The sequence below is a fragment of the Siniperca chuatsi genome, linkage group LG13, assembly GCF_020085105.1.
Source record: "Siniperca chuatsi isolate FFG_IHB_CAS linkage group LG13, ASM2008510v1, whole genome shotgun sequence".
In the NCBI taxonomy this organism is placed as follows: Eukaryota; Metazoa; Chordata; class Actinopteri; order Centrarchiformes; family Sinipercidae; genus Siniperca; species Siniperca chuatsi.
The window spans coordinates 22,933,752-23,191,925 of NC_058054.1; the positions used below are offsets into that span (position 1 = coordinate 22,933,752).

At 40.3% G+C, this 258,174-nt stretch overlaps 9 protein-coding genes and 1 long non-coding RNA gene across 21 annotated transcripts; 7 read left to right on the forward strand and 3 right to left on the reverse strand.

Moving 5' to 3' along the window:
• The first annotated feature begins 18,787 nt into the window (after positions 1 to 18,787).
• On the forward strand, positions 18,788 to 95,751 carry carmil3 (capping protein regulator and myosin 1 linker 3). 5 transcript variants are annotated; one of them, XM_044218799.1, is made up of 40 exons: positions 18,788 to 19,075; positions 21,737 to 21,831; positions 33,606 to 33,656; positions 35,221 to 35,280; positions 35,385 to 35,506; positions 37,961 to 38,055; positions 38,487 to 38,557; positions 38,752 to 38,825; positions 45,890 to 45,965; positions 46,556 to 46,644; positions 48,794 to 48,888; positions 50,426 to 50,512; positions 53,162 to 53,271; positions 54,643 to 54,720; positions 58,564 to 58,640; positions 63,547 to 63,651; positions 66,916 to 66,985; positions 67,097 to 67,178; positions 70,576 to 70,672; positions 70,762 to 70,816; positions 71,885 to 72,057; positions 73,051 to 73,119; positions 73,516 to 73,609; positions 77,185 to 77,283; positions 77,424 to 77,543; positions 80,784 to 80,897; positions 81,649 to 81,824; positions 81,934 to 82,027; positions 83,950 to 84,075; positions 84,691 to 84,757; positions 85,479 to 85,666; positions 86,428 to 86,507; positions 87,333 to 87,452; positions 88,340 to 88,502; positions 89,328 to 89,697; positions 91,784 to 91,890; positions 92,002 to 92,194; positions 92,500 to 92,571; positions 92,903 to 93,022; positions 94,989 to 95,751. In XM_044218799.1, the coding sequence occupies exons 1-40, from the start codon at positions 19,018 to 19,020 to the stop codon at positions 95,027 to 95,029; spliced, it is 4,233 nt and encodes a 1,410-aa protein (XP_044074734.1). In that variant the 5' UTR covers positions 18,788 to 19,017; the 3' UTR covers positions 95,030 to 95,751. The 5 variants fall into 5 exon arrangements, with proteins under 5 accessions (XP_044074734.1, XP_044074737.1, XP_044074738.1 ...); XM_044218802.1 differs by having other exon boundaries at positions 18,789 to 19,075; positions 88,337 to 88,502; positions 92,903 to 93,020; XM_044218801.1 differs by having other exon boundaries at positions 18,790 to 19,075; positions 81,934 to 82,021.
• Positions 95,752 to 103,028: 7,277 nt separating this feature from the next.
• Positions 103,029 to 114,548, forward strand: si:ch211-119o8.4 (galanin receptor type 1). 4 transcript variants are annotated; one of them, XM_044220470.1, is made up of 3 exons: positions 103,029 to 103,094; positions 108,659 to 109,104; positions 110,640 to 114,548. In XM_044220470.1, exons 2-3 carry the CDS (start codon positions 108,995 to 108,997, stop codon positions 111,361 to 111,363), a joined length of 834 nt encoding a protein of 277 aa, XP_044076405.1. In that variant the 5' UTR covers positions 103,029 to 103,094; positions 108,659 to 108,994; the 3' UTR covers positions 111,364 to 114,548. The 4 variants fall into 4 exon arrangements, with proteins under 4 accessions (XP_044076405.1, XP_044076402.1, XP_044076404.1 ...); XM_044220467.1 differs by lacking the exon at positions 103,029 to 103,094 and adding an exon at positions 103,105 to 103,175; XM_044220469.1 differs by lacking the exon at positions 103,029 to 103,094 and adding an exon at positions 103,263 to 103,329.
• A 6,424-nt stretch (positions 114,549 to 120,972) lies between these two features.
• rem2 (RAS (RAD and GEM)-like GTP binding 2) lies at positions 120,973 to 150,827 on the forward strand. Its single transcript, XM_044219937.1, has 5 exons — positions 120,973 to 121,428; positions 123,807 to 124,143; positions 126,587 to 126,660; positions 137,336 to 137,513; positions 149,191 to 150,827. The coding sequence occupies exons 1-5, from the start codon at positions 121,417 to 121,419 to the stop codon at positions 149,517 to 149,519; spliced, it is 930 nt and encodes a 309-aa protein (XP_044075872.1). The 5' UTR covers positions 120,973 to 121,416; the 3' UTR covers positions 149,520 to 150,827.
• A 7,015-nt stretch (positions 150,828 to 157,842) lies between these two features.
• On the reverse strand, positions 157,843 to 168,582 carry LOC122887153 (nucleolar protein 9). Of its 2 annotated transcripts, none has more exons than XM_044220101.1 (12): positions 168,481 to 168,582; positions 167,261 to 167,565; positions 165,504 to 165,737; positions 165,169 to 165,375; positions 163,597 to 163,704; positions 161,492 to 161,633; positions 161,215 to 161,407; positions 160,982 to 161,125; positions 160,670 to 160,789; positions 160,262 to 160,474; positions 158,187 to 158,292; positions 157,843 to 158,080 (listed from the first exon to the last, which is right to left on the reverse strand). In XM_044220101.1, the coding sequence occupies exons 2-12, from the start codon at positions 167,484 to 167,486 to the stop codon at positions 157,926 to 157,928; spliced, it is 1,848 nt and encodes a 615-aa protein (XP_044076036.1). In that variant the 5' UTR covers positions 167,487 to 167,565; positions 168,481 to 168,582; the 3' UTR covers positions 157,843 to 157,925. The 2 variants fall into 2 exon arrangements, with proteins under 2 accessions (XP_044076036.1, XP_044076037.1); XM_044220102.1 differs by having other exon boundaries at positions 168,395 to 168,504.
• A 9,491-nt stretch (positions 168,583 to 178,073) lies between these two features.
• On the forward strand, positions 178,074 to 197,046 carry tgm1l1 (transglutaminase 1 like 1). Of its 2 annotated transcripts, none has more exons than XM_044219924.1 (14): positions 178,074 to 178,227; positions 182,968 to 183,275; positions 183,633 to 183,824; positions 186,971 to 187,222; positions 190,065 to 190,183; positions 191,187 to 191,294; positions 191,734 to 191,911; positions 192,530 to 192,668; positions 193,057 to 193,249; positions 193,696 to 193,849; positions 194,167 to 194,451; positions 195,350 to 195,510; positions 195,614 to 195,750; positions 195,852 to 197,046. In XM_044219924.1, exons 2-14 carry the CDS (start codon positions 182,969 to 182,971, stop codon positions 195,994 to 195,996), a joined length of 2,370 nt encoding a protein of 789 aa, XP_044075859.1. In that variant the 5' UTR covers positions 178,074 to 178,227; position 182,968; the 3' UTR covers positions 195,997 to 197,046. The 2 variants fall into 2 exon arrangements, with proteins under 2 accessions (XP_044075859.1, XP_044075860.1); XM_044219925.1 differs by having other exon boundaries at positions 182,968 to 183,260.
• A 2,601-nt stretch (positions 197,047 to 199,647) lies between these two features.
• Positions 199,648 to 206,938, reverse strand: abhd4 (abhydrolase domain containing 4, N-acyl phospholipase B). Of its 2 annotated transcripts, XM_044219440.1 has the most exons (9): positions 206,370 to 206,938; positions 205,791 to 205,845; positions 205,153 to 205,238; positions 204,809 to 204,913; positions 204,394 to 204,682; positions 200,965 to 201,152; positions 200,769 to 200,880; positions 200,478 to 200,664; positions 199,648 to 200,293 (listed from the first exon to the last, which is right to left on the reverse strand). In XM_044219440.1, the coding sequence occupies exons 3-9, from the start codon at positions 205,190 to 205,192 to the stop codon at positions 200,204 to 200,206; spliced, it is 1,011 nt and encodes a 336-aa protein (XP_044075375.1). In that variant the 5' UTR covers positions 205,193 to 205,238; positions 205,791 to 205,845; positions 206,370 to 206,938; the 3' UTR covers positions 199,648 to 200,203. The 2 variants fall into 2 exon arrangements, with proteins under 2 accessions (XP_044075375.1, XP_044075374.1); XM_044219439.1 differs by lacking the exon at positions 205,791 to 205,845.
• A 140-nt stretch (positions 206,939 to 207,078) lies between these two features.
• dad1 (defender against cell death 1) lies at positions 207,079 to 210,009 on the forward strand. Its single transcript, XM_044219442.1, has 3 exons — positions 207,079 to 207,411; positions 208,721 to 208,891; positions 209,779 to 210,009. The coding sequence occupies exons 1-2, from the start codon at positions 207,201 to 207,203 to the stop codon at positions 208,849 to 208,851; spliced, it is 342 nt and encodes a 113-aa protein (XP_044075377.1). The 5' UTR covers positions 207,079 to 207,200; the 3' UTR covers positions 208,852 to 208,891; positions 209,779 to 210,009.
• A 3,094-nt stretch (positions 210,010 to 213,103) lies between these two features.
• On the forward strand, positions 213,104 to 218,884 carry pigr (polymeric immunoglobulin receptor). 2 transcript variants are annotated; one of them, XM_044220095.1, is made up of 8 exons: positions 213,104 to 213,260; positions 213,920 to 214,264; positions 214,377 to 214,458; positions 214,657 to 214,883; positions 215,826 to 215,922; positions 216,720 to 216,808; positions 216,975 to 217,009; positions 217,128 to 218,884. In XM_044220095.1, exons 1-8 carry the CDS (start codon positions 213,215 to 213,217, stop codon positions 217,215 to 217,217), a joined length of 1,011 nt encoding a protein of 336 aa, XP_044076030.1. In that variant the 5' UTR covers positions 213,104 to 213,214; the 3' UTR covers positions 217,218 to 218,884. The 2 variants fall into 2 exon arrangements, with proteins under 2 accessions (XP_044076030.1, XP_044076031.1); XM_044220096.1 differs by having other exon boundaries at positions 213,112 to 213,260; positions 215,829 to 215,922.
• A 1,735-nt stretch (positions 218,885 to 220,619) lies between these two features.
• On the forward strand, positions 220,620 to 222,338 carry LOC122886737. Its single transcript, XR_006380417.1, has 3 exons — positions 220,620 to 220,783; positions 221,161 to 221,230; positions 221,684 to 222,338. It is a non-coding gene; the product is annotated as an uncharacterized LOC122886737 (long non-coding RNA).
• A 9,844-nt stretch (positions 222,339 to 232,182) lies between these two features.
• lrrc24 (leucine rich repeat containing 24) lies at positions 232,183 to 246,056 on the reverse strand. The gene is made up of 6 exons (XM_044220136.1): positions 245,722 to 246,056; positions 245,569 to 245,626; positions 236,951 to 237,145; positions 235,748 to 236,026; positions 235,257 to 235,425; positions 232,183 to 234,286 (listed from the first exon to the last, which is right to left on the reverse strand). The coding sequence occupies exons 3-6, from the start codon at positions 237,110 to 237,112 to the stop codon at positions 233,040 to 233,042; spliced, it is 1,857 nt and encodes a 618-aa protein (XP_044076071.1). The 5' UTR covers positions 237,113 to 237,145; positions 245,569 to 245,626; positions 245,722 to 246,056; the 3' UTR covers positions 232,183 to 233,039.
• Between the last annotated feature and the right edge of the window lie 12,118 nt (positions 246,057 to 258,174).

The window sequence follows — 258,174 nt, forward strand, 5'->3', positions numbered from 1 at the left end:
TCAACCAGCTGGACAGAGGGATTGAAGAGGTTAAACAGCCCTGCACAAAACTATACATCAATAAAATTCAAAATATGAATGACTGAAAATACACAATGACTCAATGACAATAGATTTAGACATTATAAAAAAGGTTTATTGTCAAAATCTGCCTTTAATCCATACAAAGATACAGTTTTAAGGGCATATATACAGTTAGAGCAACTGAAAATCGTGTTTTAGCTAACCTCCAGTTGTTAAACATCTCACCTTCCTGCAGTGATGTAGAAGTGTACTCCGGGGTGTGTCAGTACCTGGTGACATCACTGTTAGGAGTGGTTACAGGTGCAACAGAGCACACGTCATAGGAGGTCTAACAGGGTGTTAGACCTCTCTGGGGTCTAATGTACTGTATGTCAGTGTACAGCATGTAGGATAACATGCTGTGGGATAACATATATATACTGTATGTTCATGCATAGGAAATATTATATACCATATTTGGTGTCGTAAAAAGGCTTTAGGGTAATTTCCGTATGTAGTCACCTTCATCAAATGTGCCAGCCCAGTTTGTGGCAAAGGAAGGTTTATCATTGCAATATGTTTCCTACATAATAGGTTTAAATAAGAAAAGGGAAACAAATAAAGGAAAAGAACTGGCTGATTTTGAAATTATTATTATGATTTTTGTTTTTACACATACAGCATTGGGGTCTATGGGATCCCAAACAGAACACCCAACCTCCCCCATCTGAGAGCGCCTTTAAAACGCCACTTTCCAGCCTGGTATTACCTTAAGTTAGTCTTAAATGAAGCTTACTTGTGTGATTGCATGCAGGAGTGCAGGCTCTTCCAGACCTGCAAGGCATCATTTCTGAAATTCCTCGCTATTGCAATAACGGACCAACTCTGATCTGCTGTGTTCCAGTAAATGAGGGGCATCTTGTTAGGGCACCCACAGTTCCACTGAAACTAAAACCACAGCATGTGCAGCCACGCTTACATAAACAGGCCCCAGCCAGCTACATACCTACATGTACTGGACTGTACATTGGTTTGTGTCTGCTGCCACCTGCTGGAATAATAACCTCTGGAAATGTTGAATTTCTCTCCCTGCTTATATTCATTAAGGGGCTGTCTGGAGCCTATCCCAGCATGCACAGAGGGAAAACCCTTCACAGATCATCTGTTCATTACAGAGCTAACTCACTTGTGCAGACTATCTACTCTACTTCACATTCACACTTTTGGTCAATTAAAATTCTCCAGTCTACCTGACCTGCATGACTTTGGAATGTCGGGGGGGAAAAAATCTAATCCCACGGAGATGTCACAGAGAAGAAGCTGGGCTGTGCAATCAAATCTTCTCATTGCGAGATGAACACACCAGGGGTTGCTCCAGAACAGCTTGCCTAACTGTGGTAAAGAATTTCAATTCGGTTTGAATAGCATGTTAAAATGATTTATGGCATTAATCAAATCAAATGTGAGGGAAGGGATTATATCTGCATGCTCCTTTAGAGAATGGTCATGTTAGTTGGATCTTTTCTTCGTTATGCTGATATACAGTATATCTGTGATTACGTAAGCTGAATTTGCAGTACGACGAAAGAAAAACATCTTCCCCATTACAGTGTCTGTATAAAATGACTTTTTTAAACTTACAGTACAGCACAGTATCATCCAAGTTCGTAAAACGTTTGAATAGTTACTTCAAAAACCCTGAAACTGGGATAGATGGCATGAAAGTGGAGAAGTTCTAATCCTGCTTTGGCAACGTAAAACTCACTTACGTTAATAAGGGTGCGGCGCTCTATTTTGTGTATGAGGCCTGTATGAAAGCTCTAAGATTATGCAAGTTTGATTGGCTTTCTGTAGAGTCTCTGATGAGCACTCTGTATGGCCAAAAAGACAACCATGAATTCGGTAATACCATGTTTATTAAAAAACCCAAAGTATATATGACTATAGCATCATTTGGATGTCTTTACTTTGTAACTGTGAGTTTTCTATACTTTGAGATCATTGCTCCTATAAAGTGATCTCTTAGAGAGACAGCTGATGATAGCAAGTCCGCCCTGTGTCTGGGAAAAAAACCCTGATAAGAGTTTATGATTATAGAGTGGCATCACTGACTGTCTAAAATATGTAACAAAATGTAGCCACTATCTGCATTTATCTACTTTCTATTAACCCCTGTGTTTTGTTGACATTTGCTTTCCTCATTGTTTTGGATCCCATAGACCCCAATGCTGTATGTGTAAAAAAAAAAAAAAATCATAATAATAATTTCAAAATCAGCCAGTTCTTTTCCTTTATTTTTTTCCCTTTTCTTCTGACCTTATTTAAACCTATTATGTAGGAAACATATTGCAGTGATAAACCTTCCTTTGCCACAAACTGGGCTGGCACATTTGATGAAGGTGACTAAATACGGAAATTACCCTAAAGCCTTTTTACTACACCAAATATGGTATATAATATTTCCTATGCATGAACATACAGTATATATATGTTATCCCACAGCATGTTATCCTACATGCTGCACACTGACATACAGTACATTAGACCCCAGAGAGGTCTAACACCCTGTTAGACCTCCTATGAACAAGTTATAAAACTCCAATAACAGAAATCAAGATAGACTTATCTGGGATTTGGGAGGGGTAGTGCTGTGTAAAAAGTACTGTCATATATTGGTGTCAATTACAGAAGTACAATAGAGCATATATGAAAATCCATCATATTTAACCATGCTTAAATATATGTTTAACAGTTGGGATCTCTGAGACTCCAAACAGAAATAATGCATAGTTTTCTGTAGTTGACTTCTGAAACATGTCATCAGTTCATAACATTAGTGAAAGCCCTTAAGTACCAAGCTGATAAATGGAACATTACAGTTAAACTGTACTTGTCATTTTTGACCAGGTATATTAACATGATTTGAGAGTTTGGCTAATAGATCAAAAATCTGAATTTTGTGCTTTTCTTGTCTGATTTTTTACTTCTGGTTAATGAAAATTATTGATTTAATTCAACTTTGAACACCTCAAACTTTATCATTGCCATCTACTTTTAGTACTTTTAGTTTTAGTACTTGTATTAGAAAACCTGTCAAACAATTTGACTAAATGTGTCTTAAGAGACAAACTGGTGTTTCACGAGGCCTTGGGCTGCTGTAACACTAAACTGTTATGAGTTGTGTGCCGAGCCAAATCAGATTCAAACATAGTCACTCAGAAAAGCGACACAATGACAACAGCAACACTACAGATCATAGGGTGTGGGTATATGTGATCTGCTTTAAGATATGGGTTGCATACAATTTTTTTGTTAAATGTACTTTTGCCCTCATCCACTGACTTTTTTACTCACCATGGGTTGCTTTTTTTTTTTTTTCTTAGGCTTCTATCCTCAGAATGCCTCCCAGTCAGTGATCATTCTCTTTCATCCCATGTCCATAAATGTGCTCTACTCCAAACCTCTAGCTGCCTCCTACTTTTTGCCCCCTGGCTTTAGCCATCATCTCAAACAATCACATTCAAGATTTGGTTTCAAATAACATAAAGTGGGGCATGCTGAGAGACAACCATGTGAGGTGTCCTCAGGCATTTTGCAGCATGATAGAGGAAAACTTCTTGCACTACTGCTATGTTTCAGTTTATATCTTTGCTGCTGGAAGATACCATGAAAAACTGAAATTGAAAGACTGAATTTTTTGCTGACACCTACAGCAGAGTAGATTACTGACAGTGTATTTGCCCAAAAATATAATTTTGACTCCTTCACTTAGAAAAGGTGTATCTGTAAGAGGGCCAATAAGGCAACACATTTCTCCTCTGTATGCAAAATAGAGTTTGGGTTGGCGTCTTTTATCTTTTTCTATTAGCTGTTTGTATTCTACTCACTTTTCTCCAACTCTAAGCCACAGTAAATGCATTTTCCATATTAGGCTCAATTCCCCATTGAGCAGCAGCTACAAGAGGTCAAGAGACTCTCCAATGAGAGACGTCAGCACAAAAAGAACTGAAGAAGACAATACCCCATTCGGTCTCAAGATAACAATTTAATATATTTTACAGACTTATAGACTCAGTAGGTTTTATAACCCAGCTGTCTCAAATCCTTTTTCTCTGATCGCAGTCATCAGTCCCCTGCTGATGCAGTGAAGGGAAATATAGACCACAGCTGTTTTTTTGATAGCTGCTGTGAATGATGGGCAAACAGAGCTGTCAATAAAATTAAGAGCAGAAAAGGAGGAAATCCTGAATGGGTTCTGAGAGAGTTTAAATAAAGAAATGGCACAGATGAATACAAGTGGAGCAATTGGTCCATAATTAGGGCGACAATAAATCTTTTGAAAGTGGATACTTAAAACTGTTTCCTCTAAAAGTGGTGAAAAGGGAACACTTAGGGAGGCTTGGGTGAATTCCAGATGGTCTCCAGAAAATGTAGCAGTCATTTAGTTTTTATTCCTTAATTATGACATATTTATTAATCAGGTTTTAGTCTTCCAATCATTATCTGAATAGTCATTGACTGCACATTATACTACCATTCAAACAAAGTAATATGTGTTGGCAAAACTAAAAGCTAACCTGGACATACCACAACATTTACACAAAGCACCTAAATCCAGGTCCGGCCTGCATACTTCTACTACTTTCTTCCCTGTAGGACATTTGTGGGCCACAGAAGATGATCTCTAGTAATTTCAGTGACCTTCTGACCTTTCATCTAGTAACACCATCAGCCGTTAAAATCTCCTTTTGGCCAACACTTTGGTCCATGATAAAGTTTTGGAGGAAAAAAAACGGCAAATTTTCTATTAAATATGCTCCAAATTTCATGGTTCCCAGATGATGAATCCTAATGTTTCTGGAGCCTTCTGACCATGTTTCTAGCAACACCATCAGGTCAAGATCTCTCCTTCACCAATTTATTGCTCCATGATAGGGTATCTCTGAAACTTATGGCTAACTAATGGCTGATTTTCCTTGAAATTTTTATAGTCCCCAGAGGATGAGTCCTAGTGTTTCTGGAGACCTCTGATATTTTTCTTGTACCACCATCAGGTCAAAGACTGCAGTTGTAAAACATATTGCCTTCTGTCTTGCCAACAAAATAGTCATGGCCCCCAGAAGACGATTCCTAGTGATTTTGGTGACATCTTGACCTTTCAGTTAGGTCAAAATCTTGCCTTGACAAACTCTTTGGTCCATGATAAAGCTTTGGAAACATTTTCTGTGAAATTTTCATGCGTCCCAATCTTTCTGGAGCCCTATGACCATTCTTCTAGCACCACCATCGGGTCAAGATCTCTCCTTCACCAATACATTGGTCAATGATAGGGAAACCTCAAAAATGAATGGCTCATTTTCCTTGACATTTGTGGAGAAATGTCATGGTCCCCAGAGGATGAGTCCTAATTTCAACAGGTGATATTTTCCTCTTGTATACAAAAAAATCAAATGAGCAGTTTGACATTAAAATGTACTGTCTTCTACATTCTAGGATACTGGCATGAACTGCCTGACTTAGCATTCATCCATCCACTCTTACTATTAATTAATACACTACCTTGCCTAACGATGACTATATGTAAGTAGGGGATTACACACACACAAACTAACACAAGTACACACACACTCACACAAAACAGTATGAGATAATTAGTTTATTTTTGCATTTTGATATTAGTTCCAAGGATACAGCTAATTATCCTGGATCATTTCATAAAACATTCTCTTTTTTGAAAACATGCTGAAAGAAGGTGCAGAATTAATAATCACTGTAGGAGGTCCTTAAAAACAGATCATCTTTGATCGTTATTGAAAAGTTGGCAGATTTTGTCTTTTGTTACGTCTTTTGTTGTCATTGTTAAGACACAACAATTTATTTTTTTCACATCTTCCCACCTGCTCGCCTCAATTTCTGCTAAAAAGGAAAAGGACAATTGTCACTTGTAAAAAGCCTAAGAGAACAATTCCTCCTCTGTTTGTTTTGTTGCCTGCTGGTTATTGAAAAGTAATGTCATTTGGAGTCTGTGATCGATTAGTGACTTCGCGTTCAACCTGTGCTTCTACTGCGAAATGTCAAAAGGTACAACTGTTTTGAAATGAGCTCTGTCACAGTATGTGGTGTTGCTGTTTATACTAGAAATCCTGAAACAGTGGTAGTGATATATCATCTACCAAACTACCAGTCACATTTTTACTTTGATGCTTAAATAAGTGGCAAATGCTGTGCAGCATATAAATCTTTAATAAATCATTAATTCTGTCTTAAGTCTAAAACACCCCTGAGATAAATGTTGAGAACATTCCATTTTCACTGCATATGAACTTGTTCCAAGCCCTTTTTTCAACTTGAGTGAAGTTTTTTGGAATAAGACAGATGATATTTTGTTCAAGATTGTGCGATGAGTTCCACTTGAACTTTTCTCACTTGTGTTGCAGATTTTTAAACTCATGAAAAGATTTTTTTTGACTGAATTTGAGATAACATGACACATAACACACTGAGAAATAGGAAGGCTTGTGGCATGACAGCTCTGTTATACTCTCTAGCCTTTCCTCTTTCAGCTTGACCAGTCTGCCTACCATCCTGAAGAAACCCACTGTCCTCAGCTCTTTCTGAGAAACAGACTAGCCTGAAGGGCAGATTGTGGCAGGGGTCTGCAGCACAAATATCCTCAGAAAAAAAAGCAACAGAATCTTTGATCATTTTCCCTACAAAAAAATTCCTGCAGCTTATTCCCACCCGGAGATTTCTATCATAACCACTGGAGTCCATTAGATCAGATCATGGTGTATGAGATCAAATAAAGGTCATAACGATTTTGAACTTTTGAAATGATGTCCTGAAATAATCCCACAGCCTTTGGTTGTTTATCAGCTTTTGTGAGCCTGTAAAAAACCCAACATGACAATATGATAGTATGAAAACAGCATAGAAACCTTTAGTCATCAGTATAACTACACTGACAGCACAACGACAAAACCACATTTTTAAAGTGCTGGTGTTGGTTGAGAGCTGCATTTGAACTATATTTTGTTCATGCTAGATAGGATGTCTGAATATGGTCCAGATCAGTAGGCCTACAGACAAATAACCAGGAGAGGTGGGGTGTAATGTGACCAAAAAAACCCCCAACAACAAATACACATAATATACCTCACCCACCTGGAGGTGGGGGGTTGCTGCAGCACCCTCAGCACCTCTCCCTCCTGCAGCTGTGTCCGAGGGCGACACGTCTGTGTGGAATCAGGACCAGCTGTGCCTTACGTGCACGGCACATCAATCGACAGTGGTCGGTGAAAACTTTCCTCAGTACTAGAATAGAATTTTGGGAGGTTGAGGGATGCGTAATGTGCGGGCACTACACCCCAATGCCCCCCTTGGCGACGGGCCCGGTTCAGTCTCAGTGCTCTCATCAGCCTCTTTTCTAGCAGCAGCAGGCAGCTGTTTCAGCAGAAAAGCTCAGATAAATCCACTGTACACTACCTGCCCAACACCAAATGGAAGACCGTTAGCGAGTGAACATAGTGGAGCATTTAGCAGCTATAGAGCCAGGAAATTCCCTCAGGAGTTGGTGGAGACCAAAACAGAGCTAAAAGGAGAGTGAATATTGGACCTATATTTATCAAGTGGCCAGAGACGTGAATTTAATAAGACAATAATGTTGGATGGGTAAGTAGGCAAGTGTTTGCTAACACATTAGCCATAACTACTGTACTAGGTAGTCATATGTCAGGGCTGTTTGTCTGTCTGCTTGTGGACAAAAATCAATGCAGCCTTAATTCTCTAATTTTAAGACATGCCATTCCACAGGAGCCACAGTGAGAGATCTTTACATTAAAGACAGGGCATAACAGAAATGTTAAAGTAGAAGACAAATGAAGTGTGAGATTGAATATGATAACAAAGCAAATTAGCTACCTGAATAAAAAAGTTGAATTTAAAAACTTATATCAGTTATTTTATACATTTATGTAGGTGGTTTTTTATATCAGTGAGTTATATTTTAAAGGCAGAAATGAAATAAAAAAAGAATATTAATTGGCACACCTAATTATAATAGTATAATTGTACAGAATTGTATATTTGTGTAACTAATAACTTTGTACTGAGATCTTAATTGCATAATTCAAATGTAAATTGAATGAAACACTTTAGAATCAATTTAAATAAAGGTAAGCATTAACTTACTGATTATAATTAACCACTGAAATAGTGCATGATTCATTAGGTGGTGTGCTTAGTGTTGTACATGGATTCTGGTGATTTTTAACACCATGATAAAAAGAAAAGGCTACAGAACACATAGCAGAGAAACAGTAAGGCTGAAATAAGTAATGTAATTAAGTACACTTAAGTCATTTTGAGGTACTTCACTTGAGTATTGCCATTTTTAAAGGCACATAATTTGCAGTGCTTTAAAATTTAAATGATTTGAATGATGATGAATGATTTAAATAAACGCTTGCAAATGTAAACATTTCGGTGAGAACCTCAGTCTACATCTTGAGTTTTCTGGTGTCAAGATGCTGCTTCATTGAGTGGAATAGAACAAATTGTTTTGGTTTTGGCATTTACACACCAAATTAAGTTTTCATTGCTGTGCTAGTTCATTTTTAAATTCAGAATCGAGAATCAAGCTGCATTAACTATGCTTCATGCCATTTTAACAACATTTTGCCTGATGCAACAAACGTTTTTGCCTGATGCAACATAGGACGTGTTTGTTACCAGCAATGAGTTCAAATACACAAAACTATACACTCTTCTCAATCCCTACCAGATTATATTGTTTTGAGTATTACTCATTTTTGTTTCCCACCCAGTGCATGCTGAGATGGGCTCCAGCCTCCCTGTCGCAGAGAACGAACAGATGGGCAAAGAAAATTAATGAGTGAATAAAAGAGGATCTGCAGGTATGCTTGACTAGGCTGCTCACTGATTCTTCTGATCTGAAGGAATACTGTTTAAACAAATGCAAGATGTAGTTTAAAATACTACTTTGTTTTGCCAAGGTGTCACATGAAATGTTGATTACTTCTATTGACATTTTTCACCAAATAACTAACGTTTTGTTTTGTTTTTTACTGCCAGACATGTTTGTTGCAGCTTTCAAGGAACATTGATGTTGTAGTGTTACCCGCAAGAAGTGTAATACATTTCAATTTAAAGTGTCTGTTTGCAGTTAAGGACAAGGACAAAGGCGCATCCATCCATGACGTACATTTGTACAGTATTCATCCTTGTTACACAACCCGCATCTGCAAGAGTCTGTCATGAACCCACGCTCAGGTGCACACAAAGCACAGGTTACCTTCTTTGACTGATGTCATGCAGATGAAAAAATAAAAAAACTTAATTTGACAGATGAGGACTACATGCAAACTGAGAGAGACTTTTTAATACTGCAGGCGCTTTAACAACCCACTGTAAGATGGATGTGGTAATCCTTCTACTGAGTAGCACTGCAACAACCACTGATCACACAACATTTGCCCACTCTTCCACTTGAGCTGTTTCAAAACCATGCTGTTAATTTCAACAGAGTGTACTTAACTGTGTCATTCTTAAACTCTTACCCTCAACTAAGGCAAGCTTATAAAAACCTGATGCTTGAATACAAGCCATTATAACCACTCTGTCTCTTGCGTTATTCACTTTTTACCACACATTTTCCAAGGACCTCAATTTCCTCTTTTATGCCAAGGACGAGCAAGTAAGAATTATTTTTGCTTTACAGCTTGCTGCTGAATGCCACAGAATTCTTCAGGGTCTTGACTCGGTTGAAATGACTCTCTATCAGAGTCTGTATCACTAACAGGCCGCTCGCCATTATTGTAAAGAAGCAAGAACACAGTCAACAGATTGCAGACCTCCACTAAGGCTTAATAGCCCTTGCAGTTAACAACTACTTTCACAGTCAACACTGTACTGCCATATTAGTTATATAAGAGTGGCCAAAGTGTGGCCTGATGGTGGTGATTTGTGGTGGGAGTGTGAATGTACACAACAGATTTCATGCCAATTCGGCCATTAGCTTTCAAAATATGTTGATCACAGACAAAGAAAACAAACACAGATGGACAGAAATGATCAGATAACCTTCTTGGTAGAGTAAAATAGATTTTTTTTTTAAATCATAGAGAAGAATACATTTTTTGTTTACCCAAAGCATCTAAGCACAAAAAAGGCATGTATTGCTGCTTTGTTTTGTTCGTTGTCTGTGTTTCAGCTCCGATGACTTTGCAGACAAACTTTGTTTCTTGTCGAATACAAGAATTATTCAGTCAATGATGAGATTGGGTATAAAAGCAAGACTGAGCATGTGCAGTTTATAGATCCACAGGACAAGTAAATCTGCAGCTTTCACTCATGCTGTGGATACAAGCACTTGTTTCAGTCTGGCTGCTGTGTGGTCAGCTGAAGAAGCCTGCTCTCTGTCACTCACTGGATGCAGCTGAGATAAAGCAAGGAGGACTGCAGATTTCCTGAGCACTCTTATTGACTCTCTTCCACGGAAGGCAGCAAACATTTGCCCAAACAATCGATGGATTTGTCACTAGGCTCCTTTTTTCAAAAAATGGCCTTAAAAGTTGCCCTATCTAGTGACACAGGTGGTAATTTGGCAACGCTGCGGTGGTTTCAAGTGTGCCCCAGGGGGTCGCCTGTTGCATTTGTGGCTTTCAGCAATGTTGTTGCTGAGGTACATATCTGTATAAGGTTGTGTGACCTGGTTCTTCTATGAGGCAACTTAATGGAGCCTTGTGGTAGTTTAGACCAGTGGTTCCCAATACTTTAAATCATCGTGCCCCTTCATACTGATTTTTATTTCATGGCGCCCCACACGCTGCTCATGATGTGCAGTATCTGTTGTGAGAATTTATTTCAACAAACTAACAAAACACTTTCTAAGACTTTTCTGTTGCTTTCAATTGAATCAGCAGATTTACCATGTCGTGAAGATGACCTACAGTTGAGAGCTATCTCCATGACAAGGGGGCAAACTCCGTCTGCTGATGAAGACCTTACATGTGGCTGAAAGCTCTGAAAAAAGCCAGTGTGTGGGCCTTGACCTAAGATTTTTTTTTTGTGTCAAACTACTTTTTCCAAGATCGAGAATGAAATTTCGCGTATTGCTTTAATGTCAGAGGTTTTATACTGTCCAACCACATATGACCACAACTTACTTATATCTCTAACAACTACCATAAATGACATTGGCACTCATTCCTTCTGCATACCCCAATGCTCAGCACTGATCCTTGCTGCTAGAGCACCTCTCTACACTCCCTCCACCTCTCCAGCCTTCTCCTGCATTAGCATTTAGATTTGTCTGATTTCTGGATCTGGTTTCTCTCTACGGGTTCGTGTTCCTTAAATGCTTTGTATCTAAGGCTGTGCCGGAGGGTCTGCGCGCTCAGAGACAGTCAGTGTCAAACCTTCGTAAATGTGTGTCTGGAGCATTTCTGGGGCAGAGGCACACCACCAAACTCAAAATGATTTTTGCTATAAATGGATAAAACCTTGATGTGAGTGTCTTGACTGAAAATTACTCAAGTGAAGGTCTCATTCCCCCTCCCATTCTGGCATGATGTCAAATCCTGCCAGTTATGAGACATCTAAGACCTCAAAGATGTCTGGAAAAGGACAGTGAACCCCTTTAGGCATCATGTCCAATCAATACTCTTTAAAGGCTTTTTGGTGTGTGACATTAACAGATCAGTGGAGCCATGAAATAGAAAGCCAGAGAGTTCAGCTCATGCTGTTATCCACTCTCCGGTCTTACAAGTGATCTTCCATGTTACTTCCAGTCACTCACTGACTCACTTTTTTTTTTTTTCTTGAGGCGCCAGTGCAGTAAAGAGAGGAATCAGACAAAATAAAGTCTTGTAACAGCAGGAACCCTGACAAAGCATAGTGTGTAGCCTCTGGTGGAGTGCAGCACATGCAGGCAGTCAGGCTGTCTCCATGTAGCCAGCTGTTTCACACTCCCTCTTAATCTGTATGCAGGCTCATTTAGCAACTGGCTGCTGTGGATTCGGTTTTCTGTGGCAGAGCCATTGCTGTGAAGGTCAACTAAAATTTATGCCCCGGGGAAGCCCCAAAAATAGATGGGAGTCAAACCCTAGAGTATATTTGTGAAAATGCGAGTGTGATAGTGGTGGAAAGGAACAAAGTACATTTATTCAAGTACTGTGCATTGGGTACAATTTTGAACTACTTGTACTTTACTTACAGAGTATACTGGCGCCTTTAGCAGTTCCACCAAAGAGACATTCCGCTTCTAAACTCCTTGGATGGTTTCATTTAAATAACTGTTTGAGGCCGAAGGAGGTAAAATGGTCCACAGAAAAAGAAATGTGTAGCAGAACTTTAGTTTTTCTTCTTCCCTGCCCCTTTAATCATCTTAAACCCCTCAGATTTATCTTTTGACTCTTTGGAGGGGGCCTGACCACTGTTGCCAGACCGGGAGATTTTCCACCACATTGGGCTACTTTTTACTTGATCAGTTGAGTAAAAATGGTTTTGTGCGGTTTGTGATCATTTTACTTTAACTTTTTGTACCGTTTTGGCCAGTTTCTCCAATGAAAAATCAGGCTATATTCCACTCCTCTTCTTCAGTTAGTATATACAATATTTATCATTGAGATTGACAAGGCACTGAGTTTAATAGGCTCGACACACAGTGACTGATATGACCAAATGACATTTCAGTTAATTTAGGCTGAACCTGACCTTTTTTCCTTTCAAATAGTCTTGTAAAAGCTTTTAAAAAGCTAATTATATTCATCTACTTATCTAATCATACTTATCTATAGTAGAACTGAAGACCAGAGGCACGTCTTAGGACTTGTTTTCAGCCAGAATATATATTTGTACATATGTATAAATAAAAACTGGGCTGCTTGGTTTATTTGTTTATTTATTTATTTACATGGGACAGTGCTAAACTCCACTAGGACGCGTATGCCCTCGGCTGACATTACTGTCTTTCAGAGGCTGGTGTTATATTAAACTAGATTAACCTAAAGCATCCATTGGTATCAACGATGTCATGCTAGCTTGTCAGGAAGGTGGCTAAATAAAGCTCCGCATTTTTACAAAGGGGTCCCTTGACCTCTCACCCCAATATATCTGAATGAAAATGGGTTCTATAGGTACCCATGCTAATCTCATGCAGTTTTGGGTAAAAACCATACAGTTTTTTTGTGTGCAGTATAAATGTGTTATTTTCGCCCATTCTAAAAATGGTGTATTTGAATATTTCTGCATACTGGGGTCCCTAAAAAGTATTGCATAAATTGGGTATGGTTGGAAAGCTGAGACTCTTATGGATTCAGTGAGCTCAAATTGTATTCATGTGTGATGATGTTAGTTCCCAGAGTAGCCATTTCATTATAGTGAGACCATTTTCATTTTATACAGCGAGGTCACTATATAAAATGACCTATTGTGACGTCTAGGATAATCACAGCATCTCACTGATATGATCATGAAACTTTACAACCACAAATTCAGGCATTCAGAGGATGTATGGCTTTCCTAGAGGGATTCTGAGCAATTTCTAGAACAGAAGTACTCGCAATCCAATCGCAGAAAAAATTCTTACAGAAATCTCCAAATGTCAAACGATTTTGATACCAAATCACAGCTTGAATTTTTATATGGTGTTCCTCAAGGTCTTGGTGTCTTAATGTTGTATTTTGATGGGAATAAACACAATGTTTATTACAGATTTATGACTAGAAAAACTTGACACACAGTGTCGATCTGCATCTCAAATTAATCTTCAGGTTCCCAGCTTTCAGATGATGTATACCACTTCTATGTGGTATATACTGTTGGCATGCTATCTCCCCTAACCCCAAAAAAAAAAAAAAAAAGAGAAAAATGGGTCTATGGTAGGGAGGGGTGGAGTGGAAGAGGTTTTAATCAACTTTGACGTTAACAACATCAATGTAAATGTGCTGAGGGTTAGCGCGACAGCTAATGTGCACCCCGCAATCCCAACACAACTAAACAGGACAAATAATAAAAAGCATTTCCTACATAATAACGTTACAAGGGAAATTAAAGAGATACGAAACTGTAAGAAATGTGACACAACACTTCTGTCTGTCCTAGCAATCTTAAAATAACAATACAATCAGACAAGTGCAGACAATGCTACAAACAAGTTAATCTATAAAAACATCAGATCATTAACGAGTGCATATTTTAAAAATGCTGAATATTGTGCAGGTCCTTATTTACATAGGTAGAGTATTCCAGATGCATGCTACTCTCACAGATGATAATAAATTATTTATGATAATTGGCTGGGTTCGAGGCAAAGGATTGGACTACTTGGTGTCAAATTATGGCAACACTGCACCAGATCCCTAGGTTGGGAACCAGCAGACTAAACTTCATAAACGTACGTTAAGTAGTTAAAACTAGCTCCACCTCAACCAGCTACAACAGCAAAATACAACACACTGATGCATCAGTAGCAGTCTAAAAATGTCATACTGTATATGAGAACCTATCAGCCACCGGAACCATAAGTAGGTTAAGTTAGTTAGTTAAGTTGAGTAGGATTTTGATGGCAGGAGTTTTACTTTTAATGGAGTATTTTTACATTGTTATATTGGTGCATTTACTTAAATAAAGGATCTGAGTACTTCTTCCACCACTGTGGTATGGTGAGTTAAACAGTAACGGACAGAATATGTCAATCTTCTGCCCATATGCAATATAAACGTTTGTCCATGGATGGGATAGATGTTTACTGTGTTCAACCAGAGGAGGGCAGTGTATCACAGCTCTGCTGCGCAGCCTGAAAGCTGTGTGTGTTACTCTAGCACATTCTATACACTGAGGAGAACCCAGCCTGCGGTGAAGATTGGGAACAGATCGAAAGCCTGCTTTGAAGCATCATCTTGAGTTATTACTGACATCAGGAAGAACAGTGAGACAGCGGGTGCTAACACTTTTATAGCTGCTGTTATAGACTGGATGTGGTTGCCAGTGTAATACCCCTCTTCTTCTCTGCCTCTCTGAGTGTTTGCTTGATATGTGGATTGTCTCACTTCCTCTATGCACAGATGTTGTGTTGTCTTGTGTAGTTATTGCCTGCCAAATGGCTACCAGAAGTAGGAGCACAAACAGATTTTCAGCAAATGACTGTTTCCTTTTTTTCGCACGTGTGCGTTGTCTGCTTTAAACACATTGCTGCCTGAGATGCAGTGCCTTTGTAAGAACCTGTTATTCCAGCATTGTTTTATGTAAGCAGATTCAGGCGCATACAGTACCTAGACAGACAAGTAATTGAGGGCATATTGAGCGTCTCAGCTCTTGTCTATGAGATGCTGCACTGATGAATAAATAATGGAACGTCCTTTCAAGTGCATCTTTGAACAGCGCTGAACTTTTTAACCCGATGAAACCTGGAGACAGCTACAGTCCCTCAGAATATGAACCTCTTATTCTAGCTGTCTTGGGCCTCCGCCTCCCCCCCCCCCCCCACCCCCACCCCCACCCCTCTCTCTGGCATAATGCCCCCACTGGGTCTTCTTTCATCAGAGTGAAGTATCAGTGAGACGCAGACACAAAGGTCTCTCACACACATGCGCAAACATGTCTGAAGCATGCATGCATGCATATAATGTAGCAGGCACTGCACTTTTAGATGGCTTTGAGGGCCAATTTTGGAAAAGACACCAGAGACAGCTGCACCCTCCACAACCCATTCATTTGTGTCCTCATGAGCACATTTGTCATATTAGTGAAGTGATGTGTGGGACTAAAAGGGTTAAAGATTCTGGTCTAAATTTGGCTGCATCTATGAAAAACAGCTGAACTGCGTTGCATAAGCGATGACATTGACAAGTAACAGCCATTCAGATGAGTGGGTGAATCATATATCATTGTTACTCATAGCTTGAGCTTCAACCTGGCCTCCCAATTCTCCATCCCAAATCCTATCACAGCCATGAGTGGTGATCTCGCAGCTCCGAGGAGAAAGGCACTGAATGAAACTGTTTGATATATGGTTCTGTTCCCTCAATGTCCTCACATCATTACAGAAATATTGCCTTGAAAACACATTTATCAAAAACATCAAATCAACTTTCTGCTCTGACATAAAAGTATTACTTTTCTGTGAGGAGCTCCGGTTTAAACATTCTTCATATAAATAATTACTTATTATGTGTGGGGGGAAAAAACAGACACAGGAGAATATAAGAATCCAGGTGAATGCTTTGAATGCTTTCTGAAAACCATTCTAACTATCTAATCCTGACTATTTTGGCTAATGTTGAAGATTACGTTTTTGGAGTTTTCTCATTCAGACAATAGTTTCTATTCTGTTCTTCTGGCAGAAGGATTTGGGGCCATCATGACCAGATTGTCGTCAGTAGTTCAGAAGGAAATAAAAAAGTCAGGTAGGCTGTCCTCCATTTGGTGATCAGGTAAAAGAGCTTTATATATGCTGCCTGGAACCTTCTGCAATTGGATCTAAAATTGCAAAATGTGGTAATTTTCAGAAAATGTTCTCTACTGGCTGCTGGTGTTTTGGGGTATTTCAGAATCTTGATGCGTTAACCTGAATGAGTTTCATAAAATTTTTGATTGGTCTTATTATTTTATGTTATTATTATGGTTTTAGACAGCGCTTGGGTTGTTATAAAGTGTAATTTAGAATCTTTTCTATAATTGTCAATTCAATGACAATCTTATCATTATTTTGTGATTGCATTTGTTAATTTCCTTTGTTGCATATATTGTGTTATCTGTCTTATGCCTTTTTGTCTGAACTTCGTTGTTAATGCTGCCTATTTTGGCCAGGAAACTCTTGAAAAAGCGATTTTTAATCTCAATTAGGATTTCCAGGTCAAATAAAGGTTAAACAAGATTAAAAAAAAATATGGAGGCCAAAAGTGTTCAGTGTTACCTAGATAAATAAAGCATTAGAAAATAAATAATCATAGAAAACATAAAGTAAAATATAATATGAAACCAATAAAACATGAAATAATGTAATCAAATGTGAAAAATAGCCGTTGCTGCTAACACTGGCTCCTCATTTCAATGCTGAGTAATAAATCCACGCTCACAAGCCAATCCAGCTAGTTAGCTGGCTAGTTAGGTAGCATGTGTAGCTTTGTGAAGCTAAATAAAAGGAGAGGGTGGTTATTGTACTGTAACTGTGCACTGTGTTTATTTACAGCAGCGGCTCCTAGTCGTGATGTTACATTCGTGAACGATCCGATTCTTTTCAACGGCTCTTTGGTACGAATGAAGGGAACTGAGTCGTACTCTTTTTATCAAATTTTACTGCCTGCCCTAAATCCACGCCGCGTAGTGGTTCATACATAACACATTTCATACTGAGGCTAAATTCAAAGTATTAAAATTCACTGACAAAGCAGAGGGAGTCGGCGTGACCTTGTGTAATGTTTACGATGCAGATCATTGACATTGGGTATGGCAACGAGTACTTTAGTGCTGCTAAACTTAGTCCACACATGCAAAATGAAATTATACTGATGTCTGAAGTCTGAATCTGATCCAAATCTTACCCTATCATTATCCTAGTGATTATTTCGCAGATAAACCTAGTAAACCCCGCCCCTGAAAAAAGAAAAAAGAATAGTGAGCTGTTCTTTTGAACGGCTCTCGGAAAGGAACAGCGCCATAAGATTCGGCTCCCTTCAAAGAGCTGTATTTCCCATCACCAGCTCCTAGTTCAGAATTACTTCAGCATTGCCGTTGCTCTAGCAAGAGCTAGCTAGCTGGCTACAGTTTGGTGACGGTTGGTGAGCCTGCCAAGAGATTGGCTGAAAGGTGAGGGGGGCGGGCACACTCCACTGCCATAAAAAGTGGCTCTGGGAAAAATGCTATTATGAAATTTAAAAACAACATTTGAAAATTTTTGAAAAAGACACTTTGAAATAAAAAAAATATATCCAATGAAATAAAAATGAATTACATTTCACACTAATGAATTGAGTTTTAGTAATTCCTTAAATTATTTCATGACTAATTGGTTCATGCATATATTTAAAAAATATATAATTATTTATTGAATCGTGTCTTATTTACTTGTTTAATAATGAACATCTTGGGGCTTCATAAAAAAAAACAGCAATTACAAACAAGAGAATGTAAGAAGCCTAAAGTGTGGCCAGATTTACTCACCACTCAGCGTCGTCAGTGATAGACTTAGATCTTGTAAGTCAGGGATTACAAGACATCTTCAGGTGTAGCCTAATAGTTCACGCAGCTGCACCCCTCTTGTGATTGATTATTTATTGATTGATTATAGTAATTCTGAGACTTCTGAGGTGTTCTATGGATTTACCAACTGGATCTTTGTGAGTTCCACTGCTGTCAGTGGTAAACAATATGTGTTGTTCATTGTTTATCCCCTTTAGCTGTTACCTGGGGGTCAAGAACGCTGACCCTAACCCTAACCCTGTAAGTGGGCTACCACATACCCTAGTTTGGATCCATGCTGAGCCAAGTGAATGACAAGTAAATCTGGACCCCTCATCCCTTTTGCACTCAATTCAGTATTGATCTTACCTGAAGGGACCTCTCTCTGTTTGGGGCCCTCTGAATGTAATTCCCTGTCATGAGAACACTACTTCCAAGCAAATGTGGTAGATTTAACAATAATCTGTTGAATCTTAAACTTGATGATGAAAATACAATGGCACAGCCTCTAACCCTTCCACCTCCCACCCCCAATGCAACTCTCTCTCTCTCTCTCTCTGTCTCTCTCTCTCTCATGTGCTTGAGTGCTGAAGTCGGAGGCGCTCCTCGGGTTTTTTTTTTTTTGCCAGTGCGCACCACGGCATCGCTTCACACGCTTCATCACGCTGTACGGGCTGTTGCTGCGCCCGGAGCACCTGCAGGCTCCAGGAGGGAGGAAAAAACAGGAGCGAAGAAGAAGAAGAAGAAGTGCGCTGAGGGGACATTAGAGAGCGGAGGAAGGACAAGGGGCCGGACCGGCGGGAGGAGCGCACCATGGCCTCAAAGGAGACCACAGCGGCGGGTTTTGTCAACGTCAGCAGAGAAATCACAGGTGAGCTCGAACATGAGTTTTTCGGGGAAGCATGTTTTTACCTCTCATTGAGAAGGGACGCGCGGGGTTAGTTTGTCTTTACTCGGCTGCTCTTTAAATCTCCGCTTTGCAGTTCCAGTGCGTTTGATTTGAAAAGAGTTATCACCTCGGGCAAGCACAGGAAATGCGTCCCAAGGCAAAAGAGTTAATGGCTGTTGAAGCTTGCGGAGATTGTTAATCCCATCGATCTGGGAGCGGGAGCGTTCACTTTCGGATTGATTTTTGGCATAAAGATCAGCCGTGAAATGTCTCGCGCACAGGGGTCCTGTAGTGCTGTCAGAGGAATTTCTAAGTGTTAGGGTGCATGCGTGCGCGTCGTGGCTTTGATGTGCATTCATTAGGAGTTTTCATATTTCTTTTTCTCTCTGCGTGTGTGAGCGTGGGTGTTATTGTGCGACCGGGAGCGCTTTGCGTGCAGCCGGCAGCATGGGTTCAGCTGCACACAGGCTGAGCCTCTCCCTGCTGGGGAGATTGGACAGTACAGCACACACACACACACACACACACACACACACCAACATTGTTTGGATAAGAAGGTGTTAAAGAAGGTGTGTGTCTCTCGCTGCTAATTATCCTGACGCGGGCGAGTTAAATCCCGCTGTTTACCAGCTCAACCTGGTCGAGCTCCATCTGTCTGGCCTGGTGATAAAAGTCGGGCGGCATTAGGCCATTAACACACCTGCCAATGGAGGACAAGATGATGGGGGGGAGGTGAGTGAGCAGATCCATCAAACTGTCAAAAAGGCAGTAGGGATATGGGAGGGAATAAAAGGGGGGACTGACCCATCCTGGTACTTTTTCTTCCCCCCCTCCTGCCCCTCTTCACCCCTTTGGGAGCAGATGCAGGTCACACCAGCAGGCCTTGGAGGAGGGGGGGGGGCACAGACTGTGTTAAAAGGTTTAAGCGATTGGGTCTTACCCAGCTTAATGTCAATAACTCCGTTTCTCTTCGGCTGACCCCCCATCGATCTGCCGGTGTGATTTCCCCCCCTCCATGTCCCTGCATCGTCCTCCCCACATCTGCTGCTGCTCACTCAAGTGTGAGAGCCAACTTTATGGTTGTTGCTGAATGTGGAACGTGAGAATATTGAGTGTGCCATAGTGAGAGAGTTGGGAGATTGTGACACAGCATGACGTGCTGTATCTCCATCTGGGCTCATATTTAGCACGGGTGGCCCCGCTTGATATGTGAATATCGCACAGCTTGCAGGCATATGTGTGTGTGTTTGCAGTCTGAGGATATAGGTTGACATTGTGTTTGGGAATAGCAGGTTGTATTATGTTGGTTGTTGTGGAGGAGATGGAAATGGAGGAGGCCTCTGGTGCGGTTCAGTGAGTTTCAGCAGGGTCGCGTGGTGTGGTGGAGTAGAGGCCCCTACAGATTGCAGCTCTGGATCTTGTGGTCGGTTCCATTGAGATGAGCCGGGCTGCTTCTTTCTTTCTCTAAGGCTAAAAATAGCCCAGTTATGAGTCCTCTACAGCTAGAGGTTTTGTGCGTGTGTGTGTGCGCGCGCCTGTCCTCATGTTTGTGTCTTTGTAGCTGTCTACTTGTCTCTGTGACTGTGTGGCTGTCTTTAAAAAGGAATAATCCACAAGTCAAACCCTAAGATGAAACTCAAAGACAAGACACGATGACAGCATCATCAGCATCCATGTGATGCTTTCGCTGGGATATGGGCACATTTTCTCATACACAGCTATATTAAAATACTGTAGAACTCATTTGGATGGAAGATTTCAAACAGAAGCTCTCACCATGTTGGCTTAAATGTTGCGCTTGACAGTTCATTCTTGCCCTTGAGCAAATTTTATCTGCTGACGAAGAGCATGTGTCAAAGTCAACCATTCTTGGAGTTTGGATGATGGTGGTGGATAGCGCTGTCTGACCAAAATTTCCCATAGGTGTTCAGTTGGGTTGGGGTTGGGTCCTTATGTAGGCTACAGATCCAATACGCTGGATCGGTATCAGCGCCGATACTGACCTTATTAAGTGGATCAGGTATCAGCCTCATCCACATTAAAATCTGCTTTTGGGTCACTGCTGTTTATAAAATTCAGTGATTCCACTTTTACACAGTCGCACTTGGCTGTCGACAGAAGTTTGAGCACCACAGCACCCCCTAATATTGTGTTATTCATGAATACTTGCTAACAGTTGTTCTGCCCCATTCAGTTGTTGTAGTACGCTAATGTCACTTCATGAATAGTTACCTCTAGCTTCCTCTTACAGTTAAGAAGTGATGTGTAGTTATGTCCTCATGTGAATTTACACATAGAGGAATGACCCAATCGGATCCATGCAGTAAGGTATAAAGGGGGGGAAAAAAGAGCCCTGGTATTAGAGCAGTACTCTGTATCACTTAATATCCTGAGTTGAAGTATCAGAATTGGTATCGGGAGAGAAAATATGTCCATGCTTAATGTTTCTCCACTCATTTATTCAGGTTTTTGCTTCCATTTGTCACCCAGCTGTATATTTGAATTTATTCATTTCCCCCTTTAAAAGCTTTTTACAGTGTTTCTGAGTGCATCTCAGGGCAACGCTTTTCATTCTGTCATGTGTTTACATTATGTAATTAGCTCTCCTGTTTTACCCTTTTTTTCCTCTGCTCGTCTCTCCAGAGAGCATCAGGAAGGTGCTGGACAAGCAGGCCATTAAGTTTGTGCGAGCCATCAAGCAGGACACCAGGAGCGGCAAAACAGAGGACAGGATTCTGGTGAGAGACGCCAGCACCCTCACACCCAACCATCCCCCCTGCTGTCTGCTGTCACACCAGAAAGAGATATTCTTTGTTAAAGTGAAAGCGTCTTTACGCGTGAGGTGTTTGAACATGGAACGGAGCGGCACTGACTCCTTACAGACAAAATGGAAATCAATGGCAGTTAATTGTGACAAATTGAAAGAGCCATAAGAAGTCACAGATTACGCATTCCTGAGACACACAACAGACGCGTTGAAAATCAGGCTTAAGACAGATGCTGCCTAAGCAGAGCAAAGTGGACACCATGCCATGGCCTACTGAGTCCATCCTCAGAGTTTATTAGATGTGGCAGGATGGCCTTAATGCCACAGGCAAGAGTTGTGTGTGTGACTGTGTGTGTGTGTGTGTGTAAGCCTGACATGGTGTACATACAGGGGCATCATTTATTGTTTTTGTTTTCTGAAGAAGAAGCCTGTGTGAGTGTATGCCAGAGGGTGTGTGGGCAGCCTGCGATGTGTTCAAGGAGCTTGTGCGAGCCATGGCAACCTTTTTTGTTATTGAGAAATTGTCAACTAGTCAGGCACATTAGTGACTGATCAGTTAATCACAAATGGTTGCTATGCGCGAGAATGAGCTCATTTCCTCCCCTCAGGACAACAAAAAAGACAAGCTGATAAGCCAATCAAAACTATTAATCTGTACTTCTCTCAGTTTTCTGTCTCTAATTTCTCTTCTCCATCTCCCCCCTGCTCCCGCCTCCGTCTATCTCCATCGTTACCACCCCTATCTTTGTTTCCTCTCCCCCTCCATCCTTATCTGTCTATCTTGATTATTCTCCCCCCCGTCATCACCCCCCTCCTCCCACTACCACCACCATGCCAGTCGCCTCTCACTTTCTCTCCGTCTCTCCCCTTTATGCCCTTCCCTCTTTACTCAAACCTGTAAAAGGTTATTGAGCTCCTCTTTCCATCAGAAGCAATTCAATTAGGTTTCTGCCTTATGAGAGTTTTTTACTATCCAAATGGGCCTTGGCTGCTGCCACTGCTCCGAATTCTTTCAAGGGAAGGGAGGCGAGCGGGAGGAGATGGATATAAGCATTCATTCTAGCTCGTTGTCAAGGTCTCCCCCTCTGAAAGGCAATCTTTTCACTCTAATGGATAAATTTGTTTGGATGTATAAAGGGTGAACAGCTGAGGGAGTTTGTAAATAGACTGTTTGTTTCAGTCTCTCTAGGTATTGTGCACAAAATATTCACTCATGCTTGAAAATGTCATACATGGTAGTTAGAGAAAGTGGAATATTTTTAGTAGGGCTGTGGATTTTTTTCTAACCACAGTGAAAAAGCAACGTATTCCTGTGGTTTGGCGGTTTACCGCCAATGCCCCCAGACTTTGTAAAATAAATCCATAATGATGTTATAGGAGTAGCATAGCTCCTTTTAAGGAACAGGACAGTGCATAATGTGTGTGTAGCGGGTGTGTGGTTGAGCAAGCGAGTGAGAGAGAGTGGCAGAAAGTGACAGTAAATGCGAGCGGAGCAGAGGAAAAGTTTAGCAGTGAAGCTGTCGATCTGGCAGTAAATGGTTACAGAATTAACCTTTCCTGAGTAGCTTCCAGACCGTAGTCGGGAAGCACAGGGGAGATGTTTGTTTTCCTCCAGGGCCGAAGTAGATTCTTACTTCGGGGCTGACCCCCTTCACTTTCCCAGCAGTTGGGAAACAACAGACGAGACTTTACTCGGTCTTGAGAAGCTGCAGCGTTTATTAACACGCTGCCAGATTGACATCTTCACTGCTAACCTTTTCCTCTGCTCCGCTCGCATTCACAGTCACTCTCTCTCTCTCTCTCTCACTCGCTCAACCACACACTCGCTACACACACTGCCCTATTCTTTAAAGGAGCTACTCATAACAATGATAAATCCAACACTGAATGTCTTCTGTGATTATTTATCCATTTTTTTCCGTGTTGAAAACCGTTATTGTTGTTGTTAGCAGTCCACTGTCAATCCCATGATGCCTTTGGTTAAGTCTGTCGACCAATCGGAGGCTGTGTTCCTGACAGGGCATGTTTGTGACTGCTCTGATCTCAAACGCATTGTGCAATGGAGTAACATGAGATTGACCCTATACTCTTGTCAATAGATCGGAAAAAAATAAAATTTTGCTGTGATGTTGGTAATGAGCTCAACCCCGAGGAAGGTATCGCATGCCTGCGGTATTGCGGTCATGTGGCTTTCGTCACAGCCCTATATTTTAGGATTGCTTTCTAATACAGAGATGAAACTTAGTCTTGAAAATCATTTTTTTAAGCCTGAAGGCTTGGGCGAGGCCTACTTTTACCTTTATCCTCCCTTTCATGTGGATCCCCCAATTCTTAGCTGAATTAGATTTAGCAGCTCAAATCTGGACAGGATCATAGCTTTCATCTCGATTTCTCTGGTTTGTTTAGTTTGTGGAAGGAGTTTTTATTATGTTATCCATCAAGTTTATATTGACTGTATAAAAGTCTTTGTTCTACATCTTGCTCTTTCTTTTCCCTCTGGAGACTGCTGGTATCCAGCTGTCTGTGTGTGTTGACTGTACCAGCCATCATGCTGCTAGACATGCGCGCACACACACACACACACACACACACACACACACACACACACACACGCAGGGTTGACTCCCCTCACCCATCTCAGACAGGCACAGAGAGGGCTCAGCATGACATCCAAACTGCACCCAGGGCAATGCGTTGGGAAGCATCAACATTCATGTTTCCATCACGTGGGCGTGCATGCACACACACACACACACACACACACTCATGCGAACAGTTTGACATGTGCAGGAGGCATCAGCACAGACACAAATGGTTCAGTGCATCAAAACTTGCCCGCATATGCCTTCTTACGGCCATTATTAGATCACCCTATTTGAAGATTAGAGGCAACTCAGAAAACAAAGCATCTTCAAAGGCAGAGAGGGGGAGAGAGACAGGGAGGGAGGGAGGAGTGGGTGGGAGCGATGGAAGAGGAAGGGAGGGCATCCCACAAGAGGAAAGGGAACGGAGGAAGGAGAGAGGAGGAAGGAAATCTCTGATGTATTGTGATGCCCCAGTTGCCGATTTGGCTCTTCCGCCACTTATTTATCCTGATCAGTCGCTCCGTGTTATCCTCTCTTGACACTGCGGTTCCCTCACTCCTACCTAATAATGGACCTATTACTGGCTGACAATGCTACTATTTGACAGTCCTGAGCACACTCGGGTGCTTCAGACGCTTATTTGCACTTAGATTCTGCGGTTACGCGGAGGTCCTGCTCATGAGGACTGAGGTCTGAGGCCGAGTTAGTGGTGCAGCATTGAAAGATTTGGTTGTAGTTGCATGCGCAGAGAGGGCTCTGTTTGTTTATAGCCGGGCTGTTATTTAGAAAATTGGTGGAGGTAATATATAATAATGATTTATGGTCAGCAATCACTTTTTGAAGTTGCTTTATTCTGCACAAATTAAATTTTTTTTTTTTTCAAAATCATTTATGCATGATTCTTGTTAGTTCCTTTGGGCATTAACAAGAAAAATCATTATTTGTCATTATGAGCCTGTACCAAATGGTAGAAATGTCCATTTACAGTAAAAGTACGCTCTTAGCAATCTGCACGATTTTTTTATGCCTTCGCGCCGGCAACAGCCGTGGGCGGAGGCATTATGTTTTCAGGTCGTCCGTCTGTCCGTCCATCCCATTCTCGTGAACGCAATATCTCAGGAATGCCTTGAGGGAATTTCTTCAAATTTGGCACAAACGTCCACTTTGACTCAAGGATGAAGTGATTAGAATTTGGTGGTGAAAGGTCAACTTCACTGTGACATCATAATGTCCTAGAAAAACACGTTTTTTTGGCCATTACTCAACACCATAACTCAGGAACAGAAGGGGAGATTGTGATCATATTTCACAGAATGGGTGACACTTTTGACTCAAAGGTCGTTGTGACCTCAAAATAGGTTTTTAGCCGTAGTTTAAGAATGAATTTGCTGATTCCAGATTTCACACACGTTGACTGAGACAACACAATGAGTATACAATAACTAGCACAGTACGGGCTTTCCTCCATCTTGTCCACTCTGCCTTTCACTTCCTGCCTCATTCTGAATTTTGAGCGTCATCGGAATCATGTAACTGCAAACAAACAACGTATTGGAGCGCGCCTAGCTAATGAGTGAGGTTCACCTACAGCTCATAGAGAGGCTTCGCATCTAAAAATGCCAGGAGAAAACAAAAGCACCACATTTTGTGCAGCTGTACTCCAAAAGAATCCATCTTTACACAGTAATCAAGTACATGTGTACCTGTTTAGACAATACATCTATGATAATATAATATATTCACTGATTTTATACAAGAAGTGCATAAGAAATACTTCCTATATCTAGAATACACCCTTAAGACAGGAGTGAGTGATTATTGTGATTAAATGTGGCTTTGTTGAAATATTATCAATATCACCCTGTATTTATTATTATTTATTACATTGAAAAAGTCCAAAAAATTCATATTGAACACTTTATAATCATAAGACTTTGTAAAAAAAAAAAAAGTTAGCTAACTATTTTTACCACTAGTCATCAGACGTTTGGCTGTATTAATGTACATCATCCTATTCAGTAAACCTTCTGTAACAAAAACAACTACCTATGAAAACTTTACCACAAACGGGGCACTTGCTGAGGGATTTTTCTGTTGCTAATTTTCTAGAAGGAAGCCACCTGGAAAGGTCTGGTTCTGAAAAGTGCGGTGCACCCTGGGAATTTTTTCGGGCCTAAGAACATACTTCAAACGAGTGCTAGAGATGAACAACTCATTTTTCAACAAGCCATCACAGCTCAAAATGTGCTCTACCAAATGGTTGAGAGGACTATTAAAGGGTTAATATAATACTTTCTGTACTTTTTTTGTATACTTTTTATTTTCTTAATTTTTCAATTCTCTTTCACCATTTTATAATTCCACGCCCACTACTTCTCTCTCTACATGTACATTGCATGGAAGAGGGATACCTCCTGTTTTGCCTTTTTGCTCACGTTTTTGCAGAGGGTCTCAAGAATTGACAGATTGTAAAACTTGTTTGGGTGCTAAATACTGTAAATAAAATCAATTTGACTTTAAAGTTGCAGCTGTTGGCAGTTAATACCATTGCCAAATGTGGATGCATGGCTAACTGAGCGTTTTGGGACTAAATAAATGTAAGTAAATAAAAGTAGTGTAAAGCTCATTGGTTCCAAGATCTGCCCCTATTGTTATTAAGCTTCTATGTTTCTTTTACTCCTTGGGGTTTTTTTTTTTTTTTTTAACCTCATCTGCATGAATTAGCGTTTTCAATCTTATCGCTGTGCGTCTTCTTAATTATTGACTTTTATCGCTCTTTGGAATTGTTAAATTGCTTCTGTTCCTCAGTGCTCTGTCCAGTGTATACCACATCACTGACTTGTGCTTAACTGATTTATCCAGGCCCTGAGGTAATTCACTGGTAGTAAATCCAAGCCTACATCGTTAAAATACTCATATTAGACCACTGACATTAAAGTGGCCTTTTTTATACATCAAGTTCAGGTACTCATTATGGGGAGTACCACTCAGCCTGTAAAATCACCTGTGTAGTGCTTACTGTGGCTGTGGAAGGAGCTCTCACTTTCCTGAAATACTACTATAAGTGCTAAAATATCGTAGGTATAGTAAGCCTTAGATTTGGTCAAACCTAACCAACATCAAATACATCAAATACCTCCGCACTACTGCCAACAAACACCACAGGCAGAGCTGAAGCTGACCCTTAAGGAAGGACGTAATCTGCTTTATCTTGAGGCAGGGAATTTCCCCTTTTGTCAGTCATGTAAAATCCATGCTCTTAGTGAACGTTACAGCTAGCTAATGTTAGCATAGCAAGTCATGACCATAGTAGCTAATGCTAGACAGGCAGGAACTTTATTCGCTGGCCCTGCTGTGGTTGCTCTGCCTCTGTTTGACAAAGGTAATGACGGCAACAGAAATTTTAGGCGGTATTGTTACCATCAATCGACGGTGTTTCAACACGGAATATAGTAAAACCCGTATACCTGCACATCTCTACTCACAATATCTATCTTAATCAATTTGTGATCATTGCATTTGACAAGTGTCGTAATTGACTTTCTCAGTGAACCCGCTTTCCGGGATCTTGCTTCATGTCATTCAATTACTGATTTGCTACATTTCCCAGAATACCTTTTGAAAACTCCCAGAGAATGGGGCTGAAAATCTGAAATATAGCACATTGCCAAGCAACAAAACTGCTCCAAAATAGCCCAAAAGATTTCCAAAGCCTCTTAATTTTGGCTTTTATGACTTCTTTAACACTATGAAACTAGACAGAAGATTCAGGGTGGGAGAATGTTTTTATATTCTCAAGGTCCCGGTCCAGATTCAAACCCAGGGTTTTTGTACTCTACATGGTTTGTGTTTTAGACAACTGAGCCAGCAGTACTGTGAATAGATGATCACTGAAGCTAAAGTTGCGCCAAAGTTTAACCCACTTTTGAACTACTTGTTTTTTAAGCGACAAAAATCGTGCGTGGTGGTAAACAAACTCAAAAGCATGACATGCTCACTGAATTATGTAATCAACTTTTACATTTTAACGGTGAAACTGGGCCTTGCTTTCAGTGACCCTTTGTTGCAGAGAGACTCCAACTGTGTGTTGGACTGTGAAATAAAACCGAGAACAAAGCAGTAAAGCAGAGACAGTCCGTGCTGGCAGCCGAATCTTCTATTCTTTCAGTCAACACTTCTTCTATTTTTTGTGTAATGGCGAACATTACCACTGCATCATCCGTGATTTTCTTTTCACGGCTTTTCGCTGTGAGGTAGTCAATGTGGAGTCATTTTCTCTGCAAGTGTCTGGGATTTACCATCTGACGGTGCGTGGCAAGCGGTCTGTGCTGTAATTAGGACTGTGCTTTCTTTTGATTATCATAACACATGTCGGTAGCCTATGGCGGAGAGGCTATGAAGTGTGACTGCTGACCTTCTCTCTTTCCCCATGAGAAGGAGAGTAAGTGTGAATGAGAGTGTGTGTGTGTGTGTGTGTGTGTGTGTGTGTGTGAGTTGTCAGGGCTGAGAGGCACCACAAAGTATCTCTGCCTCTATTTTATCTCCATCCTATTCATTTTCCTTCTTTCCTTTTCTCCCTCCCTCTCATTGTCCTGATACTGCTGTATCCAGCCCTCTTCTCTCTCTCCCTCTTTCCTCATCCATTTGGCCTCTCCCACACTCACTGCTTGTCTCTATCTCACATTTGCTCACGTTTTTTTTTTTTATTTTCCCCTCAGCCCATTCACCCAATCCTGGCCACTCTTCAGCCCCTGTTTCTGCTCTTATGCACTCTATCCCATCTCTTACTCTCATCTATAGTACAACCCTGCAACCCCTTCCCATTATCAGTCTCTCTTTCCCTATCTTTTTCTGTCTTTTTAAGAGGTCCTTTGGGTTTCAGAACGTTCTCTTTGCCATCTCTTTGATTTAGACGCATTGGACTCAGTTTTTATGAGAGAATCTGGAACAAGATGTGTTTTTGAGCTTTGCATTTCTTTCCTCTCATTTGGCTCCATCCCTCTCTCTTTCAAGCACTCTAAAGTCCACTTATGAAGCAGGACCTGGGGCATCTGTGCTTTCAAACCCCCTGTCATTTATACACACACACACACACACACACACACACACACACACACACACACACACACACACACACACACACACACACATGCACGTAAGCTGACAGATTGACTGATGGCAGGGTTGTGTTCTTGTGATGCTGAGTTCACTTGAGTGATGGTAGCTGTGTGTGTGTGTGTGTGTGTGTGTGTGTGTGTGTGAGAGAGAGAGAGAGAGAGAGGCAGGGAGAGGGAGAGACAGGGGAGTGTAGTCCAAAGCCAGCTTAGCAAGCTATTGTGCATCATTATACGTGCATGAGAGTAAAAATGGAGTGTGTGTGGTGTACTAGCATGCCGGACTTATGCAAATGTCTGTATCGGAATGTTTCAGATTTTGCGCTCTGTGTGTGTGTGTGTGTGTGTGTTTTAAAATGCCCTTGTGGCCAAGCCAGAAATACCGCAGGCGGCCAAATCTGGCACTGATCCTCGGCTTGTTCCCTCAGAGGCAGCGCTGCAACACACACACACACACACACACAGACACACAGACACACACACACACACACGACCCAGAGACACACTTTGATTTGCACCATCTCGTTTGAAGTGCAAGACCCAGAGCCTGGCAGCTTATGATTAATATAAGCCCCCGCCCTCTGCCCTCTCGGCTGCGTGTGCATGCAAACACACACATCCAGAAACTGATACTGATTTATTGTTTGCATGCACGTATTGTACACGTACTCCCTCTGCATGACACACACTCCCACCCTGCCCTCGCGGTCTGCTTCAGGGGCCGGCTGGCTGGCTGGCTGGCTCTTTGAACTAGTGCGTCTGACACTGTGCTGTCACAGCAAGGGCACCTCTGTACCCCCCCATCCCATCATCTTCGACTACCACTCCTTTTTTCTCGCCATCACTTTTTGAGATTGTCACCTGCTGTGTCCCTGACCTGGTCAAAAAAGTCGACCATCTCATCTCAGAGGATTTCCTGCGCGGAAAATGAATCTTGGCTTTTAGGATTTTCGATTGATTTGTGGAGGAGAAGGTTGCCAGAATGCCACATGAGGGGAAAAAAATCTTGGTTGTGGCTTAAGCTCTGGCTATCTGTGCCAGTTAATATTAATGGCTGGATAATTCATCTCCATGGCTTGATGCTTGAAAGAAATAATTTTTTGTTACTTTAGAAAAACCTTAGTTGTTTCAAATGGGCCCAGCAGGACTTTTTCTAGGGGGCTACAGATCCATCTAAGGGGGACAGTAAACAATACTGTCAAAATGTACACCCAGTGAGTGCTATAAAACGATATTAAAATGAGAATTGATATTGGACACTATTTTAGAAATATAACAAATTTTCTTTCTGATTACTATTTAAGAAATTCAAAAATTTTATGGATGAAAAATAGGGCGAGAAAGCACTCTTCTTTCATCAGGACTTAACTGACAAATGTATAATTAGTATTTCACTTGTAGTCAACTGCAAAGTTAATCTGTATCTAGAACTCTAGACCAATTTACTGTAGTTTACATCTAGTGATAATCACTACATTATTGTGATAGCTGAAATTTAATTCATTATTTGTAATCATTGAAATTTTATTTAGTGAGATTACTGCTATGTAGTTTTTTACTTGTGGCAATAATGATAAACATCTGGCAAGTTGAAGAAATCCGATATCTCCTAAATTGATCCTGTTGTCAGTCTCCCCTTTGGATGCTGAGCTAACGTTACGTTAGCTAATGTTATACTTTCACAGACTGACAGGACAAGCTGCTGCTCAGCTCTGAATCCCAATTAAGCTGATTAAAATATTGATGTGATGTACTTAAAGTAGAACTGTGGATTCTGACTATTGTTTATTACTATTTGCTAGCGTTAGCTGTCGGTCAGTACTCGACTGCTATCTAGTTACAACATACCGGGCTGAAAAAAGCCGTGCGTAGCTAACACTGGATCATTTATTGACAGACTGAGCACTCTGTTGGTCTTTGAGAACAGCTAACAGACTCAATCCTTGCTAACTTTTTAAATATGAAAACAATAAGTGGTATCTGACTCTGTACATACACGTTTACATACAGTTTAGTTTGGCTAATTTTTTTTTCGAAATAGATTTTATAACTGTATCAACACAGTGTCTACATAGCCCACATAGCGAAAATAGCAGCAAGTTCTGCCCTCCGTCTGTGTCTACACAGGACGCATTCAGTCACACTACTGAGTGTAGGTCACCAGCGTTTTGACAGCGCTCGGAGCCCAACACACGATTAAAATAGAAGCCTATCTGTTCCGTCAGACGCCCGTGACGACTCAAAAATGGGACTGTGTAGCCAGCCTGTATAAATGGGAAGCCTACTAACAGCTTAGCATCCTGCCTTTTGATATTATGTGGGACAACTGGACGCAGGGAGGTTGTAGTGAAGGGACATTTTAAGTTTGAAGGGCTTTTTCCTTCACTGCCTCACATACCCCATCCCAAGTAGGCAAAAAAATAACTGTCTTGAGTATTGATTGTCTCTAATGATACTTCAGTGGGCTGTAAATGATATATCAAGAGAGGAGAAACCGTACGCAAGAGGCCTTTTTCAGCATCAGAGGATCAAATCGGCACCCGTCAGAGGGCCTGCATTATTGATGCCTTTGTTTACATGATAAGACCTTCTGTCAGCTTGCAAGGCCTTTTGAAGGGAGAATATGCTTCTGTCTTTTATTTTCTCACTATTTCTCTCACCTCTCTTTTCCTCTTTCTGTGTGCCTCAAGGTCCCATCACGCTTCCCCCGTTCCTTTCTGGATTTATATAACAGAGTTTTCAAACTTGTCAAGGAGCTGTGAATGGACTCACAATCTTCTGCGAAGGCCCCTCCACTAGCTCAGCGCGAAGATTTCTATTTCTTGGTGGGGGTATCATTCTGTCTCCTCCTTTTTTAGTCTCTTGTTTTCATTCCTCTGTCTCCTCTCTGTGGGAGTCTGTTATGGATGTCTATATAGTTAAGACCCAGGGCTGATCTTTAAGGCCAGCTTTGCCGGGTGTTGGTGTAGTATCCGAAGACTTTATTATCTGGAGGGAAATCTGGTGTCTCTGTCCTTCTATCGCCTCTTCTATCTTTCCATCTTCCTCTTTCTCTCTCTCTCTCTTTGTATGTTTCATTTTCTTTCTTCCTCTCACCGCCACTCAGCGGGGTGCCATTAGCCATTCAGCACAGAGAGGCCTTGAGGAATTGAAAGCGACAGAGCAGAAAAAGAATAGAAAAACTGAAACAGGAAAGGAGACAGGGGAGTTGAAAGAAGGGAGGAGGAGGGAGGGGGTGAGAGCAGGAGGGGATGGAGTGAGGTGTTAAGGCGGGAGCAAACCAGACAGGGCACTGTGGCACACAGGGAGATGGAGGGATTAGGGATTAAGGAAGAAGATGGGAGGGAAAATGAACAGATTTCCATGGAGATGAAGAGAGAAATCAGAGGAATGACAGCATGCGAGGGAGGGAATTATGGACAAGACAAGAACGGAATTTGAGAGCCAGCTGAAAAAGAGCAAAAACGAAAGTGTGGCCAAGAATTAGAGCGAGAGCAAGGGAGGGATGGAGATGCATGGTGCATGCATGGGGTATGCTAATTATAGATTTTTGAATTATGAATGAGATTAATTACATAGGCAGATGTGAATATATTCACATTTTCCATCTCTTACTTTACCCCAGACACTTTTAAACGATAATGTCTTTCTTTTGGCAAAAGTACACCTCTTTTTGCTTACTCTTCCCATCTTCTTTGTCCTCTTTCTCCCCGTTCTCCCCCCTTATCTTACCATTAGTATCCACCCTGACGCAATGAAGCATCTGTTGAATAAGTGTTACTTAGTTCCATCAATACAACTTAGCGTGATAAATCGAACTGTCATGTGACTCAATCTCTCTATAATATTTCTTTCACGCTCACACGCGCTATCATCATTAGCTTGCTAATGTCTAGAGTGCTTAGCATGACTTACGGGCCATTCGGATGAGCTGCAGAGATGATTTGCTCTCTTTATGGGGTGTTTGTGCTGTGCTATTTTTTGCTAAGATGAGCGTTTTGCATTTCCTGCTCTGTGACAGAAAAATGAATGTGTTCTCCCCTCAGGTCCTGGCAACATGGAGACTGTATCTCTTTGCTGTCAAAGTGCCCACCAAGGTAAATGTTCCCCCGCTCTCAGTGGAATTTTATGGCTTTCACTTGCCAGCCTTGATCTCATGGTAATTTCGCAAGAGATGTGACAAAAATGTAGCAGATTTTCCGAGTAGGAGAGAAGAGATAACGATGATGACAGTCATTGGTGATGATGTTTTAGAATAATAGGAGTGATGATAATGATTACAATGAAGATGATAAGGTGGCAGGTGGCAAGCCAGTGGTTTAAAGCAATAGTTTGACATTTTGGGAAGTATGCTTACTTGCTTTCTTGCAGAAAGTTGGATGAGAAGATTGATACAACTCTCATACTTTAATATGAAGCTGCAGTCAGTTAGCTTAGCTTAGCACAAAGACTGGAAGCAGTGAGAAACAGCTAGCCAGGCTCTGTCCAAAAGCTTGCACAAAATCCGCCTACCAGCACCTCTCACTAATTAACATGCTGTATCTTGTTTAATCTGTACACAAACCAAAGTGTAAAAACAACAATAAGCTAATTTAACGAACTTCTGGATGTAGCTTCATATTGAAATAAGAATCATACTTACTGTACAGACAGACATGAGAGTGGTATCAATCTTTTCAATAAACGTATTTCCCAAAATGTCCTAATAGATAATTCAAGTGTATTATAACTTCTTCTTATTTATGTAGGTTTTGCCATCATTTTTATCAGTCATGATAACATTATACACACCAGAATAATTGCTGAGATCTGGGACAGTGGCAACATCACTACAACAAAGTCCAATGGGGCAAGAAACACGAGCGGTAAAACAAACATTTTCTTTGTGTAGAGTGGCACATGTGGATTCCACTTGATCTATCATGGCATGGCATGGCTGGCGAAAGTTTGGAAATCATTATCTTCCAGATCCAGCAGTAGTTTCTCCGTGTCGGGGCACGTGTTGCATTAATGTGGCAAGCATTAGGCTGTTCATCCTCATTTTGACTATTTCGATCATTATGTTTGTCCTCTATACGTGTTTTCGGTCACAAGTAACCTGTTGCACAAAGTTGCGGTAGATGTAGCCGAATTGTATCAAAGCAGAGCTCTCCTGAGTTGCTGCCTACGCCGTCATGAGCCAGACTGGAAGTCAACATGCCAAAATGATACTCAGCAGACCCAAAATGCTGTTCATAATCCCTCATTGCACAGTTGCGTGCACAACTACAGTAAAGGACTGTAGATCAAAGTTAAACCACAAGTTGGTCTGTACTCTGTGATTGATGTTTACAACGAACAGGGTAATAATTTTGCTGTTAGTCTTTGTTTTTTCTTAAGTTCAGCTAACCTCTGGGTTTGCTTAAAACATGAGTGACTGTCTGACTGCTTGTGTTTCTTGCCCCATCTGACTTCTTTGAAGCTTTGTTGCTGTGTTCCTAGATCACAGCAGTTACTTTGGTGAGTACAGTATTATCGTGATCAAAAGAATTGATAGCCAAAACCAAGAAAATAAGCCCCAAGTTGTAAGACGATGTAATTATTATTTTATAGACGATATAAAATAGGAATTTTGACAACGGGTCAGTGTGGACTACAGTGATGTTTATCTGCTGTTTTCAGGTGGAGGTCACCTTCAACTTCTTGGAAATCCGAGCAATGAACACCTATCCAGAGCACCAGGTGACACATTGAAGTTCACTAGTTTTCCTGCAGTTTGGACCTTCATGCTACTTCAGCAGTATAAAGTAGTTCTATTGAAAGACTGTCATGTCCTCCATATGCAGGTTGTCATCGATACAGACAAGACCACCTACTCGCTGAGACTACAGACCCAGGACCAGCTGGATCACATGGTCAGCCACATCAACTACGCCCTCTCCCGAGTCTTCAACAACTCCATTTATGCGTGAGCATCTCTGAGCATCCTCGCCTTGAGCAAAGAAACAAGTCTTTCTGTTTTTGTGTTGTATGTGCTGAGGAGCGAAGACAAGTTGGCCGACGTTAACAGCACTCGACAGTGCGTTGGCAAGTTGGCAGCTTCACTTTCGGGCTGCTTTCCTCCTCAGCAGCCAAATGCATTCTTGTATTGCTGTAGTTTGCATACAACCCATTCCTGTCATGCTAGACTTTAACACCCAGCAATCACTGGGATTAAATCAGCCAGCTGACACTGAGTAGGCGGTTACCTGAAGGTATTGTGTTGGCTCTTTTTTTCTTTTTAAAGAAGCCTATTTAGTATAAGCAGTGAGTAGCAGAACACACAGTCACTGACGGAGCAATAGAGTCGAGCCTCCAGTCAAAAAGTCATTCTTACACAGTTGTTACACAGTGCAGCATGTCCTCTGCACTTTCTAAAGAGATAAGAGCAGAGGACACACACTAAAGCCTCGATAGAGTTTAGTTCAAGTGGTAAAATTTTTGTCCCATGTGAATGTATGGGTGAGCAGGCAAGCAAGGCAGAGTGTATTCTCCTCTCTCTTGGGTCTCATCTGCAATTTCTAAGAGCAGTGGGATTGACTGTGCTCTGACTATTGACCTGCACAAGGCTATCTCCGCACTTTATCATCTTTCAGAATGGCTCTTTTCCATTAGGGCCACGGCAGATGATTGCTTCCAGTGAGAACATTTAAAGAGAATGAAGAGAGAGGGGAGAACACAGGGAAGGAAGTTGCTCTGGGTTTGATTGTGCAGCCTCGTAACCGATTGGTGCTGCTGTATTGAAGTACATAATCCAGATAGTATCAAGATAACGGGCACATACACACACGCTCCAGTGGATGGGTGGATGATGATTGTCGAGATAAGGTGGGGGATTAAGGTCACGGATGTGGTTAGGTGTTGTGTGTGATTTGTTGACAAATGGGATTAAGGATGGTGTGTGTTGAATGCAACAGTGTAGTGGTGTAAGCCTATCAAAAAGCCAAAGCAGGTACAGCACGGTATTATGTACGAACACAGTATTTACTTTGTGATCCCAGTGCTTACTCTTTTTTTGCTTACTGGATGCTTTTTCTCAAAGAAATATATATAAAAAAACAACAACCAGTAAGCCGAGGAATATGCTTCTTTTTTTATAATTTCAGCAGGGAGCGACGCTTCAAACAGCATCCAAGGGATCCAATTTTACAGTTTACATGTTATTTATTCACTACCAAAGCAATGTCATAAGCGGTTTTGACATTGCAGACATTGCATAATTTCCATCTAAATTCTGACTGGAGCAGCTATAATCAATGAATGATAAAAACAAGTGAGCTGCAAATTTGCATCTTGCTATTGCAAGTAAGACAGTATTATGCAGCTGTGTTTCGTTTAGTAGGCATAGGCTAAATTTGGTTCTGAACCTTTGTAAGTCGCATACCCTTTTGGTAGGCTTATTTACGAAATTTGTCTGAGAATGTATTTTTATTTATAACAAAGTCTTGCAGGAGGAGTGCTTGCAGGGAGTGGGAGGATTATACGCCTCGTACCAGTGTACTGTTTCTTGGGCACTGAAGTGCTCCGCTTATGCAGCTGGGAGTTCAGTGCCTTGCTTAGGGGCACTTCAGCAGTAGCAGCTAAGGGAGGGGGACGCATAATATTTACCATCCACTTTTTCCCCAACCTGTAATTGGTACTAGAGGCTTTCTAATCACAACACTGCTTCTCAAAAATCAAGGATAGTGACGCTCCTGAAAATGTAGATAATGAAGATTTTTAGCCATGCTAGCAGCACGTGGTTTGTAGTTATTATTAGATGCGATAGCCCTGAAATGGTGATGAGTCATATGAACCAGTCCAAGTAAACCCAGCTTACGGTACTGTTCATCATATTTCTGATGTTTTTTGGTTGGGCTCCTGTAGTTTCAGGCTGCAATGCTCTTGGTATCAAAATCGCTTCGCTTTGCCACTTCACGTACTGTAATTGCCTCCATGAGCTGTGTGTCACAGCCACTGCTGCAACAGCTGACCGTGTTTATGAGCGGGCCAAATCTGCACCACCCTTCAACTCTCCTGCGCCCCCGTGGCAGAAACTTCGGTACTCAGATTCACGTTCCCCTTAGAATGAAATGTAATCGTGTGATCCCTTCGCTTTTTATCTAGTACCATCATCTGGTCCAAATTTGAATTTGTCTAATACTTTGTTTTCTGACCAGATACCTGCAAAACAACCTACCTGCCATTCTCATCAGCCTCAGCTGTACTTCGTGTTTAGAGCCAGTTAGCAAATGTTAGCATGCTAACATGCTAAACTAAGATGGTGAACATGGTAAACATTATACCTGCTTCACATCAGCATGTTATCATTGTCAGTGTGAGCGTGTTAGCATGCCGAAATAAGCATTTAGCTGAAGTACTTCTCTCCGGCTTTGCTTTTCAGGCCTCCTATTTGTCGAGCAGAGGGAGACCTGACTGATGGAAGTCACAAGTTTTCACCAAACTCTGAATCGTCATTAGACCCCCAGAAAACCTGCGGTGAGTCTGCTATGTTTCTGTCTTTATCGCACCAAACACACGTGCATACAGACATACACAGTCGCATACTTCAGTGTCCCTCCACTCGCTGACTCACTCGCTCATACCAAATCACGTTGGAGACTCATCCTTAAGTGGGTCAGAAGACCTAAGTTACTGGATGCACTCCCTTTCTGCTAGTAATCCTATTAATCTACAAGAAGAGTTCTTTCATGGTGCAATACTTTCATCTCACCTCAATATTTACAGCTAATCTCTCACTCTCTCTGCTGACTATCTGTGTCTCGTTCTTTCTGACTTCCTCTTTCATCTCTGGCCTGCACTCTTCCTCCTTTTCATTCCTTCATACGTCTTTATTCTATCCTTGCCATTTCGGATCTGGAATGGTCTGGTTTGGATTGATTTGTTGTCTTCTCCTCTCCATCTTTCAGGAGGTTTTTCAGAGACCTATGCAGCTCTTTGTGACTACAACGGAATTGGCTGCAAAGAAGAAGTGCAGTGGGTGAGGACGCTGTACACGCTGTATCAAAGCACTTCTGTTTGTTGTGTTTTTTTAAGATACTCTTGTCTTTTGTACAATTGGGAGGGAAAAAAACTAGGATCCTTTTATGTTACTGTCCCATATCTCTCTCACTCTGTTAATGTTTGTTTCTTTTTCTCTCATCTTTCCTCTCTTGCTCTCCTTCTCTGTTCCAGGATGTTGACACCATCTACCACTCTCAGGACAACAGGGAGTTTAATTTACTGGATTTCAGCCATCTTGACAGCAGGTGAGATAGTGTACTGACATCTTAACCAAACCCTGGCTGACTACAGTACGCCAGCATGCGTTTCCTGATTGGAAAGACACAATTAACTTATGTCAAACTTACACTGCAGCAGTATACAGTACAGTCACAGTGTGTGTATTGGCTCTGTACTCCAGCACGTTGGATTTGAAATGAAGCAATGAAAATAAATTTCAGCATTAATTTGAGGGTGTTTACAGCCGCATCAGGGGGACAGGGAACAGGAAGTAACTGGACAAGTTAACACAAACTCATTATATTTGATTTTTCTCAGTTTCTGTTGTAGTCAGTGTCTGTCTGTAACCCACAGACATCAGCAGACATTTGGCATACTCCTTCGTGATGCTTTGCCAGAACTGTACTGCAGCCATCTTTGATGGTTTTTTTTCCTGTTTTAGGGGCTTTTTTCCTTCACTCGGGTCTTCAGAAAGTCAAACACCTACTGCGCTGGGTTTTTTGATGCCTGACATTGCCAATCAAGAACATTGCACTGAATGAACAAGTTTAATGATGGGTATGAATATGCAAATATTTTTCAAAAGTTTAAATGCTGGACACACGATATCTCCTTCTTCACTGAAAAGTCAATTCTCAGTGTATGCACGCTCGACGGTGCAAGTGTCCACATCACACTTGTGCTAGTTGCATACTGACTGGCTTCCAAACAAGTAGCACATAGAAACTTTCCCCCTTCAGCGGATTAATGTGAAAGCAGACTTCTAGTGTCAAACTCTGCAAACAACAGTCATTATGTACAGCGAAGGTCAAACGTCCAAGCGAAGTAACAATAAGCAAAACACATTTTTGAGTGGAGGGGGAATTGAATATAATAGTTGAACATTTCTTACAGCCATTATTATTTATTAAGTCCACCTTTCCCACACAGGTTCTTTTGTAGAAACGGAAGTTGGTTGAATAAGGGTCCTCTGTGCATTTATTAATAAAATGTCCCCAGCAGTGGAAAATAGACTGTACCCTCTTGCTGCAAGGCTACTTCCAGGGAAAGCCATTCTTATCCACTACGCTGTACAGGCGCAGGTCTTTGGAAATAAAACAGGCTATGGACAGAGTTATTTTCTTCGCCTAATCAGAGTTGGCCGAAAGGTTTGTAAAATTGTGCGTTTGCTATTGCTGGAGTTCAGTGCTACAGTTTGCCAACGGCGGTCTCTGGGTGATGGCGTACGTGACCCGTCATGTTTGCAGCATTCCTAAAACATGGCGCATGTCAAACTAATTCTTCCCTGGGAATTATCGATTTCAGAATGTTCCCAAAGTCTTCACTACGCAGGTCTTCACGACTGTGTAAACGCAATACACAATCCAGGAGCTACACTCTGCTCTTGTGGCGCAGTTCTGACTTTTCGAGTCAGTCAGCATAGCACAAATGATGTAAACTGATTTAGAATTGTAGAAGATAAGAAAGGGGATTCTGATGTGAATAGATTTTTTATTTTTATTTTTATCCCCCACCCCTACACACAATGCATTGACAGGAAAGGTGCATGCACATACTGGACATGTAGCGGAAGACACCAACTGGTGTAACTTGATCATGAATCAGTATCAGCGTGTCGCACTAAATTATTGAGCGTCATCTTTGGTCTTCTTTATTAAAACAATGTGATGTGCTTCATCCTCCCGATCCACAGTTAGTTTGGGTGCATTGTAAACAGACACACATACAGTACATGAGTTGCTCTTGTGTGTTTGCTGCGTGTCATGGGACCTGTAACTGAAAATCCATTTGCCGTTCCCTCCAATAACCACAGGTGTCGCCAAGCAACCAGGACGGAAATCTTTGGGATTGTAACTGCAACTGAAATAACAGCACTTCACCGTCACAGTTGTTGTTGTTGTTGTTGATTCATTTCAAATCCACTGGGCTAGAGTACAGACCCAAAACAATAAAAACATATCATTGTCGTAATACTTTCTGACTACACTATAGTTTTGAAAGACTTTTCCTCCTCATGATGTTTTGCAAAAAATGTTTCCCAGCACGTACGCTGCATCTCATCAACTGTCAGTCCTCTTCCTATCTGACGTTAGAGTGGCTGTTTGTCTAACAAGACCCTCCCTGGGTAAAATGTTGAGTGTATTGGTCTGTCGTTCTCTCTCTGGCTCACTTGCTGTCCTGTTTCTCTGTTCAGTTGTGTTATAAGTTTGGGAAGATCATAGAGAAGGGGAATGATAAGCTTGTCAGAGGCAGAATCTAGGGCTCGGAAACAGCTGCGAGATGCCATATGTCTTCTCCTCTACCTCCCCGCTGGTTTCTTTTTTTTTTTTTAAGTCCCCTGTTGCCTTTCCCAGACATATTGAGGAAGAGTGTACGTGTCGCTCAAGTGCAGCCGATCATAAAAAGATTTGACAGCTGACATGCAAATGGAGAATAAAACCTAGCTTACTTGTCTTTTGTTTGAGGAATGTTTTGTCCTTAGAAAACCCTGAGGCCTATGGAATTCTTTCAACTTTCCTGTGTAGAAACAATGCCGACTGGAGAGGATACATTCACACTTAAATGCGTATCTCATCATAGGAGCGAAGCCTTGCTATACTGGTAAATCAAAAAGCCATTCATAGAAGCATGATTGCAGCAGCAACTCATGAATATATTAATGTCTTTCATATTGAGAGCCAGAATCACTGCATTGCTGTTGTTTTTCCTCCAATATTTTATATAGTGTGTGATAAAGAGAAAGCCTTTGCAGGGGAAGCTGCCTGCCTATACTGTTTTTTTGGAACATCTTCCTTTAACATGTTGTTCCCTTGAGCTCTCAATCCAACGCTAAAGACTCTCCCCCTGCTCTTCCAGAGAGGTGGTATTAAAATTGATAGAGGAAGCAAAGATTTGACAAAAGTACACTAGGAATTCCAAAAAAACAATGCAGGGAAACAATCAAAGGGTGCAAATGACTGAAGAAAGGATCTAAGAATCCGTCTTTCCATGATCATGTGCCAGAGGCTATTTGTGGTGCATTACTCTTCCTCCTCTCCTTGTCCTTCCACATTTCCATCCCCTCGATCTCTCCTGATTGAGCCCATCTACCGTTACCACGAGTGACAGGGCAATGCTTTTTCTGCTGACTGCTATCCGTCTAAACATTGTCTCCGCTTATTCCTCCTGACTGAAAGTGGACACCTTTTTCTCTGGCCCTGTTTCATCCTCTTTTCATCCACTTCCTGTATTTTCTCCCCTGTAATTGTCCTCAGCTCTCTCGATCCATCTCTCTCTCTCTGACTCCCCCCCCCCCACACACACACTTAAACATGCACAGACCATGAATGTATTATTAGAACTGGATACAGGACCCAAAGATGGCACCTATTCAGTCCAATGAGAATTGCTCACCTGGTGCATATGCCAAAAAAAGTTTCCGGGTATACAGCTTACTGAATATGCGCAGTAGTGTTTGCTCCCGCTGGCCCCGCCCCCGAGTTCCTGCTGAGCCCATAAGCTTTACATTGTGATGATGTCACAGATTTTCAAATGGTTTTTCTTGGCTCAAGGAAAGTTTTACAAATACCAAACCTCCATGGATTTAAAAATTCATAATAGAAAGAATCATAATTGACCTTGTTTATAGTTTGAGCTGTCCTGTCAACACTTTTACAGACGTCTCTCTTAGAACAATGGCCTATGGGGGAAATGCTTTTTGGGCCGCAGGGGAATTTTTCACTGCAATACCCGCGAGTGGCCACTGGGCGAAATTGGAAGCGAGGCTGAGCAGTGGCGCACTATCCAAGTCTTATTATACATCCATGGCACGGACACACACACTCTTCCTGTCTCTGTTGGTTCTGTCTGGCCACTGCAGGTTGACACCATGTTGCAGAGGGGTCTGTGTCTGTATGTAATTCAAGAGACTTTGTGCTTGCATACATTTCAGGTTGTTTGTTTTTGTGTGTGTGTGAGAGGGAAATTGTTACGCCTTACACCTCTTGGCTTGACAGTCACTCCTCTGTGCAAGCACGCACACATACACATACTCACTAATAAACACTAGTCTGGACGCAGTGTCCAACTTTTCTCCAACTTTGGTTAGTTATTTCTGTTACTAAAGCAGGACAGCAGCTCCACAGCTCACTGCTACCATCTGCCTCACCTGTCACTGTTACAGATTAGATTTTAGATTAGATTCAACTTTATTGTCATTACACATGTACAAGTACAAGGTAACGAAATGCAGTTTAGGTCTAACCAGACGTGCAATAAGCAAGTGCAGGATATAAAGTGTGTGCATAAATGCAGGATAGAGCAGTATAATGAAAACATTTTATAAGTGGTACTATGGACATTGTATACAGATGGCATTACTATAAACAGAAGTATGCTGATGGATATGTACAATAATGAATTGGACTGGGCAGAACAGCAGAGCAATGAATATAAAGTAGTGCAATTTATGGAAATAGGACCTGAGTCATGGTCTGTACGTGGGTTAGATGGTAGCATTGATTTATTACAATACAGCACATTCGTACGCTTCAAAATCCAACCATCTTCTAACTGGCAATGATGTTTGGTTGGTCCAACAATCAGCCAGATCGCTGTGGAATTTGTTATGATAGCCACATGAAATTTACTGAGCCTACTGATGCTCCCCAGAGGATGAACCCCCGTTTATTGTGGACACTACCTGACCTTCCCTCAACTTTACCCACAAGCTATTTAATAATCTAATAGGCTTATTGCCATGAAATGTTCTGAGCCCACTCATGCTCCCAGGGAGACTTTGATTTGAATGACCCCATGACCTTTTCTCCAGTAACACCTCAGGACAAACTCGAACTAGACCCATTCCTGGTAAGGTCTGTGAATATCAAAATCCCAGTTGTAATTTGTAATACATGTTGGAGCCTTAAGGGTTTGATAGAAGGTCTTATTCAGATCATATTCAAGTTTAAGGCCTGATATACTCTAAAATGGACATGGATGTGAGCAACGCATGCTCGCACTGTTCTTTTTATACGCCACTGGGTGTCTGCTTAGGTGGACATGTTCACACAGGTACAGTCAGAGCATACAGTCTGCATGGTTGTAAATTTTGGGCTGCATGCAGATGTCTGCATGGGCAGGTGACAAAATTTGCACCATGCTGAACCTGAGTACACTGATTACTTTCTTGCCAAGAGTTAGATGAGAAGATCGATACCACTCTCATGTCTGTACGGTTAATATGAAGCTACAGCCAACAGCCAGTTATCTTAGCTTAGCATAAAGACTGGAAACAGCTAGCCTGACTCTGTCCAAAAGTAACAAAATCCGCCCTACCAGCACCTCTAAAGCTCAATAATTACTTCCTGGAGTCTTGTCGTGGCTGTGATGTTGCCAGGCAACCAGTGCAGACTCTGCTGGCTCCAGGAAGGAAGTCACTGTGCCTGGCCAAGAAATAGCTAAACACAAATTCATTTTTACACTTCAGTTGTTGTACAGATTAAGAAAACAAGATAGTACATTTTGATCAGTGAGCTTTAGAGGTGCTGTAAGGCGGATTCTTATTTTTATTTTTTTACCTTTGGGACAGAACCAGGCTAGCTGTTCCACCTGTTTCCAGTCTTTATCCTAAGCTAACCAGCTGCTTGCTGTAGCTTTTTTTTTTTTTGTTGTTGTTTACCATACAGATATGAGAGTTGTATCAATCTTCTCATCTAACTCTCAGCAAGAAAGCGAATAAGCATGTTTCCCAAAATGTCTAATTACTTTACACCAGCTGGCAACCCTTAGTCCATTCAGGGCATTCATATAAATGGCAGTCAATTTAAAAGGTAGGATGTTTGTGTGCATTGTACTATATAATACTCTCGGTTGAATTTACATACATGAATTTGTATATTTGAAAGAACCATCTAAATGAAATAATTCTCTAACTAATCTTCTACCTTTACCTTTACCCTTCACTGAATTTAATTTTAACCATAACCCATACCCAGCTCTAACCCTAGACTAATTCCAATGTTAATCTTAACATTATATCCAAGTCCTAAACTTAAACTGATCTGTGCGGAGAAGTTAACAGCTACAGATCGACCTGCTGTGCCAACACGTCCTCGTGTACAAGTAGAAGACGACGCACAAACACCAACACGCTGCATGACTGAGTGAGACATCATAGAGGTCAATTACATGTCCTGCTGTCAAAACATGAATCAACAGTCAGGGTTGATGATGAATCTTGACATGTGCATCATCTGCTCTCTCACACACACACACACACACACACACACTCACACACACACACACTTGAACTCAGCTGCGTTAGTCAGAATGGACTGGTCTGATGGCAGGCATGGTAATGAAAAAGGAACACAGCCTGTAGCCATTTTACTCCTCTGAGATATACTGTAATGTCCTGGCTACTGCAGTTACTGGCAAGAGCACCCTCCCTGGCTAGATTACACTCTTTTTATTCCTCTCTTTCTTTCACTTTGTATTTTCCCTATGTCTCGCTATCCTCCTTTCTTCTTCTCTCCGGGCTTATTCTCTTTCTGTGTGCCTCCCCTCTCCCTGTGTTGCTGCTTGTTTGTCAGATGATGTATAGCAGGTGTAGCAGCAGTGTGGCTTTAGTTGGACCTTGGAGGATTCTGAAACTCTCTCTCTTGCCTCTCTCTCTTTCTCCCTCAGAAACACACAGGATGGGCTGTGGGCTCTGTGTCTGTTTGTGTAGCAGTGGATGTAGCAGTGTTTGAGGTCTGTAGCTGGGATCAAACTGTGGCTTTATTGAATAATCCACTGACCCAGCCATCGATCTGTACATCTCTTTCTCTTTTTTTCTTTCTTTCTTATTCTCTGCTTCTCCTCCTCAGCGGGGCTGCAGTATCAGTCATCTTTTAGAAAGCAGCCCTGCCCATAGTGTTCTCCCTGTCACAATGATAAACTGCTTTTTACCAAACGCGGAGCAAAGAAAAAGTTTGGCCCAGGATAATTTGAATTTATGGATCAATGACATCAGATGGTTTTGAGCAGATGGAGTTTACTAATTTAAAGATTTTAATTGTATCTCTAATATGTGTGTGTGTGTGTGTGTGTGTGTGTGTCTCCACACCAGGGACTTGGCGGTGATCGTGGCATCCATTGCGTACAACACCTGGTTCACCAAGCTGTACTGCAAAGACATGCGCATAGTAACTATGTTTTTACTTCCTCCCTTATAAACCTTCTTACCAGATGTAGACAACCAATCAGTTTTTTCTTTTTTTAGTTTCCTCTGCATTAGAATAAGTGGTATCCATCTGAGGTGAACTACATGAAAACTGTCTGTTTAAAAAGTTAAACAAAGAAATTTTATATCAAATCTTGATCAATTCTAAATTGGCGAATGGAAGTACATGACATCACCCTTTTCCAACTGAGCCCCGCCCACTTCAGACCAGTGAGAAATGACAGAAATCTCTTCTGTGAAATACCCACATTTTTGTATCCTTTGCAGAAAATCTTGTGTTTATGTAAGCGTACGGTGTAGGTTGTGTCCCATATTTTGGGCCCCAACTTGAATTCATATGATATGAAGCTATTGTATGTACTTGAGGGCAATTTCATAAATTACTGCTTTCACGAGACTGCTTTAATAGTGTAAAATCTGCAATCCATTAATCAGAATTGACCGATGCTGAAACACAGATTACTGCTTGCTTTTCACTTTCCCTGCCTAGATTCTTCTTTTCGTTTGAGACGGAAACCTCTGGTCACAAGCTTCTATTTTGTTTGTCCCCAGGGGTCGGAGGTGGTGGACCAGGTCCTGCACACAGTCAGCAAGTCCAACAGTCTGGAGGAGCTCACTCTGGAGAATGCAGGACTCAAATCGTAGGTTTCCTCTTTCCTGACATCATTATCAGCCCTGCCTGTTACCTCTTTGTGTTTAATCCAATTTCCTCTTCTTTTCTTCTCCTCACTCCTCCACCTCTCAAAACACTCCTCCACCTCTCCTTTATTGTCCTTTCCACTCGCTCCTCTCTTCTCACTTCCATCTCTGTCATCTCACCTCTTCACCTTAGCTCATCTCACCTCTCCCCTCCGCCTCACCTTCCCACTCCCCTCCCTTCCTCTGCTGTCTTGACCTTTCCAATTCTGTCTGTCCTCCTTTCTCTCTTCCTCTCACCTCCCTTAACCTCCATTCTTTCATCCAATAAAGCTCCAATAAAGCTCCCTGCTGTCTGCCTGTGCCAGGTGTATTGTTTCTCCACTGAAACATTAGTGAAATTTTAGGCTTCACCTGGCAAGACTTTTCACCTTCTATGCATGGCTGGTATCATTTAGCAGAGCAGTTTCCTTATTTGGTATTAATTGAGATGAATTGGCTGCCTCAGAGCAAGATGATTTACTGCAGCATAATGATAAGTTTTTATATTTTACCTTTGTTAAATTGCTTCCAATTATAGAGGGCAATTTTTATTAGCGGCTCACCACAGGCACTGCACCAAAAGCTGACAGTGAAGTGAAGAAAATACCCAAGTACCTTTTTATACTAAGTGAGTAAGATACTCAAACGGTACAGTATGCCTGTTAAGGTGTGTGACTTAAATATGTAATTTAAAGTGAATTTGCAGGCACAAATATGAAAGTACAGCACAGTAAGAAAAAAAAATGTGAGTCTTGATTCATAAGCATTTTATTCCAAATACTTGTTTACAAGTACAGAGGAAAGTAAGTCGTACTAATCCTGACTGTGCGCGCTCATGCTTGGAAGAGACATTTCTTAAAGTGAAGAGGGATTCCCACCAAATAAATCTTTGGTATATTATGTTTATGTGACTTAGCTGACTTACTTAAAGCAGCCTTAATTGATTTATTTTTTTTTGTCCACTTTGGGGAAGCGGAACAATTTGTAAACATAACAATGACGTATTATAATCTCATAAAGTTGTTCTGGCTGACATGTTGGCAAACAGTTGCCTTTTACACATCCTACAGACACAAAGCAACATAAGCATTGTGTTTCTGTCCACCTAATAATGTTAAGTCCAATATTCACTCTGCTTTTAGCTCTGTTTTAGGTCTCCACTAACTCCTGAGGGGGATATGTGGCTGTATAGCTGCTAAATGCTCCACAATGTTCACCACCTAACTTTGTATGTCTGCTATTTGGTGCTAGATAGGTAATGTACAGTGGGTTAATCAGAGCTTTTTCACTAAAAACAGCTGTCCGCTGCTGCTGGAACCAAAATAAAACATTTGCAGGTAACAAAACCAAAACAATGTACTGAAAGACGCTAAAAAAGCCCAGGAGAGCTGAGCCCCAATTTCATGCATACAAGGCCTCCAGAGCTCACACATCATTTGGAAGAGGTCCGCCTTCAAATAAAATTTTATATAACCTCTTTTGTAAGGCTGGGTATCTTTTGAAATTTTGATACCAGTACCAAAATGACACTTTTTTTATATGAACACCTCAAATGAATTAGTGTAGCCTACAGGAACTTTGCATTAAAAAAGTTAGCAAAATTAGCAGCTAGCAAAATTATTATTTAAATCAGGAAATATCTTGTCAAAGAATAAGTAAAACAATTTAGAATCTCACCAAGTATTTATTGCAATCTTTCAACACTTTTATTACATTTTCGATATTCGATGCTAAAGACTTATTTCGGTACCCAAAAAGTTTGATTCCCAGCTCTACTTTGTCTTTCCATCCCTGGTCATACAGAAGGTGACATTGCGCATTTTCAAAAGCCAACTCAACGTTTACTGTATGTGTACATCTTAATTCAACTTCCTTTACATTCTACCTTTACAGCACAAACTTACTTCAATTTCATTAAAATTTCTGCAAATGGACAATACTGCTGCTTGAGTAGGATTTTTGGCTCTCATTACCAAGAGGTGTAATGGTGAAACTTTATCAGGTGCATTCATTTGAATTAGGGAAATCTCTCTAGCAGATTCTTTGAGACCAGTATTGAATTAGCAATTTTTACAGAAAATTTTATTTTCCTTTTTAATGTTTTGTCTCCAGGGATTTTCCGCAGAAGATGGCGTCAGCACTGTCAGAGAACCCAGCCTCTGTGATTCACTCTCTAAACCTGGCTCATAACACGCTAGACAACCAAGGTAGCGGCCTGGACTCTGTGAACTCTTTCTCCCTCCTACTGCTGTCTTTCTCAGGGCACCTCTGATTGTTCTTTTACTTTTACTTCGCAGCGGCTTTTGTTTGCTTTCAAAGAATTCAAAATCAATCTCTATCCTCACAGAACCCTTATTTTCTGTTTCTGTTTGTTTCTCTCTTTTTCTCTCTCATCTATCTTTCATACTATATGTCTATGAGTGGTCCTTCTCTTTAGAGAAATGCTCTTTTTTTTTTTTTCAGTCTCGCCCACAACTGAACCGCTTGTGTTTCTCAATACACACACACATATAGAGAAACATACATTTTAATTGTCTGCCTCGCTGTTGTACAACAGAGCAGAAAGGTGATAGTGGTTGAAATATTACGAGTGTGAAAGAGGCACAGGGAGAGAGTGTGTGTACATGTTTGTATGCCAGGGTCAGGCTTTGCATGCATGCCAGTATCACTCATTAGCTAATTTCTGTCCTCCTGTCTGACACATGTCACTTCCACTCCCTTCAATAGATTCTAGTGCTCACACTTATCGCCCTCTGTTTGTGTTGTGTTGTGTGTGTTTGTGTGTTTTGACAGTGTGCAGACTCACTTTATTGTAATTACAGCCACAAAAGTGCTGCAACCTTAACCACCATCATCACAACAATAACCATAATCATAGTAAAGAATGTCCTTCAGTGCTGTGCCTGTTTGCAGTGATTACAGTGTGATTTTTATGCCTTTCAAAGTAAAAGTGCTGTACATACACATTAATAAAACCGAGAAAGCCAGGGAGATGTGGGAACTAGGTTTGACACTACAATCCATCCCATTTTTAATAAAGCAGAGCCTTTCATATTATTATCATCATGGCTGCAATATGTTTAATCAAGTTACTGAGCTGAAACTAGTTGTTATGTAAGCTGGCTTGGCGTATGGTATTCATATGGGTTTGTCTCTGCACTGGGTGTGTGGGAGAAAGTGAGATTGTAAAGTATGTTGGTGTGATGTTTTTTTTTTAGCTGTAATATACTTGTGGATATAGCAATGAATGTGTGTGTGTGTTTTGAAGGGGTGTGTTGAGAGATGTTGCATTTTTAGCTTGATGTTATGTGGCACAACTCTGTGTTGGCTCATATCTCTTCAAGAGTGGATGGGTGTAAGGCTGTAAGTAACGATTATTATCAAGCATGTCAGTTATCTCGATATATTGATTCATTGTTTGGTCTGAAAAATGCCCATCACAATTTCCCAGAGCCCAACGTGGTGTCTTGAAATTGCTTGTTTTGTCAGACCAACATTCCAAAATCCAAAGATTTTCAGTTCACTATCACAGACGGCTGAGAAAACCAGCAAATATTCTCATTTGACAGGCTGGGTGCAGTGAATTTTTGGCATATTTCCTTTAAAAAATGACTTGAACAATTAATCATTTGTCAAAATGGTTGTCGATTTGTTTATTGTAGATGAACTAATCAATTAATCATTTAACGTGTGTTTTTGCGATTAAATGAGACCTTTATCGTCTCTCCTCTCTCCTTATACCAGGAGTCTCCAACCTGATTCAACAAGTGTGTCGCCTCAACAAGGGACTGCGCCTCCTCAATCTCTCCAAGACCTCTCTTTCCTCCAAGGGTAGGAGTGCTCATATGACAGACAGCAGCCTCTAGTGGCTGATGCTGCACACAAACACATATTTCTACTATTCTTAAATGTAAATGAAAGTCCAAATAAATGGAGCTGGTACAAAAATGGTGTGTCTTGCTCAAAGACACTTCAGTAGAGTGGAAGCTTTCTGTTAAAACTGTGTTTGAACTCTTCTTCTATTCAGGAAACAGTCACTTGAACCATAATGCTGCCCTGCTGCCCCAAATGCAGTTTTATTTTGGCTGGCATTTACTCACATAGATAAACAGATGGACCCATGCATGTGTACAGTGTGATCCATCTACCAAATGATAATCAGGTCAGAATCATCAAGTAGTTGATCTGTTTTTTTCCCCCCCCTAAAATCCTATGTAGGAATTAGTGCATTGTCCCAATTCTATTGCTCTTTTCCCCAGACAAAACAACCATCCACTAGTATCACAGCAGATTCAAAAGGATCATACTGATACAGATGTAAATCCATACATTAATAGCCTGATCTTGATAGCATTTTTGGTCATTATAGCATTTTGTTGTTGCATTTTTGATCTTATCGCATTTATGGGCAATGACGTTTATCTGATTTAGCTTATATGATGATTTTATTTCTTATTGAATTGCAGAAGAGTAGTATGCTGCCCTACAATGGCAAAACACAGTAACTACATATTGTGTCAAAAGTGTGTTAAGAACAATCTGGGTTTTTAATGTCTGTTTTACCATATAAAAATATGTTTTGGGGGTGAGTGTTAAGATGGCTGGTGAGATAGCCATGGCTAGCCCTTGCTAAAGCTGAAAATAAATTTTGCTTGATTCATTTTTCCCTAGCTGTTATGTGTCATTGAAAAATATCCTTTCTGATGAACTGGTAATTCACTTTGTTATTAACATATCTAAACGAGGGAGTAGCTAAATCCACACATTGTGGATGGAAAAAAACAGCTAAACCCCTCGCTTAAGCTAGCTAGCATGGCAGAGTAGCAGTAACCATTTGACTCAATGGAATTCACGTGATTTGGTGTGGTTAAGCTACCTTTTAAATCACATATTTAAAAGTATTAAATTGTACATTTATTTTATATCGATTACAGACAAAATTTAGTTTATTTTTTTTAAACAAACTATAGTTTATATGGAAAAGAAAGCTAAAAGAACACATTTGTTTGCCAGTTTGTAGATACTGCATTTTCCCCTTGCATTCTGGGAAGATTATACAAAAGCACTATCTGCTTTTTTTAAAGGTTTTTGGCAGTAATTTGGGAGCTAAAATAACCAATCCAAAAGGGCATAAAATGGAGGCATTACAACCTTTCTCTCTGTTACAATTTGCTGGACACTTCTCTGCCTCTAGATTACTCCTCTCTGCCTTTTGTATGGCAGTATGGCTGAGAAGGTGTTGAATGTAATTATAAGGCTGAAAGTGTGTGCCGCAGACAACGACCTCGATACCCTGTTAGTGCACATTATGAATGGGAAAACTACACTAGGTGTAAAGGCAGTGGGTTGACACAGTGATTCAGGGGAAATGCAGTGATGGTGCTGACCTTGAATGGTGGGTGTTGGTATGACTTTGCAGGGGCTGAGCATTTTTTATTGAATATTTATAGATCTGTCTCCCTCTCCCCCTCCTTCCGTCTGTCTCTGAAACACCTACACACATGCCGACACAAGCACGCGCACACACATTTAGGCCTCACACACACGTGCTTAAGCCATCTCTGATGTGATCAGACACAGGCAGATATACTGTATCACACATGGTCTCCCACCACCTTTGCTCCTACACAGACTTGACATTGTCACACAGACCGTCTCCACTTCCAGCAGAATCAACCAGCTGATAGATTGGGGTGGGGGGGTGGGGTGGGGGTGGGGGTGGGGTGGGTGGGGGGGATTAGACACCCTGTCCCCTCTTCCCCTCATTTCCTTCCTAATCGCTACAAATTAGGGATGAAGAGCTTAGCGCCTTGCCAGCTTCAGAGTGGCACATGCAGTAGCTGTCTTCTTCCACACACACTCCCCAGTGCTAAAGAACAGGAGAAATACACTTTGCGTAACTGCTGGCTAAAAACGATGATATATCGAAGAGTGAATAGCACAAAGAGTAATGATGGTTGTAGACTTGTTTTATTTGTTGCTGCTGCTAGATATTTCTCCTGTGTTGTTATTGTGTGTCTATATTTAATCCTCAACTTGCCATGGCGTGCTGTGCTTTGCGTCAGTGTTGCAGGGTGAGGATTTTAATGAGGGGTTCCATCGGGCCTGTGGGTGTAATTGTGCAGTGATCTGATTTGAGAAAGTGATTTTCTTTTTGTTTTGGCTTTCTGGGTACACATTGTTACTGGGTTGGGTTGGAGACTGGCTGGCTGCCTCCAAAAGCTCATTTTATACTAGCCTGCCATAAGAGCTTGTCCTGCTCAATTATTTTTTGCCACCGAGCTTGCTCACCCTCTTCCATTATGTAGTTTTGTATTCATTAGTTGCTAATAAGTCATGTCCAGAGTATTAGATTGGCCCACTGGAAAAAAAGGATGATTATAATATGATTAAATGACTCAAGGATGCAACTTGTTTATCAAACTCTGTATTCCTTTTCCTCTATTGATTCACCTCTATCCTGTCTCTTCCCCCCATTAGGTGTGGTTTCTCTGTCCCAGGCGTTGTGTTCAAGTGACGACTACTCCAATTCTCTGCTGCATCTGGACCTCAGCAAAAACCCTGGGGTTTTGTCTGGAGAGGATGCCACAGTGAGGGACACACATACAAACACACATATAAAGTGCCTATAAAAAGTATTTGACTGGAGAATTTGCACCAACTGTTTTGCACCAATCTCGATGAACCAACTCGTAATATTTGCATAGATACGGCAGTAGATGGAAACACAGCAACAAACAGCAACCTGGTGTTGATGTTGTAAAACTGGTGTTTTACAGCATTTAATCAAGGGCAATTTAATGTGGCAACAGAAAAAGAGTATGTTTATGATGATATGAAAAATCTCAGTTTTAGTCTCATCAGGCCAGTTGACTTCAGAGTCTCCCACGTGCCTTCTGGCAAACTGCAGCCGTGATGTCATGTGAGTTTTTTTCACAGTGGCTTTCTCTTCACCACTCTCCCATAAAGCTGCGACAGGTGAAGCACATGGCCAGCTGTTGCCATCTGCACAGTCTCTCCAGTCTGAGCCTCTTAAGTGTGGAACTCCTTCAGAGTTGTCAGAGGTCTCTTGGTGGCCTCCTTCACTGTTCTCCTTCTTACACACTCACTCAGTTTTTGAGGACAGCCTCTCGGCAGATTTTCAGCTGCGCCATACACTTTCCATTTCTTAATGATTTGGTTCAGCTGCACTCCAAGGGGTGTTCAGTCAATTTTCTTGTGTTCATCCCCTGACCTGTGCCTTTCAATCGCCTTTTTGTGGCATTGCTTGGAGTGTTTCTCTGTCTTCATGGTTTTTCCACGATACTGACTCACCAAAAGTTGGACTTTCCAGATACAGGTGCTGTTATACTACAATCAACTGAAACGTCTTTTTTTTATATATATATATATATATATATATATATATATATCTCGCATCTCGCCCATCTCCATTATTACCAAGTGATGGCAACATCAGGAGAAAGGAACATGAGAAACTAGAGAAGTACCAAGGGCTCAGAGAAGAGCTGGAGAAGGCCTGGAAGCTGAAGGCGACAGTGGTGCCCGTGGTCATCGGAGCACTTGCGGCAGTGACCCCCAAACTGGAGGAGTGGCTACAGCAGATCCCTTGAAGAACACCAGACATCTCGGTCCAGAAGAGTGCAGTACTGGGAACAGCAAAGATACTGCGCAGAACCCTCAAGCTCCCAGGCCTCTGGTAGAGGACCCGAGCTCGAAGGATGAGACCACCCGAGGAGGGTGAAGGACGAAGTATTTTTATTTGTAATTCATTTACAAATTTACAAATTTAATTTCACTGGGGCATTGAATGGTATTTTTCTGTTCAACAGTATCAGAAAAGCCACATTAAATCTACTTTGATTCATTGTTGTAATACAATAAAACACTGTACTGTATATTTGTGTTTATATATTTTTCACATTCATTCTCTAAAAGACACTCTCGTTCTTCCCATGCAGAACCTGTACCTGTTCCTGGCCCAGCCCAACTGCCTGGTCCATTTGGACCTGTCTGGGACAGACTGCACCGTGGACTCGGTTTGTACTGACCATCTCTGTTACAGTCACTATCCACCCATCGTTGTCTGATCTCATCTCTTGCATGGGAATCAGGCCAAGAAACAGAGAGGGCTAGAGTCCTGAATACGAAATGACCACCGCACAAAAACAACGTAACCTCAGTTGACTCAGTCTTTCTTAGAGCTCCTCTGTGCATAATGCTTTCAGTGATGGTAAAAGCTCTTAGAAGGCACTACAGTAGAAATGTATAGCCTCTTATGAATTATACAAATGATACATTGTATGAATAGCATACAGGAGCCAGTTGTTTCATGCGTTCACATCTTTGTCACTTGAGATGACTTTGTCTGTGTTGTTACTGTGTCTAAATTTAGCACGTCTGCCAGTGTGACAAAACGGTGTCTTGCCGCATTAGCAGATACGCTAACAGCTGAAAGGATGACAGAGCTTTCTCTCTGAAGGAGTTCAGTGACCACGCTCGAATGTGTCTGCCCCTGCTGGTTACTACTGAGATGGCAGTTCTTCCTGGTTCACTGTGAATACACAAGACAAGTGTAAAAACGTTGAAAGTTAAAAACTGAACTCAGCATGTTTTTAGTGTCTGTCTCCCTCTGGAAGATGTAGATGTTTGTGAAAAGTGCTGGCTGAACTGGAGGTCACATTTATTGTTTATGCCCAGTCGCCGCTGCTTTGTCAGTGCTGCGTTGCTGCTGACAGGATAATGTACAGTAGGGACATACAAGGTCGGATAGAACAAACATAAATAGCCATTTTCATAGTTTTTTTTTCAGCTGCTGGGAGGTCAGAGGTCTACTCTGAACTCTACTCTTGCTCAGTGACACCTCAGCAAGGGTGGGTGCTTGCTGACATGGAAGGTGGTGTCTGAACTCCACACTCCCTATCTTGCATTGTTTCCTGTGACTGCTTCACACTAAAAGCCACCCTGCGTTTTGCCAGTTGCTGTGAACTAGCAGCAGTAAGAAATGTCTGAAATGTTTTAATTTAATACGACTCTGATACAGCTGTAGCAGAGTAAATAGCAAAACATGAAATTGCAGTCTGTGATGCTGGATTACACACATGCATCGTTTCCTGTGAGTACCTCTTACGTGTGAAGGCAATTTGTTATCCAGGGCGGGAATGGCGGACTCCCCCACTAACAATGAAAACTACCATATACTGTAAAAAGGTAATCATAGAATGTAAATACATTTAATGGCTATTTTTGGAAAAATGCTGGCCATAAACAATATGAATAACGTGGATTTTAAGAATTAGAACTTTATAAAGTATTGGGCAGTTTAAAGTAGTTAAAAACAGCTCCATCTTGACCAACTACAACAAAAATGCAGCTCTATCATACTAATAATACTATAATTTATGTATAACATTATGAGGGGCCATTCTGTATAGTGAGTATTTTACTTTTGTTATTTTGCTAATTAACACTTTTACTACTTTAATTTTACTTACATAATATTTTAAATGCAGACCTTTTACTTGTAATAGAGTTTTGTTTTTGTTTTTTTACATTGTTGTATTACTACTTTTACTTAAGTAAAGGATCTGAATACTTCAGCACCTGGTTTTTCCTTTCCACAAGTCCTTGTATTTTACTTTACTGTGCCTGTGTTTGCTTTCTTTCCTTGCTGCATAAGAATCCCCCTCGGGGATCAATAAAGTATTTCTGATTCTGATTCACTCAAGCACTTTTAAACCTCTAGGAGCAGGCAGCATGTCAAGCAGGTATCTGTCTCAGGAAGGAATAGTCCACCCCGTGAAACTAATCCTTCTCCCTCCCCGTAAATGTGGGCCATGAATTTTGTATTGAATTATGTGCATGAATGGAAGTCATTGCATCTACTCTGCTTTATTTGCAAATTCTCAAACTTTGACTCCCCCTATTTCTCTTTAAATCTCCCCTTGAGAGTAAAAGAGTGTGCTCTGTGATAGCTGCTCCATGTCCTGTTTTACTAATTGTCGTTTATCCTTTAGAGAGAAACTGTCTTAGGGAGAATTTGTCTTTTTTAGTGTTGGCCTGTTGGATTGAATTATTAATAAGTTCCTGTTTTAATCTGCGTTGATGTACTGACAACGGTCGATTAGTCAGTTTGCATGATGGATCACACTGCCAGGGAAAAATGGATTTGTCTGATATTTTAACCTCTCACAAGCGATGAGATGCTGCTTAAAGTCTTACAAGAAATTGGGTTTTGATGCCGATCATATTATTCTAGAGCTCTCTCCCGTCTAACAAACACACACACACACACACACACACACACACACACACACACACACACACACAGGATTTTATATATATATATATATATATATATATATATATATATATATATATATATATATATAAACACACCATACTTAATTTTCTACACAAGTTTTGAGTGTCTTTTTTTCCATATTTAATGTGAAACTTGACATTTGATGGATATTCAGTATAACAAATTGAAGAATGTAAGTAATTATTTTTTTCCCCTGGTGTGGTTTCAGCTTGACTTTGATTCAGAGTAATACAATTACACTCCTTATTGCCCATTTGGTCCGGCTATCGGGAATTAGTAGACTTTCTCTGACAGATGAGCACTTTCCGTACACACTTTGAAAGATTGGTAGAAACATAGTGTCTGCTATATTTCATTCTGCTGCTGGAGCTTGGGAGCATTAACTCTGAAATGGGCAGGAACATAAAGACACTGTTCTTTTCCAACTATTAGGGCCTAAAAAACCTAGATTTGTGTTTTTTCTTTTGAAAATATGTCTTTTATTTTTCATTTTCATCATTGCCCGTTAAGGGTATAGATTTTAATTTTTTAATTTTTTTGAAAAATCAGAAATATGTACATCAAGTATAAAAAAAGCTTGTTAGTACTGAAGCATCAACGCATACGCAGCATTTTGGTGTTGCAACTGGTCAAGGTGGAGCTAATTTGAACTACTTTATATACAGTTAGGTACTTTAGTCCCGTGGTTTCCAACCTAGGGGTCGGGCCCATCCAAAGGGTCACATAATGAAAATAATTTTTTGGTGGAAGTGCTAACAATTCATTTTCATCTGAATCATGACAAGGTGTCCAACTAAACGCTGCGTTTCCGTAAGGACTCACAAGCCAAAAATGTTGAGAACCACTGATTTGATCTTTAACAATGCATAGTATTTTTTAAGCTTATCACGTGTTGTTTTATGTTGAATATGAATCTGAAAACTAACCAGCAAGTGCCATGCTAAAGTGCACACAGTAATAATGTAGCATCCTACTTAGTATTCGCATCATATTATGAACAAATTGTCAAAATTTGTTTGTTTTCACCTGCAGAAAGTGCCATTTCAGAGAATACACGACATTCACCTCCAGATGATTCCATGTCCCTTGGCAGTCACATACTGCAGAGGCTCAGTACACTTTTGTGTGGTTGTATAAACTTAATGACAAACGTATTATCTTGTACAAACCCTAACCATATGGTACAAAAAGGATCGAATAAATCCAAAAAGAAATAGCAGACTGTGTCCTGATCCAACCAGTAGTAACATCTCTCTTTGTTCTGGTCCATTTTTTCACACACCAATCTGCAGAGTCAGGCTTCTATGAAATTCTATGTTTTAACGTCATCTTATAATGCTAGCATGATACATTTAGGGGAATTTTTTATGGAAGAGGCCAAGAAAGTAATACAGTAGCATCGTTTTTTTAGTGTGTTCGGATTGCATTTGTGTCAGGTTTAATCTGTGCTGTGACCATTTGAGCAGTGTTTAAAAGCCAAAATAACTGTTATACAACGCAGTCACACAAGCTGTAGTGAACATAACAGAACCCGTTTGTCTCTCTGTTTCTCTGCCAGCTGTTTGGGGCCTTGCTGCGAGGCTGCTGCGCCGACCTCTCCTACCTGAACCTGTCCAAGAACTCCTTCTCTCACAGGTGGGCGTTCACCTCGAGTGTAAATCACTGTTAAAGCTTTTTTTTTTTTTTTAAAGGAAAAAACACATTTGTTTTCTTATTCTGACTCAGCCAAACAGCTCTGGAGGAATTCCAGTCAGGAGGCGTGGAGCAGAGCGAGCATCGTCATTTATTTTCTGCTGTAGATTAGTGTTTAGCCCTGGACCTCACTCACGGAATTATCGTGCGCGCTCGGCTCGCCCCCCGTCATTTGTTCTGGCTCACTGAATATGTACATGTGTGTGTGTGTGTGTGTGTGTGTGTGTGTGTGTGTGTGTGCGCAGATTGTGTTTACGTCTTTCTTTAATGTGCACATGTCTCTGTTTGCTAACAAGTTTTCCATCTGTCAAGCACTTGTTTGCATGCCCACAAGTCTTTTTTGCGTGTTACGATGTGTATGTGTGAGTGGGGGCGTCTGTGTGTGTCTGTGTTTACCTAGCTAGCAGGCAGAAGAGGCTCCTGCTCTCATCATGTCGTGTCCCCCAGGAGCCCAGGAGCTTCCCTGCTCAGCATATTACATTACAGAATTACAGAGAACGAAGTTGGTGAAAAATGAGACTAATTTTAGACGGGAATTGTCGTTCCATTCCCCAGGCTCCCACGCCTGCATTTTTTCCTTTTTTTATCTACTGTATCTCTCAATCCGTCTTTTACTTTTTGCATCTGTCTGGCTGCACATCACATTTTCTTTTTCATCTTTCCCTTTCCATGATTGTTTTCTCCTCTCATATCCCTCTCTTCTTGCTTACTGTCTCCTTCAATTTATCACTCTCTTTGCTTCCTTTCCTTTCCTCTCCTCTTTCCTTCCTCCTCGTTCTCCGCTTATATTCCCTTCTTCCTCTCGTCTTATCACTCATCCTCCCTCTCCACATCATCCCCTTTACCACCGCTCCTTCTCCTCACATCCTCCCACTCCTCCCCTCCCTCCTCCTCCTCCTCCCCCGTCTTCCTCCCTTTGTTCACAGTTCATCTCACCTCCTGCTGGTCATGGGGTCTTCTGGTATTAAATACACGCTGGCTCAGTGCTGCCGGTCAGAGGGCTGCGGTGTTGTGGTGACAACATGGAGCCACAAAGCTGAACCGAGCTGATAAGGACCGCCAGGCTGCCGCTCATGAATATGGAACGGACTGCCTCCGACCTCCTTCACCCATCACACTCACACACCAGAGTTACACACACACACACACACACACACACACACACACAGATGTGGCACTTTGGAGAACAATCAGCAGTCCATGTAGATACAGTTTCACATATATACACGTGCAGTAACAAGCAGATACAGCTCTCTGGAGAGTGTTTTGTGAGAGAGACAGTGACACAGTATCTGCTTATGCGACAGAAGCCATTCTGTATCCGCGGAGTCCTGACAGGCTGTATGCTAATCATTACAAATGGGTCAAAGAAGAGCCGGTGTTCCACACACTGGGAGGTTATCACAATTGCAATGACAGGGGCTTGTAATGCAGCTGCCAGGTTTTCCCTCACTACTATCTTAATGTCTTCATCTTGGTCTTTTTTCTTTTCCATAGTCACTCACTCCCTTATGAACTTTTCCATTTTTTGCCCCTCATAACTTAATTTTCTCTTCCTTTTCCCCCTTATTTATCTCACATTTTCTTTTAGTCTTTTTATTCCTTTTATTCTCGCTACATGCAGTTTTATCTTTTAAACAAGTTTACATGGTTTATCTGTGTGGGGTGAATGTCAGATTATTATGAAAGACGTGACTCGGCCAACCATACATTTGCCTAATCTCTGGTAAAAATGTATATACTGTAGTTCAAGGAATTTAATGATTTGTTTTTTTGACCTAGTGTGTGTGTGTGTGTGTGTGTGTGTGTGTGTGTGTGTGTGTGTGTGTGCGTATGCAAGGCTTGAAATTAACACCTGCCGAGAGTCTTGAATTCAATTCTGATGGTCTTATTTTAACAGTGCAATCATAATCAGTATAAACCACTGGGTCATGTGCACATGGACAATGAGGGCTTATACTCACAGTGCAATATGCACAAAGGAATTTGGTGAAGTGGAATAGAAATTAGAGGGGTGTAGTGATTATTCATTATATTCTCAGCCAGTCACAATACTGCTCTCATACCTATTAAACAGCTGTGCTAAACACATGGGCACATGATAAAGTTGGCTCAGTATTCAGAGTGGAGAGTGCAGAGCAGCTTTTCAGTTATGATGTCCTAGAGCTTCAGACATAATACCAGTATGCTGCTAAAGGCAGGTGATATGTCATTTTAGGCTGAATTTGCATTAGTGGAGATATTGAAAGTCAGGTCATGTTGTTATATTTCTAATATGTAATGGTGTGGGGGTTTTATCTGGAAAGGAAATGATATGCAGCCTAAATCTGAAGTTAACTATTTCTGTAGCAAATAAATAAAATAAAAAGATAATAATAAGGAAAATTGGTACAACTACAAAATGCTACGTTTTCTGAGAAAGATTTGTGTGCTCACATCTGAAAATTTACAGTTGAAACATTTGAAATTTAAATATCTTAATATGTTGTTTGAAATGTCTTTTGTATGGGAGTACGTTGAAGGAGTTGATGTGTCCGTTAAAGTTTTCTCCTTTGAATGCTTACTTTTCAGTGTTTCCACTGACACTTCAAGTGTCAGTTAAGGTTGAAACTCTGAAAGTAGTTCAAGTGTCAGTGGAAGTTGAAATGTAATCATTAAAAGTAGTTGGTGTGTTGGTTGATAAAGGATTGAAAAGATTCAGGTTTCAGTGAAATTTGAAGTGTTTGTGAAACTGCTGAAGTCAGTTGAAGTGTAAGTCCTGAAAGCATTAGTCGATTAAAATAAAATTGAAAGGAGTTGAAGCATCAGTTGAAAAGAAAGAACTTTAAATGATCTGAAGCATATATTTGAAATATATATGCAAGGCAAATGCCTTGTAAATATTATTTACAACCAAAGTATGAAATGCTTCAACATTTGACTTCATAATACTTTTTAATGTATAAAATTTAGCAATAATTTTGTGAATCAGCAATCGTGCAGTAGTCAACACACAGAAATACAGTTCATAGTAGTATTTGAAGTGTCTGCAGGATTTAAAGTAGTAAAGGTTACTCAGTTATCAGTGGTATAACATACAATGAGGTCATTTATTAAGCCTCGCTAACGGCGTTGCTTTAGGTATAGTAATGTCAGTCTGTCGGTCACACGGACAGTTGGTCCACCACTTAGGTCCAGACTGATATACCTCAACAACTATTGGATGGATTGTCGAGGAATTTTGTACAGACATCCATGGTGCCCAGAGGATAAAGTCTAATAACTTAAGTCAGCCTTCCTCTAGTAGTGCCACCATGAGATCAGCATTTTCACTTTTCAATTTAACTTCGTCTGTTACTTTTTATGCCAAATTATGTGCAAAACTAACAACAACCCCATGAACTGCTGCTGTGCTTTGTGTTTAGTGCTAATCAGCAAATGTTAGGATGTTAACATTCTAAATTAAGATAGTAAACATGGTAAACATTATACCTGCTAAAGGTCAGTATTTTGCATTGTCTTTGTGAGAATGTTAACGTGCTGAAAACGGCATTTACTTTTAGTTGTGCTTCAGTATGGCCTCACAGAGCCGCTACCGTGGCTGTAGACTCTTGGTTTTCTGTTACTCAATTACTCTATGATGTGTGGTTTTATTTTGAAAGAAAATTACTGACACAAGCATATCTGGTGTTAACTGATTCTGTGGCAAAAGAAAATTAGAAGAAGAAAACATGTTGCTTGCGTGTGCAGACATTTTGACATGTCATAGCAGAAAACATAGCTGTAGTTAATAACATTGACTGCATTCCATTATGGAACTGAGCCCTCATTAACGCAATGAGTTACACCTGTGCTTTTCCTGCTATGATGAGTCAAAATGTCTGCCATGAAGAAGGTTTACATGAAATTCCATAACATAATTATCTGAAAATATAAGATGAACATATCATGGTTCTCTCTCTTTTTTGTTGCATTGTAGTTTATGAATAACTAAAATGATGAATGTCATATTAACTATGCTATTCAAAGTGCCTCCTTACTGAAACAATACCCATTTATCAGGATGTGGGTGAAATATAGAGCAGTAAGAAAAGGCTTCTGTGCTGCACAAGTAAACAACATATCAGCTGAGGGTAGCAGGTAATCTTTTCACAAAAAAAACAAACCTCATCTTTCTGGAAGATGAATTCATTCTCTCTCACGCTCGCTCTCTCGCTCTCTCTCTCTTTCTTGTCCCCAGCCTCTCATCACTTCTCCTGCTGTCTCCAGACCTCCTCCTCATTCTCCCCTGTGGTGAATTATTTGTGCAGTGGGGTCTGAAATGGCAGATTGGCTGCTTTGACAAGTTCTAAACACAGATCCTGTGAATGCAGAGGGATAGTCCCCTTATGTATTATGGCTCAGAGGGATGTTGTACATATCCTCTGTCCTTCCTCTGATGACAGGCTAATGTACTGTATATGCCAAGCAGATGGTTGGATAATTGGTCAGTGTTACCTTTTTAACTGGTGGCAGTAATTAATGTCAACTTCACCTTTTCACTGTGTCTGGTTGATATAATACTGACCTAAATGTCACGGCCGGCATCTGTCTGCTTTAGCCTTCTTTCTCTCCCTTTCTCTCTCGCTCCTGTTGTTCCATTTGGCATTTTGTCACTTTCTATCAGCATATCAAGTTCTCCTGTCAGCCTCTGTCTTGTCTCGATCAGTCTCTTATCTGTTCTCGTCGTTCTCTCACCTCGTTTAATTTTCTATCTGTTTGACTACCTGATTGGGATCCATCTGTAATGCTCACCCTATGTCCTGCTCTTCCCTCCCGTTCCTACACACTTTAAAATCTTTATTTTCTTTCCTTCACTGTTCTTTTCCAGGAAAGCAAGAGATTCTCTGCCAACTTTCCGCCAGTTCTTCAGCTCAGCATTCAGCCTGACCCATGTCAGCCTGGCCTCTATGAAAGTCCCTCCTGATTCACTGAGGTGAGTCACTGTCACTGGCAAGGGTTTAAAGGGACGTTTGAAAGACTGAACATCCTTAAGCATGTGTAAGATGATCACTTGTATAGTCTGAACTGCTAACAGATGAAAAAGGAGCAGCCGTACATCTTACAGTAACCTCATTCAGTTTAACCCCTTTCAAATGTGTCATTATTTATATGTATCTAGACTGATTTGATTATAATTCAGTACGGCAAAAAGAATAAAATTCATATGTAAATGCACCCAAACTGTATTAAAGATATGATCCCCAAACTACCTTGGGAGGTGATAATAGATGCATATGGCCATGCTACTTACAAAATCCATCTCTTTAATCCAGATATAAATAAATAGGTGCAAAATAAACAAATCAATCCAAGAAGCACATCAAAACAAATGTTCAATAAAGCACTGTCAAGGTACTCAAAATGTTTTTTTGAAGGCCAGTTTTGACAGAGGAAGGGGACTGTGAAAAGTAAGGTCTGCGTTTTCACAAGTGGAAAACAATAATCTATTTCGGTGGCAGGTGCAATTGTAACAAAGGTACCAAAGCCCCATCTAAATCCAAGCAGCATGTTGAGTCCACATATAAAGGGGGTCAATGAACATAGTCAAGTTTAGAGCATCTAGCAGGATTCAGTTTACACTCGCCAATGCATTTTAAATGTGTATGGAATAAGTTTTGTGATGTGGTCCTATTTAAATCAGTTGTCAGTGCAGTGCAAACACTAAGGCCTTTAGTTTAGGGATGCACAATAAAATATGCCAAATTGGAATCTGTGTCCTTATTACGGTAAGATATCATGACGGAACTGGTCCACAATAAATACAGTTTCTTTGTCATTGGAATTGTAAAACAACAATCCCTAGCCTTATGTTACATTAAAATTATGCCACACAGTGAGATGTACAGATTTAAAATTTGGGAAAACAGCACTGGTATAGGATTGGTACTCTGTATCAGCAAATACCCTAAATTAAAGTCGGAATCGGTATTGGCGGATAAAAAGTTGAATCGTTACATCCATATTGACAATGGTAAATAGTATAATCAGTGCATGATACCCCAGTACACTCTCATATGGTTACCAAATCTTCTGTTAGTGTTTGTATGTACCGCTGAGTTAGTTGTGGCTTTCCTGATGTGGTTCTGTCGTGAATATTCCACTGACGGTGATCAACTTTGACTAGTGCATCACCACCTGTCACAGCCAACTGGCAAGCAATCACTTCCCCTTTATTTGGAGAACCTCTGGAAATGATGCACATACTGAGTTGGCAAAAGAAGCTGCAATAAAAGCCAAGAGGATGTACTAATATACATATATCAAACAATCCCTGTAATCCCTGATATTATGTGAGAAAGCTGCCATAAACTCACAAACAAAAAACAAAGTATGTTACTAAATGTATATGATATGTTAAATGAATAAAAACAGTTGGTTAAAGTCAGTAAGTATAGATATAGATCTTACTATCAATGTCTTAATTGGAATATTATACAGGGCTTGAAATGACTAAACAAGTGAATGTATTGCTCCAAAATATCATTTATTGAATTGTTACAATACGTCTCCCAGCATTTCTATAATGAATTTCACGCAGAGTAGGAATAAATGAAATCCATAAAATAATCCACTTAAGAAATGAAATACTATAAACGAGCCAATATGGAGGTGTAGGAGACATGTTTCCTTATTTTTAATACTGGAGCCAGTGTTCCTTCTCAGATTACAGTCCAGCAGCTGTATGCTCAAATACATGTGGAGGGGAGGCTGACGGTGAATTGAAACTTTACAGGTCTGAAATAATGTTATGTTTAGCTATGAAGAGAAGGTTGACGATATAAGTAGCTTATGTGACTGCTCGTGTAGCCCATTATCTCTAACTCTCCACCGGTTTAAGTGTGTTACCAGCAGTTTTTACTGATGCTGCCTCTCTGTGTCAACAACCATTTGTGCTGCTGCCAATGTTTAGTCAAACTTGAAGCCTAAGAGTGGTGAAGGATGAATTCCCACTGGGGCCACTCGTGCTAAAACGGCGTCCTCTCATGATGCTGTAAGGTTCTTTAGTTTAAAGCACTTTCTAAATTAAGCACAAGGCCTTTCAATTTTATATCCAACCTTTAGCAAACCGCTAAAAATTTAAGAATTCACACGTACACCAACCTTAATGCAGTGAAAAGTGGCCATGAGTGGACAGGGATGTTATTTTTCTATTTTTATTGTGTCAGGCTTGAATACTGAAATAGCTTATACCATATGGAGTGCAGTTTGCATCCAAACCATCAGTGAGTTTTAATCATCAAGGCTAGCATTAGATTTCAAACAATTTTCCTCGACAGTGGAGCCATTTTCTAGTATGTTAGTAGACTGGCCTTCAATCAGAGGACAGATTGAAGCCTCCTTTGTGCAGGACTCTGTATCCTTACCAGCGTCAGGAGATCTGTAGCTAAACCAGCTCAGAGAGCGGCCAAGCAAAAAGCAAGTTTCCCTACGGGGATAAATGGATTATTGCTATATTACAGTTTCTCTGTTAGGTGTGTAGCCTGCTGTTAGCTTCTCGTAGCCAAAAAACACAATCAATAGCAGAGTAAACAAAGCAAACTGCCAACAATTGTGATGATTGTGTGCTGCATGTTGGATCGCAGCCAAAATGGACAGAGCGGACTCCCCACTTAGCACTTCTCCTCATTACCTCCTCATGGTGCATAACTCTTAAATGTGTATTCATTGCACAAGGACAACCTCCAGCAGAGCCTTGATGTGCAAATGCAGTTTTCTTTCTGCATCCAGCTGGGCTTGTGTATATGTGTGTGTGTGTGTGGGGTTATGTGTGTGCATGAGCAACAATCGGTCATTTCTCCTGAATATATATTTAAGATTTTTAAGGTGGGTTACTGGTGGGGAGTTAGTCAGCTATGAATCTTCTTTTTAAGCTACTTTTCCCTAAATCCTTTAAGATGGCCCTAAAACTTGAAGGTGTGCAGAGGAGAACGTGGGGCAGGACGGGGTGGCAGGGAGGGTTCGGGTGATCTGTTCAGGTTGTTAGAGGGAGGAAACGAAGCAATTGGATTTATGTGGGACTGATCTTTCTTTCTCTGATTAAAATTCTTACTGTAATTTTTGCCTATCTTTCCATTCACTCCTCTCTTCCCTTGTCTGCTTTTCCACTAACCTCTCCCTTCCCCCCTCTCTCTCTTTGCCTTTGCGTTCCTCTGTTCTATCTCTTTTCCAATCCTACCCTGCCTGTGTTTTCCTTCAGGGCTCTGTTCCTAGGTCTGTCCAATAACCCTCATATCACTGATTTACACCTGGACATCAGCAGCTGTGAGGTACGCTCTGTCGGTCTGTGCTGCTCTAGGTATATTCACTCATCTTCCTCATAGATTAATACTCGTGGCTATCCCATCATGTCCCACTCCTCTCTTGTCTTCTTCCCACAGTTGAGGTCAGCAGGTGCCGGGGTGATTCAGGAGCTGTTTCCTCGAGTGTCATGCGTGGGGACTTTAGACATCTCTGATAATGGTAAGAGACACGCTTGCGCACACACACCCACAAGGAACAGATTTAGATGGTCTTTTGTTGTAAATGTTACGACCCCGACTCAAGGGAAAGCAACATGAAGGAAGAAAACAAAGTTGGATAAACCAAATTAAAAGAAAACAAAGAATAAACAAAGTGGTGTGGAGTGACTCTGCCCCCGCAGAGTCTGCTGGCTGAGCGAGAGAGTGTGGGAGGCGGAGGAAGGGCCTTTTGTAGGTGGATCCGGTGCCACCGATTGGATGGGAGGAGTTAGTTGATTAGGAGCTTCCTGAAAGAAAGAACAGAAGCACCTGGCTTCTGTTCTTTCTTTCAGACACACAAAAGTTGGCACACAAAAAAACTACATAGGTCACAACATATATTTTCACATTAGGAGACATTTCACATTTAACTGATGTAGAATATTTGACGCCCTTTTGATCCCGGCCATCATGGTCTGGAAACCGGCATGAAATGCATACTTTTAAAACAGATCTAGTCAATCAATGCCAATCTCTAAATTATCTGCACCTTTTTATATGCTAAAAGCATTCGAACTAAAGGGGCACTCCGTCGATTTTACTCATGAAGTTCAGTTGACTCATCCTGCAGAGTGCTACTCGTCCTGTGAAAACAGTTGTGTAATGTCTTCGGCGGTGTTAGAGGGAGCTTTTCAAAATTTGAAAATATGACCCTGATAATTTCAAGTGGTGTCATCAGGTTTACCTCAGCTTGGACTTGAGCTTAAAACCTGAGTTACAAATTGGAGGTGTGGGATTTGAAAGAGGTGGGCATTTAGGAGGCAAGTGGGGGTCCAATGAAAGATGCTATTGAGTTGCATTTTCAGAATTGTATTATCCAGAATTTTGGAGCTTGACCCATGCTAGAGACCAAAAGTCAGGATATCTCGGCCTCTGCTCCACATATTTTGTTGTTGGAGTAACCCTTTAAAGGACGGCACTACATGCAAGTCCCACTTGGTGTTAAGATGTGTTTAAAAGTCCTTTTTAAATGTTACGTTAAATGTTTAAATGCTCTTAACTTTCTTAATTAATTAGTGAAATGTTTTTACCAACACAACAACAACGAATTCAGTCAGAGACACTTTTGTATGTCAATTAATTGATGATTTATAGCGCATGCTTATAGAGTTCGATTTGTCAGAAAAGGCTCTACTCTGTGAGGGAGCCTGGAAGAATTTGAGCACCAATGAGGATTCTGCTGGGAGAGCTAATCCCCCTTAATGAACATACATGAGCATTAAAGCTTAGTTAAATCAACAATACCAAAAGCTATTCGCATAAGGAGGAGGTTGGTTTGGTGGAGGGAGCTACGGCAGCAACAGTGTTAAAATTAGCAGCAGAGAAATAGTGAGAAGTGTCGGAGCTTTACAACGGCATGGATATGATTGGCTGTTAGTAGTCAGCTGGTAGCCAAGCAGCCAATGAAAGAGCCAGTGATTGTGAAAGATGAATGAAGCAGCTGGTGCCAATCACATAATGCAAGTGCGACTTCAGTGCTCTGCCTGAACTAACGCAGTGCTCCATAAAACAACAATGATGCATTCATTCATAAGGAAACAAGTGATTTTTCTGTTCAAGGTACATTTATTTGTCATTCTACAGCACAGGGCTGCGCAATGAAATGAAAGATAAACATCACAAACAGGCCGTGCACATCCCATGCCAGTTTGTGATGTTTGCAGTCAGGATGCTTTCTATTGCTCCTCTGTAAAAGTTAACAAGAACTTGGCACGGGAATTTTGCCCTCTTAAGTTTACTTAAGAAATACAGTCAGTTTCTGAGCTTTCTTTACCAGCGTGGAGATGTGTGGTGACCATGATAGGTTCTCTGTGATGCTGATTGCCAGGAACCTAAAACTGTTCACTTGCTCCACCTCAGCTCCACCGATGTAGACAGGAGTGTGTGTCTTTGCCTCCTTTTTCCTAAAATCAACGATCAGCTCCTTGGTTGTTGATTGTTGATTTTCTTCCCGATATGAATTCTCATTGTTGTTTGTAATCCGGCCGATGATGGAAGTGTCGTCCGCAAACCTCACAACAAAGTTCTCTCCATGTCGGGGACTGCAGTCGTGGGCTGAGCACACAGCCTTGAAGACAGTGGAGAGTCTGGAGATGGCATCCTCTGTGGATTTTTCTTTTTCTTTTATATCCAAGGCTGGATTACCAACTGGGCAAAGTGCACCAGACCCTCAGGAGCCCCAATAGTCTCAGGTTCACTGCATGCCAATTGGTTTTGGTAATTTGATTAATTGCAAATTTGTTAGGGAATTGGCACCTTTTAAAGTACAATACCAACTAAGACAGGCCCTTCATTATTAGCTGATCTCAGCCCTGTCTCATAGAGGGGCCATGTGGCACAATCTAGTTTAAAGAGCTTTATTATTTTTGTTTATACTGTGCTGACATGGCCCATAGTCCTAAATTACATTGTGTTTAATCAAATACCACAAACTATTTAACACACAGAAAATGTGTTAATATTAGTCCAGTGTAGGTGTCGTGGTTGATCTTTGGGCTTATTGGCATAAAATGCAGCTTCTCCATAGTATTGTGTATGCCCTGTACTTTATGGGAATTTGGAGGCGTTTATCATCAAAATCCTGCTGTCAAAGTCTCATGAAATTTGGAATTATATTGTGAACATACTCTCATTTTAGAGTGTTTTTGCCATTTTTATTTCCAACCGCTTCCCACTGACAAAAATATAGCAAATGGGATGACCACTGCCTTAATTCCTAGACAGCATCAAGCTATTTATTAGTTTAATAGAAGCAGTAGTATTAGAAGAAACATTAAAATGTGTCACCTCGAACACAAGTCTCTGGTGCAGCCACTTGTCGTGTCATATTTTTCCTGTCATTGACACAAGAATGAGGCATTTAAGTCTCTGTTTTGCGGAAATATCTTGCCATGGTAACCACTTCCTCTAAGCAGCATCCTCCATCCTTGAGCTTTTGAAAATGTGAGTGGGTGGGAGAAGGGGGGTTAATTGGGAGTATTTTGGAATTTCAGTGGGCAGTGAGATTTTGTTCCAAAACAGACCATGAGACAAAAACTGAGCTTTGAAAGCCAGAACTGTTAGCACCTGGCAGAGTAAATGATGAGTCACTGGTATGACAGCCCAGAAATGATCTGTAGTAAAAATATGACTCTTTCAGTTTAATATATCAGTTCATAACATCTTGTCTTTTTGTGTTTTAAAGATGAACTCTCTTGAAGTCTCATGCATGTTCCCTTTGCAAGTTGATTGGTACTTACAAGGATGTAATTAAACATCTACTTGGAAGTAGGTTTTCACAAAGGCACCGCAGAGTGTAGTATTGCTGGCGTTGCACTTGTACTCCAGTGATGTGTGTGTGTGTGTTGTGTTGTGTGCAGGTTTGGATGCTGACTTGCTGGCTGTCATCCCAGCCTTCTCCAGGCACCCCTCCCTCAAACACCTGATGCTGGGGAAGAACTTCAACATCAAGGGCAGGTACGGACCACGTGGGGAACCAGCAGTACAGATGGTGGTGAAGATGATACTGATGATGAATGTTTCCCCTTTTCTCTCTGCCTCCACAGGGTGCTGGATGAAATTCTGCAGAAACTGGTTCATCTGGTGCAGGAGGAAGAGTGTGTGAGTTGGATTATGTAACATATTGTGTGCACACACACACACACACACACACACACACACAAATCCTCTGTGGTGTTCTGCACAGATGCACGCCTACACGTGCCTCACAGATTTATAGCCACACACACATATCCTGTGCACGAACAAACACACACTTGTCACCATTTAAATTCGTGTGTCCTCATTCATGTGCATTGAAGCTCAATCTCCCACCTGCCACACACACAAGGTGCAGACATGCACACGAGTCATGTTGGGCTCGGCGAATGATTCATTTGGGCTCAGTTTAGCAGCGAGGCTCCCGGGGCTCTCTCTGCTCTCCACTCCAAATCCAGCAAGTAGCTTACTCAATTATTTACCACTGTTGATGATGATAGCTCACAACTATGCTCTTGCACTGAGTACGGTCTGATACATGTGTGCAAGCACGCTAACAGAGGTACAGATGAGTGTAAATGTGTAAAAGTTCAAAAAAAGGACACACAAGTTTATCAGAGAATAGCCTGGCAGTCAACTCACCCCGCAAGTGACAACAACACAAACATCAGATGCATCTGTGTGTGTCCCCTGCACAGCTAGGTCCAGTGCCCCATGCTAACACTGCAGTATGTGAGTCACAGAAGGCTGCGAGCATCAAAAGTGAGAAAATGTGAACAAACCAGGAGATGGTTAGCTTAGATTAGCAAAATGACTGGAAGCAGAGGGAAACGGCTAGCCTGGCCTAACCACCAACTCTGAAGCTCACTGGCACGGAATATCTTGTTTGTTTAAGCTGTACAAAAACCAAAGTGTAAAAACGACAAGTTGTAGTTTCTCCGTGTTTTCTCCGCGTTTCATTATCACATATTTTGAAAATAAAAGTTAAAAATAATGAGCCCCACCTATAATCTATTTGAAATACAGGCATGATTTGTTGTCTGTTTTCATCACTTAATGACAAGTCCACGTCTCCTAAAAACCTCAATTCCTTTAGCATACACACTACTACTCGCATCTATTTCACCATTGAAAGTTCTTATTTTCAAATCATCTTTTTTTCTCCATGCTCTCACTTCCTGCCTCCTCCAGGCCCTACAGTCCCTCTCGCTGTCTGACTCGAGGCTTCGCCAGCGGGGCACGGTGCTGGTCAACGCTCTGGGCTCCAACACCTGCCTACGGAAGGTAGACCTGAGCGGCAACCTCCTGGAAGACTCCGGGGCCAAGATGCTCAGCAAAGCCCTGCAGATCAACACAACACTCAGGTGTGTGTGTGTGTGTGTTTTTAAATCAGTACTATGATGGAGGCAAAGGAGGGTTTTCCTTGCAGATCAGAGCACTCTATTACAGAGGAGGATAGGAGGAGTAAGACAGGGGAAAAAAAGAGGTGTTAGAGGACAGATGAAAGAATAGTGTCAGAGTAAATTAATATGTTCGGTATAGTTTGAGGGGAGGTTTACTGAGGTTGCTGAGAGGTAGAACAGTGAGTTAAATCCAGCGCTTCAAAGTGAACCATGTAGGAGATAAGAAGGTAAGACTGAGGAGTTGGCGGGATAGCGAGGAGAATCAGTGGAGGGAGGGAAAAGAGGGGAAATGGTCTTCAGGCATACAATGTATTGCAAGTAAGAGAAAAGGCAGAGACTGAGTGAAGATGTTTCGGAGGTGTGTTGGAAGAGGAGGAAGGAGTAGATGGAGATGCAGAAAGCGAGGCAAAGGAGGACAGAAGCGAGATGGGGTAGGATGTAAGTATTAGGATGGGGAAATGGTTGGATATGGACTAGAGAGGGAGAAGACGGGAGAGGGAGACCACCTAAGGAGTGAGATTTGGGTTTCGCTGATTGAATTTCTAGGGCAGAGCGAGTCGGGGGGAAGGAGCGATGGAGGAGGATGGATGAAAGGAAAGAGGGGCTGAAAATGACTGATATATTAAAAACAGGGGTTAGACAGTGTGGAGTGTAGGTGGAGAATCTGCACTGTGAAATTACAGAAGTTCATTAGTTGCATGGCAGTTGTTCATGCATTCTTAATGTTGTGATGTGCATTCATTTTGTGCATGTAGCAAAAAGAAAGTCCTGACAAATATCTTGTTACTCCTTCGGTGATATGTTTGTGCAGCTGCAAGGTCAGATAAGTACTGTAACTGTGATACTATGCCCCGTGTGTGTGTGTGGGTGTTAAGAGCTTTAGAAAGTGACTGATCTTCTTCTTCCTCTCTGTGCTTGTCTTCCCCTATTTCCTGCTGGTTTGATCCCTCTCAGGAGTGTGACGTGGGATCGCAACAACACCACAGCGACAGGCTTCCAAGATGTGGCGAGAGCGCTGGAGCAGTAAGACGAACACAACACACACAACGTTTGAAGAGGGGATACACACATAAAACGGATCAGTCACACACACACACCCATATGAAAGGCAGATAACCATCTCTGTACAATGTTTACTATTACACAGCGTTTCATCAGTCCTCTGACGTGCATGGCAGTCAAACTGTAGTTTTCTTTTTCAGTGTGCGCGAGTCTGAAGTTTGTGTTGGTGTGTGTCGATATGTGTGTACAAGGGTATGTGGGTGCATTTGCGTATTAGGGAATTAAAGACAACTATGCCCTGGGTGTTTCCTGTTTGTTCTTGTTAACATCATAATTCTTCCAGTTTATTATTGCGAGGGTAATATTAGCTTGCTTTCTTCCCTCTTTCTCTTCCTTCTCTGTCTCTCCACTTAATAGTAACTTTACCCTTCAGTACATGCCCCTCCCCCTCAGTGATGTCACTCAGGCGTACCGCAGCGCCCCAGAGAAGACGGACCAAGCCCTGACCAAGGTGAGAGAAGCTTTGTTCCTTCAGCTTGTCATGTCTAAATTTGCTGCATCATGTTATATATTTATTCGCAGGTGGTGAATAACGGCATTACCTGACAATTATGGTCAGAATGATTTCAGAGGGTTTGATGAATGACTTTCATTTGCTTGTGCATTTGAAGTGATGATTAAATGTGAAAATATTCATAGATTATTATATTACTGTTGTGGAAACCCTGCTCATGATATCTGCCATACAGAAGGTTTGCATAAAAAAGTCTTCCTAATGCCTTCTGAATATTTCAGTTGCAATATCTAATCAGTACAATACAGAAGAGATTACAAATGCCTAAATATATAAACTGAAACACTAATACCTGTTATAGTGGTTCAGTTTGTCATCATATCACAGGCAAGTATTTCAGTCTCTTTCTGTTTAAAGGATAAGGAAGAGCTACTTTAAATTAAAAGTGATAGATTGAAATAAAACATATTCTTTGGGGGGGGGGACCCAGTTATTAATAGTACAAATGTCACAACCTATAAGTGTAGGTATACCATAGACAATGACCACTAATTTATGTAACGCGCTTAGAGCTGAAACGATTAGTAGATTGACAAAAAATGCATTAACGACCATCTCAATGACTTACAATTGTAATGTGTAAATTGAATCTTTTGGTTTTGGACTGTTGGTCAGACAAAAAAAAGGTGTAAACCGTGGGCTTTAGGATATTGTTATGGGCATTTTTCACAATTTTCTGACATTTTATAGCCCAAACGATTAATCAAGAAAATATTCAGCAGATTAATCAAAGGACCCTTTTTATCGCTTTTATTCAAAGTGCTTTACAATTTTGCCTCTCATTCACCCATTCACACACACACACACACACACACTCACACAGATAACAGCGAGCTATCATGCAAGGTGCAGGTCTTTGGTCGACCAGCTCTATATGTTTTTAAAATGAAAAGCTCTTTTAAACAGTGTTTTAAAATGAAGATGTGTCACTGTGTGCCATACGGCATGTTGTCAAGATTTTTCACACTGTTGTCCAGGTCACATCAACCTCAAAAGACAACCTTTAAAGACGACCTGAGATTTAATTGCATTTTTTCTTGCTATACCACATAGATGCGCTCTGAATATTGATATCATCCTGTATCAGTTTTATTTTTTGAACACGGTGGCACCCCATGTACGTGTCAAAACATATAATTTCAAGCAACATAAAGCAGTAATGTTAAGCAGTAATGCATAAAGCAGTAATGTTCTCTCATTGGCATGACAGTGACATTTACTGACATGAACGCACCACTGCTGTGCATGCCTCATCAACTCAGAAGTACTTTTTTCAACTCAACTGACAACCAGAAGCTTTCTCTCCTAAAATGTTTTCAGAAACACATTTCAGTGAACTATTTTCATAATATAAAGGAAAGTTTCCAAACTAGCCGCCATGTTGGTCCGCCATGAAATCTGGGAGCAGAGTGAAAGCGTTCGCCCAATCAGGTGCAACCCGGAAGTGTTTCATGTTGTGTTTAGGGGAGGAGAGCACCTGTCAATCATCTTTCATGACATCTAGCAGCACGCCTATCAAGTGTCCAATGCTGGGAAGCAGTGCAACCTCTCACGTCCAAAAACGGCCCTGTGGACACGTTGATATATGATTGGGAGTCTGCACAGGGTGTTTTTTATTTTGAAATTTCTATGCCATTTCTGTTTCTGACTTCCTGCCTGGTTCCATCTGCTCTATGCAGCTTGACGCGGCTTCCATCAAAAATAGACTCCCCACGGCCGTGTATTCACTGCGGAGCAAAGTGGAGAGCCACTTCTATCACGCGCTGCGGCGCATCTGGTGGAATCATAAGTTTTGTCTAGAATGGCTGCAATCAGATCCGGCGTCCGGTGGGATCCAGCTGTTACCAAATGAGATGTGGCCATAGTCACCAATTACATGCACCAGTACTTTCCTTAAATGGGTTTGCAAACTAAACAAATTGTTGACTAATGCCTTCAAACATCCACCAAAACCCCACTGAACCAAAGTAACCAGTCTAAACAACAGAACAAAAAACCTTGCGTGATACTCTCCAAAATCTTACCCACAATGCTAAATACCAAAGGCACTTTAATCTACACTTAATAATATTTTATATACACATCAATATAGGTTTAGAAAGAACCACTCTACTTATATGGCTGTCTCTTATCTTGTTAATGAAATTTATAAAGCTCGAGATAGAAAGGAAAGCACTGTTGGAATCGTCTTAGACTTATCTAAAGCTTTCGATACTGTAAGTCATCCCATTATTCATAAACTCCATCTTGGAGTAAAAAAATCTGAGTTGCTCTGGTTTTCAAGTTACCTATTAAGACAGAAAACACTTTGTCTCTTAGAATGATATTATTTCTTTTTTTTGTTATATCACTTGTGGTGTACCTCAAGGATCAGTCCTTGGGCCATAATTATTTAAAATTTATATTAATGATTTATGTAATGTTTATAACAAACTGTCTAATGTATTATTTTCTGATGACACAACTGTTTTTTATCCACATAAAGACCCGGATGAAATAGCTCTCTCTCTCTCTCTCTCTCTCTCTCTCTCTCTGCCATCTCATATTCTAAACTTAGCACCTGCACAATTTCAGAAAGCGGTTTGTTTTTATCTCTGCAATGTTATCCTGTGTGTGAAATCTTACCTTTTGTCTTTTTTCTTCTATATTTTTCTTTTTCTCTCGTTGTTTCCCATCCTTTTAAGATTTTTTCTCCTTTTCTAATGGTTTGAAGTATACACTGGAGAGTGTCCTGATCAAGCCCCTCTGAGGGTGTTTTCCATCACATTTTCTGTTGTTTATGTATATATTAATTTGTATTTTTTGCATATGTGTAAACACATTTACAAAAATAAATCATTTCAGATACTGAATGGTGTGGTCATTTTTCATCAGTACCACTGCTAACTAGATGCTGTTTGTCACTTGGCTTGTAAGCTGCAGTTTAGAGAGCAAGTCTGTTTACATTACATGTCAAACTCCATCTCCCTGGAGGCTCAGCTGTCTGTCAGTCACGCACAACATCTCGCTCCCGAGAGGCTCAGAGGCTAAAGGAGCATTTCTGATACATCTCCAGAAACGTAAATAAACAGTATCAACAGTATATTTGTACATCAGTTTAACAGGATATTTTGACAGATATCAGAAATGGATCTGCTGTGGAACTAGCCTAATGGATAATTTCTTGGTTCTTATCTAAAGGTGTATATGTAGTATACAGTATGAAGCTTTTATTCAGGCTAGGGTCCTTGTTTGTCTGCACATTGTCTGTGAAGCTTCTAAGACCTTGAAGAACCTTGGTTCCATCTTTTTTTACATGAGATGATTAAGCAATGAACACTTCCACTTGCTGAGTCAAGAAAATAAATCAAAGGCATCCCGTTTATTTCTGGGGATCAAAACTCTCTCTCCAGTCTCCTTATTACCATGCAAATGGACTTGTCTCCTGTCTCCTGCACACTGTGCTTTGTAAACACCTGTCAACTCAGTCCTCTCTCTCCTTGTTTGTTTTGTGTGTGTGTGTGTGTGTACAGATCCAACGTGCCCTGCTTAGGAACAACCAGACTCAGCGTTTCTCTCAGAAACAGGCTCTCAGGCTGCACCAAGGCCTCGTCACCAGCACTGCTGAACAGGTGTGTGTGTGTGTGTGTATTTGTGCACATGATGAACAAGTCGAGATTCTTGTTTTGATGTGTATTTTACTGACATTTCTGCGCATAATACCGTGCATTCATGTATGTTTGTTTAAATGTGTTTTTGTGTGTGTGTGTAGGTGATGGAGCGTCTGTGTGTGCGGGTGCAGCAGCAGGTGTGTGTCCTGAAAGGCTGTGAGGAAGAGGAGGAGGTCCAGACGGCAAGACAAATCCTCAAAGAAGCCAGGGACTCGAGAGCTGTGAGTAGACTATAACATTATTGTGTGAGAGACATTTTAACTGTAATGTAATTTTTTTAACATATTTTAAGCAGTGGTGGAAAATAACTAAACTACTACTTTTACTCAGGTACTGTACTTAAAGGGGCTATAATACATATTTTTATATGAACAATGGATTACATGACTACTTCTGAAAGGGGTCGCTTATGGCAAACCCACCGAGAATTATCACCTGACTCCGCTCTCAGCTCTGCTGAGCTTTATAGCATTTTTTTAGCTCATTGTTTAGTTTTTTTTCCAGCACGCAAACCTTGAACAGGAACACCCATGTTCCCGTGTTGTTTTCAGCCGAAGCAGAAAGCTGTTTTCAGCAAAAAAAGCTCTGATAAACCCACTGGATGCCCAGCATCAAATGGCAACCAGACAAAGTTAGCAACTAGCTGGTGAACATAGTGGAGCATTTAGCAGCTAAAGAGCCAGATATTTCCCTCAGGAGTTGGTAGAGACCAAGAACAGAGCTAAAAGGACAGTGGATATTGGATTCACATTTGCCAGGTGGCCAGAAACACAACTCCAAATAAATGCTAATGTTGCTCCGCGTCTGCTGGGTGTTTAAATAAGCAAATGTTTGCTAGTTCGCCATATCAACTTAAAAGGTGATTATGTGAGGGTTGTTGGTGCCCCCAAGTAGCCAAAACAAAATCTGTTAATGCAGGTTTCAGTACAGTTTTGAGGTACTTACTGTACTTGAGTGTTTCAATTTGAAGATACTTTATACTTCTACTTCGCTACATTTCAGTGGGAAGTATTTTAGATCTCACCCCATTACATTTATTTGATAGCTATAGTGACCAGTTATTTTTCCGATTTAAGATTTCACACTTTAGAATGAGGCACCCTTTAAAGGGTTAATGAGTTTTAACTAATGACTTTATTAATGGTTAATTAATCATCAGGGCTGAACTGGCCATCTGGCAGACTGGGCACTTTCCCAGTGGGCCATTGTGCCTTCTGGGCCGACACAACTGTCCTTTTTTTTTTTTTTTTTTTTTTTTTTTAATCTTACCGGCCCATAAAACAGGAAGATCGGCCCATTGTTTATTTTTCTTGACACTGGACTGGTTTAATCACATATTTAAACCCCTCCCCCGGCCTTTGGGCTTAGTGCCTTCATTAATAGTGCATTTGCCAAGATTATTCAAAAACAAGAGCGAGAGACATGTGTCTTTAATGACGCACCAGCATGGCTGACTGGCCCGGGCGAGTGGGCTGCCGGGTGCCGGCCCACTGTGGTTGGGTATTACATCTGTCAGCCTCTCTCTCCCAGCCAATTACTTTTGGTCCAGTTGATTCTAACTTTGCCTGGGCCTCTTCTTATCTGAGATCTTAGCTTATCTCTTCAGCTGTTCTTATCAAATAAAGGCAAAAATCCCCCAAAAAATAATCCCCCAAAAATAAATCATCTCAGCCAAGTGAGTCAGACGGCACTGGCAGCAGAGAGCAGCGATACCAGTTCAACTGTTAGTCAAGGTTCTGCAGCTGAAGCGGTAAGACAGAGGACAATAGGGGTAAGATAAGCAAGGTTTGGCTAGCTATTTAGCTACTCTGGTGCTTTTTGTTGAAACATGTCCAACTTTTCATAAAGGCGCTTGTCATTGTCACTTTTCATGAACCGATCACTCACAGCCTGGATGGGGCGGGGCATTAAAAAAAGGTTGACGTGCTACAGTGAACTTTCAAACGTTAATCATTGACTAACACTTTATAAATCAGTCATAAGAAATTATTTAGAACAACTTTTAGGTTGCCAGGTTGTGAAAAATCTGTCTGGTGAGTCATTAATAGTCAAGTCATGAAAGAATTCATTAATAAATGTTTAAAGTTGCCGTTCTACTGCATCTGTATGTAGGAATACATGTGACATACTGTGCAAAGCATGTGAAGGTACAGAAAACATCAAAGATCAACTGAAAAACACCAGTGATTGTTATGATGACGTCCAGAAGCCAGGGCGATGTGAGCGTTTCAGCGTTTAAAATCAACAACCGCGGAAACTACAAACCCGCGTGATGTAGGTTGTTATGGCAACACGTACACAGGGGCACACTATAAAGGTACAGTAACAAAGGAATCTCACAGCCATAAACTGTATATTAGACCAGGATGAGCCCTCAACAACCAGAACTGAAAACACTACAGAGCAGCTTCACCAAGTTCAACCCAGCAAGAAACTAAATGAAAAGTTCGTTTATGCTGAATAGTATCAATACACCCGAGTATCAATACACAGATCCACTCAACAACCCGAACTATTAATTAACTATTAATTAGAACAAAACTCATTAGAAAATTGCTGAGCTTCACAAAACTTCAACAGGCGCTGCTGTACAGCCTCCTGAACTAAACGGTTTATAGCTCAGTTTGTTTTGTATCCAGTTCTGGTTGAAATTTGTGCTGCACACAAATCTTCTTTGTCTCTGTCACTCCGATTAAGCTCCTGGAAAGGTTTATGGGGGACAAATCCACCAAATGTACATGGTTCAGCTGTAACAGTCCTACACTGTCCTTAGAAGTCACCTCCTGTCGACTCTTATTAGACTAATGACTGTCAGTAACACACATCACAGGAGACGCCCAGGTGGTGCAGTGTTCCTTATTTGGACCTGTTTTTCTCTGTGATGAAACAGAGCCAAACAGGCTTAAAACCCTGCGTCTGAACCAGCAAATAAAAATAATAACATTACCTATTACCTATTAAGTTACAAATTCAAGATTTTGAGTTTCCTGCAGCTTTTTAAGTCATTAAAAGGGTCACAGATTTCTCACTTTTTAATAAGCCAACAGCAAAAGTTAGTAGAGCTAGCTGGCAACCCAAAATGTGTTAATTGCATTAAGATAAATACATTTATGAATAAAAATAGATTATTATGAAATAGTCCCAATTTGGTACACAAAAACATATTATCCTATAAAATATGATGATTTTGTTATCGATTAAACGGACCAACAGTATATAAGTTAGCTCCACCTTCTCCTGCTACTACACATCGCAATACTACTTACACATTGATAATAATAATCCAACAATAAAACACATATAAGGATATAACTTTTCAGAAAGGGGACATTTTGCTAGATGAGCACTCTTCCTTTTGATACTGAATCCTTCCTCCCCTGATCTTAACGTCTTCTTTTCCCCGTCCTACTGTGTGTGTGTGTGTGTGTGTGTGTGTGTGTGTGTGTGTGTGTGTGTGCAAGCTGTATCCCTCTCTGTGTGAGTTGGCCCATGTGTTGTCAGTGGACGGCCCCGTCAAACAGCGACTGGACACTCTGGCTGGAGAACTGGCCAAGGCTGCCGACAAAGAACTGCAGGTAGGTTGGAGGCCATAATTACAGGAACAGCCATCCCCTGATGCATCCGTATTTTAAACAGTAGTGGAGCTCTGGACTAGTTGCATTTAAATTGCCTTTTAATAAGGGTCGACTTTGTGCGCGGTGCAGGTATGCTGACTTCAAAAGAAATGTAGCATTTAAATTCACTGGGAAGGAACAGTTTAACAAAATTTTTTAGTTCCGTTCTGTTCCCATTGGGATTCAGTAGCACAGTGCAGTCGAATGATAAAAAAAAAAAAGCAGCACACCCGGAGGAGGAATCTGGGATACTTTGTATTGAATTTCAGCTTACTTGAGCATGATTTACATTTCTGTTTGTGCTTTCCAATTTTGCTGTCATGCGCAAGGCCACATTTCTAATTTTCAAAGCTCAAGATCAATTCAATTGCAATACTATCAGCTGGGGAATTTTCACCTGTGTGTGTTCATAAACAAATGTCCGACTTTGGTGTGAAATGGTGAAGTTAAAGATCTGGAAGAAGATGTGAAGAGATCACATGAATTGTTACTAGATGATGCATGGATGAATTGACTGCTACAGTGCACATAAATAAAAGATGACAACAAGTCAGAGTAAAGGAGCTGGATGAAAATCTTAAGCGAGCAGATGAAAACACTGTGCATGAATAATTCAATGCTTTGGAAACATAAATGTGTATATATTGAAAAGGTATTAAACATGTATGTAATGTATTTGTAGTGATGCACGTCTTGGGTCAATTGTGTCCAGGTGGTAGTGGACTCTATGGTGTCTCTGTGCCGCGAGTTGTGTCCAATGTCCTGCTCAGCCGCCGACAGACTCAGCCCGCCTCTCTCGTCCATCTCCGAACAAGTTTCGATCCCTCGCTCCGCCATCCGCAACGCCCTCATGGAGAGAGCGGCTGAGGATATTAACCGAGCCTTAGAGTAAGAAAGAGAGCTGGTGAAACAGTTCAGGTCACGCCGAGAACTTGAGCTAACATACTGATTTAACGGTTATTCCCTCCTCTGTTGTCCTTTGCTCTCCTCTTTGCAGGGAGGTGAAGTTGTCTGTGGTCTCCTATCTGACAAACTCCATAGTGGATCAGATTCTACAAGAGCTCTACACCACTCATAAAACCCTGGTACTGGTAATATCACTTTACTGCATGACTTCTCTGTAGAAAGGTAGAAAGAAATTGATCCACGTTTAAAGCTGAAATCTATAACTTCACAGCAAAGATGATGGAGGATCTAGAGTGGGGTTTACCTAACTTTCACCTTGATTTTGGTAAAGTAAAAAATTGTGAAATGCTATCACTAATGTGACCACAAATATGTTACTTGTGGACATGATGAACTTTAATGGTACTGGCATTGGTCTGAACCCAAACAAACATGATTCACATTTCTCAACAAAGATTGGAGTTGTACAAACCAGAGGAAATGCCCCTTTATTTAGTGTTTTATCACACTTTACTGCAACGATAGAGCATAACCATATGTTACCCACAAAACATTACAGATTTCAGCTTTAAATTCAGATTTTTGTGTTAGTGTTAGTTGAACATTTCGGGAAATGCAGTTATTCGCTTTCTTGCCGAGTTAGATGAGACGATTGATACCACTCTCATGTAGCTTAGCATACAGACTGGAAGCAGAGGGAAACCGCTAACCTGGCTCGGTCCAAAGGTTAAAAAAAAAATCTGCTTACCAGCACCTGCAAAGCTCACTAATTAACAAAAAGTTAAAAGTTATGTGCTGGATGTAGGTTAGAAGTGATTTGACAGGATACAGGCACGCCCTCTGCCTCGGAGTGGTTGCTCGGATTGTTTCCACACTTTGAAAAGAGCTATCTGGGTTTCCGAGTCTAATATATTTTCTTATATATATATATATATATATATATATATATATATATATAAATAAATGATAATCCTTGAGTAACCTACTGCAGCTTTAACAAAACTATTCACTACCATGTACATTCACTGGTTTGTGTGTTTGTGTACGATATGATGATTTTTGTGAATCAATATTTTTCTATAGTAAGATGAGTCATGGAAGCATCTGAACATTAAAAAAAATGAATTTTTAATAGTAAATCTGTCCTCCAGTTTTACTCTTACTGTGGAATACATCAGTGTACTGAAAAGTCTGTTTCTTACAGATCACACACGTTATTAATTAAATGTTGGCAAATACAACTCTGCCTCCAGCCACATCAGTGTCGAGCAGAGTGCTAAAGAGTCAGCCCAGAAATGCCTCCAGATTAAACTCAAAAGTCAAAGTCAACACTCAACAAAATTATAACATTTACTTTAAGAGTCAATTTAGTGAGTTAAGAAAGAGTAGCAGTAATTTGATTCGAGTGCAGAAGCTCATTATTACTCTATGATCTCTTTCTGTAGCATGGAGGACCCATTCAAATCTGATATGTGTTGAAAGTTTGCAATAGAAATCTCCCATGCTGTCAAAAAGAATGTGTATTCTTAATTTTCAATATTTAGATTGAAGTAGGCACTGTATTTGAGCTGCTGTGTGTCATTACCATATCAGGATGACGGGTTAGAAGTATAGATCGTCTTTTTTAGGAGAAAATTGCACTCAGAAGCAACATGACAACTAGATTTGAGTCAGTTAAGGCCATGATTAGACCCTGCAGGTTCTCTTCTCCATAAAATTGAATTGTTTAGAATGAAGCCAGTGGAAAAGGAGGCAAAAATAAACTTCTGGCAATAACACTGCCTGCCCTGCTCTGTTTTGTATTCCATTCACTGCATTTACCGTTACATCTCATTTTCCTTTCTCTGTTTTGCCGCAGTGCTGGTTTGCCCTCTATCATGCCTCACTCCGCTTTGATAATCAAGATATTGTATTTTATTCATATTCTTCACAGGTTTTGCAAACTACTGCAAAGTACCCTTTGCTTTGTTTGTGAGCTTCTTGGGTACAAAGGCGGACACACTTCTCCTCTGAGACTGTGTTGAAGGATATTGTTCCAGGTGTCATCACTGTGTGTGAATGCGTGTACGTGTTCATGCATGTGTTTGATGTGTGTGTGTTGCATCAGCTGCGGCAGGTGTCTCAGGCGAAGCGTTGGGATGATGTTGGGACGGGCAGACGCACTATCAGACAGTCCAGAATAATCGAGTCTCTGGAATTTCCCGATGAGGACTTGGGCGTCAACCTGGGAATAGTAAGTGTCTGAGGACATGCTGATAATATGTGTATGCATGGTAAGTGAAAAGTGAGCTTCTTTTTCTAATGATAATAATAATCAGCTGATATTGTAAGTCATTTCTCAATCAAAAGTGAAAATTCACCAGTTTCTGCTTCTGAAATGTGAGAATTTGCTGATTTACTATTGGATTTTGGGCTTTTGAAGGACAAAATAAGCAATTCAATTCAGTTCAATTTTATTTATATAGCGTCAATTCATAACAGAAGTTATCTCATTGCACTTTTCCTATAGAGCAGGTCTAGACCGTACGCTTTATAATATTATTTACAGAGACCCTACGAATCCCAGAACAGTCCTGTCTTCCTGTTTTGTGCTGTAAAGCAACCAAACTGATTTCCTGTGACGAAAATTCATAGCATTTTATCATTGTTGGTTGTTAAGGACATTTATTCTAATGCTTCACAATGCTCTGGAGGTGATGATCATTTATTATTGTTGCAATACAATGCACAACAGGTTTTTATTCTTTTTGCTTGCTTTGTGTGCTGTCATATCTGTGTTAACGTATTTGAGTACAGGGTTTGAAGTCAAGTCACTGCTCATTATGCATTTATCTCCTTTTGACAAAAGGACACAATGGCTATTAAGAAGCGGAGCTCCAGAACCAGAAGGATTCGTCCTGTCTCCACCAGACTGAGTGAGTTTTTGTGCCTCGACTCGCAGCACATTGCCCTCAAGTGCTCATGTAGCATGATGTATTTACAGTAATAGCAGGGTCACGGTCAGTTGACTTTCTATTGGTAATAAAATGAGAAAGGGCTGTATTTCTGCTGCCACGCAGTGGTGCGCAACTTAGCATGATGAAATGAGTGATCATGTGTTTTCAATATTTAAGCGAGCTTTAACGTTACTCAGCCCATGCTAATACTAATAGTAACTGTCTTATTAGCCAGTGTATTTAATTTAGCATGTAATGTCTTAAAATCAAATGATTTTAGGTAATAACATTTTCTCTGATACCACCCTCAGGCCAAACGTTACATTTTTTCCCCCCACTAGTGTTAATGGTCTAAGAATAGCTGAGTTGCCTCTCCATTTTCTGCCTCAGGGCAGCTAGCGTGGCTGTGGGCTGGGCTTTTGGTCTTTTTTTTTTTTTACTCAAAATGATTTTAAAAATAAAGGCAATAAAGCGTTTTCATATCTGTGTTCTCATGTGAGTTTAGAAAAACGTCATGTACTGTAAGAACTCGTTCATGAGCAATTATCTGATTGCAACTTCGGCCTGTTTAATTGAAAGAGTCAAAGAGGACGGACCTTAAAAACAGGTTAATATGTAGTGTTGTGTGGGTCAAAATGTCAAGTGATATGAAAAGAATTTTTATGTTATGTTGTCACAATCCTTTCCCGTCTCGTTGTAGGTCTAGGTGATGAGCCCAGTCCCTCGCCTACCCCCTCTGCTCCGCCTCACTCTGCCCCTCTTACCCACTCGGCATCGTGGGAGTGTCTGTCCACCCTCCCCACCAACGGCTCACCTTTGCGTCACGTGACTCACGTCAGACCTCGCCCACCGCGGAGGCACAGAGCAGGGCACCCTCCCCCAGAGTCTGTGAGTTGATGGCAAATGGCGTGGCAGTGACCTTTCGACCCTTATTATGAGCTTCAGTGGGCAGGAATCACCTTTCCCTCGAGCTTCTTGTGTTGGAAAACTCTGAACGGCAGTTTCTCTAGATTTGTATACCGACCTGATTCTAACACAGCTAGCACTTTTAAAATGGTATCTGGACTTTGTTATGGCACCTAGAAGGCATTTTTATTGTGCTAGTGAAACCATTGTATATGTTTAACTGCCCCATTTTTGAGCTCATACTACAGCATGAAGTTCAGCCCGTGTGTTTCCACAAAAGAGAGGTGAGAGGGTAAACCCAACATGAATAGTTTTTAGGGTTATTTTTTTCATCCCTTGACTGCTTTGTGTGAACTTTTGTTCTTGTTTTCCATGCCAGTGGCACTTTCCAAAAATAAGTTCCTTTTAAAGTAGGAAGCAGTCGCATGTGTCTCTGTGACTCAAATGTTAATCATGCACAACCATCTCCCAGGGGCCACGGGGCAGCCTCTAACTTAGCGGCTTGTTTGTTTTAAGACTTTGTAAAAGCTTTTTATAAATCCGTACAGACTCAGTTAGGGGAGCATGATGAGGAGTTGTTTTACAAACAGACTTCTGTTGGCAGTGGATCCGGTTTTGCCAGCCAGTAAATTTGAAATGATAATACCTTTTGTCAGCTTTTCAGCTTTTTGTCGACATGGCGGATTGATCATTGTTATCCTGTTATTCTATCTGTTTCCTGTTGTGTGTGTGTGTGTGTGTAGCATTGCTCGGAGAACGGAGGAGTCAATATGCTGGAGGATGGACTGCCTGATTTCTACAGCAAGAGAGTTCTACCCGACAGGTAGCTCACAGAATCAAAAGGTTTTTTTTTTGTGCAGTCATTAGAAAATGTAGTAGATATTTTATTACTACAGTGCGCTAGCTAATTTCCAAACTTCATTTGGAAAAACTCATCATTAATGAGTAGTAAGGTGGTGTAATGATGATTTTGACACATTAAAGCTCAGTTTTTAAGCTAGCCATTTGTAAGCAACTTACTTAAGATAGTCATACACGGCTTGCACAGCAATATGACTACCCAAACCACACGGAAAATAGTAGTTCCCAAACAGTTATACGGCTACATGACAGCGTGTGCCTAATGCTCACCAGCAGTGCATGAAAAAGATTCACTGAGGCAGCATAAACTATGCCTTCTGTCACATAAATTAAACCATCTGTACAGCCCCAGACAGAATGACCACGTTTTAGTCTATTATTGTCACATGGTTCATTACCATAAATAACACACATAATATCGCTGTTAACACTGGCATCCGCTAGCCAGTGATGACTTATACTGTCAATAATGGTTGATGGCTAATTGCATTAATAGTACAATCTCCAACCAAAATGACCTCTCACTCTGATCCTACTGTATGTATCTCTGTCTATATCCATCCGTTCTTTCACTCAGTTGTCTTGATTTCACTTTATTATCAGAATATTTTCTGAAATTTGTCTTGCGTCCCAAGACGTACACATACATAACAAAAAAACCCAACATTTAACCGAAACAACAAAACAAACACTACGAACACATATTAAATCAGACATTACGAATAAGTGGCTGCAGTGCTTTACTAATAACCTCTCTCATTTCTTCTCCTGTTTCTCTCCCCTTCAGCCAGCTGTCATCCCTCCATCAGGCCCAGTCACTGAGGAGAAAGAAAAGACGCAGCGTGTTGTCCATTTTCTCCGGCTTCCGCAAGAACCGCAACTCCACCATCTCTAATCAGGACTCAGAGTAAGTATGCAGCCCAGGGACTGAGTGAAAGTAACATTTAAGTGCACAGAGCCAGAGAATGAGATGGCGGTTAAATTAATCCAGCGCCGGGCATTAACGTCACTTCATTGCTTCATAAATATTTTAATGGAAGAAAATATTTCGCTGTCTCCAACTGTTTTCCTTTGCTTTGAATTCATGGCATTGCATACATTTAATCTGCTGTTACATAACGGCACCATAGTTAAAAAGTAGACAGCAGTATTGCAAAGAGGAAGAAGTACAAGGAGGCAAACTAATTTTCAAAAATGAATTACACACATTAATAGCTGAGGGGAGAGAACAGCACTCTGTAGGCACTCTTTGTAAACTTCACCATTAAAAGGAGTTACACAAAAAGGAGGCGAAAAAGGCACTCAGTGAGAGCTCCAGTATGTGTTTCAGCTGACAGGAGTGCTTACAAATTCAACTTAAAGGCTGAAAACTGGTGATGCAATCGCCTCTCTGGTTAACAACCTTGCTGCGGCGCAGGAGTTACACTCTTTACACGGAGGCCAAGTTTTACAGCAGCCTACAACAGTCTGAAAGAGAAGCATAAAAGAACAGATGACTCATCTTAAAGCCAGCTATAGATAAAAATAAAAAAAAGGCTTTTTAAAAACAGCTAACCATGTTTTGTAGTGTTTTACCTGCAGATTGTTGCTAAGCAATCAAAGAGATGTTTGTTGCAGCATTGACTTGGCTGCCCTCTGCATCCATTTCTTTTGGGGTTTTTTTTACAGCAGCACAGTGTGTGTGGGAAGTGTAACAGCATCTGGGTCAATGATGTGTTCATTAACTACAACATTTTGTAAATATGACTCACTCATGAAAAATTCTTGTGTTTTTCTGTCTGTTTGTTCTAGCAGCGCATCAGAGAACGTCTACTCGATGATACAGCACCCTAAGGACGCTGGGAGGCCAGAGAGCACTGTTCCTGGAGCAAACGGGACCATGCCTTCACCTCGGCCCATGCAGGGTGTACCTGTGCATCTGAGGGCTGCCAGCCCCCCCTGCCTCATCCAAAGACAGGTACAGTGTGTTAGGGACAGTCACAGTGAGCATGCTGTGACCACTGTTCAACTAGAAATCCAAAATTCCAAGGGTGCTGCGCTCTAGCTAACTGTGACTTTTGACCTTTGAAAGCATAGTGACACTCCTTAACGTGCAAATAGCCAAAACATTTTGGCACATTTTTGCATTATTCTTCTGTGGAATAGTGCACCAATCTGATACAACAAACAGTTGTAAATGCAAATGTGTGACTATTTCAATACCATATTTTCAATTTGCTCCCAATCTAACTATATTATATGGATCCAAATTACGAGCGTTCCCAATTCCTTTAGTTTCAAATGGCACGACACAGTGCACAGTTGCATGCTGTGCCCACCACCTGCTATTCCCAGAAGTGTGGAGGACTGTATGGCTTATTTTAAATCTCTGCCCAAAAGCGCGCACGCACGCACACACGCACGCACGCACACACACACACACACACACACACACACACACACACACAAACAAATAAACAAACACATGCGCGCAGAGAGCGTTGGAGTCATCCAAATCCCTTTGGTTCTCAAAGTAGAGTCCAGGGATCCTTACTGATCCTTGAGGGGATTTAAGGACATCCCTAGCAAAATGAGGGATAATTTAATTTTGGTATAACTGAATTCCCTAGAATTACAAATTTTAATCGTTACCACCAGACTAGACGGTTACATGATTCAGTACATCATCAACAACAGGGAATCCTTGGCAGTGAAGTCGAATATTTGACAATTTGACAATTAATATTTGAAGGTTTGAGGACTCATTTATCTATATTTTTTTTTGTTTTTTGTCCTCATCCAGTCCACAGACCTGGTCAGCATGGTGTACAGCTGCATCGGGGCAGAAATCGAGGACTCAGATGGGAGCAGCACCTGTGACATCAAAGAGACAGACGATACTGACAGATCGACCGCCGTCTCAGATGCCCCAGCAGATACTCGGACTAACGGCCACGTGGTCTCCTCCAAGCAACAGGCGGACAGACAGATGGAGACAGGCAGGCAGGAGAGGATCGTGGCCCTGACAGACTCACGGACTGAGATGGAGGAGGACAGGCAGAGCGGAGGTGGCGGCAACGTGGCTCCCGGTGGGCCGAGGCCAGAGCCACCTCCACAGAGCACCAAGCCCAGTCTGTCTGCCATGAGGCAGAGACACCTGCAGGAGAGTTTAGGTACTGCCACTTAGACAGCAAGTGAAGTTCTATTAGTGTTTTGTGATTGCTTTGGCTCAATGTGCAAGACTCCTCATATAAACAGCCAAACTGACTTTCTAAATTCTTACCTTTTCAACACAAAAATGCTGAACTTACACAAAGTGCAAAACACCAAATCACACGCTCAGTCACCTCATAATAGCATAAGTTTCATTGCTTATTATGAAGCATACAAATCACTGAATAAAAGGCAAGCATGTCTACGTATTTTAACAGCTTCGCCCTGGTTAGTAGCATTGCAAACATAATTGTTAAATACTGTGCTTCACCATTACTGCCATACATTTGGTTGAAAAAGAAATGCCATTTCTTTCCATTTGATCACAAGTGTTGCGATGTATTTAGTACCAGTTACAGTAGTGTAAATTGTGGTTTAATTTATATGCTTCCCAGCATTACAATATCATTTCAGCTCACTGTATTTTACAGTAGATGATTAAAGTAATTAAAGCAATTTAGATTTCTTAGGTTTGATTAAAAAAAACCCAGAAACTGTAAATTGATGCAGTAATGTACAATCATTATTTTGTCTTGCATTAATGTAGGATTAATGTATTGTAAAGTCAGACTACTATTACAATTATCCATATGTACTGTAATACAGCATATTTAATACATAAAATGAAAGTTTTCAAAGGTCAATCTTACTTTACATCACTTCAAATAGTGACTTCTGCAGAAATTGTGCATTTATTTTCTCATCAACATTTTAATAATCTTGAGGCTATTGCAGATTCTGTATTGATGAGAATTAGATACTGTTGACAGACTTATTAAACACCATTTTATTTTAAAATCAAACAATCATTTCCATTTAGAGCATCACAACATTATGCTAAACATAACATTGTGATGCTCTCATTAAGTGATGTACTGTAGACAATGTTTAATTTTTAAATTTTGCAGATTGGAACTCTGTTTAGAAAACTGAGCCAAAGAAACTGCAAAATACTGTGAAGGTTCTGTGTGTGTGTGTGTGTGTGTGTGTGTGTGTGTCATTCAGGATCATTGTTAGATGAATTATGATACCATGGTGTAATTACTGTAGACAAATGATGAAGAAAGGTCATGTTAAAATGCACCTTTTTTTGATAATGTTGGGGTCCCCAGTTGCTAATAATTACGAGCGATAATGTTACATTAATGATGCATTATCAGATCTAGGCTACATGTAGTACAAAGAAATGTATAGATGTCAGCTAATAATACTGGTTTGCAGTGATACATTTTTGTTTCACTGTTTACAGTTAAAAACCTCTGGGGCTCAGAAGAAGCCATATAAAAAGTTAGAAAACTAACATACTGTAAAAAAAAAAAAAAAAGGGTCAACATCATTAAAAGAACATTTGTTCAAGACAAGTGCGTTTACAGAGAGATATAGTGTAAGTGGACAGAGATTTGATTGGCTTAGTCCCAAAGGCACGCTGTTCCAAACTATAGAGTGAGGGTCATTGTTAGTTTCAAGTCTAGACTTTGTAATGAGCCAAACGTTGTCTGTTACGAAGGTAGTTATAGACTGCACTCTGGCTCAGAGGGAATTAAAAGATCAGTTCAATAGCTAGAGGCCAGAACTGGTCATGCCATAAAATCAATGTAAAAATCTGCAGATTGACATTAAAAATTAAGAAATGGTACAGAAAATTACACTTTTATCCTCTGACTGAAAACCTTGCTGCAGTATGTGGACAGCAAAAAATGCTAGCTGCTGTTTTTTTCCTTGTTAACTGGATGTCAGTGACAACACATCAGCATATAAACATAAGCACATATTCATATAAAAAAAAGTGGTCAGCATAATATGCATATACTTTTTTGTCTTGAAATCGCAGCAAGCACTTCAGTCCATAATTGTAGGTGGTTTATTGTTTGCTGTTTGCTTTATACTTCTGTTTTTTGTTTGTGCAGCATACTGTATGTTTAGCATTGATTTCAGTCCCAGTCTAGCCGCTGCTGCTTGCCAGCATTTGCGCTTTAGGGTTTTTACTTTTCAAAGCTTTAATGGATCATTGTAAGGACTGTTTTGACTGTGCTTTTGTCTTACCAGAAGAGGCAGGAAGGCTGGAAGTACAAGCAGACCAGAGTGAAAGAAAGCGTGAAGAGAAGCAGAGAGTGCGAGGGCCAGAGGGACAGCGTCCTCTTATACCCAATAAGGTACAGCATGTAAAAAAGGACGAAAAAGGAAAAACAAGACCCATTTTGTAGTAACGCTCACGCAGCAGACTCTGATTCGTAACGCAACCAAATGCTGTCTTCCTCCCTCAGCCCAGCCTCGACCTCTCAAGAGACAAGACCTCTCCGGAAAAGGCCAAAACCTCACCAGGTGAAGAACCAACCAATGACCAGAGGAGCTTGCCTCCTGCTCCGCCAATCATTCTAGAGGAGGGGGCCACTGAGAGGAAAAGCCCACCAGCATCTGCCAAGCCTGGGATAGAAGCAGCAGATCCTGTCAGTCAAGGTATGTAACAGTGTTATTTTACCGCAAAGGAGGGAGACAGTAGTCAGAAAATTGATATGGTAGATCACTCATAATACAGTAAATAATAACAGTGTGGTTGGTACTTAAGTTTTCTTCTGTGATGTCCTGTTGAAAAGTTTCAGATTCTACACATGGCACTGTTTTTCTTAAGTTCTGCTAGTTAGAATAAACTGCCACATCGAGGAGACAGAATGCTGTATGTTGTAGGTGACGTCAGGAAGGCCATATGGACAGAATAAGATGCGGATGATGATGATTATGATTATGATTTTTCCACCAACCAGATGAGGAAGAAGGTCGTAATGGATTTCCAGCAACATCACGTCACACCAGGAAGTCCAACTCATTTGACATAGGTACTGTACGTCTGACACTGTGGTTACAGCACCCCTGCTGTTGTGCACACAATATGATATACACCGTATGCATGCTGTTTAGTTATACACATGGCTGTCTGAGCCAAATGCACATCTTGCTGTTTTTGTTCATAATTCATAAGAATGGTGCAATGCCTTTGTTATGTTTTATCAAATGAAAACAGCACGAGTCTCTTATTTGATGTGCTCCCAAGCCTGTAGAGCTTCCTGGCTGTGTACCGCATTACTGCTTTATCCTGCAACCCCTTTTCAGTTCCCACCCCACTCTGTGTGTGTGTGTGTGTGTGTCTCTCATGGCATTTCCTCTCAGGCATGGAACGGGACAGCCCCTACGATCTGGAGAGGTCTTCAGATCGCAGATTCCCTGTGAAAAAGCCCTATTTCCCCCAGTACAGAAACAGATCTCTGGACTACCCTGCTGGGACCAGGTGTATGTATCTGTTTCACTTCCTGCAGATATGTGTGGTATGAACCATGTGGCAGGAAAAGTTTGCGACCCTTGAGGTTTTGCACAGTTTACGGCAATACAAAATCATTTAAAAATGATTTTTGTCTGATTTTAATTTTTCTAAAAAATCAGAAAAAATCAGTCAATCTCTATGAAGTTGATTAAAAGCAAAAAAAAAAAGTTGTTCAAAAGTGTTTACAGCTTCATTTTGTAACTTTTGTAAAAACTCATCTGTGTAGACTTTTTCATAGCACTGTACATGGATGAGTCATACCTTACATACTGAATGCATGCTTGTTCCGGTATTTTATAAATGGCTGATCAAAGAAAGAGATTATAAAACATAATTTAAAGATGTAATTTGGCTGTTTTACAGAATTGTCTCATTGCAGCTGCCAGCCGGATCTGACTCTGCCTGGATAAGTGTGCTATTAGACGAGAACTTCACCATTTTTGAAATAAGGACCTTTTATCATTCTCGCTTTAATTGAAGCTGATTCCTTTTTGATACTATGTTCCATTGAGATAATTGGCAGCCATCTTTAGCTGATTCATCATCAGTTTCTACATGGAGCCGTTTGGCATTGAAGAAAGGCCTGAGGCATTGGAATTCAAGGGACACTAATGACATTGCAAAACCACTGCCAGTTACCTCTGTAATACATAACTGTACATATCAAAATCCTGCTGCAGGGGACTCAATTACCATCACTGTGAGAATGATAAAAGGGTCCACATGTCACAAATAATGGCATAAAAGCCAGTTATATAGAAAATGTGAAACCTAAGTGGTCTGGGTGCTCTGTCTGGCTAAATTTTAAGCTGATGCATCAAGCAGAGACTTCATAATCTGGACTATAGGCACATTTGTGTTTCCTGTAACTTAAAGCTGCCTCAGTTGAATTTTTTGTTGCCACTTGGGGGCAGCAGAACAAGCTAAAAACACATCCGACATACGTACAAAATGTAGATGGCAAACATGTTAGCAAACAGTTTACACATCCAGCAGACACAGAACAACATTAGCATTCATTTGGAGCTGTGTTTTCTGCCACCTGATGAATGTAAATCCAATTTTCATTCTCCTTTTTAGCATTTAGCAGCTAAATGCTCCACAATGCTTACTAGCTAGTTGCTAACTTTGTCTTTCTACTGTTTGGCATTAAGCAGGTTAAGGTACAGTTGGTTTACTTATTAGTTTTTTTGCTGAAAACAGCTGTCTGCTACTGTTGAAAAGAAGGTTGCAGAGAGCGTTGTGTGCCAGAAATCCAATACAATGATCCAAAATAGACTAAAAGGCTGTGCAGAGCTGAGGGCAACTGCATAGTTTAGTGATTATTCTCTGTGGGTTTGGCACTACAGGCGACCTCTTTCACATTACACAGTCATTTGATCCATTGTTAATATAAAATATTAATTAGTGCAGCTTTAAACCTGCAATTGATTTTTTTTTTTTTTTTTGGCCACTGGTTGTCAACAAAAACAACCTTTTAAAGTTGATATGGTGAACTTGTCAGCAGACAGTTGCCTATTTATACATCAAGCAGATACGCAGAAACATTAGCATTCATTTGGAGTCGTGTTTGTGTTCAACTGATAAATGTAAGTCCAATATTCACTCTCCCTTTGTTTTACTCTCCACCAACTCCTGAGGGGAATATCTGGCTCCTTAGCAGCTAAATGCTCCACTATGTTCACCAGCTAGTCGCTAACTATGTCTGTCTGCAACGATGGAAACAATGTTGATGAAAGTAGTTTGTGGGCTGTAAAACCAAAACAATGAGCTATAACACGCTACAATGCTCTGTAGAACGGAGGGGTACTACAGGATTGGGTGATAATTTTCTGTAGGTTTGTCACTACTAGTGACACCTTTCACATTACACATACTGACTTGATCCATTGAAAGGGTTAAAGTCATGTATTGACATTGTATTTGCTTCTTTAGGTTGTGAAAGTCCCCAGCTTGGTAACAGAGACGCGTTATGACGTTACCAGTGGACCAGAAGAAGTTTGCTGGGAAGGGAGGACTGGAGAGAGACAAGCTTTTAAAACTGTGTGGACTCAACTGACAAAGCTCCAACAGCAGCTTTTTTTCCTTTTTAATCCATGTAAACATTTGTTGCTGAAAATGCATGTACTGTATGCTTTCTGTTTTTAACTGGTTGCACTTGCTATGGTTTTTCTCAGGCATAAGGGAAGCTCTGACCTGCAGTACATAAAGTACCTTTCATACAAGCACGCACAGTTCAATGCCTCTCCAGTATGCTCATCATGAACTGTTGTTTTATGCATTTGTGCAAAGTCATTTAATATTTAAAATACTCTGTCTTCTCATCCCCTTCCTGTCTTTTACTGACAATCTGTGACTACTAAAAGTGAGTTTGTACTGTATTTATTCTAATGGAGATGTAAATAATGAATATAAAACTGCACTAACCATTGTGGTAATTCTACCAGTTAACAATCATGTTTTTATTTGTGATAATATATCATTTGATAACTGTGTAAGTATGCTTATGGTGTATACTGACGTTGATGATTGAGAAATGTGTTATCATGCACTTAGCACTCCCATCTCTTCAAGAGTATTTAAGTCAGTCAGTGGATCACTTACAGTTTTAATCTGATTTTGCAGGCCTGAAAATGAGTATATTTTCTAAAAATGCTTCTATGAATCAGAATAAATAAAATTGACTTTACACAAGGAATGGGATTATTGAAAGTCATGTTTATGATGCATTTTTCTGCATATACATTTAAATGTTAAAATATGAGAGTAACATGCATTTCCCAAAAGGGAACACATAAAGGTCAGTTTATTAGTCACAGGGTTTACTTAGATAAAACAGTTGTATAATGTCTTCTGTGGCTCCAGAGGAGCTTTGTCCAGTCTAAGAAAATTACCCCAGATGATATCATCACTTGGTTTGGGCTTGATAACTATATTTTTAAAAAACGAAATAGCCAGACATTTTGGGGATTGCACTCATTTGCTTTCTTGCAGAGAGTTCGATGACAAAATTGATACCACTGTCATGTTTTCCACTAAGTATAGAGCTGGAACAATGAGGTGGTTAGCTTCTAGCTCAGCTTACACTGACCCAACCAGGAAACAGTTCCAGCAAGTAAACCACAACTTCTTATTTTTCCATTTAGGTGTTTTATGGATTAAACAAAAGAGATATAACATTGTTAGTGAGGCTTGCTGGCAGGCAGATTTGTCTTTTTTTCTTACCTTAGGACAGAGACAGGTTAGCTGTTTCCCCCTGCTTCCAGTCTTTATCCTGACATAAACTAAAAAGGATTCTTTGACATTTTGGGAAATACGCTTATTCACTTTATTGTCAAGAGTTAGATGACAAGATTGATACCACTCTGTGTAGTAAATATGAAGCCACTGCCAGCAGATGTTAGCTTAGCTTAGCACAAAGGAGGAGAAATAGTTAGACATTTTGGGAAATACACTTATTCGCTTCATTGCCGATGGTTTAATGAGAAGATTGATACTACTGTCATGTCAGTCTGTTAAATATGAAGCTACATCCAGCAGCCGGTTAGCTTAGCCTAGCCTATCTGTAGCTTAAAGACTGGGAACAGGAGGAGGGAAACAGCCTGCCTGGTTGTGGTTTTACAGGGGGATTATGTGCTGGACTCTTTCTTGGCTGGGCGCAGTGACTTTCTGGAGTCTTGTCGTCACTGTGATAACATAATCACACATAATCAGCAGAGACTGCAGGCTAGTCAAGCTAGCTGTGCCCCGCCCCCTCCCCGTTTCCAGTTTTTAAGCTACAGGTAGGCTAAGCTAACCGGCTGCTCTTCTCATCTAAACTGGTACTTTAATAAAAAGTCTGCTTTACAAACTGGAGGTGCAGTGTTTTAAAAAATTGGGCATTTACCATGCAGAGAAGGGTCTAATGAAAAGATGCTTTTAGTTGCATTATAGGAAATGCAGAATCCAGCATCTTTGGAACTTGACATATACCAGGAGCTACAAGGATATCTCAACCCTTTGTTGCTTTGATTTTGCCCATACTTTTAAAAATCTGTCTCTTGTGGATCCCCCAGCTTTATGGAAGTGCAATACTAAATTGGCGGAGCACTCCTTTAAATCGGTCCCAGATCCACCTTTTGATGGACTGTTGCTGTTTCTGAGCAGCAGATGGCAGCAGAGACTGAGCGCTCCTCTAGCCCGAAACCTCCTGCTCACTGTTCCAATGACATGTCACTGCCAAGTCATAATGCGCTGTCAGTACTATAATCATGGTTCCTAGCAGCAGTCACTGCCGCTGTGTTAGTGAGGGCAGAATATGCATATTACAGCTGTTGTGATGCTGATTTTTACAGATGAGTTCATTCGAACGTCTAGAGGAGGCTCACTAATGAGCGAGATCAGCACGTAATTGACAATATAAACATGCTCATTAATTACTCCTACCTCTGGCATGCAAACAGCAGATTAGGCCCATATTATACACTACGTTCTCACTCTGTGTTGCATGCTCTCTCTGTCACGCACATATCTCAGGCACACAGGTGAGATCAGGCTCGGACGGTTCGTCAGGCCTTTTCCAAACAATGACGAGCCTGTTTGTCTTGTGAAAATGAGAAGCTTTTAATTCCCTCCATCCAGTCACCTGATCTCCCACACTGCCAGGACACATCACATGCAGGGGTGTTGCATTCACATACGCTGCGTCACTGGATAAGCTCGGTTCTCTCTCTGTCTTTCCATGCACACACCCCATATGCTCAGCTGAATGTTTCATTACACTATAAACCTACACGGTTCACACACATGCATAAACACAATGTTCCACTAACAAAACTATGTGTGTGTGCATATTATTATCTGAGGGTATTCCAGCTCATTCATCTTGATGCGTGTCAGATGCTGTGAGGTGTGCACTCAGTTATCTGCATTTTGCCTCCACTTTCCAAGCTCGCTCATTCATCTATGCCTGCAGTATTTGTAGAGAAGTGTGTGTTCCCCTGAATGTGTCTGTGTGTGTTTGTGTGTGTTTGTGTGTGTGTGTGTGTATCGTTGTGTTGGTGTGAGTAGCATGTGTTCAGCACCAGCAGATGGGTCAGCAGCAAGCCACTTGACTACCTGTGTCAACAATGGAAGGCTGGTAATGAGTTTATATGAGCCAGTGTGCTCCACTGTGCACCTACTTAGCAGCACAAAACCAGGTGACAAAGCCTGCCACATGAAAGGTTCCACTGTGTGTATGATGTTAGGAAATGATTTTAGGTCTTGGTGGGCTTCTGTGTTAGGTAATATAATAACACCAGGAAAAAGAAGGGATTTTAGCTTAGTATCACCACAATAATTCCAAACACCTATGTCCTAGTTCTCCTTCTGTCGCTTTCAGCAGGTATTTCTGCCTCCGGAGCTGCAGAGTTTGGATCTGTGGTTGTGGGCCGCATGCTGCCGCTGTGTTCCTGCTGGACAACTGCTACTACAGTTGTTGTTATCGGCTCTGTTACTAATACTGACATTGTTTTTCCTATAGCTGTCATTCCTATTATTATTAATTTATTAATATGAACACTACAATTACTATTCTACTATTTAAAAAAAAAAGAAATTCTAGGTGGTATTTCCATTGTGCCTCCCTCTCCCTCACCCCCCCTCCCCCAAAACATCTCTCTCTTTCAAAACCTAACACGGCAGCGGCGGATGGCCGCCCATCATTGAGTCTGGTTCTGTCCAAGGTTTCTGCCTCTTAAGGAAGTATTTCCTTGCCACTGTCGCCAAGCGCTTGCTCATGGTGGGATTTGTTGGGTCTCTGTAAATAATATTATAAAGCGTACGGTCTAGACCTGCTCTATAGGAAAAGTGCAATGAGATAATGAGTTATGAATTGGCGCTATATACAGTATATAGTCTTCATCAGCAGATTAAGTTGGCTCAGTTGTAAAGTCTCAGTTATTAAGTCTGTTTAAAAGTAATGTACACAATTTTAAAATGTGAGAGTTATTTCTGTAAATTTACTATACTGTCTGTTACTGTACTCTACTGTTGCTGCTTAAAAATTTGAAATAGCATTAAATTCAGTTAAGGGCTCATAATGACTTGTTTAGAACTCAAAATGCAGTACAAGGTTTAAGACTTGGATCTGACTCGGGACTCACCTGTCTTGACCTGGGTCTGACTCAGGACTTCATAGCCAAGAAACTTTTTGACCTGCAAAACAATGACTTTGTCCCACCTATGTTTTTTTTTTAAATCAGTTTAATGTTTAATCTATAAAACATCAGAAAATAGTGAAAATGCCCATCATAAATTCCCATACCTATACCAACATCTTCAAATTACTTGTTTTGTCCAACCAACAAAGGTATTCAATTTACAATAATATAAAACAAAGAAAAGCAGCCGATACTCACATTTGCAAAATTCCATCACATTTTCAGCATTTTCTTTTTTAAAGATTTTTTTTGTGTGTGGCATTTCTGCTTTATTATGATAGTGATAGCTGGAGAGAGACAGGAAAGGCAGGGGAGAGAGAGAGAGGGGGGATGACATGCAGGAATCGAACCCAGCCTTGATACATAGCACAGGCTCTACCAGGTAAGCTACCGGGGCGCTCCCATATTCAGCATTTTCCATCATGAATGACTTAAAATGATTAATCAATTAACAAAATTGTTGTCGATCAACTGATAAATTAATCAAGTAGTTAAGCTGTAAATTCATGATTGAGTCTTGTCTTAGCTACTGGTGCTTAAGGCAGTCACCTACTGTACCTTTGCTTAATGCTAAGACAATCTAATGTGGACAAAATGTGAAAGTCAGAGGTGGATCAGAGCTTAAAATCCCAGTTAGCAGCATTTGTCAGCCACAGAACTATAGAGGTCTGTCAACTTTGATATGTTGGCTGATCGGTAGTGTATAGTGTAAAATTGCAGATTACATAGCAAAAGTAATTTTGACCAATTCAGTCAAAAAAGAGGGGAAGTCTCAGAAATCATAACATATGACAAAGACGATCAAGCTGCATAAACAAAGACCAACAACACAGTATAACTGAGTCTAGGTTTGAACCCCACTGTGCTGTAAATCATCCAAGAGGCAATTTCCAGAGCTTCAAGTGAACCAACCAGTAAATCCATAAACTTTACTGCCTCCATTTTCCTGCCATAGCTCAGGTCAACACCTTTATTCCTCCTTTAAAAGAATGCATATGACGCAACAGAGCACCACACACTTGGATTCCTCTGACTCCATCCTGAACTCCACACGACTCAGACATCTCCCACCGACGCAGCTGTCACCGTGTTTTTCCTCTCAGGTTCATAAAAGGTTTCTATTCAGTTCGCATCCATCTTTACGATCTGAGGAGGCGTGTTTGACACTTTCCACGCAGGCCTCGGTGGAAGCAGTCATTCATCCTCCCTCCTTCTTTCCTCATCTCTGCATCTGCCCTGTTCTCAGTGCTCTCTCACCCTATTCGTCCCCCTGCTCGCTCTCTCCTATATATCTGTTTGTTTTCCCTGGGAACAAGTGAGTCTCATAATACCTACTGCCAGCAATTAGTGGAGATTAAAGCTGTGTGTGTGTGTGTGTGTGTGTGTGTGTCTAGGCGTGCTTGTGCATGAGTAGGTGTTTCAATGTGTATGCTCTTCTGTTTAGGTGTGTGTGTCAGTTTGTGGGAGTGAAAAAGAAAGTGATAGTGAGGTCAGCCTTGGAGGAGCTGATGCAGTGTTAGATTTAGTCGGAGTGAAATATTTTGTAGACAACAAATACCTAGAGGGTACTGGGGTAACCGAGCCACACAGGGGAGGTGAATTTTCAGACTTAAAGCACTAAAGTTGTATACTGAAGATAAATGACATGGCCAAAAGTATGTGGACATCAACCATATGTGATTTTAGCCACATTAACAATGTGACTCTAGAGATGGTAAAGTCGGCCTCTCAGTTTAGTCAATCCAAACTGAAATATCTCAGTTTGCCCTGAAATTTTGTACAGACATTTATGGTCCCAAGAGGATGAATCCCAATGACGTTGGTGATCTAATGACTTTTCCTCCAGCACCACCAGCAGGTCAAAGTTTTCACTTATCCAGTGAAATCTCTTGCCATCTACCAAATGGATAGGTATTAAATTTTCTACAGACATTCATGTTCCCCAGAGAATGAATTCTAATGACTTGATGATGACTTCCTGTAGCGCCTTCATCAGAATCAGAATCAGAATCAGCTTTGTTGGACAGGTATGTGTACCCATACAAGGAATTTGACTCCGGTTTCCGTTGCTCTCAATGTACATACACAGAAATAGACATACATACAGCTAAAAACAAGGTCAACAAGCTCGGCTAGGTAAACATAAACATTAAACTACTATGTACAGATATAAATATATATATATATATATATATATATATATATATATATATATATATATATTAAAAGTATGTATATAAAGCAACAACAACAATAACATTTGTAGACAGTGAGACAATAGTGCAATGGTGCAGAGTGCAAAGGGTGCTGAAATAAATATGATTAATGTAACAGGTTGCTTTATATACATGTGGTAGGTGGATATGACAGTATATACGGTATGTACAGCGTGCGTAGATTTGTGTTTGAGTGATGATATTTTTAGTCCTGAAAGGAGGGCAGGTCGGCACGATGAATCTTTCTACAGTCCTGACTGTCCGTTGTAGTCTTTTCCTGTCCTGTTTGGTGGCTGATCCAAACCAGACAGTGATGGGTGTGCAGAGAACAGACTGAATAATTGCGGTGTAAAATTAGATCAGCTGTTGGACGCCCACTTTAGATCCTGGATGATTGTGGATCCCAGAAAACTGAAGGTTTCCACAGCAGACACAATATTGTTCAGTATGGTGATGGGGGACAGTGTTGTGGGGCTCCTCCGGAAGTCCACTGTCATCTCCACAGTTTTGAGCATGTTAAGCTCCAGATGACATGAGGTTGACTGTTGGATGGACTACCATGAAATTTGGTACAAACATTCATCTTCCCCTCAGGATGAACTGTAATACCTTCCTAACGTGTTTAGCGACCCCCTGACTTTTCCTCTAGTGCCACCATAAGATTTGTGGTTTTGAGTGAAATGTCTCAACAACTGTTGGGTGGATTTCCATGACATTTGATACACACATTCATGTTCCCCTCAGGAGGAATTGTAAAATCGTTGGTGATCCCCTGACTTTCATTTTGCCCAATACATTGGTTTATGACCAATTAACTGGAAACTAATGCCATTCCCATCAGCCTCAGCTGTATTTTGTTTGGTGCGAATTAACAAATGTTAGCATGCTAATATGTTAAACTAAGATGGTGAACATGGTTAATGTTACCTGTTAAATATTACATTGTCATGTAAACATGTTAGCATACTGATGTTAGCATTTAGCTCAAAGAACCACTGTGCCTAGGTACAGCCTCACAGAACCGCTAGCGTGGCTGTGGACTCTTAGTCTTGTTGGAACCTGCCTGCAGTGATTTGCAATATTGATAACAATATTGATATTTCAATATTGTTATCAGGGCTCTGTGCAGGCCAGTCAGGTTCTTCCACACCAAACCCTGAAAACTTCTTCTTTATGGATCTTTCTCTCTGTCTCTCACTCTTTCTCTGTCACATTGGAACAAGAAAAGGCCTCCCCCAAACTGTTGACACAAAGCTGTAAGCACATAATTATCTAAAATATCATTGTATGCTGTAACATACAATGATAGTTCCCTTAATTGGAACTAAGGGGCCTAGCCCCAACCATGTCAAAAGTACACAAAGTGTCCACATACCATGTGTGTATAGGTGATGATGCATTTGTTTATCATCTCGTTGATATAGTCAGTGAGTCACTGGGTTGGCATGCTAACCCTATCCTCATTATCCCGACACTTTGGTAGAGAGAAAAAAGTGCAGTCTCCCTCTCTTTCACATCATATACTGTATGTGTGTGTTTGTGTGTGTGTGTGTGTGTGTGTGTGTGTGTGAGTGTGTGTGTGTATGTGGCCAAAGGGCAGCATGGGAAGTCAAGAGGAGGAGGGGATACAGGGATGAACACAGGTGTGTGCCCTCTCTTTCTACTCTTTATACAGCACATCAGCTGAGCGGAGGGCTTTTCCCTTGAGCAGGTCACTCTTCACAGTAAGTGAGGCACATATATTTAACCTTGTTGTATCTCCCCGAGGCGCTGCACGCACTTCAGACCTCTGCATTTGCTTTTAAGTTCTACCTTCAGTCCACACCTGGGTCAGAGAGTTACTGCAAAATTCTTGGCTTTGGGTTTAACCCACTCAAGGTATGACTGCATTGTGTTACTCTGTTCTGATGAAATTAGTGTTTTTTTTTTTAATATTTTCAGTGGATTCTCTTGAACGATTGTGTAACACATCTTTAAGTTATACTTGTGCACTTGCTCATATTAATGGGTAAGGATAAGGATGTCCTGGCACATATGAATGTGATTAAGTGATTATGATGTGACTGGTCATCTTGTTATATAATCTCTCTGACGTGGGTATTTGCCTGAGGAGGACTTAGTGCAGGGTTGAGTAGTTATTTTGCCAATAAAGCCTAAGAGAGGTCTGATTCCAGTTTCTATTGTATTTTATCTATATTCATTGACAGTTATTGCATTTTTCAGTGTAGTTGAGCTACCTTTTTTAGCTTTACAAAAGGACAGTCAAAAAAAAGAAATGGTAGTTGTTGTATGCTGTTGGACTAATTTCTGGTTTAAACTACTGGATATCAAATTATGCTTCTAGTGGATTTTTTCTGCTTTGATTTTAAATTCCTTATGAATAAAACATTTGTTGTTGAAAGGGTAATATGACATTGATTGTCCCATAAAGAACTTAAATCCAATCTTAATCCAAGCAGTGATGTACAGATGGATGGCAAGTTAAAGGAACAAGAAGTCTACAGCCATGCTAGTGGCTCTATGAGGCTGAACTTACTGTGGGCACAGTGGTGCTTTGAGCTAGATGCTAACATTAGCACACTAACATGCTCACAATGATAATACTAGCATGCTGGTGTTTAGTACGTACAAGCACTGATGGCAGCGCTAGATGAAAAGTCAGAGGGTCAAAGTTATTAGAGTTCATCCTGAGGGGAACATGAATGTCTGAACCAAATTTCATGGCAATTCATCCAACAGTTGTTAAGACATTTCACCCAAAACCACCAATGTCAGCATCACAGAGGCGCAAGAGGAAAAGTCAGGGGATCACCAAAGTCATTATGATTCACCCTCTGGTGAACATGACCATCTGTACCAATCCATCCAATAAGTTGTTGAGGTACGAGATGTGAGCCTGGATCAAAGTGGTGGACTGACCAACGGACCAACTGACATTGCTATCCCTAGAATGCCATTAGCCATTAGCGTGGCTAAAAAATAACATTGTCTTGGTAAGGTGTTGAGCCAAAACAGCTTCCTTGTCATAGATTCACCAAGTCTCTGGAACTCCACTGGACAAATGAATACTTCCAAATATCCCCTTTGGTGTTTTGATGATTGATGGTGGTGGAGAGCTCTGTCTAGCACATCGCTTCAAAATCTCCCATAGGTATTCAACTAAGAATACCTATGGGAGAATACCTACTAGACCTGGTGACTGTAAAGGCCAGAGTATATGTTTCATAATATTCGTATACCCATCAAACCATTAAATGACCCCTCGTGCCTCGTGTGGAAGCATCTTCTTTCCTTATGTTTCTCGAAACATTTATTCAGGTTTTTCCTTTAATATGTCACCCATCTGTATTTCGGAATTATATTTTGTGGTAAATCACTCTGTTTTTTTCCTTCTGCGTTCTGCTTTCCTCTGAAAACCATAACCTGGATTGATTGATTTTCATGCTACAGATGTATGTAACTCCATATGGTGGCAGAGGAGTGAAAGTGGTTGGACTAAAAATAGCCAGGAGCCAGTCACAACTTCTAAATCAGTAAATCAGTTCAGCTGGAGGTCAATGTGTCTAAAATGAAACACAATTAGTTTGGCCTTGTGTTGCTCATTTCATGTCTCTGTACTTCCCATCACTTCTGTGTTCTTGGCTGTCTCTCCTCATCTGTCATGTTACATCTTTCCCTTTTAGCCCTTTTCCACTACTTCTGCTCTTCACTCCTCATTCAGTTGCTGCTGTACTAATAAAATCAGAGTGACAAGAAAAATATAAATACTATGAAGCTCTGTCATCAGCTTCTATGTTATTATAATGTGTGAAGTCAAATTTAGTAAGTAGGCTGGCCTGGAAGCAGGCTGCTAATTTGTTGCTTTCCCTCAAATAAATTATTTCCCCTCTAATCACATTCATATAAGGCCTGTATTCAACATAGACAGTTAATAGTTAGTGATGACTTTTTGTTCAAAACACCAACTAAGCTGCTGACCTTCTTTCTTTGCGTGTAAAGCGCACGTTATCACCCTCCCCCAAAGATGAAATTTGGACAGGGATGTTAAACTTGAGTGAGATACTGCATGGAAGGGACAGATGGATGAAGGAACAAACAAACGTTTGTTCATTTGTTCGTCCATCTGTCCCTCACACACAATATCATGAACACAGTTGATCAGGTTTTGACAAAAGTGGGAGTAATGATGCATCCCATCACTACACTCTGGCATTTTCAAATTACATTGATGATGTCATAATTAACAGTTAAAGAGCATATCTATGGAGCTAAGAGAGAATGCCAGATAGTTTTCATGAAGATTACTTTTGTCAGCAGTAGAAAGTAGCTGTACTAAGTAGCTGTAGTAAGATTTTCCATCCACAACATGTGATCAGTTTATAAAATATGATGCGTAATTATAGATGAAACTACCCAACAGTAATGAAATATGAAATAGTTCAAATTTGTTCCACCTGGACCAACTACAACATTAAAGTGTCCCTTTAACATAAATACATCAATAATATAATACACTGACAGGGGCCACTCTGCATAATACATTTAATATTTTAAGTACATGTTGTTTTCAATTCTATACTTTTACTTGAGTAAAATTTTGAATGCAGGACTTTTAATTATGAGGGAGTAGTTTTATAGTATGGTATTGATACTTTTTTCTCAGTAATGGATTTGAATACTACTTCCACTGACTATTGTACTACATTGAGTGATGCTTTTATAAGTTTGAGCACCTCTTTCCCAAAAGCACGACCAGGAAAAATAGAAACCGTGTGTAACATACTACTGCATTGAAAGATGTGATACACCATTAAACACACACTTTGAGGCTTAAAGTTATAATCCTTATAATCTTTTTGATACTATTTATTTTCAGCATTTTTTTTCTGCAACAGCCATTCAATGTATTTGCATTCTGTAATTATCTGTCTGTATAGTAGTTTTTAATGGTAGTGGCGTAGTCTGCCATTCCCGCGCTGGATTTAGATTACCTACCTAAACCCGAGGGATTCACAGGAAAATTATGCATACATGTAATCGAGCGCAATTTTTTTATCTCAACCTCAGTGTTCACTCTCCTCACACTGTGTCAGAGCTGTATTAAATAACATCCTACTGCTACTTCTTCACATTTAAAGTGTTCAACTGGCAAAAAAACGGTGTGAATAATATGTTTAATCATAACGACTTTACCTACTGAAACTACAGTGCTTCCCAGCACTTCTCGCAGTGTCTCTGGCTATAAAGCAGGTTGGCATACATGATCGGTGGGCACAGGTCCAGGCACAATTATACCAAAACTGGAAACTGGAATGAATTCTTAGTTCCTGTAAAATGTCCTGCTAATACTATGTAATTTAGCACTAATTATAGAAACCATGCTAGTTCAATTGGTACAAGCAATTAGTTTATTCCAATGAAATGCTAAGACACCATAACTGTACGTTAGTCAGTGCACAGCAGGTCAGCTGCATGCAACAACGGGCAATTTGTCTACAGGTGAGCATGCAATTCAACATAAATGAAGAATAAACGTTCCAATTTTAAATTAACGATGAATTTATATTTGGTTTACGTGGAACACAACCATTACAACTAGCTACAACTACTGTAGCAAACGGTCACAAAACTTTGTCTCTATTTTTCCTAACATCAGTACCAAATTAGATATTTCTTTATGGGAAATTATATGGATTTTTTTTTTTTTTGGAAATAACAGACACATGAAAGAGAGGCCTTAACAAAATAGTTACAGTATGTCACCCCCAAAACCATTTTTATTCCTCTTTCTGTATGAGTTAAACAAATACAATGTGTTATTTAGTGAACTTTAGAGGTGTTAGTAGGTGTTGCTTTTCACTTTGGACAGAACAGCCCTAGCTGTTACTGTCCTGCTTCCTGTCTTTATGCTAAGCTGCATATTGCATACTAATGGACACACAATCAATTAGCATCGATTTCCTCATCTGACGCTTGGAAAAACAGCAAATAAGCGTATTTTCCAAAGTGTTAAACTATTATTTTAATGATTTGTAGTTCAGTATGACACCCTTTAATCTAGCTACTGTCTTAGCTCATGTAGTAATTAATGAGGTTTAACAAAACATGTCAAAGTAAAAATTGGATAATGTATGTGAATCTAGACATTTTAAATGCCTACATATCTCAGTAGACAACTCCCGGGGTGTTTTAAAGACCCTTTAGTTTAATCTGGCTTCAAAGGTTTGTTTTGTTCAGGCTGTTCCGGTGGGATGCGGGAGAGAGTAGCTGAATCGATTCATGAAGCCATCTGTAACACTGCTGAAATTTAGCAGTATCTTCCTGTTTGTGCATTTGGGGTTGAAGGATCAAGGCAAATATTGGACATTCTGCTCAGACATTGATGTAAAATCAATTAACCCAAATGTCAGTGCGTACATAGCCAAGTCATCTCTTTAATAGCAAATAAATGACTTGTTTACTTATGGGCTCCACTCTGGTCAACTGCCTGCCTCTTTACCAAAGACTGCACTTTTTCCTCTGCACAACTAGTCTGTTGTTTATCCCCCTGGGAACAAACAAGCTCCCTTCCTCTGTCTGTGTGATGTGTCTGCCTGTGCCACGTGCCCACCGAGGTGAGTTGTCTTGTTTGTGTCGTGATGCAGTCGACTTGCTGATGTCATCGAGTTTGTTTGTTGCTTAAGTCTCCTGAGAGGGAGAAGAGGGGGGACTAGACCGTCTCGTCTGAATCATCAGGCTTGTCAGTCACAGGAAGGGCCTGGTGAGCTCTGAATTGCAGGTGATTCGGGACCCACGGGGGCGGCAACTATTATAAACATGAATAATACATGAGAGATGGTTGATTATTAAATTGAGTTTTCAAAACTATTAGAACTCTGCACGTGTCTCTAAATTCCTGATTTTGTCTACCTTGCTCACACAGTTGTTGGTAATTCTCTTCGCCTCTTTTCTCCACTCCTTCGCTTTCTCATCATCCCTCCACTGCTTCTGTCTCATCTCATTTGTAATTTCTCACATTGTTTCTTGCATTCTCTCCTCTCGACCCTTATTTCACCTTCAGTGTATTCATTCCCTTCATCCGGCCTTTCCCTCTTCATCCACAATCCTATTTTGTAGATTTACTCCAATTTGTTATTTGAAGTCCTTAAGCACCATCTTCTCTTTCTTTTCCCCATCTACTCAACTATCCTCCATCTCTTCAACCCAGTGATACCTTGTACTTTCATACCTGCTGGAGCCTCACCTTTACCATGCCTGCCATAGTCAACCTCCTTTTCAACGTCGTCTCCACCAACACCACCATCTCCTTCACTGTGGTGCTGCCCATGGTCAGCCTGGTCTCTCTTCTGGTGGGGGTTGGCGGTCACCTCCTGTTGTGGCTGGTGCTGGTGAGGAACCCCCGAAGTCGCTCCAAGCCAAGCTCCATCCTGCTCCTCAACCTCAGGCAGACCTGGGTGCCCTGCTCACCCTGCCCTGCGTCCTTCTGAGTGCTAGTTTCCAGAACTGGCAGCTCAGTGGTGGGACCTGCGTCCTCCTGGGGTTCATGACTTCAGTGACAGTGGGAGTGGAAATCTTCAATCTGGCGGCTTTGTCAGTGCTGAGGTATCGTATTGTTGCACCACGGAAAAGACCGCCGGCTAGCCTGACACAAGTGTGAGTATTACTTTGCAAGCAGGGAATGTCTTAAAGGGATATCTCACCACTGGAAAGATGGTATTTTCATAAAACTGGGCTGTCTATGCAGTAGAAAGATGCAAATATTTTTGAAATTGGTGCTACATGACCAGAGAAAACAGAGAAAAGGGGCTGTGGTATACCCTTTTGCTCAAAAAGTAGAAAACCTACAACAACCAGAATGCACTAGGCCTGTTGAATTCCAAGGCCACTCCCACTCCCAAACTTCCCCATCTCCTACAAACAGCCGGTCAGTGCTACTAACGTTGGGCTAAACTCTGATAGCACCACCGGCTAACAAACTGGGGGAGTGTACGTGCTAAGCCTTGTGTATTGTATGTTTTCACACTGTGACATTGCCGTGCAAGTAACAAAACACTGTCACTATTGCATTGGTTTGTGTCCATTTGTTTGAGAGAGAGTGGGAGACAGCAGCGGTGGTCAAGCGAGCTAGAGAGTGAATGAAGAGAGGGAGCGGTGGTAGCTAGAAAGCCGGTGAATCAGAGAAATAAAACGTTATTTTCTGATTGTTTCACAGAGGTTACGTTCTAAAGCGCAAATAAACACGCGCACACCGCTGCACAACCCTGTGCTAATTGCCGCAACGCCTCATTTGGTGATACAGCCTGTTCATTTGCATATACTACCCACTGTGTAATGATACAAAGCTGGTTGAAAATCGACAAAGTTTCTCTTTAAGGCTGGTGATAATATTTTTTCTGAACATCCTGGTGCCATACTCACTGGTGCACCAAGTGTGTATTAATCCACGGCTGAAAATAGTCTCCAACAATCACACTACTTACTCCAGTTTAAGTAACCTGTGCTTAAAACTACAGTTTCCAGCTGTTTTAGGAAATTATTCAGTCTTTTGAAAAAATTCAACAATATTTTTTAACTATCACGTCAACTTTATAAGCAGGTTTTAAAGTCACTACATATAGAATTTTTCTGTGATCAAAGCATCTTTCAAACTATTTATGATTGCTGAATTCTTGTTTGAAGAAAAATGTTGCGTGCATTGCTGTCTGCCACAGTGTCTTTCCTTATACTACCACTGAGGAGCGACAAAGTTGGATGTTTTCAAATTCTACACATAAAGGCTTTAAAGATTCTACAGCTAGAAATGTGATTGTGACAAGAAACAAGACAACTATCTCAAACAGTCGCTTCAGTGATCCTCTCATCTAGTCAGTTGTGCAAGTGAATAATGCCAGAGTCAATCGCTTAACTACAACCCAGAGGCAGTAAAGAGGAGGGTTAAATAAAACATGCCGACAAAAAGCAACTCACACAGCAGAAAATTCCAAAGAACCTTTAGCATTCTTATATATTACAGGTCAATGCAGACATTATAGGTCAACGTTACAAATGTTGGCTAATACCATCAAATCAAACTGTCACTATCCTTCCCATCAGACCCAGGTCTATGTATTCTTGTATATAAGTGACCTTTTTTGGCACAGACGCGATCCTCCTGCTCAACAACTAAACCTATGCTTCCTCTTCCACAGGTTATGCACTGTTGTAGTCATTTGGCTGGTCTCAGTAACCATGGCATTGCCCAAGGTTACCTACATCGACTTTGATGGGGGTTGCACGTGGTCAGTGGGCCGAGACAAGTGGCTGTTCTTCCTGGTTCCTGCTTTCCTAGTTTATTACGTGGCCCCTCTCCTCTGTATTGCCATCAACTGTGGCCTCATCATCTCTCACCTCCATGGCTGCAAGGGCACTCTGGCCGCCGACAGGCACAACAAGAAAGCTACCGCTCTGCTGATTGGTTCAACACTGGTTTTTGCAATTAGCTGGTTGCCATATTATGCACTTGAGTTTGTCAATGTTATGTCCCCTTATGTTAGCTCAGCAGCTTCTCCAATTAGCAGATTCAGGTGTAAGCTATCTTCAACTTTGTCTCCGTCATATTTGTCATTCACCTCGCCTGGGCCAAGTGAGGAAACAGAGACAAGGGTGTCCTTGCTGTGGGAGGTGGCGTCCCTGACTGCCATTTTGTTGGTGTGTCTGGCTCCTTGCTGGAACCCGCCACTCTACTTTCTGTTGTCCCGTCCGGCTGTGCGTCAGCTCCGAGCTCTACTGCCTTCCTTCTTTCATAAGCACTTGGGAAAAAACCCGGTGCAGCGCTGCTGTATTGCTCCTGCCCCTCCCCCACGCCTGCCACACCCTCAGCCTCCTGCACACTCTTTTACTCACCAAACTCTGACACACGGACTGACTCAGTAAAGTTAGCACACACATAACTGTGCTCACTCACATATCCCCATGACATACTATTCATATTTGCCATCACAAGAAACACTGCACATAAAAATATATCAGAGTCACAACATGTTTTGTATACACATGCTATTGTGTTTGTTTTGATGCTTATATTGTTTTGTGCGTCATAGCCACATCCTCTTTGCTTTTGCAGCATTACAGTAAATGTATTAAATAGGCTCCAGGTAACATTGTGTGAGCTTCTCAGATAGATGACAGTGTATCATAAACAGAATGCATTATGTGCCATAAAAACAGAAGGTTTATATTCCTCATCACAATGCCAGAGTCACTAAGCAACTTACTGTCCTGGCAGTATGAAGCTTGCAGAGGAGCAGAGCCTCCAACTCAAAACGATTTAAGAGAAATTTTTACAGCAAAACAAAGGACTTTCTCTTCATATCAAAGCGCAAAACACCGTTCACAAATCCAGGTCACTGAACTTAAAGAGACGTCTTTAGAGCTCCCACATGGGACCTGAACAAATCTTAACAGCCTTTTTCAGGGACTGAAGGACGTCTGCTGAGCCACATTGACTGACATGAACAATCCAAGTAAAAATAAACCAAAGACCCTATGGAGCTTTTAAACAACCATCCCCGAACGGCAATAAAAAGAGCATCTGATAAGTATGACATATAGCATGTGCACTGTATGAAAAGTGCTTTGCCTGTTTCGAGAAGCCTCCATAGGACGTCATTACATTACATCTAGTAGATTATGACAAGCAATACCTTGTAACCCCATTACTAAGCCTTCTGACAGAGCAAAAACACTGAGGACGCAGTGTGCCATGCCTTCCTCGCTGTAAAGCTCACTATAAAGCTCTTTGTTGCAACATTATCTAAATTCAATGTCATCTTCATAACCTTGTGAAAAGAGGCCTCTTTGACTTATGAGAGGCTTAAGAGAAGCTGACTTGTTTTGTTCTGAGCTTGAATGCGGAGAAGTGCTTATTAAATAGGGATTTGACATAAAGGATCACATCAGAAGATGACTGCATGGGAAAATTACTTCTTAACAAGTGGAGCCCATCTGCATCCGAAGTGGTTTAAGATCACAATGTAAAGGGTATGTCATGTACTTGCAGTGGCCAGGGGCTTTGTTTGGCAAATTGCCTGAGGACGAGCAACTGGACTTTTTTGTTGTCAGGCCATTCATATTAAGAGATGTACACCAGTGATTTAAATTCATTGGGAAGTTGGAATCACTTGAAATATTACCCTGAAATATTATATAATGGGTTTGTTTTGCTGCTAAAATGGAACACATGAACATTTAAAGCACTAGTTCAACCTTCATGAGAAGATTGATACTACTCTCATATCTGTACGCTAAATATGAAGCTACAGCCAACATCCGGCAAGCTTAGCTTAGCATAAAGACTGGAACCAGGGGGAAACAGCTAGCCTGGGAAAAAAAAGCATATAAACAACAGGTTGTGGTTTTAGGGAGCAATAACTTCCTGGAGCCTCTGTTTGTATGCCTGTTGTTACCTTCGGACAGAGGAAGACTAGCTGGCCATTTCCTGTCTTTAGGCTTAGCTGAGCTAGGTAGTAGCTTCCTATTAAGCGGACAGATAAGTTTGTCCAAGCTATCACTATAGGGAACCACCTAGGTGCACCTACACCTATCAATTTTCACATGCTCATAGTTGTCATACTTCATTTACAACAGTTCCATTTCATTGGATGGCAAAAAGTAATTAATTTCCAGTTGTGACATTATCATGATCACAATGAATACATAAAGTAAATCCTTCCTTGGTTACCTCTTGACCTCCTAACATCTCCCAGACTGCACCGCTGCACATTCTAATGACAGTCTGGAGTGTTTCCATTAGTAGGGAGCAGGTGGTTTTTTGTCGATGCCATCTTGGTGGCTAATGAGAGAACTTATCTCTGTCATGTCTGCTCTGTGATCAGTGGTGGCTGGCCAATAGTGGGCGCTAGGGCACCACCCTCCCTGAGCCCTTGAGCCACAAAAAAACCCATTACTACTACTACTACTAATAATAAATTAAACAAATCAATATTCGTGTGTTTGAAATATGGAGTGCACCCAGTAATGTGTGTAAAATATGATAGAAAATCATCTGTGCAACATATATGCTTTTCCTAGACATCCCCGCCACCTGTCTGCATGTGTCAGCAGCTCTGGATCGATGGAGAAATCGCCCTCAGGAGGCGGGTCTGAGTAGCAGTTTAGGCAAAGATATGAACGTATGACGTAAAATTTAATTACATTTAAAATTTCCTCTAATCTAACCTGAAAAGGGTGATTATTTTATCGCCCAGATCAACCTGACCTCAAAATCAGACAGCAGGTTAGCGATACATGGAAGTGAACATCGCTACGCAGCTGGACAGCGGCCACAGGATCGCAGTGAGGAAACACAATGAGGAGCTGGATTAAAACAGGCACATTTTATCCAAAACTGTGTGAAGTTTTGTGGGGTTTTTGAGCTGGCCTTGTGAGGGCATGACGAGACAGACTTCTCAAACAACCCTGGCATTTTTAGGAGATTGGTGGATTTTGTTGTCTCCCTAGACAACCCTAGTAACTAGCTGACTTAGGAGCACCTAAGACAGTTAGTTAACTTAACGTTACTGTTTTTATAGGCACGTCAAAGACGGTACAAAACGAGCTGTTGGACTGCATGCTGTCAGTGCTAAAGGATTTCATTCTGGAGGTAGTAAAGAGCACTGATTTTATCGCCATTCAAGCAGAGGAGACGACATTTCCACCCACTGCCATCTGGTGCTTGTGCTAAGCTAAGCTTTATGTGATGGGTGTGCATAGTTGACATTTTAAAACAAATCTCAAATTATTCCATGTGTGAGATGTCAATTCATATTTACAAGGTTGTTTGTTATTATTTTGGGTATTTCCTTCTGTTAACTGTTTTGTATTGGTAATCAGGGACTCCACAATTTATTTTTGAGTATAATTCAGTTTAATTCACTTGTGAGAGAGTTTTGATGTAGAAGTTTGCTGGAGTTTACTATCTCTACACCTCAGAACACTTGACTCACATGCATACATGTCTGAATAGCAACTTAACACCACTAATTGCATTCCATGTTTGCTTGTCCTGATCTTTACCTCTCTATTGGTTTCCCCAACAAAACAAGTTCCATAGGTGCATCTCAAGAAATAAACATTATCTATTACATGTTTTATATTATACTGAATTTGCCTGTGTGGGTGACCAAAATAAGATGTCTTAATGTGTTTGTCAAGGCGTTGCTTACTGCTTTATTTTATGTTGGAATTAAATCATTTTTAAATATTTAACTGCAAAGTAGGAATTTCTTTTTGATACATTCACTTTTTTGCATTAAATCATACTGGGATGTTTGCTGAAATTGGATGTGGCACAGTCCTACCTACAAAATTTTCCACCAGCCACCACTGGCTGTGATCCTCTCACACAGTGCAAAGCACTAGCGAGCTCTGATGTCCTGATGAGACTTAATTATGTCTGCAGATTAGTGAAAGCTTAAAATATAAGTCAGGCTCAGCAGGCCCATTGAGAGGATCCTTTCCATTTCCTTTCAATGTGTTTACTCAGGCCCTGATGTGTCTGGAGGCCTGTTGAAGATTTTAAAAATACTGTGAGATCAGCCAGCTAAGAGCAGCGGTGAGCAGAATGGGCTGCAAAGTGAAGCTGAGAGGAGATTAATATCCAAGGGATTCAGGAGATGCTTATTATAACAGAAGGGACTTCTCATTGTCTAGATTGGCATTTTGGAGAGGTATTAATACTTTGAGTGTGACAGAAAGAATGCACACTTACCACTTAATAGCCTTAAAAGGATGTCACGTTCACTGTCATTGAACACTATTTAAATCCCACAAAGAGGATCTGTTGAATACAAAGAGCTATAGACAAGCAGTGATTCATAAATAAGCCTTTAGCCAGGCCAGTATGTTCACACAGCATAATTGACTCTGTTGCTCTCAGCAATAGGCCTACTACTGTATGTGTAAAATTGGAAATAGGCAGGAAGAACACAATGGTTTTTCATATGCAAAATTTTCAGAATGCATGTTTATTATTAAATTGCATGAATGCATCTTTCATCTGACACCAATTTTTGTATTTTCACTGTCCTTCAAAGGAAAACAATAACTGCCAATGTATTTCTGTTCTGTCTCTTTTTAAATAGTTTTTGATTATGATTTGAATGTGGCTTTGGTTAAAATTAAAACACTTGATTTATGATAATTTCATGTTTCCTTCTTTGAGACCAAGTAAACCACTGAACTGCTTTACTTTATTTATTTTTATGTGTTATCTTGAAAAAAGCTCATCTGATAGTGGGTTTGTCGCCAGTGTTGCCAACTCTTTTCCAATGAAAGTAGCTAGCACTAGCTCCATTTATTATTTTTTTGCTAGTACTAACTCCAAACATTGCCAGATAACGTCATACGCTCGTTTACATATTGGTGACACCGTCGCACATTCATTTGCATAAAGCTTAGTGGCGTGCGCATGGCGTCCTCCTGCCTGCCCCACACCTACTGACTGCCTGCGCACGGCGCGCGGGGGGGGGGCCCGTGCCATTGGCAGAAGAGCTGGGGACTGCAATTACTCTGAGCAGCATGCATGGGAATGTATATATTTGAATATGTATATATTTGATGGCCTGAATAAGTCGCTAAATTTGTCGCTAGTCACTTTTTAGAAATAAAGTCACTAAGAGGGTCTGAAAAGTCGCTAAATCTAGTGAGAAAGTTGCCAAGTTGACAACACTGTTTTTTGCAAAGTCCTTTATGTTAAAGGAATCATTATGTTACCTTTATGCCTAGTAGTTGTAGATTTAAGGAGTTTTAAATTGTAAGTTTGAAATAGCTAGCCAACCGAGAATTTGCCTAAAGCTTAAACTTGAGTGCTGGTGATGCTGAAGCTTAAATTTCACAAAACAATTTTTTGATATTATATTTTCCTTTTAAAAGTCACATCTTGAACCTTTAACATGCTAACTGGCTAATTACTGCTACAGGCTATTTGGTCTCCATAATGATCTTTTGGCCACTTGGGGGCAGCACAACAAGCGTATGACTCTTAATCACCATATAAAGTTGCTATGACGAATGTGTTAGCAAACACTTGCGTATTTACACGTACAGAAGATACAGAGCAACATTAGTATTTATTTGGAGTTTTGTTTCTGTTCACCTGATGAATGTAAGTCCAATATTCAGCTCTTTTAGCTCTGTTTTGGTCTCCACCAACTCAGGAAAATATCTTGCTGTTTAGCTGCTAAATTGTCCTCTATGTTCGTCGCCTAGTTGCTAACTTTGTCTGCCTGCCATTTGTTATTGGGCAGCTAGCTTACAGTGAGTTTAACAGAGCTTTTTTGTCATTTGATCCATTGTTGATATAGAAATATTGATTAGCGTAGCTTTAAATCTCATACGTATTTTTGAGAGTTTTTAATTGTATGTAGCTATTTCTGAAACAGCTAACAACGAATTAGTTTTAACCTGAAGAAACTTGAGTTTTAAAACAAATTCATGATATTCAACAGTGAAAATGTAGGTAATGTTTCTTTAAAATGTACTGTCTGGAATGTTTAACGTGCTTACTGGCTAATTACTGCTAAAGGCTGTTTGGTCTCCTTGTGTTAATGTCAATGTTGTGTTAATGTTAATGTCTATGCCAATGTTTCAAAGCATGCTGCAAGTTAACTTCCTCACTCATGTGACCATATAGGGCAACTTTTGTCTCAGAATAGTGAGTTCCTAAATAAAACTATGAGAGAAGATAGGGTTATCAACAGTAGTTCTGAATTAGTCAATTGATTCATTGTATTGATTCAAGGTAGTGACTATAAAACACATTGCCCTACAAAGACATTAAATATTCACACTGCAGCTCATTGAAAGTCATAAATAACAGAAGTCCGAGCTAGAGAAATAGCTTTCTTAACATTACAGGCAAGTAGCATTTCACTGCCCCTGGCCTGTAAGTTGGAAACTTGCAGGTCAATCTTTTTCTAACTGTAAGCGAGAAGAATTAGAGCACTCACATTCATGCTGGATTCATTTCTTATTGAAGATGGTGGATATGAGCGTTATACTTGCAAACATCAGTCAGGTCAGCTTCCAGGTGGTACTGGGATTGGACACCATTGTCTATGACATACTGTATCTTTAACACAGCAAGTCAATGAGTAATAATAGGTTTTGCAACATGCAAGAGGCAAAAGCCCTCTTAAAGGTCCAGTATGTAACAGTTAGGAGGAGCTATTGGCAGAAATGTAATATAATGTTCATAAGTATGTTTTCATTAGTGTATAATTACCTGAAAATAAGAATTGTTGTTTTCATTACCTTTTAGAATAAGCCAATTTTATCTACAGAGGGAGCAGGTCCCCTTCCACAGAGCTCGCCATGTCCTACATACTGGGCCTTTAATGGGGAGTTTGGAGGAATGGCACACAATGAAAAAGGGAGATAAGACAAAAAGGATAAGAGTTTGCAGAAGGCAACAGAAAGCATTACAACGCTGTGATATTTAATGGTAGGGCAGGCATAACCTTAGCTTGGAGACTAACAGCATTAAAAGCGTACCACCATCGACAACAAGGACATCACTAATAGCAACATTAGCAAATTGATAGGGAAGCTTTTGTTCTTATGCTTCTGAGAACCTTCGGCATATATGCCAATCAGTCTAGAATATAGAGTATAACTCTTAAAGCATAGAGCGAAAGATTTCAGAAATTGGAGTGAGATGTGACCAAAGAAGGTTTAAACTCTGGGGCAGAATCTGACAGACAGACTTGATGTGTTATGGGAAGCTAGCTTTATTTCTCATGTATTTGACAGATATGATCTGGGACTGAGATGCAAAGGGGTTTTGTAAATAAATTGAACGAATGAATTTTCCAGTGAGAGTGCCAGTAATGCACACAGTCACAGAGGGGTGTTATGTTGGCAGCACTGGTGATGGACTTGATAGCATAGTGGTATAAAACATCAGGTCACTCAGAAACATCCTTCCCTGCAAATTGCCTTCACAATTTTTTGGGGGCATTTTTGCAAGCTTACACTGTAGATGGAGTCAGAAATAATGGGGAGAGATAGACGGATATAGCATGGAACAAAGGTCCCAGACCAGAATCAAACTGCGGACACTGTGGTCATATAGTTTGCATTCTAACCAAGCCACTCAGCTTTAACTCTCTTGCAGTGACTTTTACACTGTCTGTCATCAACAGGGAAAAATCTGGTAGAGAATGAAATTATGAATAAAAAATGAGCAAATTATATCATACACTAACTTCGTGACAATTTGAATAGAAGGGTGCACTGACTCGCTCAATATTTCATTTTTGTTTAACATTTTGAAGTAAAGCCGAGAATATTCATAACCAACACAAACACAAATGTACAGAAAACCTCAATGATTTGCGCAGTTCCGAGTTGAGTGATCAGCTTGTTCAGATGACTAATTATAAACCTAAAGTACTGGAGTAGACTCAGGGCCGGATCATGGTCCTGTGAGGCTCCTGGGCACATGTCTTTTGGAGGCCCCCTACTGTATTCATCCTTCAAAAATGTTATACATGACTCTCATTTGTGAAGATTATCCTAAGAAACAACCATTGTTGATGTCATAATTTTTTTGACTTTTGTCAAGGGAACCCATGGTGATCCTAACTTCTGGGATGGACTACAAAAACACATCATTGTGAGGACACTCTATGTAGAGTCCCAATTCATTTTCTCTATAGAGAAAAAGTTTAGATCCATGAATCCATAGTTGGGCAAAGAGACTCTATATGCTTTACTTTATGCAAGACTTGTGTATTCTATACATCACCTTCAAAAAGAAGCCATTATACATTACTTTTATTCTCTTTAATATTGCCTTTAGTTTAATCTTGCCATCTATATTTTTGTTATGCTCTATCAAGTGAATATAAAAAAAGTCCACAATTCTAATCAGATTACTTAAAGATTAGACAATTTTACATACAGTATAAACAACAATTTAAATGATAACCACTAAACAGTGTGCTAGTGTGTAACAACACCGTGTGCATTTAGCACACTTTTGGGCTAACGTTAGCTATTAAGCTCTCATTGAGGTTTTTATTCCCACGGCCACAGCATCCCATGTTTTGAACTAATAGTAATTTTGAACATGATGGCAAGCTGTTTTAACATTTATTCAACCCACTGTAGCTAGCTACCCCTTTATCTTATACCCCTTTCACCCAGAAGACCCGCGAACAAATGTCACCTAACTAGTTAGACAGCTGAGTTTTAGCTAATTTCTGTTAACAAGCTGAATCATATGGACAGCTAGCTAGGGAAAATGGGCAGCTAGCTAAAATAAAGGGATAGCTAGTTACGGTAAGTCAAATAACGAACGGCTTGCCATAATGACGCCCTTCGAACTGTCCTGTGATGCAGAATGAACTTGTTGGTGAATATTGTATCATGTCACAGCACATTGTAGCGTGCCAGCCATTGGCTCTGTTGTACAGAAGCACTGTACTCTCCGAGAGGCTCTCGTTATAAGCATACACTGTATGTACCAAGGGGCCCCAGTGTTACGCTTGATATATGAATTCAGGGGCCTGGTGGCCCTAGTGGTCAACTCACACTGTAAGCGCTGTGGGGCCCCTACTGGTCAGCTCATGCTTTAAGCGCGGAGGGGCCCAGGGACACTTACACTGTAGGTGCCAAGGGGCCCAGGGGCCTATAGGGCCCTAGTGGTCAGCTCACTTTTTAAATGCCAAGGGGCCTGGGGACCCTCAAACTGTAAGCGCTGAGGGGCCCAGGTGCCTGAGTGGTCACCTGATGTTTTAAACACCAAGGGGTGTGGGGGCCCTCACATTGCAAGCACCGAGAGATCTGGGGGGCAGTAGTGGTCAGCTTACGTTTTAAACAACAAGGACTACAAACCATGTTCTCATTTGAAATTAAACAATTTGAAATTCTGAAATTAAAGGGGCACTCCAGCAATTAAGCATTGCACTTTTGTTAAGTTGAGGGACTTGCAAGAGACGGATTAAAAAATGAATGGTCAAAATCAAAACAGCAGGGGCCAAGATATCCTAGGTCAAGCTCCTTAAAAATGGATCCTACAATTCCCACAATGCAACTCAATAGTGTCTTTGTAAATGCTTTTGTCTTTCACACTCCATGCACCAAATTTGTAACACAGCTTTGTGTTAAAGATCTGTAAAATCTGTATGTAAAAGCTCATCACCTATGAAAACATCAGTTATTCTATGTCATTACAAATGTTTTATTTGCTCTTGGATTTAGTTCGAATCTCATTCCTCTGTGCAAACACTCATGGCACCTTCTCCAAGAGGCGTCCCTCTGGCGGCCGCGTCACCTCACAGCACACAACAAACTGACTGTGAAACTGACCGGGAAAAGCCCAGACCGGTGTTTGACAAAGGCACACATTTGAAGGAACCTGTGCATCTCAGCTGACATTTACACTGGAGGAAATGAGTGGCACTACTTTACCCTCACCATCCCGCCCTCCACCTCCAACCCAACCCATTGCAAGATCAGTCTACACTCACCCAAGGACGCGCCCCCCAATACCCCATGTAGAGAGAGAGAGAGAGAGAGAGAGAGAGAGAGAGAGAGATGCAGGTATTAATTGGAGGTGCTTGCTGTTGGGACGCCAAAAGAACAGAAGGGGATGTGTTGTTGTGCGGATGGGTTTCTTTCTTCCAAACGGAGACGCAGGTGTAGCCCTCTTTATCCTCCCTACAGCCTACTACTTCAGATCCCAAATTTCCCATGCGCCGCACCTCTCCTTTCAGGTCACCAGAAGAGGATTTTACGCGCCGGAGCGGGCAGAATAACAGCATGTTAAACGCAATGTGGTGCGTCTCTTTTGTGCGCCGTCTGTTACCGCCGTTGTGAATGTGTGATGCCGGGTCTGCACCCAGCACAGATGACTTGAACCGGGCGGCAGAGGCGGTTGCAAGTACAGCACTTGTTCCATAAAGAGAAGACTTATAGATAACCATGGCTGACCAGGTAAGGCGACACATATTTTCAACCTCCATTAAACGTGCGCTCTTCATAATAGCCTAGACTACACACACACGCGCGCACACACACACACACACACAGGTAGACTACACACACTCTCAAATGTGTATCTCAGAGAACAGCACGAGATCTAATCAATGTTTTTATGCAGCACACTGTGGTTTCTCCCTCTCACACTATCTTACTGTGTGGGAATTCACTTTAGAATTTGGAGCATTTTGACAGGATATGATTTAGACTTAGTATGTCTGTGCTACTCACTAATGACTATAGTAACCTGTATGTGCCTTGTAGTATTTTTTACGCTCTATATTGGATTTTCTATCATTGTTATAAGATGGTTCAGTGATTTGCTGTGATGTTTGTGCAGCATTTTTGTATTAGCCAGGGTCTTAAAGGTGGTCGATCCATCGATCCGTCTCTCTCTTTGGGCGGATAATTTCGTTCCACATAGATTATTTCATAGATACTCTAAATGGATTTATAAGGAGCTGTACAGTCAGCATGGTTTGGAAGAATCACGCTAGACATAACGAGGCTGCAGCTGGTAAAGAAGTGGCAGTCAGTGTAACTGAGCAGTAACGACGCAAGAATAAAAACATTGCCTGTAGTATTAATTTTGTATTGTGCACTGTTGTTTGCCCTAGTTTCTCGACAGCCTGGCGAGAGAAGGAGATTAACCCCTGACACACTGGCTCAGCCCGCGGTCAGAGTTCCCTGCCTCTCCATGTATAGCTCCCCTGAGCACCGCTGACAATAAAGGCCATGCTTAATTGATTAGCTCATTCATTTAACTTAATTGAGCTACCTGAGTGAGCCTGTGTGAATGATGTGTGTGTGTGAGAGAGAGAGAGAGAGAGAGAGAGAGAAAGAGTGTGTAAGCAGCTACATAACTGTGTGTGTCACAAGCAGCCACCCCTCAACTGCTATTATAAAGTCCTACTATACTACTATATACTGTACAACAATACATTACACAACACCTCACTATACTATATTGCATTACATTACACAATGCTATACTGTACTATACTATACTTCACACTACTTTACACTGTACTATACTCTACTATACAACTGTAACTATACTACACTTCACTATACAGTAGATACATTACACTATACCATACTATAATACAACAATACACTACACTATATACAACCCTGTACCATACAATACTACATTCCACTTACACAATACTTAATCACTGTATACTATACTATACCAGAGTAAATTACACTAGACTGTCCAATTGTACTGCACTGTACTGTGCTATACATATATACTTCTGAAGTATATTATTATTCTATGGCATATATTTTTATATTATATAGTATATAATGGTACTGCTGCTATACTTAGCTAATTATACAGTATTTTAAAGGATGTTATGAAAACAAAGCAAAACCATGAAATGTCTGTGCTACAGGAGACACAACCTAACAATCTAATGCAATCCAATACAACAGCCCTGAGATAAATCCTAATTCTGTGAAGTTTAGAATCTCTGTCAGAGAGGTATTGATTCAGCGTATTGTAATTTGTCAGACTTTCCTTTGTGGTGTTCCTGTTTTTGTGTCAATCCCCTTTAATTAAGCGTCAATACTGTACTAAGCTTTGCCACAGGCAGACACTGGGCCACAGATGCCTAGGGGTGCGGCTGGAGCAAGATTAATTGGTGTATTAATATTGATGAGGGTCGTCTATGGTTGACCTGCTGCGGCTGCAAATCGCACACTATTATGCAAATGCACGGACACACTTACCCAAACACACACGTTTCTCAGAAAACCTCTGACAGCTTTCCCTTTTTTAAAATAACTAGGGATGGAGATCAAGACTTTATGATTCTGACCTATTTTCGTGTGAATCCATGCTGAAGTCACTATGTACACACTGTACAGTATAGAGCCACCTGAACGCACTTATGCCCTTATTACACACAGCTGCAGCCTCGCTTCCTCTGTCCCTCCCTTGTGGTTATTTCTCTATATACCTCCACCTCCTCTTTCTTTTGTCTTCTCCTCTCTGTGTGTCGTTTTCACCCCCCCCATAGCAGTCTCCCTCTTCCTCTCTTAGGTTTCCCTTTGACACACTCTGCGTCTTCATCAGCATCTTTCTCTCACACTGCCACTTATCTGTCTCACCCTCCTCTTTATACACACAGTGGAAACACCCTTCCCCCATTCTTCAGTGATAACATTTACCAGAATAGACAGTGTTACAGGTAGATCTGCAGTCTACCCTGTTTGGACCTCTTGGACTATTCTCTAGACAACAATGACAACTGTATGTTGTCCAATTGCTCCTTTCTAGACTTACACATATGTCTTTTTTGTTATCTGTTTCAATTTCATTCTAGTACAGTATGTTTCTCACCACGGCGCCCCCCCTCCGGCGTGGAAGCACACCTCTGCCTGTCAAACACCAGCTGCGGAGGGAAGAGGCTGTATCCGAGGACTGCGATTGGATCCCGGGCTTGGAGGAACCTGCCACGTTGCCTATCAGTGACACAGCGGCGCCTCGAGATGAGTCCTTCAGCCAATCAGCAGCTGCCCAGTCGGCTTACCACAGCCATGGCGGGGCATTGAGGATAGTGCTAATGGGACAGAATGGCGTGGGCAAGTCGGCGCTAACCTTATCTCTGGCCGGGCAGTCGGACAGATCCCTCTCTATAGACTCTGAGACACAAGCATGTGGTAAAGACTTGGACAGGAATTGGTGGAGTGTTTTTGTGTGCATGTTCACCTGTGTTAGGACTGGGAAACCTTTTTAAATCAGTCTCAAGGTTTAACTTTAGAAAAGCTTCATTTAGACACTTTGTGTAGAGTTAAAACAGTCACAATTCCATGCCGAGAGTTAGATGAGAATATTGTTACCGCTCTAATGTCTGTGCTCTAAATATGTAGCTGGAGCTAGCAGCAGGTCAACTTAGCTTTTCATAAAGACAGGAAACAGCTTGTTAGCTTAGTTTAGCATAAAGACTGGAAAAAGGGGGAAACAGCTAGCCTGGCTCTGTCCAAAGGTAAAATCATCTGCCTACCAGCAGCTCTAAAGTTTAATAATTAACATTAATATTCATTATTAATAATTAATCATTCTTGGCAACTGGTCCCAGAGCCAGGCTAGCTGTTTCCCTGTTTCCAACCTTTATGCTAAGCTAAACTAACTAGCTGCTGGCTTTAATTACATATTTAGCGTACAGACATAACAGTGGTATTGGTTAGTAGGTGGATTTTTTTGTGCTACCTTTGGACAGGGTCACGCTAGTTGTTGCCCCCTTTTTCCAGTCTTTATGCTAAGCTAAGCTAACCAGCTGCTAGCTGTAGCTTCATATTTAACAAACAGATGAGAGTGGTATCCATCTTCTTATCTAACTCTCGACAAGAAAGCGAATAACCGTATTTTCCCCTTTGGGTATATTTCCCTTTAAAGCTGCTAAAAACAGCCTTGAGTTCCTTTTCCCTCTGTCAGTCAGTAGGTCTGTCTGTCATACTGCAACACTGAAGATAATCAGCTCTGGTCCTCAACCATCCAACCAGCCTATTGATAAGTCAGTGTCACTAAGAGGTGACTACTCTCTTAGCATAAAGCTGACTTGCCCCTGACTCACGCCATGCAGTATTCATTACTGCCCATGTAGTACACTTGGATTCATGCATCATAAATGGACAGAAAAAGCATATTCATCCAAGGAGCTTGTTCATGCTTCCATGATGGCGCTCTCATCCTCATCTGAAATTTTAGCAATGTGCTAAATTATTCACCGAACTACACGTCAATATTGCAAAGTGTTGAAAAACCCTAATCAGCACCTATTTAATTACCACTTTTTTAATAATTTTGAACAGATGCTCTAGCACCATCTTAGCTCTGTGAGAGGGATAACGCCTCAACAATCAATACGGGTCCTCACCAAGTAATTACCAGCAAAAGACAGCACAGATTAACACTAGGAGATTTGGTGTGCTTGTACCTTAAGATAGACATGTCATTCATCATTGTGGGGGTTCCCAACTTATTTCAAGCTGTTTTGGGTTAATGTGTATTTTAAAAGCAACCATGCAATTAAAGGTAGTGTATTTTCTTGGGGTGTATTGATAGTCAGCTCACGGTTTGGAACAATACATAATACAGGACCATACGATTTTACAACCATTTTTAAGTTCAACCTTTTTTTACTTTATACCTATAGATTTTCTTTTTAATTTTCATGTAAAATGCAGCCTTTTGAAGCATTTTCATAAAAGGATAGTCTGGTGGTATTCTACTTTTTTTTAATTAAACAACAAATCCCTTGAAAAGACCATAACCAGCAAAGAATTGATCCTACTAGCAACTATTGTCCGTGCAAACAAAGCCTGATATATCTTATTCCTCTGTGCTATAGAGCTTCTTTATTGTCCAAAAACTATTAAAAACATGTTACACAGTTGCACTGGGTACTGTAGATTATTTTGAGTCAATCCCACATACACTGTCGCTGTAAAAACTTGATATTGCAGCAAATGTATATTAATCTGCCGCTGGAAATAGTCCACATCAAATACGCTATTTACTCCCGTTTGTAAGCTATTTGCTAAAAACTACAGTGCCCAGTTGTTTTAGGAGTCTTTGTGACCAATACAAATATTTTTTTAAGATTTACATCTTCAGTAGGAACAAACAGGTATGGAGCTGGGTGCCACAGATAGGGCAGGGGAAGTCGAAAAGTATGGCTAAAACATTGTTGGTTTTGATTTTCTTTTCATGGGATTTGTTGATAATAAGAAAAATGAAGGATATCACCAGGCTTATCCTTTAAAATGGAGTATAAAAATGTCTAGATAAGAATGTCCTCATAAAGATAAGGAGCAAATGTTTTCCAAACACGTCAGTTGGCCACATAACCCAATTTAAACAAAAGCAATTTAAGGTTTCTGGAGTAGGTCAAGAACATTTTTAAGACCTCGATTAACTTGTCAACATTTTCAAGCAGCAGTTAAGACCGCTGCTGTTTCACTTTAGTTAATATTGCAGTTCATTTCGACTCCACAATGCATACTGCCACATTTTTGTATTGCAATATATAGTGCCCCCAGTATTTAATGCCAGAGTCATACTGTGTGTGCTGATGTGTGTGACATGGGTATTTGCTTGCAGGTGAGGGCTACGAGTGCACAGTGACAGTCGACGACGAGGACAGCAAAGTCGTCATTTTCGACAACTGGAAACAGGTGAGCTACTGTCAGCTTCACGCCTCAGTCGCTGTCTCGTTTATCTCATACAGTTTAGACCGACTCCCTGTCTTTTTGTCCTCTGGTGATCTCTTGCTCTCTAAGCCCCATTTTACTTCGGGTTTTGACGTTCTTTGTCTGTGAAATGGAAAAGGCAATTTGTTCAATTTCTGTGATGGGCAAATTATTTGTGTGTATTCGAGTGTAAAGAGTGTGTTCATACTTTTTGATTTTATGTGTGTGTCTGTGTGCTACACTGTACAGGGAATCCTGCTGGAGCAGCTGTGCTCGCTGTACTTGAGCTTTTTGAAGTTCTCTTATTCGGAAAAGTGGAACTCACTCTCTTGTTAACCTTACTTGTTACAATTCAAACGTACAGTTAACAAGAACATTTTGGCGAGGGATAAAATTGCTGCGGTTATGCATCATCAACCGTTGGAGCTGAACAGTGTGAATGAGTTAATACGACCTTGTGGAGATTATTTCTGAGCGGGAAAAACGTGAGCTGCAGCAGGCAGAGACCAAAAACATATTGTCAAAAAGCTCCTCCTGACACTGAGGACATTATGCGAAATCAAAAAGCATGCAGTAATTAATGCCTATTAATAACGTGATGGAACGGGTGAGGACTCTAATTAGTGCGTAGGGTGGATCATCCCTGATGCATCTTACTCCTGATGTCCACTCGGCCTTCAGGGGCGCTCCCCTTATGGTTAAATTATTCACACGCAGCTACATTTAGCCCTGGGGAACACTGAAAGCTAGCTCATTTCTTCACTTCCTCACTTTTTCTGTAAGCTCTCTTCAGCCTTTCTCACTCCCAATTATGTTGCCCTTCCCTCCTTCAGCTGCCATCATCTCCAAATCTCCCTGTCCATTCACTCTTTGTTGTTTTTTTGTTTTTTTCTTGCTCGCCTTTCTCCACTGGCCCCTTTCTGCCATGGTTAAATCTCACTGAGAGTTAATTGCATTTGTTATTCTGTGTGTGTTAATACAAGGCAGGGCATTAAGGCTGAAGCAACAGACGCAGGCCAGCGGGAAGCTTGGAGTGACTCCAGGGCCGTCAGCAGTGGGGGGAGGCAGAGAGGACTGGACAGAATCCCAAAAATCAGCCGCCAATTCATACTCATGTTTTTGTGCTTTTTTGTGGTACTGCCCATAGATAAAAGACACATATGGACACATACGGATACAAACTTAAACACACAGAGTCAGGTGCGGAGACAGACGTCCAGCTATCTAATGCGTGCTGTGGCATTGAACTGGAACAGCGTTAACCGCCAGTCCCAAGAGGCAGGGCTTCTGGCCTTGCAACAAGCTGCAAGTGTTCTCCATGGGGCACCCCAACCTACACCCAAGTTACCATAGCAACATGCAAAGACACACACATGCACTCTCATGTACGCACATACAGGGCTGACTTAATCACTCACTCACGCATAAGATCATGCTAGAACAGTCAGCATCCGACAGTGTTGGCTGTGGGGCTTCATCCGTTCTCTGGCCAGCCCGATCAGCGCCTCATCGTTCCCTTGCAATACAAACTGCCAAAAAAGATGAAAAACTGTTACATTCACATTCAGCGATTGTTCCTTCTAGTGCTTTCGTGGCTTGACTCACAGCCGATTGAGCCGGAGTTGTAATTTTCCCAACTGCAGTGCAGGGGGCAGCGCACAACAAACCGCAGGTAGAGCTTACTGTAAGTGCAGATGCACGTGATGGACTCTGCTGACAGACGCGTGTGTGTACGTGCACGTGCTGCATCGGCGTGGTTGAATGTGTAAAACACACCAGCATACACATGCACAGAAGGCCGAGAGTCTGCTCAGCCAGACGCTGGGACGTTGTGAGTGTTGTTGATGTCACGGGGGTTGGATGGTTTAAATAAGTCATCCATGTGCCCAAAATAGAAACACTGACACACTTGGCCTTGACCTAGCCGGCCCATGCTGTCCTTCGCCTTTAGACTGACATTGGTTGTGTAATGTATCTGTTAAACAGCCAACTGGGTTCTGTATGTGGGGAACCAAGTGGGAGATTGAGGTCACTGGGGACCAGAGGGCCCTCTCACCCTTTTCTCTAATGTGTTTGTCTGTCTGTGTCCGTGCGTGTGTCTGAATTTATTCCGAGCTCCGAGTTTCCATTATTATTTGATAGCTTGAAATTAAAATATTTATTAAAGACAACCAAAAGGTGCAGCCTGGGGCCTGGAAAAATGTAGGCCAATGATGTATATGTGTGTATTTATCAGAGCGCAGTGGGGAGAATTTGCTGCTGCCCCGGAGGACAGGATCGTTTATTATGTTAAAGCAAATTAGAGAAAAAGTCCAGGATGTAATTTGGAAGAAGATAATTGCTGCTTGACCACATTCTTTTGCGCGATTAGAAGGGAAGAAAAACATTGTTCCACCATCCAGTTCTTGGAACAGAGACAGCTTTTGCCGTTGTGTCCAGGGAGTTCCTTCCCTGGACATTTTTCTCTTTCCTGTTTTGCTGTTCTGCAGCCTTAAGAGAGTCGTTCTGGACTATTTACAGTTTCTCATTTCTTGCCTTAATCCACATAAGCTATTATACCTTAACAGTTTGTTTGTTTTACTCTCCGCTGGGAGTCACTACTCAATTTATCTGTGTAGAATATTCTGTGTGAACCAAGATCAAGAAAAAAGAGAAGCTAAAGTTGAAATCTCAACTGCTGCATTGTATTTAAGGGATAAATATATACTATTCAAATCTTATTAGAATTTTAAATGCAGTTTTCTAGATCAGGTGGATTGCAGATAGCATCTTCTAATACTGAAAACTCACAGAAAACTGCTTTTCTTGAAAAAAGAAATAGATAAATCACTAAACAAAATCAGTTACTGGAGTTATGGTTTAAGATATTTTGGGCACAGGCAACAATTCAGCAACATGTTTTAAGTTTCGTCACTAAAACGTTTGGTCAAGATTTTCACTGACAGATCTGAACTGACAATACAGCTAGTTCATAAAGTTTTACCAATAATGCAACTCAAAACAGTACAAATCACTGGTAGGGTCTGAGCTCTGAATGTATCTATCATCACTTCATGGCTGATGTACAGAAATTATAAACAGACACAAACTGAGTTAGCATCACTTCACTAAAATGTATACTAGCCTACTAGAAAGCTGAATGTATCTAACATCCCTACACATATATATTTTTGCTTTAATTGGCATTATCTCAGTAGTAGTCACTGTAACTGATTTACTAATAATGACATTAATTCTTGCTAACAAACGTTAGCGTGAGATGACACTGACATTAGTGAGCTAGCTGTCTAACATGGTAGCTAATGGTAAAAATCAGCTTTTCATCATGTTCAAACAAGATTTAAAAAAATGAATCAACTTAGCTCCCATTTTCAACTGTGTCAGTGTCATGACATTAATTTTGCCTATAAATGTTAGCACGAGCTGTGCAACTGACATTCATAAACTAGCTGTCTAGCATGGTAGCCGATCAAACAAGACAAAAAATGTCTCTCAACTTAATTGTCATCTGTAAGAGTGTCACTCACAATGGCTTCAATATGATCATACATTTCCGGGTTTTAAAAGTTCTGATTGCGCACAATTTCACGATTGATTCAGCTCCTGTAACCTCAATCACAGAGCAGGGTGGCAACAAGTCAAGAGGTAGAACCTGATTGGTCCTCCTGTGTACATTTCAAAGTGCTGATTGGCAGTTAGAACCTTACAGAACCAAGTTAGAGAACTACTTTGGAGGTAGAAGCTTTTATTTTTTCAAATTATGAGGCTATTAGTGCATAAAGCTAAAAATACAGTAAACCTACACAAAATGTTAATAACTTTTCAAAGAATAGTGCCATGTGAATAACTCGTTTAATTATAGGGTCACGAAATGTTTTTACTAATGATGTGATACTTGTTTCCTGGAGGGAAATCCTCATTTATCCTCCTCCCTCCATAGTGAGGTCAACAACAGAACAGCATCCCTGAAACCAGTAGGGATGCAGGGATTTGCTAATGGACACCTCAGCAGGGTGGAGGCTCCACATGCATGCCGTCATATTAAAGCTTGAATCTGGGTCATGCAGGGGCACTCACTACACCACCCTCCTGTGTGTGTGTGTGTGTGTGTGTGTGTGTGTGTGAGGTGGTTGGTGGTCATGGCATGTTCGGTGATGATGTGGTCATTCGTGATCATTGGTGCTCGGCTTACGCAGTGCTTACGCGTGTGTGTGTGTGTGTGTGTGTGTGTGTGTGTGTGGCATAGCCAGTGCAGGCCAGATGGCCTCTGTAATATATTTCCTTAGGGAAGAGTTGTCTCTGTGCAGCAGAAAGTAAGTGAGAGAAAAAGAGCAAACTCACTAACTTAGAATTCCAATCCTCACTAAGCTTTGTCATCTTATTATCAGATTTTGACTTAGCTACAAGACCAAGGTGCTCTTCTGTCTCCTCTTCTTGCTTCTGCTCCTTCCTCCTCTTCCTTCCTCTTTCTTGTCTTTCTTTCATTCCCATCATTCATCACCCCTGCATCTTTATTGATCCGCTTGCTCATTCATTTTGCTCTGACAGGCAGTCGGACAGATAGAACGCTAGCCAAAGAATCAGATGTGTGCAAAGCGTTACGGTTGCATGAGCGTCTATGTATTTATCTGTGCATGTGTGCGCACTCTGCAGATGTTTGTACAAACAGGTGGGGATGTGTTTGACCTTGTTTCCATGTAAAGGCCGTAAGCTGCTTTGCTCATGTATCTTGTTCTGCAAAGCAAATGACTTGGGAGCCAATAGATTGCAATAGTTCAGGTTCTGTGTTCCAGACAGTGGGGAGCATGTTGTCTAATGAGGAATGCGCGCATATATATATATATATATATATATATATATATATACACACACACACACACACACACACACACACACACACACACACACACACAAACACGCTCACGCACTCTCTCAAAATATGACCAAATGCTGTGGTGTCTTTTTTCACACAACTGGAAGGAATAATAGTTTGAGTGCTCGCAGAGCCACAGCATGTTATGCAAATTATGTCTGATAAGTGATCCATTGTCCTCACTGTTAATGGTTGCTGATGTAGTGCCCGGTGCTAGAAAGTTGGTGTGTGAGTGTGTTTCTGAGTGCATGTTAATGTATGTGTGCATAATGTGTATTGTTTCTGTACGTATAAAAAAAAAAACACTTGTGAAACACATGAACATTCCAGTTTAGTGATATGTTAGAAACACAACTCAGCTGCAGCTTCTTGCTGGACGTTAGGCCTGCACAAAGCATGATAAATCTCCTTTTTTGAAAAAAAAAAAAGAAGTCGTGTTTGTATGTTGCACTGATAAAAACATCTGCGCCAGAAACAGGAAGTTGTGGGAAAATTAATTCTTAGAAAGCCTGGTTTGTCACTTTTATTGATAGAACAGATAGGCCTGTCTGACTCTACTGTGAGCCTCCTGTTTTTGAAAACAATATTTATCATGCTGTTTGAAGGCTTGAATGATTGACCCATTGGACTGTGTTCAAACAGAGTGAGAAGCTGCAGCACAGTGGTAAGAAGAGCTCGACCAATATATCTGCATGGTATATTATCAGCCGATCATAGCTTATTACAGATATATGCATATGGACGTATATTTCAGCCAATAAATAACAGAAAGTGACAAAGTTTATGGTCATTTATAAACAGTGTTGCCATTACATAATTTCGTTTTTCTACTGTTAATATCCTGCTCAGTACATATTGATACAATTCTTTAATGACCAAATTTAAGGGATCCTTATAACAGATGCTCGTTTATGTTATGCTTTTATGTTATGTTTATGGCCTCAGAAATTCAGCACCAGTGCTAAGTTTCATTCAACTAAAGCTATCAGCAAGATAGATAGTAATACACGGTCATAAATGATGGGCAACAACATGAGGCGTTTGGCAAAGATATTCCAGGATGTAGCCCAAAGCAACAACCTCCCACCAAAAATAAGGCTATTATTTATTCATAATTTCAATATAGAGCCAGCATTGTAAGTGTAGCTTCGAATATAAATCAGCTGTCATTATTATAGTTGGCTATGTAGTTATCTAAATATGAGGAGCACAGCCTCAGTATTGAGAAAATCTAAATCTGTTCATATATATTGAAGTATTAGAGCACTAGATGGGCAAAAGCATGTGGACACCTGAACATTACAGCCATATGTGACTGGGGAACATATTATAACAGCCTCCACTCTTCTGGGAAGACTTTCCACCAGATTTTGGAACCTGGCCCACTCAGCCACAGGAGCGATTAGGGAGGCTGGGCACTGATGTTGGATGACATTCACACTTGGCGTTCCAATTCATCCAAAAGGTGCTGGGGTTGAGGTCAGGGTTCTGTGCAGTCCAGTCCAGTTCTTCTCCAAAACAACCTAGAAAGTCATGTCTTTATGTTGAAACAGGAAAGGGCCTTCCCCACAGATTGAATATTCACTGTTAAATGTGCAACAATCAAATTTAAAGTTTAGAAAAAACATTGTTAGGTATTATTTATTATTAGTTTAACACACAAAACTCCCCTAATCTGCTTCATCAGGACTATATGGGTGTGGCTTGATCGGATTTGATTGACAGAGCTGGTAACATAAGCAAACAAGCCTACAACTGTCATCACACTTTGATTCAAATATTGCTAAATCCTAATTGGTGTGTGGAAGTATGTGACATACCTTTTTCCAGTCGAGTCCCGCCCACTTCAAACAAGGCAAAGCATCACAGACTTTGGAACTTTGGCTGAAAATCTTGCGTTTATGTAGGATCCCATTGCTCATAGTAAGGAGATGACTGATTAAATAGGTTTTCAGGGTCTTTAAGATTAAGTTCCCCTAATTTGAACTAAGGGGCCTAGACCAAAGCATGAAAAACAGCCCCAGACCAAAAGTACACTGACATATGTAGACCGAATATTTATTTATTTATTTTATTTATTTATTTATATAGTGCTAATTCATAACAGAAGTTATCTCATTGCACTTTTCCTATAGAGCAGGTCTAGACTGTACTCTTTATAATATTAATTACAGAGACCCAACAAATCCCACCATGAGCAAGCACTTGGCGCAAGCACTGTGCAGAATATGTATGTCCACATACTTTTGGCCATGTATTGTAGCAAGGTGAAGAGTATACAGGAAGATGCCAATCAAGTGAAACCTCACAAAGCATCCATATTTCAGGGAAAATGGCTCACTGCTCTGTGTGTATTTGCGTATGATTTGAATATTACTGCGTGTGGGCTTGGCTTTTGTGTCTGTGTGTTAGTCCATGTGAATGTGTGTGTGTGTGTGTGTGTGTGTGTGTGTAGGGAGTAGGTATTGACAGATGGCCTGCTCTCTGTGGACAGAGAGGAGCTGCTTAATGGAGAGAAAGAAAGAGAGGGAGAGAGTTGGCACTGTCCTGAGTTGTCCGTTTGATAGAGAGGTGTATTTACTTGGTCACAGTTTTCCTCCTGAAGTGTTCCATCACGCTCCTAATCGATGTCTGCTCGGTGTTTGTACTCCTTTGCTTACAAAGATTAGCGTCTCTCTCTCTCTCTCTCTCTCTCTCTCTCTCTGTCTTGTTGTTTCCATTCTTACTCCTCATCCCTAAATCAGACAGTGACAGGTGGCGGAGCTGCCTTCCACGCCAATGCCTCCCTCCCCTCCTCCTTCCTCCTCTCCCTGTCTTTTCCTGTGCTCTGTCTAAACAGACAGAGTGCCAATTGGGGCTCCCCATGAATTTCCTGCTCCAGGGTCTGATCCGATACTACTTGGCCTCTTGAGACAATGTGAATTTTTCAGGCGTCTGAAACTCTCTAGAGGGCAGGAATTTACCTTCGGGGCTGTGGATGTAGGGCAAGGTCATCCGCATATACACACATACACACAGATAATATGCAGTCCAAAGCTAGCGGGCAGATTGGGTTATCTGGTGGGAATAATGTGTTTTCATATTGATTAAGTCACCAGTGTTTATGGCTTCAGAGTCCTATTTCCAGTTGAAATACAACTTTATTGTGTTTGCAGTTCTACAGGTTAGAACTGTGCAGTTTTCAGAAATAAAACAATGGAAAGTTATAGATTAAACCAACCCTCAAATAAACTTTACCAATTCCCTCTGAGCATGTTTACAGTTAAGTCAAGTAAAAAACTTCTGAGCTCAAGACTGTAATATATACTTTATTTTCTGGTATTGCCCCGTAAACAGTGAACAGAAATACTTTGTTGACACAGTGGTAATACTGGATTTCATTTGAGGACTACAGTCACAGTCTGTGTTTCACTACAAGAAACCCACCTGGATATACAGTAAAACAATTGTTACTGTATATCTTCTAATTCTATACTGGGTCTCTGTTTCATCGAACGGGCCTTGTGCTAGAGTGGAATAGCATTGCTAAACCCACAATAATTAAAAAAATTAGAGTACAGTTAAGCTGCCAAGGCTTCCAAAAATATCAAAATTGTCATGATGGATTAGGTAGAGGAAAAAGTGTAGAAAATGCACAAGACTTCTAATATTTTCCATTAGATGCAATGTTCCAGACAGATAAAAATACAAATTCTAATTCTGTAGAATGACTGAAGCTCTGGATCAAGCAGATAAAAAATATGATGTTAACCAGAGTGTTAAATTACTTCTGTAGGGGCCTATCCAACTTTGGAGTTACTTACTAGGGAATTTTAAAGCAGTATTAATAGATTTTTAGATATGTTTTGGCAGTGGAATAGGCTGGAACATTGTTAGTTCTTACGGCTAATGTGTTAGCAAACAGTTGCCCTTTTACACATCCAGCAGCCAACGTTAGCATTTATTTGGAGTCATGTTTCCTTCCACCTGGCAAATGTAAGTCCAATATTCATTAAAATGATAAAATAAATAAAATTCATTTATTCCACTTCCTTTTTGGTCTCCACCAACTCCAGAGGGACATATCTGGCTCTTTAGTAACTATGCTTGACTAAGTTAATCAGCTACTCGCTAACATTGTCTGTCTGCTGTTTGGTGCTGGGCATGTAGTGCACAGTCAGTTTATCAGAGCTCTTTTCACTGAAAACAGCTGCCTAGTACAGGGTTGATGATGGCGGTAAGACTGAAACAAACAGTAAAGTTTTGGTCCATAAAAACAAAACAATGAGCTGATGGGTGTTTAAACACTCCATGGAGCTGAGGGGAATTGTAAAGTTGGGTGATAATTCTCGGTGCGTTCGTTATGAGCGATTCCTTACATATTACACATAGTCATTTGACCTATTGTTCATCTAAAAATATTTATTAGTGCAGCTTTAAAGGTCCATTGTGTAGGATTTAGTGGCATTTAGCGGTGAATTTGCAACCAATTGAATACTGCTCACCCTCCGGTTCCAACCATGTTGGAGAAACTACAGTGGCCATGAAACTCGCGATAAAATGCGAATGGCCCTATCTAGACCCAGTGATTGGTTTGTCCACTCTGGGTTACTGTAGAAACATGGCGGTGCAACATGGAAACCTCTGTGGAAGGGGACCCCATTCTCTCTGTAGATAAAAACAGCTTATTGTAAGGTAATGAAAACACGATTCTTATTTTCAGGCAATTATACACTAATGAAAACATACTTATAAATATTATATTCAATTTCTGCCAATAGCTCCTCCTGAATTGATACACACTGGACCTTTAAGGGGAATACATGGAACCATATATAGTAAAAGGTTGATGTTCTTTGGCCAAATTATGAACAAAGACAGTGAATCGCATAAAAAACTACAATGCTGTGTGACACAAATGGTGCATACCTAATCCACATTACCCCAGGCTTCAGACTTAAATCCAAAATTGGATTGCATTTTACTCTGCAGTTCACAACAACAGGGAATTCAATTCACTAAACCCTGAAACCCTGAACTAAACCCTGAACTAAACCCTGAACCTTATGGCAAAGTCCCTGCATCTAATATTACTCACCAAATTAGCAGACGTTTGACTGATACAATATTGACAAGAAGTTATTATTTGGGAACTGTAATAAATAATTAGCTGGGAGGGATTTGGCCATGAACTATCACTTCAGTTGAGATTTCATTCAAGTTACAGCCAGGTACAGCCAGGAGAACCTTGCCGTAACCTATTTTACACCCATGAACCACCTTCAGTCCAATGTAAATGTGACTGACAGAATCAGGAAGAGAAAGCGAGAGAGGACAAAGATGGTCCCAGGCAGTTCCAAGCTCCTGTTTCTGCTAGAGCCACTCGGGCTAATTGAGCCTCTGTGACAGGAAGCCCCGACGGGATGTTGGTGGTCACTGTTAAAAGGGTCAGGAGATTCAAAGTGAAGCATGACGTGCGTACAGTCAAGTTGAGCAAAGCCTCTTCTGCGTCCTCTCATGGGACAGTGATAAAAACTTGAGTGCCGCCTGCTTGGCATTGGTACTGATGTCCTTTCAATGGCTAAGCTCCAGCACAACAAAACAAGGACTTGAGGAGGAATCTGAGTTTTAAAATGTTGTTCAAGGACATTTGCGGATGGCATGTAAAGGATCTTGTGTAATGTGTCATAGCTACCTGATATTCCACACCAGTTCAGCTGACATTGGATCTCTCCTATACGTATGTAATGCCACTCTTCTCCTCTTAGGTGTTGTTTTATTAATGTGTACGTGTGTGTGTTTCCCCAGGACCTGTCCACTCTGCAGTGTGATGTGTGTATCCTGGTCTTCTCAGTGACTGACAGGCGAAGTTTCCATCGCACCGCTCAGCTCCGCCTCCTCCTCAGGGAGTCCCAGCCACACACACCAATCATCCTGGTGGGCAACAAGAGCGACCTTGTCCGCTCCCGTGAAATCAGCTCAGAGGGTAGGTAGAGGGAGGGACAGGGTCTTTAATGTAAACCTGTCATACATGCACGCAATTGGCTCTTTGCCGAACCCCACCCCCGAAGGGCGATTGTCCAATTATAGCTGAACAACCCATATGCTAGGCATAGCAGCAGCCCTGTCCTGCTCTTTTTCACTGGATTTGGGGAAGTTTAAACCTTAACAACCCCAGCCATATCACTGTCTGCGATAGCATGGTGTTTGCCAAACACATTGGTTAGTCCTTCTCCTAAAAGCCTTTTGTAACATTAGAAGTGAAAGACGGCGTAGTCCCTCATTCGTCCAGGAGTGTTCCATTGAAGAAAAGGTTTCAGACCCAGTTTCACCTGAAACTGACCTTGGTGGTGGTCTGATATTCAATCTGCCCAACGTTTACCACAGTGTTTTAACACCTTGGTCAAGACAATCATATGCTAATCAGGTACTTAACAGTGATGAGGGAGGTGCAGCCAGAAAACAATAGGCCTGATTACTGGGCCATCATGGAAACAAAGACGGTAAGTTTCAGGTGAAACTAGGCAAGGTAAACAGCACTCAGGAAGACTCCTCCCTGAGGGCAGGGCTTAAGCAACACAGAGTAGCTTAAATTTCTGAGTTCTCGAACCATTTTCACAATTGAGAATGATTTCTGGATGGGAGCCGAAACGTCTTGAATTTGAAAACATTGTCCAGATGACTACGTCTGAAACCTTTTCTACAATTAGAAGTGAAACATACTGTTTGAAAATACAAACAATAAAGCATAACTCTAAACTCTGTCTTGCTTGTCCAAGTGAGCTAAGCAGCAGTCGTTATGTTAGAATGAAATACTTGTCTGGCCTCACATTTTTACTTATCATACTTACAACACTAGCTGGGACTAACTAGCTCTACACTGCAATATAAAAACAATGTTTATTTAATCCCATGTCTTTTAAATTGATTATCACTGGTGAGGATGTAATCTTTTAGTCTAATATTATGTAGCCATCACATGCATATAGACAGCCGAAGTCACAACGTCACATCCGGGCTAGCCTCTGTTCCACCAGCTTCTGTACTGTAATTCAAAGCAATCTCAGCGTGTCTTTCATTGATCTTTCTGAAAAATGAAGCATGTTCCTGGGGTTTACTGTCCATCTTCTAAGACAAATTGACATCAGCAATTGCTATTAGAAATCAAAACCTTTGTGATTAACAAAGTTAAACATCGATTACTTTGTGAGTACAGAAAAAACTACAGCTCCCATAAAACAAGTGCGGCAGCGCAGGTACTCGCGTTATTGTAACTTGGTTTCATCCATATCCATAAAACTCACCAAAGCGCTCTTCCAAAGTAATGTTTCCAATATTTTTGCTTTTACAGCGTTCACTCTTCTCTGTCCTTCTGTTGTTACAGACATGTCTGAACTTGTCGCAACACCTCGACTAGCCCATGGACTCGCCTCTTTTGTCAAACTGTGCCGGTTAGCCAGTGAATGCCTAGGGTTTATGGGAAATGGTGTTGATTAAAGGCCGCTAAAAATATTAAATAAATGATGAGATAGTTTTTCAAAAAATTACTGTCCTTATATAGACATATGAAGCGAGCCACACAACATACTGTTAAGAAATGTTCCAAGGCTGGATTTTTAATTATTAGCGTTGTTACAAATGTCAGTTGGATTTTGAATAAGATTTTCTTACTTCTGAAAACAACCTGGAAGTTCAGGTTTACTTCAGTTCTCTATTTAAGATCTCTTTAACAGGGGTCAAATTTTAAAATAAGTCAGCTGGAAACATTACAAAGTCAGCAGAATCTCAGCCAAGTCATGGTGCTAACATTAGGTCAATTAGCTAGCTAGCTACAGCTAATAAAATCTGCCAATGACAGTTGTCGTTTTAGCCAACAAAGGCGACAGCAAGAAATGAGAATTTCACTCTCTACCTGTGTCTGATTTCAACGACCCAATGTTTCAAAAACGACTATGAATTTCTAATGGTAAAGCAGCTTATCATTATAAACTGCATACCATGTGCCGTGTGAGAACTGAAAGCTTGACATAGCAAAAGTAACCAAGGGGGGCTGGGATTAGCATACAGTTAGTTTGCATCTGCCCAGGCACGAGCAATGATGGACAAATGCCAGGCTGCTGGGTGAATGATGCAAGAAAAGAAACATACAAGAAATATTTGAAATGCACTCTCTTGTTCACTTCTTGTAAATGCCTTTAAAGCAGCTCTCCAAATGGAAAATCTCAAGTGGAAAAATGTTTGTAATTACAGTGATCTGGTAGATATTGGTGCTTTTCTCTGCTGGTTATAATGGATTAGAGTGCTTAATGCCCAAAATGCAAATGTGTACTTAAGAGAACAATGGTATTGTGCTTTGTGCAATTTCTCATCTATATCATCTATTTACTGTCTTTTCTTGTTCATCTGTCTCTCTATTGTAGCATTTTACCATAAATCTTCCTCCAAGCCGACATCGCCTCCATTAGAAAGACTCTTGGGGATCTATCTTTGATCAGCAAAATCAGTTTCTTCACTCTTTACAATACCCAGGGATAAACACTCTGTTGGTAAACTCCTTGTTGGAAGAAAATCATCAGTTATTGTTGTAAATGTACACTGTCAGTAAAAGCCATTTATTCCATGGCTTTTTTATGTTGTATTGTTTTACCACACTGAATTACATGATCAAAATTAGGCTTTTTGACAATGATGAACAGAAAGACTGTTTAACGTGAGAAAAGAAAACAAATCTACAAATTGACCAAAATTGGGCACAAATATAAAACGAAAAGTAATTGATTACTCCACAAAAGTAAAAGTGTGAACCATCAATGACTCCTATTTTAAAAAACAAATTAAAACAAAAATAGAACTGTGGGCTGCAGGGATGGTAATGTCAGTCAGTCAGTAGGTCAGTCGGTCTACCAGTTTGGTCCAGATTGCAGAGGATGAATCCGAATGACTTTGGTGATCTCTGACTTTTATAGCGGCACCAGCAGGTTGACATATACAGTATGGTTTTGAGTGAAATGTCTCAACAACTGTTGGATGGATTGCCATAAAATGTGGTCCAGACATGTCCCCAACAGTATGAATTGTAATCACTTTGGTGATCCCCTGACTTTTCACTTAGTGCCATCATCATAGTCGACTTGCCAGCAATGTGAACCTGGAAATGTTGAGTACCCCAAAGTTTTATGTTAGAAATGTACAGTTTGGGTCCCCAGCAGGAGAAGAAAAACTGCTGTATGCTAATTTGCATGCTAAATTGGGCAATTAGCATAATTTGTATAATTAGCATTGGTTAGCATAATCACCTATATGGACAATATTTCATATAGAGTGGTTTTGGGGGTTATTGAGGATGCTGAATCAATTTCTGACATTTTCAAAATTCTAAATGGCCATATTTCAACTCCCAGTGGGCCGATTTTGGTGAAGTTTCAGTCAATTTAGAAGTTTTAGAGGACGCTGAATCGACTGGATTGGACAGATAACTTATGTATTTGAAATAATTGAAATAACTTCAACTCGGTTACAAATTGTAGGATATTTATGAACGCAATTATCCAAACAATGCAAAAACATGTACATTTTAATTGACAGACCATTACACTCTGAGGGGACTCACAATTGGGTATTGGAGGTAACAAAGGCAAGTACCATACCAAACTAGAATAATATGACCATGGCTAAATAATATCCTCAAACAAAAAGAGAGAAGGGAGTATAATACAAGTAAAACATGTTTAACAGGTAGAACACATGAGTCCTGGAGCAGGTTTTAAAACTCAGAAAACTGTGCATTAGTTACACAACACGTTACAACTGGAAAACGCCTTGCACTTCTACTACCCTGCACTGTTATAAACCATATCCTCATCATCGACCTCATCCTCATCCTCATGTTCTTCTCCAGACTCTACATTCTTGTCGTCTGTCGGCTCTTCGTGCTGTGAGTGTGTGAGTGGGTTGCAACTATCATAGCCTTTGCAGAAGCAGTAGCTGGTACAGGCCAGCCACAGGTCAATGACACAATGTTGCGCAGCAAAAAAATGCAAGCAGAACTGAAGAAATATTGTCTATATATAAATATGTCTATAAATATATGTCTCAACATTCACACCAATGACATTGAACTCTCTTGATTCTGAAATGCAGGTTGAATGTATTAAGCATATGCATAACCTCAAAATTGTCTCTAAATTCATCAAAATCGTCGAGTTGAAATATGGCCACTTCTGGTTTAAACGGTCATTTTGAATTTTGAAAATGTCAGAAATGGATGAGTATGCTAATTAATGCTAATTATGTAAATTGCCCAACCTATGCAAGTTAGCATCCGGCAGTGTCTAAATGCTGGGGACCCATACTGCACATTTCTAACATTAAACTTTGGGGTACTCACATTTCCGGGCTCTATAGGCTAAACCTCAGCAATTAACATTGTCATTGTCAGCATATTAGCATGCTGACATTAGCATTTAGCTGTGTGTCGGCTGAAAACTTCTGCATGTAGGGTTACTATGACAGACATAAATCATCCAATTGTCATAATAAATTCAAGAACGTGTGTAATCCAGTTGTGCCAAATAATTTCAGGTTAAATACAGTACATCTGTATTTCGAAGGATAAACTGCAGATTTTCAGGTTAAAAGTACGTCATGAAGACAATGACGCATTCCAAACAAATCCGACATGAGACTGTCTCACAGTCATAAATGGGAATAAACAAAGATACAAGACGAGCCACATTCAGTATAGACTCGGGGCTGTAACTGCTGCCAATGTTGCCCCTATTAAATATTGATGGAGATGAATACTTGCAGTTGATTATTTTGTGTTTTATATTTAGATATTTAGATACACGTGTGTGAGATTGGTTTTGTGTGAGAGGCGTATTTTTTGGCTAATCATTGTCAAGATATCCTAATTCCATCCACTGTGATTCAATGTAATAACATTTTTTTTAAAACATGACAAAGTCCATGGGGATGAATATTTTTATAGGTGTGTGTAAGTGTTGTTTTGATGCAACAATGCAAAATGAATGAATCCTGTGACTCTAAGAGCTCAATTTACTCTGGTAAATATCACTGAGCAGCAAGCTCCACAGACCTTTTTATATTTTGGCCCACCACACTGAAGCAAGGTCTTGGCAAAAGAAATTCACTGAAGAAGAAACACACACTGAACCCATTTAGTGATGCTTGAAAATCCACTGAACAGAGATCAGACCACAGGCAGGTTATAGTTTCGCTGGACTTTATGAATGTTTCAAATAGAAAGTGGGTGTGGCGTGACTGTAGTTGAAAGGGAGTGAAGACTGATGGCACAGATCGACCTTGATTTAAACTTGCATTCGCGGCTTATATGGTACATAAATTCAAAACTTCACAGTCATCTCTGCAATTTCTGCGTACTTAGTGTACATTTAGTTTGTAAATGTATCCACTGTCACATACATCAAATATAAAGACTTATATTTTGCTGCTGTTGCAAACATTACTTTATCCTTCCCTATCTAATCCTCTGGAGGGGCTCCATCTCTCTGTGTCTTTCGGCTCCTTGGTTTTCTGTTCTGTTTTGTGTTTTTTTTTTTCCAGATGGCATATCTCTGTTTGGATTATCACCCTCTCACAGGATGCTGCTGCTATTACTATCTTTATGTATGTTTGTACTTGCCATGCGTGCACAACTGCCTGCATGCACACAGACACAGCGGACGCCCAAACAAGCAGACGCCCAGTCTCATCTCTCTCCATCTTCTCGCTGCCTGGTGTCAGCGAAGCTGTCTCAAAGTGAGGACTGTGATGAGAGGGACGAGGAGAAGAGGAGTGACAGAGGGAAGGGCGAATGTATGAGAATGGTGTGTGTATGAATGGGAAACTCAGTTCAAAGAAATGGGTGAAATGCATTGTGTGTGTTTGTGTTGGGGAAGAGTAGTGCTTGTTTTGTTGTCCTTGAAAGAACCACTTTGAGTTTGAGAACTTCAGACTGAGGATTTTTTTTTTTTTTTTTTTTTTACAAAGGGAGGCTATATAGCTAGTGTTACATCATTGCATTGGTTTTTCCACACATCATAGTGGTGATGTTAATCTGGTTTTTTCAACAAGCGATTCTGCTCCTCTGCTCTTTTCTAATCACAATAAAGAGCTGATCTTTATAATAACCTCATGAAGTTTCTGTGGGGGGCGTCGCTTCTTTTGCAACGATGAAGTTAAAGGAGCGCCTTGTGTGATGATCTGCGGGGACGAGCAGACACACACAGACGCCAAAACTATTGAGCCGCGCGCTCTGCCTGAACAGCCCAATTGGTTAACATGGGCGCCGAAAGAAAAAGGGCAACGCTTTGGGGCGCTTCGCGGTGCTTCCACGTCCTGTTTGCCCCCGCCATTAGCCGTCAAATGACTCGCAGTAATGTAAAAAGATAGCTAGTCAAGCCGAACTCGAGCTCTCTCTTTTGGTTTTCCGACCGCAGATAGACATAGGTTGTATGAGTGAGACCCACTGCAATCACTACACCCCCATATAAAACCACAGCAAAGGAGCTAGGCTAGCCGAGTGTACCAGCATCACAAAACAGCAGAGTCAAAGTAAATGAATAGCTGGGAAGTCATCTAGAAAGCTAAAGTCCCTGATATTTTCCTCAGGACTTGGTGGAGGCTGAAGCAGAGCTAAAAGGAAGGGCCAAATGGGTTGCTAATGCTTAGCGCGTGCTAGGTGTGTAGTAGTTTGCTAACACGTCACCCAGAACAACTTTCGTAAGCTAGTGATAGGGCAGACAATACCGAAGCTTGTTTCACACCTGTGAAGCACACTGTTTCAACACATTGTGTCGGAGCTTGTGTCAAATGAAGAATACCACATGGCTGATGCTTCAAACCTCACTGCTTCAGAAAGTGCTTCTTTTGGAAGTTTGGATTCTAAACAATATGCTCAGGGGATACACACATTTGTGGGATAAGAAGAGATGAGAAAAATTAGGAAATACGGCGATGTACACTAGAAAGACATAATCATAAGTATGGGAACATTTACTTCTGATACCAGGGAGGGAGTAAAAGTAATTTATATGTAGGCTTTTTGGACAAAGCATTAATTATTTATTTTACTGTAGCATATTGCACAATAGTGTGTTTACTGTAGCACGTCTGAACAAAAGTGAGTCTAAGTAACACATGGTCACAAATTACTTAGTGCAGCTTTAATCTTATTTGCATATTTAAGAGCTATTAGACAATCAATGTTAAACCTAACACGGCAGCGGCGGATGGCCGCCCACCATTGAGTCTGGTTCTGTCCAAGGTTTCTGCCTCTTAAAGGAAGTTTTTCATTGGCACTGTTGCCAAATGCTTGCTCATGGTGGGATTTGTTGGGTCTCTGTAATTAATATTATAAAGAGTACAGTCTAGACCTGCTCTATAGGAAAAGTGCAATGAGATAACTTCTGTTATGAATTGGCGCTATATAAATAAAATTTAATTTAATTTAATTGAAACCCTTAAAACGTAATCAGCAGTGACAGGGTCTCTCAAATGATATGATTACCATAGGGAATGGGTTTGGGGATGTATTCTTGTTTATTTTTGAAAAGTAATTTTCAAATTTAAGATTTTAAAACTATTTAGAAAAAAATAATCAGCAGTTGTATTTGAAAAAACATATATACTACCAATTTGTATTGCCTTTATTGTTCTAACCCTTTGGTAGTTTGGCCTAATCCTACAAGGAGTCTGGTTAAATGTAGGATTTAGGATTATGATTAGAGTTCAAACTAGATTACGGTTTCATTAATGGTATGATTTAAGGCTCATGTGCATTTGGGGTTCACTTTAGGCTTGGAATGGTGAGGGCTGAGACTGAGAGAAGGAATACAGTCAGTGGAAGGTTCTCACAAGGACATAAAAATAGAAATATTTGTGAATGAGTGTAAAACCACAGTTTGAGGTCAAATCTTGTTTGATTTGCTTTGTTTTGCAAGTTAAACAGAGGCAGCAAGTGTAAAATGTGCGCACATCGGTGCCTGCACATCGCTGTCGACTCAAGTACAGCCCCGGCTTCGGTGTATACTTAATGACACAAGTGGAAGGGGGGACGAAGGGAGGCGAGGAATTCGATGTGGTCAGCGATATGGAAATGCCCCATCTCTGTTCCCGGGGCGCCTGACAAGGATGTTCTTATGTTCTCTCTGGACAGACCACATGTATTTATTCTGAAATGCGAGCCTGACAGAGGAAGCCGACTGGCCTGCCCGGCTAGCTAACATCCTTCTTAAAGAACCGGGGGCCTGGCTGAGAATGCTGAAGTCATAAAGTCTATTTATGGCCTGTACAGTGACACTTTTATTCTGCTGTCTCTCACCTTCCCCCCCTTGCTACATCTCTCTCCCCATCCTTAACATACGCAGTGACACACACACACTGTCACACTGGGAACATATTTATCATTTGCTCAATATGGCTGTGGCATGGCCCTGCTCCTCAGGGCTTTGATTAATACGCACTCTGGCTCCGTCTGCTGAGTCGACATTCTTTCTGTCTGCCTCTCCCCTCTGTCCGTCTCTCTTTCTATCTCCTTCCTCTCCTCCTGCTTGTTAATTTTATCTGCCATCTTGCCTGTCATCTCCTTTCAGCATCTCCTTCTTCTGTCTTAGTGACTCACATGTTTCTTCCTGTTCGTCTTAATGCCTCTCTCACTTTATTCTGTCTGTCCCTTTCTCCATCACTTGTTTCCTTTCTTTTTGTCAGCACACAGGGAGTGGCCCTCTGCCTCCTCTCCTTGTTTCCTTTCATCTCGTCTTCACTCCCCTCTTCGTTTCCTCCTCTCTCCTCCTCGTTTCCTCTCCTCATTTCCCCCTCTTCTACTCTCCTCTGTTCTCCTCTCTGTGCTTCCTCTCCTTGCTCCCTCTATTGTCTCCTCTGTTCTCTTCTCCTCTCTTCCCTTAGTTTCCTCTCCTCTCCAATTCAATTTCCCTAACACTCTTTTAACAGGTTATAAAGACTCAGTTCAATTCAATCAGCTGTCATAGGTATTAGGATAAGCCCTGTTGATCTGGTTTGGGATTTGTCTTTTTACCTCCCACTCTTACATCACCCACTATCAGGTGACACTGCTGTGGGTCGACAGCTGCTGTGCGGCAGGATTATTTCACCCAGATCAAATCTAGTTCTGTTTTTTTTTTGTTTTTTTTTAATACCTGTGTAACTCTATATTCAGTAGTTGTTGCCGTGTAAATGCAGCCATACAAAACCAGATTAACAGGCTACATTGCAATGACCACAGTTCAGAATATTAGCAAGGGTTTAACTAGATTTAATGAGGCATGTGGAGTGTTTCATAAATCATCTTCAGGTTTGCTCAGCCCTATGTCAACAGATCTATCGCCATGACAACTGAGCAAACTCCATCCACCGATAAAGAACGTGGGGTTAAAAGTTCTGGAAAAAAGTTAGTAAGAAAACCTTGAGTTAAGAGTTAGATTGTCATATCTAACCATACAGGAAAATGTTATTTCACTGTTGTTTTTTTTCTGCTGATTTTTCCTAGAAATTTTTTCCTAGCATTCTTTGTATGCTGCTTCTAATGTGCCAGCAGAATATAATGAAATAAGAATGAATGGTGACAGTTAATGGAAGACATGTTTTGGCATGTTCAATTTAAAATCACATTTTGGGCACTAGCCACTTGTTTTTCCTAAAATGAAAAGTCCTTATTTTACTTTCTTTACTTTTGACCTGTGTTTTTATCCTCTTGTTTTTTTATCAGTACTTACAGGGTATTATTGTGTACTTGAAATCATTTTTCTAGATTAATACACAGAATCAAGGTCATTGTTAAAAAAAAAAAATCTTTCTGAACCCCACACAAAATGCATCGATGGCAGCGACCTGTTCCTGCTGCCAACACTTTGTAGTCATTTTGAGTTGATGCAGTTTTATACAGTTATTATGAATCCCAAAAATAAACCTTAAAAGTCTCTTCTGCTCAGGAGCTCTCAGATACTGGCTCTGAGCAGAGCAGTGGTAATCAAAAAAAAAAAAAAAGCTGAAGTGTAGTTGAAAAGAAAATGCTATTTGAGCTGACAATGAAGCTCATTTGTTGCAGAATGATCTGTGTCTGTCAACCTTCCTTATCATCCAGGCTTGTTTGACCAGGGACAAACAGGCGCTTTTAGCTGAGATACTGAGCCTTGTCATCAACAGCATGTTTAGTCACCTGTCCTTATCCAGAAGAGTCACATTGAGATAGAAACCGTTTTCCCATTTGAGCTGCAGCCAAGAGATTTGAGCTTATACAACTCAGCGAGTGGCAACATTAACCCCATCCTGCCATCGCTGCCTCTCTCTCTGGCTCTTTGGATTCATTTATGACTGTTGATAAGATAGATTTGCAAAAGGAATGCACAGAATTTTAATTTCAGAAACATTACAATGCAATAAAGTCTCATTAGTTTTTTTTTAATGCAATATTAAAAAGCAGATGATAATTGTTATGAAAAAAATCTGCAATACAGAAACATTGGTGACATCAACATCAACGTGGGTGATTTCTGATTTTAAGATGCACAGCACATATACAGTGTCTCTGCTGCAAATGCTAGTTTTAAACATTTCTTGCTTCACTTTGTATTGACGGAATATTGTGTGAGCAGTGCTCTTTGCTGGAGGACCTTCAAACTACATGAATGAAAATCATTTTAAACCAATATTTTCGAATATTGGTGAATATTGGTCAAAACTGAATGGTAATCGTTTAATGTGATTTGACAAAATTCTAACAAAAAGAATCCAACTGAAGGTCAACTTATTAGCTTTTTACAAAGCTTTTAACCACATCACACAGTCTTCATCAGCGGATGCTCGGTTGTCATGGAGATGGATATTGTGACGCGTTTCACCCGCAGCTCTTTTCTTGACCTTTATAAATTGTAGTTTGACAAATCAATCACTTACTAGCTTTCAACTGCATCACACGCTCCTTATCAGTGGATGGAGGTTGCTCGGTCACATGTAAACAGATCTATCTCCATGACAACTGAGCAAACTCCATCCGAGAATGAGAAATTCTTGCTCTGGAAAAAAGCTTGGAAGTGGACCTTGAGTTGGGATTGTTTTGTCAAACTACTATTTCCAAGATCAAGAGTTCATGCTTATTTTAAATGTGATGTCAATCACACAGAATGTAAATACCTTATGATAATTCTGAAAACAGGCCTATTTTGTAGTAGTACCCATTGTAATAAACCCCCCCCCCCAAAAAAAACCAAACAAAAGCAAATTTCACCCTTTATGACTATTTCTCTTTCACTGTCTTTTTCAAAAGCACACTAAACAGAGAGGAGTGTCCCTTCCCCACAAAGTGAGATGCTGTAGATCGACTCCATTTGTCACAATCTGGTCGATGAGAAGCAACAAATTAACACTTAAGAGTCTAACAGAGTCTCCCAAACAGTGAGTGAGTGAGCCTTCGATCCAGAGGTATCATCTTGTGGTGATACACATCACACAGCAGCTGGGTCGTTAACAGGATGTGGATAGTTTACTGGTTTCATGATCTAATGTCCTTAAATTTCAAACCGCTGCCTCTAATTGCCATTTGCAGCTGCCAGTGTGTAAAACCTCAATTATTTAAAATGTGCGCCATAAAAAAATCTAAATCCTACCCTCCACTCTCTCACCAGAGGCCCAATCCAGCGCCATGATGTTCGACTGCCTCTACATGGAGCTCTCAGCCTCCCTGGACCACGGCACCAACGAGCTGTTGGAGGCTGCAGTTCGGACTGCAAGGGGTGACTGCGCGGGCCCCGGCTGGACCGACGGCGATCCCGGGGCGGGCCGCAGAGAGAGCCTGACCAGCCGGGCCAAGCGCTTCCTGGCGGGGCTGGTACCACGCTCGTACGGTCGAGACCGGGACCGGGATCGGGGCCGCTACCGGGAGATGAGCCGCCACCGGGGCAGCAAGATCCTCCGCCAGAAGTCCCGCTCCTGCCACGACCTCAGTGCACTGTGACACACACGCATGCATACACACAGGCAAAGAGACACACTCCCACACATGTACACACACACCAGACTGAACGATATGGGGGAGAGGGAGGTGTAAAAGATGGAGGTGTAAGGAGGAGCAGATGATTAAATGTTGTGACAAGAAGGAGACTCACATGAGTTGGAAATTTGGAGGGGTGGAAGGAGAGAAATTTAGCAATGGCGGATAAAGGTTGAGGGAGGACAAAAGGGAGAGAAAGTTGGAGAAAAAGTTGAATAGATCAGTGAAACCAGTTCTGAGAGAGAAAGAGGCCAGGTTGGAGACAAAAACAGACAAACAGATAAGGTGAGCAGCTTGCGTGAATCAGCGAGCACTCATTAGCCTACCTGATGAGAGCAGGAGAGAGAGTCACAACGAGATGCTGATTGGACCCTTACTGTGGCGAAACGGGGGGGGGGGGGGGTCACAAATAAACACACACCCAAGTAGCACGCACTGATTATGTAGAGACTGATAGCAATCTAATGTATACGTATTGTAAACCCTGTTTTAAAGCATGCCGAGTAGACATGAGTAGTCTAAGACATGACCCTGTAGGTTTTACAGTTACATGATACTGGATTGACTGTACCTCAGTGGCTGATAGCTAATGCACAATCTAGCTAGTGTCTCTAGCAATGCCATCTCAAAGGCAAGACCCTTTATTTGTAAAAAAACAAACAAAAAAAAAAAACAAAATTAAATAAAATAAGCTCCTTCTCTGCGCATTTTTTAAAGCCACAATCTTAACACTGCATCCACCGTTTGTGTACCGTACTGATTTGAAGAAGTGTTTGATGATACCACCAGTGGCATACATCCATCTGTGATTTTTATACAAGGACAAAAACATCAGCGTCCAAGCCATATTTTCGCTGACTGCGTCATGAGCGATCAGCACAAAGAACCCTTTACCGTAGGATGTGGCGCGAAAGAAAAAAGGTCGATAGCAGGGATGACCAGACTTGAACTTCTCTTCAATAGAACCTGAGTCACAGAACACTGGGATGTTCTTGAAGCACAGGAGGACAAACAACAGAAAACCTAATCTACCTGTGGCTGTTTGATGTTTTCATTTTTATCTTTGTACCCACTGGCATTATTATGTGTGTTGAGACTGAATTCTGTGGGGGCTGGCCACACAGGTGACCCAAAAGAGAACGTTCTGGAAACGTTCGGATATTTCGTCAAGTGTGGCGGCGTCACTGACACATGCTCACTTGTTTGTCACCGTCTACCAAGCACTCTCGTCTCTCCACTGAGAATAAATACAGTTTTGTTTGACATCCTGAATGAGCGTCTTGTCCTTTTTTTATAACGACGTTATGAAATGAATATCTCATTACAGCTGTTACTAGGCTGAGGAATGGCATGACAGGTCATCAGATCCTCTAGACACGCTGTGAGACGGCCTCTCAGGACAGTTGTTCCATTTAGGACTAAGCAGCAAATACATGCAATGTCAGCACCTTGTGGCTGTAACAAAATCTCAGGTCGAAAAGGGGAATATGAACCAAGACAAAGCCATATGAACTGTCCTGACTTCAAGATCAGAACAAGTGCATTGCGGGTGATCAAGTTTCTGTCGAGTTGCTTAATGTTGAGAATGTAAAAGCCAGTCTTTACTGTGGCCTGGTGAACCTCCACAGCCCCTTACAGATGAACTCAAGTAGTCCTTAATCCACACCAGCTGTCATGTTCCAAATGTGTTCATTTTAATTGATTTTAAACTGGTTGTTGTGTAACACTGTTAATTATATAAAGTGAATGTTGTTAAAATAATTTTTCAATACACTCAAAGCGTCAGTGTTTAAGTGGGTTTGGTCAAGTTTGCATTCGTACTACCACCTGGACTGCAGAGCCTGGACCATTTATTACTTTTAGCTAACTGTTTTAACCATGTATCCATTATTTTTTAGCTATTTCCACCATTTATCCATTATGTAGCTCACTATTTTAAGTGTTTATCCATTACTTTAAAGTGGCTTTAATCAATATTGTTTACAATAATGTATCAATGACAATGTGAAATCAATATGGCAATGTGAAAGGGGTCGCTTGTAGTGATGAACGTACAGGGAATTATCACCTAAATCTGCACGTTTCAGCTCATTGTTTAGTGGCCCAGCCTGCAACTTTACTGTTTTGGTTCACTCTCACCGCTTTATAAAGCTCTAAAAACCCACTGTGGGTTTCTGTGGCCCCCAAGTGGCCAAAATAATCTGTTATTGCAGGTTTAAACTACTACACCATTTATCCATTACTTTAGCTATTTGAACCATTTACCCATTACTATTATCCATTACTCTTAGTTAACTATTTCAACCGTTTGTCAGCTGTTTATCCATTGTTTTTAGCAAACTGAAATAACTGTTAGCTAAGTTATTTCAAGCATATATTCATTACTTTTAGCCAACTTCTCTGCTCACTCGCTAACTAGTTTTCACACTCAATCGCAACATGTGGTGTTGAGGTGTTAGCTGACTCAATATGTAGATATGTATTTTTTTAATTATTTAAAAAAATAATTAATTAAATTAATATTTAAATCAGTTTTTTCAAATTAATCGAGCTACTCTACAACCTTTCCACACACCCCTGGCAACTAGAGAAGTATGTACTGAATCACTGCTGTTTTTCTTTTTCACAGCAGACATTTCGACTTGTCTAACAGGTAACAGGTGTAACTAATAACGTTATTAAAGGCTGCATTGCAACAATTGCTGGAACTGAGGCATTGTTTGTTTTTAGTTCCGCTTGTGCTTTTTCTACTATATTGAGTCAAAATGTCTGCTAAATGATATGAAGATTTATTCAGAAAGCAATATGGCATGGAAAGTGCAAGAATGACATACTTTTGCCTTACCTACATTGTACTGGGATAGAAATGTAAAACATTTTTTATCTCAAAACTTGAGAAAATTTGTTTGCAATTTGGGTGAACTGACCTTATAACATAATCTGTCTGTTAGCAATACTGCAGCACTTTTAAAGCTACATGGAAGCGACCATAGTCTTATGATATTTTTGCCGCAGTTTTACCTCTCACTTGTTTGATAAAATTGTCATATTTTCCATGCAGTCTGGTCAGTCGGGAATTACTTTCCCTCCCTCCAGAGAAGTTAAGGAGGGAGGCCATAGGGGACTGTCTACAGCTAAAAATAACTACGCAGTGGCTGGTTACCTGAAATAGTTCCAAAGACAAAGTTAGCTACATCAGTTACATGGCTGATTTATGGATCGACAGTCCAACATGGTAAATAATATGTTAGCACTGAGTACCACAGTTAACGAACTAGAAATTGGGGGTTTGATTCCTCATCACTAAACCGGTAAGTTCATCAATAATTGATTAGCCTATCCCTGAACCAAAGAAGCATTCTAGTTCACTGGCTGAAGTCTCCAAAAAAATAATGGCACAAATAAGTATGAAAACATCTCTGTCAGCCTCCCCTCTCTCTGCTCCACCCTAGTTTTAACAGGTGTAGAGAAGTGCCTCGGGCTAAAAAGCAAGAGCTCTAGTCCCTACAGCCAATCACATAAGATCACATCAGCTTTAAGCTTGTGATGCTGGTACAGTAACTATCTGCAGTGGATAAAGGGGAGGACTCTTGAGAGGAAGGCAAACTGGCAAAGAGACAGAGGGGTTGATGAGAGAGTGAGAGAGACGGGGTTGGAGAAATGCTTCGAGGAGTAATGGTTGCTTGGAGACTGTTGTCAAGGAGACGATGAGTCCTAGAGTCCTTTGGCATCTCAAATGTCCTATATTTATGTTGATTTTCAGGAAGAGGAGGTCTTCCGTTTGCTTTGCTTTTTTTCCCCCCACTAGGTGAATAAGAGACAGACGGCAATATGCACACAGATAAGGTGAACTCTTCAAACAGAGACAGGCTGGATTTTATACAGTATGTCTCGCAGAATGGAAAATGACACATAAAGGATTTTATCACACTTAAACAGGTCAGATAACTGTCAGATAATAGTGTGCATTTGACAGCTGCACAGAAGCCCACAGGAAATAGAGAGGGAAACGAGGACAATATGATACAATTTCTTTTTGTGACATCAGTCTCTCAAATTGTGACAGAAATCCTCCCTTTCTCTCTGTCTTTCTGTCGCTGACTCATTCTGTGGGTATTTACTGTGATTTTCGGGTAAAAGAATACTTCGCTAGAGCAGGGAAGACAGAGGGAGCTTAAAAGATGAAAAACCACCTACTGTGTGCCAGTGAAAGCCTGTCGAACTTACTCGTCACTTTGTACCAAAGAAAGACTTTCCAATTTTCAGTGAGCACTATGCATAACTAATGAGATGCATATTTTCCCTAAGTGTGGGTGTAGGTATGTTAGCTAGGAGGAAATATTCAAAATGGTCTGTGTAGGGTTTCTGGGGACAGACCAGCATGTGGAGGCTGCAGCGATGGCCTTACACTGGTGTGGCCAGACACTGAGTGGCATTGAAGGAAGCATTGCTGAATCCCCGGGGAATCCATGTGATTTGTTTTCAAGGAGCAATGACTCATTGTACCCCAAATGTCATTGTTCCTCTGCTTTGTCTCCCACAAGTGCACAAAGCCATACATGAACAGAACTATAACTAAACAACAAAAGGGAGTGATACGGAGCCCCCTAAAGGTCATGGCGGGAATTTTTTTGAGGACTACTTTTGCATTATACCTCACAATATGTTTCGCGTTACTTCGCAAATAAATTTTGCGTTACCTCGCAATACTGTTCTTCCATTCCTTCAGAGCTATATCCCAGGTAGCCAGCTGAATCGGGCCGATTGCGGCTGAGTGCTGGCGCACTTGGCTGTGTTGTTAGCTAAGACCTGAAGCCAAAACTACCAGTAGGCCTATGATATAGTATATGAGCTTTTGGTTGATTAAAGTGTTTTAGGCTCCCAAGCCACAACTTAGGTCTGCGTTTTTTTGTTCTTAAAGCACAAAGTTTTTCATTTCAGTTGCAGTGAGAGTGTGGTATAAGCAAGTGAAAGGTTATTTTCCAAACTGAATTTAAAGGGTAATTCGTGGAAAATTGCTTGAAATTTTAACTTTTTTGATAAGGTCCAGAGTTATAAGGGAAACACACTTGAGATTTTATATATTATTTTCTTATTTATGTTAGATGCTTTCTATTATTTTTACACAAGTGGTTAAAATATTTGTGTTCACTTTTAAGTGAAACCTTAACTCTCTTATACATTATAGAAATAGTCTCTAATGTTGAAATTATATCTGTCCATCTGTCTCTCTATCTGACTGACTCTCTCTACATTCTTCAATGAGGGAGGAGTAGTAGATGTCATTTTAAGAATTTTAACAAGGTAATTGAACCTTTGTGGAAAAAATATTGCAAATTACTCAAAGCGGAGTATTGTTATATATTCTAAAACATGTCTGGAGGGGAACTTTAATGAATAACACGTACACAAAATCCTGTGTTATATTAAGTAAGTGTATACTAAATTTAACAAATAACATAATATTGCATTGGTAAAGGGAAGGGCCCTTGTTTTTGTTAAACAAATGTCGTTTTGTATTAAATTAAATTAAACATTCTGTCATAGACCCAGACTTGGACCAGTATAGGCCAGGTCTGCCATTTTTGTTGGGGTGATTGCGGCCCTATGCCGGCAATGCCAGTTCTGGACCAGTGTACTTGGACCGATTCTGGGGTGTCATTCAAACCGGGTTTGGCAAGCATCTGGTTTTGTGCTTTCTCGTCTCTCTCCTCTCTTCTTCTGTTGCTTTCAGCAGGTATTTCTGCCTCCGGAGCTGCAGAGTCTGGATCTGTGGTTGTGGGCCGCATGCTGCCCCCGTGTTCCTGCTTGACAACTGCTACTACAGTTGTTGTTATTGGCTCTGTTACTGATGCTGACATTATTTTTCCTATAGCTGTCATTCCTATTATTACTAATTTATTAATATTAACACTACAACTACTATTCTATTTAAAAAAAAAAAAAAAACTCTACGTAGTATTTGCATTGTGCATTTCATTTAACTAAGATACCCAATCACTGTTCTCTAGAAAATGTTTGATGGAATGGATATCTATTGAATATACTGTTGATTTTGCTATGGGTAGAATGTTACCAGCAGAGGAGACAAAAATGTTTGTTTTGAATATGGTGCATAGATAAATAAAAGTACGGACAGCAAAGATGTAGTAAAACAAAACTCCAAAGCACAGAGATTTAGTCACAAGCTAAAAGGTACTGAGATCTGGAAACATCAAGATATTTCAAAATGGAGTGTTTTCTCTAGTCGCCTGCACAGCCACATGTTTTGGGTCAAGCAGTTTAGTGTGAGACCCAGCTTGGTTTGAGAACAGACTGTCAAGGGGCTGGTCCTGCTGCCAAGCAATATCATAGGACAGTGCTGCTATCCTCTGATGTGAGGCTGCCATCAAAACTCGACTGATCAAGGCTTGGCAAAGTGTGCGCTATCAGAACTGTGCAAAAAGGCCATTTGATTTCTCTGCAGTTTTCCAGGCAATCTGACCTTTAGACTATGAAATATCTGTAACACTTTATAATCAGAGTAAGCTACAAACCACATACTTAAGTAATGCATAGCTAATGTATCACTCATAATGATTTAATGCATGAATGAATGCATCAGAGAGGCTGACCAAATGCACGAGTCTGGAATAATAATGTATAAAGCAACTACGAGTTAACACTCACTAACTGAAGATCCATTAAGCGTTAACTAATCATATAAGCTCATAGTGACTTGATCATTTGTTAATGGTGAGCAACAGGAATTCATGATACATGCTGCATCATTCCATGCATTAAATCATCAATCATTATTTTTGCATTAATTAAGCATGTGATTTGAATGCTTATTATAAAGTGTTACTAAATATCTTCTGTGCATAGTTGACAGTTTGGACCTTGGCAAGAGGAAAGGTCCAGGGGTTTCAAAAAACACATTAAGATTTGTCCTCTGAAGAGCATACATACCGGGTTAGCCTGAGAAACCAGGACAGCGTTTCACTTTGATGTTGAGTTTTCAAAAGTAATCATTTTTACTCGCTTTGATCACCGCAAACAAAATTCCATTCAGCTTAATTGTATTGGGGGTGTTGGCAAAACACACAAAAAATAAATCCCACACACTAGTTCAATACTACTTAGGCAACGTAGGAACATGTTTTCTTTTTCTTCTGTACACTCAGCGACCAGAAAAATAGAAAACACTTTCATGAACCTGCATCAAATAACTGCCTTACTTTACTAAGACTTCCTCTTCAGTTGCTTATATGCTGACTTAATTCCATTCTGTTTTGAGACTGTACCTTAGTATTAATGTATTGTACTATATTGAAAGACATTTCTAATATGTTTTTCCCACTTAATTAACAGCACCTCTGTTGAATCAACACAGTGTCGACAGTTTTAAAAAAGTAGCATTTGGGAGTACAGTGTAGAATAATTTCTATTTTTCTGCTCCACACGTCAACCCTGATTATTCTGCTTCAAGACCTTGGGATTGAATATGAATGAATGTCTATTTGTTAAAATGGGTTGGTGTGAAGAATTAAAAAAGGACCCCTGGAGGTTTTCTACACCTGACATATACTGTAGGGTCAGTACAGTATGTCCAGTATGGAAAACTGCATGCTGACTGTGTGGTCAAATCAAACAGTAAAAGAATTGACAGTGTATTTATTACCTAGTGGTATGGTGGGCTTTGTTGTTATTTCCACACTGATAACGCGCGCTGTCTTGCAGCATGGCTTCTTGGCCCTCCGTCTTCAAATCAATATATAATCAATGTTCTCCCCTGTGACCAAGCTGTGTCTCCAACAGGCCTGCGACAAAAAGGAGCTCACTGCTGAGGCACAGAACTATTTCTAAACAGCCTGCATTTGTTTGAGTTTCCGAAAATTATGAGGAATCACGACATTCAGGGGAACAGAAGAGTCAATTATAGCTTCAAAGATTGTGATAATTTCCAGACTTGTTCAAATGTCTGAAATGTACTTAAGCTGCTTTTACATATTTAACATATGTATGCATACATGCATACTGTATTAGCTTTGTTATCGTCATTGTTATTCAGCAATATCAATAGCAAGACAGTTTTTTCAGTGACTTATGTTCACACATTTGAGTTGCTCTACTCATTTGAAGAACTGGTCCATTGGGTGAACAAGACTCAGAGAATAAACATTACGCTAGCACCCCATAGTGGCCATGTTGCTGCTTAAATCATATAGCACATAGTGGATACAACTACATTGCCTTTCTTAAGGATCCATGCTCTTTTTGAGGAGTTAAAAAATAAGCACACAAATAGAGAATATTTTTTTTCTTTATTTTTTTTTATCCAATTACATAACAAAAACCACTAACAGATTATTTAAATATGTAGTTTTTTTACTCAAGAATGTCACTGAAGAGCTTCCGCTTCTTGGACTCGCCGGTCTGTATTTCCTGCCAGTGGGTTTTTCTGTGAATGAAGTGGGAGAGGGCAAACTTGGCCCACACATGGCGAGCAAACTGATCTGACCTCAGCTGGCTTTCACTCAGCACTGGAAGGGCGGGAGAGATGGGAGAGGAAGTCGTTAACAGGGTCGTGAAGTACAGGCAACGTGTAAAACCCCTAAAAGTCAGGATCCGTGTGACGATTGTTATTACCTAGTTCCTGTGCGATGCTTTGCCTCTGACTGACTGAAGCACTGTTCCATACGGCTTCTAGCACCCGACTACCCAACCTGGAGCAGGCCATTTGAACATACTGGCCCTGGCAGGACAAATGGTAAAAATGGAGAAAGTGTGATGATCCATGGAAATATATTATCCATCTATCTAACATGGGACAGTTAAAAGTAAAGAAACAAGTACACCACCACAAACAAAGAGAGAGACTGTTGATGTGTCCCTGTGTTTATGATCCACTTCAACAGAAGTGTTCATTTCTTCGCACACTATCTCACCTGGAAGACTTGAGTACAGGGGAACACAATTACAATGACATGAATACTCTTGGACTCAAAAAGGGAGAGTTTTTACATCTTTACACTTCAAACTTTGACACCAAGAGATTTTCTCAGAAACTTTTTTGTAAACTTAGATTTTGAAACTATATAAATGAATATAGTTTTGGTATAGTTTCTTGTTCATAGATGTCCATAGTCTTGACATAACAAAAATGTATTCTGGCGTATGTTAATAAAAAACTAAAACCTGGTGAAATATGCTTTTTTTGGTTATGTACAACATTGCAATGTTTCCTTGCACATTAGCTAACATAACTACCTTCTCATTAATAAAAGTAAAACTGTATGGCGCTAGTCTGATGAACAGTAGCGCGGCCTGAAGGCTTTGTTAGAGTGGCAGTGGTGGAAGAACTACTCAGATGTATGTTGCATTTTACTGCTGTAGATGTTTAAGGTTGACAGGATGGGTATGAAAACCTGTCATCCGAAAAGTAACTAGTAACTAAAGCTGTCAAATTGTAGTGAAGTAAAACATGCAATATTTGCCTCTGAGATGCAGAGGCTCTCTGAGAGAGTAGAAGCTGAAAGCAGCATTGAAAAGAAAAGACTCAAGTAAAGTACAAATACCTTGAATTTGTACTTAAGTACAATACTTGAGTAAATGTAGCCTACTTAGTTACATTCGACCAGGAGCAGACAAATTCACAATAGACAAATCATCTCTAGTACGTACAGCCAAACTAGCAGCAGCAGCGAACGATACGTTAGGCATAGTGCTTTTTCGAGTGCTAGCATAGTGTTGAGATTCCATGTGAGAATCCGTGCTTACCATTGTCCCAAGTCTGAATGTCTAGAAACTAGAAACTGTTTACCCTGCCTAGTTTCAAACTAGAAACTAGGCAGGGTAAACAGCAGACACTCAGGAAGACTCCTCCTTGAGGGGAGGGCTTAAGCAACACAGAGTAGCTTAAATTTCTCAGACCATTTTCACAATTGAGAATGACTTCCGGATGGGAGCCGAAACGTCTTGATTCTGAAAACAGTGTCCAGATGACTACGACTGAAACCTTTTCTACAATAGAACACTCCTGGACGAATGAGGGACTACACCGTCGTACAAACAAATGTTGCGGAAATGGTCATTGTTGTGAGACATAAAATACCAGTAAAATAAAACGTACAAACTGAAGAAAAAAATAAATAAATTCATACGCTCATTCATTCTGCCCCAGATCAAGTTTAATGCCTCCCCTCCTACAATTCCAGACATTTTAATATCAAAGACTAAATTTGAGACGTTTTAAGACTTCTTAAGAATCCGCGGGGACCCTGTTGCACTCTTGGATCAGAAACCAGAAGTTCCGGTTTCACTTCGACTCTCGATTAGCTGAAATTTCATAAATACAGAAGTTACCCTTTAAAGGTAATGAAGGAACATGACACCCAGTGCAGCTGATTGGCTCACTGATGCGTTTTTAATAGTTTTTGGACAATAATGGAGCTCTATGGCACAGAGGAATAAGATACATCTAAAATCAATGCATTGTTGGTTTTGGTCATGGGATGGGTTGTGTCAGTGCGTTCAGTTGACAGTAAGAAAAATATAGACTATCACCACACTTATCATTAAAACAATGCAACTCGAACCAACGACGACATAGTGTTAAATGTCAGTGGTAGTATTTTAAAACTGCAAACGGGAACCGCTAAAAGTAAACATTCACTAACCGGCTTTCTATTGTATAATATCCTTAAAATGCCCTGTACTCGTACCTCCAGTCTCTTGAGGATCTTGCCTCTTCCCTTGTCGCTGGATGTGGTGATGAGGGCCTGGAGGACGTGGCTGCCTGAGGGGTCAGAAGCCAGCGTCAGGAGGTCAGCAGGGGTCAGAGTGCGCAGGCTGCTGAGGAGGAGTGAGCGCTCCTTGAACCTGGCCAGTGCCTGCACCAGCCGAGAGCCGTGGTAACAGATGGAGGACAGCGGGACCTAGAAATGATCAAGAACACCACAACTACACCTCACTGCATCTGCAACATTTCTTCAACATCAATATGGTGCATTCAGTTTTCAAAGGGCTAGTGATTGTGTTGCAGCTTTGCAATAGTAATTAAACTGAAATGTCAAGACTATAATTAAAAGCCAGCCACAAATGATTTGAATCGACTTATTTTAGTTGTTTACCTCCGGCTGTGTGTTGCCCTCTGCTGTGTCAGAGTGGTAATACACCTCATAGGTGAGCAGGGACATGAAGAGAGGGAGGCAGCTGACGTGTCGAGAGCCGGGCTCAGCACAGTGGAACGCCTGGGAGGCAACACATCAACGGGGTTTCCATTACCCACAAATCAAATATTGAGTAATTTTATTGTGTTGTTATGCACTTTTGTTTTCAGTCATAAAGAAGGAGAAATAAAAAGAAACAAGGGCATTGTTCTATTGATTTAAGAGCCATGTGGGACCTTTACATCTCAATTGCAAACAGTCTTTGACACTTACACGGAGGAGGCACTGCATCAAGTCTTCCTGTTTCTCTTTCTCACTTTCTGCACAGCTTTCTGCCAGTTGGACGATCACACCCATGTGACCTGTGGCCAAGATGGCCTCCACACCTTGGATCAGCTCATCAAACAACCTCAGGAACTAGGGAGGGGAGAAATTGAGTCATCCTTGCAATTACAGAATCCTGGCTTTTATCTTGCACCACATGACATGCAGACTTTATGACCAACCAGTTTGTATTTAGCCGCGGCTGCAGTTAGCCTCTGTATGGGGAAGTTGGCGATGGGATGGAGGGCTAAGTCAACCAGCTGACCCTTGAGGTGGTTCTTGTAGAGGTCACGGAGAAGGGACTTGTGGGATAGCTGTATGATTGTCTCAATGAGGCGACTGGAGGCCTGGTCCTTGAGAAAGACCAGAAGCGGGCTGAAAGGAATGCAAAAACAAAACCAGCAGTTACATAACATTTCTCAGCATAGCGACTCATTCCTGGACGAAAGAGTCTCTGACCTAACTCCTGGAGCAGCGTTGCGACTTGTCATGTACTCCACGATGAGTTTGAGGAGCTGTTTGCAGAGTTTGGGCCGTTTTCTGTGACACGCAGTCAACATGGTCTGGAACACTGCGCTGGCAACAGCATCTGTCACACTTACTAGAAAGGGAAGAGACACAATGGGAGAGAAAAATACTTCTTAAAACTTTCTGCCAATTTAAAGGTGTCCTGTGGCAAACCAAACAAAAGATATATTTACATTCAGTGTTTCTCAGGAAAACACACTGTGTGTATCCTTGAAGTATAACAAACGCATGCATTTCCTTCTAGAGCTAGACCAATATATCTGCGAGGCCGATATGAGCTTATTGTAGACAGATAATTTTTGTATCACTATGTGTATCAAGATCGTTTGTTATGTTAATAAAAAATACTATAAGCTGCTATATCGTTATCAGATTTTTTTAAACTCTCAAATATCGTTATCAGTATCGGCCTCAAAAATCCATGTTCGATGTGGCTAGATTTCCTTCCTAATAAAACATTTGAATACATTTTTGAATATTTAAAATGTTGCAATGTTTACATCCATATTTGCGAGCTTGCAGTCTTCTTCACTGCTTTGGCACATTGCTACAGTTATTTGTGTGTTACCGCCACCAACTGTAGATCAGTGTGAAATCTGGAGCAGGAATGTCCTGCACAATAGCGCTACTAGTGGTCAGAAACTTCACAGGTTACCTTTAAGCTAAAACTTGCAACATGACACCTCTTACTCATTCAAGTTCTGTGTTTTTTTTTTTTAATTTTGCAATTGGACCAAAACTTGTGCAGATTTTCAAAACTGACAAAAAACGCATTTAAAGAAACATATAAAAACAGATAATGCACTCCAAGCAGATATGCATGGCTTCTGAATAGATAAATAGATGACAGATGATAGATGATTTATTTCAGGCTGATATTTCCCCCCCGATAATTATAAACTAAAAACAGAAAACACTTGTACCAAAGTTACACTATAGCCCTTGTTTACCCGATACTCAGTGCATATAGTCATTTGAACAGAATTTACTTCATGATGCTTGTAAAACATATTTAATAGCTCCAGCTGTGCCAGTCTCCATCCAAATTGTGGACAAAACAGAGTTTCTTTTTGTCCCTGTGCAGGAGAGCTCTGAAAAAAGCCACTTAGGTTTCTCTCCAGCGTGTGGACTTGCCCCAAGGTTATTTTGTAACTATTTCATTTTGTTTTGATATTGAAACTGCAAAGCTGGATTTATCATATAAATTCCACACACAATCTAGACTGAGTTCTATTGAAAAAAGCTGCCCTTGAGCACTTCCCCTTTGACTCTTCCATGAGTCCTCGCTTGCATTTAACAGGCTTAAATGTTTTTCTGATTCCAAGAAAAATGTCAGAGCAGTCAGCAGAGTACAAGAGGGAGGCAGCACTGCTGACAGTTTGTTGAATTGGGAATGTCTGCCAGATTATTTGAAATACTCCTTTTCAAAATATTCTAAATGTTTAATGCACACGTTCTTCTTTTTGTTTTTCCAAACTATAGCTAAAACTAAACAGAAAGATGTTTCTTAAACTGATTGAAATAAATATGGAAAAAACAAACTAAAATAGAAATGGTCAAGCTAAAAAAAATTACAATGAAATTAAACTTAAAATAAAATTAAATCCTGAAATAGTAGAACTAAAATAACCTTAAAAGTCAGTGTTTTGTAAGACAAGTGTTTACCTGTTGTGACTCCCCCTCCATTTCACCCTTTCCACCACATCAACTAAGCAACTTCCTTACGTACATGTTTCTTTGAAATATTCAGTCATAAATTAACCAAAGTGCATAAACGGCAATAGCAATCAATTTAAGACAGAAAGCTGAACATTTTAGCCTATTTACACATACTGCACCCTGCCTATTTCCAGTTAACACCCAAAACAGATAGGAATAGGTATTTTTGTAAATTAACAGAAATAAATACAGACAGAACCCTTTGCTTGGCAATACCAGATTTTCCCTCTGTGATCAAGTATAATACAAGTCTTCTTTGTTCTTGCAACAACTACGACGAGGAAACATATGCTTGGGTTTGATGAAAGATGACTCACGGTTGATGTTGTCCATCAAGGTCTCTGTAAGGCTTTTCAGCTCGTACCAAAATGACGTGGGAATCTCAAAGTCTGTCAGCTGAGGAGCAACGTTGCGTTCTTTAGCACCTGGAAAAACAAACAGAATAAGAAAAGACTAACGATGACATGAATAGATGCTTGAAGCAGCAAGCCTCTGCGTGTAGAGGACCTAACACACTGGGCCGGCCTCAAAGAACTAGCACTGACAAAGCCAACAGATCAAAAGCTTTATTTTCTTCTGAGGGAGAGACGTGAGGCAAAGATACTGCATTAAGTGACAGTGACAGGTGCGTGCCGGTGTTCTGAAAACATAATAGTTATTGTAGTTTGGCTGCTGATTTGGCTCAACACAGTCGGCAGCTGGAGCTGCAGTGGAGCTCATGGAGGCCATTAAGGTACTTTAAAACCCTTAGTGCCCGACTGCAGCAATTTGCATCAAACATCCCACTCCTTCTCAGAGTCATAACTCTGAACACACAGACATGATATACATATTTTCAGATTCAGTGTGACTTACACAAGGATACCATTATCGCAGTGAATGTCCACAAATCTGCTTGGAAATCATAGAAATAAAGATGGCTCTTTATAACATAAGAACTGAGAATCATCATGTTTAAGTTTTCTTCAGTATCAAAGTCATCCAGTGAAAGTTGTCTGTACATCCACGGGTGCAGTGCAAATGTTACACCCTCAGAGTGCAAGCTGACTCAAGGGGTGGCATATTTATAAAAAAAAAGAAGAAAAAAAGACTTATTCTGAAAGAATAAATGAAAAAGCAATATTGTGAGTTAGCTGGTCTTCAGTGGCTTTACTGATTCAGGCTTAACTGCCAACTGAAGAACGCAGTGGCAGCCCACAGCTTATATACCCGCTCATGCCTTTTATACTCAGAATAGAATTGTTCGAAATATAATGCTTAATTCGCTAATAGCTAATGATGCTACTTTTAATGATGCCAATTTGCCCAAATGTTAAACAAACAGGCTAAGAAAAACGAACTGTAGTTCCAAAACTTAGGCCATGATTATCTACTAAATATAAGTATTTTTTATTTTATATATATTATATTTCTATATTTTTAACTTCTGTACTATTTTATGTCTTAGATTCTCTATTTTACTTGCGTAATTTTCTTTTTATAGCTACATATTGTTTGAGCATTGTTGGAGGGAGCCTGAGAATAAGGAATTCCATTGCCAAGGACAGCTTCACTGTAACTGTTGTGCATATGCCAATAAAATAACTTGAACTTGTAAGACAAAGAATAATAAGACAAGTGACAAATTCTGTTAAAATTTAATTTTTTTCATGTTGCACTATAAAAAATTTTGACATTAATGAAGCTAAAATTTTCCCATCAACACTGTGGGGTGGGGGTGAAGGAGCAGTTGTCTCAATTTTGTCTGACGGGGGAGCCCACAGTGTCAGACTTTGAAAACCCCTGTGTTAGGCCAAGCAATGAATTTGTGTGTGTGTGTGTGTGTGTGTGTGTGTGTGTGTGTGTGTGTGTGTGTGTGTGTGTGTGTGTGTGTGTGTGTGTGTGTGTACCTGGACGAGCCTCAGTGCGGGGTGGTCCGAGACAGCCTGCCAGCACATGTAAAAGTGTGCGGACCACGTGTGAGCCATGAACATGTTTGATGAACTCTGCGCTGTTGTCTCTCACCACCTGACTTAAAGACAACACCTGGGCCTCCAACACTCCACAACTCTCCTCTTCTTCTTCTGTGGTAGCGGACGACTCCTTCTGTGAGGACTCTAAAAGATCAATGGACACAATGGGTGGACGGTTACTGCTGGTTTTGTGTGATTTCACCTTTTTACTACAAAGCCTTTCATACAGTGACGAGCAGTCAGCCACTCAGAAATCAAACATGTGATCTCACCCATCCTGGACATCTGTCTGACTGCGCTCTCCACTACATGGCCGCCGCACCGGTCACAAGAAACCGTCTTAAACTCTGACCCCGATTCTCCGCCCAGTTCAGCCAGCACCGCCCCCACCTGGTCAGGACTGGACAGCGGGAGCAGCCGCTGCAGAGTGATGCTTCCTGTCCGGTCCATCGCCACCAGGGCGGCTTTACCTTTAACTTCTGTGAGGACATTCTCCACAAACATCTCTATAGAAGAAACACAAAGAGACACAACAAGAGATGATACACAATTCGAGATAGAGCATTTGATATTTTATGACAAACATTACGTAATTAAAAAATTAGAGATGAGTAATTTGGCAGTGGTTGGAGTCAACTAAAAATATGCCTATAATGGAACTGGACAGATGGAGGCAGCATAATGTGCTTGTTATATTTCAGGTAAAATGATGCAATAGGACTGCAAGAAGCAGAATAACGTGTGACTAACCAATGTGTGGGCAATATGACAACAAGAAGTCATGTGTAACCAGGTGACTCGGGAAGAGACCATTTAGTGGTGAAAACAGACTTATTAGTTCTGGAGGCTAGACGCAGCTCCCAGGCTGTTTTTGCGTGGGTGTGTGTGTGCGCTGTACAATCTGTACAGCATACGACACCCGCTGTCCTTACACCCTCGATTAGGATCAAGAAAACCTCCCCCAAAGAAAACCCTTAATCCTCTACCAAGATTATAGTAACCAGGTTTCTCGTTTCCATGACATTTAAGGAGATGAGTGAGCAGCGGAGGTCGATCGAGCTACAGAGGGAGCAGCGTTAGTGAGAGCAAAGCAGTGAAACAGATAAATAAAACGTTATTTTCGGATTGTTTCACAGCGGTTATGTTCTAAAGCACAAAGCAACATGCCCACACCTCCGCCCGACCCTGCGGGAAGGATTCTGAGCAGAGAGCACAGGAAAGAGACAGCGATGTAACCTGGTCCCTACCTCCCGACCTCACAGCCTGCGCGCTGTTATTGTCTGGAGGCTTCACACCACTGCCCAAAGGTTGACGCCCAGAAACATCCCGAACACAGCAAAATAAGAAAACACAGGCAGAAGGCAGGGTCTCTGCAGATACATACAACGCCACACACTTCTAGTGGATCATAAGTGGTGATTGAGAGGATTTATTTTTGTAAGTCTATATATTGTTTTTAAGAAAATTCTACTCATTCTACCTTTAACGCTCTTTTTTCCTAGCTCAAATTTAAACAACAGATTATCTGGTCAAACAATGGATCGATCAACACAATATGCTGCGTAAATTCAGTAAGAAGTACGGCTCATAAATGATTGGTTGATGCACAGAAAATCAATCATTTTTTCCAAAGCAAATACTGCATTCTCACTCTCTCATTATCTGGTTCCAGCTTCTCAAATGTGAGGATTTGAAGTTTTGTCATATATGATAGTTAACTGAATGCTAGAGATGGTGGATGATACCGAAGAGCTTGTTTCGGATGAAGAGTACCACGTGACTGATGACGCCCGAAGCTTCAAACGTCACTGCTGCTTCACAAAGCGCTTCATTCAGTTTGACCGTTTTGTAAAAAGTTTTGCTGCTAAACTATGCGAAAGGCAGATTAGTGGGATAAGAGAGGAGAATAACTGAGTTGAACTACAGAAATGTGCCTGCTGCACATTCCCAACTTTAATAAACGTCCAGTCCTCTGCTTGCTAAGATTACATTCTGGATTACAGATCTCCAGAAAAAAAATCCTTCTCACCTCTCTCCTCATTATCTTCAAAGCCTTCACTGAGTCTTTCCCCAACTCGGCGGAAATAACCCACACTCAGGGCGTCCAGACGCTTCTTGCCACCGTCTCCCTGGCCCTTTTCTCCTTCTTCACCTCCCCTCCTCTTCCTCTCTCCTCCTTCTCCATCTTCAGCGGGGTGTCTCCTCTTCTTTCCTCCCCCTTTCTGTGGCTTCCCTTCGTCTGCTTTTGCCAGCATAGCTTGGACTTTACAACAAGCTGGTTACAAGTAAAATGTCTTGGTTTTGTTAGAGATGGTGTTCAGTTTGATCTTCTGGCTGAAATAGGGAACAGATGAGGGGAAAACATGAAGTAATCATTGGGATGTTATGGTCAAGGCCACATTCACCTGATTCACCAAACAGCACTCTTAGCAGTGGTTTACACTGCACACTAATGTTACCAAAATGTTGGAATTTGATGCAAATACAAGTATTTTATGCAACAATATTACCAATATGGTACTGTAGCTATGTTGAGTATTGTTTACCTATAACGTTATTGATAGCGATAATAAATTATTACGTACGCATTACGTAAAACAAACAGGCCCAAACTTTATTCGAAATTAAATACAAATGATAATCAACAGTCAATGAAATAAAACATAAAAAACGGGTTCACGTTAGAGGAAACACTTCTGTAATCATTTTAGTAGAAAGACAAGACTACAAAATTAGTAGCTAGTTTCTGTATCTGGTGAGTATCACTACCGACTGTTGTGTTTTCGGTCTTCCATTATTCTTCCTAATGGTGTGGTGGAAGATTGAGGGGAATGTTAAGAACCGCCAAGCTGGAAATTCTATGTAAACAAGGGATATTTAATTGTTGGGTAACAGCAATGTATGCCGAATTTACATCTGGCTACTCATGATTCAGATAATGTCAAAAGTGATGTTTTACGAAGTCAATATGGTTGCCGTAAGCGGTGACACGTTATATTGACATATTCAGGAACAGGAGTTTGGCTTAAAGACGATCTCTACGTATACAAGACTATATAGCTGAGGAGGCGTCCATGCTAACTGCCGGAACGACAACTGCAACACAAACATCGCTCGCTATTTTTCGAATAAATTGGACAGTTTTAACAAATTGTCAACGAACATTTACATGAGACATTTAGCTTAATCCGTGAAAAATATGAATCGATGCAGAATTTATGGAAGGCAACAAAATATAGTCGAACTCACGTGTGAAATGTGTAGACCTGAGACGTGTGTTGTGGACGCGTGGTGATGACATATTATTGGGCGGCGCCACCTTCTGACTTTTTTCTTTTACTACTAAGCTTCTTCTTCTTCTTCGATTTTATTAGCGGACTACAAACAAACGTTAAAGGTGCATGCTGCCACCTACTGTATCGGAGTGTGTAACATCATGACTTTAACCAAAACTAACAAACGACGACTTTATAGAGATTTTATATTCTAGATATTATACCTGTTTCTTTTAAATATTTGAAAAAAGCCCTTTGAACCTGTAACTGTTTATCCCTTTTCTCTAACAGAACTTTGATGCCCATCTCTACCACTCTGCCCTTCAGTTTTGCTCTTTCTACACTGAACCTCCTACATCCCATCAGCACATGTTCAACAGATTCCTTACAGTTACAGGTCTTTCCTACATTTACCTTGATTATTTCTGACTGAAGATTTTTGGATTTTATAGTATTCTCTACCCTTAATGTCGTTATTCCATGTCATTATCATTTTTGTTTAGTGCATTTTTAGCAAGTTTATCTGCAATCGCATTTCCCTCTATTCCAGCGTGTGCTGGTATCCAGCAGAAATGAACATCTATTCCTAGTTGCTGCAGATTTAGTAGGCTCACATAAACCTCAATTAAAAGATCCTCTCGGACTGTTTCTCCCGATCGTGTATTGCAGCAGCAGAATCTGAACATACCACCACTTTAATCGGTTTAACCTCCTCTACCCACTGAAGACAGATGATCACTGCTGTCATTTCTGCGGTGTATACTGATAACCTGTTTGAGCTTCTCTTAACAATTCCTTTGTCAAATTCTGGGATGTATATACCCACCCCTACATGTTCGTTATTTGAGTGTTTTGATCCATCTGTAGAAATATTTAGATAATTATAGTAACTTTTCTTCAAATACTCTTGAACCACTCACCCAATGTTATTATTCCTCTCTGTCCGCTCTCTCCTCTTTTCTAATATTTGAAGATTTACTTTGAGCTGTGGAAATATCCATGGGGAAATGCTGCCATGGATAACTGCTGGACTGTGTTGTATAGTATCTAATTTGTACTGTTTCACCTTTGCTTGTTACCTATTTTCTTTTTTGTGACCAGCACATAGCATGACTTTGCTACTGAACTTTTGAATCCCCAATCATAAGACCATCTCTCTACACTGACTATTGCTTTCTGTATACTTTTCAACACATGCGAGCAATTTTTTCCCCTTTTCCAGATTGCTCCATCGTCTGCGTACAATGCTGACTGTATACCTGCCCCTGTATTTTCAAAGATATCATTAATCATGATATTAAATAGAATTGGACTGATGACGCTACCTTGTGGTATCCCGTTTTTAATGACAAAACTATCTGAGATTTCTGAACCTACTTTAACTTGAAATGTTCTGTTTGATAGAAAATCCATGATCCAGTTATACAACCTTCCACCTATGCCTAGCTTGTTCAGTTTAATTAACAGACCTTCTCTCCACATGGAATCATACGCTTTCTCAATGTCAAAGAAAACTATAGCCATCATTTTACTACTAAGCTACTTAAGGTGATTAATTAAAAATAACTTTTGCCAAAAACAGATTAAATAAAAAAGGTGTCCAATAAATGAATATATAATATATTTTTTCTGTATTTCTTAATTTATTTATTTCCCCTTTTTAAATTTCATTAATTTTTATCCTCATTTAATATATTTATATCAACATTTATTTAGTTCCACATTTATTTATTTCTGTGTTTCTTCCTCCTTTATGATAATAAGGGATGCTGTCACACACATGTCATGGTCTCTCTTTGCTCTCTTTGGCTGATTGATGTCAGAGTGAATTGGATCTAATACACTTCCCTTACTGCTTTCGTTTTGGTCCTCACCGACTGGCTGCACTCATAAACAAAAATGGTGGAATACAAACAGAAGCGACTTGAGTCTGGATGACATAACTTACATGGAAACTCCGACATTTTGAGAAAAGTGCTTTTTTTCCTTTTCTTTTCGTAGTTAAATGAGAAGATCGATCGCGTTTAACACAGAATTAGCTCCAGAACATGTTTAGCACAGTTTAGCACAAACACTGCAAAGCAGGAATCAGCGCTTATTTACAATTTGTAACAATATGTGTGCATTTAACATTTAGATGCTGTTGAAATGTGTCTTTTGGTGGAGGCTCAAGAAATGTGGCAAGAAATAAATATGGAAATAAACAAATGTAGACATTTTTTTATGTAAATAAATACATAAATGTGGAAATAAATTAATATGAAAATAAAAAATAATAATAATTTGCTCTTTTATTTAGTCTTTGTTGGCAGATTTTTTATAATCACAGTCATTTATTTATTCATTTATTTATTTCCTGTGTCACTTTTGGGCCCCCATAAGTCAGAAAGATCCTTACCATTTCCTTAATATTTTACATAATTATGCCCTTCGAAAATAATAAAGTACCTGTGTGATATATTATTAGTTTGCTATTGAAACTAAAAACAGCCTATGCAGCTATAGCGTCCTTTTTGTTGGACCCAGCAGGGCCACTGTAGTGGCTGTGTTGCCTTCCTTGTGACCTAGCCTACAGATAAATATATCTACAGTGTCCCCTTGAGAAAATCACCATTATTTCCCAGTTGACATAAACATAACCTGATTATTGCTTTTAGTAAATTAACACAGATATACAATATTGGGTGGATTGCCAAAGTATCGATACTATCGGTACAAAGTCTTGTTTTGTGTTGATACTAGCATCAATGGGATCGGCACGATGTCTTGTGTTTAAACATGCATGTGATTAAGTAAGAGAAAAGAATTGTAAAAAGAAATGCTTCGTGTTTGGCAAATTATTTGGTGTTGATTAAAATATATTCATGTGACATATTTATCTCCCTTACATGATAGCACATTAGCTGCTTTTAACAATAAAAAAAGCGATCGATATCGGTATTGATATCCGTGATCCTGACCCTGATATTACTTAGTATCGGACTGAACTGTATTTTTCGCCCAACCCTATTAACAAACTTGTGTCCACAAGTCAAAATGTAGTCACAAAAAAAAAAAAATATAGGAGAACATAGGTACCGAAAAGATGCGGGGGTTCTCTTATATTATATTAATTATATTATATTATACTATATTATATCACAAGCTAAAATTAATTGATTCATTGAGAGTGGTGTGACAATGGTAATCACTACATCGGACAAAAAAAAAAAACTTAACTAATGCAACAATAGTGATGGTGGGTGAGTGATGGTAATGGTGATGACAATGGTAATAAATGGGCATATATACACACACACACACACAGACACGCACACACTTATACATTTACACATTTTTATTTCACTTCGACAATTGTGGAACTACTAGATTGTTGGTCACTGCACTATTATAGTCTGTACATCTGTCTGTCTGTCAATAATAAAAAAAAATAAAATAAAAAAATAAGTGCATATAACAATATTTACCCTTTATGTTTATTTTGTAAATCTGAACTAGAATCAATGGGGCAGCTGGTCCAAACTATTTTGGACAGATGTCTGTCTGTAATGTTTTTGTTGCTTCAATAAACCAAATCATTTCTCTAGAAAGAAAAAAAAATCACTGCTGTACTGTACAGTATGTTAACTGTACTGTCATAAAGTGCACTGAGCTTTGATTTTAACCACCAGAGGGCAGCATGGGCACCACCCAAAAACCTGACTGGAGGTGGTAAGATCAGAGGCGTGGACTTGAGCCCAAGGCATGTGACTCAGTCAAAAAAAGCAACCTGCAACCCAACTTTAACACCAGTGGCTCATGACTTTATCAGGGCTTTTGACGTGAAAGACCTTCCCCAAGCACGGAGCAGAAGAACGGATACCAGCTGTATATTCAGTAGAGAAAAAAAGACAAGCCATTTTTCAATTTATGGGCCTACTTGAAGGTCAGCACTTGTTTCGATGAGCCTTTTGATGAATGATTATAAAATTATGGCAGGATTTCATTTAAACACCGGAGAGGTATCTAAAAGAAAGTGTTTCATTTCATGGGTAATAGATATATTCCAGCAAGTGCAAGGACAGTTTGGCCCAAATCAATCAGCGTGCTCTTTTAATTCCATTCTTTCAAGTGTTTCATTCTCTTTTGGGTAATAGATATATTCCATAATAGATGTAGGGGGGCTGTATTCCCCCTCATGTTTTCACAGCCTGATGGTTTCATTGTTGAGATCAGTGGCACATACTTTGTTTAACTAAAAACAGCCTACATTTTATTTCATGTACAGTTTTTGGCACCAAACCAAAGCGTCTCAATAAGTTTGGAAAAATAATTAACTAAAATTTTACAAAAATTTAATTTATTATACTAATAAATGATAGTATGTGGCTGCTCTGTTGCTTTACTTAAAATTAGCTCAAGAGGGCATAAATGTTTAAGACTCAAAATCGTTTGACCCTTCTGTGACAATAATGACAGCATCATGCTTTCTCTGAAAAGTGACGTACCCCTGTCTATGTTTGGGCATGATTTAGAGGTGAGGCAAGTTAGAGATGTTGTCATTTCTGATCAGAATGGAAACACAGGACATGTAATACTTTCCACAGGTAAACTGCAAAAGCAGAAGCAAGTGGAATATACTTTTGCGCTAAATATACATAATTTTTTGAAAACACTCTCTTTACATTGTCCACTAATGAGGTGTATCCAAGTAAAATTGATTTATTATTATCTACACTGATTACGAAGAAGGAGATCAAAAGAAATAGAGGTATAGAGAGTATTTTATGCTTTCCACATTTAAAAGGTTTAAATTTTCACAAGTAAAAGTACATATGTATTAGCAAATGTACCCAAAGTACCAAAAGTACAAGCACTCATTATGTAGAATGCACATTTCAGGAGCTCTGAATCTCTGGATTAGGATGTTCCTATCTTGTAAATATGTAAATAGTTTGTTTGATCTTCTCCCTCCTTTTGTAGATTTTACTTTTCTTCAAATGTTCAATGTCCCTGCAGTGAGTTAGTGATTATTATTATTTGGCTAAAGATTTCACTATCTACCTTTTATGTGGCTTAAGGTGATCTCTCCCCCACTGCAACCGACACAACCACTAAGCCTTACGCAAATGAATGTGCGATGACTTCATCAATATGCAACTTAGCGTATGACCTCATCTGGTGATGTTTAGCGACTTTTGGAGCTAGTGCTAGCTACTTTCATTGAAAAAGAGTTGGCACCACTGCTCCTGTTGGCTAATGGTTTGTTTGTGTACATCTCCAGAGCAACTGCAGCGCAGTAAACTGTGAATGAACACTGCAGTTGATTAAGAAGAGTCACACAGACGTATGCAGACACATTTCATCACACCATTGTCAAACACTCACAGCTCTTGATGTCACAGGCTGCACCTTGTTATGAATCATACGAATCAGAGCAACAGCAGTATATTAAATGCGGACAATTTAGAAATAATTAAGTTGTATAAATTCTTTACACATGTGAAAGTTGTCTGTAACTTCTCTCTTTATCGGTCTCTGGTTTGGCTGCCTGTCAATATAGCCTAATACATTTTTTTTGTGAAATAGATTCAGAGGTTTGCTTTGATCTTTTGATATTTCAATCACTGACCTTTATAACAAACACTCTACATTAGATGACAGACTACAAATCTGGTGTTAAAGGAATAGTTAGAGATGTTGGGAACTACCCTTATTTATATTTTATTTATATTCCTTTCTTGCCGAGAGCGAGATGAGAAGATTGGAACCGCTCTCTCATCTTTGTACATTAAATAAGAAGCTACAGCCAGAAGCCCGTTAGCTTAGCTCATCTTAAAGACTGGAAGCAGGGGGAAACAGCTAACATGTTGTATCTTGTTTGTTTATTTTGTACAAAAACCAAAGTGTAAAAACACAAGTTGTGGTTTTATGGGAGGTTATGTTGTAACTATTTCCCCCTGCTTCCAGTCTTGATGCTAAAGCTTGGCCATTCCCATTTTTAGCTAAGAAATAGCCTGACTGTCCATTAAATATGAAGCTAACGTTATAGCCCAGGAGACCATTAGCTCTTATTAACTTTAAAATGGGGGGAAAGAGACAAAAAATCGTCCACAACTTTTCTTTTTTACACTTTGGTTTTTGTACAGATTAAACAAACAAGACACAACGTGTTAATTAGTGCGCATTATAAGTGCTGATAGGCAGATGTGTTTATCTTCAGACAGAGCCAGGCCACCACTCTTTATATTAAGCTAAGCTAATCGGCTGCTGGTCTAGTAGCTTCATATTAAGCGTACGAGCATGAGAGGTGTATCGATCTTCTCATCGAACTCTCGTCAAGAAAGCAAATGAACATATTTTGCAAAATGTCAAACTATTCCTTGAACACCATGAAGACATTCAGTTTGTGCTGTTTTCATCCACTGTATTATTTTTTTATCTGGTTATTTTGATGTAAAACGGGTCATTTAGTTGTGTGTGTTGATCTCTGTGTGCCATTTTGATCCCCAAAAGTGACAGAAAAGGTCAGAGGAACTTGGTTGTTATTTAACAGACGTGTCAATACAGCACATACCAAACATAGCTTGTTCTCACTGACACTGCTTGACAATCCTACTGTACTGTATGAAGATTGGTGTTCATATTTTGTCCACATACAATGAACAACAGCAATTGATTCCTTTATTGTATTTTTCACTTGTCATTCTCAGTGAAAACTTATGTAACACAAAGGGCACAATCCTAACATGTCTCCCACAGTCAGGAAGTTTCCTTTGGCCTGCTGCTGGCTGCTTGGTTTCTCACGTACAGCGTGAGAGCCAGGACCTAGTCCCATCTGTTATGCTCAGATACTCAACGAACCCAAGTCACCTTTATGTTTCCCGTCACGCCCACCGCTCTGCAGAAGCCGCAAACGTTGTCCCTGTCATTTATCACACTGCCGTCAAGCCAGCAGAATGAACAATAAGAAATGGTCTGCATTTTCCAAAATACAAATAGTCATGACAAAAATGTAATGTATGGCTCTAAGCTACAATTCTTACAGAAACATAATTAGGTAGCAAATTTACCAATAAATTCCTTGAGGTTAGCTTATTACTTTTTTCTTATGAAAGGGTTTGGTCAAAATAAAGCTACATTAACAATGGCTGTGTTCCATTTAATCTCCACAGTAAGCCATTCTAGTGAGCCGCCATTCACAATACACAAACCCTGGAACTGGCACACCTGAAAGGAATTTAACTATCAGTGTTATTAATTACACCTGTACTTTTCCTGTTATGACATGTCAAAAGGGCTGTTGGGTTCTTACAACACCATTTAAAAACCTGACATCTACTCTTAAATGAATACACTATTAGAATTGTAGATAACATAAATATATTTTAAACTTTTACAATCCTTATGCAGAATATATATGCATTATATTCTGCATATATTTAATAAAAGTATGCCTGTGCCACATGTTTTAATTACGTTTGGGGTTTCCTTGTTGCTGGTATACTGTTTACTGTGTGTTTTCTGTTGCATTTTGCTTAATGCCACCCTACTTATCTTGTCTGAAGGAGTCTCCCAAACCGTGACTGAGACTGTTTGACCCCCAATCCTCCGCTGTGTGGCAGGAGATAATGTAGTATTAAATCCAACATCACCAGAATGAACAATAGTTTCTTCTCTCGGGTTGACAGACTGCTGAATAAACTGCTGCCATCCAGCACTGCTTAACACATACAGCACAAATACAGTCATCTCTAATCATTGCATTGCTATTTTGTACATATTTTGTATGTTATATACTACAGGGTTTCCAGCCATGCTAGAGGCGTGGCTCCATGGATGGCAATGCCAGTTGGTCCACCACTTTGGTCCAGACTGAAGGTGTGCCAAAATACTTTGTAAACCATCTGTCTACGTTTAAACTTAATTATAATTGCAGACAGATAAAACAAGAATATGTAAACTAGGTGCTTTTTTGAGTAATGTTCTGCCTCTCTTTAAATGACTTAGTTTGTGCTAAAAATCTATTCTAGTTGTTTACTTTTGTACTGTTGTTTTGTACTCCACACCACGATGTGTGGTCTAGAGTAAATTAAATCTGAAATACCTCCAAAACTATTGGGTGCACTGCCGTAAAATGTTGTACAGACATTCATGGTCCCCAGAGGATGACGCCTAGTTTTATCTAGTGCTACAATGAGGTCAAAGGTTTCACTTATTCACTGAAATGTCTTGACAACTACTGGATGGATTGCCATAAAATTTGGTGACATTCATGGTCCCCAGAGGAAACTTTGTGACTTTGTGATCCCCTGACTTTTTCTTTAACGCCACCAATTTTGGTTTTGAGTGAAATATCTTATTGGATAGATTGCTGTGAAATTTTCTACAGGTATTCAAAGTCCCCAGAGGATAAATTCTAATGACTTTGTTGTTCCTCTGAGTTTTCATCTAGCGCAACCATCAGGTCAAAAATTTGATTTTGCGTTTCGTGCTCATTAGCAAATGTTAGCATGCTGACACATTAAACTAAGATGGTGAACATGGTAAATGTTATACCTGCTAAACGTAAGCATGTTAGCATTGTCATCGTGAGCATGTTAGCATGCTGACATTAGCATTTAGTTCCACGAGGCAGCTAGCACTGCTGTTGGCAAATAAACTTGAACTTGAACTTCTTATTTTGTTGAATTGTTGCTGTAATTCTTAGCTGGCATGATGTCATTATTAAACGCTGACTGACAGTGGGAGGCAGGTTTAGATATGTGTCAAGGCTTCAGTTTTCCATAGCCATCATCACCACTGATCTGAAATTATGTCATTATGATCTCCTGCCAAACCACAAACTTATTGGTGCACTCTAGTCACACACATCTGCTCTCATTGGTTGCTGGCATGTTGGAAAACCTGGAATCTCTTGACGAAATCACTTGGAATAAACATTTCATCGTGTTGTGTTTTTGCTGAGTAGATGCTTTGGGTTGAAATCAACAATATGTAAGAGCGAATGCATGCTCTTGCCATTGTCTAAATCTGTTGCTGTGATTTTAACTTTGCCCTTTTGGACTTGTGATCAGGTTCAAATTTAGGATGAGAGGTCAGAATGGGGTGAGGTTTTTTTCTGTAAACTGACCAACAAAGGGGAACTGAAAGCTTCCAGGGGGCGTTCTGTAATGCTTTTGACTCAACAAAATGTACAGAGGGGTATTTCCTACAGAGGAGGTTCAACCTTGAATCATCCACATATCATAGTGATCACATTACTTACATTGCACATTCAAGCTTATTGCATATTTTCCTGCCCTCCACTGTCTGTCTGCTTCCAATCCCTTCCTGTAGTGGAAAAGTAAGGCTTAATATCTTGTAACAAACTTTCTCTCCTCAGTCTTCCTCTCCCAGTGTGTGTGTGTGTGTGTGTGTGGTTGTGTGTGTGCGTGTGCGCGTGTGCTTCTCATCATGCAGTAACACACTACTTGCGGTTTTACGCAGCGTGCCCAAATCGGTACGGGACCTCTTGATGGGAGTGGGAAACTTCCGAGTACACAGGGCGGGGCGGGGTGGGCTGAGCTGCGAGGAAGAGAGAGGGGGTGTGTGTCGGTTTAAAGTACTGTGCGGAACATTCCAGGACAGACAAACACGCGCTGATCCAGGAACGGAGCGACTAAAGAAAAACCAAAGGTTTGACTCTGAGGGATAATTACTCAGGACGAAGCAGATCCAGAGAAGAATCCACACAGATAAAGTAAGGTTTCCAGCCACCTTTTCCTTATAAGGGAGATATTAAGTGAAGTGTAAACTTGAAGCGACGGTTTCTTCTTTTAGACAAGAAAGAGACAGAGAGAGACAGAGAGAGAGAGAGAGAGAGAGAGAGAGAGAGACTCCCATTAAGAACTGCTTTACACCTCTACTCCACTACAATTCAGAGGGAAATATTGTACTTTTTACTGCCTTACATTTATTCTACAGCATAAGTTACTAGTTACTTCGCAGATTCAGATTATCAATACAAAATGTAATCAAAACTAAAAATTATGATGTCTTTTCATAAATTAACAAGACTTATAAATTGATAAACACCAAATCACACACACTGCTCATAACTGAATGAACACACACACACACGCACACACACACACGCAATTTGAATGGACAAATTCATTTTTTGTGATTACATCAGGGGTGCTTTCACACATACTTACTGATAAGACTGGGCAGAGAAAGCCTATATATATATACTTGTATTTTTTTCATGAGGGAGTGGCTCTTAGGCTTCCTTCCGCTTATTTTTGCGTGAGATGTATGCATTTGTTTTTCACAGCATGAGAAAATGAACGTGTGGTGTGAGGGCATGTGGAAAGTGTCAAATGCGAGAAGCTCACAGTCTCGCAGTGAGTGAGAGTTGGCGGCCCTGCCTTAAAGTGAGCGAGTCCCTCAACTTAACTCCATACAAAGTGTGAGGAGTGGGCAACACACGAAGTCACACAGAGTGTTTATGCCAGTACATAAAGAAGTTAGAATTAGCTCCACCTTTGCCAGCTGCAACATTAAAGTGATGTTCACATTAATGCATCAATAATTATAGCCTAATATATATTATTCCGAAATGGGCCATTCAGCAGAATGAGTACTTTCACCTTTAGTAGGCCTACTTTAAGTATATTTTCTATATTATTATATTTCTACACTGTGGTATTGCTACTTTTACTTAAGTTGAAGTTCTGAGTTCTTCTTCCACCACTGCATTTATGCACATTTCCAAAAGGAAAGCGCATGTATCTGGGCTTACTCCATTCAACATCCTTCTCTTGCAGCTCTGAGTGAAGGTTGAACTTGTTGTTGCAACAAAAATCCAGTTATTCATGACTTGTTTCCAGCAGTTGATAAGAAGTAGGCCTTCATATCCTCCCAATCTCCAACAAGTTGGTTTACTGTTATACTCACTTTTTTTTTTGTATTTTCCAAGTCAATTAGTTAAGGTATTTTCATGCCCTCAGCCGTGTTCTCGTGTATCTCTTGATATTTTTTTTTCTGCATGTGATGGCATTGCAGGCTTTTACTGTGCTGTGCCATTTAATGATTCATTTATTTATTTAATCAATTAATTACGAGACTAATTTCACCAGACTAACCATTTAAAGCTGGTGTTGTTTTTTTTTTGTTGCAACAGTGACTTAAATTCAAAGCACTTATCTCAGGGGCCAGTGGGTATACCAGAGGTCCCAGCATGCAAACACAATCTGACTGTAGAGAAGAGCAGCGCTGCAGAGGAAGTAGTGATAGGCAGGGGGGGGAGGAAAGATGAAAACGTAACACTTGTTTTCAGGCTTGGCTGGTGGCTGTATTATAGATCCATTTACGTTTGTGCATTAAAGTGTGAGGGAAGAGCAAGGCTGACAAAAAAAAAATCTAGTCTTGTGGAATGTCTTGACTATCTTGCATGACTAAATTTTAGACCACAGAAGGTGCAGTAGTAAGATAACGTGGTCTTTTTAAAGCCTGTGAAGACACAAATGACTAACAAAACAGCCCGAAAAGCCTTTTCTTCCGTTGTCACATTTGAAAATAATCCATATTTGGAGTATTATTTGGCCAGTTATAATTGTATCTTGCATTTTACCACCCCAACTCTTTTGTCAACCATTGTCTGTGAGTGAGTAGAAAAGGGCATGGAAGCTTCAGTTTACATAATGAACTTAAATGCATTGCTCTCTAACCAAAATGTGTGGAATCCTGTCATGCTTTTCACTTCATTTCAATCTACATCTTCCTTTTTACTAAAATAAGAGATGGAGCCAAGTCAGCATGGTTCAGAGTGCGTGACTTTTGGGTGGAGATCATGTTGCAGCTGACTGTCACAATGATTATGAAGGGTTTTGCCAAATATTTAGAAGACTTGGACACAGTTGAAGGGAGGGGAATGTCATCTGACCAGCAGATGAACTCAGGAAGTCAAGGAGTTGAAAAATCAGAAGTGAACATGTCACGCGCACACGGATGGTGCACGCGCACACACACACACACACACACACACAAACACAGACACGATGATACTGTGAGGCGCCCCTCCCTACCACCTCTTCCTCAGCTGTTGTCTGCCCTTTGAACTGCACCACATAACTTCACTATCACTGCCTTTTCACAGAACCAGTGTGTTCAGCCTGTTAGATACAACTGTCCCATGCAAAGTTAACCATGAAATCAACAGAAAAGTAGCAGCACTTTATCAAAGACTCTCACTGCTGCTTGTCTGTATGAAATAGGTATTGTAACACCTCACATCACCTGCCAGCCTCAACTTTTAGCTTTACTTTGCAAAGCAGAATGCAAAGACAACATGAATTGAGATATGCACTAACCAACTGACCATTTGCTGAACCCCTCACCCGAACAGCGATTGTCCAATCATAGCTTCACCACTACAGCTAGAAAAGGCAGTGTTGATCTGCTCGCTGCAAAAGCTAGGTTGCCTAGCCTGGTACTTACGTCCAGTAGTAACAGCGTTACCTCCAAAGCCAAGTAGCATATTAACTAACCACATTACTTTTTAGGGTTAGAACAATCTTTGTACAGGACTGGAAAATCCACTGTGTGGGAGCCAAGGTGCTACTATATTAAGAGTTTAGCTAACGTTAGCGGCTCTGTCCTGGATTTGGGGTAGTTTACACTTGAGCAACCTCAATGACTAACTTAATCCTCCTCAAAGCCGTTTCACTTTTAATAGTGAAACACACTGAAAATACGAACAGTAAAGCTTAAATCTAACTTCTACTTTTCGATAGTAACATCCAAACATGTTAACAAAATATCAATTTATTTATGTACTGTACTATAATTATAGGGCTAACAAGCCTTAGCTTGCAATGCAAGAACAATGCTGCTCCTTTATTTGCATGTGCAACATATAGCTTTAGGCTCATTCTTTTAGTATTATGTCATGCAAGTAGTCACCAAGTACATGTTTAAGACCCTTTTACACATGTCTAGTTTTAAAATTAGTTAGCTGGACATGCAGTGAGTTTTTAACTAACTCACAGAGTTAGCATTAAACAGCTAGCTAGCTACAGCTGATAAAAACTGCTAGTGACAGTTGTCACTTCAGCCGAAAAAACTGACCATGTCCATGTCCATGGTTAGTAAAAAGAAGGCTGCTTCTGTGTACCTCTGTGTGAAATCCCAAGACCCATTCTTTCAAAAATTACTGAGAATTTTGAGGGGTAAATCTGACACCATTATTATTGTAAACTCTGTCATGCTAGCATGGACAGTTTGACTGGAGTAATTACAGTAAGGGGGTGGGGCTTAGCAAAGGGTGTGTGAACAGAAATGAGAATAATCACCCTATAAACCAAATTCTATATGTGTTTACTTAACAACGGTGCATGTCCCTTGATTATGTGCATTACTGCAGCTCATTAGACTTTATAGGTGTTTTACAAGAGCTAACAAAACTCCAATGGTGCTTTAATGTTTTGGTAATACGGATTTATTTTTGCCTGCATGCAGTGCCACAGCCCTGTGTGGCTTTTATGTTAAGATGGTGAAGTTGCAGATGGTGAGAAAAAGGAGGGAAAGAAGGGGATGAAAGGGAAAGTCCTCCTGCCTCTGCCTTTCAGTTTTTGTTTTCACTTTCCTAATGTTGACATTTGGTGTATGACATTTGGCCCCTGATTTTAAAATCTGAGGATGGGCAGGAAGGACAGGCTTATCTTCAATGTGACAAATGATCTAATTCTGTTGTTATTATTAGTGCACTGTATGAGGGTGGGGATGTGACAGTGTGATAAATGTTCATATGATCTACAGTATTGGACACCTACACTCTCAGTGTATGCGCATGCACAGAGACATGTCTGTGTAAGTATACACACAAACTGAATTATTTCGCAACAGCTGGGGTGAGGCAGATGGAATCCAGCTGCATGTCGGAGGTATGTTAGATTGCTCAGGGAGTGTAGCCGACAAGGACAAAAGGCTAAATACTCCTGAATTCTTTGGAAGAGCATGACGGCCGAGGAGAGTGCAAGTTTGGCATGTGGTAGCTGTGGAGAAAAAGTGCATTGGCCCATTTCATGATGGGGAGATGAGAGAAAGGGAGAAGAAGAACTGAAGGAACGTTTTGTTAATCAGACTGAAACGTAATGTAGCACACTGCCAATTACCTCTACAATGTGGACACATTTTGTAGAGTAGTTCCAATAAAAACAGTTTTCAGCAAAGTCTGGGGGTTATTCAGAGGCTAATATTTCCCAACCTGCTCAGTACTGTGATTTAGTTCATGGGTTGGGGACCCAACATACAGTAGTACAAAATGCTTGGATATCATTTCACCAAGGCAGTAGTATATTTAAATTTTTGTTTTACTAATTACAACAGCAACAACAAAGTCCATATACACATAACAAAGTAATTGCCTAATATGATAATTGGTATCTGCAATTTTATTCCTGAAATTGAAATAGCAATTTTCTAATATGTCTCCTAGAATGCCAGGTGAGCGGTTGACAGTAAGAGACACGTCAGAGGTGGGGCGTTTCCCTGGAGCAGCCCCACCGACCAGGGTGGAGCTGACCATTCAGAAAGAGGGGGAGAAGAAAGAGGAGGAGGGAGGCTGTCGTCGCTGGTTCAGGAAGATGTGTCCGTGCTGCTGTAAGCGCCAGAACAGCACCACCTATGATGTTACAGATAAGGTGGAATTGGTCAAAACCCCGGCCCCCGCACCGGCCCCGGAGCCCGCCAAGCCAAAGCCTGAGAATGGAGAAGCAAAGGAAATGGAAGGTACTGACTTTTGGGGTAAATTGTGATATGAAATTGTAAGGACTAGGTTTAGTTTAACTCTGGACTATTTTTGCATGTTGAACATATCATGATGACCCATACAAAAAATATCAGAATCAGATTTATTGCCAAATAGGTTTTCACATACAAGGAATTTGCGTTGGTACATTGGTGCACAACAAAAAACACTGTAAGTAGAAAATATAAAGAAAGATAAAGCAAGCAATGCAAGTCAAGTAGCATAAATATAAAATATAAATTGACAATAAAATATGAAAAAATCTTAAAATATGTCTTATATGACTGTTATTATAGCGGCAGGGGATTTGATAGACACATACTTAAATTTCACATTAAACCTTTCTGTCTCAGAAATAAAGTTGTCGGTGCGTTCTGTGGACCTGCTGAGCTCCAAGACAGGTCAGAACAGACAGGAGCACCACACCGACTTGTATCACGGGGATGAGCTGATCATCCGCAGAGGACAGACCTTCCAGATAGAGCTGGAGCTCAACAAGCCCTTCAATGCTAACACTGACAAGCTGCATCTGGACCTGAAAACAGGTATGGAATGGATGGACAGTGTTTGTGCATGTGTCATCATACCTTCCAACAAAATGTATAATTTATGTGATAAAGAAATATCGTCAGTATGAAAAGTAAGAGTTGGGTACACTATTTAGGTGAGTAGCAGATGGGGTGTAGGGGTTAAAAAACATACAGCATCATAGTGGCTTGCATCAAATTGTGTGGCAGGAAAACAGGGATTCAAAACAAGCAATAAGAAAAGAAAAACAATAAAGCTGATAAAACTTAAAGGGGCACTCCAGCAATTTACTATTGCACTTTCATAAATTTCACAAGAGACAGATTAAAAAAGAATTAACAAAATCGAAGCAGCACAGGCCAAGACATCCTTACTTTTAGTTCCTAGTATTGGTCAAACTTCCCAAAACACTGGATCCTACAATTCCCATAATGCAACTCATGAGCATTTAGTTAGACCCTTCCTGACTGGTAAATGTCCACTTCTTTCAAACTCAAACCCCAAGTTCATAACACAGACTTGTTAGAAATTTGAAAGCTTCTCTAGACCAGTGATTCCCAACCAGGGGTGCTTGTACCCCAGGGCGTACTTCAGCAGTTGCCAGGGGGTATGTGGAAAGATTGTAGAGTACCTCAACAAATTTTTAAAAACTGAAATTATGTTTTGATTAGAAAATCAAAGATCTTATCGACATATTGCATTGCGTCAGCAAGTGAAGTTGAAATAGTTAGCTTATGTAATAGATAGATAGTTGGAGCAGATAGCTAAAAGTGATGGATAAACAGTTGAAAGAGTTAGCTAAAAGTAATAGATCCATGGTTGGGATAGATAGCTAGTAAGTAACAGATAAATAGTTTAAATAGCTAAATGTATCAGGTAAATTGTTTGAAATGGAACACATTTGGAACATGATGGGTGTGGTGTACATGAGTTCATCTGACAGGGCTGTGAGGGTACGTCATATAAAAAAAAGGTTGGGAACCACTGCTCTTGATCCACAGAAGACATTATACAACTATTTTCACAGGTTGAGTAGTACTATCCATGATGAATACACTGATCTTAATGTGTAGAGTTGGTGGAGTGCCCCTTTAAGCAGTATTTGCCGCAAGCCTGTGTGAAAGGCAGAATCGAGCAGCAGTTCAAACATAGCTACACCACAAGTTTTGGATTCCACCCACCACCCAACAGTATTAACAGTTTCCAGATCTCAGGACACCAGACACCTCGCTCTGGTATTTACAGGCCTCATACCACAACGATCCACTACACACTTGGGAATAAATGGCCATTACATCACCACAGAGAAGTGATTTTCTGTCACCTGCTCACCTAGTTACATGGGAAGAGGGGATGAGAAAAATTATCGACACACATAACTATCTGAGCCATCCACATTCTGCAGAATATCATTACCTTTGCTTTCAAACTCGCATTTGCTGTGTAAAGGTTCTAAGTGTTGCTCTAAAAGCAGGGCTTTGTATCATTGCAGCATGAATAAAGATTCAGAGTCAATTTTCAATAAAGCTGAGGTCGTTCCAGCAGATAAGAGAGAGTGTTTTGCATTGATTTTCGTTTGACCAAGTACTCAGAGGTGAGAAAGGAAGTCCTGGCTCAGATGGAGAAAAATGGTTTCTTGATATATTCGCGTCAGCAAATGGGGTGCCACAAAGCAAATAGCTTAGAGGAAAGCATCCAATAAGTTTAATCCAGCTAGTGTGTTCGAATGAACTTTAATGTAAGCATTTTTTCTTAAAGAGAACAAAGTTGTTTTAGCCTTTCATAGTTAGTCTAACGCAAAAGGGAACATCCAAGCTAATTGTCATAAGATAAAACATTCACAAATGTGCACTGCCTCCTGCAGAGATGTGTGTGTGTGTGTGTGTGCAGTGTGGGAGGTTTTCCAGCCCCGAAAGTTTTGTTTACTCAGTTTTTTTACTTAGACAAACCATGCACAGCCGGTTGAAGGGCTGTGGTTTACAGTTTTCTATAGTTGTGTCACCCACTGTGGGAAAAGACTAAAAATGACTGTGACGTGAATAACCGAGTTTACACTGTTCCCAACTACATGTTGCAATGAAGTCCTTCCACTGTACTTCTGCTGTCTAACTTTATTTAATCCAAATTTTGAAGGTTAGCCGAGAATCAGAAAAAGGAGAGAATTGAAAAGCACTTTGTTTAGCCGCACCACTTGAATTTTAACTCATACACAAAATGCTATTTAAAGATACTTTTGACACAAACACAAGATGTACAAGTTTATGTGCATATACACACATACACATACACTCTCTTTGGAACAGATTCTGGCAGATTAACTGTTTCATCTTGTACATACTGGGAGCATCAGTTGTGTTGCTCTGCCCTGAAAGGTCATTCGTTTCAAATATAGGAATCTCTTCCTGAATTGCAGACATTGTGCTACATTATTTTTTTTAAGCTGTATTTTTTATCAATCATTTTTTCATAAAAAATGTTTTGTTAGGTATTTTGTTAGCTAGATATTTTAACAGCTCTAGTACTTCACTGCAAACCAGTTGCATGCAGTTAACTTTAATATCGACATTTTGGGAAATACGCTTATTCGTTTTCTTTGATGATCGATACCACTTACACATCTGACTGTTACATGTGAAGCTACGGTGAGAGCGTTTACTTAGCTTAGCACAAACACTAGAAGCAGGGGGAAACAGCTAGTCTGGCTCTGCCCAGAAAAGTCACTGTGACACTTTAGTTTTTATACAGATTAAAGAAACAAGATATAACTTATTAATTCGTGAGATAGTAGGCAATTTTAAAAACAACTTTGGCCAGAGCCAGACTAGCTGTATTCCCCTGTTTACAGTCAACTAAGCAACAGTCTCAAGGCTGTAATTTCATAATAACAGACAGATATGAGTGGTATCAATCTTCTTATGTAACTCTCCACAAGAAAGCATATTTCCCAAAATGTCAAACTATTCCTTAAATTGGGGAGAAATTTACACATAAATTCAGAGACCATACTGTACAGTACCACCTTAAAGCACAACAGGGAATGTATTGTAATATATCAGGCTTGTGTTCATGAAAATTCTATTACAGTGTTTCCTTTTTATTTCTCTTTTTTTTTTTTTGGAGCATTCTGGTACAACATGACTCAAATATAACCTCTGTGGTGTAGGTCCCCTGCCCATGGTGTCCAAAGGCACCCATGTCATCATTCCACTGGTGGATGACCTGCAGGATGAACGCTGGGAAGCCAAGATTGTAGAGCAGAATGGCAACAAGATCAAGCTGTCCATAAACTCACCGGCCAGTGCTGTGATTGGCCTATATGGGCTCATGGTGACAACTAGCTCCTCAAAGGGCGAGGAAGCAAATACTTACAACTCCAACAAGAACATCGTCATGCTCTTCAACCCTTGGTGTGAAGGTAAGATTGACAGTGGGTGTGTACGGGGCAGAGGGTTTACATAGATCGAGGGCGGGAATGTGGAACTTGATGAAACTTAATAAAGAAGGAAGAGAGGAAGGAAAGAAGACGAGCCATAGGTGACTGAGGAGAAAAACGAAGGAAGAAAAGACAGACAGCGTTACATAACATGATTTACATACTATCTGGCTTACTATTAGGTTTGAGGTGGAATATCTTCAAAAAAAGTCAACATTTTTCTTGCAGGAGAACTGACTAATACAGCCCAGTCGCCAGGCAAAGTGTTCCCAGGACATAGCTGCTGTATTACGAATAGTATTACGAACATCATTCTGATAGGAAACACTGGCACAAAGTAGATGTCCGTTTAGCCTTTTAATCTCTGAGAGGAGTCCTGATATAATGTTACACATGGGTGACAAGGCCAACTCAATCCATGAGCGTGTTGCTGTCCATCAAATAGCTACAGCATGACCCCGTGTGTAACTATGGGAGTTATGTAACTCCACTGGCTATGATTCAACACTGGCACACTTGGTTATGTCAGGTTGACCTATGTTTGTGTGTAAGGTAAAATAGACTTTCGATGGCCTCATTTATGACATGTCTGTACATACAGATATGATTTTTAATCTTTGCCCATGCATAAATCAAACACTTTTGTGGGGTTTATCAGTATTTTCTTATTTTTAAAATGTCCATAGGTAAAAGAGGTCCATCTTGGTTTTTTAATCAAGCATACTTCTTTTTCTCTTGTTTAGTTAAACCTGGATGAACTGATTTTTTTGGCAAAAGTTACAAGGACGTTTTACAAAAAACTTAGCGGTAGCATAAAATCTAAACACAATGGAGACCTGTAGCAGAATTGAGATGGTGTGGCTTCTTAATGTGGCAGCGCTCAGTACATCTGCTAACTTGTCAGGCTTAGGAATGTTTCCGTGGGCAAACGAAAACAAATGATGTGCCCTCACTGCTGTATATTTCCATTGTGTAACTGTGTTCTCTCGGGGTCTGGAAATGACGCTGATAAGAGCGGTGAGACTGAACCAAAACAGTAAAAGTGCAGGCCGTAACACCAAAACAATTAGCTAAAAGATGCAAAAATGCAGCATAGAGCTGAGGGTAACTGCACAGTTGGATGATAATTATCAGTAGGTTTGTTGACACCTTTCACATACACCTAGTGATCTGATTCATTGTTAATATCAAAATATTGATTATAGCATCATTAACTACCACTTTAAACTACGTTTGTGATCAACACATGGTGCTTAATTTATAAAATATTTGTACACTCAGATATGATTTTTAACCTGTGCTTGTGAACAAATTAAAACACTTTGGTGGGGCTTATCAGTATTTTCTTATTTCCAAAATGTTTGTACTTAAAAAAAAAGGAGGTCAGGCTCATTTTTTTAAATTATGCGTACATATTATTCTCTTATTCACTCAATAAAGCATTAGGAAATGAAGTCCATTGTTTATTCAGCTGAGTTTCTTTCAGTTTGCTGAGCACCGCAAACTATCCGCACAGGATATTTGACAAAAATAAGTGTATTTGCAACACAGCAAAATACAAAACTGTGGACCTGGACTTGATAAAAAAGAAATTTTGTCTTTTATTATGGGGTTGCTGCTTTTGGCAGCAAACCCAATCTCCTCTTCCCTTTTCAATCTCTTCTTCCCGAGACCAATCTCCCCCCCACGCTCATAAAAGTAAAAATCCTACAATTACTGCATAAAAATGCCATGGGGCGAGCTCAGAGTAATCCTGCGGCTAGTGACTACCCGTCCTCTCCCTCACTTTTACTGCCTTCATGTGTGTTTATTGCCTTTATATGCCTCTCCCACCCAGCCTTGCTTCCTTCTTGCTATCTGTTCACCGATCCTCACTCCATTGCTCTGTTTTCTGGCCTCCTCCTCCTTCATATCCTCCCTGTGTGTGTGTGTGTGTGTGTGTGTGTGTGTGTGTGTGTAATTCTCCCTACATTACAGAAACATTCAGTAAGAAGTGAAAACCACAATTATCACAGCTGCCAGAGACTGTCAGCATCACCTCCTCCTACTTTCTCTTGTAAAATCTCAAGAGACTCTGTTATGCTTCACTCTCCTTCTCTCCCTCCACCCTTTCTCTCTCAAGCTTAACTTCCCCTCTTTCTTGTGTCCCTCATCACTTTTAAACAGCTTGCTTCCTCTTGCTTTTTCTCATGTCCATCTTGAATATTCTGGTACTTTTACTGCTTTCCCTTTCTTTCTTTCTTTCTTTCTTTCTTTCTCCTTTTGCACACCCACTGCTAACAGCAAGAGATAAAACATGGAAAAACAAAGACACAGAATTGTGACGCTCATGTCAGGGGTGCACGCCCAAGTCTGCAGTGCTGATGTCACTCAAAACAGACTGCTTCCCATCAGTGAACGTGGGCCCCACTGCAAGGTCCATGGCCTCATTGTGTTTCTTAACCATTTCCTGGCCTGGGGGACTCTTTCACATAATTTGGGAAAAGAAATCACATTCTCAAGTGATTTAGTCACAGAAGAGTTGAATAAAGCCTGGATCGTCTGGGTCACTTTCACAGGCAAGGAAGAGGCCAAAATCTTGACTAGAGCTGATATCATTATATTAAATCCTACAATTCTACAGAAAATGGTTTCCTTTTGTTTCCCGTCAAGGTTGGTTTAATAAGATCAACTTTAGAGATAGCTGTTGTATGTAAAAAGGAAAACTTAAGTGTGTACAGTGTAGGATAAAAAACTGTACTCTCAATGCTATATTGTCTTATATTGTATTGTATCATAACGCCATATTACAGTATATAGATATAATGTTGTCATGTCTTTCCAGAGGACACAGTGTTCATGGATGAAGAGGAGGAGAGGAAGGAGTATGTTCTGAATGACACCGGAAGGATTTACTATGGCACAGAGAAACAAATAGGTGCCCGCACATGGAACTTTGGGCAGGTACGGTCTATCAAGACAAGATTTGATGATGTGATGATTACATCATTGTCTGTGGCACTCCACCCATTCCTACTGAAGATGAAAATCTTTAAAACAGGGTCACAAATATTTATTTTAATTTTAAAAGTAATTTTCTAAAACAGCTTGGCACTGTAGTTTTTATTAAACGTTACTCAAACAGAGTTAACAGTGTATTGTTGGGGACTATTTTCAGCCGCGGATTAATACACATTTGGTGCACTAGTGAGTATTTCAGTAACAGCAGGACTGTGTATGTAGGATACAAATACAAACATAGATACAAATAAACTACAGTGCCAGAGTAACATGCGTTTTTAATAGTTTTTGGACAACAAAAGGAGCTCTATGGCACAGAGGAATGAGGCATAGCAGGCTTTAGCTACACAGGCAATACTTGTTAGTAGGATCAATTCATTGGTTTTGGTCTTTTCCTGGGATTTGTTGACAATAAGAATATCCTTTAATTGTGAATCGTATTGACATACCTTACTGAAAACAAATGAGATAATGACCAACCATAGACGACTGAAAACCTCTGTTTCGCCTCAGTAGTATTGTTAGGCCTAACATCATGTGCCTGCTGTAGGGCGGGGTTCCAGTCCATTCTCCTGGAAAAGCCTAGCTTCTTTAAGTTTATTTCTTTGGCTTTGTTCATTATCAGTGACACATGCTTTAAGTTATGTTTCAGTAGCCTTATCAGTCTTCCACCAACTTTCCGTCTTTTTTTGCCGAAAGAACAGCACCATCTTCCTGTTTTGTGCCATAAAGCAATCCACAAATGTGAATACTGTGAAGCATAGAGGCTGGTAGAAGCTGCAAATCTCATTTGTTTACAGTCATTTTTTATATTTCTCAGTTATCGTAGTTATTGTTTATTAACGTTTCAATAGTAAGACGTCTTTGAATTTTACAATATAAAAAAAAAATCCCCATTTGAATTAACAAATTTCTTTGCTGATGATTTGTGGTTTTTTCGCTGTAGTTTCATGAGGGAATCCTGGAAGCATGTCTGTTTATCCTGGAGAAGAGTGACATGCCTGCATCTGGTCGAGGGGATTCTGTCAATGTGGTTAGAGTCATATCTGCCATGGTAAGTTTAAATTCATTATTAACATCCCATTATCTCCATGGGCTTAGCCAGGATTTTAGGAATACTGACGTCATGAGTCCAAGTGCCCCAATACTCATATTTCATTTATTCAGTTTACTTTTCAAACTTTTTAACTGCTAGGAATAAGACTGTGTTGAGAAAATACTGAATACATTTTTGGCCTAAAAGTAGTAAAATTTAAATTGATTGATTCTAAAAAACACTGGCAAAAACCTATAAAATACCCTCAGAGTGTTTTTTTATCATAAATTGTACCTAACCTCAGGTTACTAAACCCCCAAATGTCCAGAAAAAATGCAGAGGACATGACCTAGCTAAGGCCCTAATCATCGCTCATGCTCTGCTTGGATAATTATTATTTTAATTTGTAAATGAGAGCAGTTACTTGTAATTGACTGCGTCACCATTCTCTTTTCAGATAAACGCTCAGGATGACTTTGGGGTTCTGGTAGGGAACTGGTCTGGGAATTACTCTGATGGAGTCTCTCCTGGGGCGTGGAGCAGCAGCGTGGAGATCCTGAGGAAATACCACTCCTCCAATGGAACGCCTGTGTCATACGGACAGTGTTGGGTCTTCTCTGGGGTCACTACGACAGGTGACTATGTAAAATAAAACAAAGAAAGAGCATGTGATAGTGTGTGTGAGAGAAAAACGTGTGTTAATAACGACAGGTTGGGCATTGGAAAGCTATCCTGTATGTTAGACGCATGTGAAGAGACGGCCCTGTATGTGTGTGCTGTGTGTATGCATGTGCAAACGCCACAAAGGATACCCAGTATGTGTTTCCCAGTGTTCACGTGAAACAGTCAAATGATCATGATCATGGCTTCCTGTCTATCAGGCCCTTTTCATTAGTCCTCACTGCTCTGTAACAGAATTCTTTGTTCACTGTGCATGCATGCAGGGTCCCTCACATGATAACTAGCTGACCTTAGTGTAGCGTTGCCCCTCATGGTCGTAGCTCATATACACCCTAAATACCTCGCATTGGCATTCCTGTCATACCTCCTACTTTTGTCACTGATAGAGCCACAGGTGTTGCTTTCCTTCAGCCAGGAAAGTTAAGTTCCATGCAACCATGCAAATTCAATCTTAGTAGAAACGTCTGAAATCATTATGCTCAAATCTTAGCATCTGGGAACATAATTCAATTATTAAATGGCCTTGTAAATTCAGTTTTAATTAATCTGTGTCTGTCTGTTTTTGTTTCCAGTGCTGCGGTGTCTTGGTATACCCGCCCGCAGTGTGACCAACTTCCAGTCTGCTCATGATACTGATGTATCCCTCACTACAGATGTCTATTTGGATGAGAATATGGAGCCGATCGACTACCTCAATAGTGACTCTGTGTGGTAAGAAGTGTAACTTTACATGGCCAGGACACCATGCTAGGAAACTTGCCTGCTGCTAAATCCATACCTTAGGAATGCATTGCATATTAAGATCTGCTCCGAAAGCAGTTCCCTCTAACTTGAAATCCCAGAGACGTCATGCTCTTTCAATTATTTGCAACTCCTCTCAGACTGCAGAGGCTAATCTGGTATATATCTGCTCTTTGGTAGTACTGTGCCCTTAAAATGCCCTTCAAATGATGTTCCTTCTGGTTAGTTTTTAAACCTTTCCTGAAGTGTAAAAACGTGGATAGAGCCAAGCTAGCTGTTTATGCTAAGCTAAACTACCCAAAATATCAAATTATTCCTTTTAATGGAACCTCAAATATCTTAATTTAATCCCATCTAGGAACTTCCACGTATGGAATGACTGCTGGATGGCGAGACCAGACCTGCCCCCTGGTCACGGAGGCTGGCAGGCTGTTGACTCTACTCCCCAAGAAACTAGTCAGGGCACCTTCCGCTGCGGCCCCGCCTCTGTCAGCGCCATCCGCTCTGGCCAGGTCTACCTCAAACACGACACGCCGTTTGTCTTCGCTGAGGTGAGTGCTAGAAAGTGCGCTTGAACAGATGTCTTTGTGATTTAGTTCTCTCTAGGTTCATTTGATGCATTACCAAAGTGAAAGGATGGTAGTCAGACTAAATTGCAGATATGGAGGATTTAAAAAGGTGGTCTTTGGAGCTGGAAAAACTATATCAGGCATAAATTCTGGAACTTTTAGATTTAATTTGATGCAATTTAGTGCTTCTCAGCAGACATCATCTCTAGCAGCATGCATCATTTTCGAACAGGGACTTACTTTCTCGCTAGATCAAGAACAAAACTCACCCGGAGAATTTCTTCCCTATCCACTTCTACAATGAAAATATAGAAAATAAATAGGAGCGATGCATACTTTAGTTCAACTTCATCATCAGTATAGAGAGGCAAACATCTCATGTACTACGATGTTTGAGCTGATCATGTTTGTTCGTACTTTTCTATCAGGTCAACAGTGATAAGATCTACTGGCAGAGGAACCTGGACGGTACTTTCAGGCAGATCTACAATGAGAAGAAAGCTGTCGGCCACTTCATCAGCACCAAAGCAGTGGGCTCTGACGAGCGGGCAGACATCACACACCTGTACAAACACCAAGAAGGTACTGGCAAGCATATTGTACTTTTCTAATTGCATTTCTACAAATTTTTTGCTGTTCTAGAACCAGACAGAATTATTTCCACACTGCCTGGAACTGTTATAAAATGTGATGATTTCGTCATTTCTTGCTGCATAGATCATTTGATGTACATAAATTCAAACATCTGACCCCTCAACCGTTCGACCTGCTCGACTCACAATATGAAAATATGTGTCTCTGTTTGCTTTGTTTGGAAGCCGTATCTCTTGTATCTGCCAATAAATCCTGAAACATCAGACAGAATGAGGTGCGCTCACCTTCTCCTCCGTCTTTACCAGGTTCAGAAGAGGAACGCTTTGCTGTGGAGACTGCCAGTCGCTATGGCAGCAAGCCAGATGTCTACTCCTCGCCCGTGGCAGAAGATGTGTGCATAGAGGTGAAGGTGGAGGGTGAGGGGCCCAGGATGGGTGCTGACGCCCAGTTGACCATCCTAGTGAAGAACCTGAGCTCGCATCCTCGTCGGACCACTCTGCACAGCCAGGTGGCTGTCATATACTACACTGGTGTACTGAAAGGAACCATCAAGAAGGAGCTGATGCCTGTGGAGCTTTTGCCCAATGAAGGTTGGCTTTCCACTAAGCTTTAAAGCTGCTATAATAAATATTTTTCTACTAACAATGGATTACATGGCCGCATGTATGTGAGCCAAGTCACTAATAATTCATTCAGTTTACTGCACTGGAACAGCCAGGGGAGCATTAAGCAACTGTGGAACTAAATGCCACTAAAACCTAAAAGTTTGATGTAGCTCAAGGTTATAAATTGGAGTTACAGTCAAAAAAAGTTTTTTTTTTCCCACGGTGGCATTAGTACAGTAGATTCAGGTCTAAGAGTCAAAGATCTGTGAAAATCTATTAAATTGTGTCATGTAATACGCAATGGAGAAAAATTCACCAGAATCTCATTAAAGGTATAGTTAGGACATCTTGAAATACACATCCGCTTTCTTGCCGAGAGTTAGATGAGAAGATTGATACCACTCACGTCTGTACGGTAAATATGAAACTACAGCCAGCAGCCAGTTAGCTTAGCTTAGCCTGTCCGTATAAAGAACAAACTGTAAGAACAACAAGTTGCAGTTTTACGTAGGGTTATGAGTGGGACTATTTCTTGGTGCAGTGACTTCCTTGATGTTCTGCTGGTTTCTTTGCTCCAGGAAGTCACATGGCCAGCTAAGAAACAGTCCAGCACATACAGTAACACCCCCATAAAACTGCACCTTTTTTATACTACTTTTTTTTGCTTGGATTTAACAAATGATATATAAAATGTTCATGAGTGAGCTTTGAAGGTGCTGGTAGGTGGATTTTGTTACCTTTGGACAGAGCCAGGATCGCTGTTTCCCTCTGTTCTCAGTCTTCATGCTAAGCTAATAAGCTAATGACGCAAAAGAAAGTAAAGCTTGGACAGTAAAAATGCTGAATACCAAGCCGAACCCCTTCTCTGTACCTCTCCGCACAGAAAAGACCATCGAGTGGGTGCTGCCCTACCAACAGTACCAAAACCAGCTGGTTGATCAAGCAGCTCTGATGCTGACCCTGTCTGGAAGAGTCAGTGAGACCCAGCAAGTATTAGCCAACCAGACCACCTTCAGGCTCCGTACGCCTGACCTCAGCATTACGGTAGGTGTTTGAGTTACCGTACATTAGCGTGTGGAACATAGGAAAATTATGGGAAAAGGTTTTGTTCACCTCTCCTGACTTGTTTTTTGTTACCTCCTGGCAGCCTTTGGGAGACGCTGTGGTTGGTAAGGAGACGGCAGCCAAAATTATCTTCACCAACCCCCTGCCACGTACACTAAAGGGAGTGGTGTTCAGAGTGGAGGGCCTGGGTCTGCAGAAAGGCCATGAAGTGGTTGTGGGGTAAGAACACGAGACATCGCCCTCTCTTTTGCCTCCCTATCTCTTTCACCCACATATTTCCTTCTCCAAACTAATATTCCCCTCATTTTTTCCCCTTTTAGTGACATCAACGGCCACTCCACAGTGACACTGACGGAGCACTTCATCCCCACCCAGCCCGGACCCAGGAAGCTGGTGGCGTCTCTTGACTGTAAACAGCTCACACAAGTGCACGGAGTGGCTGATATTGTCGTTCTCGAGCAATGAGAGGGAGCTAGCAACATCACTTCCTGTCCTGCTTCTCTCACATCACTTTTTCCTATATCTTAAACTATCTTGTTTATTTTGTATTATAGCAAATGTTTAATTTTTTAACATTTTTAAAACTATGAACAGACAATTAACAATGTAGCAATATCAGTATTATTTTTTAACTGATATAATATAAATTCACACTTCTGCCTTGCTCTGAAATGTCAAAACTGTGGTGAAGTATGCAGCAGGGGAACAGCAAATGAAGTGCTTTAATTAACAAGCATTATTATGTTGACTTTATAAAACTATCAGATTACATAGACTGTCCTCACACCAGTGCAAGACAGTGAAGAAATCATGTGAATATGTGTGTGTATTATTCATTAGTATTGTGAGACAAAATGACATGAAGGAAGTGCACTGTGAGATGTTTTTAAAGGGAATGATGTTTAAAATTGGCATTGACATTTTGCAAAGAGCACATTCAAATTTGCCATGTTTTTTTCTGTTACACTGGACTGAAACATTTGTAATTATTGTTGAAAGTTAGAGTCATTTTTCGTAGATTTCCTGAATTTTAAATCTACAAGGGCGTGGCTAAAAGGTTATTTTAACCATCAAATGAAATCAAATTCATAATGTCTACTTTATTTTGAAAACCAACAAATGACCACTACGACTAAAACTGAAATGTCTCCATTTGCAGAATGCAAACCCAAATGTTCCCTCAGGAAGAATTGTGCCAGATGTTGTTTTGTACGTCTTGTGTGTGTGTGTGTGTGTATAATAACAATGACTGTCAGCTTTACAGCATATTGCAACCTACCTACAAAATGTTTTCTCTGCTGTGAGTTCCAGCAAACTATATCAGAACAGAGACCGCAGTGGCCTTAATTCACCTTAGCTTTACCTGCCTCTCGTCTGTTTAATTTCAGCACTCAAAGTACAATGTGAAGGAAACTATTTTAATAACATTAGACTATTTATCTGCCTTATCTACCTGGAATGGGGTGTTTTTTTTTGCTTTTGTATGTGTTGGTAATAAAACTTACACTGACATGATGGCCATGCTCCTGAGGTATTTTCTACTTCCACACAGCGTGTACAGAGTTTTAACTTGTTAGAGGTGAGAGACGGTGAAATTATGACGTAAGCCATAGATCAGAGAGGAAGCAAGTGCTTACCTGTGTGTTTCCATTTCTGCAATCTAACCATTTTTAGGATGCACGAGGGATGATTTGCTGTATAGTGACTCATTTCAACTGTGCAGCTTGAAGCAGATGACACACCTTTGCTGCATTTCATCATTCAAGATATTGATGACTAACATATCCACGGGTACTTGAATATGTGATTGTGATATTTTATCTTTTTATCCATGCTATAAAGGTTAGGTAAGGCTTGGCCACCATATTCTGATTTATCTCTTTTGTTTTGCTTCTCTGTGTTTTATTTGTTGCATAATGTAGTGCCTTTGGAAATAATGGGTTTCAGAGCGCAGTGGTGCCGTCGTTATGTCTGAAAGGGCCATAAGGAGTACTTTTACTTTTAATGCTTAAAGTTAATTTTGTTAAAAACACTTCTGTACTGTTGCTTTAGTTTGATATATTTTAAACTTGTAATGGAGTATTTGTACATTCTAGTATTGCTACTTTTGCTTAAATAGAAGATTTGAATGTTTCTTCAACCACTGGAACTGGAACATACAGTGGGGCAAAAAAGTATTTAGTCAGCCACCAATTGTGCAAGTTCTCCCACTTAAAAAGATGAGAGAGGCCTGTAATTTTCATCATAGGTACACTTCAACTATGAGAGTCAAAATGGGGGGAAAGAATCCAGGAAATCCCATTGTCTGATTTTTAAAGACTTAATTGGTAAATTCCTCTGTAAAATAAGTATTTGGTCACCTACAAACAAGCAAGATTTCTGGCTCTCGCAGACCTGTAACTTCTTTAAGAGGCTCCTCTGTCCTCCACTCGTTACCTGTATTAATGGCACCTGTTTGAACTCGTTATCAGTATAAAAGACACCTGTCCACAACCATCAAACTCCAAACTCCACTATGGCCAAGACCAAAGAGCTGTCAAAGGACACCAGAAACAAGATGGTAGACCTGCACCAGGCTGCGAAGACTGAATCTGCAATAGGTAAGCAGCTTGGTGTGAAGAAATCAAATGTGGGAGCAAATATTAGAAAATGGAAGACATACAAGACCACTGATAATCTCTCTTGATATGGGGCTCTACGCAAGATCTCACACCGTGGGGTCAAAATGATCACAAGAACGGTGAACACACGGGGGGGGGGGGACCTAGTGAATGACCTGCAGAGAGCTGGGACCAAAGTAACAAAAACTACCATCAGTAACACACTACGCCGCCAGGGACTCAAATCCTGCAGTGCCAGATGTGTCCCCCTGCTTAAGCCAGTACATGTCCAGGCCCGTCTGAAGGTTGCTAGAGAGCATTTGGATGATCCAGAAGAGGAACGGGAGAATGTCAGATGAAACCAAAATAGAACTTTTTGGTAAAAATTCAACTTGTCGTGCTTGGAGGAGAAAGAATACTGAGTTGCATCCAAAGAACACCATACCTACTGTGAGGCATGGGGGTGGAAACGTCATGCTTTGGGGCTGTTTTTCTGCAAAGGGACCAGGGCGACTGATCCGTGTAAAGGAAAGTATGAATGGGGCCATGTAGCGTGAGATTTTTGAGTGAAAACCTCCTTGCATCAGCAAGGGCATTGAAGATGAACCGTGGCTGGGTCTTTCAGCATGAAAGCAATGATCCCAAACACACTGCCCGGGCAACAAAGGAGTGGCTTCGTAAAAAGCATTTCAAGGTCCTGGAGGGGCCTAGCCAGTCTCCAGATCTCAACCCCATAGAAAATCTTTGGAGGGAGTTGAAAGTCCGTGTTGCCCAGCGAGAGCCCGAAAACATCACTGCTGAGATCTGCATGGAGGAATGGGCCAAAATACCAGCAACAGTGTGTGAAAACCTTCTGAAGACTTACAGAAAATGTTTGCGCTCTGTCATTGCCAACAGAGGGTGTATAACAAAGTACTGAGATGAACTTTTGTTATTGCCCAAATACTTATTTTCCACCATGATTTGCAAATAAATTCTTTAAAAATCAGACAATGACTTTCTGGATTCTTTCCCCCCCCCATACTTTTTTGCCCCACTGTATATCCTGTAGTTTGGGCACAGGCAGCAGTGGTGGAATGTAATCAAATACATTTACTCAAGCACTGTACTCAATACAATTTCAATATACTTGTGCTTTATTTCCTTTTCATGTCTACTTTAGGGAAATACCTTTTACTCCACTACATTCATCTGACAGCTATAGTTTACATACAAAACATGTGACCATCCTATAAAATGATACACTGTTTTAAATTCAACCAACAGTGTGTAAAATGGTTATATTAGCGCCACCTCGGCCAGTTGCAACATTAAAATGCTGCTTTCATAATGAAGTTTTATATTATATTCTGCTGATAATTGCGTGCTTTTACAAATCCACTTTGAATGCACACTGCTGAAAGCGTAAAGCAAACTGTAAACATAGTAGCGATGACACTTGTTACTGACCTCTACTGGTTGGGCCACAAAGTGCATCACATGTGGATTTCTACAGTAGCAGACCAGAAAGGGGAAAGTTTGTCTAATAAGCTTTTTAATGTTTTCAAGGTATAAAATATAAACAGCTGTTTGATACAATGGGAAAGATGTAAGAGACTGGCAGGGATCAAAGAAAAAAATATTGCAGTACTTAATGGTTCATGTAAAAAAAGTAACTCAATGGCCATGTGGCTGCTCTGTAACACATACACCCAGTGCATCCAGAGCAGTGTGCGTGTTTCACTTACTGTTAAAACTATAACAATGGGCAACATATTAACATCAATTATTACTCTGTATGAACACATAATCATGTTATAAATACATCATTTACCAACAATACTAAATTGAAAAAAGCATATATCAGCTAAAAAATGACAGGACGTTACTACAATAATATTAACTTGTTACTATGAGAACAGGATTCAGAGCAAAATTACATTCACACTCACGTTGAGCTACATGATGTCTCGATATGCCCCACCGCAAAACCATCCAGCATGCTTCACATGCAGAGGTTACAGTGCTAAAAACACCATGAATTGTCTATTTACTTTCAGTCCTTTTATGCACATACACACACACACACACTGTCAGTTAACAGATTTACATATATTTTCCACCACTCTGTTGAACTCCTCTGGTTGATCAGCATACACGTGGTGAGAGGCTTCATTTATAAGCTGCAGAGTGGAATACACAAGATGACATAAAGCAATTATACACTACCACATGAAGTTTCTCTACTGAAGAAAAAAACAAATATGAATTGAATTAAAATGACACTAAATTAAAGTGGAACTGCACATTTTAGACTCATATTTGAATAATATCTCCCTCATACCTCTGCTCTGCATCTCTACTCACCAGCACTTTGGTGTGGGCCTGCTCCCTAATCTGGACTACTCTGTCCCCAGACGAGCTGTCCACCCAGGATCGTGCTCCATACAGCATGGTGAGGGGCATGGAGGGGGGCAGCAGGTGAATCCGCTGCAGCATGGGCCTCTTGGCCCAGCCCAGTGACTCTGACATGGCCCGGAAACCCACCTCACCACTGGGAGGAGAAAAGGAAATGGAAAAGGTGGTAGGAGATGGGTCAGCTTTTTGCAGGCATTCTGTAATTAAAAATGTGATTAAGTGACGCGTGTGTCGGCTTGCCTCGGGGTTTGTGCGTTACAGTGGTAGATGTACTGTGTCATAGTGTCATCATCAAACAGATCTTCAAATTTCGTTTTGAAATCAGGACGAAATCTGTTCACCAAGCCCGGACCTGAATCAATGACATGCTGTAAGATGAGATGAAAGATTATTATGTGTCACAGCACACTATTAGATAAACAGTAACATATCTTACCCCATGGGCCTGCTGCTCTAATGACAGCCAGAGGGTTGAAGAGGGAAACCACTGCTGCAATAGCTTTCACCCAGCGTGGAGGGGGCGGCCTCTTCGCCACCTCTGTCCCCTGACCTTGACCCTCTTGGGTCTGTGTCTGGGGTCGCTCAGGGAAACCCCAGGGGTCTACCAGGATAAGATGTGACACTCTGCAAGAGGAGAGCAGAATACATTATAATATCCTATCAACTGGCATTTATTTGTCTTCAGCTTGTGCACAGCATAAGGTGGTGTGAATTACTGTCTTTTCGGATTCTGCCACTAGGAGGTGCCAAAGTTTGGACTTTTCTAATTTTCCACACAGCGGCTGTAGTCGCAATTTCTCATTTTACATACAGTATTTTAATATCTGACATTTTCACACCCATATCCTCCTATGTGCATTTTTGTATGTTTTAGTATAAATACAGGTTTAAAGCAGCATTAACAGATTTTTTTGGCCACTTGGCAGAGGAAAAAGCTGCAAACACAACAATGACATATTATCAGAAAAAATAAGCTCAACATTTACCATACAAACATAAGAGTGATATCCAACTCTCAGCAAGAAAGCGAATAAGCTGATTTCCCAAAATAGCAAACGATTCCTCAAAGAGCATGACATTTTTATTGTGTTGCTAGTACAATAAACAAGATCATAAAATGTTTTCTACAATTGGCAAAACATCCACAGCATGAATTAATGAGGATTTACATGCAGGCTGTGGAAAATGATTAGTGCCAAAAGTGATCATAACTGACTGGCATGGATTTTAATTTGCCATATTCATTCCAAAAAAACTGAAATGAATATACAATGGATTTCTTAAATGTATTAAAATTATTTTGGCAGGTACAATTGTTGAAGCAAATGAAACAATAGTGTGACACTATATTTGATTATTTCTGTTAAGTCAACACATTTTTTTTCCCGACCAAAATTCTGTTCTTAATAAAGACATAATATTCAACAAGGCATATTGAATGTACACTGTTCAAATACAATCTCTGCCTTCACTGATCTCTTTTCATAGAATCTGACTTACTGAAGTCCTGAATCCTCAAACAAAATGCTAACTCACTGCAGTCTGCAAGTATTCTGTTCTGTAGCTGTCCCTGATTATTGGTGACAGGGCTCTACGCTAACTTTTTTCCCCAAGGAGTACATGTGCTCCCAAATGAAATTTTTTTTTTTTTAAACAATTTTATTTATTACATACTATTTATACTGCGTGTGTGTGAGCTCCCTCTCCTTGTGTACAATTATGATGTGAAAACCAGTGGTGGATTATGGAAGTGGATGACCCTAGTATCTAGACACTAGGCATGGGCCTTAGAATATTGATAAAGCGTTATAAAACATTTGACACTTTGAAAACAGCTTTTCAAACACTGACACAGCTTTTTAAAACCCTACAGTGATTGGCGCATTGTGGCTTGTGGAATGTGGGACTTGTAGTTTTCGAACCAGGAACGGATACACGATACACCAGCACCACCCACACAACCCACGTCACACTTTATGTAAACAAGATTACTGAACAATTTTTATAATAACTTAGTAAAACAGATGTAAAATAGAACAAGACTATCCTCAACTCGATTGAATAACTAGTAGAAATTAGTGTATTAGTATAATATAACATTAAATAAAAAGTATAATGTTAATATTATAGTATAATGTAAAAACATAACCTGACCTGCAATTTTCTGATGTTAAACTCTGACAAAACTGAAGTTTTTTTTGCCCTGGCCTCCAGCACCACTGTAATGAACCTCGGAGTTATCTTTGATCAGGATTTATCCTTTAACTTCCACATGAAAGAAACTGCACCCTTTCACCTACGTAACATTGCAAAAGTCACATCCTGTTTCAAAATTATGCCAAAAAACTAGTCCATGCATTTGTTACTTGTAGGCTGGACTATTGCAATTCCTTATTATCAGGCTGCCCGAATAAGTCCCTTAAGACTCTCCAGTTGATCCAGAATGCTGCGGCACGTGTACTGACAAGAACTAAGAAAAGAGATCATATTTCTCCAATATTAGCTTCTCTGCACTGGCTCCCTGTAAAATCTAGAATAGAATTTAAAATCCTTCTCCTCACCTACAAAGCTCTTAATGGTCAGGCACCATCGTATCTTAAAGAGCTCATAATACCTTATTACCCAACTAGAACACTGCGCTCCCAGGATGCAGGGTTACTTGTGGTTCCTAGAGTCTCCAAAAGTAGACTGGGAGCCAGAGCCTTCAGTTATCAAGCTCCTCTCCTGTGGAATCAGGTCCCAGTTTGGGTTTGGGAGGCAGATATCATCTCCACATTTAAGAGTAGGCTGAAGACTTTCCTCTTTGATAAAGCTTATAGTTAGGGCTGGCTTGGGTGAGCCCTGAACCATCCCTTAGTTATGCTGCTATAGGCCTAGACTGCCGGGAGACTTCCCATGATGCACTAAGCTCCTCTCTCCTCCTCTCCCTCTCCATCTGAGATGGTACTAACTCAACATCTTCTCTCCCATAGTTCTGTGCTTTCTCGTCTCTCTCCTCTCTCCTTCTGTCGCTTTCAGCAGGTATTTCTGCCTCCAGAGCTGCAGAGACTGGATCTGTGGTTGTGGGCCGCCTGCTGCCGCCGTGTTCCTGCTCGACAGCCGCTACTACAGTTGTTGTTATTAGTCTTATTACTATTATTATCATTATTATTCCTATAACTCTTATTATTATTACTTTATTAATATTGCCACTACCATTACATTATTATTATTTTAAAATTCTAGGTGGGATTCTCTCTCTCTCTCTATTCAACTTTCAATTCAGCGGGCTTTAATGGCATGGGAAACAAACAGATGTTAACATTGCCAAAGCAAGTGTGAATTCACTGTTCCTCAGGTTGTGGCAGGTTGATATATATTGGGCAGCAAGATATGCCCTGTCTCCTTCACCTAGGAGTAATTTTAATTTTGAGAGGTCATTTAACACTTCGAAATCTGAGATTACAGAGTTGAACTTGTTAAAGTAAACGTTCCATATTTCATTGAATGTTGTACACTGTAGAAGGAAGTGCATCTCTCTCTCTCTCAACCTCACCTGTCGAACAGTGACCACATATTCTGTTTTCTTTTGTGTCTTCCTTTTTCAAATGCCAGATGTGGTCACTGAGCCTTTACTTGGTTAGGATCTGTCTCTGCTTTCTATCTCTGACAGTAGAGAGATATTCTATATACTATATATATATTCTCTATCTCTCTCTCTCTCTCTCTCTCTCTCTCTCTCTCTCTCTCTCTCAACCCAGTTTCGGAGGGTGGCCTCCCACCCTGAGTCTGGTTCAGCCCGAGGTTTCTGCCTCTTAAAGGCAGCTTTTTTCCTTGCCACTGTCGCCAAGTGCTTGCTCATGGTGGGATTTGTTAGTATTATTACCTAGAAGGGTACTGGATGGCGTAGGAGGCAGCCAGGTAGCCCCCCAGACTGTGTCCCAGCAGAATCATGTTCTCCAGGCCTACAGACTGTCTCCACTGCTCAATAGAGTTGACAAACTGCTCCTCTGCCTTGGCAGCATCGGAGGGGAAGGGAGGCCTGGAGCTCCTGCCAAAGCCCAGGAGGTCAAAGGCGTAAACAGGCCGTGACCGACTCAGTGTCTCTAGGTTCCTGATCCACAGGCCTACCCCTCCTCCAAAGCCGTGGACCATCACCAGGGGAGTCTTTGGGGCTAGAGGAAACAGAGGGTAATAGAAAAGACATGGAGTCTGTCATGAGTCTTATAATGCATACAGCACTGTGGGATTATAACTGTTCCCTCCCAATAAACAAACACAGACTGAGAGGAGGTCGGCACCTTGTTCTGGAGGTTTGTGCACCACCTTGTTGGCGAGGGTCAGAGTCCATATTCGATCCTGGTTTGGTAGAGTCACAAACCTAGCCCATAAGTCATTCTGAATACCTGGTGTGACCAGACAAAGAGGAGTAATGATCAGTATACCCTGAGTGAGGTTCTGTGTTAATTTTATAGCTAGTGACGTAACAGTTGCCAAATAAGTGTCATATTACACACTTACAGAAGCTCAGCGTGGGGAGATATTTTATAAAGGGTTAGCGGCTTTTATGTATCATTACAAAAGCTTAGCTACATTTATATCAGTTCTTTATATAATCTGCCAGTATAAGTCAAATCATTCTTACAAGCAAGAATCTTGGACTCTGTAGTCTTCAAAAGAGACATGGAGGTTGGACGCCAGGAAGGCCACCAGCTCCAGACTGAACTTGACCTAACATGAGAGAAACAAAAACAAAGACATGAAAGGAATGAAGAGATAGTACAGAAAATATTCCGTGCATGCTGAATGTACAATAGTAATGCTTGCGGCGCGAGTCCAAGGTTAAAGTCAGTGTAATCATTATTTGCATGGAGCATGAGCGCTACACACCCAGGAGTGTCACATTTCACCGCCATCATGCTGTCACTCACAGTCAGTGCCAAGACCCACAGCAGTGATGTAGTGGTTAATATTCATCATGATACCTCTGACCACGAGTAATCGTCATTTTAATTTCAGGCAATTTACTGTGTGAAGCATACAATAAATATACAAAATAAGCTATTCCCAACCTTTGTATTTTCAGGATAGAAACTAGAAAAGGTGGTTAAGATGAGCTGAGGTGGGTTTACCCCCACTTCCTCTCTGGCTGGAGGTAGAAATAGGCCAATCTCACATTTCTACCTCCACCATCGATACACCAGGTACACCAACAGGCCCTCTACCTGTTCTGCAATCAACAGGCAATTTAAATTTACTGAGTCATCCAGACAACTGGCTCACCATGGAGTGTCACTCACAGCTGCTCTTCTCTCCAGTGAATGACAATTAAAAAGACCTGTTGTCAGGAGTGGCAGAACAAGACAAGCTTGTTTAATCACTAGTATGCACGGCATGCCACTGCTGTGGGGTCCTGTTTACTTGTAAGAACCCATGATCTTTACTTTATGATCAATTTACACTGAATTTCCTACAACCCCCCCCATTCCTGTCACATAACGCTTACTGGTAATTGCCTCTAAGTTGTATTAGTTTAGGTGGCTACATTTCTAAAATGTCAGAAAACTGGTTTTCGTTTCCTAAGAGCAATGTCACATGGATATAACACACCAAATAAGTATGACAACATGTAGGCTATATTTGACATCCAAACAGGCTGACGCTAGGTGTGATTTAGGTACAATGACACAGCACTACAGTCAAGTATTGTATTACACAAACCTCAATAAATGTCTTAGAGAGGGAGAGCGACACATTCAGTTTTTAAAAGTTAGCTAGCATGTGATGTAAGAAGACTAGCAGCATGCCGAATGAGTTTGTATTCGGCTATTTACTTATATAACGTTAAGTTACTTAACTTACTCTGTCTCACACTCGGTCTGCATCGGAGCTGTAGTTGCAGCAGGATCCATTGGTTGACATATTCCGGTGACTATCCAGTTAAATCAAGTTATGAGGTTGACAACACGCTCCTCTGTATCTGCTTTGAAATTACACTACTGTAGGCTATTTCTAATGTTTTGTAACGCGGACATTCCTAGATCAGCTGATCGACCACAAAGATGGTATATTACGAAGATACATCAACGGAACGCTGAAAGCGTCGCTCGTTACTTTTCTTCTTCCATCTAATACAAAGTCTGAAGGGGCGTGCGCAGTCATGAAAAGCGATTATTTGCGTGAATTTGACAACCCGGCACTACAGTGTTTATTAGCCACAAACAGCCCAATGGGCAGGCCAGTGCAAGCATTACTTTTTGGTGTACTGTCGTTGCTATACACAACGTTTCTGCGTGTGTTCCGGATTTTTAATTGGTGGAATTCAAAACTGGAAGAAAACTTCACATTTGTGGGACAAATTAGGTACTGGGGCCTTTCGGGTCCCAAGAAAATTGGTGAGAATCGAGAATGTAGTCGACACAGCCTCATCTCGAAATGCTGGCAGAGTAAATCATCTTTCTTTATTTTACACCTCTCTGTTGCACGGTGGGCGGCGCCAATGATCTTTTTTTTTTTTTTTTTTTACCAACACGGTGGCTCTTTGCTCTTCTTTCCGTGCGACTCGGAAGATATTCTTTGTAACGCCAAGGCCGCTTCCGGTTAATGAGGACACGTCACTCATTCGATTGAGGAAGAGGAGCTGTGCAAAAGTCGTTTATTTGCCCCATTTTGTACAAATTAGACGGCAAAATCATGTCGAATTCGGTCATATCGGTTATTTCTCGGTTTCTAGAGGAGTACACCACCACGACTCCCAACAAGCTGAAAGTGGTGGATGCATATTTGCTGTACATTTTGTTGACAGGAGCGCTGCAGTTTCTCTACTGTCTGCTCGTTGGCACCTTCCCCTTCAATAGCTTTCTGTCGGGCTTCATCTCGTGTGTGGGCGCTTTCATTCTCGCAGGTAAATACTTATTCGGTTAAATGTTGTTATGTCTTGCCAGTGAATTAAACAATGCTTCAGTCAGTTCGCGGGTGTCAGTCAGTCACTGGACTTGCGTCCCATTAGTGAACTGTGTGCGCCGACACAAGTTAGCTAACCAAGCTAAAACCCCATGGCTTGAGTTGTAATTCTATAAAAATAGCACGAATAAACGTACTTTCTGGGTATGGAAATGTTCACACACTCGCCACTACAATGAAAGTACTCTCGCATCAGTTTTATCTAGTTGTGCCTAATAACCTGGGTGTACCTTAGTACTTAATTATTCCCATAGTGGAGGACAGTGAAAACCCTGCTACACAGAGCTCATATTAACAAAACTAGATGACTTGTGAACTTCTCCATAAACAATAAAACGGGTGAGATTTAGCAATTGGGTTGATATGATGTTCATTGCGTTGAACTGCATAATCGATCAATTCGATTAAGTGTTTGCCTATAAAATGTCAGAAAATAATGAAAAATAGCCCATTAGATTTCCCCAGAACCCAAGATGACCCAGCAGCTCAAACCCCAAAGATATTCAGTTTGCAGTGATAGAAAAGAGAGAAATATAGCAACTCCTCCCATTGGCGAAGCTGGCACCACAGAATGTTTGGCACATGTCACCATTATCTTTCATTTGATAGTTGATTATCAAAATAGTTGGTGATTAATTTTTCCTCTCATTGACTAATCAATTATTCGACTAATTGTTTCAGCCCAACTGCACGGTAATATCAAGTTATGTCAAATTTAAAGTTCAAGAAATATTTCTTAAAATGTTTTTAAAACAGTTTTTTTTTTTTTAAGTAGTTATGCAGTTACAGTGTGTATTGCAACATTGTTATACAGTCTAATTGTGACTCCACTGAAGGAGAAGTTTTAATGTTGAACTTCAGCATAGCTCTAGGGAGAATGAATTGGACATCATTACAGACACCACCACAAGTCTTATTCCTCTTGTTTCCAGGTTTTGTCAGGTTCAAACATGCAGATGCACTATAATTCTTAATTTCAGAGCAACTTCTCTGTAAAAATGTAACCATAGGAACAATAGCAGAGCTTTAGTTTCAGTTCAAAAACCTAACTTTGTCTGTGCTGAAGTTGAAAAATTGATAAGCCATCCTCTTTGTGATGTTTTATGTGCTAAACTAACAATAATAAAAAAAATTAATTGATAATAGAAATATTTGTTAGTAACAGTCACAGTGCATTTAAGTGTTATGTATGGGTCTAATGTGTGCTGAAACTAATACTGAATCCTCCATGTCTTTTGCTTTTTTCTTAGTGTGTCTTCGTATCCAGATCAACCCACAGAACAAAGGAGAGTTCCTGTCTATCTCCCCAGAGAGAGCCTTCGCTGACTTTCTGTTCGCTCACACCGTCCTCCATCTGGTCGTGATGAACTTCATTGGTTGAAACAGACGTGCCTCTGACTCAGTGTCCCCCCTCTCAGAAGGTGTACATTTCACACATGCATTTCTCAATCCCATTGTCACAGTCTAGTTCAAATCACAGTGGCGATATTCACGCTTTAAAAAAAAAATAAAAAATTATTCATGTTTTAACACATCCACATGTCCACTCATCATATTATTATTATCTGTAGTTAGTTTTCCTTCCAGCTGTATTTCCTTATGCTGCTCAAAGTATGACGTTTCTGCAGCTGTTGGTTAGGACTACCTCCTTGTTTGAGTGATTTGTCCCATATCACAACTAGCACTTTCTGGAGCCTTGACAGAGCCCACTAATCAATTAGGCCTGAACATTCTTCGTTACTGACAGCCTAGGGTATATTCATTTAAAAAAAAAAAAAAAAAAAAAAAAAAGATGAACGCCAAATAGTTTAAAGAATGAAATAATGTAGATTTTTTTTATGTGTCTTTTGAATATGAGGAAATTTCTCTTGAAGGAGATGTGCGATATCTGTCTCTCAGTGGACATTAAATGGGACACTTTATGAACTTAAAGAATGTTTAAGTGGGCTTTTATACAGGTATATGCTTTACTGTATTGGTTTATGTTTGTAGAACAAGAAATATACCCTTGTCCTTTGGGTGCTCTCAGTCACATTAACCATTCTTGCTAGTTCATCACTTCATTCTCAGTGGAACAGCTCCAGATAGCGCATTTTGATAAGGTAGCCTTCAGTCTCACTTCTCTGGGGAGATCAACATGATACTACATATTGCTTTTGCTTTACTAGAAAACAGTGTTATTGAATTTTTGACTTGCAGGCAGGTGGAAAGGCCATACTGCATTCTCTTGTTTCCCTGTTGCTTTTAAATAACTATTCCCATAACCTGAATGTCACTAACCCAAACACCTCTTCTTTTTTTTTCATAGATCACGACAAGAGAAGTTCTCAGAACTCCCCTTTTAAGACATGATGCCACATCTGCTTTTGTGCCACTGATTTGGAGAGTACCATCCCACCATCAACACTGAATTAGTTGCATCTTGTCACAACCATTTTCTTACAGATAATGGTTGATTACGGTCATTCTTTTTTTTTTAATTTGTAAAGCATTCCCTTTTTGCATCGAGAAGAAGAAATAAAAACAACTGAAATGGTGATCTTGTGAATAATGAAGCAGTTCTTGAATTATTGTTTTCAATAATACACTGTTTAAGGCAAGGGAGATAAAGAATGGTGGTTGTTAGATTACTGGTATGTGAAGACCCATAAAAGATGTATCTAAATCATTTGAATGCATTATATTCTCTAAATGAGTCTGAACAGGTATAATTAAAAAGAAACGTTTGTACAAAAAATATGGTCTTATTTATCGTATTTCAATATACAAAATTATTTTAAATTAGAAGTACATTATGTGAAACAATACCACAACCTGTCTGATGGTTGCACACCTCTAATAGTCCTATTACAGCTTCAAATATAGGACTTTTTACACCAGGGTTTGGGTGAGCTGCATGCTACATCTGTAGTTGGCTGCAGAGAAATAAATAGCTGTTTAAAGGATGACAGGACCAAAAATAACACATATTGCCAGGAAAGGGCTCCATCCCTCAAATAACTTGTTTTGAACCCCACAGATTGCATCATTTTTGTTCAAGTTGAAGAAGTGAGACTGCAGTATATTCTTCAGCCAATGAGACAGAGTGTGGAGCTTCAAATTGAGCAGCAGGCCCACTGCCTATCATGCTAAGACAGGGGGAAAGCAAGAACATTACACCCCAGAGCCATGAAAGGGTTTGCTTTCATTACTTGTTCTGGAATAACTGATAGAGTCAAACACATTCCAGCTCAATTGCTTTAAACTGCGCAGAGCCGTGGGGTGTGAATGTGTGGGCCAGTTTGAACTGGGTATGAAACTGCATACAGAGAGGAAAAATGGACTGAATCACGTTGGCACCCAGGTTTCTCCTGCAAAGGTCAGATCTATATCTCTTGGTTTAATAGCAGACAAAGGGTCAGTCTATCTACATACCTCTACATATTAAATGGTTGACATTAGCACCCGTTAAATGTGTCGTCCTGGATATAAGGTACAATAGATAAAGGTAATTGGAAGCCACTTACTGTCGGTGTTGGAAGAATTCAGATCCTTTACTCAAGCAAAAGTAGCAATACCACTCTGTAAAATACTATTACAAGTAAAAGTCTTGCATTTAAAACAAAACTAAGATAGTAAAAGTACATAAATATTAACAGCAACATGTACTTTATATTTAAAAGTAAAAGTAATGTCAGTTATATTGTTACTAGTAACTAATAGTATATTATACTATTGTACAATTCAGTGGTGAAAAGTAAGTACATTTACCCAAGTACTGTACTTATGTACAATTTATGTACAATAAAGTACTTGTACTGTATGCTACTTTATACTTCCACTCCACTACATCTCAGTGGGAAATATTGCACATTTTACTCCACTGCATTTAATGCATTATAAATCATAATTTATTTGTTGATTATATTTTGTATTATGGGAAATTTACAAGCTACCCAGCAGTTTAAAGTAACCAGCTGCAACATGAAAATGATGAACACATTAATGCATCAGTTATTATAATCAATATTATTATCTAATATTATATATTATTCTGAAATTGGCCATTCTGCGTAATGAGTAGCCTTGGTGTACAAAGGAATCAGATCGCAATGCACATGTCTTCCTGAAAGTAGACTATTATTTATTTTAAGGGAGCAATTTATACTGTAGACTTGTTGACTGTCTTTCTGAATTAATTGCTCCTTCTTGCACTGGAAGCAAAACAATCTCATTAACTAGTCTCCATTTAGAGCAATGCCCTATTGGGCAAAGTATTGGTATTACATTCAAACCACTAAGCAGTGTATATTAGAGCCCCAATAATGAAAACAAACATTAGGAGGCATCATGGCACCATTTTGCTCAAGTCATTCATATGCAATGTTTTTTACCCTTACAAACATGAAGACATTTCAGAGTCAGAGCTTTCAATAAAGTGCAGGGAATGATGGCAGAGAAAGTGATAGAAGACCTTTTTCCACTGACATTTTAATCAGTTTACATGCTCTGCGAGACAGAAGGAAAGTTGTGACTATCTAATTAACCTTGCTTAGTTTGATGCAGTAATTCACCAGAATAAAATCCACTTCAAGTCGCTTGCAACAGATATGTGAACCAGTCTTTCACAAAGCTGAAAGGAATGTCAGGAAATTGGGATATGTCATGGAACTTGACTGGCTGGAAATAATTAGTTTTGTGAAAGTTAAGTTTCATTTCTCATATCTGCCTGAACTTTTCACAGGAATGAGGTCAGTTTCACTTCGGAGTTCTGCCTACATTTTTCCAGGAAGTGAATGACCATGAAAGGCTTTGTAGCCGAAGCAAAAAGCACAGGACTTTACGGACATCCTTGACACCCGTGACACCCTTCACAGAGCAAATTGAAAGACTTGAAATAATTGTTTGTTAATTCAGTGGCTGAGGGGGCTGTGTGTAGAAGCTTAATCCAACAAATGAAGACTGGACCAAATCCAAAGTTTTCAGGCTTCAAAATCAAATCATTTCATTGTAGCCTGCCAAATGAAATCTTTGCATTCATGGAGGGTAGGCACTCAGCATTTGGTTGCCTGGGAAAATAAGTTATTATAAAGAGGAAATATTAAAAGCAGGAGATATAAGAGTAAAGATGACATGTTTAAACGTACAGGTCAAAACCTTTGTTAAAAGGAAATAAGCTTATTCGCTTTCTTGCTCAGAGATAGATGAGAAGATTGATGCCACTCTTAAACTTGAGAGTGGTACCAATCTTCTCATCTAGCTCTCGGTAAAAAAGCGAATAAGCTTATTTCCCATACTGTTGAACTGTTCCCCTAAGGTCCTTATTTCTTGAATATCAGGGAGTGTCTGAGAATGTAACTGTAAATAATCTGGGGATGTCGAAGAATACAGAAGACATTAGCAAATGGGTCACTTTACAGAAATACAAAATTTTTTTTGATTTACAATTTGCATTAGGTGGTAGTAAATTCAACTACACTCGTTTGTTTGCTCCCCCCCTTTTAAAAGATTAAATGAGCTGAGACATATTTACAGACATGTTTACAAAAAGCCATACACGAAGCATGGTATTTTACATCAGATGTTTGCTAAAAGTATTCCTTTTAGAAAATCAAATCTAACTGGCACCTACATGGTTAACATCTGGAACATCTGGATCCAGCATATGGTCACATGACCAAGGGAAACTGACATTGCGGAACCTGGAGTCTGTGTTTACACAAGCGAGAGAATTCACTTGGTGAACCTGAAACTGACGGAGAAACATGCACCTCTTCATACTCGCCCTCAGCCTGTTACCATGGATCCCAGGTAATATCTGTGACTATTGAGGTCATATGCTTACAAAAATGATACAATAAGCCTTTGCAGCTGCTTTTTTCAGCAGATAATTGATTAAAAAAAAATAGTTCATGAGATGATTAATGTCTATAATGCAGCCCCTTCACTTTATTATTGTGCTTTTGGTAATACTGGTGCAAAATGTAAGATGTTTCTCATGCTTTACTTCTCTTTACTATTTCTTTACTTTTCTGTGTTAATCATTTGTTGAAGACAGACCAGAATGGTTGTTAAAGTTGCCATTTTCTGTGGGAGCCAGAGAAGGCTTTTGTGTGTGTGTGTTTTTTTTTAAATCTTCCAAGCTTCTGTGCTGTTTGCCCCTTGGCAAGAGTATGTTGTTGATGTTTATTTTGTCAAGTCTCCAAGTCTCCTGTTATAGTTGTCCCCAAATCTCTATTATAGAGAGATAATCCAATTTTGAAATAAGAAGTATGAAGAGGGAAGTTAAAGTAGGAAATGTGTTTTGTTACAAAGGAAACTGAAACCATAAATGTGTATCGCCCAAGGCCCCTTTTCCCATTCCTCAATCGTAGAAGTGTCCACTGTGAGTAACTGTTCTGTTCTTACTGCAGCATGGTGACTGAAAGTTTAAGTTCAAGTTACATTCAATCATCTTCACTTTCCATTAGCCTTCCTCTGCGGGGTAACCACTGGGAAAGAGCTTGCAGTCATGGAGGGTCAAAACCTCACTGTCCCGTGTCTATATGAGCCTCAATATGCCAGCTATGTAAAATACTGGTGTCGGGGGAGTATGAGGGAGTTCTGCTCCAGCTTAGCTCGAACAGATAACCCCCGTTCGGCCAATCCAGCTAAGGACAAAGTGAGCATTTTTGACGACCCGGTCCAGCTGGTGTTCTCTGTGACCATGAACAACCTGAAGGAGGAGGACTCTGGGTGGTACATGTGCGGCGTGGAGATAGGCGGCATATGGAGCGCTGATGTTGTCGCTTTCACAAACATCAAGGTCATTCATGGTGAGTAGTGAAGTGACTTTGAACTGATAAACCTTTATTGACCCCCGAAGAAAAAAAAATTTCATGCATGTCAAAGGCAATCTCTGAGCGTAAGTCGATTCCTTTCCTGCAGGTATGTCAGTGGTGAACAGCCAACTGAGTGGGGAAGAAGGGAGTAGTGTCACAGTCGAATGCATCTACAGTGAGAGATACAGGTATTTGATTGTTCCATTCATCGTATTACAGTTGTGTCAGTTTTATTTACCATCAGACCAGGTAGAATTCTGACATTTACTCTGACAGTTAAGCATCAGTAAACCTGAGAAACATTATTTGTTTGAGATTTTCAATTCAAGCCAAACTCTGATGGACAGTCTGCCTTCGCTGACTCCCCTGTGACTGCTTGCCAACAGACAAAGTGAGAAGAAGTGGTGTCGGAGTGGAGACTGGAGCTCCTGTCTGCTGACGAGTTCTGAAGGGAGCTACGAGGACACGTCAGTGGCCATCAGCGATGACAGAACTAGGACTTTCACTATAACCTTAAAGAAGCTGGAGATGAAAGATACCGGCTGGTACTGGTGTTCTGCAGGACAGCAGCAGATAGCTGTGCATGTGCTGGTCACACCCCGACCCACGACTAGTAGGTTGACAAAGACCCCTTAAAATAAAAAAGTATATCAAAAATGATCCTTTCTTTACAGTTTCTTGCATTGAATGGGAAGTGAGCCATTCTTATTTGAGTCATTGTTTATTATTCATTAGTTTATTTTTTGGCACTTGGGGGCAGTGGAACAAGCAAACACAACATTGACATGTTATCACCTTATCGAGCTGAAATGCCAAAAGTTTTAGCAACTAAATGCTAACATCAGCATACTAACCTGCTCACAATGACAATGCTGACATGCTGATTTTCAGAAGGTATAATGTTTACCGTGGTCACCATCTTAACATAGCCTATTAGCATGCTAATATTTGCTATTTGGCGCTTAACACAAGGTACAGTTGAGGCTGAAGGGAATGTCAATAGTTTTTCAGGTATTTGGTCCTAAACCAAATTATTGGACAAATTTGACAAATTTAAAGTCAGCGGATCCCCAAGTGATTGCAATTCACTCTCTGGGGAACATAAATGTCTGTACAAAATTTCATGACAATCCATCCAATAGTAGTTGGATAGCGCCGTACTAGCTGCTGCTAGCATGACTAAAAAGTGCCCCTTTAAAAATACATGTTTTATCATCCTAAACCAAGTTTTAGCGTTGTTGTTTAGATGGTGGTCATTGAAACTCCCAGATGTTATTGAAAAGTATTTAAACCAGGCATTGTAGGTATGAAAAGAGGCACAATTCTGCATCTACGTGGCCTTTTGAAATGAGAAGTAACCAAGTGCAGCTTTAAAGATCAATATGTATTTGTGACAGATGACAGGGGCTCTTTGGTTTCCAGCTGTACAAGGTATCGATTATTCCGAGTCACTTATCAAGACTATTGATGAACTCTGCTGGTGCTGCTACAAACACTCTTTTGCTTATAATAGTGCATCATTTTTCAGCCCTGTTTATAATATCTTTATCTGCAGCAGCAGTTTCTGTGACATCCCCACTTACACCAAGTCAGTCTGTCGCAAACCTGCCTCCACCCAAACCCAACACCAAGGAGTCCTGGAACAGTCACAGGTAAGAGTGAACCTCGTCAATATGTTGCTTTCCACCGAAATGTACTTATTAAAATTCTAAGTGCCAGTCCTTTACCACACCTTCCATGTTTGATGTGATGCCTTTCACACTATTAATTATTATGGATGCTTCACTATACCGTCATGATGGAGTTCACTCAAGTTCATCCCATTCTTGCCCAAGAATATCTATCTGTCATCATCTCTCCCGTAGTTCTGTGCTTTCTCGTCTCTCTCCTCTCTCCTTCTGTCTCTTTCAGCAGGTATCTCTGCCTCTGGAGCTGCAGAGACTGGATCTGTGGTTGTGGGCCGCCTGCTGCCCCCGTGTTCCTGCTCGACAACTGCTACTACAGTTGTTGTTATTGGCTCTGTTACTGATGCTGACATTATTTTTCCTATAGCTGTCATTCCTATTATTATTTATTTATTAATATTAACACTACAATTACAATTCTACTATTTTAAAAAATAATAATTCTAGGGTGTACTTGCATTGTGCCTCCCTCTCCCCCACCCCCCCTCCCCCAAACCCCTCTCTCTCTCTCTCTCTCTCGCTCTCTCTCTCAAAACCTAACACGGCAGCGGCGGATGGCCGCCCACCATTGAGTCTGGTTCTGTCCAAGGTTTCTGCCTGTTAAAGGAAGTTTTTCCTTGCCACTGTCGCCAAATGCTTGCTCATGGTGGGATTTGTTGTGCAATGAGATAACTTCTGTTATGAATTGGCGCAGTATAAGCCTGAGCTGCTCTTGAAGCTGGACTATCATTTTAGACCACTGTGTGTTTGTGTCTGTGTTGTAGTCATATCTTGGAGCTGTTGATGGTGTGTGCTTCTTTAATTCTCCTTGTGGGCTTGGCCATATTGGCGAGAAAGTTGTGGAAACTGCACAGTAAGGAAACTTCTCATTTCTTTGAATATTACATTTTAATCTGGGCAGAATCATGCCACTAACCTCCTCCATAGGTCTATGAAATATTTTACATGCATTAAATATATTTGGGTAAGATGTTTGCATTACTATTTGTGGCTTAAAGATCCTCAATATCCATTTCTAGAGCATGATCCTCCTGAGATGAAAGCAAGGCTCAATGTAAGCTCCCATTAAAATATCTGTCACTTTTCTATTACACACTATTTAAAAATAAACACCATTATCAAGCATGTGCTTTGGCGATTATCATAATAATTTTTCTTGCTGTCTCCCACAGAACTACTCAGCAGATGTAGGTGACCTGCAAAACACTGCTGTCGTTTTCATTAACAAGGATTCCCAGGACATACATATGTACAGAGCTTAGTCAGTGCAGTGTTTATTGTTACTCTGATGTTACTCTCTAATTTGTTTTGTTAGTTTACTGCACACAGCACATGCTTTATTTCTAATGTCTTTAGTATATTACATACCACCACATTTAAAGACATGTATGACATTTTCTGCTTGCTGGTATACAGTGACAGCTGGAGATATTACAAGAGTATACTTGTCATGTAAGACCAATTTACGGAAATATAATCATGTGGTCTTCTATGGAATTTGGCCAACGTCAGCACTGTAATGACCACTAAGGACATTGAGGTGATGTCTTCTACATTTTTTGTAGGAATCTGGGGATTTTAGCAACCTGGCAGAGTTTACATTCTACAATTAAAAACTGACACATGGGATTTTTTAGGCTGATTGCAGTATTTTTAGACTGAGTATATGTTGATTTCTATTTTCAAAACGAATAGATTTTTATTTTCAAAAATAAATATGAATAATAATATACAAATTTGATTGATTATTTCTCCACTAGATTTTAGAGACAATGTTTGTTATTGTTATTTGGATTAAACCTGAAATAACTACAAAATATTAAAACATTTTAGAGACTTTTGGTCTCTTTGGTGGTGTTGGGTGGGGGGGGGGGACATCGACTTATCACCTCAGTGTATCTAAAATCCTGGCTACGGCCCTGCTCAGAAGTCCACATACATACACTATGAAACATATACTAACTACCCCTGGTTTATAGATAACATTGGGCTCTGTTAAAGATGGACACTGACAAGATGGTGGGAATTGCTGTCAGCTTCAAATTGCCGTTTGTTGCTTCTAACTGCAGAAATAAGTCCAGTGTGAATGAATAATAAGCGCAAAGTGGTAAATCTTGTCTGCATGGAAAGCCCATGGGACTGACAGAAGTACATTTTCAGTTTTCGTTGCTATTTTAGTAGAACTACACTGCAGTGCTTTTTTATAAGAAAGATGGCTAATTAACACATTTAGACATGAATACAGTCTGTTTGACTGAAAACTTGTGGAATATGAACATTGTTATGAGACATACTTATTTTAAGAAAAAGTGAGCAAATGAAGACAGAAACCATTAGAAGTACACAAATTAAGTCGAACGAGAACAGCTCTTTCATGCTTGAACTGTGTGTTCTTATACTGAACCTCAAACGACGTGTTAGAATTGTAAATTGAATGTGCTAATGAGACAGCAGCTGTGGAGCCAACTACAGCTTGGAACTCTTAGTAATAACTTTGTCTTACCTTCACGAAAGGAACACCTTTTGTTGTTTGTGATACAGAAAAATATAATTTCAAAGATTCCTTTTTGGTGTCCTGTAATGCTTTTTTTGTGGCTGTGAATTATTGTCTTTCATGAGCATTGTATTTACATTTTATGATTTTAGTGTAATATTTCTCTTTATAATAGCCACATTACATGATATTTATGAAAAAAAAACATTAGGTTACTTTAGGACACACGCCTCAAACAACAACACATGGCTGTAGTGCTGTTAGCGGACTTTGAGCTCAGTGAGGCAACAGAACAGCTTTTATTTGATGTTGGGTTTGAATCACAAGAAACTGAATTGTTTTAACCCTCCATTGTGACCACAGTAAATGACTGTTCTGCATTCAGTTGATTGTTGATGAAGTCGGAATAAAAGTATAATTTTTTCTAACAAAAAATATTATGATTGTGAATTAATCATTTTACAAATTTTGACGGGTCCAGAATGAATGTTTTGTTTATCTCTGTGTGACGTTTGGTTCCTGCTTCTAACAAGGCTTGTGAGCCAATAGTATAACGATGTTGGTAACGCGTGGTGTAGTTGCCAGTTAGTTAGTTGGAAAAAACGGACACTGACGTTAGCACTGACGTCCAAACAACAATAACCCATAAAATTACAGTTCTGCATATTTAAACAAAATAAACTACCGACAGTCATAGTCCTTAAAACCTTAACTAATGTGTTGTCACCAGTTAGATTGTCAAAATTAGAAAAATAACAATCCCTGAGGAGCTACGTTAGCATTAGTGACGGTTGCGTGTAGTTACCTAACATCATAGTTCCCTTAAACAATGTAATGTTATAACAAAGATGCGTATCAGAGGTGATTTAGCAGTGGGCCAGGGTCCGACATAACCGATGGCCCAGGGCCAGTACAAGTTTACGAACAGAGTGGACGTGGGATCCCAATATATTAATATATTATGTGTGTCATGTCGAAGGTAAATTACAGTTCAGAACTACTGTAAATCTGCTCATTATACTGTTTAGACCCAAAACGTGACTGTTATTGAGGGTGTCATCTCATACAGCAGTCTAACGTTAGCCCGATTATGAGACCCTTCGCTGAGGTACTTGTGGCTGCTATGAGATTTGTTTTCAGCAAGAAAACTCTTCGACTAATGTTAGGTCAACACTAACGTTACGCTAACACTAACGCTAGCTAACGTCAACTTTTAATGTAGCTGTCTGTCTAATGTCGAGCGCTGTGGGTGTTGATAGCATCCCTACAGCGAATTGTACTGTAATCTTTGATTAGATTAAAATGTAAATATTTACCTAATGTCTTACAGTGTAAGGATGATTGACAGCTCATTTTACGGTGTTGCTATATGGGGCCCCTATAATTATTAAATGATGGGAAAAAAGGGTTACCTAAAGCTAGCTAGCCATATCCTAAGATTACCATAGATAACTTTACATAAAACACCACCGCACAAAGTATCATAAATATATAGCTAATGTATAGCTATATATTGTATATATGTTGCAAAATGAATTCAGTACTCTATCACGAAGGATTCAGAACTTGATTTGACTGAGTCTCAGTCTCACTCCACTTAACCATGAAATATGCAAGTTGTGGAAGGAACTGGAGTGGAAGGGGGAGGGGGAGTGCGTCATCTAGTGGCTGGATGTTATCAATAGCACCTTCAAAGGTTAAATTAGAAAAGCTGGGTAAAAAGCTTCTTTAAGGTACCACCACGTCATTAGTCATGCTATGTGAATAGGGATTTTTCTTTCATTTCATCCCTTTATAATGAAACTTTGTATGCAATAACTTTTATGGCTCTAATTACTGTTTACAGTGTCCACTTGGAGAAAATTTCATTTAAAATGCCATGGCAGTTGTGAATCTTTTACTCTTTCATCCACATTTAATACTTGGTCATGTACAGGGGGATTTGTCGTTTTTTAAATGAAATTAAATATTTGTGGGCCTGTGGGGTAAAAATCTTTTTAAGTTCTCTTTAAGTAAGTTAAGTTTTTATCAGTAGCACCACCAGTACCATGGTGCTACTGTATATCTGCAGTATCACTGAGGTTTTTAAACATATTACAAAGAATTTTTGCAATATTTTATAAATTGAACTATTGTGTTATATTGTATTCTATTCCATTCTATTCTATTATGTTCTACTATATTCTTTCTGTTCTACTCTATTCTATTTATTGTATTCTGTTCTATTTTACTCACTCTAGTCTGGTTGAGTTTCACCGCTGTCTTCATGTTACAAGGACCCAGTCATTAATCTAAATGCGTTTCAAGCGGAATCAGTTCTGCCACTAGATGGAGGTCAACCCTGTTTGAAATATGTTTTTTCCATTATGCATTGCTCGTGTGTGTGTGTGTGTGTGTGTCTATTCATGCACAGAAAAATGTTCCTTTTTTCCTGACCACCATAGATGTTCTGTAGAAAAAAGGGAAGAAAAGCAGGAGGCTGTTGTCAACAGAGATCTATACAGAAAAATACAGGATTTAAACATCTTAACATGCCTGCATTTGTGTGTGTGTATGTGTGTGTGTGTGTGTGTGTTTTCTCTCCATTCAATATAAAAATAGTCTTGATGATGTCTACATGCATTAGAAATTACATTTCTGTAACCGTTCCCTTGAGTCTTGCCATTTGAGGGCATCAGCAATCAATACATTTGTACTCACCTTGTGCGCAGCTGCTGCAGATAATAAGGCATCATCGGGAAACATGGAGGGCCAAGACGAAGGATAAGCGACTCTTCTATGGTCTGTGACAACTGGTGTGAAGGCCAGGCTTTGCACAAGCATGCATAGCCCCCATTAAATGTAGTACTATTCTTGTTCACCCAAACCCAAGTGGACAGGAGAATTAGGATGCCTCTTAATTAGGATAAAAATAACTGATAGTATACTGCTGGAAGGTGGTGGCTGTCCATAAACCACTGTAAAACCTTAGTAGTAGTGCAGTACTCTTCACAGGTGTTGTATTGTTTGTCATTGTTAATCGACTTAAATACTCATTCATACGCATATATTTTTAGCATATTGTAAAGCATGATTTCATAATTGTATACTGTGTCTTGATTCAGTTACTCTATCACAGGTCCACAAAAAGCTGCGTGGCGAAGGAGGCAGTGTTTCTATAGTAACGGTAGATTAAAAACAAAACAAAAACAAAATGAAATGGTACCTAGTTGACAGATCCTGTTCATCCACAAGATCCACTGTGACTTACCAGAGTGCCTCTCAACCGCTGAGAGAGCATGACGAGGCTGGACGTAGAGGGCACAGGCTGGTCCTGCTCCGGTGCTGCAGATCTGAACGCCCCTCTGTACATTACTGTTAAAGGTAGCTACATCTCCACACCATCACTACACACCAAACCTACTGTAGAAATACTTCCTGTACTTAAGCAGTTATCTTTTTATTTTGACTTCTGTGAACATGTTGTCACAATAGGATTGGAAACAACAGCTAACAAAATGAATTAATTAATTTTTGTAAATTTCTATTTCAACCAGTTGTTTATGTGGATGCTCCTAGTGAGGACAAACATGTGTTATAGTTTTGTTTACTTGATTTGTTCAAGGATGCAAGGTACAGCCTTTTATTCTGTAAAAAATAGTGCAATATCCAATGTAGTTTTGTTAGAGCTAAGAGCAAACAGGGGAGCACCTTGAGACAGAGATGGTCTGCTTCATGAAGGACAATAAGACCATATACAGTACACTGCCAACATGGTGGTGTACATCATAAGCTATTTCCTGTCTGAAAAAGAAAATGTTCATCTTCAATATGCTACAGAAGAATGATAAAATAAAACCAATGTGGGAGTGGAACATGGTTATTGTAAAGGGCAAAATCTGTGGATTCTAGTGTGATTGTGTAGTTTTATTATTAGTTTGAATTAAAATTTAATAAACAAACACGAGAGTTCTTTCTTTTTTTTTTAGCACACATTGGTGAGACAGTTCTAGAGAGATTAGCAGTCAAAGATTGAAAGATTGGACCTAAGATTGATGCCTGAAGAACACCACAGTGCGCCTTGCAAATGTTAACATGTCATCAGAGCATAATATGTACTATTACAGACGCAATGAATGAGAGGTAATCCACCATCGTCTGCTAAAATATCAATACGATTCTCTTCGCAGCACAGTGGATGCCATGAGATTAGAGTGCCATTTTATTTCAAATGCTGCATCCTGCATTTACGAACAAGGACATTTTAATGTCAGTCTGATTTGAGATATTTCATTGTTGTGCTGCAGACTGACGCAGTAAGAAGAAAAGTCATGTTTGGGTAAAGGGTAACGCTTTCTGTAAAGCCTGTCACAAGTAAAAATAAGTATCAATCCAAATGTCATACATGTCACTATAATGATTTATTATAATGTCATTATAACTATTATAATGTCGAGCATGAAGTTCATTCTTGACCTTGACAGTAGATAATAAATAAATAAATCTTGTCATCTCCATGACAACTGAGCAAACTCACTGATGAAGGCAGTGGGATGAGGTTGAAGGCTCTGGAACAAGCTAGCAAGAGGTCCTTGAGTTAAGAGGTTTTTTTTTTTTTCTTTATCTCTTATGGCCTCTTACGGTGTAAAGTAAAACAATAGCAAGTATTCCAGTTAGCTCTGACCACAAGAGCTAGTGCCACGAAAGGCACTTTGTTTATATTCATTAACTTACTTTAACCAAGAATGTTATCTGAGAACACATTTTCTCTACAATAACACAGTGAAAACGGTACAACAAAAATCACATAACATCTTTGTTGCTTTATACCCCAGTGCCCACATCTTACTGGACATTGCAAACATTTAAGATTGATGTGTGGCATCACTGAGGTAATATAACCACTGAGTTATTGAAAGAACACTTGAAATGACTGAATGAGAATAGCAATTTTAAAGATGCTATAGCTACTAACAAGACATGTTCAGTCTGTGTCACAGATATCTGATTATTACCAAAGAGTAAAATAGTAAAATAGCACATTTTGCCCCGATTGCATTATAATGTGTTATAAATATGCTTGTAATGTGTTATACAGCAGACATTCATTTTAGGTTCTTCTGGCATTTAGTTGAAGTTAAGCTGGATTCCTTTAATAGTAGCAGAATAGTGGCTTCCTATGTCATGGGAAATGCCAGAGGAAAAGAGATTGTTTTGGCCATTTACTGATGGGACTATGTCAGGGTTCAGCTCCTTCAACAATGAGGATTGTGATTTTAAATGTCATTGCCAGCGTGAAGCAGCATTCCTGCAATGTGGTCCAACTGGGTCAAGAAGCATTGTGTTCTCGTCATCTGCAGAAAATACATAGCGATAACAATGGGCACTGAGTGTAGACAGAAGCCTATCGTGCATATGACATTGGCTATCTCTACTTTCCCCCAACAAGAAGAAAAAGACTGAAATATATTAACATTTCATAGTCTATAATTTGGCACTTCTTTCCTTACACATCAGTATGCCAATATGAAGAGCAGAAAATTATTTCTGAAATGTCATTTTAGCAGACATACAATGCACAAAATTGAACTTAATTGAATAAAATATCAACTTTTCAAATGAGCTGCTGCCTCTTGCAATGTTCTTGGAAGAAGACAACTGCTGAACTACTTTCAAAAGTGAACATTTGAATACTGGTACACAACTGTTTTCCATATTCAGACACAGAAAAACACCAGAAGTACAATTCAGTTACAGTTTACATCGATTTGCCTGACTGCCCTTGAATAATATAAATCAATTATCTGTGAAACATTTACTGAACTTGAAAAATATTGAGCGATAACTGTTATTTGTGTCAGCCTTAGCGTCTGACTTAGACAAGTTTGATGTAAGTCCTAACAGTGCACTCACTGATAATGTTGGATTTCAGAAACCTCAAATATCAAATATATATGAATCCCTGATATTGGTTATTTGCATATAAAAACCTTTCTGCTCCAGAAAGAAGATTCACTTGCACTACTGACAGACGCTGCATCTGCAAAGTGCTATCAAACTCCTCAAGTATTCTGCATTGTGGAGTAAATTATTAGATTATAATTAAAAGAGTTCATTATTAAGAACAAACATGATGTTTTTATATTTGGCAGACTGACCTTAAAAGTCTTCAAACATACTTTTGAAATAGGTTATTTATCATGTAACATGCAAAAGTTTACTTGTACCTTCACCATAAACTGCAATTCTCATAAAATCAAAGAAAATATAAGTAGAGTGTTGTTGGATAATTACCGTTGACTATAGTAAATGCCTCACATCTACAACCCCTGCTAGAGAGAAGATGCTGAAGAAAATAGAAGCACATAACAGGATCAATATCTATTTCATGCTTCTGTAGTACCATTGGCACTGCACAATTTATTGGTGCAACAACTTAATTTTGATCAGCTGTGTGTGTATAAGTGGATATTAAGGTGAGTTTGGTCATTTAGAGGCTAACGGTGCCCATGGATTTTATGTTACACTCAGGAAAATAACACAGAGTAATTTTATCATGAGTACAGCTCCAGCTCAGCAGGGGCCTAATGTTTTCCGGGACAACACACTGTACTGTAGTGCTCTTGATTCGCTCCCTCATTGCAGGGCTACAGTGTAGCACACTTTGAAACATTTTGTATGATTATAGAACAATGAATTATAAAACATTGTTGCTGCATATGTTTAAATACAGTATGCATTTATACCACTAATATCGTTGCAGATTCACCACCCACTCCCTCTGCCCTAGGGATGCTAGCACTATGTAGAACATTTGCAGACTGCTGAAAAGATGACATGAATATGTAATCTGTGCATCAGTATATAAGATACTTTTTCAGTCATTGTGGTCATTTTCAAAAAGAATGCCCTGTTGTATAATTAATCCAGGTACAATGCATGGCAGAGTTTAAATCTGAAACCTTAAAGCTTTAAGCATTCATTGATTTTTTTGGCCACTTTGGGGTGGAGGAACAAGCTTAAAACACAATATCTGATATCACTTTATAAAGTTGGTATGGTGTTAGCAAACAGTTTCCTGTTTACACATCTGGCAGACATGGACCAATAAAGAATTCATTTGGAGTCATTTTTCTGGACACCTAACAATGTAAGTTCAAAATCCACTCATCTCTGTTATGCCTGGCTAGTTCAGGAGCACAGAAGGGAGGTTCACACACCAACCATTTAAGTAAACAAGTAATTTACTGAAGATAACAGCAGTCAGTGATGAGGGGTGAGTGTTGGATGCTATGGGACTGTGGGTGCTAACCTAAAACTATCTGTAACAGGAACAATGGATAACCTAAACACAATCAGACCAAAAAACACCAAAAAACAAACCAAACAAAACCAAGTTGGGCGCCTTAAAGGCACGAGCCTTCCAGGAGGCCTTCCTGGTAGTCCAACAATGTAATAAATCCTTGAAAACTTTATGTCCAAATTCATTGCAAGGGTCTAACAACCAAAACTAGTCCATTTGTTTTAGTTTAGGTGGACCACCCCAACAAGTGGAGTGGGTGTTAAAGGGTTAAAGATATAGAGACATCAGGCCTTTGCTATTTATATGCAAGGGATCGTTGTTTTTGTTCTTTCGAAAACTCCTGCTTGTTATTTTAATGCTAATGCCTCTTTTGAAGAATTACATGGTGCTCTGCAAAATGAGACAGTTGTCCTCCTGGTTTTCTGAAACCTTTTCAAATCGCATTAGAATTAGGCAAACTAAAAAATGTGTATGATCCATCAAAAAGGCTGTTATTCTTCCTAACATTTTTAAGATTTCTACTTAACAATAGCAGTATACTTGTCTAAATGTACCCACCTTCCAATGACAAAGCAGTTGACTTTCTTGTTAACCTCTCTTAACATATGGATTATGTTTGTGTCTATGGCCCATATGTGTCGGTGGTCAGCATTAGACTGAGTGGAACAAAGGAAGGCAGCATCACTGTTCAGTGGCTCGATACTTAGCAGTTATCAGAAGCACTGCCAAGGTCTGCGAAACCGCACAGCCGTTCACATTTCACTATATGACATTCGCCTACTGAGGGATGATGGGAAGGAAGCAGCCACCGTGACGGTGAGGGATGAAGGACACACGCTGGTGCAAGAATATCATTTCCATCAGTGTCACTAAGACAACTACAGGTTTCACCTAGATTTTATTTACAGTCTACTGAAAACAATGACGTGGGATAGGAAATCATTTAATTGCAGCCAGGTTTATTCTTTACTCACCACATGAGGTACTTTATACTGTATTACAGTGATTCCCAAGTCTGACGTACACACAGCCCTGTCAGATGAACTGAAGAACAATTTTATCAACACCACGCATCATGTTCCAAATGTCTTCATTTGAATTGATTTTAAACTGGATGTCATTTAACACTATTAATTATATAAGGCTCTGACCTTCTTACTCAGAATCCGTTATTTTGTCTTTTAACTTCCTATCTACACTGGAAGTGGGAATGTGTTGCATTGTGTAGATGGACATCTGCTAGGCTACTTGTGATCAGCTTGCGCCTACATTTGAGCAATTTGACCAGTTTTATAATATAACGACTGACAGAGCTGGAAGAAAATGAGAGACTTTCTTCTACAGCAGTCTTAGCAGCGCTAATGAGATCAGTTCTTACTCTTATAACAGTCATGGTGACTGGTCAATGTGTTGGTATTTGTGTTTTATTATGTGTTTATAACAATATGATATCATAATATTTCTTCATCCAAACACAATCACATTCTCATCTGCTCAGTTACACTATTACACTCCAGTCCAGTGTTTCTATGACATGTGCTTATTATGTAACAACCTAATTATTCCAAATTATGTTATCAGTTAAATATATATCTTATATTACATAGTTGGGTGAAAAGATGTGTTTTAATTCATGTTGATAAATCAGATGGTTTAGTGATCGTGAAGAAGGCAATTAATGTTAAGAACTTATTTGCCTCACTCTACTGATATGTTAGCATCAGAGCTCATGAAAATGTTCACCATAGAAAGTTAGCTAAAAGTAATGGATGAACAGCTGAAATAGTTAGCTAAAAGTTAACAGTTGTAATAGTTAGCTAAAAGTAATTGATAAACAGTTAGCCTAAATAGTTAGCTAAAAGTAAGGGATAAACAGCTGAAATAGTTAGCTAAAAGAAATGGATAAATGGTTGAAATAGTTAGCTAAAGGTAATGGGTAAATGGCGGAAATAGTTTGCTAAAAGTATTTAACAGTTGAAATAGTTAGCTATAAGTAATGGAAAAATGGTTGAAATAGTTAGCTAAAAGTAAATGGTTGAATAGCTAGTAATTAACAGTTGCAATAGTTGGCTAAAAGTAATGAAAAGATGGTTGAAATATGTCAACTATTATAACTGTTAACTTTTAGCTAACTATTTTAGCTGTTTATCCATTACTTTTAGCTAACTGTTTAGGCTAACTGTTTATCCATTACTTTTTATGACTGTTTTATGACTCTATTCCCATCATTTATGTGTTAGTTTTAGCTGTTTCAACTACTCTCAATCGCAACACATAGTGTGCAGGTGTTACAGCTGACTCAATATGTGGATATTATTTTTCAAATGAAAAAGTAATTTCTATTTTTTCAAAGTAGTGGAGCTACCCTACAACCAGCCAACTTACCTACTCTACGATGTACCGCCTGGCACTACTGAAGTACCCCTTGGGGTAGTACTCCTGGTTGGAAATCACTGTTGAATTATGCCAAGCTGGTGAAAAACTGTGAAATGCAGAATGACATCTACTCATTATTAGAGACTCATGATAATAATAATAATGATACAATATGTACAATATATAATAAGTAGCCATGAGACACTCAGTCAGTTGTTACTATAAACAAACCAAATATGCTGCACCATTATGATTGCATGCACATTGTGAAAAGTCATTAATAGATGTTTTTGCACTACTGCCAAACAGTCTTTTCCACAGGTGACCAATTACTGTTCGTGTTGTGAAGAACTCAGGTCCATTAGAACAGAAAGCACAACAAAAGAAGAAAAAATTGGTCTGTAGATATCAAGCAAGACACTGAAGATCAGTTTGATTCATTGACATTTTTTTTCTAATTTTTTCGAATCTGCCAGCCCTGTAGGCTTTCTGTGGGGGGAAAAAGAGAGGTATTTCTTAGATTTTAATATCTGTTGTCTGTTTGAAAGACATATTGTTGGTTTAAAAAATATAGTTTTGACTTGAATTGATTTTCCGGCTTTAAATCATGTAATCCTGGGCGAGAAATCACAGGCTGTTTATTCATGCCCTGAATAAAAATGACCATGCATACAATTCTACATTCAAGCAAAACTATACTTTCTATTGGGGACTATAATCAAATAGTACATTGAAAAACATATCATTAACGTAGGACTTGAATCAACACACAAGGGGGTTGATTGCTGTCTCTAATGATACTACTGTGGCACACATGCATTCAATCATTTAGATGCCTGCTCTAATATATATTTTAGATGAATAAAATTGTTAAATATGAAAATATTTGAATGGATTCACAGTGCCAAACATAATTTCAACATCATTCAACATGGCATCAAAGCTGCATTCATCCAAAACAAAAATGCAAGGACGACATCTGTGAATAAAGTTAGTGACACCGAACGTTGTAAGTTTTCTTCTGGAAAAGGCCATTGTAGAGGCCAGGTATAAATGCATCAGTAATTCAGCACCAGATGTCTCATATTTGACCTCATACTAAAATTCATTCCCTTGTGTTGTACCAAGTTCGAAAGAGAGATGAGAATGGATACTTGAAAGAAGGTAGATTTGTAAAAAAAAAAAAAAAAAAAAAAAAATCATCACAGGCAGCTATAAAGAGGGAAACCAGAATCTGATTGGTACAGAATCCCAGCAATAAAGATACACCCATTTTCTATGTTGAGTGAATGTGTATTATGATTGTACAGTGAATGGTTTTAATACCCCAAACCAAAACTGTAATCTCCCCCACAAGCATATAAAACATATTCAGATTTTGAAAACAGCTCTAAAATGTGTTTTTCATATTCTTTAATACTAAATCTTAAGCCATAGACCTCTTTCTGCATCAAAAATGGTTGAATAATCCACCATGTCCCATATACAATGACCTATGTTGCTTTACAAAGTGCTAGTGCATTTTGCAAAAGGTTGTACATGTACTGTGCTTCTTAGTGGGGTGCTCTTAGCAGCAGCAGTACATTAAAACCCTGATTTTCACATTACTGCTATGATTAGTATTATTTTTGCATAATTTTCTGGCTGTTAAATCAATTATGGAGGTCTCTAATCAACAGCACACGCCTGCAGGTACACTGGTGGGGATCTGTGAAAATAATGTGGAGTGATTAGAGGAGGTGCACACTATATAAAAATGAAACAACTATTTAGTACACTCGGCATGTATTCACTGATAGAGGTGTTGTACAAAATATCAGACACACCTCAGAATGACAATCAAGCTGTTAGTCCCATCAAAAACTGAACATTTTGAGCTTTTGCCATTGTGCCCATGACAACCATAGGCTTTGTTGGACATGTAATGACACAGCCTGAGAATTATATCACAGTAGACACAAAGGAAATCCATTTGCTTCATAGGACAAGTGGAATAAGAGTGTTTCACATTTCATTGTGTGAGATGGGTTGCATAATACATCTTCAGCTGTGATAAGGAGCTGTTGTGATGGGCTTCGGTCAGGTCTGTTTTTTTTCCCAGTGTTTGGGGAATGTTTTACTTTTGTCCCTGGTATTAGCTCAGCTGTCTGCTGTGAGGCTGCTTTTGAATCTGTACATACAGAGTTGTGTGTATGTATGTTTCAATGCAATCTATAATTTTCTGATTTGCCACTATTATAGCAATAGTTCAACATTTTGGGAAATATACTTATTCGCTTTCTTTCTGAGAGTTGAATGAGAAGATCAATACTTTGTACGAAGTTGGAGCCAGGAGGCAATTAGCCTAGCTTGGCATAAAGACTGGAAGCAGGGGAAAACTAGCTAGCATGGCTCTCAAAATTACACTTAACAGGTCTCTAAATCTTAATAACTAACAGGTTTAATCTTGTTTGTTAAAACAGAAATGCGAAAGCAACAATTTGTGGTCTTAGGGGGAGTTACAGTACATGTTGTAACTATTTCTTGACGAACAACAGTTAATCTATTCACCAAACACTTCTGCCCAGCAAAGGGCTGGTTGCCTGGAAACTTCACTCTGACATCAATACGCAAAACCATTGCGCCCGGATTGTTGTTCGGCAAGATAGAGTTATACTACATAACTCCCTGAGGCTCACAATTTGTCGTTTTTACATCACTGTTTATGTACAGATTAAACAAATGAGATACAATGTGTTAATAAGTCAGCTTTAGAGGTGTTTGTAGGCATATTTTTGAACTTTGGAGACAGCCAGGCTAGCTGTTTCCCCCGGTTCCAGTCTTCCAGGGACAGTTCACCCCAAAATCGAAAATACATATTTTTCCTCTTAGTGCTATTTATCCATCTAGATTGTTTTGGTGTGCGTTGCCGAGTTTTTGAAATGCATTTTTTTGGCGCTTTAAGCACCACAAGCCGAGTGCCACATAATCACATAATATTCAAAAAATGCAGACATCTCTATAGCCGATATCTCCAAAACTAAGCAAATCACACCAAAACAATCTAGATGGATAAATAGCACTACAGGTAAGAGGAAAAACATTTTTGATTTTGGGGTGAGCTGTCCCTTTAAGTTAGGATAATCACCTCCTGGCTCCAGCTTTATACTTAACACACAGACATGAAAGTAGTATCAATCTTCTCATCTAACTCTCTGAAAGAAAGCAAATAAGCTTATTAGGAAATGTTTGCATGACTGTTTCTTTCATAATTACATATATAATTTGCAAAAAGCTTTTTTTCTTTCCTGTTTAAAATCCTAAAAAAGTTGAACTATTCCTTTAAATTAGATTTATCTGCATGCTCACATGTACAGCAAATTATTGCAATACCTTATCTCTGTATTAATATATGTCAAAGAGGTTTGTCAAATTTACAGCAATTGCAAATGGTAAGTTTGTCACCATCGAAACAGATTAAATGCGTTTCTAATTAAGTGTTTTACGTCACTTAACATACTGGCATTGGAGTGATGCTATATAGTGCCTATGACTGGCAGTATTATTAATAAAATACAGTTTTTTGATGGGGAACATGTCCTTCAGTTGTGTTTCTTATTGAGTTCTCAAATAACTATGGCATGGAATACAACTGAGGGATACAACCATAAAAACTGAAATAGCAGTCATTTTAAAAGATTATTGACATGTTTTTGAATGTGAATCAATATGGCTCTCTGACTGGGTACGAAGAAGATTATTTGGCGTTCAAAACACATTTCCAATAGCACTCTCCTATCTTAGTCCACAAGTAGCTCTGAAAGCACATCTGATACTACAGTGCTTAGCAGCAGAGGGAAAGAATAAAGAGTTTATGAGCCATGTTCCTCTCACAGACTGACCTCTACAGTGACTGAAAGCCTCAGTCTCTCTATAAAAACATATCTTTCACACTCACCTGCTACATTTCATGGGTTGAAGGCAAGCATAAGAAAACAGAGAAAAACAATAAGCTTTTAAGATACAGTTTGACTATAGAATTAGCAGAACCGCTGTGTTAAAGCGACTGGTGACCTTGTAAGAAAATAAACATTCAATCTTTTAAAATACATTTTATTATGTAGAAACCGAAGACAAAATGTACAATATTCACATTAGAATGGTTGTTACAGACCGATGTTAATGGAATTAATTCCAAATTTCAGGCAATGGAAATGTTAATTCCTTGTTCTGGTGTTGCAACAAATAAGTAGAAAAACCACAACATGTTAACATCAAGGAATACAATGCTATGGTAGAAATGTTTAAAAAGACTTGAACTGAATTCAAAATGAACCTCTTTAAACAAAGCCACCCACCCACATCCACTCACACATATGGGTAATGACAATGCAGTTTCAGGTTCGGTTTAGGTCTAATTCTAATGGGATCTGCAACAGGGTCCACAAAACAACTGTACTTCACAGTGAAAGTTAGCTTCATTATATTTACACAAAACACTGACAAAACACACAAAACAAAACCTAAAGAAAAGAATAAATGCAAAATATGAATCACTGTCTTATTCCATATCGTTAGTTGCCACTATGTGCTGCACAGTCTCAGCCTCTTTTGTGAGGATTAAGATGAACTGTCATACTAACCATTTCTGATACTGTTAGCCACTTACTAATTATTTTTAAAGGGTGGATTTGGAGACAGAAGGGAATGGTTCAGCTGTTATTTTCCCTTTAATTATTACTGTCCATCCCATCTCAATGTCATACAATCAATCTCTGAGAGGCTGATTGTGATCCAGGTTTCCCTCAGCAACCACTAACTGAGGCTCTCCCCTCTTTTGAAGACCACATGATAATCTGATGCTTCAAATCATTGCACCAAGGTGATTTCCTTTAATGTCTTTTATTAAGTCCATCAACATACTGTTTCATGTTAGAACACAATTAAAACCTCTTAGCAGTGGATCTCGTAGGCAACCTGTGATCCGAAGAGGAGGCTTTGACTGAGGAAGAGCTCTTCTGGGTCTGTTGTTAAGGGTCCCTCTCCTCCATCTGCTGGGTTTCTGCGAAGCCCCATTCCCCCTGATTTGGTCAGTGTCTGCACCATTTCGTGGTCCAGGAGAGCCTCCTTCATACCCCTCTGCTGGACGAACCCGCTCATCATGGGACACCTGGATGAAGTGGAGCCCAAGACAGGCTTGGTTCTGTTGAGTACGTACATCTCATGACCGTGGTCGTCGCGGTACTCCTCCAGCTGCGCAAAGGTGGTGGGTCCGTCAGAATAGTCGTTCACATAGAGGATGCTCTCTTCCTTGCTGGTACAGTAGGAGCCTCCTTCCTCTTTGCGGCACTGCTGGTGACGCGTGTAGATCATGATCAAGAGGAGAACAGCAGTGAGCGCCAGCAAGGAGATCCCAACAGCAATGGCGGTCTGCGTAGCAGGGCCCAGAGCATTGAAGTCCATGCTGTCCTGTTCATAGAGGGGCTCCTGGCTAACATCCAGAACCTCTGGCTGATAGAAGGAGTTAGATGAAGAGGAAACAAAGGAGTGTGTGTTGAAACGAGGCCAGAACTGCGATGAATATGAAGAAGAGGACATGTTGACAGCCAGATGAAAGGTAACTCTAGCTACACCACCAGGGTTCCAGGCTTCACACTCATAGCGCCCAGCATGCGCTACAGTCACATTGCTGAGGAACAGCATACCACTGCCCATGTCCGGATCAAAGCTGTCCCTCTCGCCACCCTCCTCAGTCCCACGCACAAGCCCCTGGATTCCTCCAACACCTCCAACCTTGATTCCTCCACTGCTGGGCAGGGCTGTCACCACTCCTCCAGTCCCAGGCCTGAAGAGTTCACCATTGGGTCCCAGCTCTTGAACCAGGCCTCGAGGTGATAACTGGGGCTTGCCGTGGGAGGCTTTCTTCCAGGTCACCTGAGGCTGAGGGTAGCCCGAGGCCTGGCAGGAGACTCGGAGGCTCTCCCCTAGTCGCACAGTCAGGTGACTGGGCTCGAGCTGCACCACCGGGGGGATGCAGACCAGGCTGTTGGGAGCCACCTCCACCAGGCTGAGGTGGGAGAGGCGAGGTGGTTCAGAGCACATCAGCCGACGCTGTTCGGCAGAGCTCAACAGACGCTGTCCGTCTTCGCTAATCCAGGTTCTCAGCCAGCCCAGAGCACAATCACAGCGCCATGGGTTTTCTGCAGATGAGGAATGGAAGCAGACAAGGGAAACATACATAAAACAAGTGTATGGTTTTGTCAGCTGCTGTTTCCAAGGTCAAGAATTAACTTTGAAACATCAATATGGCAGAGAATACCTTAAAGTGCTAAAAAAAAATGGAAATTTGAACATCTACAACTCCATGAAAACTGAGCAATCTCCAACTGTCAATGACGATAAGGAGATGGAGGTGATATTCTTTGATAAACACATATATTTTGCTTATGATAAATAAAAACATTTTTTTTTGCTCTTTTGGCGCCATTGCAGGAATAATTGTCCTGGTTAGGAGGTTCCTTTTTCAGAGGCTCTTCCTTCAATTTATTCTTTCAAATTATGTTTGAGGTATGTAAACTGTGTTTAAGGGCACTTAATTTTCATTGAAAAGAGTCTGATGGGTTGTGGCTGTGGCAGTGCATTCTCTTGCAGACATAAGAATGGTTGTTGCAGACTGATGTTAATGGAATTAATTCCGCTACTGATTCAATCTCAGGCAATAGAAATGTTAATTCCTTGTTCTAGTGTTGCAACAAATAAGTAGAAAAACCACGGCATGTTAACATCAAGGAATACAATGCTATTGTAGAAATGTTAAAAAAGACTTGCTGAATTCAAAGTGAACCTCTTTAAACAAATCCACCCACCTACATCCACTCACACATATGGGTAATGACAGTGCAGTTTCAGGTTCAGTTTAGGTCTGATTCTAATGGGATCTTCACAGTGAAAGTTAGCTTCATTATATTTACACAAAACACTGACAAAACACACAAAACCGAAAGAAAAGAAGTGGCGGTGGCAGTGCATTCTCAGGCAGTGTCAGTTGTTCAAAATTGTGTTATGGGAGCATTTTTCAAGGCACTTTGACTTAAATTCAATCTTGGAGAATTATGCAATATTACAGTAAGACATAATGTACTCTAGGAATTCAGTCCTAGCTCTGCCTACCTGTGACACGGAGCACCTGCAGGCTGACGAGCGGTTTGAGGGATGAGGCTCCCAGGGTGCGGAGGTGATTTCTGCTGAGGTCCAGCAGGGCTAGAGATGACAAGCCAGACAGAGCTTGTTCTGCTAGCAGCTCTATGCTGTTTTCCTGCAGGTGGAGTTCCTGCAGACGCTGCAGACAGCAAAAAGACATAAAGCAGAGGAAGGAAAATGTGAAACGCGCAAGTTAAGAAGAGGAAAAGAAACGTCAAATGTAAAGACAGGATGACTCAATTCCACCTGACTCAGTCTGTACTGTATTACTGTATAGTAGGGATTAGTCAGACAGCCATGAATTGGATTTACAGTTGCAGACGTCATTCCATATAATCCATAAAAAAGCATGGGGTAAGGTTTTTGGAACGCTTAAAAGAAAATGAGCATTAAACATTGCTGTCCATCTATCCATTTATCCATCCATCCATCTATTCATTCCTTTATCTCAGCTCACCAACCTGCAGTCCCCTGAAGGTGTAGTCCTGCACTCGAGTGATCTGGTTTCCGGCGAGGTACAGGATCCGTAGGTGCTCCAGACCCCGAAACATGTCGGGGGTGACCAGGTGGATGAGGTTGCCATTGAGGGCCAGCTCCAGCAGCTGCCCCTGGCTGAGAAACGCCCCAGGCTCCAGGGCTGAGATGCTATTATTCTGAAGGTAGAGGTAATGGAGGCTGCTGAGCTGAGTCAGGTCCTGAAGACGGATCTGCACTATAGCGTTGTCCTGGAGGAAGATAGTCTGCAGGGGAGACAGAGCAAATGAAATTAGTAGAGTGATCACAAATTGATTGCATTAGAGACACAGAGGAGGGGATGTGATGTTTGAATTGATGTTTTGTTTTGTACAAGAAAGTGAGCGTGGCCTGTTGCAATGCTGTGCTCACTGGGTAGAAGAATGTATTAACCATGGAGAGATTACATTAACAACGGGGCTGCTTTGAGAGCTATCTGTACTCACCGGGCTGTGCAGAGCTTTGGATATATATTAATGTGTGCAATATAAACAATGTGGAATGAGCTAGTTCAGGGTCATGATAATAATGACTCTGACAATATTGGTTGTGCAGCATTTTTGCCTTTTTAGTGGTTCAGTTCTTTTTGGCAAATGTTGCAGAAATCACAGAGCCTTGTCAGCAAACATCTTCAAACAAAAAAATGTTTGAGTGATTGGAGCTACACGAGAGTGTGTGTTTGATCCATAATGCATGGCTGTTTGCTTGATTGCATTCATTGGTGATTTTTTCAAAGAAGCAAACAAGGGCCATGAGGTAAAGTACGATCGACGAGATAGACCTGCTGATTGAGGTTAATGGAACCATTTATCCGGAACATGCTTCCCATTAATATTCATGAGCTGCAGTAATGCTGGGGGGCCTGAACCCAAGTGGAAAAGATGGTGTAATGTTAAACATCTTCTCAACAGATGATCAGAGGGTGTGTGGGAGTCACTTTCTGAGCAAGAATGAATAATTACACAGCCAATAGCGCTGCCCCTCCCTCAGGCTTACATCAAAGAGGGTCACAGCGAATTGATTAACCACAATCATTTCAGGGTAATAAGAATGGATCAGAGAGGGAGTCAAAACCAGTGATGCGGGAGAAGGGGTCAGCTGCAATGCACTGGCAGCTAGTGCCCTAACTTATTGTCGATTGGCCAGCTGACCTCGGTGACAGACGGGGCACCCTGTGGAATTTCTTTGATCCCAAGAGATCCGCACTCCATTGTGAGGCTGTAGCAGCGACAGCCGGAGGGGCATCCCAGAGATGGTCGAGGGATGCAGGCCAGGATGATCAGGGCGAGTCTGGAGAACCACAAGAGGGCCATGGTGGTTTTACAGTAGACCCTCAGAGACAAAATCTGGGGAGAGAAGGGGGAAGAAAGAGAGGAAAGTAAGCATCAATCACTCAACTCAGTTACAACAACAACAACCCTTTTTCCTTCACGGTAATATATTTCATCCTCAAAGCAAAGATTGACAGTGGCTGCAGATATGTTGTATAAGCAGATGACTGTGAAATGGCAAGGGAGAATTGATAAAGGCAGAATAAGTGTATCTCCTCATCCCTGCCTGTTTTCCATTCAACTGTGTCTATTCAGTGGAATTGCAGCAGCTTCTATTATGGGCTTAAATTAATTAAAGATGTGATAAAAGATGTGCAGGTTGCCTCAAGGACCTTTCTCTTGTCTTTTTAATGCATGCACAAACACACTCATACTCTCCCTCTATTATTGTCTCTCTCTTTGTCTTACAAAGACACACACTCATGTGCAAATGTACAGCAAAGAGACAGAGGCTCCGTTTTGACCCCTATAATCTCAGAAACCAGTTCTAATCATCTGATCATAAACATCAGCGTTGGCTGCTTGCTGCACCTTACAGCAATATCTTCCTTTGATATAACCCCATCACTGAGCAACTCATCCGTGCACTTTTTTTTATTTCTATACAGACCGGAGGGGATTTATTGTTCCGCTCGACTGTTCACATCAAAACGACCTCAGACTTGCTGTCCAACATTGTGTAGCCCAGCAGTGAAGATACTGCAGGGTTGGAGATATAATACATGTCGAAATGTCACACTGAGCCCGTCATTCTGCTCCAGTGACAGCAGGTAGATTTATTGTGCTTTGCTGAGCCGCCTGCCTCGTTCTAGAGAATCTTCTTCCAGTAGAGAAGCAGACATCTCACTGATCCAATCTAAAGTCTCATATTGTTATAAAACATTCATGTGCACCCCGGCCGTGTCTCCATATCCCATTAAGCTTGTCTGTCATGTGAAATTTCTAGTTTGCTTAAGATTGCAGAATCACCCAGACAGATAATTGATAGCATTTACATCTCGCTTTGAATGATTTGGAGATCATCTAGTTTATTAATTATTAGAATGCACACAGATCTCATTACAGCTAAGTGATGAAAGGGTCCATACAAAATGTGACTGATAAATATTCCGTTTGCAGGCTGTTTGAAATGTTCTGTCAGATTGATACCAAGCGTGTTTCATTTGTAGTGTTATAATCCAGACCAGTAATTTAATACCTAAGTGCAAAAGCACTAGGATCACTATTTCAGTGGCTGAGAAGTCTTTCTCAGTGCAGCCACATTGCATTAAGCAAATGAGCAATGAACTGGATTTTAATGACATGTTTGATTTAGAGTGCATTTACGAGGATAGCCAGTTAGATTAATACAATGTGACCCACATAAGCTGTTCAATCTTCTTCTCTCAGCAAAAACAGAGAGAGACACTTATTAACAAAAGCATGCCATTTCCTCTCTAGAAACTCTCCAAACAAGCGTGGAGAGAAATTATGCATTTCTATTGTTGGGGAGAGAAAGCACATAAATTGAATTTTGAATAAGGCCTTGGTCTGTCATTGAGCTTTTGTTACTTCTCATAGTGAGAGATGACTTTTAAATAGCTTTGACTTGCTTGAAAAGTGTGAGAAGGGAACCAGAGAGGAACACACTCGCTTGCCCTCGGCTAATAATACACACAGAACAGGATGCACAGTCTGATATTTGTTGTGAGAATATGAGCCCAACATCAATGCAAATGACACCCTGCCAGGTAGAGAAAATAGCTTATGCATTTTTCTGCTCATTTCGGTGTTACTCTGTCTTTAAAAAGCCTGAGCGGCAATTGTGGCACGCATTCAGTGTTCGGAAGAGGCTGATGAGATGTAGAGACAAGGATAACCTATGGAGTTATCAGGGTCTGCAAACAGAGAGAAGATGATGACAAAAATACAACAGCATTCAGGGAGTGGTTTCTTTAAATAAAGCTGCTTGTCTTACAGTATATGCTCTGCTATTTCAGATTCAGTTTGCCCTCACTGTGCTTGACTCTCATCTTTTGTCATGCTGATGTGGGATTTCACTGGTAAGAGGTCAATTTGTTCATTTCAGTCTCAGTAATCCTCTGCGGAACATGCGTAATCTGCACAATCAGATGCTTGTTAGCTAAGCCGCTCTCGGCACTGTTGACGTTTTCATAGAGGCAGCTGCTTTGTTTGGTTTTAAAAAACGAGGTCAGCAATACATCGCTATTGACTGTGTGAAAATGTGTAAATAGGATGATTAGAGCTTAATGTTGTGTACATAGATTTTAGAGTTAAAGGAGAGCGGCTGGAAAGACCTGCCAGGGTAGATGTCAGTCAACAAATGCCAAAGGAAATCTAATAAACTGCACATCACACAAAGCGTGTTCAGCATTCAGTATCAGCATCTACCTCCTAACATGCATCCACACACTGCGTCTCTGCAAACATTATTTTGCACTGGACTTCAGAACAGATTGGCGTTTGTTTATTTGGGCGTTTCTGAAATTACAGTTGTCTCTTTCTTCTTGACATAGCGGTTTGTTTTCACGCCCCAAACAAATCATCCTCTGCTGAACAATCACAGCCTGGCTGGCCAAACATTTACAGCACCGCAAAATTCGCCGCATTATTTTCTCTTATTTTTTCAAGGAGGGTAGGTGTTGATGTGTCGGAGGTGCAGCAGACAGCCAGAGTGCTGGAGGCACAAGCAAAGTTCATATCCCTGTGCTGCCCGTGGTGCAGGTCGGCCTCTTCCGTTGTTATGGTAACTCTTGAGGTTGTTATGAGGGAAGGTCTGTGCCCGAAGGCCAGGCACAGTTCCTGTGGGCTGGTGTTAGGCAAACAACTCCACCAAAATAGAAGCTGTCATTTCCTGGGGAAAATTGCTCACAGGAACTTGAGCTATGTGATGACCCAGAGCTAAATCGTAAATTCTCTTTTAGTCCAACTCTCTCTTTCTCCAGCTTGACCTTTTTCCCCTCCTTTCCCCTTTCTCCCTTTTTACTCTCCTGCTCCCTTCATGGTTTCTCTGAAAGCTTCCATCATTTTCCCTTTCCCTGTCTCTGACCTCTTTCTTTTCTCATCTCTCGTCCTTCTGCTCTGACTGACAGGTGCTAAATCATTTGTCTCAGAGCATCCTTTTGTCCACAAATAGACTGAGGCCAAGGCACAGGGAGAACACTGTGGCACTAACCCAAGAGTAACACACTGACTTTGAGCGATAGTCTCAAGCATGCACACAAAAACACACACGCACACACACACGCGCGCCCGCGCTCATAAACAAGCAGAGCACGCCTACAAAGTAACACTTGTACACAAGCACTGGCCACCGACATTCAGGGACACACACTCTTACTGGCAGACACACACACACACACACACACACACACACACACAGGAAGACACACACATGCTTATGCACTTGCCAGCATCCAGCAGCAGCCATCATCATTCACAGACACAGACCAAGATACAAACTGGCAGCCATATACGCACACTCACACGTATTTTTGCGTCAGCATTACAGGAAGCTCTGCTCAGTTAATAAGCCTGCATTGATTTCTTTATTTTTCCACTACTACTCTGTCCAGCTGGGCTGATTGATTTTCACCATAAAAGCTGATGTGGGGTGTGTGTGTGTGGATTGGGACTGCATTTGTAAATGTCTGTGTTGAAACAAAGTAAAGCGCATTTTACTTATTGCTGAGATGCTTGTGTGTGTGTGTGTGTGTGTGTATGTGTGTGTGTCACTGTCAAACTCCCTCAAGCAGAATCACCCTCTGAGCAGCGGCACCACTCTGCTACTTCTCCCAGCGGAGCATTCAGTCTAAAACCCTCACTCTGTCTCCCCGTGCTCAAACAAACTCGATAAATCTTTGTTTTTTAAGAGTTCACACGATAAACTGATGTGACAGGTCAGTCTGCGATGTTGTTGGTGGTAATGTAAGCTGGCCAGCAGAAAAGCTCAAAGGTTATTGATATAACCTGCACAGAGGCTCAAAGCAACCCAGAAACTCTGATTTTGTCTGGGGCAATATGATGCTATACAGGCTATAGCTATGGTACCAGTCACACTTCCTCCATGCACAGTGAACAGCAGCACAGTTACTTCAAGCATAAGCAGAATTATTTAGACAAATGAACACATAATGCCTATTAAGGTTCACCACGTTTATTGTGTTGGAAGTCTTGCAGTCCAATTTGATTTGCGACTGATAATTGAGAAGTAAAAGCACAATGGCAACTGTATGACTGAATAATCAATAGCCATTTTCCACACAAGATTTACTTCTACGCACTCACTGTCCAGGAAGGGGGGCAGAGAGAAAGAGACTTTAAACCTCCTTTAGCCTTGTGACTTTCTTTTTTGTTATTCTGTGTTTTTTTTCTTCTAAAATACAGTTCTTCTTCTGCGTGACTAAACAGAGGCAACATTGCAAAAGCTGTGTAAAAAATCAATGACTTCAAAACAACTATTGTGTTACGCACAGAAATCACAAGGATTTTGGAGAGGAATACATTTATACAGATAAAAATTAATATAATACAAAATAGGGTACCACTTTCTAATAAGGCACTTTTAATAAGACATCCCAATTTATGAAACTGCTTGCAGCAGTTTCATAAATTGGGATGTCTACGTGCCTGAATATAATGAGTGACAAAGAAACACACCTTTATTGGTTCTCTAACAATCTGTATATTTATCTCTTTAATACAGTAGTTTGAGGCTTTCATAAATTGCTTATAATGTAGAGAGGATTACTTCTGTAAATTTTGGGCACCACTTTAAATAACACACCCTTAAATAATGATAAATTATTTATAAATAGTAAATAATGGCTTTATCAATGTTTAATAAGTCATTTACTAGAGCTTAATAAATTATATAAGCCAGTTATAAGCCATTATTAAGCATTTTATGGGTTGCCAGGTTATGAAAAATCCCTTTGACTGATTTGACTGCATGAAATTTATCCTCTGGAAATGGGCTGCAGAAGATCTGGACCAAAATCCAGTTATTAACAACGTATTAAGTTTGTATTAATATATTTTTAACATTAGCCTTATTAGAAAATGATATCCAAAATGGACAGGAGTAATCATCTGTGCATCGTTAACAATCTATGATAAGCCCAACTATTAAAGGAATAGTTTAACATTTAACTAATAATACACTTATTCGCTTTGAAGAGAGTTAGATAAGAAGATCCATACCACTCTCATGAATGTCCGTTAATATGAAGCTACAACCAGCAGCCGGCTAGCTTAGCTTAGCATAAAGACCGGAAAAGGGGAAAAAGCTAGCATGGCTCTGTTGAAAGGTATCAAAATCCAGGGGAAAAATAAATGACAAGTTTTACAGGAGGTTGTATTCTGAACTCGCCGCCGTGACTTCCTGGAGTCTTGTTGTCTGTGAGGTTGCCAGGAAACCAGTGGAGATGCCGGAAAGTGGAATTTTCGGTGGCAAGAAAGCAAATAAGCATATTTCCCAAAATGCCAAACTATCCCTTTAAAGTGATAATTATCCACACTTTTAGAAAACCAGTGAAAGTGAATGAGACATCAATCATGGTCTGTGTTTCTATATGGGTGTCTCTGTCACTCATTGTATTCAGGCATTTAGTAAACATGCTGGTTTCGTAAATTTCGTATGAATTGAAATGCAACTGGCAGTGTTTCCTGCTCTTCACATTTCAAAAGAATCTCTGTTTCAACATCACCTGTCTGACACTTACCCTGCGTTTTCCTCATGATTTCTTGTGTCGCATCTTTTCAAATGCCAGTTTTCTCTAGTCTCTCTCGCACACGTACACCTGCACGCTGTCCATTCTAATTGTCTTTGGTTGGTTGATGCAATCGATCAGAGCAATTTCATTCACAGTAGCTTCATCTGACGGGCTGCAGAATTTATGAGTCAGTGGATTATGTCAGAGCAGAATAAGTGGTTTGATTTTTATGTTTCTTTTGCTCCATTTTCATCAATCTGGTTGCACCCCACTGTTCACCCATTCTTATGTGTCACTGACTGGGGGAGTAGGAGTGTGTAGTAATCATGGACGCAAAAGTGGACACGCACACACCAATCACATTTGACGGTTGCTCGGTAGTTTTGCTTCACATTGTAATGGATGGATGAGATCAGACAGGTTGAAAGATGGATGAAGGGGAGTCACATCCTCCTCTATTGAGAGGCAGAACAATCCCCTCCATTTTAATATTTTCAGTATTCACATGAATGAATTTGTATTTGATTCTGTTTTCTTTTAAGCTGTTGCCTTATTGTATTCCCCCCAATGTTCCAGATGGGTGAATCTGAATTGTAAATATTACTCCTTTTTATGGCAGTTCAGTTGAAAGTGCAGGTATTACTCAAGCAGCAATAAAAGTGTGTGTGTGTGTGTGTGTGTGTGTGTGTGTGTGTGTAAAAATGAAATGAATGCTTTGCAATGCTTCGATAACGATTGCTTATCATCCTGCTATATTGCATTTCAGTAATATTGGGTGTGCAGTAGTGTCTGCGGGAGGAGTCATTGAATCCTCATAAATTATGTTTTTTTGTTGCCATGGACGTGACAGCATCTTCTGACTGCAAGTGATGGATGTCAGATGGATGTCAAATTACACTCTGGCATGTAGCCTATATTGTGGTTATCTGGGAAGTCTGGCATATAGACAAGAAATAATGAAACTGTAAAAGCCGTTTTTTTTTTCCCTCTTTTTTTTTTCTCACGCATTTCTTACTTCAGCTGATCTTTGCCGTCTGCCCATATCGTTCTCAAGTGAAGCCAGAATCGGGGATGCTATACAATTACAGCCAAGAGAGATTTCAGTCATCATTGTCTGGCAGACAGTAGCCAATGAAAAATTAAAGATCTCTGCAGGCGTAAGAAGTCAACTTGTCCATACGGATCTGTCCACACAAGACAGAAACCCCACCCTCGGAGTTAAACAAACAAGGTCCTATCCAGGGGGCCCGCTGTTTGGCTCCACACTGCTTCATGTGCAGAATAGCAATTAACCAGAGGGACGTGCATTAAAACTCTGACGTTAAGGAAGAAACTGTGACACTGAGAAGTCAGAAAGAGATAACATGATGGTCTTCCTGTAGGGACAGATAGTATGTAATAGTAAGCTTGTAGTGATCTAATCACACTTTATCTTCCTGGCATCTCCCATAGTGTCACTGTAATATCCCTGCCAGATTCCCGTAGGGTGTGTGCTGTGCTCAGCAGTGATCTTATTGTACTTCATTTTTTTCCATCACAACAGTATCACTTTAATATTCCCATGTGATGTGAATATACATTGGCTCTGCGGTGAAACTGGTTTAGTGTGTCTCTAAGTTGTATTCTCAGATTAAGACAGCTGTTTTAGTGCTGTAGCACTGCAGCACGATGGGACAAACTATAGACAGTTTTAAGTCCCGGGTCACTGCTGTGACGCATTTGTTATGAATTTCTTTTTTTTTAATAAACCACCTTTTGAGTTGGGCATTGATAAGAGAAACAGCGAGACCATTTCGTAACAACAACACAACAGCATAGTTAGTTCGTATTACAGGATATAAGTAGATACAGACTCAGCTGCCAGTTTATTAGGTACACCTCACCAAAACGAATGCAGTCTAAAACAACAGCCCTGCAATGAATGAGTTGTATCAATACATACACTCAGTGTCCACTTTATTAGGTACACCTGTACAGTCTAATGCAATCCAATACAACTGTTCTGCCATAAAGTCTACTGTTATGATGCCTATAATGTTCAGTGTTTGTTGACACTGTCACATAGGTGTTAATTCAATTATATGTTTTAGCAGTGAGATCATAGTGATGGTGTTGTACTGGACTGCATTATATTGAGTGTTTCTAATATTCTGACCCCCTCATGCATGTAAATGGAGAGGACAAAAAAAATCTCTCATCCCAAACATTTCTCAAAATAACGTAGTCCAGGACAACACCGCCTTTAACTATGACCTCAGTAATAAGCATATACAGTAACTGGATTTATACATTTCACATTATGAGCTTCCTAAAGATAGATTTTACAGCAGGGCTGTTGTATTGGACTGCTTGAGATTATACAGGTGTACCTAATAAAAGGGCAACTGAGCATAATATATATATATATCATTTCACTTTAACTTCTTTCAACATGATATAATCCTAGTTACAAAACACATAAGATGTCAGATCCTTTGTTCCACTCTCATACTACAATCTCCCAAAGTACACTGCAGACAGTTCTGTACTTCAATATGCATAAACAAAAACAATCTTCCATTATGTGGTCTTTGGGATTAAATGATATCAAACGTGAGTAGGCTACGTGATCCTAAATTCTGCCTACATAACTGGGGTCCCTGACAAACAACATTTGAGAACCTCTGTGTTACTATCCGGAGCGCACACTGTCCCCCTTTTCCCCAACACACAACTGCGACCTACCGTTTCCCTGCGTGCGTGGACTTGATCTTGGCAGCGGTCTCCTCACTTGCTCGGGCGACTTGGAACACAAAAATATATATATATATATATATATATATATATATATATATATATATATATATATATATATATTTAAAAAGAGATGAATCCCACTTCAAATCACTGCAGATAGATGAGCCATTGTTTCCCTCCCTCCGCTCTGTTCGCTTTTTCCACTCGCTCCTGACTGGGCAGCGGTTTAGAGTCCACACAGGCTGAGCTCGTCCATTGATGCTGAGAGCCGGAGGAAGCTGCTCGCATCTGCCTGGACGTCAGCGCTAAGGGTGGCCGACTTAGACTCTTATCTCCCTCCTCTGATATTGTTCTGCGGCTTTGATTCGTTTTCCCTTTTTTCCCCTAGCTTTTCCCTCAACGCGGATGTTGTCTTCCAATAGTGACCCACTCCTCTAATTATCCCTGCTTGAGCTGACTCCCTCCCCTCTCTCTCTCTCTCTCTCTCTCTCTCTCTCTTTCTCTCTCTCTCTCTTTCTCTCTCTGTGGATGACTGAGAGAAAGAGGTAGAGAGAGGGAAGGGGGTGGTGGTGGTGGTGTGTGTGTGTGTGTGTTTGTTGGGGGGTTCTATAATCTCGTTCATTCACTTTCAAAACATAAATTCGGTGGTCTCATCACTGCCCGGAACCGGTTGTTACATTTCACTTTAAGTGTAATTAAATGAACCAGGATGAGCAGCGTCACTTTATTGTGAAACAACACATTTGTAGGGACATTTGCAGAGTGATTTCAGCACCACGGACAGCGGCCTTGGCTTTTATTATGAAAGGTTACGGCCGTGAGATTTGATCCTCCACGCTCTGCCACGGGCAGAGTGACGCTCGTCGTTATATTTCCTGCAGTGGCAACTGGCGGGAATAAGTGTGGGAAAGCGTGGAGGGGCTGAGTTGAAAAAGTGTCATTTCTGCCGAGCCAAGGGCAAGTGAATTCAAGCTGAACTGCGGCCCTTCAATGTCCTGCAAAACCATATTGCCCGGTCACAGGCGGCTACAGTTCATTACTGTTTGTGGGTGAGAGGATGGATTTGAGGAGAGGTTACATTCTACTTTGCAGCACTTTTTTTTTTCTTTAGGGGCCATGTTGCTGATTGTTCAGCTTCTGTAACCTCGAAATACTTTGTTGAATATATTTTTAGGTTGGGGCTGAGTTCCCTATGTTGCCTAAAACAATGGTTCCCAACCTGTTACGTCTTATAGCTACTATACTCCCAGGGCTCTGTCAGATGAACTTAAGTACCTCTTTATCCACACCTCCCATCAATGTTCCAGAAGTGTTTATATAAAACAATAATGTTTTCATAAAATTGCACAAACGCTCAGAGTGTAGAAGCTGGACAATCGAACCATTTCTCCCATTTATCCAATTAATTTAGCTATGTCAACTATTTATCTGTTAATGTTAGCTAGCGATTAGCTTTTAAAAGTAGGATAGTGGATCAACCGTCGAACAAGTTAGTTAGTTAAAAGACAGATATGCCTTTATTAACGGATAAACAGTTTTCAACTGTGTAGCTGTCTTTTAGCTAACTCTTTCAACTGTTTACCCATACTTACATTTTCTGACTGTTTCAGCTATCTACTCCAACTATTTATCCATTTGTTTTAGCTATGTTAACTGTTTAGGCCTCAGTGCTCGATTGCTAACTAACACTCAGGTGGTATAGACTACACATGACTCAACGTGTGTTTTTTCTTTTTCTAATCAAAACACAATTTATTTTTTTTTCTTAAATGAGTTGAGCCACTGTAATCTTACCACGTGCCCCCTGGAAACTGCTGAATTCCCCTCGGGTAGGCTACAAGTACCCAAGACCTGGCTGGGAATTACACAAGTTACGTGTCCCCTCTGATGATAACTTCATCACACACTAATCACACACCACAGTGGTTAAAACCGTGCTGACCCATATTTAGCATTGCTTGATTGTAGCTGCGTGTGATGCGCCTCCCATGCCTGAGCAGGTGCATTAGTTTGTGTCTAATTGCGTGTCTTTGTGATGCTGAGCGCGCCGCAGTGTGTGTGTGTATGTGTGTGTGTGTGTGTTTGAGCTCGGATTTTAATGATCTCCTCCTATCCCCTCTGGGCCAGCACGAGCCTATTTCGACCCACATCAGGATAATTAACATCGCACTCAAATGTCTGTAAGAGCAGAGGGCTCCTTTCACCATCTTTCCTCTCATCCTGCTGCTCTTAATTCTCCATTTTTGGCTCACGGGAAAAGCAACACATGTTAAATTACAACACACAGGCTATTTGTATGCACGCACAGTCCCATCCACATTTTATTTGCACATAAATTGGTCCATAAACTTTGCTAACAAGTTGTGTTTTCCAGCCATAAAAACAAACGCACCTTATTAAACAGAGTTAGACAGTTAGTCTTATAATATCACAGTTGCCAGTATGAATCCCCAGATCTGCAGGGAAATCAGTCCCCTACTCACCCACTCACTACACTGTCCAACTGTCTAAGTGCACTTGAACAAGTCAGAGTTCTATTAGTGCTGCTCTGTGGCCAACCACACCTTAGAAGACTGAAGTTCTCTGGGCTTTTTCCAGGTGTGTGTGTGTGTGAGTGTGTGTGTTTGTGTTTGAGTAAAAACCCTTCATCCCTTTGCAGCTACTCCCATAGGGATTGGCTGTAATTAGGAATGTTCTCTTTCTCAACTTTCCTTGTAAATGAAAACACCTCTGTATCAAAGAGGGAACACATTGGGTGCAGCCCTGCTATGGAGGAGTTTTCTACCTCTAATGTTGAAATGATGTGTCTCTGTTGCCATTTTACTTTATTGTCTGGGTACTTCAAGTAAAAAAATAGAAAGAAAAAGAAAGCAAGAATTATTTTTTCTTGAATTACAGCATGTGAAAGAAGCTTGAATTAAGAGACACAAACTGGCACAGAAGTAGATGGGATACGCAAGCTGTCATTGTGAGAAATATAAAATTGACTGAATCATCCATCTCTTTGTTGCTAAAATTGACTGGTTTCTGCTGTTTTAAAAATGGCAGGCAAAGATAAACTTTGACGACTTGATTCACAATGAGACAGACAGATGGAGATGGAGCGATATCGACTAAGCCAAATTACCAACAGGGCAGTATAATTTACATTTACATATTTTACGGAGCAATATAAATGAATGCAATTTCCATATAAATGTAGGGGAAAAAACAGGTGAGGAAAATCGCCTTTTTTTGCTTTGGGATGTGGTCTACATGGGTTAGAATCAATAACATGCACAGACAGAATGCTGGGGAGATAACAGTGATTTAAAGCAAACCTACACACACACACACACACATGCGTGCGCGCGCACCGTGTAATGTGATGATCTCCCAATGAAAAGCATGCAGGACATGAGAGCTTTACAAATGGCCGCCAAAACAACAGCTGTAATGCGACAGGCAGACATTTGTTCCACTAATCACTGAGGGGATTGTCAAATACAACCGAATGGAGGCTAAGAGAGTCTTATGTTATTAGGCCCTGCTACCGTGACTCCACAACACACACACACACACATGTGCGCACAAACACACTGCGGATGAGTCCGTTGTCCATCATCCCTTGCCTTGGCCTTCACACCTTGACAGCTGTCAGTGATTTTGACACAGTGAGATCACAGAATAAAAGGATTACACTGATCTGTGGAGAAAAGTCATGTTCCCAGCAGATATTTAAGAGGGTGTACACACCAAGTAAACAACAGTGGGTTATTCAAGAGCACTTGCAGATTTAAGGGTTAGGTTCATTAGTTTGGTTAGTTTATAGTAGTAGTTATAGTTTTGGTAGTTTGGTTTTGTGTGCCAATTATATTTGTCTCAGAAATGTCTGCTTCCACCACAATACAATGGAGATGAATGGAATTTCATCTGTGGTGTTCGCAGTATTGAAAAATTAGATTTATAAACTTCAACAGCAGCATGTCCCAGAAACAATGTCCCTGTGACTCTGGATAATCTGTTGACCTCAATGTCAACTGTTTTCAGTGGAACTACTTTCTACCAAAGGAATAGCATGAAAACTGTTGACAGCATGTTCTGTGGATTATCCAGGCAACGCTGGAGAGTAATATTGCTTTTTTTTTTTTTCAAGCTGCACTAATTAATGTATTTTATTAACAACGGGTAACTTGATCATGTGTAATGTGAAAGGGGTTGCTCGTAGTGATGAACCAGACTGTATATACAGTTCATTTGACGAATCCACAGATAATCACAAACCAATCACCAGACAAGAACATCAATATCTGCCCTTGGCACCTATGATATGGTTAAACCTGCAATAAATGATTTGGGGACGATGGTAACAAGTTGTGAACACAACATTGACATATTATCACCTTTTAAGTTGATATGATTAACTTGCTAGCCAATTTACATATCCAGCAGCTACAGAGCAACATTATCATTAATTGGGAGTCATGTTTGTGGCCACCTGATGAATGTGCTCTGTTTTTAGTCTTCACCAACTGCTGAGGGAAATATCTGTCTCTTTAGCAACTGATTGCTCCACTATTTTCACCAGCTAATTTGCTAACTGTGTCTGTCTGCTGTTTGGTGCTGGGAAGGTAGTGTACAGAGGGTTTTTAGAGCTTTTAAGCCGAAAGCAGCTGCCTGCTGCAGCCGAAAATGACGCTATGAAAGCGGTGACAGTAAACCAAAACAATAAAGTTGCGGGCCGGACAGCTAAACAATGCGCTGAAACTCACTGTAAAACTCTGTAAAGCCGAGAGGAGCTGCACATTCAGGTGATAATTCTCTGCAGGTTCATCACTACAAGCGACCCCTTTCACATTGCTAGGCAACAAAAACTTGGTTAAGGGGAGTTTATGGTTTAGTTTGGGCAACTAAAACACACGAGGTCTTCCAGCCTGCAACTCTGCTCTCTGCTTATATCAACCAGACAAAAAAGGTAGTCAATAGCTGCCTTTTACATAGTAATAATAATATAATAAAACTTTATTTATAGAGCACCTATCAAAACAAAGTACAAAGTGCTTCACAACAAGAGAAAAAAAATACCACAGTGAATGATGAAATATAAAGAAAGAAAATACATAAAATACACAAAAGCAATAAAATAAACAGCCAGTTCAGGTAAAATCTGGATATGCTTTCTGATAAAAATGTGTTTTGAGAAGAGACTTAAAAGAAGACACTGACTCAGACAACCTAATTTCTTTGGGCAAGTTGTTCCAGAGCCTCAGGGCCCTGATGGCAAAAGCTCTGTCCCCCTTAGTTTTCATTCTGGACTCAGGAACAGACAGAAGACCCCTGCCTGAAGAGCTCAAACTATGTGAAGGTTTATAAGGGATTACAAGGTCTAGAATATAGTCTGGAGTCAGGCCATGGAGAGCCTTAAAAGTAATCAATAACATCTTAAAATCAGTCCTAAAACAAACAGGGAGCCAATGTAAAGAGGCTAAAACAGGTGGGACGTGATTGTATCTCTTGGTCCTGGTTAACAGCCTAGCAGCTGAGTTCTGTACAGTCTGCAGTCATTACAAAGTTTTTTGATTAAGACAAGTGAACAGGCTGTTACAATAATCAAGGCGTGAGGAGATAAAAGCATGCACAACAGTTTCTGCATCACTAAGATTTAAAATAGATCAGATGTTTGCAGTGTTTCTGAGGTGATAAAAACATGATTGGACAAGCTTAGTGATATGTTGCTCAAAACATAAATTGCTATCAAACAGGACACCAAGATTTCTTGCAACAGGCTTGATATGACAAGTAGCCAGTAGATGGCAGTATTTGTTTAGTGATATGTTGGGGCCCAATAACAAGTATTTCTGTTTTATATGAGTTGAGCTGAAGAAATCCAATTTTTTATGTCAGACAGGCAGTCCTGCAGAGGACTCAGCGTACTAAGGTCAGTGGGCTTGACAGGGATGTACAGCTGTGTGTCATCCGCATAACAATGAAAAGAAATCCCATGTCTGCAGATGACATCACCCAAGGGAAGCATGTATCAGGAGAACAGTATTGGTCCCAGAATTGAACCTTGAGGCACACTGTACTTGATATGGGAGAAGGATGACATGAAGTTATTAATGCTGACACAGAATTTTCTATTGGACAGATAAGATGAGAACCAGTCTAGTGCAGTGCCAGATATGCTCACCCAGTGCCTCAGTCTATCTAAAAGAATGCCATGATCAATTGTGTCAAAGGCAGCACTTAAGTCCTGCAGCACAAGAATTGATCACATGCCTGTGTCTGCATTCATTAAAAGGTCATTAGTGACTTTGAGAAGGGCTGTCTCAGTGCTGTGGTGCTGACGAAAGCCAGATTGGATACCTTATCAAAGGTATTATTGTTTTCTACAGCAGTAAGAAGCTGCTTAGATACAAGTTTTTCGAGAATCTTCAAAATAAAAGGCAGTTTGGAGATTGGACGATAGTTGTCCAGCAGGGTGGGATCAAGCCCAGGTTTTTTTAGAACTGGCTGCACACAAGCAGTTTTACAGTAATCTGGGACACAGCCAGTAGACAGAAAGCTGTTAAAAATAAATTGTAAAAGGGGCACAAGACAATCCATAACTTCCAATAAAAACTTAGTTGGGATTTTGTCCAGAGGGCTGGAGGATACTCTCATAAGAGACATGATGTCTGCGAGTTCAGGCAGAAATATTGCTCAAAGAATCCCTGAGCTGGTGATCCACATCTAAAAAAGCAGGGTTGGGGGTGATATCAGATCTTATTAACTCCACCTTTCCAGCAAAGTGCAAAAGAAACTTTTCACAATCAGCATCACAATCAGGGGGGCACAAGGAGAGGCATGGTTAACTAACTGTTCCACAGTCTTAAATAGGAATCTGGGGTTGTGCTGATGGCCAGAAATAAGTGCAGAGAAATGACATGCATCCTTCACCATCCTATTATAAAGGAGTAATAGCTCTTTCATAGCCACAAAGTGGACCTGGAGACCAGATTTCTTCCATCTGCATTCTGCTCTTCTGCATTTCCTTTTACAGCTTTGAATACTATTATTTAACCATAGTCTTTGTGTTTGGTCTATTTTTCAGAGGAGCTATGAGATCTAAGGTTGAAGAACACAGGTAGTTAGTACATAGCCAGATACTTCCTCAGGAGTTGGTGACCAAAACAAAGCAAAAAGGAGAGTGAATATTGGGCTTACAGATGGCCAGACACCTGACTCCAAATGAATGCTGCTGTTGCTCTGTGTCTGCTGGATGTGTAAATTGGCAACTCTTTGATAACACGTCAGCTATATCAACATATATGTCCGATGTTGTGCTTTTAGCTTGTATAGCTTGCTAACCTAAATGTTGTTTTATTTTTCACTGCTGTGAGCATCCCAAACAAAATTCCATTCACTCCACTTGCATTGGGGTGATAGCAGAAATCCCAAAGATGAATGTCTCTAAAACTATCTGCATGGCTAGAAGTGAGTGAGAAAATCCGTTTTTTTTTTTTTGTGATGTGGCAAACTGATCGTTTATGTTTGTGCTTTTATTTCTCTATCTGGACACATTAATAGACAAAAATGTGCAGGCACACACACCTCCAAACAGATAATAAAGTGCTAACAATCAGGGCACAGGTGTCTTCCTGGATATCCCCTGATGCCTTTTCATCTGTGATTTCTCAGGAAGTCCATTACTATTGCAGACGGGTATCGTGCTTCTGCACCACAATCAATACTCTTCCATTAAGGTGATGAACCGTTCCTTTTCCCAACCTTCTGCAGTCAAGACAAATTCTTAGGACCCACTGATCCAAATCAGTCAATGTGGGCATGACAGCACTACACCCAGGCAATGTGAAGGGTAAAGAGAGTTGCTGACCAGGGAAGTCTGACCAACTCTTCCATCCCCACTGGTGGACATCTCCTGTGTAATGCATGCTGTCCTTTACCTTAACAGCAGTCAACTCATACAGTTACATTCATTTCTCAAACTTAGAGGAAAGGATGGATCTTTATCTATCAACTCTCTGAGGGTAAGATCGTATCTTCAAGGTAATTTCAAACTAAATTTGAATTGATAAGTTTGGCAAGTTGTTTGGTCTAAAATTGGGTGTTTTCTTAAAATATGTTCAGCAACCTTTTTCCGGTGCAGGTAAACATATTGGATTTTGTGGAAACAAATGATTATATCCAAAAATAACACACACCACTCTTCAAGTATCAAGATAATGTAACATGGTTCAAAAAACTTGTAGCACAAGGTGATTTGTGTAGGACAAAAGTGATTTTTTTCTCTTATTTCTTCATATGACACAATACATCATTTTGGTTTACTTTACTAAGAGAACATATTTCCCCACAGTATTCTCAGTAAACATTAGTATCATTGCTCACCAGCTGACCAAAACACTCACTGTTCTTTAATTTACAGAAGAAATGCAGTCACCCTTCAGGAAATAGGAATTAGCTTGCAATTTTTTACAGGGATGGGCATGTTGTGAAAACCTTGGCAAAGGCAGTGGCATGTTAATTGAATAAAGTCAGTGTTGTTAGCCTGCTCCAGAAACTATTTTCCTTCAATTTAACAGCTGACATGTTCCACTATCCTTTGGTTATCTGAAGAGAAATGCAGAGTTGCAAAGCAATTACTGGGTGACTGACATGCTCACAGCCAAACATTTAGCTAAGCCAACAAAGCAAATTCTGCATGCTGCAATGTTCAAACAAAGTTCACATTTTTCTGTGAAATGGACAGAATGCTGTGAGTGATGAATGGTATTGATTGCTAAAAGGATCTACACTACACAATTGATAAAATCAAAGAAGTAATGCCATGTCTCAACTGTTTTCACCAATTACAAATGCATTTGGGCCTGCAACATGACAGGGTACTGCTAAAAAGACACATAATGATCCCATTAAAAAGGCAAAAATTACTCTCACGTCTCCTTGAATTGCACTCCACCAATTGTACATGTAAAAGTCAATTTATTAGTCCTAGGGAGTACTGATAAGCCAGTGAAAATGGTTGTATAATGTCATCTGTGGTTCTGAAGGAGCTTTGTCAAGTCTGAGAAAAGGACTCACTTGAGACTCAGCTTGGACTTGGTGGCTACCAATTTGTAACAGAAAGCTTTACAAACTGGGGACATGGAGTTTGACACGGGTGTTTTCCATGCAGGCAGGGACAATCTGGCAAAAGACCCTATCGAGTATCATTGTGGGAAGGGTTTTTGTAGCTTGACCTGAGCTTGACCCATATAAGCCCCATAAGACTAAAACGGGGCTGCTATAGTGTGTCGAATGTCAAAAAATACAGTTACAGTCATGCCAGCTGGCTCTGAGGATTACTTAGGCAAAAACGCTGGTTTGAACTACATGCTGGGCTGTCATCAAGATGAAGGATTGTTCAGGTAATTCATTAATGCCTGGCTAGTGTCAGATGATCTGAACAGCAATAACAGCCACTCACTCTCCCAACCTTATTAATGAAAGTACAACATTGTGGTGACACCCTGCAGATATGTTGTATATAATAGCCGACAGAAGCAACAGCCCTGAGTGGTGGCTGTATTTCAGTTCTGGTAAGGAGTAATGCTGGGTTCCCAGAACTGGAGTCACCTTTCAAACAAAATGCAACAATGGTCCCACAAGCAGGGAAATTGCTTTCTGTCAAAAAAAAAAGAAAAAAAAAAGAGGTGACTCCCGTCTAGGAAATGTCCTTCAGCCACCCCTGACACAGGCTGTACCACTCCACCGCAGTGTTGCTCTGAGGACAATATGGAGTGCGTTCAAGGATTATAATCAACAGTTACAACCCCACAACTGTCCTCTGTCTGTTACTGTTTGGCTCAGTACTTGTAATTCAACTGCTGATCCATTCTAAGGGGTGATTCTCTGTCTTGTTGTTTCCTATCTTCCACAAACAGGACTGTTCAAGCTGATGAGATTGTCTAACTGATAGCAGACGTATGTAACTGGGAAAACAGCAAGCCAATAAAACTAAGAAGTGCTGTGCATGTTGTGTTAACACTTAACAAGCCACTTATTATTATTATTATTGTTATGGGCCAGTGATAAAAAGTCTGGTGGTCCTTATATCCACAGTCATGCTGCCCTCTTCTGATTCCACTGTCGATTTTGGCCATGGAATTTAGCGTGAATATTCGTCAGCCTCAATCAATTATTGCCTCAGGTTTTGGTGACGACCTGACCTCTCGTCTATCACCACATTGGTATCTTGAAAACTATAGTGAGATTTTCATGAAATCTACTGTGAAGATTCATTTTTCCTAGATGATAAATACTAATGTTGACCTTTCATCTAGCACCACCCAAAACGTACCGTGCACATTCAGTGTAATAGTCAACCAAACGTAAGGCCGCTGATTGATGCATTTTTTTTTAAGGTTTTTACTTTGACAACTAAGTCACAGCTGCTACACCTGTAGATTGTAATTTTTCTTATTGTAAAAAACTGTCCATCAGATTCACTGGAGAAGGAAGGCTCTAAGACTAACTAAACCATCAGTATGGTTCCTCCAAACACTTTTGTACTATGATGCACCTTCTGCAGGCCACAACCAGGGCTTTGAACTTAGTCTTGTGGAATGTAGTCTATGGTGTATTTACAAGTCTCTAACTCTTAAAGGCAATTAAAAAATGGCTCTTTTCATAAACCCCACTTCTACATGTTATATACATGTTCTAGATTGCACGCTGTTCTATACATTGCACTGCATTTGTGCATTTTACATGGAACTATTCTGTTGTGTTCTTCATATGCACAGTACCACACCGTTACCTTTGCACTACCTCATGCTCACTACTGCCTAAAGTTTTTTTGCACTCTAACTTGCGTATTACACTGAAATTGCATATATCATACTTTTTGTGTCTGTATATGTATGTATATACTGTTTAGATACTGTATATATTATATATCATGTATATTCTGCATACACATATGTATGTATTTACATAACTATATCTTCTTTGTAAATATTTAGTTTTTCTTTTTTTATTTCTACCTTTAGTGCTACTTTTACATACTTTGTTCTATTTTATGGTTTAATTCTATTCTAAATTAAAACATTTGAATATTTGTTCATACATTTTCTGTGTGTGTAGGGTGGAGGGGGCTACAACTGCATTTCATTGTGCAATCCTGTGTTGTATAATGGCAATAAAGCAGAACCTTGAACCTCGAAAACAATTACAGTATCCTCCTTCGTCCACTGAGAACAGTGCAATACTAATGATCAAACTAAATTGATAAAACACATAAATCTAGCTACTGGATATTTCTCATGATATAAGATTTGATTGCTTGTTTGTAGTCATGTTTGAAGCTTGAAATACTCTTCATGCCTGCCCTTGCCATGGTGCAGTTGTGCCTTCATGTGGAGTAGTTTTTAGATTTGCAGCCATGCTGCCCTCTTCTGACTCCACATGGTAATGTGCTCATTCCATTCGTGCCGCCTGATTTCATCAGTTACCAGGACACTACAGAAGGAGCCACTACTGTTTTTAGAATTGTTTGATTTAGTCCGATATAGTTTTGGATTATTTTGTACTGGACCTTTGATCTTATTGCCACCATGTCAAAGTCCAGTATGTTTGGTGGGAACTTAAACAATACTGAAAACAAAATCTCTTCATTATTTTGTGGCACATATATGTATTTAAATGAACTTTACTGCTAAAGTTGTGGGAGGAAAAACATGACATTTGTTTAGCTGCTTTATGAATAGTGCAAAAAGGTTGTTGTACAAAATATACATACATTATATTAAATCATAATGTGTCATCATGTGATAGACTGTAGCCTGTTCTGTACCTTGTAATTTATTGTGAAAGTATTCACTGGGATTGGACAAATGTTTATTGTACAAACTATTATAATTTATTTTTTTGTTTACCTGTTATAATTCATCATATAAAAGACACTCTGGGTATAGTGGGTCACTCGGCCATAAGGTGCTACTAATCAAGCTGTTGATCTCAGTTAGTCAGGGTTCCAGTGGAGAGTTTAGTGCACATGCTTAAAAAGGTATACTTTTTTTTTTACTGCATATTTGTATTTGTTTGGCATGAAAAGGCTTAAGTGCACAGATATTGATTATTGGCACATGTTACCGATTATCAGTGACAGCCGCTTATAAACGTTGATCGCCTGTTTGTATCAGACTAACCCTGAAAAACCAGCCATAATCCTACACAAGAAAAGGGCCCATGAATTTTGCATTCAAGGTAACTGCCTCTCTGAAACCATCTAGTGGGAAGGTCGTAACATGACACTGTAACCGCCTTGTGCAGTTCAGTGCCTAACAACGGTAGTTCAGCACTGACTCACATATAAGGTAGACGTGTAAGCTCAGTTACACATCAGGCCACAATGCAACCCACAGGTATCAGTGCAATAATGTTTTTTTGTTTGATTTGTATGCTAGGTATTAAAAATTCATAGCACACTATTATGTCAGTTAGTATATTGTGACGAGGTGTCGCACGTATTCATGAATTCACTGATTTTCTACACTTTTTTGTAGATGTTAAAAGTAATAATTTTATAGAAGCTGTGTTTCAGGAGGCCTCTCAACATTTATTCCTTGCTAT

What these genes read in the sequence shown, in the direction of transcription:
- carmil3 (XM_044218799.1), top strand. Translation starts at nt 19,018, where the DNA reads ATGGCCTCAAAGGAGACCACAGCGGCGGGTTTTGTCAACGTCAGCAGA. An exon ending in TTCAACAACTCCATTTATGC is followed by an intron (nt 35,507 to 37,960) that starts GTGAGCATCTCT and finishes TTTGCTTTTCAG; the next exon opens with GCCTCCTATTTGTCGAGCAG. An exon ending in TGGACATCAGCAGCTGTGAG is followed by an intron (nt 66,986 to 67,096) that starts GTACGCTCTGTC and finishes TTCTTCCCACAG; the next exon opens with TTGAGGTCAGCAGGTGCCGG.
- si:ch211-119o8.4 (XM_044220470.1), top strand. Translation starts at nt 108,995, where the DNA reads ATGACTTCAGTGACAGTGGGAGTGGAAATCTTCAATCTGGCGGCTTTG. An exon ending in CCGGCTAGCCTGACACAAGT is followed by an intron (nt 109,105 to 110,639) that starts GTGAGTATTACT and finishes CCTCTTCCACAG; the next exon opens with GTTATGCACTGTTGTAGTCA.
- rem2 (XM_044219937.1), top strand. An exon ending in CTCTGAGACACAAGCATGTG is followed by an intron (nt 124,144 to 126,586) that starts GTAAAGACTTGG and finishes ATTTGCTTGCAG; the next exon opens with GTGAGGGCTACGAGTGCACA. An exon ending in CCGTGAAATCAGCTCAGAGG is followed by an intron (nt 137,514 to 149,190) that starts GTAGGTAGAGGG and finishes CTCTCTCACCAG; the next exon opens with AGGCCCAATCCAGCGCCATG.
- LOC122887153 (XM_044220101.1), bottom strand. Translation starts at nt 167,486, where the DNA reads ATGCTGGCAAAAGCAGACGAAGGGAAGCCACAGAAAGGGGGAGGAAAG. An exon ending in CTTGATGGACAACATCAACC is followed by an intron (nt 161,634 to 163,596) that starts GTGAGTCATCTT and finishes TTCCCTTTCTAG; the next exon opens with TAAGTGTGACAGATGCTGTT. An exon ending in AGGGCAACACACAGCCGGAG is followed by an intron (nt 160,475 to 160,669) that starts GTAAACAACTAA and finishes GATCATTTCTAG; the next exon opens with GTCCCGCTGTCCTCCATCTG.
- tgm1l1 (XM_044219924.1), top strand. Translation starts at nt 182,969, where the DNA reads ATGCCAGGTGAGCGGTTGACAGTAAGAGACACGTCAGAGGTGGGGCGT. An exon ending in GCATCTGGACCTGAAAACAG is followed by an intron (nt 183,825 to 186,970) that starts GTATGGAATGGA and finishes TCTGTGGTGTAG; the next exon opens with GTCCCCTGCCCATGGTGTCC. An exon ending in CGCCGTTTGTCTTCGCTGAG is followed by an intron (nt 193,250 to 193,695) that starts GTGAGTGCTAGA and finishes CTTTTCTATCAG; the next exon opens with GTCAACAGTGATAAGATCTA.
- abhd4 (XM_044219439.1), bottom strand. Translation starts at nt 206,419, where the DNA reads ATGGATCCTGCTGCAACTACAGCTCCGATGCAGACCGAGTGTGAGACA. An exon ending in CAGACCGAGTGTGAGACAGA is followed by an intron (nt 205,239 to 206,369) that starts GTAAGTTAAGTA and finishes CTCTCATGTTAG; the next exon opens with GTCAAGTTCAGTCTGGAGCT. An exon ending in GCACAAACCTCCAGAACAAG is followed by an intron (nt 204,683 to 204,808) that starts GTGCCGACCTCC and finishes TGTTTCCTCTAG; the next exon opens with CCCCAAAGACTCCCCTGGTG.
- dad1 (XM_044219442.1), top strand. Translation starts at nt 207,201, where the DNA reads ATGTCGAATTCGGTCATATCGGTTATTTCTCGGTTTCTAGAGGAGTAC. An exon ending in GGGCGCTTTCATTCTCGCAG is followed by an intron (nt 207,412 to 208,720) that starts GTAAATACTTAT and finishes CTTTTTTCTTAG; the next exon opens with TGTGTCTTCGTATCCAGATC.
- pigr (XM_044220095.1), top strand. Translation starts at nt 213,215, where the DNA reads ATGCACCTCTTCATACTCGCCCTCAGCCTGTTACCATGGATCCCAG. An exon ending in AAACATCAAGGTCATTCATG is followed by an intron (nt 214,265 to 214,376) that starts GTGAGTAGTGAA and finishes CCTTTCCTGCAG; the next exon opens with GTATGTCAGTGGTGAACAGC. An exon ending in ATCTACAGTGAGAGATACAG is followed by an intron (nt 214,459 to 214,656) that starts GTATTTGATTGT and finishes GCTTGCCAACAG; the next exon opens with ACAAAGTGAGAAGAAGTGGT.
- lrrc24 (XM_044220136.1), bottom strand. Translation starts at nt 237,112, where the DNA reads ATGGCCCTCTTGTGGTTCTCCAGACTCGCCCTGATCATCCTGGCCTGC. An exon ending in GTGCCCCGTCTGTCACCGAG is followed by an intron (nt 236,027 to 236,950) that starts GTCAGCTGGCCA and finishes TCTCCCCTGCAG; the next exon opens with ACTATCTTCCTCCAGGACAA. An exon ending in GCAGGTGCTCCGTGTCACAG is followed by an intron (nt 234,287 to 235,256) that starts GTAGGCAGAGCT and finishes CCTCATCTGCAG; the next exon opens with AAAACCCATGGCGCTGTGAT.